Source organism: Eretmochelys imbricata, chromosome 4 (assembly GCF_965152235.1).
Source record: "Eretmochelys imbricata isolate rEreImb1 chromosome 4, rEreImb1.hap1, whole genome shotgun sequence".
Classification (NCBI taxonomy): domain Eukaryota; kingdom Metazoa; phylum Chordata; order Testudines; family Cheloniidae; genus Eretmochelys; species Eretmochelys imbricata.
In genome coordinates this window covers 15,277,729-15,566,086 of record NC_135575.1, presented here as the reverse complement: position 1 = coordinate 15,566,086, position 288,358 = coordinate 15,277,729, and the positions used below count along the sequence as shown (strand labels likewise).

The 288,358-nt window shown below is 42.2% G+C and overlaps 1 protein-coding gene across 1 annotated transcript; it reads right to left on the bottom strand.

Annotated features, from left to right (window-relative positions):
• Positions 1-75,066: 75,066 nt before the first annotated feature.
• ADAMTS3 (ADAM metallopeptidase with thrombospondin type 1 motif 3) lies at positions 75,067-265,221 on the bottom strand. The gene is given in 24 exon segments (XM_077814745.1): positions 75,067-75,213; positions 75,215-75,648; positions 80,976-81,093; positions 82,573-82,780; positions 84,810-84,942; positions 85,755-85,920; positions 86,562-86,725; positions 90,753-90,836; positions 93,704-93,827; positions 94,688-94,821; positions 96,817-96,992; positions 97,972-98,117; positions 99,230-99,343; positions 99,758-99,890; positions 102,252-102,395; positions 103,439-103,544; positions 104,832-104,988; positions 107,985-108,068; positions 121,590-121,789; positions 193,471-193,627; positions 248,213-248,619; positions 258,459-258,486; positions 259,891-260,820; positions 265,177-265,221. Coding segments are annotated over 24 exon segments (4,539 nt in total).
• Positions 265,222-288,358: the final 23,137 nt, after the last annotated feature.

The window sequence follows — 288,358 nt, the reverse complement described above, 5'->3', positions numbered from 1 at the left end:
ACACAGGAGTTGCTGACCTTCAGACCCTCGCTTTGCTTCCTGGAGTAGCTCAGGTTGCCTCTGAAACTACTGTGCTGCCTTTCCTTTTGGCCAGAGGCCGAAGGCTAGCTGCTCAGCATCGGTCCTTCTCTAATCTGAATGACCTGTAGCCATGGTTTCCACATATCCCAAAGCACAGGCCTGAGCAGCTTTAATGTCTGTTTTGAAGTCCGGCCATCTTCACAAAGGGAAAAGGCTAGAAATGTATTTTTTTAAGGTGAATGCTGAATGCTGAGGTTCAACCTGACTCCTGACATTTCTAGGTCTCCGAACAAAGAGGTGCCTGTGGCGATGACAGAATATGGCCCTAGGTAACTCGCATGCCACCTTAGAATGAATATATCATATTTTTGTATTAATACAGATGTATTCTGAGCTATAGCTATGGCTATGTGGCTATGACATAGTGGCTATGTGGCTATGACATAGTGGCTATGGCTATGCATTACTGTATATGTACCATAATGTTTGGAAAGATATGGCGTAATGCACATACACATGCCCTCATTCCTCTTTCCCATTATTTTCATAGTGTATTGCCTAACTATCAAAGATCCCGCAGTTTCAAGCTTCTCTTCTTCCCAGCTTGTCCTGCACTGAATTCATAATGCTTAATTTGGACCTCAAAGTCTGAGTGTACAGATACAAATGTGCAGTTTCAAATTCAAATCTGTGAAGTGTTCTGATTCTTGTGTTACATCATGGTTTGAGAAAGGACATATGAATTCATTTTACCCAAACATGTGGAGTTTCTCAGATTCCCTGGCACTGTGTTGTGCAAAGATTTAAAGAACAGAATTTGTCATGTAAACCCACGAATTAGAAACTAGATGAATGACTGCCCAGTTTCTTTTGGCTATGATTCTGAAGATTCAGTATTGAGCCTTGAAAATAGGTTAGGTTTCAGTTCTTTGGTTAACAGTTAACAAAGCTTGTGCTAGTGCTTAGAGTAAACTCCCCAAAGGTTAGGGGGAGGACCGAGGCACTGGAGATGATTGAGTGGGTGTTTATTGTAAGCCATTCGAATGAGAATCACAAAATCCACTTATGCAAACTGACAGCCTGAACACATAATTCCTACTGGCAAATATTTGGAGATGTAAGTGTCACATTCAAGTGTATTCTCTTCATTTCCAAGCTTTTAAAATTCCTTTCGTAAAAATTATCCCCTGCTTCGAGGCCTGTAAGTTTAAAATCTACATCAGATTGTTTGAAAAAGTCATCTTTTAATTTTTAATATAGGTTTTAAACTGACAGGCCTTGAGGCAGGCAATAAACACCAACTCCAGTTAAGAGGATGTTTTGTTTTTATGTAATGTCTTCTCCAAATCTTAGTCAATGATTTTTTAAAAAAAATATTGATAGTCTCTGCCATTCTCTATGCTGTCCCTAAACATTCCATTCATTGGGGATTCCCTGCCTGTTTGTGGATTTTAGCTGAATTATTAAATACAATGCCAGGTGAGAATTTGGCCTAACACCTCCCAAGGGAGTGGAATTCTAGCAGCAGAAAATTTGTACTGATTCATTACCAACAGTACAAGTGGCAGCACCTAGTTTTGGATCTAGCTTGCAGCTGAATTTCTAATTCACTTAGGACTAGCTTGCGCATGTTAGGCGCAGGCCAGAGTAAGGGGTAGTGAAGAATGCCTCCCAGACCTCCCCTGCACACAGCTATAATGCATCTGCTACTTCCCTTTTGATGGAGCACAGCTTACTGCTCGAGTCTCACGTCACAGGCCAATGGAGGACAAGGTGTGGGCGGGGTACAGATAGGTGCCAAGTGAGATTTTCAAAAATGCTTAGGTCCTATTACAAGCAATGTGACTTAAGTACCCAGGTGGTTTTAAAAATCCCACTAGACATTTCTCTGTACCTTTTATTGCTTAAATACCTTTACACATAAACAATACAACTTTTAACCCCAGGTGGGACTTGAACCCACAATCTCTGGTTTAGGATGCCAATGCCTTATCTATTAGGCCATTGGAGCTACATATATGTTAGGTTTCAGAGTAGCAGCCCTGTTCATCTGTATTCGCAAAAAGAACAGGAGTACTTGTGTTAGTCTCTAAGGTGCCACATTTATTTCAGCAAAAGCTTTCGTGAGCTACAGCTCACTTCATTGGATGCAACTTCCGATGAAGTGAGCTGTAGCTCACGAAAGCTTATGCTCAAATAAATTTGTTAGTCTCTAAGGTGCCACAAGTACTCCTTTTCTTTTTACATAAATGTTAATGTTCCAAGTTTGTGTCCTCGGCATTCTCATGTATGGTGGGGAAAAACGGACAACTTATGCTTGTCAGGAGAAAAGATTAAACAGTTTCTACCTAAGTTATTTACACTGCATACTCAACACCAATGGCAAGATAAAGTCACCAATGCAGAGGTTCTTCAAAGGGCAAATTTACCAATGGCTGGGCCATCTGAGTAGGTTGGAAGATGGACCCATACCCAAGGACATGCTATACAGGGAGCTATCAGAGGGAATAAGAACAACAGGACATCCCAAGCTTTGCTATAAAGATACATGCAAGCGAGATATGAAGGAATTTGGAATTGATCCTGACCAATGGGAAGTTTAGGCAAGTGATCGTAACAAGTGGCGCAATTGTCTCCATCAGGGTATCAAAGTCCATGACAGAAGCTGGGTCCTACAGCTTTGTCATAAATATAAAGGGAAGGGTAAACCCCTTTGAAATCCCTCCTGGCCAGGGGAAAGCTCCTCTCACCTGTAAAGGGTTAAGAAGCTAAAGGTAACCTCGCTGGCACCTGACCAAAATGACGAATGAGGAGACAAGATACTTTCAAAAGCTGGGAGGAGGGAGAGAAACAAAGGGTCTGTCTGTAGTCGTCTTGGCCGGGGATAGACCAGGAATGGAGTCTTAGAACTTTTAGTAAGTAATCTAGCTAGGTATGTGTTAGATTATGATTTCTTTAAATGGCTGAGAAAAGAATTGTGCTGAATAGAATAACTATTTCTGTCTGTGTATCTTTTTTGTAACTTAAGGTTTTGCCTAGAGGGGTTCTCTATGTTTTTGAATCTAATTACCCTGTAAGATATCTACCATCCTGATTTTACAGGGGGGATTTCTTTATTTCTATTTACTTCTATTTTTTATTAAAAGTCTTCTTGTAAAAAACTGAATGCTTTTCATTGTTCTCAGATCCAAGGGTTTGGGTTTGTGGTCACCTATGCAAATTGGTGAGGCTTTTTTATCCAACATTTCCCAGGAAAGGGGGGGTGCAAGTGTTGGGAGGATTGTGCATTGTTCTTAAGATCCAAGGGTCTGGGTCTGTAGTCACCTAAGCAAATTGGTGAGGCTTTTTACCAAACCTTGTCCAGGAAGTGGGGTGCAGGGTTTTGGGAAGTATTTTGGGGGGAAAGACGCATCCAAACAGCTCTTCCCCAGTAACCAGTATTAGTTTGGTGGTGGTAGCGGCCAGTCCAAGGACAACGGGTGGAATATTTTGTACCTTGGGGAAGTTTTGACCTAAGCTGGTAAAGATAAGCTTAGGAGGTTTTTCATGCAGGTCCCCACATCTGTACCCTAGAGTTCAGAGTGGGGGAGGAACCTTGACATGGTGGCATAGCAGTGGGATTAACCTGAAATCATTTTGAGATCCAGTTGAGATTTTTTGAACTAGAAATACAGATTTTAAAAAGGAATTTTTTTTTTCTGTGGAAAGGAAGTCCAGAAAGCAGCTTTGAAACTGAAAGCAGCTTGGTTTTTCTCTGCTTTGTGGCCAAGCAGAGACAAAAGGGGATTATCTTTGTGAATTGCAGGTTTTCTTTGCCTGGAGGCAGGGTACTTAACTCCTGCAGGGAAATTCACAGTCTTCCAACCCAGAGTTTTTTTTTCTCTTTTTTTCCTAAAAGTAAATAGGGGGGGTGTGCTCTACCCATTTGCCTGGAGACAAAAGTGGCAGGGTTATTTTTTTAGGATTTTGATTTTTTTGTTTTACAAGGAGCACAGGTTTGAAAGGGAATTTTTTTTTCTTTGGGCTGGGTAAGCAGGTTTCCAAGTAGTTGGAGGTTTTTTGCTTTAAGTTGGGCCCAGAGCAGAGACAAGGGAATTGTCTTTTTCTGTAGGCTGACAATCACTATCAGAGAATAGGTATTCTATTCCAGCACAGCAAAATTTTACAGCCAAGTTTTGTTTGTTTATTTCTAAACCTCGGGTGTAAAGTTAGTTAAAAACAGAGAGGTTAGAATGGCAAAATCCGCGGCGCGACTACAGCTGGAATTAGCCAAATTTCAGGCTGAGGAAAGACAAAGGGAACATGAAAGACAGATAGAACTCATGCGGCTGAAGAAGGAACAAGAAAGGGAGGCAGAACAACACCAAGCGGCTGCTCACAGGAGAGCTATGGAAGCGAGGGACAAAGAACTGGAGGAGAAGGAAAAAGAGAGGAAGTATGTGGAGGAGATGGAGAAGATAAAGGCTCAGCAGAATATCCCAACAAACCCTAGTAATCCTTCTCCAAGTACCACTTCCCATCCCAGAAAGTTCCCCACCTACAAGGCAGGCGATGATACTGAGGCCTTCCTAGAAAACTTAGAAAGGGCCTGCCTTGGGTACAACATCTCTACTGACCAATACATGGTAGAGCTGAGGCCGCAGCTCAGTGGACCCTTAGCTGAGGTGGCAGCTGAAATGCCTAAAGAACACATGAACAAGTATGAACTGTTTAAATCCAAGGCGAGAGTCAGAATGGGGATAACACCCGAGCAGTCTCGTCGGAGGTTCAGAGCCCTAAGGTGGAAACCAGACATGTCATTTACCCGACATGCCTACCACATTGTGAAACATTGGGATGCCTGGATATCAGGAGCAAGTGTTGAATCTCCAGTAAATTTGCCCTTCCTAATGCAAATGGAACAATTCTTAGAGGGTGTTCCTGAGGAAATAGAAGGATACATCCTAGATGGGAAACCCAAAACTGTAATTGAGGCAGGAGAGATTGGAGCCAGATGGGTGGAGGTGGCAGAGAAGAAGAAAACTGGTCGCAGTTGGAGCGGAGACCAGAAGGGACCACCCCAGACCACACCCTATTACCGGGGGCCGCCCAAAGCCCCACCTACCTCCCAAAGAACCCTCCAGACCCCTTATCGTCCCACCACCCCGTTCTCCAGCAACCCTCCTCGCCCCAGTGACCCGTCAGCTGGACGATGTTTTAAGTGTAACGAGCTGGGGCATGTAAAGGCCAACTGCCCCAAGAACCCCAACAGATTACAGTTCATTGCACCGGAATCACACCAGAGGTCCACAGGCCCAGATACCTCCCAGATACCCTTGGAGTGGAGGGAAACTGTGAGTGTGGGCGGGAAGAAGGTCACCGCGTGGAGGGACACCGGAGCACAAGTGTCAGCTATCCATGCTTCCTTAGTGGACCCCAATTTAATCAACCCAGAGATCCAAGTGACGATTCAACCCTTCAAGTCCAACTCTTTCAATTTGCCTACAGCCAAGTTGCCTGTCCAGTACAAGGGCTGGTCAGGAATGTGGACTTTTGCAGTCTATGATGATTATCCCATCCCCATGCTGTTGGGGGAAGACTTGGCCAATCATGTGAAGCAGGCCAAGAGGGTGGGAATGGTCACCCGCAGCCAGGCTAAACAAGCCGTGAGGCCTAGCTCTGTTCCGGAAACTTCTATCAGGACCCAGTCAGAGGTGATGGACCCGGACCCCAGGCCAATGTCTGCAACAACAGTAGTGGATCCAGTCCCAGAGACCCAGACGGAACCAGTCCCAGAACCGGAACCAGCCAAACAACCAACACCAGACCCCGTGCCAGCACTGAATCCAGTACTTGCAACCTCAACACCAGAGGGCCCCACTGAACCTGAACTGGCAGCAGCCGATAACCCTACACAAGAGGCTCAGCCGGAGCCTGAATCCCAACATAGTGCACCAGCGGAGAGCGGTTCGCAGTCAACAGAAACAGCTCCATCCCCTATATCGCTTCCAGAGGGACCAAGCCTAGGTCCACAATCCAATGAGGGACTGATGTCTCCAGCATCAAGGGAACAGTTCCAGACCGAACAGGAAGCAGATGAAAGCCTCCAGAGAGCTTGGACGGCAGCACGGAGCAACCCACCGCCTCTCAGCTCTTCTAATCGATCCAGGTTTGTTGTAGAAAGAGGACTTTTATACAAGGAAACTCTTTCTGGTGGACACCAGGAAGACTGGCATCCTCAGAGACAGTTTGTAGTTCCAACTAAATACCGGGCCAAGCTCTTGAGCTTAGCCCACGATCACCCTAGTGGCCATGCTGGGGTGAACAGGACCAAAGACCGTTTGGGGGGATCATTCCACTGGGAGGGAATGGGCAAGGATGTTTCTACCTATGTCCAGTCTTGTGAGGTGTGCCAAAGAGTGGGAAAACCCCAAGACCAGGTCAAAGCCCCTCTCCAGCCACTCCCCATCATTGAAGTTCCATTTCAACGAGTAGCTGTGGATATTCTGGGTCCTTTTCCGAAAAAGACACCCAGAGGAAAGCAGTACATACTGACTTTCATGGATTTTGCCACCCGATGGCCGGAAGCAGTAGCTCTAAGCAACACCAGGGCTAAAAGTGTGTGCCAGGCACTAGCAGACATTTTTGCCAGGGTAGGTTGGCCCTCTGACATCCTCACAGATGCAGGGACTAATTTCCTGGCAGGAACTATGAAAAACCTTTGGGAAGCTCATGGGGTAAATCACTTGGTTGCCACTCCTTACCACCATCAAACAAATGGCATGGTGGAGAAGTTTAATGGAACTTTGGGGGCCATGATACGTAAATTCGTAAATGAGCACTCCAATGATTGGAACCTAGTGTTGCAGCAGTTGCTCTTTGCCTACAGAGCTGTACCACATCCCAGTTTAGGGTTTTCCCCATTTGAACTTGTATATGGCCGTGAGGTTAAGGGGCCATTGCAGTTGGTGAAGCAGCAATGGGAGGGATTTACACCTTCTCCAGGAACTAACATTCTGGACTTTGTAACCAACCTACAAAACACCCTCTGAACCTCTTTAGCCCTTGCTAGAGAAAACTTACAGGATGCTCAAAAAGAGCAAAAAGCCTGGTATGATAAACATGCCAGAGAGCGTTCCTTCAAAGTAGGAGACCAGGTCATGGTCTTAAGGGCGCTCCAGGCCCATAAAATAGAAGCATCGTGGGAAGGGCCATTCACGGTCCAGGAGCGCCTGGGAGCTGTTAATTATCTCATAGCATTCCCCACCTCCAACCGAAAGCCTAAGGTGTACCATATTAATTCTCTAAAGCCCTTTTATTCCAGAGAATTAAAGGTTTGTCAGTTTACAGCCCAGGGAGGAGACGACGCTGAGTGGCCTGAAGGTGTCTACTACGAAGGGAAAAGTGCTGGTGGTGTGGAAGAGGTGAACCTCTCCATGACCCTTGGGCGTATGCAGCGACAGCAGATCCAGGAGCTGTGCACTAGCTACGCGCCAACGTTCTCAGCCACCCCAGGACTGACTGAACGGGCATACCACTCCATTGACACAGGTAATGCTCACCCAATTAGGGTCCAACCTTACCGGGTGTCTCCTCAAGCTAAAACTGCTATAGAACGGGAGATCCAGGATATGTTACAGATGGGTGTAATCCGCCCCTCTGAAAGTGCATGGGCATCTCCAGTGGTTCTAGTTCCCAAACCAGATGGGGAAATACGTTTTTGCGTGGACTACCGTAAGCTAAATGCTGTAACTCTCCCAGACAACTATCCAATGCCATGCACAGATGAACTATTAGAGAAACTGGGACGGGCCCAGTTCATCTCTACCTTGGACTTAACCAAGGAGTACTGGCAGGTACCGCTAGATGAATCTGCCAAGGAAAGGTCAGCCTTCATCACACATCTCGGGCTGTATGAATTTAATGTACTCCCTTTCGGGCTGCGAAATGCACCCGCCACTTTCCAAAGACTTGTAGATGGTCTCCTAGCGGGATTAGGAGAATATGCAGTCGCCTACCTTGACGATGTGGCCATATTTTCGGATTCCTGGGCAGACCACCTGGAACATCTACACAAAGTCCTTGAGCGCATAAGGGAGGCAGGACTAACTGTTAAGGCTAAGAAGTGTCAAATAGGCCTAAACAGAGTGACTTACCTTGGACACCAGGTGGGTCAAGGAACTATCAGCCCCCTACAGGTCAAAGTGGATGCTATCCAAAAGTGGCCTGTCCCAAAGTCAAAGAAACAGGTTCAATCCTTCTTAGGCTTGGCCGGTTATTACAGACGATTTGTACCGCACTACAGCCAAATCGCTGCCCCACTGACAGACCTAACCAAAAAGAAACAGCCAAATGCTGTTCAGTGGACCGAAAAGTGTCAGAAGGCCTTTAACAAGCTTAAAGCGACACTCATGTCTGACCCTGTACTAAGGGCCCCAGACTTTGACAAACCGTTCCTAGTAACCACAGATGCATCCGAGCGTGGTGTGGGAGCAGTTTTAATGCAGAAAGGACCTGATCAAGAATTCCACCCTGTAGTGTTTCTCAGCAAAAAACTGTCTGAGAGGGAAAGCAACTGGTCAGTCACTGAAAAAGAATGTTATGCCATTGTCTACGCTCTGGAAAAGCTACGCCCATATGTTTGGGGACGGCGTTTCCACCTGCAAACCGACCATGCTGCACTAAAGTGGCTTCACACCGTCAAAGAAACTAACAAAAAACTTCTTCGGTGGAGTTTAGCTCTCCAAGATTTTGATTTCGACATCCAACACATCTCAGGAGCTTCTAACAAAGTGGCTGATGCACTCTCCCGTGAAAGTTTCCCAGAGTCAACTGGTTAAAATCGTCCTTGAGATGTGGAAAATATTGTTAGTCTTTATGTACTTGGTAGTATATTTAGAGATGCATATGTCTTATTAACTCTGTTTTTCCTAGAGCTCCAGGAAGAAATCCCAGCCAGTGTTTCACCCTAGCTGAGATTTGGGGGGCGTGTCATAAATATAAAGGGAAGGGTAAACCCCTTTGAAATCCCTCCTGGCCAGGGGAAAGCTCCTCTCACCTGTAAAGGGTTAAGAAGCTAAAGGTAACCTCGCTGGCACCTGACCAAAATGACGAATGAGGAGACAAGATACTTTCAAAAGCTGGGAGGAGGGAGAGAAACAAAGGGTCTGTCTGTAGTCGTCTTGGCCGGGGATAGACCAGGAATGGAGTCTTAGAACTTTTAGTAAGTAATCTAGCTAGGTATGTGTTAGATTATGATTTCTTTAAATGGCTGAGAAAAGAATTGTGCTGAATAGAATAACTATTTCTGTCTGTGTATCTTTTTTGTAACTTAAGGTTTTGCCTAGAGGGGTTCTCTATGTTTTTGAATCTAATTACCCTGTAAGATATCTACCATCCTGATTTTACAGGGGGGATTTCTTTATTTCTATTTACTTCTATTTTTTATTAAAAGTCTTCTTGTAAAAAACTGAATGCTTTTCATTGTTCTCAGATCCAAGAGTTTGGGTTTGTGGTCACCTATGCAAATTGGTGAGGCTTTTTTATCCAACATTTCCCAGGAAAGGGGGGGTGCAAGTGTTGGGAGGATTGTGCATTGTTCTTAAGATCCAAGGGTCTGGGTCTGTAGTCACCTAAGCAAATTGGTGAGGCTTTTTACCAAACCTTGTCCAGGAAGTGGGGTGCAGGGTTTTGGGAAGTATTTTGGGGGAAAGACGCATCCAAACAGCTCTTCCCCAGTAACCAGTATTAGTTTGGTGGTGGTAGCGGCCAGTCCAAGGACAACGGGTGGAATATTTTGTACCTTGGGGAAGTTTTGACCTAAGCTGGTAAAGATAAGCTTAGGAGGTTTTTCATGCAGGTCCCCACATCTGTACCCTAGAGTTCAGAGTGGGGGAGGAACCTTGACAAGCTTGAAGAAGAAAGAGCCCGTAGGAAGCAAGCAGCTCCCAACTAAGATATGTACATTTGCAATAACTGCCAAAGATCAATAGTCCAATCTCAGATTGGACTATTCAGTCACATGAGCCATTGCGAACCATCTACATCATAGGCTGCAATTCCCACTGTCTCTCGCAGACAAAAGCATGCCAACAACCTTTAAACATCTGGGCCTTAGTTACTTACTCAAAGTCATGCCAGGAGTTTGTGGCAATGCAGGGAATCCTGCTGTTCTCCCTTAACTGAAACTGCAAAGCAAAAATTTTATTCCCATCCTAATTCCCATCCTAATTACTCTTGGCTTTGGCTCTGCCTTTAATAAGCAGACAATTGGTCTTTACAATTAACTTGCTTATCTACCCCTTGCAATATAATGACAGTCTGAAAGAGGGTTAGCAGCTATATAAAAAGGTTGCTTTCAGCTATGGCTTGGTTATGATTTCACATATCTCTATAGATAGCTGTTTCCTTAGAATAAAAATTATTGCTTGATCTCTGATTTTCTACTGCAGATCTACCTATTGAAAGGCTTTCATCCACCTACAAGACAATGGCCATTACCATTAGAGAGAGTTTTTAACATTTTTCTGTACAGAAGATACCACACCTGGAGCCCTTTAGCATGCAGCACATAATCTGAAAGAGAGGTTTATTGAATCTGTTATATTCAAAATTAGTGATATCCTCTTTGACCTCTAGTCTCCCCTTCTTCAGCTTTGCTCCAGAGAAATGAGTTCTCTTGTGTTCTCATCATATTAAAACTAACAGCTGCCACATAATAAATGATCCTCTTCTTATATCTGATCATGGATCCCTCCCTTCTTTTTTTCCTCATCCTACCTGATCTCAGTGTGTATTTTTAATAAGGAGTATGTCTATTCATCTCAAGCAAAGAGATGGTCGTCAGCACTTTCAACTTCCAGCTTCATTCTTATGCTACCGTTCTTCCTCTAAACACTGCTTTTTTGGTTCTGGTGGGGGCTTTACAAATCTGATTTTCATTATATACATGAAATAAGGATCTGTGCTCACAAATGGTCAAGTTATGCATCTAACTGGCAAGCTGCACTTGCAGCTACCCAGTTTATACACTTGGTTGTGGTAACTGAATGGACAAACTAAGCATGCAATTCCAAACCTCTGAAAAAATCTGGCATTATATTCTTGTCTTCCCTTCCATTTCTGAAAAGGTTGTTGCTGCTAAGTCCTCATCCTTGTTTGCTCCCACTGCAAACTCCTTTTAGAATATCTAATTATTTTGCTTCTGCACTGGAGAACACTGTGGTGGAGGTAACTCCTAATCTAGACATTCTTTCCTTCTTCTCTGAAAATATAAAGGGAATATATATATGAGCAGAGGGATTTGTTTAGAAGGCACAGTGTCACCCAAGGCACTTCACCATGTCTTTGAGGAACGCCCAAGTCACTTGTATGCGGAGTGAACACTGTTCTACAGGCTTTACAGTACTTCCGCTGATTTTATAAATGCCCCTAGAAGCCTGTGTGTCCAGATTGCAAGTCCCCTGCAGTCACCTTTCATTCTCTGCTAAGAAAATCAGTTTGTTTCAACAGAGCAGGACAGTTTTTTTTCTACCTGTACTTAGAGCTTGCTAGTAGATTTCTATTAACACAAAGATATTTTAGAATCAAGACTCTTTCTCAATACTGCTTTCACTTTATTAGAACAGTATTTTCATGTGCTACTGAATAGTTTTCACTACTGCAGGGCCTTTCATATTTGCTGAAGATGCCAAGATGTATTTGGACTTTTGTCATGATATCTACTATCTTTCTGATTCTGGCCTTCTATTTCTGAGAATTAACTGTTAGACTAAGCATCAGCTTCAGTTTTGTGTTATGAGCATATCTCTCACCCTTCAAACCTGCCAGTGTGCAGCACTGGCAAGAAAAACTGGCAATAAAGGGTAGAAATGCAGAATACCAGTAAGTCACATGGTAACTGACAAACTATAAGGTTTTTAAAGTATTGAACCTGTCTTACAAGCAATTTGTTTGGCTAATTGAATTCAAATAGTAATTATAATTTTGTTTTTCTAGGTTTTTTTAATCACATGCAGTCCTCAGGTTCCACCTGGATTACCAGCAGTATGAACCCTGAACCTTCACATCCTCAACAACAGCCTCTACCAATGTATTCCCAAAGTTCATACTGACTATTGTCATTGAAATGCAGCTTTCCTGGATGATGCAATTCCATACCTGCCCCCTAGCACCTCCATATAGACTTCCACTCCTCTGGTGGTGTAATGCATTTAGTTATTCAGGTTACAAACAACTGTCCATTCAAATACTGTCATACTGCTAGAGGCGTGATTAAAAGTCCACAGTGGAGCTGATGTGCAGATCAGCAGTTTGGCTTAACTCCTTTTATAGGGCTCAATGCTGTAAACACACAAAGAACCTGACTTCAGTGAGATTACTCATGAGTCAAGTTACCGCTGGTCATGTTTGCGGGATTGTGATCAAAGTAAATAGGAGAAAAAAAATCTCTAATCATCAATACCTATCCTCATTGTCAATGTGTGCACACACAGTCATTCCATTATGAAGGAGTTTGCTTCACTCAAACGCCTAGTTTCTGACACAGCAAGTACCCTTCTCTCACCCCCTTCTCTCACGGCAAAGTCAAAACTGGCCAAACAAAACCATCAGTCAGGTCAGCAGTTAGCTGTGGAATTGATGTGTTACAGCTGCATTGCAAGGATAATGCCTCCAAGAGATTAATTCTCAAGGAAAATGACTCATATTAGCATATACAGTAGAACCTCAGAGTTACGAACACCTCAGGAATGGAGATGGTTCGTAACTCTGAACAAAACGTTACGGTGGTTCTTTCAAAAGTTTACAGCTGAACAGTGACTTAATACAGCTTTGAAACTTTACTATGCAGAAGAAAAATGCTGCTTTCAACCACCTTAATTTAAATGAAACAAGCACAGAATCGGTTTCCTTACCTTGTCAAATCTTTTTTTTTAAACTTTCCCTTTATCTTTTTAGTAGTTTACATTTAACACATTTCTGTACTGTAGTTGCATTTGTTGTTGTTGCGGTTTTTTTTTTTTTTTTGGGGGGGGGGGGGTCTCTGCTGCTGCCTGATTGCATACTTCCGGTTCCAAATGAGGTGTGTGGTTGACTGGTCAATTTGTAACTGTGGTATTCGTAACTGTGAGGTTCTACTGTACCCTTCAGCTAAAGAAGAGATGGGCTTGAATGGATTTTTGCCTTTATTGCTTTTTCAAAGGCACTTATGGGAGTTAAGCCCCAACTCCCATTGAAAATTATTGGGACAGCGATTGACATGCAAGGAGCGCGGAGAGTCTAGTTCCCTTAGGAGCTCTTGAAAATCCCAGCCTATATGATTAATGTTTGCAGGACAGAGTCTACACTTTGCTAAATATTTAGAATCAGAAAACTTGCACTGAACTGGGCCAGCTGCCACTTTTACAAGAGAACATCGGGAGGAGAGTCATGCCACCGGGGGAAAGTCCTGCTGTCATGGCAGCCTGGACTGCTGCTACTGTAGTTCTCTACACATGCACAAAGAGTGCCAGCTACGTACACAGCACTGCAGTTGTCCCTACCGGGCTTGGCTTCCTCATGCCTGTGACTCCCCCACCTGCATGGGTTATACCAATAAAATAAAAGCCAGCAGGATCTTATTAAAGGGGAAAAGGCAAAATACCACAGTTATTGTGAATACAGAACGAATCAGAGTAAGCAGTTAGTTATAGCGATAACATTCCATTCAATTTCATATTTATTCACACATTCATTCCTACACACACACACAGATTCTGCACGGTTGTTATCATAGTTACCAGCCTTAGAGTTGCTCATGCCAAGCCACTGGCCAGGTGGCCTGGACACGAGGAGGGAGCAGGGTCTTGTCAGATGCTCATCTGATGCTCCTGGAAGTTGGTTTGCAGAGTCAGACCCCAAAGTTCTCACTTTCCAGAGTCCATTTTTATAGGAATTTCTTCCTATGCCAGTCTATGGGAATTGCTCATCGTGCTGTTGCTGAATCAAACAGCAGATAGCACATTCCTGAGAGCTCCGTGCTGCCAGATGTTATCTTGTTCTTTGGTTCTCCCATTCTTGAGGCTGTTGGGTGGATTCCAGTCTGCCCTCTGGGGGTCCTCTGGTTATTTCCACTTGACGCCTTCTTCAGCCGATGGACACTGGATTCTTAGGCTGGCACCTCCCTGATCATTCAGTTATTATCCACACCGAGCATCCATCCACATACCTCCTCTATCTCTATTTTAATCACAATTGTTAATACAACAAAAGGGCAGGGAGTCTCTAGGGGCTCTTTCTGTTGTTAGAGTTTTGCTTTGAGTCTCTCTCTCTGTGAATTGCTTTGAGAACAGACTCTGTCTTAGAATGTACTAACGCAATTAGCAGCTTGCAAGTTTCACACATAGAGGGAGAGAAACAGTACCAAAAACCAAGAGACCTCTTAATTAGTAATAGCCTGGAATTTAAACTATGGGGAATCAAACTCATTTGTGATTTTAATACAGAACTTCTTTAATATGATCCAACACATGCACACATATACTCCTGGAATTCCCTACTGTCCTTCCATGTCAGGTCCCTGACCCCTGTGTTTTGGAACTTGTGGGGGAGGATTATCCTTCATACGTTTTAAACAAAAGCAACTGGATTTGAAGAGCTGGGATCTCCCTGCCAAGCCTAGCTAGAGAGGGAAGGGGGGAAAGTGGTGGGGTTGGCATGTACTCACAGGTGCAGCCTGATGACAGCTGCAGCATTGCTCTCAGACCTACAGCTACTGAGTAGGTACCAGCAACATCCTCCCCAGAATCATTTCCTCCTCTTCCCAGAGTGCCTCAACTCACTTAACAACTCACTGTGGGTCACTCCGATGACTTTGGTGGACTGTAAGATATTGGAGGCTATGAAGATGTGCTCCCATTGTGTTTCTGTAGTGTCTCTTCCTCCCTGAGGGAGCTGGATTCTTGAATGACCGTCTCCAAGAAGACAGGGGACTTCTACATGCCTTGGTTGGGGGATGTGGGGATGGCTCACTGGGGGTGTGTGATGACCCACAGAGCAGAACACGCTTGCCCCACTCTCTGGTCCTGCTACTCTGCAATGTCCCTGACAGCATAATTTCACTGTCACCATGCCTGCCATTAGACACTTGCACCATCAAAGTGAGCTGCTGCTACAGCCTCCCGCACAAAAAGCTACGTCAGAACTTGCCTTTTCACTGGATTTTGTAAAGGGACAAAAAAGAGCATGCCAGTGTGTTTTTGCACTAGTCCGCCACCATCACTACTAGCATAAATGACCTTGCCACGGCCTAAAATAGCACTCTTCGCAACGTTCAAGGAGGATGATGCAAGCAGCAATTGTTATGGGGGGAAGATGCAACTTACTTGGCAGCAAAATGAAGGTAAATATGGTTTTACAGAGTAACGCAATAATTAAAATATTGGTATAGACTAGCAGTTATCTTTTCCATTATCTTTTCTTCTAATATACCTTGGCCAATGCTGACTGCTTCAGAGGAAGCTTTAAAGCTCTGCAGTTAAATCTAATTGTGCACTAGTGTACCACCGGGAAAACTTCTTCCTGATCTCAACTTGTGATGAAATTGCTGAAGTTGTTCTCCAAAGTCGTATGACTATAGAAGAGTAGGCATTTATTTGTTCTTAATCTAAGCTATTTGCTTGAAAAAGGAACTACACTGCGTACAAGGTATGCATCTATTATACATTTGGTCCCTTTTCTTTACTAGTGTGCCCTTGTTTTTGTATTGTGAGAAAATGTAAAGAGAAGGACCAATCAGTGTTCACTATTCACAGCCTTCATTATTACATGTATCATCTCATCTTCTCCCCAAACTCGTCCTAGACTTTCCAGTCTCTCCTGGCATCTTTCACACCCACTACCTCAATTATTTTGTTTTAAAATATTAAGGTGTTTGTAGGTTTAAGTCTCAGAAGATATACGATCTTACACGTTTAGCTTTACTCATGTGAGACGTGCCATTGACTTCAGTCTGACCGCTCCTGTGAGTGAAGTTGGACACATGAGAAAGTGTTTGCAGGATGGCGGTCATATTTTCCAACGGCAAAACTCAGCTCTCCTTGCACAGAGCCTGAGCCATGGGATTCTGCCAAGGGAACTCAGTGAAGTTTAAACGACACATAAAAGCACACTATAACCCATCCTTACTGTAGCCAGTCTCTACACAGATTCAGAGGAGGGAGAATCTCAGACGACTCAAAGCGAGCTGCCGCACTGTGCCTTTACCCTTGAAGAGGTGCAGCACAGAATGCTCAGCCCAGGAGGAGGCGGGTAAAGGTGGTTTTCTACTAACTTTGTGCCCTCCTCATACTGGGCTTCCCTGGGGGGTGGAGAGGCCTCCTGGCATAAGTTAGACAGCCCTGGGGGTGTCTACATTTATAGCTGCTCTGTAATGAGTCGCAGTGCTAGGTAAAATCTCTGCAGTGCCACATACTGTGACCCTCCCACCCACAACACACCACTCTTGCCCCCAACCCTGTGCCCCGCAAGGCAACCTCGCAGGTATTTTCCACAGTACCTGGGCTGGGGATACCTCCCCAGTTGGATACGAGGCTATTAGGGTCTTTGGGTTGCTCTGGCCCTGTTACCCAGCGCGAAGGGGCGCGAGAGAGCATGAGGACCTACCCTTATAGTCTGGATGCGTATCAGAGCCTGTGGAGGACCACGTCATGCCATGTGGCGCTCTGTCCTGACCCAAGCTTTCTCCATCCCTTCCTGAAGGCACCTGCTGTTCCCACTGCCATTGGTTGATGGATGCTTTCCTTTCTGATGTCTCTGGGGGGGCCTGGGAAGATGGATGAGAGGACAGCTGGAGCTACCCTCCTAGGCTTGGGAAACGGATGGGGAAGAACCCCTGAAACTGCCCCTCAGGCCTGTCACGGGGGCACAAAGAGCATCTGGAAGTACTCTCCTCCCCAGGCCTATGTGTATAGGGGGTGAAGAACCCTGGAACTGTCCCACCCTCAGGTCTGTGTGTGTGTCGGGGGGGAAGAGCCGTGGAATTGTCCCCCCCTCGGGTCTGTGTGAGGGGGAGGGAAAGAGCCCTGGAATTGTCCCCCCCACGCATCTATGTGAGTGGGGGGAAGAGCCCTGGAATTGTCCCCCCCTCGGGTCTATGTGAGGGGGAGGGAAAGAGCCCTGGAATTGTCCCCCCCCTCGCATCTGTATGAGTGGGGGGAAGAGCCCTGGAATTGTCCCCCCCTCAGGTCTGTGTGAGGGGGGGAAGAGCCCTGGAACTGCCCCCCCCCCTCGGTCCGTGTGTGTGTGGGGAAAAGCCCTGGAATTGTCCCCCCTGGGGTCTGTGTGAGGCAGGAAAGAGCCCTGGAACTGCCCTTCCTTGGGTCTGGGGGGGGGGGGGGAAGAGCCCCTGGAGTTGGCCCCCTCAGGCCTGTGTGAGGGGGGGAAGAGCCCTGGAACTCCCCTCCCCCCCACCCTCTGTGTGAAGAAGTGTGTGAAGAGCCTGTAGAACTGCCCCCCCACCCATGGGGGGGGGTGTGAAAAGACCCTGGAACTCCCCCTTCCCCACCCCAATGCCTGCGAGAAGGTGTGCGAAGAACCTCCACAGCAGCAGGCTGTGCAAAGGAGTGTCAGCAGGCAAGGGCAGAATCGATGTGTAGCTGAGGAGCACAAAATTAACTGTTGTGGGGACACAGGCTTGACATGGGTCTGGGGGTGCTGAATTGGGCTGGTGGGTATATGGCTGCAGAGGCACAGAACTCATTAACTGGCATATTTTAGTTTGGGGAGAAGCTGGAAGCGCTGCCCTATGAGGCAGTACTTTATAAAAACTTGTATCATTTGATCTCAGTGGGATCGTCTAGCAAGAGCTCCTTCAGCAGGGGCCAAAATCGCCTTACTCTATACATTAGGGAGAGTTGGCAAAACTGTAACTGTCATACAGATGCTGGGGGGAAGGGAGGGGAGTGCCAAAAAACAGACAAACAAAACATAACACTTAAAAGCAATCCGATGATTTCTTGGCCAAGGATTTGGGGGGGTCTTGCTCATGATTTTTGAACTTTTGGCATTGGCAGTACTGGATAGGCTCAGCGACCGAAAACTTGTGAGTTGTCACCACTAAGCAAGCAAGCTTGAAATGTAGTTCTGTATTTTGAATGCAGAGAAGAGACAATATTTTTAAAAGTACTTGACCCAATTCTGCAATGAGAGCCATGTGGGCAGAGCCCTGTGCCTGCCAGGAACCCCTTTCACTTCAGTCGAGGCGGAGGATTAGCCACTGAGCCAAAGGGGCCTGTTCCCAGGGGCCCTGGCCAATTGGGGGTTCTGGAAAAATGGGTGTCCTTGCACCCCAAGCCGCTTTGCCTGCCTGGAGCTCCTGGTGGGGCAAGGGACCAGCCACTGCGCCCCGACCCTGTGTCCCAGCGGGCATGGCGAGGGGGTGCGGCAGGGCAAACCCCATGTTCCAACCCTATTTCCCCAGCAGGAGCACTGGGGGGAACAAGGGGCACTGCAGGCAGAAAGGGTGGGGAGGGACACCCACTTGCTCTGGCCCAGAGCACCACAAAACCCTAATCTGTCTCTGAGTAGGGGTCCAGCCCAAATGGAGTTCACTGTCCACTCTGGGACTTTGCCACAAATGCTTTTACTATGTGGCATTGTCACTAGTCCTAAACAACATGACACCATTGTCAAAACAATATAAATAGGGGCCATTTGTGAAGGTAAAATCTGAATATACAGAAACTGCCATTTTGTTGCTGAGCGATTATCTTTTTTTTTTTTCTGAACACATAGGTGATGGGGTCTGCTCCCTGCACTGGCCCTGCAAGAGCTGAGTTGCACCAGGTGGACCCAATTCAGCTGCAAACGGGAGCTTCTCACAGCTGTGCCCAGAAGGGGCTGTAGAAAGGCAGTTACCAGTCTCTTCCTGGGAGGTGGGTTTTGGAGTGGTAATGCCGAGAAGGGGGCATGGGAACCAGGTAGCAGTCTAGAGAAGGAGCAACGAGGGCTGAGAAAGGAAGACTCAGAACTGCTGAGCTGAGCATCCCTGGACTAGACGGTGGACCTGGGTTTCCCTGGTAGCTACTGAGGGAGTGGCACCATGGGGGTAGTGAGAGGGAAGATAGTCTATGACCCCTAAGGAGAAGGGACTTTGCCCCCCCCCCGAAGGAGGGCAACACTGAGTGACCCAGCTGGAGAAGTGAGTCACAAAGAGGATGCTGTGGTTCCTGGCATGAGAGAGGAGCTGCAGAACAATGGTGTGCAAGCTGTGGAAGGGAGCATTGACCTCAGGAGCAGACACTAGATCAGCGGTGAGTGGTGCACCCCTTGACAACATAGTAAAAAAATATATTATTCTACTCTTCTGGGACAAAGGAAAATATTATAGACTTAATTAGATATTACAATGCATGAATCTTTCATCCTTAATCACTCTCTAGTGTAGGTATGCATACTTATTAACAGAGACAGGCAAAAAAGTGTTTATATGGGAAAACAGTCCTACAATAAATTACCCCCAGATGGATTCTTAGCTGTAAATTGATCAAGCGCCTCTGAAATCAATTCCAATACGCATCAGACATGAATCTAGCCATGCTGACTTCTAATAGGAAGTAGAAAAAATAAAATTAAAGAATATATGCATTTTAATTCAGATTCTGCATAATTTTACAACATATTGGAGGCTTAAAAAGAAGTGCAGAGGGAGAATCAAAACCACCAGATTCTTAAACCAGTGAGTTGTGGGTGGTCAGCTCAGGGTCAGGCCCTCTGTTACATCTCAGGAATTCTCAGAGGCAAGAAATTGAGAATTATTAAAAGACTGAAAGACAGCAGTTCTAATTCTACACACCTTATCCAACATACAGTTCCCACATTGTGACACTGGGAAATTTCCCTGTGTAAGAAGCCCAGCAGAACTAGAATATAAAACAATACTATGGTTAAAGAAACCACTTTCAAAAATAATTGTTGTTATAGGTCAAAGTAGTAGGCCTTGATTCAGCAAAGTACATGCACTAACTTTAAGCATATGAGTAGCCCCAATGGATATTGGATATTGTTTCATAAAAGTATAATGGCTCCTTATTGGCTGAAAAGTTGTGCCAATTTAATACATTCTTACTGTTTCAGAGTAGCAGCCATGTAGTCTGTACTGTTGATATTCTCAGAAGTAACCCATAGAGCTTCAATGAACTCCATGGTTTTTGGTTCACTGGGGTTTTGTTCAGTGTTGGTTCACAGGAATTCACACTTCTCATCCCTGAGATTTTTGTTTTTCTGTATTTTGGGTGCAAATGAACCACAAGTTCCACCTAAACTAGGCAAAGCCCCTGGGTTTTGCATCTGAAGCCATCAGTCCACGTTTGCTCAAAATATGGCCCAGGTTTGCTTAAAGTTCATTCCAAAGTCACTGAAATGTTCACAAATTTTGGCAAAGCAGGCCCAAGTTTCCAGTAATTTCTCCAGTTTTAAACCTCATTACAAATGTTGGCAAATCTCTGATCAGCAATACTTTGGCTTGTAGTTTGCCACACCCATCAGCTCACATATGTCTATAATTGCACTGTGATGAGTGCTTCAGTGTTAATTTTCCGAAACTCACGGTGCTCCTCATCAGATCTACTTTTGTATTTCTAAACATGCCTCTAATTGCAGTGGGGTCTAAATACCCTCACATGCAAATGGTGCATCAGCAGTTATGAACAGATTTTTCTGGGCCTATAATTCCATCTGCCACGCAGAATGCTGTCTCCAAACCAAAAGAGCACTGTCTTATGGCTGGAGCAGACAACTGGGAGGCAGTCAATATTGCTTCCAGTTCCCACTCTGCTAATAACTTGCTGTTACTCTGAGTAAGTCACTTCACCTCCATGTGCTCTGGTTTCTCCCTGTTGGTAAAATACAGACACTTACTTTCCAAATTGCTTTAGAAAAATTGGTATTATTTTTTAAAGTTATACTTCAAAATCTTGTTGCCATGATGGAGGGAGTTCCTAATACGGTATGTTTGATTAAAACATTAAGCATGTGTGTATATGTTTATAGTCTTCATAGTACTGTAAAACATTATCATTTGCTGTCCCTTGGGCGTAAATAAATCCTAATGTTAACTGCAACAGAAGTCAGCATTTGCTTAATAACTGCTGGTAATGGAGTAAGAGAGACAAGGTGGGTGAGGTAACATCTTTTATTGGACCAACTTCTGTTAGTAAGAGAGATGAACTAACACGGAGCTTTCCCACCTTGTCTCTCTAATATCCTGGGACAAACATGGCTACAAGAACACTGCATATGGTAATGGAGTAATTTTTGTAGCTCAAAGAATTTTCTCTTAGCCACACACCAGAGTCATCAGAATTAAGTCTTAATTAAAAACATTATACCTACTAATTCTCCCTATACTGTAACTTCAGTTGGTTATGGTGCTCTTCACTTTCAGAACTATCCTACTGAGTTGCTGTGCATTGTTTGAAGGGTGCCAAGTTCCATCCTAGATGAGGTTACATTTCACTGATGGATGGAATGATCTTTGCATACAATATATACTGCAGGCTGCAATCTGTTTGTAAACTGAGAGTGACCATGGTAGAGGGGTTGTGGTACAGAGACCTGAGCTCTGTTCTTGGCTCAGGTTATAAAGACTTGCAATCAATGCTTCCATTTCCTACTCTGTAAAATGTAGATGATGATACAGTACTTACCTTGCAGGATGCTGGGATATTTTAAATCATCAATATTTGTCACTACTGCCAACTCTCATGATTTTATTGAGTTATGGAATACTTAGTGTTTTTTCTTAAGCCTCAGCTCCTGGAATCATGTTGTGTTTTTTAATTTGTGTATATATGTATGTTTCTCACCCTGTATGATTGTAGAGAAGCTGGAAAAAACCTCCAATGAACCCATGGCTCAAACACCAGGTCTCTCAGAACCCCACATATATCATTTTAATCTTAAGACATTTTGACACCTGACTTTGAATGTTTTGTGAGGATTGGGGAATAGAAAGTGAAACAGTGTGGAAGGTGGAGCTGCCTGTTTCCAGCCCTAGGAGGCAGGGGCACTTTTGTGTGGAGGCTCTGTCTGCATTAAAGTTTTTGTTGGATTTTGGACAATGTGATCTCACTTCATTAAATTGGAGACCTGGATTCTATGAAATAATGAAGCCTGTCAAGGATTTGGATCAATGGCTAAGAAGTTGGGGTGAGCTAAATGATAGATCCCATTGTGGGTGTTGTCTTGTTAATGTTTTGTGAAAGTGACCCTCTCCTAAGTGGGGTGGGTGTAAAACAAAGGCTCTATCTGCATACACAGGCCAGTCATCTTTATTTTATTAGTAGATTAAGGTGTGGAAAGTAATGCAACTTTTTTGATCTGAGACTCGAGCATTTGGGGCATTTCTCAAGCCCTTAGGGCAATGTCCAAAAATCTACGTAAAAGAATGAATGGACACAAATCAGAGGTCAAGAATTATAACGTTCAAAAACCAGTCGGAGAACACTTCAATCTCTCTGGTCCCTCGATTATAGACCTAAAAGTGTCAATATTACAACAACAAAAAAGTCAAAAACAGACTCCAATGAGAGACTACTGAATGGAATTAAAACTGGACATCATTAAATTAGGCTTGAATAAAGACTGGGAGTGGATGTGTCATACACAAAGTAAAACTATTTTCCCATGTTTGTTTTTCCCTCCTACTGTTCCTCACATGATGTTGTCAGCTGCTGGAAATAGCCCACCTTGATTATCACTACAAAAGTGGTTTGTTTTTGTTTTGTTTTTCTCTCCCCCCTGCTGGTAATAGCTCACCTTAACTGATCACTCTCGTTACAGTGTGTATGGTAGCACCCATTGTTTCATGTTCTCTGTGTATATAAAATCTCCCTACTGTATTTTCCACTGCATGCATCCGATGAAGTGAGCTGTAGCTCACAAAAGCTTATGCTCAAATAAATTTCTTAGTCTCTAAGGTGCCACAAGTCCTCCTCTTTTCTTTTTGCAAAAATCTATGGCTTTTGATGTCCGCGGAGGGAAAAGGATGAGCAGGTCCTCTAACATCAATCAATCAATGTGTAGGGATCGGGGAAATATTGAGTTATCATGAGGGACTTCAATGTGGGGGGTGACTGCAGGAGGTCTCATGCTTGCCACTGGTAAAACAGCCTTGGAGTTTCTAAAACAATTACAGGTAATTTTCTTACAAAAATGTATTGTAACCTTGTTGGGGTGATTCATGGACTCCAAGGCCAGAAGAGACCACTCTGATTGTCTAGTGATGTGAGGCAAATCCACAACCAAACCAGGGCTGCTCACTCAGGTGCCTCGCCAACAGGGGCCTGTAGATGCGGGCAGACTTGCATCCACCCACCCCAGAGCCTCAGAGGTGCCCCTGCAACAGACCTGCATCCAGCTGCACTAGTTTACCCTTCCCACAGAGCCTGCAGTGATTCTGCTCTCAGGCACATGGGCAGCAGTCTGTCCTGGAGAAGAGCCTGCGAAGATGACCCCCAAGGTCATGTATTTTCCCCCAAACCACCAGAGCTGCAGAGCAGTCTGTCTAGCTTCAAGTTCCAGCCATTGGATCATATTATACCTTTCTCTGCTAGATTGAAGAGCCCATTATTAACTATTGGTTCCCCATGTAGGTACTTAGACTATAATCTAATCACCCCTTAACCTTCTCTTTAATAAACTAAATAGATTGAGCTCCTTGAGTCTCACTATAAGGTATGTTTTCTAATTCTTTAATCATTCTTGTGGCTCTTCTCTGAACCCTCTCCAATTTATCATAATCCTTCTTGAATTGTGGACACAGTATTCCAGCACTGGTCACACCAGTGCCAAATAAAGAGGTAAAATAATCTCTCTACTCCTACTCGAGAGACCCCTGTTATGCATCCAAAGATCATTTGCCCTTTGGCCACAGTGTTGCACTGTGCGCTCATGTTCAGCTGACTGTGGCCCCCACCTGAATCTTTTTCAGAGTCACTGCTTCCCAGGACATAGCCCCACATCCTTAACATGCCCTACTTTCTTTGTTCCCAGATATATACATTTAGCCATATTGTTTGTGTATACCAAGAGATCCATTCTACATCTATATTGAACCTCATTCTGACAGATAAAGACAAGTTGACCACAGAACTAAAAGGTGATGGTTGCCTAGATGTGAGTGATCCTGAACTAATTTTCATTTGCTATTCTAGGTAAACTCAGTTCTGACCAGTTTAAAAATATATATACACACACACAGACTTTAACCGCCCCCTCTCACACGCACAATTTCCCAAAGCTGAAAACAAGTCTCAGTACAATAAAAATGTAAATGATAGGAAATTGTTTAAGAATGCGTTGAGATGTCCCAGAATATTAATTTCACAATCAAAAAAAGAGAGCTGCTTTGGTTAAAAATTCATCCTGCTTAAAAAGGATGGTGAAGGCAGCAATACAAAATCACAGATCCCTATGCCAAATGGAAAAATGGGGACTGTGATAGCAGTTGGTACAATTCAGCAGTTAGCAAAAGCATACAATAGTAACTGAAGCTAAAGGTATCAGTGAAAAATCTGTGGCCACAAGGGTTAAGGACAAGAAGAAGGAATTTTAACATCGGGAATGGATAAAACCTTAGTAATGGTAAAAATCAGTACTAGCCAAGGATTTATCATAAGGCGGAAATGTCAGAAGTACTCAAACACTTCTGTTTTGTGTTTGGGAAGAAGCAGGATGATATTCATATCTTAGTGATACACTTTCTATTCCATCAGTATCTAGGGAAGATGTTAGACAGCTACTAATAAACAGATTTAATCTGCGGAATCGGGTATCTTGCACCAAAAACTAGTCAGATGTAACTGAGGAGCTCTCTGAACATAACTTTGTTTTGTTCAAAAAAAATACTGGAACACTGGATAAGTTCCTGAGGACTAGAAAAAAGCCAGTGTTGTTCTTGCAGTGTTTCATTTTGAATTAAGCACTGGTTGACAGTTTGAGACTTGGACCTTAAAATGCTACTTGACTTGCAGTGGGTTTCCCTATCACCCTTCATAGTGAATTCCATGCAATATCAAGACAGGTGAAGTTCTAAGACTCCATGATAGTATCACTGTCTGTGTTCACATAGTGGCAAATCCTGCTTCCCCTCCACAGCTGCGAAAGCTCCCCCAAAGCGAAACCAGTGTGGTTCCATTGTACCATGGGGAGTGGGACAGGATTGTAGGGGGAGTTCTCACCCTTTGTGCTGAGCTCAGTTTGGGTGGGAAGGGATCCCCTGTGCACTAGCATGCTGCGAGTAGGTGGGAGTACATCCAGAGTATCCTATAATGGTTGTGAAGCTAATGCAGCCTTCTAACCTAAATAGCAGCTGCAGAGCCATGTATAGGGGGAAGAATTCTGACCTTCTGACTCCCCCATGGAGCTAGCTACTCAGCACTCTTTGCACTCAATGCCTGGCTGGATCTGTCCCTCAAGCCAGGGCACGCATTATTTTTACATATTCAATTGTATAATTTTGTGTAGGGGGTTTGGGTTTGAATGGCATAGGGATCTCATGGGAAGATGAGGAGGGAACCATCCCAAAGCAAGACCTCAGGCTCTTCAATTTCCTGTTTCTGCTTGATGTGATACTGGATGTGTCTAGGAATTCTGTTTGTTTTATGATCCAAGTAATTGTTGCTTTCATTTTGGAACAGACTCAAACATATTAAATGTCCTTGTATTGTCCCAAACATTCTTTATCATGGCAGCCCTTTAAAATATAAATATAATGGCAGCCCTGATAACTGGTTATAGATAGTATAGTAGGTGTAGAGATTTTCAGTGAGTTTTATCTTTAAATCACAATTTTTTTATACAAATTACCACTCCAATCCTCAAAACAGTTGTGCACGTGCTTAGTTTTATATAGGTACCTAATTTTATAGGCTTATGAATCAGGCATTAAAGAAACAGTTTGTGGCTGTGGAAGACTGGCGGAGTTGTAACATGAAATGAGATCTCTCTCCAGGAAGTCAGTTCAGTTTGACTTCAGTTGACTTACCATTATTGAGATCTTTGTGTAAGATGTAATTTTGTGTTTGGTTGGATTCCTGTGGTTAAAGAGGAAAGTCTATTGTAATTTAATGGACCATATCCAATTTATAAAAGGAAATAAGTAAAATTAACTCTAGAATGTTCATCCTAGCATTTCTGGTATTTCATGGGCTGAGGGCTATAGACAGCCATTGATCCACTCCTATTACTGGTACACACATTGGTACACATTAGCAGTTGAGTGGACCAATAAAGATGAGTATAGAGGAATAATGCAAGCAAGTAGGGACAAAATCAGAAAGGATAAGGCCCAAATTGGGTTACTGCATTTTCTGTTGCTTGTTAAGCGTAAGAAGAGGTTCTATAGATACATTAGGAGCAAGAAAAAGTCTAAGGAAAGTGTAGGGCCACTACTTACTAGGGAAGGAGAGCGAATAATGGATGACACCAAGAAGGCTGAGGTTTTTAATGTGCTTAACACAATATTAACAACAAGGGGGGAAGGAACATATTCCAGAATAGGAAAATAATAGATTAAAGAATACTGTATTTAGATGTTTTCAAGTCAACAATGTCTGAAGAAATTCACTTTAGGGTACTTAAGGACTAGTTTCTAATGGTTCTGAGATTTCTTGAAAACAATTGAAGCACTCTATGGAGGACAGGTGAGGTCCCAGACGACTGGAGAAAGGCAGACATAATACCTGTCTATTAAAAGGGGGAAGAGGACCGGTGAATTATAAACGAGTCAACTTAACTTCAATTCCTGGAAAGGAACATTTTATCAGACAATCAATATATAAGCATCTAAAGGATAATAGGGTGATAAATAGGCTTGTAAGGAGTAAATTTTTATTGGTAAATGTCTATTTCACCTTGTACACACAAACCAACAAAATATTTCCTTAGATGATCTAAATTTACAGATAGGTAAAGTAAGAAAAATACTGCTTGAGTACTTATTGGAGTTTGAGTTAAGGATATTTACTTTGTATAATTTGATATGTCATGTTGACTATTTGTTTTAAAGTAGCAGCCGTGTTAGTCTGTATTCACAAAAAGAAAAGGAGTACTTGTGGCACCTTAGACTAACAAGCTTATTTGAGCATAAACTTTCGTGAGCTACAGCTCACTTCATCGGATAAGCTTACGCTCAAATTTGTTAGTCTCTAAGGTGCCACAAGTCCTCCTTTTCTATTTAAGTTTTTTAACTTTTTGAAATCAACATCTACTGTCATTAAATAATTGTCTGACCTCTCCATAATTTTCCCCACCATTTAAATTGATATTATCCATCAATTATTTTAAAAAATTGAATTGTGCCACACCTAGTGATAAATAGTCAACGTGGATTTGTCAAGAACTGATCATGTCACGTTGACCTAATTTCCTTCTTGACAGGGTTACTGGCCTTGTGGATGGAAGGCTGTAAAAATTATATATCTTGACTGACACAGGTCCACATAACCCTCTCATAAGCAAACTAGGGAAATATGGTAGAGATTAAATTGGTTGAAAAAACATACTCAAAAAGTAGTTTATCAATGGTTCACTTTCACTGGAAAGACATATCTTATGAAGTCTCATTGGGGTCTGTCCTAGGTCCAGCGCTAATCAATATTTTCGTTAATGATTTGGATAATGGAATGGAGAGTATGCTTAAAATCTGCAGATGACACAAAGCTGGGAGGAGTTGCAAGCACTTTCAAGGACAGACTTAAAATTCAAAAGGAGATTGCTGAACTGGTGTAAAATCAAGATGAAATTCAATAAAGATAAGTTCAAAGTACTGCACTTAGGAATGAAAAATCAAATGCATAAATACAAAATAGGGAATCACTGGCTAGGCAGTTGTACTGAATAAAAAGATCTGAGGGTTATAGTTGATCACAAATTGAACATGAGTGAACAATGTGGTGCAGTTGTGAAAATGGCTAATTTCTGGGGTGTATTAACAGGAGTGCTGTATGTAATGGGAGGTAATTGTCCTACTCAACGCTGGTGAGGCCTCAGATGAGGAGTATTGCCTAGTTTTGGGCACCGCACTTTAAGAAAGATGTGGACAAACTGGAGAGAGTCCAGAGGAGAGCAACAAAAATGATAAAAAGGTCAGGTTTTCTGAACCATCAGGAAAGGCTTAAAAAAACTGGGCATGTTTAGTTTTGAGAAAGGAAGACTGCAGTGGGGCTGACAAGTCTTCAAATACATTAAGGGCTATCCTAGAGGTTGGTGAATTGTTCTCGGTGTCCACTGAAGGTAGGGCAAGAAGTAATGGCTTAATCTGCAGTGAGGGCAATTTAGGTTTGATATCAGGAAAAACTTTCTAACTCTAATGGTTGTTAAGCTCTGGAAGGGGCTTCCAAAGGAGGCTGTGGAATCTCCATCACTGGAGGATATTATTATTATTTTATTTTTATAAGAATAGGTTGGACGAACACCTGAGAGAGATGGTCTAGGCTTACTTGGCTCTGTCTCAGGGGTGGGGGCTGGACTAGATGACTTCTCACGGTTCCTTCCTAGGGTGACCAGATGTCCTGATTTTTATAGGGACAGTCCTGATATTTGGGACTATTACTCCCCACTCCCATCCCAATTTTTCATACTTACTGTCTGGTCACCCTATCCCTTCCTGCCCTACATTTCTATTATTAGTTCCAGTGAGATTGCAGAATACAGAGCAATGGTGGGTTACTGAAAGAAAAAGATATAATCCAAACTAAGGCCTTGATCCTGCAAGCTGCTCCATGCAGGGTCCATGCAGAGCTCTAGAGGCATCAGTGGGGCTTCCACATGGGCTCAGAGTTTGCTCCCATGGAACCATTTGCAAGATCCTAATAAATGTTAAAAGTTTATGGCTGTTACCAGGAGAACCTCAAAAAATCCAGCTCAAAACAACAAAAAGCTCAAATTAGAATTTTAACACTTTTAAAGTCATGGTTATTAAACTGAATTTAAAATACAAGGCAGATCATGTATGTACAGCATCTCAAGCCAGGATAATAAAAAAAGGCCATAAGGTGAGCATAGATCAGGGGCAGTCATCATCATCATGTTCCTATTATGCCTCCAGCGTTTAGGGCAGTGACAAAGATCCTCCACTCCTGTCTGCTTCTGGCAAGTCTTCCAGGTTTTTCAGCTCGGCTTCCACAGCTCTTTGCCTTGTTGTTTTTGGGCGGCCTCATTTTCGCTTGCCTTCAGGTGTCCTTCTTAGTGCTACTCTGGTGATTTGGAATCAGTTTCCAGCCGAAGCACGTGACCAGTCCATCTCCAATGCCTCCTGGCAGTGATGGTTCTCAGATCCTCTCGGCTGCACTGTGTCAATAGGTCTTGGTTTGAGATTGTTCTGGGCCAAAAGATACGGAGGATTTTTCTGAAACCGGTTGTATGGAATGAAGACAGTTTGGACATGTCATACTTTCTCATTCCCCAGAATTCTGCACTGTAAAGTAGTGTTGAAAATACGCAGCTCTGATAAATCTTGAGTTTGGTTTTGGTGGTGGTTTTTAATGATTTCCAGACAGTATTTAAGCTCCTTAAGGTGTTCCTGACTTTATTGATTTTTTTTTTGTTTTGTTTTGTTTTGTTTTTTTTGTTCTGAATGTCCTGGCTTGTTCCACCGTCCTGGCTGATGGTGCTGCCTGTTAGAGAGCTTATTCCTTCACTCTCCCACTTCCCTGGTCCTTCTCGCATGAACAGAGAGCAACAATACCCGAAGTCCGAAGGTGCAAACAATTCGATGTTTATTGGGGTGAACTTCCAGCAAGCTTAAATACAAGTTCCTTTTTCCTTATTTTCAAATCCCAACTTACTTCCTGTTTGCCCCTAATTTATATAGTAATATTCTTAGCTATACCTTAACCAATCATTCTACTGAAATTTAACTAACCAATCCTAACATATTGTAACATGATTAGCCAACCAATTATATCCCACCACCTTAATTAGTTCACACCCAGCAAAATTAATTATACAGCAGACAGAAACAATCACAGAACCAGACAGAGACCATGCCAATAAACAATAGCAAAGTGGGAACTATAATGACAAAACAATACAGAAGTGAGGATTTCACAACTACATCTATAAAGACATAAGAGTTTCCCAGCTGTGTCTATTGATAAGTGAGTTCTTACCAGACAGAAAACTATCAACCTCAATTTCCTTTTACATCTTCTAGGCACTTCCCTTTCTCTGGAGGTGATAGGAATACAATCCTGTCCTGATAGTGCCTAACAGCCCAATTGCACCTTATTTCAATGTGACTAGTTTGGAATGTGAGGATGTGACCGGTCGCTTCCCAGCTTATGGCTGCCTCTGTCGCTTAGCCAAAGGCCTTAGCCTAGGAACAGGGCCTCAGACTGTCACAGTAAGAGAAGGACCTTACACTGGCAGACAGTGATTTTGATTCTTTCTTTTATACCTCTAACTAGCCAAGTGATAAGAATACACCTAAATTCTTAAAGTACAGGCCTTTGCAGACAGGCCCGAATATCTATATCCTAACACTGCCCAAGTATGTGACTGTTTCTACATGGGTGAGAACATAATCCTCGATCTGTGCTGGTGATGGCAAGGCAATATTAAAGGTCATGAGATCTGTCTTACTGCGGTTGATTTAGTCCAGTTTGCTGGCTGAATGCGCTGAGTCGAGTTGTTTTTTCTTGTATATGGTGTTGGGTATGTGATAGGAGAGCGATGACATCTGCGAAGTCCAGGTCTTAAAGGGATGAGAAGAGAGTGTCCAGTTAATGCCTCTTGGCATGTCTTCTGTTGTACGCCGCATTACCCAGTCGATGGCAATGCTGAAGAGATTTGCAGACATGACACACTTGGATCAGGGGCAGTACATAGGCTAAAAGTTGTCTAAAGCTAGCTGTGATTGCTTCTGTAGTTCATCAAACACCTTTATAATAACTCACCCTTTCAGTTTGTGGTAGTTCTGTTTGAAATAAAAATGCAATCCCACTGAGGGAATTTTCTGAGAAACTGCTTTGTATCTTGTTCTCGGAACAGAACTGCTGTGCTGGTATTAGTAGATTCAGATTATCCACCTCCTGCAGATTAATATTACATACGGCTACAATTAACCTGTTACCTGAGATGTTGATTGATGCAATGAATGCAAAGAAGTAGGTTCCAATCATCTGAAATAGAACAAACTGGCAAGTGTGGTATCCCTGATGTGCCTAATTTGCTCCCTGAAGGAATTGGGGATAGAGATGACATTCAGAAGAAGAGACAGAGGGAAAAGAGAATGGATTTTATGGTGAGTTAAAATAGGAAAGGGGAATGAGAGCATGGGGTTGGGGGGACAAGAAATCTATAGGAATCTTGGCAATAAGACCAACTTAAAAAAAAGTAATATTGTGCCTGTCCTAACCATTGCTCATGGCTGAGATCATTGTTCCTCTTGTGTGCAGGTGACTCACTTAGAAGCAACATAAAAAGCAGCAGTAGGCTCAGCTTTATCACAGATACAGAAAGCAAAGTTCAGATGCAAAATTGGAAGGCCTCAATGATATTTTAGTCAGACTAATATACGGTCTTAATTTAGAGAGTAATTGTGCCCTTGTCTACATGGTAATGTAGTATTGTGGCAAGTGTCGCTTGTTACATCAGGATTCATAGAATATCAGGGTTGGAAGGGATTTCAGGAGGTCATCTAGTCCAACCCCCTGCTCAAAGCAGGGCCAATCCTCAACTAAATCATCCCAATCATCTTTGTCAAGCGGGCCCTAAAATCCTCTCGGGAAGGAGATTCCACCACTTCCCTTGGTAACGCATTCCAGTGCTTCACCACTCTTCTAGTGAAAAACTTTTTTCCTAATATCCAACCAAACCTCCCCACTGCAACTTGAGACCATTACTCCTCAGTGGTGACAGATGACAGAATGAGAACAGTCTAGATCCATCCTCTTTGGAACCCCCTTTCAGGTAGTTTGAAAGCAGCTATCAAATCCCCCCTCATTCTTCTCTTCTGCAGACTAAACAATCCCAGTTCCCTCAGCCTCTCCTCATAAGTCATGTGTTCACTAGCGCAGATTCCTGAATCTCTCCAGAACACAGGGAGTTGCACTAATGAATCTTGATGCAAGATTAGGACTATTGACAGTATATAATCTCACTCAAGTTCTGTCTGAATTATCTTGTTGTCTTGTGTTTATACTCGGACTTCTTCTGTAGGGTCAACATGAAAGGAATTGAGCACTGGAGAAGTGAAAATGGGGTAGAGATTGTAGAAGGAAAATGTGAATCCCATTCTTCTAATTTTTCTGACTCGCATGTGAGTGGTCAAAATGTTAAACTTATGCTATAACATAGGATTGGGGTTGTTTGTTTTGTTTTGTGTTGTTTTTTTTTAAACTGGGCATATGGAAATGCGTCGCTGGCTCCCTAACTAAAGCTCTACTAAATACACTTATACTCCTGCTCCAAAGGAAAGAAATACTGAACATACCCCTGGGGAAGCCAAGCAGTGTTGACGCCACTAAGAGCTGTGCACTAGTTACTGGGATATGCCTGCCCAGCTGTAAGGGCTTCAAATGAAAATTCTTACAGCCAGCAGAGTGTCACCCCAGGGAACTGAGACCCAGGGTAGGAAAGCTGTGTGTATGGTATCTCTAAAGAGCGGCTGGATCTTGGAAATGTTATGGAAGAAGAAGCAGTAGAATTGAGATCTAGCCAAGATATCCAGGCCTAAAGAGGATGGAGTCATAGATGGCTCCCAGATCCTGCTTCACTGTAAGACCAAGGACTCAATGCTATTCCCACTCTCACCAGTTTTATATTATACAATACTGTACTCCATTGACTTCTGATTTACACCAGTGTGAGGGGAATCAGGCTAAAATATGTAGGAAAGGCTTTTTAAAAAGCATCTAATACTTTCTAGACTCAGGACTATAAACCACCTGACAGATCTGAAAGTCTTTTTTTGGTGTCACTTCCTTGGCGCCTCTTCCAAATCTGCACAGAAACACTGTATATATTCCACATAGAGCTTGGCAAGAGCCAAAACATCAAAAGCTGTGAACCTTTGGGTCCTGAGCCTCAGGCTTGGCTCAGATGTGCTAAATAAAGGAGTGATGGAAGTGGCTGCTCACCACCTTCGAATTTCGTTGATCCATGGTGCTTCCAGGGACCAATCTGAATCTGGCATTTTGTAGCCCCTTCTTTGGACATTTTTTCCCCTCCTCTGGCAGGTGGCAGCTGATGTTCGGTTTCCCAGTGGGCCAGTCAGTGATGTGGAGTATATACACATTCTGCATGTAACTTTTTTTATTTGCACACATACACCAGTCTTAAAATGAGATCATCAAACAGCATTCACAGTAACTCCTTTTCCAGGAATCTCTGCCAAACACTAGTGTCCAGTTCCCAGAGCGCAACTCTGCCTCAGAAATTGACTAAGGACTCCATTTGGAGATCAAACTCTTGTAGTTTCCATGCTACACAGAAAAGACAGGACTCGGGTGTGGTAAACAAAAGGCTTTTTTTAAAAATTTTTATTTTTATTCAGGCAGCTCTTGGGCTGTCTAGCTCACAGAAGGCCTGGTCCAACTCTCATTGAGAGCCTTTTCACTGAGTTCAATTTTTGAGCCAATCTTCCAAGGCAATCCAGTACCTAAAAGACAAACATAAAATCAGTAATTGAAAATGCACACGCACCCTTTCAATACTAAGCTATGGGTGTGTACTCTGTACTGTTCTGTCTAGTTTAGGAGACCAGGACTTCTGCTTCTACATCTCTAAAGGCTCTAGGCTCCATGAATGCACTGAAGGCTCCAAGGAGACCCCTGGCATTAGAACAAATGGCTGGATAATGAGGACTGCAGAGAATAACTTCATGAGATAGAATGAAAATAGTATGTATTCTTTGCACTTGTATAACACTGCTCATCCAAGGTGCTCTTCGTGCTTCACAAACATGAATGGATTAAGCCTGACAACATCCTCACCTGAAGGGGAGTGGCTTGTCCAAGATCACACAAAGCCAGAGATAGTAAGGAATATAACCAAGGTCTCCTGATTTCTGTCCCAGTGCTTTAACCACTTGACCATGCTTTCTATCATGAATCCTAGGACACCTGTGCTAAACAGATCATGGTGAAACTCCACCAAGAGGGGAAAACAAATCCAGAGCAATCCAAGGAGAGGGAATAGAGTGATAACTGGGAGAGTGAGTGAGGCAGGAACACTGAGCTGCGTCCAGAATCCTTAGACAAAGGCCCTGTACAGGGCACTCTGGGGCAAAGTCCTCTTCCACAGTCACTCTATTGTGGAGCAGAATGGACTTGTAAAGACAATCTACTGGAATGGTGGGACAGAGGGAATTAATTACCATGATACAGAACATGGCAGCATCTCATCTACATAATCCTATGCCCTGCCACCTCTGCCCCATCCCCAAACAACTGCTCTGCAGGTTCCAAGCCCCAGAGGTCTTTGCCAGCAGCTGGCACATTGCATTGAGGGAACTGGGCAAGTCTGTCACAGCTCCCTTGTGCAGGTGGCTCAAGAGCAGATTGAGCACTGGTTTGTAGTGAAGGAAAGGCTCCCCGGGGTGATCCCATATGTGTGAAAGGGAATGAGGAGAGTCACAGGACAGGGCAAGAACTAACATGAAGCCCCCTTTCTCCAGGATCCCTCTCCCTTGTGGGGCAATTTGAGGACAAACTCTTTTCCAGCTGCTGGGATTAAGAATTTGGCCAAAGCAACAAGGAAGAGGAAGGAAGCAAAAATTTGTTTGGATTTACCTATTCTAGAGCCTTACTGTGGTGATGAATCATTTTTATAGGACTGCCCAAATGCGATGCATTTCTCAAGCCACCAACTCCAGGTGCAGTGCTTAGAACTGAAGCCAGCAGCAGCAACAGGATAATAAAAATGCAAAGAAACCAAACTTTAGAGAACTCCTTGAATTGTTTACTCAAGAGATTCTCCAAGGGCAGATTTTTTTGGGGGGAAGAATCCCAGGATATAGTCAGGAAATATTTAAACTTTAGAGCTTGTGAGATTGTTTGTTTGCCTCTGTTGGAGAAGGGTTATTTTATTTTATTGAGACTAATAAAAGTAGACTGGCCTGAGGATGAAGAGCAACATATGACCGCAAGAATATATCTATCTAATGGCTGCTTCAGTGATTGCTGGAGAAACTGTGTCTATTATTCAATAATAGAACCTTTATGATCTCTTATGACAGAAGGCGCACCCTCAGAATATTTCACTAGCACAGAGACCAATTATTTTGTGGTATCAAGAAACAGGAATATTTTTGTATTTCTAGGAGAGAAAAGCCCAGATAATGTCTAAGACCGAGGTATTAGACCTCAAAGCTTAATTCTCTTCCTTTTTTATTTTGTAGGATAAACTCTATTGGGGAATATGCACGTATTTGACACTGATCTGTTTGCAGCTTTCATTTGAGGCTAGCGTAGCTGGATACAGCTTGAATCTTCATCAGCTTTGGTTGAGATGGCTAAGGATCATAATTTGGTGGCTAGCTCTGATGGATTTGAATGTTTCCATTTCATGCTATTTCTCTTTATAGATATAAAAAAATTGATGTTTGTATAGAACCCTTACGTTGGAATTTATTAATAATGTTCGAAGTTATTCATGTGGGAGTCCACCAGACACTAATTTAACCAAAGGTCAAATAGACATGTTTAGAGCACCTGCATAAAATAACAGCCTAAACCCATGCAGTCACTACACCCAACACCTAAAGTGTTCATAAGCAGGTGATCAATATACTTACTAATAGACCAGACCTAGGGAAAACCATCTCATCCTGGCAGGTTCCGCATGATTAGGTAGGGTCTGACAAAGAATCCTCACATTAATGACACAGTTTTTACCCTTTAACAAATAAATGTCATTGCTAATTACTGACTATAGCTAAAAACCAATTTGAGAGGGTTAGTTCCAGTCTTAACCCAGGTAAGATTTACAACCTCCTTTCTTCCCAGGGCATTTTCTCCCCTCCTTCTTGCTGACCAAGAGTTCTTCCTTTGTACCTGGGTTCACATAGGCATTACTTTTAAGATAACTGGTATGCAGGAAGGGAAGGGTTATTTTGGCTCCTTTTAAAACAGATTCCTGTTTTATTTAAAGCCATCTTCAGTCATCCCAATGCGTCAGTGGCCTTCTTTTAGATACTTCCCCTTATCTCATTAGTTATTCTCTGAACCAGAGACCTTGCCTGGGTGCCTTGGATGGACCACACTGAGTGTGCCAGACTCAAGGCAGACTGCAAGAAATAGGGCAGACAATCCCCCAGATTGGTGTTTTATTCTATAATTTGATTCACCAAGCCACTAACACAAGATCTTCTGCAGTACAACACTGGTTACCCAGAAGCCAAACAGTCCCCTTGTTGGCATTCCCGCCCTTGGCTCCCATCCAGACAACCAAGTCTTACATAGAGAGGTTATTGAAAACCCATTTCACCACATGTGAGGTTCCTACTAATCCCAAAGGATCAGACACTTTTATCTCCAGGTCAATCTGAATCTCAGATCTTACCCAAATATCATGCTGTTAGCCAATCCTTGGTAAACTAACTAAAGATTTATTAATAACCATTTGTAACTTTTGTTAACAGATCATGTATTAGGTTTCTAGTGGTGATGGAATAGACTGCTGGCTTGCAAAAGTCTCTCTCTGGTAACTTCCAAAAGATTGGAAGGTCCTCAGTCTACAGTTCAAAATACTCCTTTTTAGTTGTAAATCTCCTGCTCTAATCCTTTGGACTGAAAAGAGGCAAAATGGAGGAGTCTTAAGGGTCTTGTATATCCTTTTGCCATGTGCATGGAAACTTGTTGTCCGAAACAAACCCCACAGACCCTGTGTAAGGGAAGTTCCTGGCCCATGATGGAGTCCAAGATCACATGACCTTACATGGTTTGCTGAGTCATTGGGGTGGCCATTGGCTCCTCACTGTCTGAGGCACTGAGGCATCCACAGGAAGACCTCCTGAGTGAAATGAGTTTCTTCAGTGGCCCATTGTGAGAGTGGAGTGTCCTTAATAGGTTAACACGTAGGTGTCTAGCCCTGATGTAAATCTATGGGGGTGGGGGGTGTCACCCAGGAATACAACACATGTTTAAGATACAAGTATGTAGCTAGTATTCATAACTTCAGATATACAGGTGATACGTGCATATAAACAGGATAATCCTACTTGGCAAGTCATAACTTTTCCATTGATATCTTACATGACATACTTTGAACAAGACTTATGGAAATTGTGTAATCGGTAGGGTCCTATCAATTTCACAGCTGTGAAATGTGTCAGGGACCATGAAATAAGCCCTTCCCCATGAAATCTGACCTCCCACTGCTGCTGGAAGCACCCTATCTTGGGGGAGGAGGGCTCCTAGCTGCAAGTCCCTGCTGCGCTGGGGAGGGACAGGATTCCTTCCCCTGCAGGGCTGCTGGGAGGGGGAGGGGGCAGAGGTCAGACCCACCTCCAGGTACCTTTTGGGTTGGGACCCGCAGTTACAATACCATGAAATTTCAGATGTAAAGATCTGAAAATGTGAAATTGACTAGTTTCTAAAACCCTCTGGCTGTGAAATTGATCAAAATGGGACCCTGAATTTGATAGGGTCCTAGTAATAGTGGTAACTGATATAAATAGTCACCTTTCTTATACACAGCATCACACCTACATTTCTTCTGGCCTTAAAAATCATGAGTTATAAGGCCATCCTTCTACTTGCTAGTCAGGGCCTTTCTTTACAACACAAGTCTTCTTAGCCAAACTTAAACTAACATTCTTTAATTTCATATTTATCCTACACTGTAAGGAGGGGCGCATGTCTGTCCCCTTCTGACAGGGTGGAAGGCCACGCCTCTTCACTGCTTCTCAAGCAGGGTGCAGCTCACAGCTAGTGAGCCCTCCTGGTGATTAGTCCAACTAGCAGTTAGTCCTTCTGCCAAGTCCCTCAATCAGGGCAGTGAGCAGGCCTGGCCATCAATCAGCCCAGGCCTTAATTAGTCTCTCCACCTGTCCCTCAATCAGGGCAGTTCAGTTTATAGCTTAGGCGGAGTCTGTGCGATACAGCCCAGCAATTCAGGGTGAGGAATTAGCTCCCAACTGGGAGTGACAGCAAATGTGCCTGGCACCTAGCTCCGGCTGGCCTGTTCACAATAACTCCACAGCCAAACCCTATTTGGCATTCCTGGACTCCTTTGAGGACTCCAGTTTGAGGCAATCTGGGGTGGTCCTCTGTCTCCATGGGGTAAACAGCCAATGGCAGTTCATCAGTGTTGCTGGTCTCCGGCAATTCAGGTAACTCCTCTGGTCAGTCAGTCGTCTCCTTCAGCTCAGGGCCCCAGCAGCAAGGAAGAGAGATCCTGCTGCTCTGGCACCTCTCTCTCTACTGAGCTAGGACGCTGGCCTTTTATAGTCCAGCTTCCTGTCCCGCCCCTCTGCTTCTGGCACAGTGGCCACAAGTGGCCTGGCGATCTCGGGTCTATCCCCTTCTGACAGTGCGGGAGGCCGCACCTCCTTGCTACATACATGTTAACAGCACATTCTATACAGAAGTGATTCCGGGGCTTAACATGAATGGTAGACTCTGCAGTGTGGGGTTAGTGTATTGGATTTGGGTTTACAAGAGGATTGAATGGAAATGATCTATTGAAGTAAATGTTTCCTCTTATTTAGCTTTATCCCACTTATCTTTCCTTGCCCTTTCCACATCCGCTTTCACTGAAGTTTTGTGTTTGAAGGAAAAGAGAGGACCTATTAATAATGGTGGACTTGAACTTCAACTGGTAAAAATCAGCCTAGCTCCACTGAATTCAGTTCAGCAATGCTTCTTTACACAAGCAGAGGATCTTGCTCTGTGCTTTGTCCCCAAAGCTTTTGGTATTGAACACTGCTTGTAATTTGGTAGCCTGTCAGGAGGCGGTGAAGAGAACAGCTGCATCTATTGGGAGTGAAAGAGGGGAGTGATGAGTGACCTCAGTGGAGTGCTGACCAATAGCAAAACTATTAGTTAGGACTATGGTGTATGGGCAGAGCTGGGGGCAAGAGTAGGACTAGACCAGCAGGAGTGTTAGGAGTCCAGTTTGAGGGGCAGTGTCTGAGAGTGGGAAGCTTGTGCAATAGCTGCCCGTTTGCATTGGCTGGGCCCAGCCAATGCTAGGATGAGTCCTTCACTTTTGAGTGCTCAGGTCTTCTCTTACCTTTTCCCCCTCGGGATTGTCGTCATGCAGGTGGATGGAAGGTGTCTCAGGCTGCTCTTTACCTGCTTGGATAACACAGGGTTTCTCAATGAACAGACACCGCCAGGAAAGTGAGACTCATGCTGCTGCCCTCCTGCAGAGATCAAGCCCAAAAGGGTTAGCAATGAGAGGCTTTCTTCAGTCCCTGCCTAGAGTGGATGGATCCTACTTATGAGCTCACCCGCTTAGCTTGCTCTAGAATTTCTGAGGCTGGGCAAAGGAGTTCTCAACTGGGGGCTTGGCCTCTAGAACTGGATCCCCCCCCATCAGGCTCCGGGCGAGACCTGTCTATTTGCTGAGGCACATGGCGGTGGAGGGTTCAGCAGCAGGCAATTCTTACCAGTTTGGGTCTCAAGGTGGGGGAGGTTTCTTCTCTCTCAATACTTTACATGTTTGTATCTTTACAGTTTAGGGCCAATTCTGCCTTTGCAGAAAGGTCAGAAATGGAGGAAGAGGGCTGGGAAGGGGATTTGAGGGGCTCCAAAGGCAGAGAAGTTCCTGGCCACCGACTCTAGACTGGAGGAGGAGCTAAGTTGCTTCCCAGGGAGTGTTAGAGGGGAAAGAGGAGACCGAATGGAGAGTTTTTTATAGCAGACTCTCACAAGCCCTAGATTGCACCATGGCCTGCACAACTCCAGCAGGGCCAGATACATTCTCATAGACTCATAAGACTGATCATCTAGTCCAGTCCCCTGCACTCGAGGCAGGACTAAGTATTCTAGACCATCCCTGACAGGTGTTTGTCTAACTTCCTCTCGTGTCTGAAGCCAGCATCCCAGAGCACAGGGCTGTAGCTGTTGCTACATGCTCACAGGGCAGCTCTTCTCCCTGCTGGAGGATCTGAGCTGCCTGTTGAATCCCAGAGTAACAAGTATTCACGACTGAGCAATCCAGTCCTTGGGAGGGTCGGGGGGAGCCCTGAGGCTGCTGACCCGTTCCCCCCCTTATGTTGTTCAAAGATGCTCCGTGCCTGGGCAGCTGTTGCAGTCTGGTAGATGGGGCAGGTGCTTCAACACTCCTACCGTTGCCTCCCAGAGGCGGCTAAGATTGTAGGATCACAACAGGCCTCTCAGGAAGATGTCCAGAATCCTGTCCGTGGGCTTTCTGACCTGTAGACAAGAAATTCAAACCTATTCTGTTTAATGTGACCCTCTGGGGGACTTCCCCTGTGAATCACCAGGTTCAGAGTGGTTAACCAACAACCTCAGCCCCCTCTTCCTCTCACGTTATATGAGTGTTTCTCCAGGGGCTCTGCCTGACAGAGCCCAGAGCAGCATCTACCCCGCACTGGGCAACAGGGGGAAGCAGCACCTCTGCTCTGTCCCCATTTCCAGGCAGGGTTCCCCTCTCTCTGAAACAGCCCATCCCTTAATCTGTTGCTCTGACTTCTACTATATTGTGATACTCGGTGGTTGTGTAGCTAGAGAACCTGTCCAGACTCACCACCTTGGGACGTGCGCAGGTAGCATGGCCCAGCACTTGCAGCCTACATATGTGCATGGAGAGACAGGAGGGCTTCAGCTCTCTCTAGCATGGCTTTAAATACCTGCTCCCTCACCACCGCCTCGGTGGTGATGACTAGGCTTACAAATGTACCTTAACTGTAAGTGCAATTGTAAAAAGTAGTATCTTATTGTATGTGAAAGTTCATAACCTATAACAAATCTTAAACTACAAGAAAGACAGACTAGAATAGTCTAAACAAGAAAGCCATGTTAATACAATGCTGAAATCATGTTTGGTAAAAACAGAATGTGGAACCAGAAATTAATGAACCAAAATGGGTGTGTTGGGTATTAAGCCTGTTTCGTGGACAAAATTAACGATGGTGGGTTATTCTACCAGTCGCTCCCTTTTGGGGACCTTAAAGAAAGACTTTAGAAGAACAGACAGATTACTGGAGCAAACTTCACCATCCTAGGTGTCACTCCCGCTGTCTCCTAGACCACCTTCATCCTAATCTGAAGAGGTTTCAGAGTAACAGCCGTGTTAGTCTGTATTCGCAAAAAGAAAAGGAGTACTTGTGGCACCTTAGAGACTAACCAATTTATTTGAGCATGAGCTTTCGTGAGCTACAGCTCACTTCATCGGATGCATACCGTGGAAACTGCAGCAGACTTTATATATACACAGAGAATATGAAACAATACCTCCTCCCACCCCACTGTCCTGCTGGTAATAGGTTATCTAAAGTAATCTTCAGGTTAGGCCATTTCCAGCACAAATCCAGGTTTTCTCACCCTCCACCCCCCCACACAAATTCACTCTCCTGCTGGTGATAGCCCATCCAAAGTGACAACTCTTTACACAATGTGCATGATAATGAAGTTAGGCCATTTCCTGCACAAATCCAGGTTCTCTCACTCCCTCACCCCCCTCCAAAAACCCACCCCCATACACACACAAACTCACTCTCCTGCTGGTAATAGCTCATCCAAACTGACCACTCTCCAAGTTTAAATCCAAGTTAAACCAGAACATCTGGGGGGGGGGGTAGGAAAAAACAAGAGGAAATAGGCTACCTTGCATAATGACTTAGCCACTCCCAGTCTCTATTTAAGCCTAAATTAATAGTATCCAATTTGCAAATGAATTCCAATTCAGCAGTTTCTCGCTGGAGTCTGGATTTGAAGTTTTTTTGTTTTAAGATAGCGACCTTCATGTCTGTGATTGCGTGACCAGAGAGACTGAAGTGTTCTCCGACTGGTTTATGAATGTTATAATTCTTGACATCTGATTTGTGTCCATTTATTCTTTTACGTAGAGACTGTCCAGTTTGACCAATGTACATGGCAGAGGGGCATTGCTGGCACATGATGGCATAAATCACATTGGTGGATGTGCAGGTGCACGAGCCTCTGATGTTCTGACCAGGCACAGAGGGACCCAAATAACTTCACCACCCCCACCAGCTACAGCTGACTCCCAAACACTACCCAAGATGAAACAGGATTGGACTTGGACAACAGCAACTACTCCAGCCCATCTCAATTAACTCCTTTTACCCAAAAGGACCGTTAATACCAGCTAAGAGACTGCCAAACAAGGGGGATTTCCTTCGAAAAACCCTTCAGCTAAAGGGGAAAAATTGTTAAAATGAAACGCTTATTTAGTACTTTACATTTCAAATGCTTTAACTTTTTATTAAAGAAGGAAAAAGACAAAACCATAGTGTTTTCCATAACAGTAAGCAGGCTGAAGTCCCTGTGTACTGAACCTTGTTTACCGCTGTTTAATGTTAAATAACACCTTTATGGTGCTTAATTTTGTAATGAAAGAGGTACTAGTGCTCAATCAATTTTTTTATTATTATTATTATTATTTTTTTGCTTAACTTTCATAACTGATGCAGCAAGCCCAGAGGTGCCAGGGCTATGAACTGCCCAAAGCTCAGCCCTGGCACAAATTAAGCACTGATCTCTAGCCCATTAATTTTAGATGGAATACATCCAACAGCTCTCATGAACTAGAGAGACCAAAATACAGCCCTCAAACAGGCTGCAAGCTGGGTAGGCCTGATCCCTGCAACTTTAGTCTCCATCAAGTTTGGATTAAGAGTTACTAAGGGATTGTCTTTATGAACACTTAGTTTGCAGTTAGCTGAGGTGTAAATCTACACCATACTAGCCAGCTGCACACTAAAAATTCCCTAGTGCACTTCAATCTATTTGCATTTCAAAACAGGATAGTTAAAGTGCTCTACTGAACTTTTAGTACGTCAGCAGTCTCCTTCCAGACACTCACTACTCAGCAGGATGGTGGGTAGACTCTAGACCCCAGCTTTCTGAGAAATGAGCATTCATCTAGATGAATGCTCAGGGTCTAGAGTAGGATTCGACACAGAACTGCGTTTTAGTCAGAGCTAACATGAAGTGAGCTCAACTGAGAGGACACAAGCTGGTTGGAGAGTGAATTCGAGCTCCATCTATGTGCTCTCCAGCAAGAAGAATGATTTATACCCTTTTCAGCATCAGAAGCAATTCTCATCCTTGTGATCAGGCCCCCCAGACAAGTCACTGTTGTCACTATAATGACGAGTGACTTATGCAAGCTAAATTAACCCTTCCATGGCTGTCATATACACCACCAGACTCTCACCTCTGCAAAGACTGCAGCCAAGGCCACCCTGCATCCTTTCACAGCAGAGTTCAAGTTAGGAAGCCAGTGTCCCATTAGGGTTCTGGGGAAACTTTTTTCTCCATGGCTTTAGAGGGAGGAAAACAGTTCAGATTAAAGGGTTTTGGAGAAAAGTATGAATCGTCCGTTTCAATTCAGCTCTCAGCCTGCCACACCAACTCTTGACTCGATGTCTGACTGCTCTCCTGCTCAAAAGCACAAACCCAGCAGTCTCTGTATTTGACACAGTAACTGTCAAGCTATCTGGAGTGCCTAGTGAATATGGGTGCCAACCTCAGGGCAGACAGTTACAAACCAGAGCATAAACCCCAAATTGGTCGTGGGTTCTGTACTTAGATTTCACCAACTAAGTATCAAGTGTGAATGCCTCAAGTACTAGAACAGCCTTAACATGGAGTCACAGACAGCCCCCTTGGGCACTCCAGTCTATCTTGCCACCCAGGCAAGCCTGCCTTTATGAAAGATGGTCCCTTGCACCAAAAATCGCAAAGAATCCTGTGGCACTTTATAGACTAACAGACGTATTGGAGCATAAGCTTTCGTGGGTGAATACCCACTTCTTCAGCTGCATGTCAGGTTACTCCCAGTCGCAAAGAACCAGTCACTCACCCCAGCTCAGTTGTACCTCAGTTCTCAAACCAAAGACAACGCTTGTAACTAATCCTGTAATAAACTAACCAAACATTTATTAAGAAAAGAAAATGAGCTATTTGCAAGGTTAAAGCAGGTAAATGTATGCACACACAAAAAGTCTTAGGTTTCAAAAGGTAGTAGAAACTGCTTTCTATGTCCATCAGAGCTAATCCAATGTTACGTTAGGGATCCCTTGCTTATGCTGAAAGTATTGACCTTTCTAAATTCCTCGCAGCATAGTGATCCAGTTCCTTCTGGTCAGGGATTTTTATTCCCTTCCCCCAGAGTTCAAACTGATAGTTGGAGGCAGAAAAAGTGTCTGCCCTTCATGGGTGTGGAGGGGAGACCATCAATTTTTGGTTTCAATGGGCCTTCTTGTGTACAGAACCAGCACTTTACATTCATTAATGCTGCTTTCCTGTTTGAGTTACACAATTTTAGAGGTTTGCAATGGAAACGCTCCGCATAACTTTACATCATGGGCTACAAATGATATAAGTGAACTCAATACACACAGCATCCTACAAACATTTCATCAGATTTACATGCATTCATATCAACTTAACATCTCTTTTAACAATGCTAACACACAGGTGTCAGGTTGGTTTCCAGCTGTGCATGTTAGCTATGCATGTTGGCATGAGCTGGCACCTGGTCTGCCAGCATCATGGTAATTTTATGAAGGAGTAGTCCCACCAACTTCAACATGAGTAGTTACTCACATGGGTATGGGAGCACAGGGTCAGGGTCTAGGTTAGTAGTGAGTGCACTGGATCAGAAAATGTTTGTTGTGCTTTGAACAGATATGGTAAGGGAGATGCACAGTGTGCTGAGCAGTGAGGCTGAAAATTTCATCATGAGAATTCCAATAATTTAGACTCCTGAGGCTGTCTGAGTGTTTTAAAACACTTGGCCAGGTCCTCAGCTGGGTGTAGACTGATGTAGCTTTTCTGAAAGCCCTAGAGCTACATCAATTTAAAGCAAATGAGGATCTGGCCAAGCATTTTATAGGCAGCATTTGCAGCTGGTAGACACTGATCTTATGATCTAGTATTGGGCCTTTGTGTCAAAATAAAGACATTTTAAAATCCCCAGATATTAATTATAAATTGATATCTGCGTAAGTCTGCATTGCTTTGTCCTGATGTCAGTAATGATGGTCGCCGAGTCATTTAAATCTCTTGCATGTTGCACTGGCATTTTTTGGGGTTTATTTTATTTGTCATTTCTTTTCCTGAACTACATAAAGGGACACAAGGAATTTGTTTTTTAAGTGAAGGTTAATAAACTGTTGCCCTAATATTTGCTGGAGAACCAGCAAATAAACACCCAGTATATTATCAAAGCTCTGCATAAAGGGGAAATGACAAGCCCCAAGGGTCAGAGCTAAACACAAAGAATCCATAAGCCATGACTATAATGTGCTAGACCAGTTTTAGTGCTTGTTAAAACTGAATGGTGTGGTCATAAAAGGTTATAATGGTAATTTAAAGAAACATACGCTGGATGAAATAATATTCATTTAATAAATCAATGTTTTTCAAAGGGAGGGGTGCACACTCCCTGAGAGGGTGGAGGGAACATAGACAAGCCAATCTCTTGTTCTCCAGAGTCCATTTGAAAATTAGTCTCTAGCCATTATAACTGCAAAGAAAACCTTCAAAACAAGAAACCAGTGTAACTGACACAGAGACATCTGCCGGAATTTGCAGAGAGCCTGAATCAACAGCTCTGAGGTGTGACCTGTCCTGTTTGTTTAAATGAGGGCCAATTCAGTTACCAGTGATGGTACTTACTTCATTGCTCATCAAAGCATCTAAGAAAGGAGCAGTCTCCTATTATGGTGATTTACAGCACTGTTTCCCAAAGTGAGAGGGGTGCACGAAAGAGTAGCTGGGGGATGGGAGGGACTTGGAGTATTTTGGTGTACGCGGTGTAGTTGTAGCTCTCCTATTAGAGATAGAATGTGGGTGAGGTGATATCTTTTATTGGACTAACTTCTGTTGGTGAGAGAGACAAGCTTTGTGGCTCAAAAAGCTTATCTTATTTAAGATTAAGATTCATGCTAATTTTTATAACAATTCAATAAGTCTACTACGTGCATTCAAATGGTGCTGCATGATATTCCGAAGTATAATTGATCAGGCTGGTTGGACTCTTACCACAAGGAATAATGTTTCTCAGAGATCTGCTAGCATCCATCAGGGATGGGATGAAAGCTCCCTTTGGTGTTCTGGACAGCTCACAGCTGCCCTACTTCCTTCTTCTGTGCTGTTTAAGCAGCAATATGAAACTTACCCAAGCTGATGTATTTACCTGTAAAGTCCCTCTGGTTGGTGAAAGCACAACTAACTGCTGGAATGGCTTAGGTTGGCGGACACTGGGTAAACAGTAGCCCTGGGTAAATAAAAAGGAATCCGGGCAGGGAGTAGAGAGGCAAGGGGTAAGATGAGAGCAATGAAATGGAAGAGGAGGCAAAGAAGGAAACCAGGGGACAAAGGGAACCACGGGAGTGGAAAAGAGTAAAGTGTGAGGAAAGGGGGCAAGCCAACATAAAACAGGGAGAGTATGCCCTCCTACCTGCCTATAAAACATGGCCAAATGCTGATCAGAAGATCGCTTGTTGCTCTGATTAAAAGATGCTGGCACTCTCCTCAGTGCTTGGGATCTGCACAATGGCTGTATCTCAGGTAGACTGGAGAAAGCTGGGCATCAGAGGAGCTCAGATGAAAGACCAAATTCAGATCTGATACAAATGGGTCCAGCTTCTTGAAGCCAAGAGGGTTGCTCAGACTCTTATCAGGTCTGATTTTGGTGTTTTGGTGCACAAACATGCACGCTACAAGAAGGATTCAGGAGAAGGAGGAAGATGGGATGGGAAAGCAAAAGGAGAAACCGGAGCAACCAAGGAAGAAAAAATGGAGACTAAAAGGAAGGAGAGTAGGAATAAAAGAGGGATGAAATCCAAGCATGCCATTAGCAGTAGCTCTTACCTGATTTAATTTGGAATGTTACTAGTTATTTAATACACTACTGGTTAATACTTGATGCTAATGTTGCCTTATTCAAGGTAGGTTGCTAATCAATACTGCTGCAGTCTTCACAGCGAGATGGTGACCAGCCTCTATGGGAGACCAAACAATTCTTCCCCCGCCCCCATCAGACTCATATCTCACTATTGGGATATTGCAGTTTTAACAGTATTTGACTCCAGCTCAGAGAAGCTGTGAATCTGCTAGTGACTTTGTCACGTCCAGCCTCGCTCAATAAATCCTCCTAGTACTCAAATTATCCATGAGAAATGTGAGCATTTCCTTCGGGGGCATTGGAGTAGAACTGAAAGAGGCAAAGGGAATTTTATGTAATCACAGTGAGCTGGAATTAGAGATCTTACTGAATGCCCAAACCTGGAGGATATTCAATTAAAGAAGCCCTTGCTTGCCATGCACAATTTCCTCCGCTCTCATGAAGGTGATTAGTGCAGAATATGCTTATCCCCTCTACTCCTTGCCAAGCTTCTTTTTCCTAAACCAGTGCCTTTCCATTTGTGTGCTAGCAGGCCCCAATTTTACTAGAGCGAATGAATTCAGGCCCCACCTTCCTGCATGCTACAGGCAACAAGGAACATTTTCAGAACACTCAAGTGACTCAAGAGCCTAACTCCCATTTTCAAAAGCTAATGGACAGATTTTTTTAAAGGCATTTAGGTGCCTAAAGATGCAGATAGGCACAGAGTGGGATTTCAGAAGGACCTAAGCAGGTTAAGTGCTTAACTCCCATTGAAATCAACAGGTGTCTAATTGATGCATGCCCAGCTGTTTTTGGAAATCCCACTAGGCACCTCTTGGCCTCGTTAGGCATCTAAATGCCTTTAAAAGATCTGGTCTTTAGGCTCTTAAGTCACTTAAGCACTTTTGATAATTCATGGATATCCACTGTTAATGCATTATGAGGATGTTGGTGCATAAACCACTAGACTAGCCTTATGGGTGGCCTGGTGTAGTTCAGTGAGCATTTCCTTCGGGGGCATGCTTGCTTCTGAGTGCACAGCTCCTCCAGGGGTGGAAAGTCTGCCCCCAACAGGAAGGGCAGAGATACCAGTGGGTCTGCCTGGGGGACAGGGCTCAAGGAGGCACAGAGTGGGTCAGAGGCAGAATGAGGGGGCAGGAGCTTCAGGAGGAACTGGCTGGGATGGACAGAATAGGGGTGCAGGTAACAGCAGTTTCAGAGGGACTGGTGGGCAGAATGAAAGGGACAGAGGCTAGAGAGGACAGAGTAGGGGGCCATTTTGGGGGGCAGGGTCACAAGGGGATCTGCCCTCTCTCCAGTGTGTCCCACTTGAACCTCCAACACCCCCATTCTGCTTTTCTCTCATCCTCCACTGCAGCAAAGCCCTCAGGCAGCTGGTGGCTGCTCCATCCCCCACCTCCCTTGAAACTCCAGAGTGGCAGGGCACCTGCAAGGGGAAGCCCCTCGAGCAGACTGTCTCCCTGCTCTCAGTGCCAGCATCTCCATAGCCCCTAGTGGCCAGGGAGATCATTGCAGTCCTGCTGAGTCGTCTGAGTTGGAATACGCACACGGGGGGAATCTCTCAGAAAACCCTGACAACTACTTATTGTAACTTAAACATAAGACAGTGCCACCCACAAGCTGCCTAGGTGCCGTAATCTGAGAATCCTTGATGTGAACCACATCCCTGACATTCTGCACTGAATGCTCACCGATATACGATGGAGAATCATCTATAGTTAGAGGTCAACTACAGCTGACCAAGTAAAAGAATAAAGGTGCATTTTGTGTTGAATTATTTTTGCTTTTTTTAGTCTAATTACCAACACTCTGGTAGCTTGTAGGTCGGTTGCATGGCACTTTTGTAGCTGGTGTTGCAAGGTATTTACGTGCTATATATGCTAACCATTTGTATGCCCCTTTGTGCTCAGGCCACCATTCCCGAGAACATGCTTTCATGCTGATGATACTCATTAAAAAAAAATGCATTAATTTAAATTTGTGACTGAAGTCCTTGGGGGAGAATAGTATGTCTCCTGCTCTGTTTTACCTGCATTCTGCCATGTATTTCATGCTATAGCAGTCTCGGATGATGAGCCAGCACACGTTGTTCGTTTTAAGAATGCTTTCACTACAAATCTGACAAAATGCAAAGAAGGTTCCAATGTGAGATTTCTAAAGATAGCTACAGCACTTGACCCAAGGTTTAAGAATCTGAAGTGCCTTCCAAAATCTGAGGGGGACAAGGTGTGGAGCATGCTTTCAGAAGTCTTAAAAGAGCAACACTCTGATGCAGCAACTACAGAACCCGAACCATGAAAAAAGAAAATCAACCTTCTGCTGGTGGCATCTGACTCAGATGATAAAAATGAACATGCATCGGTCCTCGTTGCTTTGGACCATTATTGAGCAGAACCCATTGTCAGCATGGATGCATGTCCTCTGGAATGGTGGTTGAAGCATCAAGGGAACGTATGACTCTTTAGCACATCTGGCATGTAACTATCTTGCGATGCCGGCTATAATAGTGCCATGCGAAGGCCAGTTCTCACTTTTGGGTGACATGGTAAACAAGAAGCAGGCAGCATTATCTCCTGCAAATGTAAACAAACTTGTTTGTCTAAGTGATTGGCTGAACAAGAAGTAGGACGGAGTGGACTTGTAGGCTCTAAAGTTCTACATTTTTGTTTTTGAATGCAGGTTTTTTTGTACATAATTCTACATTTTTAAGTTCAACTTTCATGATAAAGAGTTTGCACTACAGTACTTAGGTGAATTGAAAAATACTGTTTTTACAGTGCAAATATTTGTAATAAATATAAAGTGAGTACTGTACACTTTGTATTCTTTGTTGTAATTGAAACGTTTGAAAATGTAGAAAACATCCACAATATTTAAATAAATGGTATTCTATTATTGTTTAATAGTGCAATTAACTGCTATTAATTTTTTCAATCGCTTGATAGCCCTAATTACAAGTGATTCCAGTTGTGGCACACAGCAAGGTCAAGCTCTTGAAAAGACAGTTACTTGAACAGTATACACTGTTGCATCGTATTTGTCTGCAACATCTAAGGGCTACATAAATATTGTTTTTGGATGTTCATGGACCACTCTTATTAAAGGCACTGGAAGTCACATTTGTGCAGCTGGTGAAGGAGTTTACCTCTTAGATAACATCGCTTTTAACCCCACTGCACTTTGTAACCATTTGCCGCTCAAACTGTGCAGCTTTAGAAAGAGCCATACGATTTTTACTCTATTCGGAATGATTTCAGCAATTTAGTTTATCATTTATTGCTTTCAAAATGCATTTGCCTAATATAAAACGGTCTCTGTTTTAGCAGATTTACTATTCTACTTTCACTGACTTATTGGGCAGCCTATTTCCCAAGAAAAATAAATCATGAGAACCTAGCAGGGTAATTGGCTCCTAAATTGGCTGCTAAAGAATAACATGAGTCAAGGCACTGAGAAATGGGCATAACGTGCAAAAAACATGGGCTTGAGTCTGATCATGCTTATACTGGTATTAAATGTTATTAAATTCAGTGAAGTCAATAGAGGACACAGTGTAATACTGGTGTGAGTGAGAAGAAAATTGGGACCTTCTGTCAAGCATTGGTGGCTTTTGGTAGTTTTGCTGTCTTCTGATTTTTCATGTTAGCATATTGCAAAATGTAGATATTTTGCCACATGCTAAATGGATTCTTCATTTCTTTAAAAAAAAGCTTGCCTATGGAAAGCTAATAATAATCTGGTAATATGCTGTCAGTTGGTAGTTTGGACGAGCAAACACCATACTAAAGTGTTTGAAATTAACTTAAGCAGTAAAAACTGTAGTCAGTCATGTTGCAGTGTTTCCAGAACTGTGCAAAAAAAAAAAAAAAATGACACTCATTTTGGGTACCACTGTTTCACCTCGCTTATAGGCTTATGGCCCCATTTGACAGCTCCACATCCTACCTCATCTAAACATACATTAAACATGGTTTCAAATGATATGTGCATGTAAGGCAGAGGTGGGCAAACTACAGCCTATGGGCCACATCCGGCCCGCCGGACCATCCTGCCCAGCCCCTGAGCTCCCAGCCAGGGAGGCGCGCCCCCGGCTCCTCCCCCGCTGTCCCTCCTCCCCCGCAGCCTCAATGCGCTGCGCTCTGGCTCGCCGCTCCTGCCAGGCAGCGTGGTGGCATGGCTGGCTCCGGCATGGTAAGGGGGTGGGGAGTGGGGGGTCCCAGGGGGCAGTCAGGGGACATAGAGCAGGGGGCGGTTGGATGGGGTGGAGCGGTCAGGGAACGGGGAACATGGGGGGGCTGGATAGGTGTGGGAGTCCCGGAGTGCTTGTTAGGGGGAAGGGGTGTGGATAGGGGGCCGGGCAATCAGGGGACAGGGAGGGTTGGATAGGGGTGGGGGGTCCTGGGAGGGGGCAGTCAGGGGAGTTGGATGGGTTTGGAGTTCTGAGGGGGGCAGTATGGGGGCGGGAAGTGGGAGGGGTCAGATAGGGGGCTGGGGCCAGGCTGTTTGAGGAGGCACCACCTTCCCTACCCAGCCCTCTATATAGTTTTGCAACCCCGATGTGGCCCTTGGGCCAAAAAGTTTGTCCACCCCGATGTAAAGGATGGGTACATTAAATGCCAAAAAGCTAGCCCTTTTTGGAAAACTGCCACATGTCTCTTAGCGCTTCTGTATGCCAGGTAAAGGGTGGGGGCAGGCTCTTATGCCCCCACTACCCCCTGCACTTCGTAAGGGAGCAGGTGTGACCAAAGAGGAAAGAATAGCACAGTATACAGAAGGCCAGTGCTTAATTCGTAATGAAACCCTGCCAGAATAACATTGACTTTTTTTCTGGTCCTCAGGAACTTATCCAGTGTTCCATGCTATTTTTTTTTTTTTAACAAAACAGAAAGTTTAAAATTGCTCATAGAAATGCAGAATAGCCTGTTAATTCAGGCCACGCCTCTCAGAATCCTGTATCCTCCAGTTCTAAAACTTTAACTGCAGACAAATGAGTGCTCCGTGGGCCAAATTCATGCCTGGCATTACTCCCCCTTGGAGATCAAAGTATGAACTTAGCCAGCCTTAACTTCTGGTCATCCAGAGAAACATTGTGCTTTGGAAGATAATTATTAATGAGATTTTTTGCATTCAAACTGAAGTGACTGGTGTTAGCTAGCAACCCACTGTCCATTTCTTTCAGTGCCATTACAGATTTACCCAGATACATGAAAATTTTCTCACGGAGAGCACAAAGTTAGTATTACATGCAGAGTTAGCTACATCACCAACACACTATGAAATCCTGAGCAGTGTAGTTCACTGAACAGTCACAGGTGCAAATTAATGCATATTAAAGTGCTGATTGCTGCCACTGGCATGGTACTTCAAAGTGAATTTAATCTGAGCAGATTCAGTATGAAAGCAGCTCTGCAGTATAGCAGATCAGGTCAGCAGAAAAGAAAAACAGGACTTTGTCACAAGGGAAGGGAATGTACAAACTCAGGGCCTGAGCCAAAGCCCACTGAAGCCAACAGAAAGTTTCACGTTGACTTCAATGCACTTTGGATCCGGCCCCAAATCAGTCCGCATCAATAAACTTCAGCTTGGATGTTTGATTCAAAAAGAATTTCCTTTTCAGAAAAAGAACTGCCGTACTCCCAAATAGCTTGTTGTAAAAATACATACTGAGGGTGTGAGGCCCCAATCCTGAAAACACTTAAACGTGTGTGTAACTTTACTCCTGTAAGTAGATCTATTGGACTGTTTGCAGGAGCGGAGCCTAAGAGTATAAAATAAATAAATAGCCACCCTACGTTCATGAGAAAAAGAAGAGGCTGGAGCTGCAGTAAAGATAAGAGGAGAGTCTATAGGTCATCAAGGTTTAAAAAGCCTTTAAGATCCCTCCAGGGGATGGATGGATTGATGGGTGTAGACTTGATGAGGTAAGACTCCTCAGGATTGCTGTGGTGCAATTCCCTCTACAATCTACAGAAGAGAGTATTTTCCAGATGGAAATCAGCTCCAGCTTGTCAGTGCTTAGTGAGACCTTGGACTGATCTCAAAGGCTTTCTAAACCTCCATGACCCATAGAATCTCCTCTCGTTGTCTCTGATTCATCTGTTATCAGTAATCCTAGTGACAAAGAGAGAGAAGAGACTGTGACTTCACTACCGTTGCACTGTCTGACTGTAACATCTGCTCTCCCTACCAGGTTTATTATAGCTTCTCAATCATTTAAAAACTCTCTTACTTCTATCAGACACATTTGCAACCCTCTCTGTCATGCAGCATTGCTATAGGGAATGCTAGTGCTGAGGCCATAAGGTACCTCATATATCTCACCAAACTGCTTTGGTAAGTGATGGAGACAGCATGATTTCCTGGTATAAAATACCTTCCTGTTTAAATCATAATGCCAAATGCAAACAGGAGTTTTGTGAAGGAGTTTACAGAGGGAGTGAGAGAAGCAGATACATATAACAAACATAATCTAAACTTTGGCCAATTGCATGCCCCTCCCCCCAAATCCATTCAATTACATCAAATGAAGGCAGAATACTAAGTATTGATACATTTTATAAGTGCTTTTATGCAAATGCTAGAAGTCTAAATGTTAACATGGGTAAACTTGAGGGCCTGATATTAAATGAGGATATTGAAACAACAGGCATCACAGAAACTTGGGGGAAGAATGATAATTAATGGGACACAGTCATACCAGGGTACAAAATATATAGGAAATGACAGAGTAGGTCGTGGGAAGGAGCACTGTATGTGAAAGAAAGCGTAAAGTCAAATATAGTAAAAATCTTAAATGAATCAAACTGTACCACAGAATCTTTATGCATAGAAATTCCATGCTTGAATAATAAGAGTACAGCAGTAGGAATATACTATTGACCACCTGACCAGGATGTTGATGGTGATTGTAGACTGCTGTGATTGATTAGAAAGGCTGCAAAAACAAAAAACACAATAATAATGGGGGAATGTCAACTATCCCCATACTGACGGGGTACATGTTCCTCCGGATAGGATGCAGATAAAAAATTTCTAGACCACCATTAATAACTGCTTCTCAAAGCAGCTAGTTCTGGAACCCACGAGAAAGAGGCAATTCTTGATTTAATCCTAAGTGGAGTACAGGATCTAGGCCAAGAGGTGAATATAGCTGAACTGCTTAGTAATAGCGACCATAATGTAATTAAATTTAACATCCGTAAGGGGGCAAAATGCCAAAGAAACCCACCACAGTAGCATTTAACTTTGAAAAGGGGAACTACACATAAATGAGGAAGCTAGTTAAACAGAAATTAAAAGGAACAATCACAAAACATGGAAATGTTTTATAAACACCCTACCCCAAATTAAACAAACAAAAACAAAAGGACCAAAAAAAGCCACCATGGCTAAACAACAGAGTAAAAGAGGCAGTTAGAGTCAGAAAAAGCATCCTTTTAAAAGTTGAAGTCAAATCCTACAGAGTAAAATAGAAAGGAGCATGAACTATGGAAAGTCAAGTATAAAAATATACTGTAGTTAGGCAGCCCAAAAAAGAATTTGAAGAGTAACTAGCAAAAGAAACAGAACCAAGAAGCAACATTTTTTTTTTTAAAGTACAACTGAAACAGGAACCCTGGCAAAACCCGGAGCTCTGTGGAGAAGCTCAGTGAATTCTTTGTGTCAGTCTTCAGTGCAGAAGATGTGTGTGGGATTCCCATACCTGAGCTATTATTTTTAAGTGACAGTTGAAGGAACTGTCCCAGATTGAGGTGTCAGTAGAGGTGGTTTTGGAACAAAGTAATAAATTAAACAGAAATAAATCCAGATTAATACAAGACCAGATTGTATTCACTCGAGATTTCTGAAGCAACTCAAATATGAAATTGCAGAACTACTAACTGTGGTGTGTAACCTATCGTTTAAGTCAATCTTCTTTCCAGATGACTGGAGGGTAGCTAACCTAATCCCTATTTATAAAAAAAAAAAAAGAAAAAAGAAAAAAAAGCTCCAGAGGCAATCTTGGCAATACAGGCTGGTAAGTCTAGCTATAGCACCAGGCAAACTAGTTGAAACAGTAGGTCCCACAGGAACGGCTCTAAAGCAAGGTAAGCAGTCATGGGATAAAAGCAAAGGTCCTCTCAAAGATCAGTAACTGGTTAAAAGATAGGTAACAGGGTAGGAATAAGTGTTCAGTTTTCACAATGAAAAGAGGTAAAAAGCAAGGTCCCCCAAGGATCTGTACTGGGACCTGTGATAGGTTTGGTCACAGAGACCCGCTTGGGACAGTCACTGACATGCTGAATTTACCTCTGAGCCCGTTTTCCCTGCCAGCTTGGGACTCCAGAAACCTCCTTGTTGAGCCACACATGCTAGCCTGCTGCAACACAGACTCAGGGTCTGAACCATGCCCCCAAAGCTGCAGGCTTTAACTGGAAACCACTCAGCAGGTCACCTATCTCCAGCATCCAGACACCCAGTTCCCAATGGGATCCAAACCCCAAATAAATCCGTTATACTCTGTATAAAGCTTACACAGGATAAACGTATAAATTGTCCACCCTCTATAACACTGATAGAGAGATATGCACAGCTGTTTGCTCTCCCAGGTATTAATCACTTACTCTGGTTTATCAATAAACAAAAGTGATTTTATTAAGTATAAAAAGTAGGATTTAAGTGGTTCCAAGTAATAACAGACAGAACCAAGTATTTCACCAAGCAAAATAAAACAAAACATGCAAGTCTAAACCTAATACATTAAGAAACTAATTACAGATAATATATCTCACCCTCAGAAATATTCCAATAAGCTTCTTTCACAGACTAGACTCCTTCCTAGTCTGGGCCCAATCCTTTCCCCTGGTACAGTCCTTGTCCGTTCCAGCAGACATCTTAGATGGAAACGAGGGGTTTTCTCGTGATTGGAAGCTCCCTTTGTTCTGTTCCACCCCCTTTTATATCTTTGTCACAAGGCAGGAATCCTTTGTCTCTCTCTGGATTCCCACCCCTCCTTCTAAATGGAAAAGCACCAGGTTTAAGATGGATTCCAATATCATGTGACATGTTCACATGTCCTGTGAGACTTTATTACCCACTGGCTGGCACGCACAGTACACAGGAAAGCTTACAAGTAAACAGAGCCATTTACAACCAATTATCCTAGTCAATGGGAGCCATCAAGATTCTAAACCACCATTAATTGCCCACACTTTGCATAACTAGAATAGGGGATGGATCACTCGATAACTGCCCTGTTTTGTTCATTCTCCTCTGAAGCGTCTGGCACTGGCCACTGTTGGAAGACAGGCTCCTGAGCTAGACGGACCATTGATCCAAGCCAGTATGACTAGGTCCCTACCAAATTCACAGTCCATTTTAATCAATTTCACAGCCAGAGGGTTTTTTAATTGGTCAAGTTCACATTTTCAGATATCCCATCCCCAAAAGTACCCAGAGGTGTGTCTCATCTCCCCTGTCCCGGAGAGCAGCCATGCAGGGAGATTGGACCCACCTCTGCAAGCCCCCTCAGCCCCATCTGCCCAGCCCCAGAGCGTCCTGCAGCGGGGGGCAGGTGCACCTGGAGGTGGGTCTGATCTTTCCCCCAAGAGCGGCCATGCAGGGGAAGTACAAGTCCTGTCCCTCCCCAGCCTGGCTGGGTCTCACAGCTCTGAGCCCCTGTCTGGGGCACTTCCAGCAGCACAAGGGAGATCAGATTGCATGGGAAAGGGCTTATTTCACAGTTTGTGACATGTTTTTCATAGCCATGAAATTGGTAGGGCCCTAATATGACCAGTCTTATGTTCTTAATCTCTCAATTTACTGGGAATTTGGACAAATCAATCTAAGTCTGGTCTAGCAATCCCTTATTTATTATAAATCCGAAGGGTTTTAGTAGACAAACATTAGATCTCATTGGAAAACTTTATATTTCTTCTGAAACTCTAGCAGTTATAGTATCAGTCCACCTACGTTAACAATTTTGTTCCCAATGTAAAATTTCCAGGCTCTGTAAAGAGCCCAGTTGAATGACAACATTCATTGCATATTTTGGCATTTATTCTTTAAATAATTATTAGTGAATACATTTTTCCATTGTTTGACCAACTGAAATTGTAAAAACAAACGTACTTAAAATTAATGTGCATTAGGAGTCACAAACATGTCTTCCTTGAGTCTGCAGCCCAGACCCTGGTTAATGCAAATTTCATCCTATAAGATTCTAAAGTGTCTCATTAATTTAAAAAAACTAACTACAAACAAAGACCGGTTTATCAGAGCACAGCTAACAGTCCGTAACAGCCTTAGCTAGGATTATTCTAAAAAATTGGTGCTTCATGATTTCAAAAAATTGGTCCTTTGATTCACAGGCCTTTGTAGCTGCAAAGGATTATGGGTTTGAGTCTTGGGAAGAAAGAGTGGGAGGTTCTGGGGCTTTGTGGTGAGCAGAGCTAAAAAGGCAATAAATATTTTCCTGTTCCTACCTCAGAGCAGACTGGGGAACGAGGGGGTCAGTCCTGCTGATGCGGAGGCTGGAGCTTGTATGAAGCAAGGTGGGAGGCTGGTGGTGGTGTGAAATGGAATCTGCTTTGGTGAGTGTCTCTGCTGGGGAGCTGAAAGCAAGGAGAACAGAAAACCAGGTATAAGGAAGAAAAGAAAGACAGTAGAAATGAGAGGCCAGATCCTCCTTTGGTGATTTCAGTGGAGTTAGGATGATTTACACCAGCAAAGAATCTGGGCCACTAAGGTCTCCCGCTGCCCCCTTTCAGATGGGCATCTTTATGGTAAATAGATACCTTAGCAGAACATAGTTCACTTGAGGTTAAATGTCTAGGTGTGTACAAGGTGCTTTTCCATACCTCATTTAGGAATCACAGTCTAGCATTTTCCCCACAATCCTCGGCTTTCTGTTCTCCAGAGACAAGTTAACAATACAACATTACTTTTTCTAAACGATCCAAACAAGTTATTTTCTCTATCCCAGTCCAATCCATCAACCCAGTCTTATTAATCTAGTCCCTCTAATCCATCATACCGCTAATGTGCTTGTAACCTTGGCATCTAAAACAGTCAGGTTTGTATTTTATTCCGATATCATACACCTCATCCCTCATTAGAGCTGACACAACTGATGTGCATTATGAACTTGAGATAGTTCAAGTTATAGAGAGAGGGAGCCTTCTGTTTCAAGGACAATTATTGAAATATGGATGTTTTGCTTTGTAGATATGGTATAAACCCTTGATCCAGCAGAGGGATTTAATAATAGTTCTCTCTGCCATCAGTATGGGTCTCCCTAGCTCTTGATATTTACGTTAAGTCAGAGCAGATTTTGCTTGGAGTCTGGTCTTGCTTGAATGACACTGAGTGCTAGCATGGAAGAAAGACAAATGGCAGCTGTGAAATTGGCAATAAATTGCTGGATATATATTAGCACAAGTCTTGAAAAGTTCCTTCTTAAAACTTGGGTGGCAGTTAGTTTTTTTAAATGTGAACCACTAAACAACTGATTGGCCCTAAACACTAGTATCAAAGAGAACCCATTTCCAAAGCAGTGATAAAACCTTAGTCCTCTAATGAAAGTAGAATATCATCTTAGATGGACTTTACTATACTGTGTGAACACATAGCATTTGAGAAAAAAATCTTCTGGTTAATTTTCAAAGGTAAAAGCAACGACCCACGTTTGTGCTGATGAAATGTTTTATCCCACTTAACTAATCTGGCAATTAATTCAATTTCATGCTCTTCTGGGTCTTTAATTACTGGAGGAGAACCTCAGAACTTTTGCCAGTGGATCTGAAATTATTCTAAGTAGATATAAAGTGAGTTAAATTGTACATTAGTGTTTGCCATCTTTCAGAATACAAGAACTCTAATACAAGAATAATGAAATTGAAAGGCAGCAAATTTAAAACCGAGGAAGTGCTTTTTCATACCAAAATAATCTGTTTGTGAAACTCATTGCCACAGGATATTCTTGAGGCCAAGGAGTTTATCAGGATTCAGAAATGGATCAGACATTTTATGGGTCATGAACTTCCAGATTTACATTAGTAAGAATTTTTTTAACCCCTTAAAGAACATTAAGGGTTTTTGTGGCCCAAAATTTAGGTTTTATGACAACATTTTAAGTAATATCTAAAGCCAATTTTGATTGATTGAGTGATTAATATTCCAATGGAAGAAGTTTTGTAAAATAAACAAAGCAGTCCCTGCACCAATTGCGATGCAAACTTTGTAGTATTTGTTGAGTACATGGAAACCCAAAAGTGACTGACTGGAAACTGATGAAAAATACATTAAACTTTAAAAGCTCTCCCTTTTTGTAAACTGAGGGTTATCTTTCGGACCTGGAAGGCAAGACAGCTTTTTAAAGATTAATGTGTGTGTGTATAGAAGTTATAACTAGTTCTCTCACATGTTCTCTATAGAAGGGGAATACAGTGATCTCTTGTGTACTGGCAACAAAAGAAAAGAAAACTTTTTAAGAGCATCAAGCGTGGGTGTAGGTGTGTAGGTGTAGTGGGCATTGTTAAAATGTTTTCTTTTGCTTTTTAACCAGTAGATAAGTTATAATTGGTTCTCATGGATTTCTCCATTATAAGTATAGGAAACAACTGATTGAACCAACATCTTACTTCCTGGTAAAAAGCTATAAGACTGCTTTTCCCACTTTACCCACTTAGACAAACAATATCATTCTATTGGTGTATGACATGGAAGGATAGAAATCTCACTAGTCCTTCCCTTATGCCTGCTGAAAACCCTCTGTGTACACATTACATATTTGAGGACTTCTTGAGGTTGGGGAGACATGGCCACGAGGAAGGGGGTAGCAGGGGACAGCCCTTCTATACATTATCATCTCCTATCAAGCTTGTGGGGAAATTCCTGCAGGATTAAGGTACTAGCTGTATCCACCAATATAATTAACTCCTGCAGATCCAGTTCCCAGTAATTTAGCCCACACTGAACGGGGTGATAGGGAGGCAGTGGTATCCTGGCACTGCAGGGGCTCTATTACCAAGAGGGAAAGGATCTGGGAATAGTGGGATTCTCTAAGACCACTACGATTCCCCCACAGATCTCGGCACAAGCCCCACACTCCTCCTGGATGTTGGCACATGCTGTTCTCCCACCCTACCCTGATGAGACAAGTATTTGAGAACACCATGAACTTCAACTTGTTGAGCTTCTTGAATCATTTTCACCCTTCCATTAACTTTTCAATGATCGGACACAGGGACTTTTATTATTAATTATTATTATTATTATTTTTAAAGCTACTGTTAGGCTCTCGGCCCAGTAAAGCACTTAAGCACATGCTGAATTTCTGAACTTTAAGCCCTGGAGTAACCCACTGAAGTCAATCGGCCTACTCCTGTGTTTTAAATTAAGCACATGCGTAAGTGCTTTGCTGGATCAGAGCCTTATAAAGTTATCTTTGTTCTGATTCTGTACTTCACACACTCTGATGCAGTCTACAGCTGAAGCTAGAGGTGTGATTCCCAGCTCTCATCCAGGTAGCGTGCTAAAAATAGTAGTGTAAGCCCACAGGCAGTGGTGAGCAGTAGCATGCTAGCTGGCTCACGGACAAACCCACCAGGGAAGTACTCAGGACAGCTAGCTTGGGGCACCACCACCCATGTTACCACGGCGACCCTGCTATTCTCAGTGCACTAGCTCAATGAGAGCTTGTAGGAGTTTGTCTCTGTGAGCTGGGAATCGCACCCCAGCTCCAACAGTCGACGTAGCCTGAAAGTGGAGTTCTCAAATCCGCTTTTTATTGATGTTTCTTGGTGAAGTGAAACCTGTTCACACTATTAGCATTGCCTGCAGTCCAAATTCTATAAAGTTACTCAGCCAGAGGCAGACCTGGGGCTTGTGCATAACACCCACACATTGAATAGTACTGGGATAAATTGCATGCATCAAGCCCTTTAGCTGCTTCACCGGCCCTCTGCCTATCTCTGCTGAGATTTTGTCTTAACATTCCAAACCTCTAAGCTGCTTCCAAGAACCACCATTTAAAATCAACAGAGAAGTGTTTCCTTCTTTCCCCCTGAATTACCTTGGTTTGAGGTGCTGACCTGTTGCATCCTGTCTGACATGCAGATTGTGAGTTCTCTGGGTCTTAGCCTGTCTCCCCTTTGTTTTTTGTACAGTGCCTAGGCCGCACTGTGCTATGTCCATGACTGGTAGCACCTAGGGACTCCATAGTAACTCCTTATGCTCAAATAAATTGGTTAGTCTCTAAGGTGCCACAAGTACTCCTTTTCTTTTTGCGAATACAGACTAACACGGCTGCTACTCTGAAACCTGTCATAGTAACTCCTGTTACTAATAATGCAATACTTTTGGCTTTGGGTGGTGTTTCAAGGAAATAAAAATCTCTTCAACTGTCACCCTTATGCAAAAAGAAAAGGAGTACTTGTGGCACCTTAGAGACTAACCAATTTATTTGAGCATGAGCTTTCGTGAGCTTCAGCTCACTTCATCAGATGCATACCGTGGAAACTGTCACCCTTATGTGATCTTGTTTTGGGATGGTTGAGAAGGTTCTGGTGAGGCAGGTCTGGTTCTATCTAGAGGACCAAGGTTTTCCTGATCCCTTCCAATGTGGTTTGAGAGGTAGTACTGTCTAGTGGGTAGGGCACTAGATCAGGACTCAGGAGATCAAAGCTCTGTTCCCAGCTTTGCCACTCACCTGCTCTGTGACCTTGGGTGAATCACTTTACTTCTCAGAATCTCTATTTTCTCCTTTTATCTGTCTTGCCTATTTAAAGGGACAGTGTAAAGCTCTTCGGGACAGGCATGGGCTCTTACTGTGAGTTTGTACAGCTCCTGACACAATGGGGCCCTGATCTCAGTGTGGGCTTCTACTGGAATACAAATAAATGATATTTATAATAATCCACTCTCTTGGACAATTGGTACCAAATAAGGGTTCTCTTTTAAAAAAAAAAAATCAAAAATAGGGGACAGTCGTTCATATTGTCAGGGCTAGAAATGGCAGATTCCCACTGATGAATAAATCACCCAGTGAATTTATGAATAATTTAAACAAACTATTCAAAAACTATGCTTTATTTAAAAAATTATTCACCCAGCTCCAGTCCTGAGGTATTGGACTGTAGGACAGTAATCTTATTACAGACCTATTTTAAGCTATGCTAAACTATTTTAGGTCATATTTAGAGGTTTTTAAAATTTACTGTTCTCTTCCTTCACCATTTGGAGCAATGTGACCATTGAAACTCATGTTAAAAAATATTTGCAAAACTGTCATGTATTTTTATGCCACATATTTTACACATCATCCACTATGCTACATACGGTCTTTGCTTATTCATGGGGATTTATATTGGAATAGAAACAAAATATTGAAATTCAAATTCAAAACAAAACGAAATACAAGGGTATGAAGGGGGACACTCACCTTTTCAGTGTCTCCTGTCAGCTGGGTGCTGTGCTTTAATCTTTTGTTCCTACTCCTGGTGCCCCCGTTAGGTTGCCACCCACACTGAGAAGGTCTTCAGTGGCTCAGGCCTCTCACCAAGTCACACGGTCAAAAATGTATGAACCTCTTCTAGGATGCAAAGAGTTCAACACACTGTCTGCCCTCACCAGGATCTTCAGCCCTGGCTCTGGCCCTTTAAATTCAGCTCTGCACTCGGGCTTTGAAACAAGCCTTGTCCCCTTCTTGGGGCTTAGGCCGCTTTCCCAGTGGCTGGTGGGGGAGTCTGGGCCCACCCACTACTCTGGGTCCCAACCCTGGGACCCTATAAACAGCAACCACATACCACTGCCTCCAGTTCGCTGCTGCTATTCCCTGGGCCTTTTCCCATGTAGCCCATTTCCCTTCACCCTGACCTCAGGACTGAATTTCTCAGATCCTCGCTGAATGCCAGTGCCACCAAACCCCATCTTCTAGTTCCCTATTGAGCTCCTGTGACCAGTAAGGAGCACCCTTCCTTGCCCTCTGGCTCCCAGCCAGGAACTGACCTCCAGCTCCTTTTATCTGAGCCTGCTGGGCTCTGATTGGCAACTTCTGTGCATCCTTTCTAGGTATGCCTGGAGCAGCCACCTTCACATCTCCTTCCTGGGGCAGGTTGTAGTAGGACTGTGGGGCCTCCAGCAGTAGACCACGAGGGGCCAGGTACACCCTGTCATAAAGGGCTATTATATAAAACTAAAACAAAGCCTATTCCCTCACCCATACCAAGATCTCTATGCCTGAAAAAAAATTTAATCTGCCATTACATTGTCTGCATGTTTTACTTCTTTAATTAAAAAGTGAGAGAAAGGGGAAAACATAAACTTTCCTGTATTGTAGCTACTGTAGAAGGCTCTGATCCAGCAAAGCGCACATGCGTAACTTTAAGTATGTGAATTGTGCCATTAAAGTCAATGAGACTACTCAAGGACTTAAAGATATTCACGTGCTTAAGTGCTTTCTGGAACAGGGCCTAATTTCTCCATACATAGATTAAGAAGATGCATCTCACAAAGGTTTTTAGTGTAATTTCAGAGTTTTTAAGTTTGCAAAATTTGTAAGCGGGGGGAGGAAATCCAGATTCTCCAACAAATATGCCTGATCAGTTTTTATATCTACATAATACCTTTCATGTAATGCTCAACGGAGTACATCAGAAAGTTTCATTCTCCTCAACTAATGGCTAAAGCTATCTTGAACCAACTGACATATTTGGTTTATAAGGAAACCATTATTGTACTATCTAGTGCAGCTGCCAAGTGGCTAATTGGATCCACAATGCTTTTCCTTTCCAACTGCATGCAGACTGAAAGGAACAATAAATTAGAAGGATCCTGCAATATAACACTGAGAAGAATGACCAAAGTAATTTAGAGCACAGTCCATTAACCATAAAGCAATCTATACCCAAGCATTATGAAAAGATGAGAAAGGAGCTGAGACGTGCTGATACAGAAAGCATTTTACACTACAGTTACATAGATTCAGCTGTTTCATTGATTTCTTCCTTCAAAGCCAGGGAGCAATTTTCAGAAAAAGCTTACAGTTCTGAATATAGTTATATTACATCAGGGTCCCATCTCTCCACTCCCCCCCCTTTGGTTTTGTTTTGTTTTACTTCTTTCAACAACTGCATGCCTAGAGACTAAGGCTTTGTCTACACTACGGGGGGAGATAGATCTAAGTTACGCAACTTCAGGTACATGAATAACATAGCTGAAGTCACCGTACTTAGATCTACTTATGGCAGAGTCCACACTACGCGATGTCAACTGCAGAGGCTCTCCCGTTGACTTCCCTTGGGCTTCTAGTTCAGGTGAAGCACAGGAGTCAACGGGAGAGCGATCTGTGGTCAATTTAGCGGGTCTTCACTAGACCTGCTAAATCGACCCCGATGCATCAATCGCTACATGTAGAATCCCCGGTAAGTGTAGACAAGGCCTAAGTCAGTATATTTACACCTAGTTTGGCTTTTCTCAACCTAGTTGAATAAGGTATTTAGTTAATGAGGACTTGATTTAACTTGCCTTAAAATGAACTGAAATTCAAACAGTGATGGCCATGCTTATGGGGAAAACTAGCCAATAAAAAGGGGAATTATCTAGGGACAATTATCCTCATCTCTTGGAACTTGCTTCTATGAGTGAAACTCAGGGTGATCTTGAGGTTAAAGCACTATACTGACTTGGGAGATTGGAAGAACTAGGAAATGAACCCACAGAATTCCTATGACACCTTGGGCAAGTCTTAAGAAGTTCCGTCTATATAGCACATCAAAGATAAAGTTAAAAAATAACTTGATCCCAGTCTATAAGTACTTGCATGGGCAGAAGATATTTCATAGTAGAGAGTTATTTAGACAAAGGCAGAACAAGGTGCAGAAGCTGAAGCTTGACAAATACAGACTAGAAATCAAGTGCATATCTTTAACAGTGGCAGTAATTAACCATTTACCAAGGGGTGTGGTGGACTCTCCCGCCCTTGAAATCTTTAAATCAAGATGGGATGGCTTTCTAAAAATTAGCTTCTGGTTGAGCTACAGCATATGAGTTTGATTCAGGAATTACCAGGTGAAACTCTGTGCTATGCAGCAGGTCGGATTAGATCATCAGAATGGTCCTTTCTATCTTAAAATCTATGAATCTATAAATCTCTTAATCTTACTGTACCCAAGTCCCCTCCAGTTTCTAAGATGCTGCTCAACACCACAGGGATGCTGTGAAGATATGTTTGTTAGTGTTTGTGAGATGCTCAGAGTTCAAAGTGATGGGAACCATCTAAGTACCTAGAGAGATCCTGTACAAGAGTAGAAAGTCACTCATTGTCTACAAAAACAATGAGGAGTCCAGTGACACCCTAAAGACTAACAGATTTATTTGGGCATAAGCTTTCGTGGGTAAAAACCCCACTTCTTCAGTTGCATGGAGTGAAAATTACAGATGCAGGCATAAATATACTGACACATGAAGAGAAGGGAGCTACCTTACAAGTGGAGAACCAGTGTTGACAGGGCCAATTCAATCAGGGTGGATGTTGTCCACTCCCAATAATTGGTGAGGAGGTGCCAATACCAAGAGAGGGAAAACTGCTTTTGTAGTGAGCCAGCCACTCCCAGTCCCTATTCAAGCCCAAATTAATGGTGTTAAATTTGCAAATGAATTGTAGCTCTGCAGTCAGAAAGTTGCCTTTGCAAAGTGGTGTGATCCCATTGTGTGGGGCATTCAAACTGAACATAAGAATGACCCTACTGGGTCAGACCAAAGGTCCATCTAGCCCAGTATCCTGTCCTCAGACAGTGGCCAATGCCAGGTGCCCCGGAGGGAATGAACAGAACAGGTAATCCTCAAGTGATCCAGCCCCTGTAGCCCATTTCTAGCCTCTGGCAAACAGAGGCTAAGGTCGCCATCCCTGTCCATCCTGGCTAATAGCCATTGGTGGACCTATCCTCCATGAATTTATCTAGTTCTTTTTTGAACCCTGTTATAGTCTTGGCCTTCACAACATACTCTGGCAAGGAATTGCAGAGGTTGACTGTGCAGTCTATGAAAAAATACTTCATTTTGTTTGTTTTAAACCTGCTGCCTATTAATTTCATTTGGTGACCCCTAGTTCTTGTGTTATGTGAAGGAGTAAATAACACTTCCTTATTTACTTTCGCCACACCACTCATGATTTTATAGACCTCAATCAGATCTCCCCTTAGTTGCCTCTTTTCCAAGCTGAAAAGTGCCAGTCTTATTAATCTCTTCTTATATGGCAGCCGTTCCATACCCCTAATCATTTTTGTTGCCCTTTTCTGAACCTTTTCCAATGTATGTTTTTTGAGATGGGCGACCACATCTGCGTGGGTGTATTTTATGTGGGTTTATGTGGATTTATATAGTGGCAATATGATATTTTCTGTCTTATTATCTATCCCTTTCTTAATGATTCCCAACATTCTGTTCGCTTTTTTGATTGCCACTGCACATTGAGTGGATGTTTTCAGAGAACTATCCACAATGACTCCAAGATCTTTCTTGAATGGTAACAACCAATTTAGACCCCATTGTTTTATATGTATAGCTGGGATTATGTTTTCCAATGTGCATTACTTTGCATTTATCATATTATTTATCAATTATGGATCAGAAATTGGTGAATATAAGGGCAGGACTAATCAAACACTTGTAAATGGCCAGATCTGCCTTTAATTTCTCTGTTTGCAGTGTTGTTATAGCTGTGTTGGTCTGGTGATATGAGCAAGACAAGGTACATGGGACCATCTTCTGTTGGTGGAAGGGGCAAGCTTTCAAGCTTCACAGAGCTCTTCTTGAGGTCTAGGGAACGTAACCAGAGTTTGTCAGCTAAATAAAAGTTAGGACAGATTGGTAAGCATAAGGAATTCATGCATGCTGTAGGAGACCACTTAAAGAAGAAGTAGGTAAATAAGGGATAGCAAGTAGTCGGCTGTGTTACAAATTGTTGTAATGAGCCATAATACCAGTGTCTTTAAGTCCATGTTTTTTAGTGTCTAACAGAGTTATGAATTTAAGGTCCCAGGTTCATCTGTTGAAGGTGTTATGCAGGTTTCCTTTGGGGACAAGGACTGGGAGGTCGGATATGGAGCGATTGCTTGGTGAAAAGTGTTCACTCATGGGTGATACTGTGTTTTTATCTTTCATCATTTTTCTGTGACTGCTCATTTGAGAGCATAGTGATTGTCTGGTTTCATCCACACAGTTGTTGTGGAAGCATTTAATGCACTGGATGAGGTACACCATATGTTGGGATAAGCATGTGTAGGACCCACGGATTTTGTAGCGGGGTATCGATCATCATAGCAGTGGAGACATGTCTGCAGGTGTTGCATCTGTTGTTCGGACAGGGTCTGATACCGCTTGGAGTTGGTGTGGCCTGGTCTGTGGGGAGCTTGCTTCTGATGATGAGCTGGGCAAGGGTGGAGGACTTGTTTGAAGGCCAGAAGAGGTGGTTTGGGAAAGAGTTCTTTCAGAATGTGGTCCTCATCAATTATGGGTTGTCCAGACCGTGGGAACAGCCTCTTCATGGGCCAAAGAATAAAAATAGGCAAATGTGCTAATTTATCATTGAAAAGCTTTGTTGTGAAGTACCCATAAATCCCATAACCAGCTTCAAAATAAAAATGTATCACCTAAAAGAAGAAAGCTGCTATAGACAACTGAATAGTTTAAAGCAGTCATGAGGCTCCTCTAATGTGCACAATAGACAAGAGCCTGCCTCAGGATCAGGGGGCAGGTACAAGGGATTCCTTTACACATGTGTTCTGTCCCTTGGTCATTGCTTTCTTTGTACTTTCATCATAGAATCATAGAAATGTAGGGCTGGAAGAGACCTTGAGCGTTCATCTAGTCTATCACCAGGTGCTGAGGCAGGCCCAAGTATGCTCTGTTTGTCTAATTTAGGCTGTAAACTATTTAAGGCAAGGTCTGGTGCTTTCATTACTTCTCTGAAAAGAGCCATGAGGCGTTAGTAGTAGTCTATAGGATGGCTTTCCTGGCCTGCCTCTGAGAAACATCCCCTGTGTGCAGAAATATTGCTGGAAACAACTGCACATATACACAGTTATAGCAAATGTGGCTGTGCTCTGAGGGCAGCTCGGCCGTAATCTCAAGGCTCTCAGGTACATCCTTATTACCCATGGTTGCTCACTTTATTTCTTGGCATCCTATTCATGGCCCTGCTTCACCTTATGGCACCACTCGCTCCTTTCATGGAGGATTCAGGCTACAGCGCATGGAGAGAAGTGAGGGGTTCATTATAATGGGAAAGCTGTGACTTCAAGGAATGCATCCATTTGAAAAAGAAGAAATCTGCCCTGGTGGTTGTGTGGCCCTCATCACTGCAGGGCTCAGTGCCTCATAAGCACCCATGAATTCTCTCCTCCCAGCACCCCTGTGAGATAGGAAAGTGTTCTCCCTTTCACCTATGGGGAACGTCTGAAGCCAGGGTAGATTAAGTGACTTGGCCAAAGTCACACATCAGGTCTGTGGCAGAGCCAGGAACACAACCAAGGTCTCCTGAGCTGCATTCCAGTGCTCTATCCACCGGACCAACCTTCCTACCCCAAACGCCTTTGGATGTTCCTACAAAACAGAAAACTTCTCTGAAGACTACAGTTCATTTGCCTACAAGGAAGTGTTCAGTCATCATGTTTGATCACATACCAGATGAGCTGCATCATGTAGTGGGTGGTGTCAAATACAAACAGACACTACTTGGACTGAGATTATTACTTTATTTTCTACGTACAGGGGAAGGGGAAACCAGTCCCAAATGAGAGACCCATATGTTCAGAGAAAGATAATGGGATCCAAAAACCTTAAAGCCCTTAATATTCTCTTGCAGCCCTGCAAGTGTTACAGCTACACCAAGAATTAGAATAGCAAAACCAGCCGGCAGAATCCCTTCAGACACTCTGGGCTGTGCGATAGTCACAGGTTGATGCTGTTCAGCTGAGCTTCATGAGATGTGACTTTTCTTAAGCAAGGACTCACAAACAAAGATTCCTTTCCCATGCTGGAGCGCAGAAAAATATCTATTTGCTTTTAGCCAATCAGTCACCCTCCAGAAAGCGCCGATCTTGATAAAATAATGTTCCTTCTGATGGAGCCTTTTGTCCTTTGACATCCAGACAGCACAGCTAAGGAAGGCGCACCATGCCCCTGCAGGCTGATGTTTTTACACAGACGTTTTCTCATAAAGCATGTCTGTCCCCTAAATTACAGATTGATCCTGCAGGCTGATGGAAAGCCAAAGCACTCAGGTCTCGATGTTTGCGCGGCGTCCCTGCAGAGCGGCTTTGGCACAGTTTGGAGAAATGTACGCAGTGCTCAGTAAAGGGAGCAAACCTGTATGTGAGTGAGCTCTTGGGAGTTTGGCACTGGGGAGCAGAGGCGGGAAGGAGGGCAGGGCCGAAAAGGGCAAGAGAGGGCGTAGGTGTTTCACAGCAATCCAGTGAATGGAAATAGTGTGTGCAGGGAAGCTGACATTCTGCCTGGCCTGCCTTGCCCTGCAGAGTGAGTTCCTCTGAAAAAGCCTCTCCCATCCTGCATCCTGAGACCACGCTAGGCAGAGGATTCCTGCTATGTCACCTGCCTGCAATAGCCATACCCTTCAGTTAATGGATTGTGACAAAGCACCACATTCAGCAGCTTTACAAGTGTCTCACCACTCTCACGTCCTGCAAGATGGAGTCTTAAATTAACATAGCTGGCGCGATCACTCACAGAAGTGTAAACCCAGAGTGACTCCACTAAATCCAGTTTGACTCTGCTGACTTCAAACTGGTGCAAGTGAAATCAGTGCCCTTTGCCTCGGCAGCTGTTCTTCTGCCTAGTTCTGTGTTTTCACAGCCTGATGAAGACATGGATTTTCATCAACACTGGTGCCTTTACAATATTGCTAGTTAGTCCAGTAGTCATTTGGTTCTGACGCCGCACTTCTTTACCTTAATAGTCTCTGATCATAGCCTTTCATATGGAACTTAAAGCTTTTGTTCTTTCTTCCACTATGGTTCAAGGTGCCAATTCATATGAAACTCTGTGATCCTACAGAAAGGCTACTTAGGAAAATATATGATATATGTGATTTCTTTGGGGAAAAACAGGACTTTACATTAATCTTTATACAGCTTCACAGTTACCTAAAGCTGGACATGCTCTATGTAGCTTCAGAAGTCCTAAAGTGAAAGGAGTCTTCCTAAATTAGCCCTAGATGGTGCTCTGGTACCTTCCTAGGGAATCACTTAAGCTTTAGGGCACCCTGTTTACATAACCAGAGGGGAGAACATGGTCCAGGGGTTAAGTTTCAAGAATTTCTCTCTACTGCCCTTAAAGGGCCAAGAGCTAATATATCTATCCCATGGAAAACTGACTGCTGTCTTTCTGAAACTGTGACAGTTTGGGATGATAATGTGTGATAACGCTTTGAGGTTGCAAGAGAAATATTACAATTTATATTTCCCAATTCAGAAAGATGACAATTCATGGGATAGATATATTAGCTGTTGGCCCTTTAAGATGACAAATCCCAGCTATGACTCTGTTGGAGTCTCCACAATTGGAAAAATATTAAAACTTACCACCCTTGTTATTGCTAATTGCAGGTAATTTATCCTAACAGCTTGAATGCTGGACTTTTATTAATCAGGCTTCTTAACATTCAAGTGAGGTTTTTAATGGGTGTGAATCCTTTTAAAATAAATCCTCTTTTATGCAATTGTAAATTCATTACTCTCTGCAGGATTTCAATTCCGATTAGATGCTTAGGTCAGACTTATTTGCATTGGCTTAAAACCATGAGGATCATATTTAAGAAACATCATTCATGACTGAATACAGTAGCAAACGCTTTCCCAGATGATTATATGCTGAAGTGAATAATAAATACATCAATCCAATGGTTTTAAGACTAAACCATTGCTAGTATACAACTAATACAATGACTAAGACATGACCTCTTGATTGTTTCTTTTTTCTGATTTTGGCTTTTGTTAAGAAAAATCAGAATAAATAATTGTAACCCAAATATCCCCCAGTAGAGCTAGCAAAATCAGATGCAGATCAGTAAAGACTGTTACCATCTTTAATATATTCACAACAGAAACTTAATAGAATTGTCAGCTGATCTCACTGCTTACGTGCAGTCTGGCAACAGCCAGGATCTGTCTACTGGGCTTTGGGATGCAGTTCAAGACTTTCACATCTGACCATGTTACACCAAACATGGCTTGAGTTGTGTCTGCATTGCAGCCTATCGGTCTCACAACCGTGGCTACATTGTGTGTGTCCACACCTCTCATGCTGCCGAACCCGGTTTGTTTCAGTGCATCCTGCAGAAACTCAGGCAACTGTCCGATAGTGCTCAGAGGTGGTGCATATGGAACACTTGTGGCACACAAGGTAATCTCTCTTTGGGAAAAACTACATGTTAAATGAAATGCCGATTAGATGTCACACTAATGTTGAACTCAGGACTTTAGAAGTGAACATAGTTGTGAAAGATCATCAGAATTTTGCAGGACCCTCTTGGAATGGCATAATTTTAGGACTTGTTTTTTCATAGTTCATCAATCTAAACTCTAACAGCAAAGGCTGAACTAGAAATCTTTACCTCTGCAGTACTGCAGGATGCATACAGCAGTAACAACCTAAGTTTACATCTAATGCTTCCATGTTATGCTAACGCCCCCACTGTATTATCTGAATACCTGTATTATTCATTACTGTCACTAAAGAATGTATCCTCACAGCATCACCATAAGGCAGGGAAGTATTATCCACATTTTAAAAGTGAAGACGTGAGCAGCACAGAGAAATTAAGGGTTAGATTCACAATTGCAGTTATAAATCTTTACCTGTCAACTGAGAAAGTTGGGGATTATAACATCTAAAAAGCCTCTGATCATAACCCTTGCGCACTGAAAGTATAAAAAAGGGAGAAGTGCCAGAAGGTTGAAACCTACAAATGCATCTGCTAAAAAATTGTGTGTGTGTGTGGGGGGGTCGGGTCCAGGAACTGTTCCCTGATCCAATGCCTGAGTGGTGCAAACTTAAAAGCTCTCCCTGGCCAGCTGAGAATTGTTCTGGCAGGGGATGGGTGGAGTAAGTTTAGAAGGCATGTCAAAGTGGTAGGGGTGGTACACTGGTGCTTTCCACAGACTCTCAGCTGGTAGATGGCCTAGGCTATGGCTGCATTGAAAAAAAAAAAAAAGGCAATGTCAGCGTGTCTCACAGCCCAGGTCAACTGGCTCGCAGGACTCTGGCTACAGAGCTAAAAATAGCGGTGTAGACATTTGGGGTCAGACTTGTCTAGGCTCTGAAACCCACCAAGGAGGGTAGGTCTCCAGCCTGAGCCCTTGTCTACACGGCTATTTTTAGCTCTGTAGAACAAGCCCAACTCAGTTGATCCAGGTTCTGAGACTTGCTGCAGTGGGCCTTTTTTGCAGTGCAGATGTACCCTTGGAGACCATACCTGGCTACTGTAAGACTAGGCTGCTCTGACTTGCATAGGGGTTGGGGCTGGTACCTGTTGGCCTACAGAGTCAGGGAGCCACAAGAAGCCTCGTTCCCTCCTGTGCTGAGCAGAACTTGGGATTGGAGAGGATCTGCCCCTACATCCTTTGTGACTGCCGTTTGGTATCCCCAGGCCTGCTGTCTAGTTCAAGGTGGCCCAGGAGGCTGGCTGTGTTTTTGAATCCATTTAAGTGAAATATGTTCAAATTCATATTTTACAAGAAGACAAAGAGCCTGATAAAGAAGTAAATCTGCCTCCACTTTGTGGAGAGGAAGCTTAAGCCAAAAAACAAACCACAGTACAGAGTGGCATGTTAAAGTTTTTTATTGCTAGGTGCTCCCCAATACAACAAACAGTATCAGTAGTGTACACTTTAATGAAGGAGAAATTAGCTTGGTAGAAAAGAAAGCAAAAAGGTACAAGGAGTATCTACATCCATATTGTATATATGTAAAAGATAAAGAGCGAGCGAGCGAATATGGCTTCTGGGGAATTCCAAGAAAGCAAACACATATCCTTTTGGTCTGTTTGAGGCTCAGGGATTGTCTGTACACAATCTATCCAATGCTAATTTCTTTAGACCTTCAAAAGCCTTGCATAAAAGTAGCAGCAATTCTTTAGAGGCATCGAGTCAATACTTCAGTGGATTAGATTACAAACATCATAATGCAAAAGAGACGTGATCCTATTCTCTTTTGAGGGTTAATTTACCTACATTCTAATTTACCTTCGGGTCTCCTGAAAGAGATTTGCATTCTAACGTCATCTCTGCAATCCTGCCAAATTACTATACTCGCTTCTTGGTCTGTTTCCAAAATGTGATCCATGGAGTCCTCATATATTTCATAGTGTTTTTAGTGCTACAGATTCACTGTTTTATTACAGTTTGCTCAGACAGCACAAAAATTGCACATCAAACTTTAGTAAACTATTAAAAAACCTAAAGATGCTTGTAATAGAAAAAAACATTTTCATAAGATATTTTTTTAAAAAAGAAATTAGATCAACAATTCATCTACAGTAGTTTAGTTAGCTTAAATTTCTGTTCTACGCATATATAGCACGTACATGTGTCTAATTACATCTCTCTATTTTATCTTGGCAAAAAAGTCACTGCTATTAGTGTAAATAGTTAGTACATAAAATACTATCAAGAATTCAACTTTTAATAAATATCTTTAGTTCTCAATCCTATATACAAGTACTTTACAGCAACACACAGGAGAGAGCATGACTGGCTGAACTGAGAAAGATGGTTATTGACATAAATTACTAGCAATTATTGCAGTCAGATGCATTGTGGTTGTGGAGATTTCAAGGTGAACCATGCTGAAAAATAAATATCTCTCTCCCCTTTAAATCCATGCTTTAAACAGGAAAAGCATCCATTTTAAATCTGGTTACAGCTGCTTCTTGTTAGTGCCTATTCTAGCTCTGTGATGCTCTTTCAGCTTCAGAAACAAACAGCTCATCCAGAACACACAACTCACATTTGTCTTGTGAACAGTACAGTACTTACAACATATACACAGTTACTTTTTCACTTACCACACTAGTCTGTCCCTCTTAGGCAAAAGGAAAATTCAGAGAAGGCACTGCGAGTTCTAGACCTAATGAATGCCTGCTAAGTAGAGGGTAGGGGTGTTAGCATTGATTTCACTGGCCCATTTGATCAGTTTCTTCTACCTGTGATTAAAGGTGTTATGCTGCTGAACAGACATTTTGGTAGGTGACCAGTAGGTTTGGACCAGTAAGATGGCAGTGTCCCCCCACCCCCCCAAAAAGAAAGCATCACATTGTTGATATTAAAAATAAAAATCTTCCTACGGTCAGTAGCTGTAATCTATATTAAAATGGAGCTCCTCTTTTGATTAAAATGCTGCTTTGAAAATCAACTCCCGGAATGTAAGGAAGGCAGTACTCAATGGCAGGCACCTAGTAAACCTCCAGAAATGCAACATAGGTAAACAATTGTTTGACAGCACAAAACTCTTAAAAATAATACTGATTTTCTGCAATATACAGTATATACACAACAGCTGAAAATTTGCTCATACAATATTTGTTTATATAGATAAATTAGCAATACAAGTCTCATGGATTCTGTTGTTCCACTGCAAAAATATTTTGTAAAAGTGTAAACTTTTGGTACCTCTTGTGGTGGTGGTGTTTTTTCCACCCCTACATGTGATCTTTTAAAAATAAAAACAAACAATTAGCTGATGTGCAAAATAGGCTCTGTATTAGAGAATGACCACCATACTCGGCAACTTTCTTTCATTGATGTGAATATTCTTTGGTGCTTTCCTCCCATGCATTCAAGCTAACCAGATAATGAAGTGTAGGAGGATGGCAGCAACTAGAAAGTGAACCAGCACTTTTTGTTTTTTATTTACAACTAAAATGATCTGTAGAGAGTCCTGCTTCTGGAAAGCAGCACGCACCATTGTGTCCTGAATAAAAGCTTTCTGTTACTATCCTCCTTTTTGCATTCACTTTTATCTTTCCACTGTAGATGATCTCAAAGCATGTCTCTTTTCAACATGCTTCTCATTTTCCTTTGAGGTTCTAGCTGGAGAAAGAGCACCTGCAGAAGTGTTGTTAACTGCTACCATGGGAACAACGGCTGCCAAGGCGGATGCATTATGGGGACAGATTGCCAATCTTGGTAGGTGACTGATATGGCATTGCGATCAGCCTAGAAGTCTGATTTCCTGCTTGGTAAGCTCTCCTCTGGGGAGACTCAGCACCTTTGGACTTACTATTTGATGTAGAAACAAGTACATCTATGTCCTCTTCCACAGGAGGCATCCTGCCTACAGAACTTCTGTTCTCATCAGCAACCTCTGCGTGCTGAGGTACTAAAGACATCGGCTTCGCCAAGGCCCGATGTAGGTTACTAGGATGGAACATCACTTCCTCTTTGGTTTCAGCAGCTTCAGTAAGGTAAGGAGGCGGGAGGGTGCTGCTGCGCTTGCTACAAGACTCACAGCACAGCTTGTTGTAGCCGGGGATGGAGCAGTAGCGTGCGAGCACTTCCATTTGACAGAATATTGACTTGTCTCCCAGGCAGGGCTCATCTGCAAAACAAGCACAATATTGATTGTAAACCTGGGGAAATCATGCAGGGCGGCATTTCAAAAGTTCAGAGGCCAAAGCCTACATTTTGAAAAGTGACTGATGACCGGGGGCCCCAACTTGAGATGCTGGAAGGGGACCTGATTCTCAGAAAGTGTGCAGCGTCTGCCCTCTCAGAAGCAGGCCCTTTAAAGTTGCGTACCAACAAACTGAGGTGCCCAAAATCACTGGACACCTTTGACAGTGTTGGCTCCCTTGCACAGGAAAACAGATCGCTCTGCATGTAGAAAAGCATGACCCATGCTTGGGGAAGGCGAGATATAGTATATGCAGAATATGCTATTGCATAAAATTTGGCAGCTCTTCCACACCATAGCAGATGCAGTCCTACACATCATCATAATTAGAGTTGAAATGATCCCTTCTGGTTTTGCCCTCTGTCAACAAGAGTTGGCCCAGAATGGACCTTCTCTTGAAGGAAAGGAAATCCCGGGTAGTATCTCTGAAAGATTCTTTTCATGTGTTCTTTAAAAAAAATGTTGGCAGTTAAATGAACCATGTTTTTGAGGTCTTCAGTGACCTAAATATAACTGATAACCCAAGCAATCCTTTTGCCAAACATAAGCCTTAAGTTTCCTCTAGGGTTGGTGCATGGGATGTACGTTCCTGGGAGAGCTCACACAAGATGCCAGTTTTCCTTTGAGCATGCATGAGATATCTTATCAACAGAACAGGGTTATTTAGCTAGAAGTGCAGAGGCTGCAGATGCACTGGACAAAACCAGCATGATGGTTGTAAATTAGTGGAGGTCATTTTTTGTTCTCGGTCTAAGACCCTGACCCTGGAAACTTACATGCGCTTTTTATTTTCAGAGTGGGAATAATCCAACTGAATTAAAAGAAAGAAAAGCACGTGCTTTAGCGTTTGCAGATCTGGGACTAATCCTGAGAGGTACTGAATGTTGCAGTCTGGCATAATCAGCCATATCAAGGTACAAGCAGCTCAGTAATTCTGTTATGCTGAGCTCGAATGGCTTTTAATGTTTTTGTCCTGTCTAGGGGCAGGAGCCAAATTCTTCCTTGGCTTATGCCTCTGGCAAGTCTCTGTGAACATAAGAGACAGACAGCAGGGCAGAATTTGGCCCAAGGAACCTGAAATTAACAGTACTCCTTGGGGAGCTCCAAAATCAGGAGATGGGTAATTCTCCCCCTGCCCTGTATATTAGACTAACATGTTGGTAATTTCTACTGTACTGAATTTATATATAATAGCTCAATTTCATATGCATTGATCGCATTAATATTTAGCTTACATGGATGTGTGCTGTGAAATTCCAGCCTTTTTACCATGCTGACATTATAAAATGTAGTCCTCTATAGCCAGAAAAATAATTTGAATTACACACTTCTTGAATAGGCACCGAAAGCCACAATCCTGCATTGAGAATTATGCACATAGACCCTCGGCGTCCACTGGCTTCAATGGAACACCATATAGGCCTGAGTGAAGCTCACTGTCACAGCAGGGTCGCTGGGTCTGAGCCTGCAGTGAGGGCATTCAGCAGGAGGAGTCCAACACCTTGCAGGATTGGATCCCCTTAGGCTGAGAATTTACAAACTTACTATTGTTCACTCTTGTGAAATACTTTAATGGAGAGACAAATGAGTTGGTTGGTGCCCTAAACAACTATTCCAATGTTTTGAGAGTTACCGGCACAAAGTGTACGTTAACAGACTGCTTCCAATGTGCTACAGTTTATTTGCAATGATAGCGACAGATTTTATTTACATAGCAGAAGGCATAATTATAAGCTAGAGAGGTGACAAAGATAAAACTAAACCAAACCACCAAATAGGTGTGTTTTAGCTTTTGGTCCAACAGTCATAGTTAGTATTTATGTAGTTGGCATTTTAATAAGCAACAGATGGGGTGTACAGTTGCTTCTTAAATTAGCCGGCTGCACTGCGATATTTTTTCATGGGCGTGTGGAGGTTACCTCACTTCATGTCAACAGGGTGCTGAATAGCCATTTTAAAATTCAAAATACAAACTGTGGGCCAGCTCCTCAGTTGGCTTGTAAATTAGCTTAGCTCCACTGATTCCAATACTGGTCCGCCCACACTTACAACAGCTGAGGAGCCGGCTCATCATTTATAAATACAAGAAAATTATACAAAGTAACATCATTGACAAATTGTGCCAATATTAGCATTTTCATTATTCACTGGGCTCAATCCTGACATCCTTCATTGATAAAAACTTCCTTGCTTCTAGGAAAACCTATTGTTCAATCTGCAACTCTGGCAGTGAACAATAACCCTGTCTATGAAGCACCATCATGCCTCTGAAAAGTTTTTTGAGGAGGACATCAGCATGGGAAATTAAAGGATCTTTTTTCATAATTCAAACTAGAACACTAATGTCAAAACACAAATCTTTGCATGTACACTTGTGTAGCATACACAGACCAATAATTAACAACTTGTGCTTCCATGTTATTTAAAAGCAGTTGTTTTGGAAAACATAGCAAATTTTATGTTAAGAATACATTTATAATTTATGTACTTATTTACATCTAGTTTAAGTGCAAGTTCCACAGACATCCTCGAAGAGGCTGCCAACTACATCAAAAAGTACCAAGCAATTAATTTGTTTTTACCTGCAGACAATGCACTTGATTTTTGTTCGAATTTTCTGACAGCTGATTTCACTGAAGTAGGTTTTAGAAGGTTTGGATTTATCAAACCAATTGTATAATGCAAAGATTTGATTTTGTACTTATCTACTTCCAGTGAAATAAGTACAATCTTTGAGCTGTGTACTCACGTAGTCCCTTTCTTTTACTTTTTAGGTTAATTCTGCACCACCTAGTCAAACATTTCTTATTCAGTATATAGGCTGTTGTATCCTTCTGCTGGTTTTCATGGTAAAAATTCTCCTTTTCACATTTTGTTATTTGTTTCATGATAACTAGGGGAGGAAGACGTGAGAAAGCGTATCGGCTCTCTAAGGCATCTTTATTGCTTCTATAGGATACTTTTAAGTGGAGCCTAACAATTACCGTAGAAGTATTTTTGGGAATGCTACAGGTATGCTGCAGATCAGTGAAAAGGCAGCATTGTCAAAGTAAATACAATCCTCAAAGCTTGTACAGTACTTACAGACAGTGTTCCCAAAGGAAAATCTAACTAAATCCAGAAATAGGCCAGAGGGTATTTAAAGACCATGGGAGGAGAAAGTTGATGGCAGATGTCTTTAATTATGAAATACAGGGGAAGAGAAATACAAATGTGTTACATATAGCACTGAGGTGTGTAAACAGAATGGTAATTTTCTATGTGACACCAAAAAAATCTTGAAGGGAACCCTCTGAAACTGCATGGCAAGAGTTTAATGCTCAGAAAGCGGTGACTGCTCCAATTTTAATTATGATGGAATTATCAGATATTTACGTAATAATTACATCTATCAAAATGGCATGCATATAACGAGTTTATATCACATTCTATCATCAAATAATTGTAGTGCACAGAAACATAACTGCATAATGATTTGTAAACCATATTTAGAACTGGGTGGAAAGCAGAGATTCTATTTGAATATCTGACCCAGAGGAATAATGAGAACTATCTACTATAATGGCTGAATGAAAATTAATGGAAATTGGGCACTTAATTCCATTCTGAACCTTTGACAATCTTCCCCACAGTAAAAATTATGGTCCAAATCTTTGAGCTGGGCACACAGGCATAATATGTTCCTGGGCATTCAGAGACCTGCAGCACGTGCAGGGCCGAGGAATAGAATCGATACCAGCTGCTTCACTTTTGCTACAGAGGGGCATGATTTGGCTGCATGTAATTATGTATGCCCTACCACTGTATAATATCTTCCTATAGTTCAGTGCTTAGTGTACATCTGCTGCTTAAATCTGTAGCACTGCCCTGTAGCTTTCCTTGCTAGTTAAGTTTTTGTTTAATAGGTGTTTCATCATGTTTTAATATATGTTCGGTCTATTCTACCTGGAGCATCAATCTAGGGATTTGTAAACCTCCCAGTGACTAACCCAGACATGCTTCATGTACTCAGCCACCTGAGTGATGGATGTATTTTAAACATTTATAAAATAAAAACAGAAAGAACTTTAACTGGGGGTGAATTTCACCCCTGCACAGATGGTCACTACAGAGTCCATTCAAGTCCCACATAAGCCCATTTATGGGGACTTATGTAGCACATAGGCCTTGGGCTGGGGATCTGCACAGAAGTAACATGTAGAGCTCAGCGTCCCCTTAGAATACAAAGCTTTTCCCCTCAACATTTGCATGTCTGACTCTTATGCTTTAAATGATCCACTTCAGAAACAGAAATGCGGTCCCCTGCTCTGCAGTTAAGTCACAAGTCACTGGAACTACTCTTGTGTAAATTTAAGCATGTGCATAAGAATTTGCAGGATCAAAGCTTCATTCTTTTATTTTGGAAGTCTCAGTCTCTAAAGAAAAAACTCACTGCATAAGGAAATATCTTTCCCTTAAGATACAGAAGAATTGTAATGCTGCTTCTCTGTACAGTAGCTAAAGCTCTGCTTCCCCCTAGTGTTTAAAGCAGGATTCCTTATTATCAGTGCGAAAGATTCTGTAATGGGAACTTAGGTCAAAATTTTCAAACTCAATATTTAGGTACCCTCAGAGAGGAGCCTGATTTTCAGAGGCATTGAGCACCTGTAACTCTCTCTGAAGTTAACAGGAGATGAGAGTGCTCAATGGTTTTGAAAATTAGGCCAGACTTGTTGAGGAGGCTAGAAGTGGACTTTGGACACTGGTTACTGAAGATCTCAGCCATGTTTTTCCATATGGTCAGTTTCACAGTTTAGCTGGTTTTATGTCAATTATGTGCAGGATTAAAAGGTCAGATATCAGGATCCCTTTCAAATGAAAGAAAATTCTGGTCTAAAACACCAGATATATTTTGTAGCATGAGACAATTGAAATACATGGTACCCTTATCATTTTGTAGCACCACAACACTGTATAAGCTAGGTATTCCCAAAATTATTCATCTATTCACAGTACCTATACTGCATCTTGTTTCAAAAGACCATGTACTGTACACAGTAGCCCAGAAAACACAGCTGTTAAATGAAAGCTCTGTTAAAACTTCAAATCTTTTTGTTTTGTTCTTTCAGTTAAGCCTAGAAGAATGAGATCTAGCCCTGGCATCTCTGTCTGCATCTGCCTACCTCTGTAGTATGTGGAAATCCTACACTGAAACAGGAATTCATAGATTGTTGCTCCCATTGCCCGTGCAGTTATTCAGGAAGTTTACTTACCATTACAGGGAGCAAGCTTACAAACCCTCACTGATTCAGGTTTTTCTCCATCACACTGGTCACCAGCACGGCATGTGACCTGCCTGGACTCAGTTCCTTCCCCACAGGTCACAGAACACTACAGAACAGATACAAGGTATTTTACTATGTTATGCCTGGCTCCAGCAACATGCAATTATCTTACAGGTATGTCACAAAGGCGACATCATCTGGAATAGCCTAATATGGGTGACCTTCAGGGTATGTTGTAAATTCCCTTTTTTTATAGGAGTTTTTTCAGAGGTTGACATTTGCCTCGGGGGCAGCCGTTGGGCAGAGTGGGGTGTTCCTCCTTTCCTGTAATGTTTAATTTTTACGGTCACATATTCTGAATTCTGCTAGTAGTTTTTGTCTGTTCTGAAAATCCAAGCATTAAAGGCTGGGGTATGGGGCAGCACAAAGCTGTACTGCCAAAGGGAGCAGACCGGGGCCAAATTGTGATTCTCAGAGTGAGTCCATTTGATTTTTTGTTTCCCCCTTGCTCTGGAGAAAATAACTTGCACCAGACTTTTACTCAGCACAGCTTTCTTCCCCATCTGTGCTAGCTACTACGCTAGGGAGGTGGGGGAGAGACATAACTCCCCTGTTCCTTGCACTACTCCCCCTCCTCTGTATGTTGTGGAGGAGTGGGTAAGTAGCAGCCCCACAGAGGTTGCTATATGTATCTGTGGTACTTATTTTGGCCGGCATTACTGTAGGATCTGAACATCTCACAATCTGTAATGTATTTATCCTCACAACACCCCTGTGAGGTAGGGTAGTGCTATTATCCCCACTGTACAGACGAGGAACAGAAGCACAGAGAGGCTAAGTGATTTGCCCAAGGTCAGACAGGAAACCTGTGGCAGAACAGGGACTTGAACCCAGATCTCCTGAGTTCCTAGTTGGCACCCTTACTACCAGGCCTCCTCCTCATACTGTGAGTCTCAATGTAGGAAGTCCACAAAGAGGGTAAAGGGGCATTCCCTTCCCAGGCATTTATTTCCAGCAGAAATGTAACTTCTGTTTGGTATGAAATCTGAAGAGAACAGTAACGCTGTGACCCAAACCCAGAAAAGTCAAAGGTCAAGATTATTGCTTCAGCCGTTAGCTACAGGGCTCGGTTGTTTCTTTATAAACCAAAAACTGGCAAAAAAAACTCCCAGAAAGTTTTGCTGCAGGCAAAAACAACTAAAAACTTCTGCTATCTCAAAAGCGGTGCTGAGAAGTTAGAGAACAATTTTTTTTCATGAAAATTCGTATGAAATTTTTCACCTAGGTTTGCAGGCTTTGATAGCGTGATTCTTTTGTTAATTCCAGGAGGAGTGAGAGCCCTTTTGCTTTTCAGGGTTATGGAGACCTCAAGGCCTGTGGGCTTCCAGGTCACTATTTGTGGTTAATTTAAGACTCTGGAATTCAATAAAGTTGCAGCCAGAGGCCCTTAACCCAAAGGCAGTGCTGACACTGCAGGCAGGTGGGGCCGACAAAGGTACAGCTGTTCATTTACTGCTAAAGAAAGGTCTGCCAGCTCCAAAGATATACGTATATCTGTATATACTGTATAATAATGCTTTCCCACCTCAGCCCAGGGTCCGGCTTTCCACTGCGCAGGGCATGGCGTTCTGTTACATGGCCTGCGGCTCTCAGGGCGATCCCCACTACAGTACTTGATATGGACCGAGCGGTTTGCGCCGTCGTGAAGAGGTTGAATGCAGCGCACAGTACGGATCTGGTAACCAGAACTCCCACAGGTTTTTGTGCAGTATTCCCATTCATCTGCTATCCAACTGGGTGGGTTAAAAACAAAAGTGCCATCATACATTAATCTATTTATCTACCACACTGTACAGTAACCAACTAGGGATTGTTTAAATTCTGCTCTGCTTGGCTTACATACAAGTCACACTGCCTCGGGGGCATACATTGGAATACTAAGCATCCCTTATGGAAAAATCCAGTAGAATTTAATAGAGAATCTTTATATAGAATTGTTAAAACCAACCTTTGGAATTCTATAGCAGGAGCATAATTCTCTTCCATCTACTGCTGCTTTCTGTTGGACATTTCATTTTAGATTGGTTTTACCCCTGTTAAATTCTATGGCACTTTTCCATCAGAGTTAACACACACCATTATTGTACTCAGAGAACAGAGCAAAAGAGAAATGAGTGCTGCCAAGACTAGTTTCATTTTTTCAAGTGCTCATGAAAGAAATGAAACTGGCAGCCAGGGAGACTGCATGCATCTGTCTATTATGCACAGAGGCTGCAATCCACCCATTGTCAGCCAGCGAGCACAAGACCTCTGTACCATGTAAATCCCACTTTAGCCCCAGGCAGTGCCACAGAGGGGAATTTCATCCAGAATAAAGAAGCTTCTCAAGGCGCTCCCACTAATTTTCCTTAATCTTGACTTCAAGGGAGCACCTTTAAATGGAAGAGGATAGTTTAAACTCTGTGCCTATTCATCCTTTAGCCTCTGTACTGAGTGTGCCCCATTAGTGACAGGTGTCCATTAATAAATGAAATGAGGTGACCATCAAATTCTTGGCAGCAAAACTGCCATGAGATGGAAACAACATTCTGTATCCCATCAGCAGTCCCCTGAGCCAGGCCTGGGCAAGCTTCTACCTCCATCATTTTTTCCCAGCCCATAGAATCATAGAAATACCGGACTGGAAGGGACCTTGATAGGTCATCTAGTCCAATTCCCTGCATTGAGGCAGGACTAACTATTGTCTAGATCATCCTGACAGGTGTTTGTCTAACCTATTCTTAAAAATCTCCAATGGTGGAGATTCCACAACCTCCCTAGGCAATTTATTCCAGTGCTTAACCACTCTGACATTTCGGAAGTTTTTCCTAATGTCTCCTTTGCTGCAATTGATGGCCATTACTTCTTGTCCTGTCATCAGTGGTTACAGAGAATAATTTATCACCCTCCTCTTTATAACAACCTTTTATGTACTTGAAGAGTGTTATCATGTCCCCCTCAGTCTTCTTTTCTCCAGACTGAAAAAAATTGTGTTTGTTTAATCTTTCCCTGTACGTCATGTTTTTTAGGCCTTTAATAATTTTTGTTGCTCTCCTCCAGACTTTCTCCAATTTGTTCACATCTTTCCGAGAGTGTGGTGCTCAGAACTGGACACAATATTCCAGTTGAGTTCTAATCAGTGCTGAGAAGAGTGGAAGAATTACTTTTCATGTCGTCTTTACAACATTCCTGCCAATATATCCCAGAAAGATGTTCACTTTTTTTGCAAGTCTTACATTGTTGACTCATATATAGGTTTTGTGATCCAGTAAAATCCAGATTCTCTTTTGCAGTACTCCTTCCTAGGCAGTCATTTCCCATTTTGTATTTGTCCAACTGATTATTCCTACTTAAGTGTATTACTTTTACTGAATTTCTTCCTATTGATTTCAGACCATTTCGCATTCTAATCCTATCTTCCAAAGCACTTGCAACCCCTCCCAGCTTGATGGTATCTGTAAACTTTATAAGTGTATTCTCTCCTTCAACAACCTGAAATTCAAGAAAGTTTCCTGGTTAAGACAGGCTGGTCTCTTACCATATTTCCTATCTATCCTAGATGTTGGGATCGTTTGCTCTTGTGCCCTTAATGATGTCTTTAAAAAAACTGCCAACTCTTTTTTTCCCTTAGACTTGCACCCCACAAGATCTTACCTACCAATTTTCTGCGTTTGCTAAAGTCTGCCTTCTGGAAGTCCATGGTCTTTATTCTCCACTTTTCCCTCCTACCATTTCTTAGATGAACTATCATTTGAGGCACACATTTCATCTATCCATACTTACAGTGGCTGTGTGCATTCCTGCAGATTGCACATTCTACGAATAGGCTTTGGTTTTTTGCTGGCTTCACAGAAGCTGCGATGAACCATTTTGTTATCACTTTTCCTGCGGCACCCATATTTCGTGTATTGGAAACCTAGAAAATATTTCAGAAAGTAACTTTGTGTGACAGTTAGTAAAAATGTCCTGCCCCTTCTTAAACACTTTTGTTTAATTGCAATGTTTGTGGACTATTTTAGGATTAACCGTCCGAAAGACATTTACATTATATTTAAATACTACTGCTGTTCATTACTATGTCAAGCACAAAATGGTTTGGGGATATAAAATTCAGAATTATCTGGAGTAACTCTACAGTATATTAGAGAGATAATGATGCTATTAAAATCATGGTATTTTCATAGATTTTAAGGCCAGAAGGAACCATTACAATCAACAAATTCTGACCACCTGGATCACTGAGCCAATAGAATATTACTCAAGGGAAACCGAGGCGTAGAAAGGACTTACCCACGTTCACCCAGCAGGTGAGTGGCTGAGCTGGGAACAGCCCCCAGGTTTCTTGAGTCTGTCCAGGGATCTATCCACTAGGCCAGGCTGTAGTAATTCAAGTTACTGTGGCATTTATGATACTTCCCATTCGAACTGTCAGGAATACCAGCAGTGCCACAGAACGTTCATACTGCCGTGAAATAAACATCGAGATCTACATTTCCAGAAGTGATGAGCTGATTTTGGGTACCAGTGGTTTTTTGGTGCCCAATTTCACAGGATGGAGTGCAACACTTTCCAAAACCCAGACATTTAAAGTGTTTCAACTTGGGCAACCCAAAAATTGAGGCACCAAATATTTTTAAATCACTTTTGAAAATGTAGGCCCCATCTTTTACACTTTTTCTTCCTCCTAATTTAACATGAATCACGAGAAGCTGCTGCATCTCTGTTTACCTCCAGCACAAGGTTTGGAGCACTGGGACCAGCTCTTCAAAGCCCACTCAAAAGTATCTATTTCGTCCTGAAGAACGTTGTTACTGTTGATAGTGGGTACTGAATCCTCATGAATGATGTATTTGTAAGTCAGGCTAGATCTTGTGTCGTTCTCTTGAGGAATGACCTATAAAAGATCCAATAGAAATGGAGCACATATTTATTCTTTTCCGTGTCAACAAACCAGTTTCTGGACATGTGGGCGGTGCTTAGTAGTTGAAAAACGTATTGATCTTTACCTTCATATTTAGTACAAAAATTAGTATGATCAACACAGAAAAATATGCCTCTAATGAGTCTAAACTGGGAGAGTTTACATAGGACCAAATACTGATCCTTCCTAGCTCTGGATTACTGAACTGGAGCTGTGTAGACTGGCCATGCTGCATGGTCACATTCCTACTCTGCTTGAGGGAGAGGCTGGTCGCAAACACAGTTCTGACTAATATGGGGCCTGATCCAATGGCCCGTGATGTCAGCGGGCACTGTACTATGCCTATGGGTAGCTTGTTACTGTTGTATGAATAAATGGGTGCTTATGATGCAGTAGTGTGGACACTGCACACTGCCTCTGAAAGTGAATGTCAATAAAACTATTCTTAAAACTTGTTTTTCTTACTACTAGTGTGGACAGAGCTTCTGCCCATCGGCTCTCAAAAAAAACCATTATACTATATATATATTATATTATTTTTTTAAATAAAAAGAAGTAGTTTGGCCACACACAAACACGACAACAATAAAAACCAACCCCTTGACATAACCTACCAATACAACAACAGCATCATGCAAAGGCCCATCAGTATGAAGAGTTTCTATGTCATCTTCTATGTTGTATTCCCACTCCACACCAAGATCAATGAAGGACCGTGACTTGGCCTCCTCCCCTTTCCCGTTCAGAATATAGTGTCCAGTAGCCTGGTTCTTAATGGCTAAAAGGAAGTGAAAACAGTGGCAATTGTGCTTCCTGTCATGTAATCTGCAGTCACCGGGGTTCACATGAAATGAGACAAGCAGCATTCTATAAAGCCCTTTTCGCTTATTATTTTAAATGTTGCATTTTGCAGCAGGTCTTTGGGAATTTAGGAGTTTTTGCTATTCCTAATCCAAAAATACTCAAGTTCTCCTGTCTCTTCCATTCAGCACTCTTGAACCCATCTCTCTCTAGCATGCCTCCTCCTCCAACCCAAAGAGTGGAGGCTTTGCCAAAAACTCAAATCTGTGCTCAGGGAATGGATGATACTCCTTCCAAGGATCTAAAGCAGATCACCTTTGGCAAGTGCTACATTCCATCAGCTCAGGGACTGGAGCCTATACCCAAAGCTGCAATTCCTACATTAAACCCATACTGCCACTAAACTACAGTCTGGGGATACAGAGATTGACAATGTATATACTGCCAATATCTGTATCTCCTAATGCACATGGATCAGATGAAGTTAGATAGATGTAGATATACATATGAAAGACACATATTTTATTTTACAGAAGCTTAATTCTAGACTCAAGCCAAACCTTTAAAATGGCCAATTCTGTTAGTTTTCATAGAAAGTTTTGGAGGCGACCTAAACAAGTATTTTGGGTATTGAAGGGCATGTTAGCATAACAGTAACATTATACGTCTTTGTATTGCCAAGGTTGTGAAATCCATAGGTTTTGCAGCACAGTGATTAATATTTACTTTCCCTTTCTAGTACTTTTTGAAAGGTTGTTTTCTTTTGTATATTTATATTCTACCCATACATGCTAACTTTACAAACACACGCCATCTGATTCTGGGGTTCAAGGATTAGAAAAAGGATGCAACAGATCGAACCACCATTACAAGGTAAGGGAGAACAGAACGCACAATAAAACATCTGATAACAAACAACTAAGATGTTCATGCACTTTGGGAGATAATGTTTCTAGTTTCCTAGAGTAAGACGTGAAAGAAATAACCATGATGTGCATGTTATTGTTATCCTGGAAGTGTATAGTTTACAAATCATTAGTTGTTTAGAGTTTAAAAAATAATCAGAGAGAGAAAAAGACAAATCATTTTTCTAAACACACAACAAAACTATGACATAAAATTAGAGAAAAATCTTGTAAATTATCATAACTACAGTAAATAAAATGCAAAAGCCATGCATCATGTATTTATTAGCTCTATGGAGTCTATTTACTATAAAGGCAGAGTAGCTCTTTATTGAAAAGGTACACGGTCAGGTCACATCTGATCCAAAATTTAAGGTTTCTACAAATAAGCTTTCACAAGCCTGAAAACCAGCAGAAATGTTCCCCTACTTTTGCTTTATTCTAATGCAAAATTTGGTTTTTGTTTTTTTAAAACAAAACTTTCCCTACAATGTTTGCAACCTGGACACTGCAGCACTGTGTTAGGACCCAATCCAGAAACCACTGAAGTCAGTGGAAAATTCTACCCTTGGATCAGGTCCCTAGTGCATGAGAAAGGGACAAGTGACTAGACAAAAATGACTTGAAACAAAAGTGAAATTGGTAGTCACTTTCATTGTCCGAGAGAAATGTAAATGTAAACAAACAGCAAAAATATTTACGAGTTAAGAAGATTTCTTAACTTCTTTCCATGTAATGACATAAGGTGTTGCTACAACCCACTCTACGTAAGAAATTAAAGTGTGCTAAATTATATTAATATAGTAATATCCTATATACTTTTTTAGCCTGACAGTGTCCCTTTAAATTGACTAAAAGAACAGGAGTACTTGTGGCACCTTAGAGACTAACCAATTTATTTGAGCATAAGCTTTCGTGAGCTACAGCTCACTTCATCGGATGCAACTCACGAAAGCTTATGCTCAAATAAATTGGTTAGTCTCTAAGGTGCCACAAGTACTCCTTTTCTTTTTGCAAATACAGACTAACACGGCTGTTACTCTGAAACCTGTTAAACTGACTAATAATGCACGTTCAATTTGATCAATAGCTCCTTGTTAGTGCAAAAAGTGCTAATGAGGATCAGTTTGAGTTTCTAGAAAATTCAGATGAGAAACAAACATAATTACTAAGTTTGTACAGTAGGATTCAGCCTCGTAAATGCAATTGTCAAATCACAAGGAACCAGCAAAGCCTTTAGCTTGTTATTGTCTTACAATGCAATAAACACAATTAAGTTGACGGTTCTCTCATTTCTCAGGTTCTCCAATGCATGCCCAATTGTTTGACATTAACTTTCATGCACAAGGACCAAACCTGAGACGAGAAACACTTACCAAGAATGTGAGGAGAAGCCTCGTCTTCTTGGATAAACACATGTCTAGCACCAGGGGGGATATCAAACATCTTAAGGTACCCTTTGGCATGTGTAGTAGTCATTGAAGAAAGCAAAGAAGAAAAACAAAAAGTAATAGCGATGGTTAGTAGGGCACTATATTATTCAGCTTCAACTTGCAGAAGAGGGTATCCATTAACCTACAAGCAGCTTCAGATAGGTTTGTAATTGATCTGATTAGGCTGTCTTGCACTTTTTTCTCTTTTAGGGAAAAAAAAGAGACACTGTTACAAACCTTAGCCACTTACTTTGTTATGTTGTTTTAAGACCATAACAATTAACAAATTCAGGCAAAAATGTATGTTTCCTATGTTTCTCAGAATTAAAACAGGCCTTTCTGATTGCTTTTCTTTGTCACCTTTCAGCCTTATGACTTAACGGTGTTCAGGTCTCTTGTATTTGCTTAACTCTGTGAAACTCTAAAGGGTTGGTCAACCTGGCAAGGCAAAGTGCACCAGAGAGGTGCAATGTGTAAAGCACTCTAAAGTGTTGTGCTCAAAATCCCCCTGGCAGAGCCCGCTAGCACACTCTAAAAGGTGTCTTAGTTCACGTTAACGTAGCCCTGTTTCAAACGGGACTGCATCTCAGGATGAGAACTGAAAATGTGTAAAATTAAAGCACGTTAATCCCAGTGTAGAGACACTCATACAGAAGTAAAGTGGTCTTCAGCCAATTTAAAAATCACACCTTAAGTTAAACTGGTGCCACTCCTCCCTTATTGGGATGCTACCTGATATTTAGAGTTAAAAATTCTTTCCAAAATGATCATTGATGCTCTAAGATATAATTCCTAATTAAATCTAACCCCAAGTGAATTGTTTAGGACAGTGTTTCAGCAGGAAGAGTAATATTCTCAGCTTTCCACCAAGGGGGAAAAAACCAGTAAGAGTTATGGACATTTTTCTCCACCCACGATCAAGAAATTATGTTGCAGCAGGGTTCAAATGAGAACATGTTTTATAAGAACTGAATGTGAACAAATTTTATCATGTTTAAAAATGTCAGGCATCAATGTTTTAATACATAGTATTTTCGTATTTCTTTGCCTACAATTTGACTGAGAGTTTGAACAACTTTAAATGGTACACTTGTCTTCATGTATGTACATTTAACCAAGAAAATCTTCTTAGTGTTAACATACAGCATATCCCTAAAACGTATCCATGTTTATAAAATATGCCATATAAGTAAATATATCTCTTGCTCACTCTGATATGCTGTGTTTCCAAATAAAGTATATCAATTCCAGTCCTACTACAGAATCATTGTAAACAGATGAGGAAGGAGTTGAGTTCCTAATTGCACTGAGCAAATAAAAGCTTAACTAATTCAAGTTTAACAATCAGGACTTTTGGTCCGAAGTTCCACCTGTACTCTTGATTCGTGTATCTGTAGCATACCACAGATACATGGAAAACTGGTGAAGAAAATGAAGAGCTATGAATATATAAATTAACACTATAGGCTGATGGATGACAGGGTTATACTAATCTGCACAAGCAGAATATACTAATCCTTTTACTTATCAGTGATCAAGCATATGAAACATAAAGCTTTTGCCTGTTCTTGCAATATGTGTAAGTGACTAGCTGGAAGTGAGAAGTGTAGCAAGAGTATTGCAGTTGTCATCGATGCCCATCTTTCTGCAACCAGGCGAAACTTACCCAGAATATTTTTAGACTCCCTTGTTTCAGAGAGGGAAATATTGCGAGCTCCTTTGGGCAAAGTGAATGCTCCTCTTGTCTTCCCTTAAATAGAATGTCTTTAATTAGTGTTCTGGGAACTGAGTCTTGCTGTTTCATTGACTATAATGTCAGCCAGGTGCATTTTACAAATGCAGAATATAAATTACATGGTTACAGTATGTGCTGAAGTTCAAAATGCATTTAAAATATTGTTAGAAATATCCAGCAAATTTTAATAGTCAATGAAAGTGAGCCTAAGTATGAATGAAAAATCAGGTAGGTGATTTTAAGTTGGATACTTGCAGATTTCATTTTCCAGCAACTTGAATTCTCTTTGGCACCTCTTGCTTAAATGTTTCCCTGTTGGAAGAGTTTGATTAGTCTTTTAATAACTATATTGCCAGTTATTGTAAAGCACTAGATGTTACGCTAGCATTGAAACATCAGTTTGGGGTTGAATAATTGGCTGCCTTTTCCAAACAGCCACTTAACAACATTAATCACCCACAAGACATTTGTGTTTCAGACATCTGGAAGACTGTTTATGCTTTCTCACACAATCATACCCATGCCACAGAAAAATAAGTTTTTAAATGAAAAAATTGGGACAATTTTGACCATCTCTATTTCTGATTATTAAGAACTTAACTGTGCCAGAAATCATGAACTACTACTGATTCCAGAAATACAGAGGTTTACTTATATGGCTCCAATGTGCTGTCTTCCATCCCATTCCAATGCGTGTGTGTATTCATACAGTGTATGTATATTCCCTATGTCAATACCTTACACGTAGATTGATTTCCCCACATAATCTGTCTTGTCTTGATTCATCCCAGCCCGCAAAAGAGGTGGAGAAAACAATCACATTTTTAAATAGCTTGTGTTTTGTAAGGAGTTTACAAAGCACGTCATTTGTTTAAAAAAAAAATAGTGTCTTGTCTCTCCATTGGTCTGGAGAACAGGTCGAATATTCCAAATAGATGGTGATAATTTATAAAATATTCACCAGTGGAATCCTTGCCCCATTTTACTGCCACATACACTACCTTATTTTCATCTAATTTTAATTGGGCTGTCTAGCTATTGACCAAATTCTGCAATCACCGATGCTGGTGCAAATCTGGCACAGTTTCACCGGCATCACTTAACAACATTTGAAATTGCATAGCTGTAGACACAGGTACACTACTCCTACCCCTCCTTCAGCTTCCTCCCTGCTCCTTCCCAAACCCCTCTGTGCTGCAGAACAGCCAACTGTGCTCCATGGCATGCTTAGGATACAGATCCCCGTGAGGCTTCCCTCTGCTCTCTCTGACCCGGAGGGGATGGGCAGGGTTTGCCACTAAAAGAAGAGGTCTTACCTCATTTTACTAAAATAAAAACAGTTCAAAAAACCTTAAGATGGTAAACAACGCACTGCATAATATACAGGAATAAAACTAATATTCCCTTCATTTCCTCATTACTCATAGAACGCATCCTCTTTTAATCTTTAATTTGGTAACTTTATGGTTGGAGCTTACAATTTCACTCCCATTTTTAACACCTGGTTACAAAAAGAACTGAACCACTTGGAACTGACTTGATGCATCTATGTACAGCTGAACATTTGGTAATACTGTCTCATGTGTGCAGCAGTCATTATCATTTGCAATCATTATGCTATGAAACATCCCAGTAAAGTGACGGTCTCATTTAAATGAACTGAGACACTTCTGCACTTAGGTAAGTACAGCTCCCAGTGATTTTGGTATCAGGCATGAGTATTGGAGGACTGAATTTGGCCCATTTTATTAAGGGGAGTGCATGTCAACCTTGACATCTTTTCTGTTCAACTAATTGATCATTACCATACACACATTCCACTTCATCTCAAACCGCTACCAAAAAAATTACAGAAAACATGAAGGTGCCCCTGAAAAGTACTTGCACATTCAATTCAGAATTACTTCAGTTCCCACACAAAAATGGGTATGGGAATTTTGGTTGTGTTCATTTTTTCGCCCCTTGGCCAAGGCATTTCAATTTGGGAGTTTTCTACACAAAACCAACTTGACACCAAACACACACGTATTGACAGACCTCTGGATTTGTACACATGCCTTTTGCCAATCAATTTAAATTTCATTAGAGAAGCTTGTGAAAAAATATAAGCTCGCCCTGTTTTTTTAAATAGTTACCTTTAGAGAGGTTAGAGGGAAATGTGTGTGATGAGGGAAACAGGTGCAAAAGTCACATTGAATAAAATAAATATTAATCATTAAATGGTGTTTTTCATCCCCTGAATAAATGTTCAGACTTAACATGCTAAAACACCTGTCACACTAAGGTCCCAATCCTCTATTACTGAAATCAGTTGGGCCTGTTTCTCATATATACTAAGACCTCTGAGAGAGTAAAGAGGTGCTAAAGCAAGGATGATTATACCTATACCTCCTTTATGCTGCCAGAGTAGCGTAAAGGGGTGTTTAGTGTAACTGAGAAGCAGGCCCAACTGGTGGCAATGGTGCAGGATCTGGCCCTAAATCTGCTAACCAGAAATGGAAAATAATAGGGTTAGGGTCTTGATCTTTTTTCCATGTTTCACTATTAGCCTTACAGGTTATTTTTGTTTAGCAAAGATCATATTTTTACCACTGATTAGAGCCATCTTATGACTGACTGAAAAACTAAATATGCTCTACACAGGGATATTAGATATTCTAGTTTAGCCAGGTTGTCTTAACAGGGCCTTCAAACAACAAAAATAATTAATATTTAATGTTTTTAAAACATATGCATTTTGCTGTCAAAGAACGTACTATTTTTGTATACAGTCTTGCAACTTTGTTTAAGCAGGTGAGGATACGTTTTTCTAACCAGTCTATATTAATGAACACTAATGACAACATGGAATATATCTGGGTGCATGAAAGTGCTCAGCCTACCGGGTTTTTTGGGAGTTCGGGTAAAGGTCCCTTTGACCGTTCGGCAATGAGAATTATCTCCACCGCAGACCCCACATTTATCTTCAACTTTGTTGGAACCGATTTCCTTGTCACAGCCCACTTTCTGGAGAGAGGAGAGTAAGAGGAGCATTGGGTTTTTTATTTTCCCCATTATAAATATCACTGTGGAAAGGAAAGTTCACCCAACAACTGATGTAATCAAATATAAAAATACTTGAAAGACTGAGATTGAATAACACAGTGAAAGCTCTGAACTGATTCCTGTATTAAACCCACTACTAAAATGGATTATAAAAAAAGGAACAGGCAACAGAGAAATTCAGGCAGAATTTCTTTTCACTTAGAATCATAGAAACATAGGGCTGGAAGGAACCTCAAGAGGTCATCAAGTCTAGCCCCTACACTGTGGTGGGACCAAGTAAACCTTGACAGGTGTTTGTCCAACATGCTCTTGAAAACCTTCAATGATGGGATTCCACAATCTCCCTTGGAAGCCCATCCCAGAGCTTAACTGCCCTGAGAGTTAGAAAGTTTTTCCTAATATCTAACCTAAATCTCCCTTGCTGCAGATCAAGCCCATTACTTCTTGTCCTACCCTCAGTGGACATGGAGACCAATTAATCACCGTCCTCTTCATAAGAGCCCTTAACATATTTGAAGAGGACGGTGATCAATTAAGCTGTTATTACACACAAAAATGTATCAAAAAAGCAGTAGAAGCAACTGGCTTAAAAAGAATTATTTAGACAATCAGAGCATTTGTAAGAAATAAACCTGTAGTATAACTATGATTTTAATTAAAATTGGGGGCTCCTGGAAAATATGATTTGGTGAACATTTCATGTTCATAAAATCCATATCATATGCTGTTTGTTGAATAGTACGGTATTTGACCAGCTCTAATTATGATTATCCAATAACGCTGTACAATCAACAAAACAATCGTAAGTAAATTTCACTCACCACACACTCTCCCCGCACACAAATGCTGTATGGATCTTTATAAGAACAGCGAGTCCCGTCATGTGCCAGCTGTTTCATATAAGCAACATCTCCAGTTTCTTTGGACTGGCAGTATAAGTGGCATCTTTTGTTGGCTGAATAACAGGGAAATAGTGTTAACTGTGTGTATTTCAACAACCCAAACATGCTTTAGAAAACAAACAACCAAACCCCACAAAGTTTTAAATCAGTAACAACAGAAATGCTGTATGGGGTAAATAAAAAGGAGCCTTAGACAGCTGTGAAACCTTGTGCCTGAATTCAGATGCTTGGTGCTCAATTCTCCGCATGAGGTACACTAATTATTATTATTAGCTTTCATATGTGTAATGTTTCCAGTCCTTTGAGAGGCTAAGCACCCTCAGTTCTCATGGAAATCAACTCCCTTGGACAGGATTGCACAGGACTAGGCCTGAAACTATTCCAAAAGCAGCTATCCGCTCTGATCCCAACTGAAAGGCAGGGTCAGTATAAGATATTGCTGAGTGGCAGAATAATCTAGGCCAGGAGTTTCAAAAGAGCCTATGGGAATTAGGCACCTAACTCCCTTAAGTTCCTTTGAAACCCTCCAGCCCTAACCATATTTCTAGATGTCATCTAATTTCATATTCAAAATACTATAAAACTGTATTCTACAAGATAAAACATAGAGAACAAATTGCTGGCAGCAACCCAGAGAGTTCTGTGGTACCTTTTGCTGGTCTGACAATCCAATTTTTATATTTGCATCTGCCATTGTTCACTATAATTAACCGAAAGGGGAAAGGTTAACTGGTGTTAATAATAGACAAGGTCTGCTAGGCTCTGGTTGGGGAGTATAGAAAAGTGGAAAAAATACTGAAGAGATTTTAAAGCAATGCCATTAGGACAGCACATTTGTTAATTTTAGCTGATGTGGACGAGAGCACCAGCAATGATTAGACAACGGGCATGGCTACACTTGCAGATGTAGAGTGCTGTGAGTTAAACCAGCCTTCGTGGAGTGCAGTAGGGAAAGTGCTGCAGTCTGTCCACACTGACAGCTACAAGCGCACTGGCATGGGCACATTAGCTGCTCTTGCAACAGCCACAGAGAGCGGTGCATTGTGGTAGCTATCCCAGCATGCAAGTGGCTGCAGTGTGCTTTTCAAATGGGGGTGGGGTGGAGTGTGACAGGGAGTGTGTTGTGTGTATGTGGGGGGAGAGAGAGTGGGCTTATGGGGGGCCTGAGAGCATGTCAGCATGCTGTCCTGTAAGTTCAGACAGCAGCAGACCTCTCCTCCCCCCGCCCCCCCCCACAGCATTCCAAAGTAATGATTGCTTTGTCTTGGAGCAGATAAGCAGCCGGCTGTCAGAAACAGAGCTTTCAAAGGGCATGTCTGCATTCCTACAGTGATTCCAAAACAATGAGAAGAGTGGCCACTTGACTTAAGGGGATTATGGGATGTTTCCAGAGGCTGATCAGAGCGCAATAATGCAACACCTTGTTCACGCTGACGCCCGGGCGTTTCAGCCACTATGCAACAAGTGTTAATCTTCTCGCCGAGGTGGAGTAAAAGGAGCGCTCAAGCCGTGGAGTCAGAGCGCTCTACGTGCCTTGCCAGTGTGGACAGGGAGTGAGCTAGGGTGCCCAGGGCTGCTTTAATGCGCTCTAACTTGCAAGTGTAGCCAAGCCCCACCTGTCACTCTCATGTAGATATGAGGGAGGGATGCACATCAGTGCTAGGAAGAGCCTTCGAGCATCTGAGCAGAACCTTGTCACACCCTAACCCTAACAGGGCTTGTGCTGAGTGCCCTCAATTCCCACTGGCTCCCACAGCAGGAGCTCAGAGCCCTCAGCACTGTGCAGAATCAAATCCACACCAACGGGAAAGCTGTGAGTAGGCTGGGCTTGGGGGGGTTACAGCAGTGTCTCTGTGGTTACACCCACTATCACTTCATTCTGGACCATCATTTCTCCTCTTTTTATTCTCACCTACTTACATTTTAACACTTATTATTTCTGGAAGTGGCAGCGGCCCGACACCACCTTCAGATCCCGATGTGCTGTACAGCAGAGTGAGATCCCTGCAGGCGATGAGGTTTAAACACAAAAGTGTAACTGCACTTACAATCAGGGTGCTCATAGGGCAGCCAGTGGTGTTTGCTCGTCTGATACTCGAAATGGGCATTACGCTGCTGACACTGCTGTGCTCGGAAGTCCTCAAAGTGCTTTGGACATTCTTCTGTATTGCAAAGCTGATACTCAAAATTGACACTGGCGCAATCTTGACCACCATTGACGGGCCTAAGGGGGAAAAAGGTTTAAAAGGCTTTTAAAACCCTTGAACATCAGGAGTGGAGTGAAAAACAGCTACAGCAAGAGCAGAGGAGCGTCCCACAGCAAAGCGTTCATCTTACTTTTCAGGGCCAAATTTTCAAAGGCCGGTGAAATGGGTGAGCTTGTAAAAACACCGGGAGAACAAGTAAATTGCAAAGCTACGCGTTCGCACTTGCAAAGTGACATGTGCGTGTGCTGGTCAGGTAACTAAACGTGCAGCAAGCCCATGCCCAAGCCCAAGTGGGAACTTTTTCAGATGCAATGGTGTGTGCGCATTTATAATCAGATAACGTAACTGAAACACAGAGAAAATTCTTGCATTAGTTGTCATCTAACAATAGGTCTTGCAGGCTGTAGATGCCACCCTCCACCTTCTCTCCACTCTTTTACATTTCCTAATATCATGTAGATGTTTTTGTCAGTGATTTGTTTCTGGAAATTCTAGAATTCTCCAAAGATGATCCCATCCTCCCAATCCTCTGCAAAGAGACTGGTTGCGGGGGGGTTAGAGTCAATGGAATAAAACGTCCAGTTCTTTGGATGGGGTACGTTGTAACTTTATAGCCCCTCTATGGTGCCCATACAAATCACTGGAATAGCCCCTCTATACAAAGGTTGCAGCACTGGCTCCAGGTAATCTCAGACCCAATGGCCACAACCCTGTGACTCCCTATGCCCTCCCCACAATGCTCAACTCACCCACTGTCTTGTGTGCAGAACTGGCATGGAGCCCAGCTCCACTGAGTTCAGGTGTGTGGCGTCCCTGTGTGCCCTATCTGCAGGTATCCACCAGCCCATGTACAGTAAAACCACTGCACTTCTGCTGCACTGCAGAACTGTGGCAGTCCCTTTGCCCAGGTGTGAATGTCATTCACACTGCATCCTACACCTATAAAAACTCCAGACCAATGGGAAATGCCAGTTCAGGAGAGTCTTCCAGACTTACATTGGATTGTTGCACTGGCGTGTTCTGAAGCGAACGCCGGTACCACAGGTCCGTGAGCAGGAGCCAAACTTTGTCCAGGATCCCCAGTTGCCATCCTGTTTCAGCTGGTTAGCGTTCTTCCACATACAGTGACCTTTATAGCACCACTGAGGAGACCCGGGCGAGAAATAAACAAGTGGAATTACAGCAACCTTACGAACAATGCTCAGGGCTGGATTTTCCTGTAACAATCACCCATTGTAAGGGGCAGCTTATGGGTGCACTGCCCTAGGCACAGACTAGGCCTCAGACTCGCTGCTCTCGGATGGAGGAAGAGCCTTAAGGAGGAGGGGAGTAGCAGACCTGTGGAGGCTGCTCACCCTTTGTGCTGTGACGCGCAATACAGGTAGGCAGAGCGGGGCAGCGTGCATGCACTGTACACCTGCTTCCTCCCTGGCTCCAGCACGTAAAGCTGGATACAATCCAGCCCTTAGTTAGCCTGACCAGACTCTTTGATTGTTTCTTTTTGGCCTCCATTCAGCACCAGCATTTTAATTTTTTTGTTTTGTTTTGCAAGATACAACGCCAAAGAGCAGCGTAGGGCCTTTTGCTCATACTGTACTGTTTCTAATGTCCATTTACACTGAGATAGAGGGTTAGTCATCCGACAGTGCACTTTTTGCTGCTGGCTATGGCATATTTGGATGGCATAAGCAGCTTCTCTGTATCTCAAAGTACACAGAATTTGCTAAACAAACATTTCTAGGCATGTAAGCTGCTAATTAAAAATGAGAGTTAAAAAGCAGGGACCCACCACTGGAGATATTAAAAGAAAAACAGTTAATCCAGGCACATTAGTACTCCGTTAGCCACAGGATGTCTGGACCGCAAGCACCACCGTTTAAGAGTAACTACTTCAATCCCAGAGTAAGGGCAAAGTCTGCTACAGTGGCTTCCCACTGCTACTTTCTGGGCAGTTTTCAGATGAAACAAGACTCCAAAAATGTAATGCAAAGCCCACAAGAAGACACTGATGCAAGGTTAGCTCTAAAGTTGGGCTTCGATCTTCTGGCTTCCAACACCATTTCATAAAGCACACCACAATCTGAATTGCTCCTAAGATGAGCCCTGAACAGTGCACATTGTATAGTTCCTCCTTCTTCATGACCTTGGCCTCATTCCTCCCACTGAAGTCAGGGAACTTCTGGGATGAAGCCCCCACACGAGATCTATCCTGACAGTTTAAAATAAACAGATACTGAGAACATAATATACTCACTTTCCCAGGGGCACATTCTGTGCCATCGAGTGGAGGCCCTTTCTTAGTTTTACAGAAGTATGGATTGTCTGGATGGCTACACCACAACTGCTTACATGGGTCAAAGGTTCGAAACTGAAATGTATTAACAAGACCAAGACATTTATTCAATGAGATTAACGATCATGTTACTGATATTGTTCATAGCAGCAATCAGGGCATTAACTATCATCACATTTCATTAATGTTAAACACTGGTTAACACTAAGTTGACTACAATACTACCATGATTTAAACACACCACACTGATGTTCCTCCATGAGAATTACTATCAATTTTGGTAAAACTAGGCATTATAGGCTCCTACATTTTCATGAAACCCCCAGAGTGGTCCTAAATGAGTCTGGATACACATTTTACTGGCACTTCAGGCTGTTTCAATTCACTCCGCCTTCCGCAGCCCTCAAAAAAAAATTATGGCTACTGAAAAGGGTCGAAAGCAACTAGATAAAATGATTTTAATCCTTAGAACAACCACTCTGGACATACCGCTGTGCACATTTTGTAGCCAACACCAAAATCAAAGCGGCATTGTTCATCCATGGAATAATTGATTCCTGGCAGTTCAGGAAGTTTGGGCCAATCGTGTTCAAAGGGGTCATCAAGGAGACAGTCATAGGAGCTGTGGGAAGAGAAACACAGAAAGCCCATGAGAATACTCAGTGATATTTTCCAGCCCACATAGTTATTACTGCTTGTTCTCATCCATTAGAATGTGTGTTCACCACAACACAGGACTCTAACTGAACAGGAGATAATAATATTGTGATGGTTCTTGGGGTACCCAGGACTGGGAGTTTCCTTGTTATCCCATTTTCAGCATGAGGGAGTCTTACTTGGGCCTGGCTGGGAGTTAGCTCCCTAACACTACCTGCCTTTCAAGTGCTCTCCCCTGGGCTATGTCTTTACCTTGCAGGTTAACAAGAGTTGCATCCCAGTCCTCAAGTCCCTTTGAATCATTCCCCTGTGATATCCAGCCCCTGACACCAACTACTCACAGAAATCCCAAATCCTTTGCCCTGAAGGGAGCAGCGTATCCCAGTTTGCCATAAACCACTGTTTCTGTAAACCACACAGCACTTGTGAGCACTTACAATAAAACAAAAGTAGGTTTATTTAAGAAAGACTAAAAGTTTAATTAGAAATCAGAGAAAGTGGTGGAAACAAATGGTTACAACAGAAAACAAAATCATAAAATGCAAACCTAGGTCTACACTAATAATTACCTTTCCTACCTCACAAAGAAGGTTTTCCTCCAAGAAATGCAGAAATGGTTGGTTCCCCAAGAACCAGGATTCAAACATTCATGAAAACATCCCTGCTCCAGAATGGGTTTCCTCAGTGAATGGATACAGAGAGCTTTGCCCATCTCTCTATTATACTAAAAGCAGCCTTTAGTTTCTGTTCACAGGCAGGACCACCCCTGTCTTGTTGTGAAGTTCCTTTTTTTTTATCTCCAAGTGGTTCTGATTGTTTGAAGTGGCCTCCGATGGCTTCTCATCAAAAATCCTAGTATTGTGCAAGGGGAAACAATTGCGCCTTGCACTGCATCACCAGCTAAACAGGCTGGGGTGACAACTCTCTCCTGCCTGAATGGGCCATCACCACGACACATTATCCCCTGGTGACTAATTTTTTACTCCCAAGTCCATAAAGCATCCTGTCAGTGTAAATACATGGTTCCTTAAATATTACCCATACCTACATCTCACAGTTATGAATCTTGACAAGTTACAAGCTTTCTGTAAATACCTTACACGGTACTCTTTATAGATAAATATCTGTAAGATATATTTGGTTTAGTGAGTTTGTCATGTCTCAGGTGAGATGAGTTTGCAGAGAACAGAGCCAATGGACCAGTTTGTGAAGCCCTGAATTAGTTCCCTCTCAGGCAACACTCCCATTTAGATCAGTGAGTCAGGACTGAATGGGAATTGTGAGAGGTCTCAGGTATGCAACAGTAAGAGGATAAGAAAAATGTCAAAATGGCACTAAAAATCACTCTCCATCCTGCTGTGCTTTTATATATATTCATATATGTACAAATTTAAAGATTTTCCTCTTTCTCCAGCCATTTTGCAATTCCCCTTTTCTGCTTTCAGGGCTCCATACTGTCATCGTTTCAAATACACAAACTCCCACTGAGTCAAAGGGAGTATTGTATTCACAAAAATTTTAGAGTTTTGCAAAATCGAGGAGCCTGACCCAAAGTCCACTGAAGTCACTGGAAAGACTCCCATGATTTCAGCGGTTTTGGATCGGGCCCTTTATGAGGAATTGTTGCTGTTGCTTAGCGCGTCTTTAAAAAAGTCAAGATGGAAGCGATGTGGCTGCCAGAAAGGAGATTTGGAAAGTGACTTTTTTTTTGGTAAGAGATTGTACCTCGAAATGCAACTGTTGTTTTGGTTGTTGATGTTCTGTTAAAGTGCAGGCATATTCATTTGCAGTGGCACCTTTTAAGATTGAATTCCTATTTAAATTTAGAAATCACGAGCATGAATCCATCTCAAATCCATGCACTTATACACAGTGGAGGCCTGTTACTCTTCTCCCCAGCACAGAAGGGATCTAAAGGGCAGAAAAGGTACTGAATCTCTGGCAAGAGTCAGCAGAGAGGACGCAGCACGCTCCCTCGACAGCCATGCTGCCATTAGCCAAGTGCTCCCTGCTCCCCCCATGACATTCAAGGGGGATCAATATCCCACAGGGGGAAGATGGCATTGCAATAAGCATATCAGCCACACAGAGTGGCTCCATCTTCCAGTAGCCTGACATCTCTCCAAAACCTCAGATGCCCCAATTCCACTTGGGCCTGCAGAAAGGAGCTTTTGCAGCTCACAGGGGTCAGGGGATCATGTTGCTCCCTGTCCTGAGATTTCCCTCTTTCTCTCCTCTGCTGAGTACAATGGAAGGAAGCATGTGATCTGACAGCACAAAGTGCTATTTCATGAATAACTACACTTAGATACCAACAGGTCCTTACTGTATGTATCTTTTGAGCTCTTGGCCACTGCACCGGGACCAGTGGTAACGATGAAAGGCAGCCTGCACCAAGGGAGCCATGACGCTCCCCATAGCGGTCTCATCCCCACACCTGTTCCCTTGCCCGTCATGCTCCATTCCCAGCCTGAAACAAAGAGCAGCTGTCAGACGCTACAAAATCTGTGTTGTTCACACCAAAAAAGGCAGGGGAGGGGGTTAAACAATTCACACTCCGCATAGTTTTGTTAAAAAGGGATTTTGTTTTTACGTCCCACAAATACCATTAAATGGGACTCTCTGCTAATGACAAAATACCCATGGATGGACATTAAAGAGTTCCTGAAAGACTGTTTCTTTAATGCATCTCTTCATTGATTTTATTTTTAATTAACTGAACAGAAACCAAAGGGCTTATCTACACTTGAAAGTTAATTCAGATTAAGGTAGGCTGTGAATTTAAAGCAAAATAAATATTGCTCAGTAACCCATGTGTGGACACACTTATTCTGGATTAAGAGTATGTTATTCTAGTTTAGTTAAGACACAATGGAATAGCTATTCCTGAATAACTCCATGCGTAGACAAACCCTAAGTTTAGGATGATCCATGCTTATATTCTTGATGTTAAAACAAATAGGCAAATAGAGATAAATCTCCATTTATCACAAATAGAGGACCACTTGTTCCCAAAATCATGTGTCCACTTTTGCACACTCATTTACCACATGAGTGAGGAACCTGGACTACTAATTTTAAAAATCAGACTCTCAGTGACATTAATTCATCCAGCTGGCTAACGGAGATATTTTATTGAACAAACCATTCCAGACTTAATTCCCCGAAATTTGCCACATCTGATAAATATATAATAGCATTTAGTGAAGCAACAGGTAGAAGTCCGTGTCGCTTGACAAACCAGTCACTGTTGAATGCAATGCATCAAAACAGTATTCCAATGCCTTCCATTTTTAACTTAGATATAAAAGTCCACCACATGGAATTTTACAAGATAAGATTTTGTCCCGCATTTACCTCTTCATTGATTAAAGCTCCTGTGAATGCCAAAGGAATAAGAAATAAAAGGAGATTTGCCATGCGCATAGCCCCCATGAGTATAAAACTGTTTTGTGCAAGCAGGAGAAGAAGCCCCGTGCTTTATGTTGCTCAGGTTGTAATAGTAAGACTTACACATGACCAGTTTCATGGGCAACTACAAAAGCTGAAGAAAACCCATCCTCATGGTTGAGAGTGCAGCTTCTTACAGGGTGACACATGCCAGTGACGGGAGCGTATCCTGTTGAGAGCAATACAGTTTGGGTTTGTTTCCTTTCATTTTTTTTATTAGATAACCCATAAGATTTACTGTTTTTGCCTATAAAGACCCATTGTGAAGGAGTAGTTAGCTACATGCTTCCCTGCAGCAAGATCAAGCTAGGTCATCTGCAAACGTCCATCTGTATCTAAGTGGGAGAGGAGGTTGATGAACTTCTTTTGGAATGTGATCATCTTGGCTTCCTTCGTAGTTATTGTCTTGATGTCCAATTTCTCCACCCACTTTAAAGCAGTTTTTCTCATTAAAATGACTACCACACAGATTAAAGTGCTGTGACAAACCTAAAAGCCACGCCTGGTTTATTAGCAATCTACATTGTTCTCTAGACATTTACATGTTTACCACCAAAATTTATGAAATGATGTTCCAGTCTAACTTGGAGGCAAAGTTTTCAGCAATAGCCTTTTTTGTCATGCTGATATTAATATTTTCAGTTTTAGTCTAGGTCCCTTTTCGTGTTGTCTGTCTTTTTGTCAGCAACATCTGAAGTCTTCCTCAAGGGAGAAAATCTCCACCTTCATCTATTAGGATAGACGTACAAATTTAGGCCAAATTTTTCAAAAGCACCTATTAGTTTTGGGTCTTCCACTTTTTGGGAGGCTGACTTGAGACTCCTTAGTCTTGGTTGGGAGAAGTGGTGAGAACTCAGCTCCAACTAAGGAGAATGGCAGATGTTCGGCTCCTTTGAAAATAAAGCCCATAGTGTCTCAAGTTGGGCATTCAAAACATGGTGCTTTTTTCATGAACAGCTATGGGTACTGGAAGTGTATTTCACCTCATGTGGGTTTGTGCTAGCCGATAATGTGAATTTTACAAAGGAATGTACAATTGACACCACAGTGATCAATTACATAAACCACACATGAAGTTGTTGCTGCTCCATGATTGGTTAACATATGTAACTAATACCTTGTCTACAAGAGAAAGCTGCACTGTTAACGTGAGGAGTGATTTTAAATAGATTTAGTTGAACTGATGCAAACCCCTCCATGGAAAATCTTCTCTCTAAGTGGGGTTTGTTACCATTTAGCTTAAGTTGGTGTTGATGTTAAACTGGAATATGAGTGTCTTACAGGGGTTTGCACTGTTTTAACTAAATTAGTTCAAACACTTGCTTAAGTGCTTTGCTGAATCCTAACCTATGCTCCCTAATTTTTTCAGATCAATGAACACAACTTTCACATTTTCCCCCTTTCTTTCATGCATTATTAAAAAACAAATAATTCTGCTACAGACTGGTTGCTTTACCTTGCATACCAGCAGGCCCAAAATCTTGCCTGGTTAAAAAAATGGCATGATCATGATGCTCAGAATGATTGGGATCCGACTTCTGTTGCTGGTAGGCCCAGCGGCAAACATTCTCCAGGCTTCTTGAGGGGTTTCCCCTTTCAATCAAGCTGACAGACTAGAAGAGAGAAATAAATGCGAATCAAGAAGCTTAGTGGTGTGTTCCCTGAACTTGGCGTCAGGACATTTAAAACAATTATTTTCTCGTAAGGTTTGCCTACAAGGTGAGTTAGTGAATGGCAAGCCAGGGTGCAAATCTACAGCACACTAGCTTGTTATGCACTAACTCATCATTTGGACCGTGCTACGGTGCACTAGAATTTCTGTAGTGTCTCAAAGCGCACCCTGGAGCTTTTAGTGCGCTATAGCAGGGTCTAGACACCGAGTTAGTACGCGGCAAGCTAGCGTGCTGTAGATTCACAGCCTGGCTTGTCACACACATCCTTTGGACAAGCCCCCAGGGAGCTCCTCTCAGAGCACTGAGCAATCACTCTTTTCACTCCTCCCCAGCTCATGCCAGCCTTTTGCCCCATCGAGTTGCTCCACAGCTCATGTACAATATTCCCCGTGGGCTCGATTCACCACTGTCTGCACGCTGGTGCCGTCATTTGCCCCTGAGCAAAGTGGGTGCAAAAAGCCACCACATCAGAACAACGGCCTTTTACAAGGACTCTGCACAAGTGTTAATGACTACACAAAAGCCAAGGTCATGGGGAATCAGGGCAGTCAGAGAGAATCATTAACAAGGTGTTTCCTCCCAGCTGCCAGCACCCCGGTTTGGTTGCAGGCCATCAGGCCAGTTTTGTTGGCTTGCACGTAAGGGACTTTTCAGAAAACACCACAAGTGTTTATATTCTTTATAAAAATAACAGTCTTTTTGTATAAAACGTAATGTGGAGGGCAAACACACAAACAATACAGCTACTACAGCAGGACAATTTTAATCCCACAGCTGGGAGCTGCTTACATTTTAAGCCGCTAGAAGAGAATGTGCCATTTGCTTAAGATAAACTAGAGTGCAGGGAGACACACAGTCTACGGTAATCTGCAAAGAAAGTCTGAAATGATAAAAAACATACGGGACAGATCTTCAGCTGGGGCAAATCCATGTAGCTCCAGTGGACCTACGCTGATGTACACCAGATGAAGATCTGGTCCCTCTGAGTCCTGTCTGGCTCCTGCTACACTATATACATAAGCTCTGTGTGTTCAGAGTAATATTTAACCATCAAGGAAACATAGAAATGGTCTTTTCACCTACCTAAGTTTAATGCCCCATTGAAATGGAAGGATGTGAGCTTTACCAAACATGGAACAGACCTGGATGCTTCCTTTTGGCTTTTGAATAATGTAATAAGCATTTGTTGCAAAGCCCTCTAAGTGCTTTTTAAGAGGAAAATCAATGTAAAATATATTAAGATTACCCAGGGCAGACCATGGGGGAGCTCAGCATGATCTGGGGGGAAGGGAAGGAGGCACAAACTGTTCTTGTAAAAAGGAAATAACTTCCTAATTATCGACATGGCGAGGATATGCTGGCATGCTGCAAATGGCAAAGAAGACATCCTTTGCTTTGACAGCAATTGGCTTGATTCACTAAGGTCTTCTGCTGGCAGAAACTCAGTGTAATGGCGTAGCACCTACATCTCACAAGTGCCCCTTCTGGTCATGTGTCTGCAGTCTTTAAACAGTCCCAGCTCTGGTGTTGGGCTTACCCCGAGGGCTTCCTCCCTGGAGGCAATGGTTTTCCCCTCTTGGTATGTTCTGGCCACAGTTCTGCAGCTGGGCCTCTTAACAGTTCAGTTCCTCTTCTGGGAGTTTATTGCTCTCCGATTATAGGCCACTTCCCCAGTGGCCTATGGGGGGCGGGGGACCCAGGCCTACACACTACTCCGGGTCCCAGCCAAGGGACCCTCAGAATAGCAGCCATGCGCCACCGTGTCCTGTTAATTAAACTGCTTTCAGTTCCCTGGGCCACTTCCCCATAGGCCCAGCCTTCACTGATGCTTCACCCTTGGCTCAGGGCTCTTCTGTGTTCAGGCCCAGCAGTCAGACAGGAGCTCTTTCTCGCTCCCCCAGTCCCTGCCAGCACTGAGCTGTCCATGGTGCTGCAGTTCCCTCTGGCCAGCCAGGAACACCAGCTGCACCCCTGTGGCTCCAGCAAGGGACTGTCTCTGGCTCTGCAGCTCCTTTTTATATGGCCCTCCTGGGTCCTGACTGGTTACTGCCTACAGCTTCTCTGCTTGGCTAGCCCTTTACAGCCTCCTTCTGATTGGCCTCCCCTTGTCTCGCTAGGCTGCTCAGAGGACTTCCCTCCACTGCTCCTTTTCTGGGATGGGTGTGGCAGGTCCCTGAGGCCTCCAGCAGGGGACCTCTGGTCGTAGTCCACCCCATCACACTCAGGCAGTGGACTCTGATGAAACAAAGTCCGCCCAGAGGGGTTTGCAATCGTACAAGGCATCAGCAACCCATTCTGCCAAGGGGGCTCTTCTGCCCATCCCTAAAGTAGGTGGCACTGGCAAGGGAAGGACATAGACAGAACACATATTAGGAGAATCTCTCATGCAGCTAGGCTCCTATGAAGACTGTTCTCTCCTGGGGGGCACATCTCCTCAGTCACAGCTGCCACCCAAGTATTAAGGAGGATGCAGACTAAAACCCTCAGCACCATGTAGGCCAAATCAAGCCCAGCATACGTAGCGTGAAGGAGAATTTGAACAAAGTGGACTGGTATCACAGGAGAAGGGATATTCTGCATAAGGAGCATTTCATTGGCTTACATCCTCCCAGCTTGAGAGAGACCAAAAGTTACCCTCATCTTCCAGCTGTTGGCGTTTGGTGAGAAATGAGTCAGGAAGGGGCACAAGAACAGGTGTGTCAGCATCACAACAGGCGTTCTTGTACGCGGCCTCGGAGAAGAGAAGAGAATTCACCAGTTTTGGGCTGAGGCAAACGGGTGACGTAGCTCCCAGAAACTGCCCTGCCGCTACCTGCGGTGCAGGACCCCCGTCTCCACTGCTGCCAGTTCAGCAGAAGCCACCAGCACCAAATTAACTGACACTGAAACAGAATTGTGAAGATTAAGATGCAGCACTCATTGAAATGCCTTTTTACCTTCGCATACCCCAGCATTATCATTCGCACCAGCACCACATTTATGTGGACACCAAGGGATTCATCGTGGTAAATTTCATTCACCTAAGAATGAGGGGAAAAGAAAAAGATAGATAAAACAAGTCACACAGAGAGGATATTAAAGTGCACGTACAATTACAGAACTCTCACACTTACAGAGTTAGATTTGCTCGTAAGGAAGTAGAATTCAAGCCTTAAAATGTTTCCATGCACGTTACAATTCCAGTTGCAACAAACCTTCTCATAGAAGAACTTGGTCAAAACCAACGGATGTCAACGGGATGACTACAGTTGACTTTAATGGACTTTGGATCAGGCCCATAGTGAAATTGTTCTTTGAAAAAAATGACTTTTCTAAGTTCTGAACCTGCGAACACTTAAGCACATGCTTAACTTTACTCACGTGAGTAGTCCCATTGAAGTAAATGAGATTATTCACATGAGAAAACTTAGGCATGTGCAAGATTGGGGCCTATCAGAGGGTATCACTGAGGATATTTTTTATTTTCTTTATTTTGATTTAAAACTCACAGCGGGATTGTAAAACAAGTAAAGTTTGCAATGATATAAAACAATTACAGTCCACGGCCATAAAAATGGTTCATGTCACTCATCACCCACCAGTGCAAAAAACCCGTCAGCTGTACCTTATATCCCACAACCACTTGGTCCCCAAGCATTTTAGAGAATTGACTGTGTATAATTCATATGGCACAAAACACCCCTGGGTATATTTATTATTATTTCCTGGGGCTTTCCATCATCGTCAGAGTGGCTCTTTTGCTGCCCCATGATTTCTTTCCCCTTCCAGTCCACATGGATACCTCAAGTGTGCCATCTGGCCATTTGAACTGAGGATGAGTTCCAGCATCTGTCCCCAATTGCTTTGTCTAGCGAACGTCTAACATCAGTTAGGTCAAATGCTTCGGATTACTACATGAGTTGGGAAAAAGCTGGGGTATTTTTTATTTTAAAGAATGCACTTTATTAAAATTCTACACCCAGTGGGCCAAACTCTGCAAACCTCACTCAAGCAAATCTTGTCAATGTCTGTGAGAGGTTTTCCCTCAGTAAATACTTCAGGATTCAGCTTACTATCTGCTTCTGTCTGGAGAAAGACATGAAAAACTAGGCAGCAACCCTACACACACTTATGCATGTGCTTAATTTGAAGGGTCTGAGTAATCCTGCTGACTGCAAACTAAGCTTAAACTCAATGGGAAAAGGACTTTCAAATCCCTTAAGTGGCTTTGAAATTCTCAGCTGGAAGTTTTAAAGTCAACAGCATTGCCAGAAGAGAGAGGCATAAGCACTGCACCACAGCTGGTCTATCACTGATACCCTCAAATATACTCCATTTCTCTAAATCAACATGTTCCAGCTAAAAACCCTTTAATCGTATGAAAACATACAACATCTAAGCATTTTAGTTGGGGCTGGTCCTGCTTTGAGCAGGGGGTTGGACTAGATGACCTCCTGAGGTCTCTTCCAACCCTGATCTGCTAGGATTCTATGATTTTGGAAGATGAGTTACTATATAAAAACAACGTCTGTCAATCTATGCCAACACCATAGGCACCAACTCTGTGGATGCTCCAGGGCTGGAGCAGCCACGGAAAAAAACAGTGGTGCTCAGCACTCACCAGTCACCTGCTGATCAGCTGTTCGGCAGCAGGCGCTCGGGGGAGGAGCCGGAGCAGGGGCAGGAAGAGGCGGAGTGAGGGTGGGGCCTTGGGGGAAGGGGAGGACTGGGGGCAGAGCGGGGATGGAGCACCCACCTGGAAAAATGAAAGTCAGCGCCTGTGACAAACACCCACCCAAAAGTGAATCTCATGATACCACAAGACTCCAGTTCCAAACAGCAGTAGAAATTACACAGGGAAGAAGTAGTTGCACTGCTCTTAAGCCCCCTTTGCAAAGCAATTTATGAATCTGCACAAAATGCCAAATTTTACTCTTGGAGGACTCTAGTGGAAGCTGCACTCAAGGGTGGGATTTTGCCCTAATAATTTCTTTAGAAGAAACCAACACTCCTGTCCATGGTTAAAGGTAAAAGAAGACAAAAAATTGGGGACATGTTATGAAAGGGATCGAGAATTATATAGGTGGGTCAAAATTTCCTTTTTCCTGAACCAATGGTATGTCTGCGAGTGTAGGGGGAGGAGGTCAAAGAAAGTCTTCTCCCACAGGTATAAATTATGGGTTAGAACATCTGCAGATCATAAATAAAGTTACTCATCCTCCTCAAATGAAATAAATAAATATGTTATGGACTAATTGATGCAAAATAAATAGCAGTGCTCAGAAGGAGATTGATATATTTGTACATAATTAAAGAGGTTTTTTTTTAGTCAGGCTAAAAAGAGACATTCCTTGCACAGGGGGAAAAGAGTGGCATTCGGCGTTGTCCAGTCTGTGGGACCTGGCTCAAATATACAGTATGTGGTTCTAAAAAGCAAGACCTTTTGCAGAGAATGAATTGTTGGCAATGCACACAACTCACACCACCTGCCTTATGAAGCAGTTATTGAGGAGTTCGGTGATTTCTTTCTCATATTCTCTCTCCTGACGAGGTGCAATATTATAACTCCCCACAATGGATTTTTGTAGTGGAACAAAGAAAGTGTCCTAGTTTCACAATCACTGATAAATGCACCAGCTGATGAACACTCAAGGAATCAACAAACAAAAAGTGATTCATGCCCTTATGCCAGTAGGTAGCAGGCCTCCCTTCGCTGACTCTAGTACTGGTGCCAAGTTCCGGACCGATCTAGAGATGCAAGACCTGTATTTATCTACAACATAGATTTAGCACGGCCTGTGGTAGTTCAAGGTCTCCTCCCTGTGTCCCTCTAATGTACATTAAACTAACCTGAAGACACACCTGGAAGGCTGAGAGATTAGTTTGAGTGTCTGACCTTTCTGCTGAGTCTGTCAACAAGAGAAATAACTAGTGCCAAGCACAGCAGTGGTTTTGGTCATGTAAAACCAGTTCTCTAGGAAGTGAAGTTTTCTCACAGGCCACCAAACACCCATGAGAAACTAATCTCTTTCTAACATTACGGTTGGGGGTGAGATAACCTAGTCACCTCAAGATGAAAGACTGCTTTGTCCCATCACTAATTCTTGGATGCATCATCCATTTCCCTAGAGCGTGGGAAACGTTAAAGCCTTTAAAATGTACGCAGTGCTGTTGTAGCCATGTTGGCCCAGGATATTAGAGAGACAAGGTGGGTGAAGTTATACCTTTCATTGGCCCAACTTCTGTTGGTGAGAGAGACAAGCCTTCGAGCTTATCACAGAGCTCTTCTTCAGGTCTGAGAAATGTACTCATTTTAAAATGGGGCACTTTAACCTGTGGAGGATCCTTCTGACATGTTCCTAAAGAAATGTCATGCATAGGTCACTTCACACTGATTTTCCTGGTTTCCTCACACAGTTATTTTCCCTGAAAGTTCAGATTTTGCAAAAAGCTGTTGCTTAATTTTGTACAAAACATCTTTCCTATACTGTCCAGTACTCTGGAATATACGCTGAATTTAGATTAATCCCCTTTGTTCATTACTCTGTTAGGGCCAAATTCTCTACCCTTGCTCCTGTGGAGCGGTATCTTAGTCCACGAGCTGTCTCATTAAAATCATTGGGTAAAGTATTACTCCACATAAGCCAGAATGGCAGAATCTGGCCCTTAGAAACTTAACAATAAAGAGCCAGGTTGGACCTTTAAAACGTGTGCTCAGCAAGGGGCAGGAGTAGCTCTCTCCCCAGGAGCAGAGCAGGGAGGGAGCTGTGATTTGCCACGAGTTGCAGATTACTTCACCCTCTGCTTTTGTTCAAGTATTTTAAAAAAACAGGTTCGACAGATTGTAGTAGCAATACAAAGGATCCTCCCGAAGCACTACTTGCTGGATGTCCCATGCCTCTCCAAAGACAAAGAACAGGAACATCTCATGTATGACTTAGAAACCAGTGGGAGATTCCAAAAAGGCCCCTGGACTAGCGGTGGGCCCCAGTGATCCCCCGGCCACCCACTTGAATGTACTCCCACCGAAGGTTCCTTAGCAGGGGAGGAGTGCCTGAGTGGAGAGTAGTGAGAGTGGCTGGGAAACACAGGCCCCAGCCTGACTCAGAGTCGTGACTCTCTGTCCACTGACCCAGGCAGGGCTGCTCCTGACAGTGCTCGAGCCCGGTGTCGAGTTGCAGAAGGATGCAGTGCAGCCAACGTTGCAGGCTTTCCCCTCAACCATACCGATGGACGCGCAGTTTGAGGCCGTGGAGGCTGACCTGGTACCAAGCGCTGCACTGATGTTGCTGGTACCGAGAGCGTCGTCCGCCGCACCGCGGTTGACATTGGCACTGCAAGGCTCAGCAGATCTCTTGCTGCCACAAGCACCTCCAGCGTGGTCGCTAACGAGATGGTCTCAGGACCATATGGTGCTACAGATGTAGAAGATGCTCCCTCAGGCTCTGGACTCCCTGGGGCCTGCCTTGGTGCCGGGGTCAATGGTGCCAGCTTCTGCGGTGCCACACAAGAGGAGTGCTCAAGTCTCAGTTGCAGTCTGCTCTTATCCCCAGGCCTAAAGGACCCTGGGTGGTCTGCTGAGTGGTCTTATGCCTCTTCTTCGGCACTGGGGAGGGGGAGCGGTGTCAGAACTCAGAGGCAGCTTGGAGATGACATGCAGTGGTGACATTAACACAGTGGACACAGAAGGTAAGCAAAAGGAGACTGAATACAAGATCCTGTCTTTGATCCGTGCCATCAATTCCTGTTCAAAGCTTTGTACAGTAAATTGGGATAATTGTTAACCTGTTGATTAGATTTTACCATCCAAAAATATTTAATAGATTTCAATTGGTATTCTATTTTTATAAGTGTGATTAATCGTGATTAATATTTTTTTTTGAGTTAAGCGCAATTAATTGACAGCCCTAATATATATTTATCTGGAATCCACTTTGAGATGCCCATTTCCCTCTGTACGAGCTGAATTTTGCTAAATTAAAGCTGACTTTTTTCATGGTTATCATGGTACAAACACTCGGAAAGCTTGGAAATATACAAATAGCCCAGTGGTCCCCAAACCTTTCAGGGTCACACCTCGCCTTACCCTTGCCCATTCCTCCCCTGGAGCTGGGGCTGTGGCTCCTGGGGGAGGGGAATGTGGATGGGGTAAGGGGGACGAGGCTGGGGAGAGGGCTGGATCAGAGCTGGGAGCAGAGCAGAGCTGGTGGGCGCTCCCTCCCCGCTCCCCAGTGGTGGCCCCCGAACATTCCTCTCTGCCCCCTGGCAGGAGGCGCCCCACAGTTTGGGAACCTCGGGACTAGCCAGGCTTCATGAGATTACAGAGAACTTTTGGTGCTACTTGACATGAAGGCATCTTAGTCTGAGCTGTGCCAAGCAAGCACATTCAATTAAAAAATGGCAGATTAACACCCCAAATGCCTAGTATACTTACTCTGTACTCTAAGAATAGTTTATGGTCATAATGTCAGGAATGCAACTTATGACTTAAACATGCTGCCTTACAAGGATTTTCCCTACCATGCTGCTAAGGCGCTCACATTATTAGAAAAGGCTTCTCAGTGAGAGAAAAGGTTAAAGTGCTGGATTGTCATGTGAACTCTACACTAGCTGTTGAGGAGGGAAGCAAAGACTCTTGACAGAGAAATGCTTCACAATAATTAGGGAAATTCAAGTACCAGTGGTACAGAGCCTGATCTCCATGGCCTTGCCTTTATGTAGTCATTTACAGTCATGTAAAGAGAGTGTAAAATACTCAGTGTTTTTACGTGCACTTTGTACAGGTGAACGACAGGTGCAAGGCAGCAGAAAAAATCAGCCCCACCATATTTTGTTCTCAGCTACTACTATGAATAATAAAGACCACTCCCTAATATAATCTATACAGAGGCCCCGATTCTCTGGCATTGGAAGCGTGAAGCATTCAGCCACCTGAGTGTCTCTTGAATGCTCAGTGGTAACATGGATTACAGCAGCATCAGGGCTGCCATAACTTTCACTGCAATGCCCCCCCAGGGACTGACTGCCAGCTGAGAACAGCAGGAGGAGAGTCAGTTCTGGTTCTGGCCCCTTCTTATTCCTGGCAAACCCCCTAAACTGGGGTCTAGGAAGGGGGCCTGAGCAGAGACACTTCAAGAGCTCTATGCCAGCGAGGGAGTTCCCCTTACACCAGGGTCCATTTCCAGTCCCTTTACACGGCTGGAGCAATAAAGGAGCTAGGGTGGCAAAGAGAACCAAGCCCATAGTACATCTCCATTACTGATCACCTCCTTGCCTTTTCGCTTACAGTTCCCTGTGTGTACCCACAGTTTCCCTGGCACTGAATTCACAAGTCTAATCTCTTTACATCTCACCTCAATAGTTTGGGCCACCTCCAAATTATCAGAGGTGGGTGACAGACACCTCCCACTCCCCGACTTTCACATTTGTCCCAGGTGAAGCAAGGCTATACTGATAAGACAGGTAAGGCTCTCAAAGAACACAGGCCTATCAATGGTATCTAACATTGCATTAACCCAACACTCTTCTTTCTGTCTTCACTATACCTGTTAGGGGGCATGTATCTGTCTTTAATCCTCTGTTCTCCAGAATGAAGATGTGGCCTAGCACCTAGAGCACTAGACTGGGGCTCAGGAGAGCTGGGTTCTATTCCTGGCTCTGCCACTGGCCTGCTGGGTGACCTTGAGCAAATCACTTCCCCTCTCTGTGCCTCAGTTTCTCCATCTGTAAAAAGGAGGGAATGATACTGGCCTTTGTAAAGTGCTCTAAGATTGACCGATACAAAGCACTTAATAACTATCAGCCCTTCATTCCTTTCTGTTGGGCACTCAGACTCTGATCACTTTCCCAATAATTAACTTACTCTGAGGTTACATTCTTCTCCTTTCCAAAGGAAATTGAATATACGGAAGAAATCTACAAAAGTAACTGTGTTAAAGCATTCCTACTTCTATTCATTTACAACCAATTCCACTGTGGTCCATTCCTGTTTCCTTTGGCAGCTTTTGTCTGACGACTTGGGAAAACCCAGTGTTAATGACTTTCAGTTCTTGAACTGTAAAAGCTATTGGCATTTCCTCCATATCCTCAGATTCCTTTCAGATAAAATACTGACGTTCTCACACAGAAAGGCATGGTTATTAATTAATAGGGTTAACTAAAGGATAGTTGGTGATTCATAAATCGATACCATCATTTAACTTCCTCAGTACAGCTCATGGCATGATGACATTTTAAGAGGTTTTGACCTAATGTTCCTCTCCCTACCATCCCTATTTGACAGCTGTTAATCACCGAATTAATACAAAAAGCCGAAGTTGACCCTCAGGTACACCCACACAATGCCACTGGCTTCCATTAGTATGAGTGGATGAAACTGACCCACAAATATTTAACCCAAGAGTTTCCATAGTTGTGATAGATCATGCATTGTACATGGGTGAAAAACCAGTGTGAGATGACCCTGGGACTCTCACTCCCTTTACCATGCTGGTCTAGTATTTGTACTGGACAACACTGTCCATTTTTAGAAAGCTAGCTCTGAACCTGGGAGAGCTGCACAATATAACCAAGTACATTAGCAACAGCAACCCCCGTGCATCACCGGAGGGGATGAAGATACGATTACGATGATCAGGATTAAACTTCTGCATCTACAAGACATTCCACTTGGTTGTAAGTCTGCCCATGTGTCAAGTTCAGAGTACAATACCCCACAGTGCTGATCAAGATGTGGAACTGTGAAAAGCAAAAGCAGAGATTTTTTTTTCTAAAATATTCCATAATATGTATCCATCTTATGCTTACAAAAAGCCTGGCTGAGAGACAATATTTCAAGGACTTTTAGTTACTGAACACAAATGCCTTCCTTTTCAAACTGTTGTACATTTCGGGCTTTAACCAAAGACTATCGAAGGCCATGAAAAAACTCCCATTGAAATTTGACTTCAATGAGGTTTGGATCAGGCCATCACGTGCTGATCCTGCAAACACTTACACATATGTGTTTAACTTTAAGACACAAGTAAACCCCACTGAAATCAATTATGCACATGCATAAGTGTTTGTGGAAATAGGCTTTAGTTTGGTAAAAATTTTGCAGTCTTAGCTAAATTATGAGGAAAAAAAATTGAAGTTTATCTGGGCAATTAAAAATTACAGAAAGCTACACTGGTGTCCTCGTAAGCATTATTTTCAACACTAGAGTCTATTGTAAGTGAATTTTTGCAATTTCCAGTTTCAGCAGCAAGTTGATTAAAAGGTTCTTGTGACACTATTGTATCTTGACCTATCAAAATCTTGACTTCAAAGACAAGACTATTTAAAAACTATGTACTGTATATTATAATATAGAAAGAGTCACAATATTTTGTATTATTTACATAAAACTTTAAGGCAATGGTAAACATTTTAGTTTAGATGTATTCTGTATTAAAAGTATATTACCAGCAGATGGAGCTATCTACATTTTAGAAAACATGAAACTTGAAACTGTTTTGAGATATTAAAATCTGTTTACAAAAAGTTAAATGTGTTTGTTTTAGAACTAAAAAGTCAATGTTCTGAAGGCATCTCAAATTAGTATTTATTATGGAAAACAACAGAACAGAGATTATTTTCTAGAGTTCATCTGTGCCAACAAGGCACTGCTTTGATTATTGCTGTAAACAAAAGAATAACGAAAAGATTCCTTAGAACACTTCATATTTAATAATTAACTTCACAATATCATCTAACTAGCAGCTGAAATTAAGATGCAGAGGAGATGCCAAGGTCTAAAAATGCAACATACCAATATTGCTTATTTCAAGAATCCACATCTGGTAACATAACCAGAATAAAACTCCACCACCCATCAGGCAAGTTCACATTAAGGCTATCTAAACCATTTGATTGTAAAAATGAACCCAGGCAAGCATGGTAGGTTCTGCTAACTTAAGGAAACTTTTCAGACTGGTAACCATGTTAGTCTGTATCAGCAAAAACAAGGAGTCCTTGTGGCACCTTAGAGACTAACAAATTTATCTGGGCATAAGCTTTTGTGGGCTAAAACCCACTTCTTCAGATGCATGGAGTGAAATACAGTAGACAGGTATAAATAAACAGCACATGAAAAGATGGGAGTTGCCCCCCACTTGGTAAGGCAACTCCGACCTTTGTTACTCACTGGACAATAGCACTAGTTTTTCATCTCAGGAGACCCAAATCCTAACATGGTCATACATTTGGCAAAGTCTTCCTAGTTCTTATGATGCATTTCTCCGCATCACAAAATACCCACGTATGTCAGCATGACTGGGAGTTGCTCCTCCAGAGAAGTCTGGGATTGGTATTTCAGAATGATTTCAGCTCTGGTACATTGGCAGAGCTATGAGGAAAAGCTTGGATTGTACCTGCCTGCCTGTTGTCTGGCTTTACCTGTTCACTACCACTAGACCTTACTGTCACAAGCAGCAAATGTATACAAAATTCCATATGAAGGAATGAGTGCTGAATGGAATACTACCCTTTAACTCAGGAGCAAGTGGGCAAGAGAACATATCAAGGGCACTTGTCCTCCATGTCGGGATGCTGAACCAAAGAGGAAATGTAGAACTGAAAGTGTTTATTGGGCAGGGGTTGGAAATACTGGGCAGTAACTAAGGGAGAAGTGCCTTAGGTTGTGGGACCCCTTTCTGCAAGGATATCAAGCACTGAAAGAACACAGGCTACCATCCTGGTTCTGATTTAGTTACATGGGTTCCTGCGACATGTTGCTATTCTGCAGAACACAAGGTAATCCAAGTTTTCCCAACCACTGTTATGTAGGTACAAACTTAGAAAGCAGATTGTCTTATCTTACAAATAAAAGGGCTGAAGAATTGCAAGTGTACATGACTGTCTCAACACAAAGCAAGTAGATGGCAGAAAATTTCAAATACATCTGATAACAGGAATTTTATTTATTCTTTAAAACCTATGTATTGAAGTGTGGGAAACTGTCCAGTGAGGTGTCACAAGGATTAATTAACCTTTTTAAGCTGGTTTTAAATACTTCTATATTATCTGATTTTTTTTAAAAGTACATTAAATTTAAGGTTGTCCCTTGTCCTTTTTCCACTGTAACACTGCAAGCTGTGGTGAAACCTGGAAGTGAAGAAAGGAATCAGTAGTAAGGGCAAAAATAATAATTCACAGAGATCTAAGGCGGGATTTTCAAAAGCACTCAGTGTTGATCAGTTCCCACTGATTTCATTAGGAGCAGAGCTGGACCAACACTGAGCACCCAACTCTAGAGATGAGAAGAATATTTGGGCAGGAGACACAATAAAACTGAGCACAGAAAAAAGTCCTTGCTAATACATCTATGGAACAATAACCAAAAGTTATTCAGGAGGAAGGAGATACTCAGAAAGCAGCAAAGCTGATAAGGACCTAGAGTTGATAATTATCACCAAAATGGGGAAACTAGCAAAAAAAAAAAAGGGGGGCCCATGTGATTTTGGTCAGAATACACAGAAGGTCACCTCACTGCCCAAGGAGCTGGCAGTGCAAAAAATGTGCAAAATAATATAAATCCAGACAAGTCAAAATCTACTCAAAGGTTGCTCCCTGAAACTTGAAACCCTGCATGTATATCCTTCTGATCTGAGTTACTTTAATACAGTGATACTTATCTTAAGTAACCAACCACAGAGTAGCAAGTATCAGTTGCCTAATAGAGGAGGCCTTTAATTACAGATCAAACAAAATTGCATTGAAAACCTTAAGCTACTTCAAAGCTTTATTTAAGATAACTGCATTTGCTGGTTGCTGGAAGAGATCATTAACGAAGGTTTCACTGTTCTGTATTTCATTAACTACAAAACAAACTCTTACTCATTTCAGCATCTAAAATGTACCCGATGCCCGAAAGATCTCTTTCCTCTTGGTAACAGGGTTCTTCTATGTGGTGTGGCAAGAGAGTTCAGCAATGTAAACTGAGCTTCCCCCTTCATGACATTTCTGAGACATACTAGAATATCAACGAAGAATTAATTATAAAGCATCTGGAGCACTGACCAAATCACAAAGTCCTGTCATGAAGCATTAAACAAACTAAAGTTAGTGAAACAGCTAATATGGACCATGTTTGTCCTCCTTCAAAAAGTAACAGTCAGTTAATTTGGCCACTTCCTAGGGTATGTGCAGGATCGTAAAGTCCATAAAGTTAAATCAATTAACAGTGTGCTTGGCAGAATATCTATTAAAGGCTGTCAATCAATACATCCTTCAGCATAGCTCCTAGTCTTGCTTTCCAAGTCAATCTCATGTTTATATGCAGCAATCACCCATTCAAGTGCTGTGCAGTGTCTGGATCCAGTGGGCCTTGGATCAGCCCATTACTGCATGAGTGCACTAGGAGGGAAGAGCTTCCCCTTGCTTTCTCTCCCTGCTCCACAAAACAAGGCAGTACAAAACCATCAACTCTCTGAGGGACAGTGAGGGTGGCCAATTCACTCCTGCACCAGACAGCACACTATGGGCCCAGGAAGGTGTGGTCTGAAGGTTAAATGTGTGACCCCCATCCCCAGCCAGTAAGTCTATAAATTGCTGTCTGCAGCAGACAGTGGCTAGGGTGAACAATGCTGCGTTTCAAAGGAGCAGGAACAAGCACTTCATCATGTAGCTAGGGCTGCTCACACTGAGCTGTCCGGACTCTACTCACTGCCACACACTAATTATGGCTCCTCCCGTGAGGGGGGCGGGTGGGATTTTGCCGGTCAGAGGTAGCAAAGACAACTGTACCAGTGAGATTAAAATATTTTGCAGGTGTGTCCAGTTCACTTTTAAACCCTTTATGACGACCAAACATTCAATATGGGCCTGATTCTCCTCTCACTCTGTTTACATATACTGTATGTAATCCCATTGGCTTCTGCTGATTTGTACTGATGTAAAAGAGAGGAGAATCTGGCTTAAAGGCCTTCAATACAAATTTTGTACCAATTTTTTTGATGAGTATATTATTATATGAGAAATAAGAATATTAATAATTGTTATTTATTATGAGAGAATATTAATAAATTCAGCGCGAGATTTGGGTGTTCAGTGCCTCTAAAAACCAGGCTATATAATAGTTGCCATCGCTAACATAGTGAGTCGATGGAAGAGCCTGGATTAGAACCTAGAGACCCAAGTTCTCGACATTGACTTTATACCAGCAGATAATTTGGCCCCAGAGCTCTTGGCTCCCAGTCCTGTGCCCATTGCCATGACCCACTTTTTGGTGAACACATCTGTTCCTGAGAGATTTCCAATCTAGTTTCTAAGCAAAGAAGTTTGTATAAACTTCAGATAAACATCTAGCCTTCTAAAGGTTCCTTTAGCTGAACTGAATCATTGGTCATGGGACCCACTACTGAGAAGTCTGTTGATTCCTCTCCTTCGGAGGGAAGACTCCCAACCATTTTATAAGCGAGCTGCGGTCAGGCCTTACTCAGATAAACATTTTTGAACTCTAATCACATCACCAATTCTTTCCTTCACTTGCACTTCCAATTTTTAAGGAAGGCCGTTGGAAAGGTGGTTAGAGGAATGGATTTCACTGTTTCTTTGATCTCTTCTCATTTCTATTCACATCGGAGTACTAAAGTGATGGCCAAATTCATCTTTAGGGTAAGGCAGGTGCAGCTCCATTACATCAATGAGGTTGTGCTTGTTTATTCCAATAGGGAAGATGTATTTTTCATAGGGTTAGAATGATTCACGATCATAAACTGCCACCTGGTAAACAGAACACTCATTTGTTTAGCACGTTTTATTGGGTTTTCCTTTAAAGATGTGTTGCTGGAAAGGACTTGTAGAGACAGGTATAGTCATCATGACCTGTGGTAAATAAGATAAAAGAATCCTTACAATATTTATGGTAGTCCTATGAATGCACTTAATCGTGCTACTTGTCAAAACCTGGATTCCTCTTTGGACAGGTCAAAAGGGCACAGGATGGAGGACTTTCATAATTATTAAACTTAGTCAATTTTTAAAAATGGCTATTTTCCTTCTAGATAAATTGATAGTAAAAACAGAGGGAAGTCCTGAGGTCCTTGGCTAGCTCTTACTCAGACAAAGCCCAACTGCAGTCAGTGGGAACTTTTCCGAGGCTTTGCATTGGCACAGGGCACTTCCTGCGCGAACTGACTTGTAGAATTAGGCCCAATTGGTTATTTTGTGCATAGCAGACAGGTGCATGCAGGATCAATTTTCAGCAAGGCCCCAAGCTCAGAAATTCGTGGAGACTTGGCAGGAGAGGCATATGCCTGTAGAAAAGTTTGTGATAAAAAACGGATTAAAAGAAATGTCCACTGAAAAAGGAACCAACAGTTTGCTTGTTTTTTAAAAAGGCAATCAATTCTGATCATACAGCAGATACAAACGACCCTGTATAAGTCTGTGCAGCACCCTGCACAGTAGGCCCCTGGTTCATGACTGGGATTCCTAGGTGCTACAGCAATACAAAGAATAAATAAATGAACACTGATAAATATTTGAAGGCTCATACTACATTTCAGAGGAAACAAGGAGGACCTGTCATAGATACTCACTATGTTCATAAGGGTGAGGAGGTAGTTTTGAACATGTTCTTTGCCGTGGAATCGGACGACAGAATCATCCACTCCTAGAAGCACTTCTATGTTGTAGTCATTGTCTCCTGCATGCCTGCGTCGTCTCAGCGTTTCATTTAGCTGCTGCTCTATGTTGCTGTACATGGAATCCAGACCATCCAGTCCGCTGAGAAGAGCCGCTACAGAGAAACAATCAGGTTTTTAAATCTTTGCTTGATAAACACCCTCCTGTAAATGGGGTGTACACAAATGTCATTCCTCTGGTTTGAATAGGTCCTGAGGAAGATGTAATTTCCAGCTCAGGTAGACATACCTGAGCTAGCTTTCATCAAGTTACTGTGATAAAAATAGCGGTGTCACCACTGTGACTTGAACAGCAGGAGGCGCTAGCTGCCCTATGTATGATCCCATCTGATACCCTAGGTATGTATTGAGGGTGACAGCCTGTCCCATTACCTGTGCTGTCATGGCTACACTGCTATTTTTAGTGCAGCGGCTTGATCAAAGCTATGGGTATGTCTACACATGCTGGAAAGTACACCTCTAATTCCAGGGTATCCTAGGTCCCAGTGGAGATGGATCATTTGGGCAGCGAGTTGGTGAAGTGGTCAAAAGGTACATGATGAATTCATCTGCCATGTGACTCTGCAATTCGTCACATGGATCTCCCCTCCTCCCATCACCACGGTATCTGAGTGTGTGGTGTAAGTGAGAGGAGATTCAGGCCAATTTTTTTTTTTTTTAAACTCCGTCACCTGGAATCATTTTTCTGAAACATGAAAGCAACTCACAGCACACATGATGGTGCTGGGGTGGTGTAATGGTTTTGTTGGCACTAGTCTGGGGTGGTTTGAGCAACTCACTTGTGGCTTCCTCACGTGTGAGTAATGTGGTCATGCTGAAAAAAAAATTAATCACTCCATCGTGTATTCCCTTACACCCCCCTCTCCCCAAGCATGTGAGGCAGAACCTTCCCCCTGCACTGGAGCAGCACTGAAGATCCCCTGTCCTGAATTACAGAACTATAATATTACAGGTCCTATTTGGCCTATTAAAGTGATGGCCAAATTCAGGTGCAGCTCCATTAAATCAATGCGGTTGTGCTTGTTTATTCCAATAGGGAAGATGTATTTTTCATTGCTGTTGGACCCTGTAATAGATAGGGGAAAGAAGGAAGCATTTTTCTGACAGGCTTGTTGTTTTCTCTTTTTAAACTGCAGCTCTTTGAAACGGCCCCGAAGAAGAGAGCATTGAAAGTGTTTCTGGAAGAGATGGGTTAGTGGGCAGAGGTTCAGGTGAAGCAGACGATAATGCATGAGACAGTCTGCCATAAGGGCAGAACCACCGCAGATGGTATTATGTGAACGGGCACCTACACACACAGGGAGAGATTTTCAAAGTGCTCAGCGCTGAATAGCACCCACTGCACAGAGCTCTTTGGAAAATCTGATCCAGCAAGAGCCAAAAAAAAAAAAAAAATGCAAGGAATATGAAGACAGTAAGAGTTCAAGTCCTCTCCAAACACTGGCCACACAATATAGTATAAAATGACTGACGACTGTGACATTTCTGAAGTTAATAAACATTAACACTCCTATTCTTTGTAGAGACTGTGTATTTAATGTTTTTAACTCTATTGTTTAAGGCATATGCTCGTACGTTAGTCTTCTCAAAAAGAACGAAAGCTTCTACTTGATTTCTGAAGGAGGCATTGGTCTGAGCCAAGGTTTACAGAATCCTGTTGATTGAGGTTTTACAGAAGACATATTTTATAGTGCATCAGGCTTGCAGGTGCTTCAGCTAATGTCTGAAATCACCACAAAGGTATTTCTGCCCCCTCTTTATAGTAAAAAGAAACAACAATGGATTTTAGAAAGTTAAGGGAAGAAGATGTCTTGGCTGACAACATAAAATATCAAGTTTTAGCCACATGGCTCCATCAAAATCAACCCCAGCAAATCCCTAAGTAAGAAACAAACCTATAGCAACTTATCTGATCTCTCTCAATGCAAGTCATGGGCCAAATATTGCAGTTCTTACTCAGGATTAGATTGTTCCTGGCTCTGTGGCTCTGGCACAGTGTCTCTCCTGCCCCCATCCCTGCACATATGTACGCCAGACAATCGGAGTCCCTATGCTCCAGAGATGGCAGGGAAGGACTACTTCTTCTGAGAGTCTCCAGGGGTGCAACCACCCTAGAGCGGGTGGAGAGAAGGGAAGGGTCATGTCCCCTCAACTCCGGCCTGAATGTACAAAGGGAAGCAGAAGAGAGCAGGCTTCACTATCCCAAAAGATGGTACAGCTTTATGATCTGTGTGCAAGGGACCAGAGAAGAGATTGTGCTTCCCTCCCCCATTAGGCAAACAAGCTGGCCTTTCACATACTATTCAGGCCAGACTTCCAATGAAGTCAATGAGAGTTTTGCCTGAGTAAGGACTATAGGATTAAGCAAAACGAAAAGGAGTACTTGTGGCACCTTAGAGACTAACAAATTTATTAGTCTTATTTTATTAACAAAATAAATTTGCTAGTCTCTAAGGTGCCACAAGTCCTCCTTTTCTTTTTGCAGATACAGACTAACACGGCTGCTACTCTGAAACCTGTCATATGGGATTCAGGCCATTATTGCTAAATGTGCTGGACACGTACGTATACTGCTGTTCATCTTGAGCAGATTCAAATACTGGCTCATTAGTCGAGAATTCTCTCCCTCCTAAGCATCACAGTGGTTCAAATAACACATAAATAACTTTCCCCACACCAAACAGCAAGGTTTCCCCTGAGCTGTTTTCAGAAGCTGTAAACCATCACTGTGGGTGAGAGACCAGACCTGCAAACAGCTTTACAATTCAACCTCAAGTCCTTTCATTCTCAAGAATGCAAACACTGTGATAGCACACAAGTGGGAAATTCATACACAAGCTCCAGTTCTAGAAATTGCTTCTGCTGGCAAAGCTGCCAGTGAAACGTCCAATGGAAATATACTCATAATGCCATCATATCATTATACCGGCTGCATGAATGGAATAGTCTGAATAATCATTTCAGAAAGAAAGAACTTTCTGCTCTGTACAGCACCTTTGGTTTGGCTGCCACTTCCCTCCTTAAATAGGTGGTTCTGTGGTTAGGAGGAGGAGAATCCCTTTTTTGTGTGTATGTGAGCAAAAGGGCTGCTTTCCCCGCTCCTACTTTCTGTACAGTGGATATACAGTATGCGCCATTATTCTCCCCACAGAGAATTTTCTTAGTTATGCAACCTCCTACAAAGCAAGAACAAACATTTCCCAGTCTAGAGAGACATCATCTTTGACAAGAATTGCAAAAGTGACTAGCGATTTTGGGTTCCCAACTTGAGACGCTTAAAGGGCCTGATTCTCACAAAATGCTGAGCCTCCCACCCTTTGAAACAAAACAGTGCACAGTGTCTATATGTTTCTCTGTGTTTATTTGGTTCTGTCTTGTGAATATATTTTTTTAATTGTCCCATCTGCTTCATTCCTGTCTCCTGGACCTGCCTCAGCGGGAGTCAGTATTTCTCACAGATCCTAGTTACCGCACGACTGCTCAACACAGGAAAACACAAGAAGGGAAAACAATAGTCAAAAGGAAGGCTGAATTTGGCCATTCATCAGCTAATAATGATGTAGTGAGCATTGAACTTTCCACTGCACCCTCACCCTCCATCTCTGCGAAGCTTAAGACATGCATCCCCAGCGATGTCCTTAAATGCAGGCTCTGTAATTTGCCATATATTCTTTAAGAACTATTGATGAAACAGAAATCGTTCAGAGATTTTCTCATTTGTTTCCCATGACCCGGAGTTTAATAACTCAGCAGACAAGAAATGAAAGCAAATGCAGAGCTCCACGTATCCAGGAAAACCCTGTGTTTACTACCTTTGTGCACTAAACTTATTGTCAACCTTACAAAAGGCTGTTACGGCAAGTGTCACGGGAGTGTGATGTGTGAGCAGGCTGTCAGAGAGAGGGAGTATGTGACTGGGTATTCCATTCAGTAATTCTGTTTCTTCATGTCACAGGCCTTGATTCAGCAAAGCACTTAGTCACATGCTTAACCGTAGGCATGTTCGGAGAACCACTGAAGTCAATGCTTCAAGCTACTCACATGCTTAAAAAGTTAGACATATGCTTAAATACTTTGCTGAGCTGGGGCCATGTTTACTATCATTCACTTCTGGTCTGTTTGTACAAGGCAATGAGTTCCTTCCAGGTCCACTGACTACAACAGGAGTTGAGGGCCCTCTGCACCTTGAAGGACTGGGCCCTCTGTGGTCAGTACAGGAGCAGTTCTTTTGAACAAAGTGTAACTGATGGCATTCCATTCAGTAGATCACATTGACGTGTTCACTACACAATAAGTAGGAAATATCCAGGCTGCATTTTGAGCATTCTACACAGAAAGACACAGACAAAGGTTTGCATCCTGACTATTCCACTGAAAAAAAGGGCCAAGTTGTTTACATTTTGGACTATCTATCATATTGGAAATAATGACAAAGCTTTGTGACAGCTATGCTTATTTTGAAGCTAAAATGAAAAATGTCTTCCACTTCACTTCTGTTTTACTGCCTTCTCCCTTTATTAGGCTGGGATTTCCAAAAGGCCACAGCATGTTGAGTTCCAAGCACTTTGGAAAATCTGGCGCTAAAGTGTCACAATGAGAGTCTGCTGGATGCTGAGCATTTGGGAAACCTGGCCCCGAATATTACCTGCAAGACTTGAATAGGTACAATCAATAGAGTATGTAAACATAATGAATTTAATTAATGCAAATGTGAACATTTTTCACTTTTACAGATTACTGGTATTATTGATTATGTGTCCATTGTCAATAGCACTACTGGTATTCATAGAATAAAAAGGGGCAAACTCAGTTTAGTATTTACTGCCCACAAACATTATTAATACAAGTTAAGGCTGACGGGCAGTGCCTCTCCAGAAGCTAAAAGGCAGCAGAAAAGAGCAGGTAGTAGCATGTTCCTCTCTTCTATGGGCTGAGGTCCAAGAGGAAATGCACAATAGTTAGAGCAGGTTGGACCAGGACCAATTCCCCTCCACACCTCCTTCTTTGAAGTTTGGGGAGGAGGAGATTTAAACTGAGTGGAAACAGTGAGTGCTTCAATCTAAGACTGAAGATTCTGGATGTACTCACCATGAATGGTTGAATGGAAGCTCCTAGATCTCTGGGATTTGATTGTTGCAGTATCTCTCATTCAAAAAGATTATTCCTTAGATTTGCACTGAAGTTTTGGATTTTGCCTGTGGCCTCAGTGTCACAATCATTCACCCAACTCCTGGGACAGGTACCTCAGTTAATGATAAATGTACTGAACTGGTTAGACCAGCAGGGATCAATAAAGAGATCAAAAACTTCACCGTCTAACTTCAGACTAAACTGTTTTCTCACATTTTATTTCTGATCTCATCAATAGCAGATTTCTCTTAAAAAATTAATGAACTTTTGCTAATCGATAAAAGCCCAAAAGCTCTTGGGGCAAATCATACCACATGCACTGAACACTAGGCAACCATGATAAAAACACTGAGCCCAATTCTCATTTATACAAAAACTTCTTTACAAAGCTGTGGCAGAGCTAAGGAGCCTTAAAATAACCATAAATGCCAAAGCAACATAAAGGGACAGGGGGTAAATGGCTGTAAATGAGAATCAGGCACAGATTTATTTTAAGTATCCTTTTACCTCAGAATAGGAGTTGTTTTACATCAGCTTTAAAGTAACCCTGAACTTTACTATAAAACCTGTTAGACCCTCCCCCCCCCCACCAACTTTTTAAACAGTGCAGGCAGATGGCCCAACCACCATAATAAAGTGGCACAAGAACGGGATAAAAACTGGAGTTTCATGTCACTGTATGGTACAGACAGAAGAAAAAATGTACTATAAGCAGAGTTTTCCCAGTCCTACTTCATTTTTATGTTAGAGCAAATTCATGGTTATAAACTGAAAAACCGAAACAATACATACATACATTTCCAAATTCTGTACCTGCACAACCCCAGGAAAATCATGGGGTCAAATTAGTATGTATTTGTTTCTCTGCCAAATATCTAGCTTAATCAATTGCTAGGGTCATAAAATGCACACCACAGAGCATCCAGACTGTACAATGCAGCCAAGCTAAAGTTGCTGTTGGACCTGTACTGCTTTAGGAAAGGCAGCGAATGCAGGGTTTCACATTTAACAGACTTTAAAGAAAGCCATCGTCAAAGAGCAGAATGTCACAGACAAGCCTGGCAGCCCCTGTAAGGGCTATGGAGGGCCCTACATGCAGTGGAACCAGTTACACTCCCCTGCACAGACAGGAGAAAGGCTGCATGGGACATGCCTGTATCTAAACACAGAGGAGCTTTTAGTGGTGAGACAAGGGAGCTGGCTGTGCATCTGAGGCTATGTGGATTTACTGGCTAAGTCCTCCCACTGGAGTGTCCTACTGGCACCCAGAGGCTGTGGGCGTCTCTGTGGAGCAGCCCAGCTATGGCTCTGCCACCTGGTAATGGGTGGTGACAATTGGCAAATTCAGTTTCCCTCCAGAACTCCAGCTGACCTCTCCAGAGCACAGTCCACATGCTTCAGATGCAGGCTGGAGGAAGGACTTGCTCCTTTCAGCACAAGAGAGTCACAGCAACTTAGTCTAGGTGAACCATTCTAAATCCATCATCTAGAGGTGAAGTGTCTAAGTGGAGAAAACAAGGGCAGTTGAACGAACATGAAGTACATTTCTAAGGCAATGAAGTGATGTGGTGCTGTCGGAGGGTATTTTTCTCACTTACCTGTAGAGAAGACTAGTATGTTTGTAGGCAGGTTTGCAGTAGACAGACTAATCCCATATAACCTCATTCTAGAATTAGCTAGTTCATTCTCTTTTTTTTTTTTTGATTCATCTGTCAATCAGGTGTAGCTAGGCTCTGTGAAACTGAAAGGGCTCCCTGCCCATAGACCAGCTTTAAAAATTCCAGCTCCCAGCCTCATTTACATAAAGATTGCCCCTGTTGGGGAAAGCTAGTCCCTGCTCTTTTATCTCTTTCCACCCTATGAAAGGGCTATACAAGCATTTTGATAAAGAAGTAATATACATTGCGATGTGTGTGTACAAATCCATTTATCAACAGTACAGAGTAAAGAAAATGAGATTCTGTCTCCTCTGCACTGTGCAACAAGTTGGCATGGCTGGAGTGCGACGGGTGCGGGCAGGTACGTGACGGAACCTATCCTGATCAGGGAATGTGATGGCTGAGCTGAGTGCTGGCCTGGACTCCAGCGCTGAACAGCAATTATGGAAACACCTCGTGTGCTGCATATTTGGCATCTTTCCTGCCCAAAGCGGATTTCGGAACAGTAGGCAGCCACAAATTTCAGACTTTCCAGTAGTGGGCTGAACTTGTAGGTCAGTTGTAAACCCAGGTTTTTTTCTGGGCAACAGACTATTCTCTTACATTTGTGAATGGATTATAAAGTATCCAGCTGTAACATTAAAAAAACCTGATGAATCCTTTCTCTGAAAGCACAACTACCCTTTCAGTCATCAGAATTGAAGGATGCTCCACATCCACTATTTCAGAAGGGCAAGGATAATAGGAACCTCAGTTTGAAACAGAGGTAAATCACTTATCAACCAGCGTTTTAATATATAAAATGTTACAGTGGATGGCATTATTCTGTACAAACTGAGAAACTTCATAAAAATCGTTCAAAGAAAAGATCCAGACCAATTCATGATGTCACTTCTGAAGTTGCAATAAGTAACTGTTGTATTTTTCTACTTGTTACCGTTACACGATTTTGAGTTTCCATGATCGCTTTCTGCCCATTCTGGTTCCGTGATACTTTTTCAATTTTTTTTTCAATTTTTTCAATTTTCAATTTTCAATTTTTTTTTCAATTTTTTCAATTTTCAATAACTATGTTATTGGGATGGCGGAGGTGGGGGAGGGATGCATGGCATTTCCATTAAAGTTGCCCTCTGCTTTCTTTGCAGTCTTAATGTTAGAACGTTTAATGCTGGCTTAGGACCTATCCAAGGAAATTCTTTTCTTGTCAGCAGTCGGAGTGTCTGAGTCTATTCTTTGGGAAAGGCAAAAGAGAGAACGTATTGAAGGCAGAAAATTAAGTTGCAGCTGGTCCTGCAATCAAATGCTAGGAGGAAGGTGGGGGTGGGGAGGAGGAGGGATGACTCACTTAGGAAAGGTAGATGTCAATGCCAATGGTTATGATATTACATCCTGTAGATAATATGTTCACAATCCTTGCAGACACACCAGACACCAGCATGCCTTGGGCATTCGTCAAGGTACAAGGTCAATGGCCAAGTGCATTCATCAAGTTGAACAGTGAAGGTACCTAGAGTAATGACACATTATTTTTATAAAATATTTTTCTGTGGCATACACTAGATACCTACACAATGGGAACCATCATGGAAAAAGAACACATAAAATATACTGCGTAGAACAATTCTTGCAAGGCAAGACATTGGACTAGATACCTAAAAGAGTCTTTTAATCTCTGATGTCTACGATCATCAGTAAATTGGGTTCCTTCCTTTATATAATGTCCATTTTCAAATGAGACCTGATTTTCAAAGGTGCTCTGCACCCATGATTTCCAGCTGCCTCCAATGGAAGCTGCACCAATAGGAAATGTTCATAACCTTTGAATATCAAGGCAAAATGGATATGATAAAAGGCAGAAATATGATTTATTGATGATTATAGAAATCAGATGGAAAAGTCCCTCTAGATCAGCTAGTCTATGGAGTCAGATCAGTTAGCTACAGACCTTGTGTCAGTTATCAACCACACACATTCTATCTATCCCACATTGCACCTATTCCTACTACACTATAGCACTTACCACCACAGAATCTCTGCATTGATTAGAGAAAAAACAGAAACATAAGCAAGTGAGGTGATTTTAATCGTAAGAAAAAAAAAAAGATCCAGGAAAAAGTGAGATACCTAACTACTCCACATTTTATCTATGCTACATAGGGTCAGCTTTCCAAAAGTGCTCAGCACCCACAATTTAACCCAGATTCTCATATTTAGGTACCACAACACAATTTGGCAAGATTTTAGAAGAGCAGAGAGAACAATGGGAGCTGTTGGGTGCTAAGCACCTTTGAAAATGTGGTCCATGACAAACATAAGAATTGTAGTGGGTTGCGTAGATATAAAAAAGATCAACATATTCACTGAAATAAATATGTGAAAATACACAGAGGTTTTTTTTTTCTTATGAGGCTTATGTGGACCCTTGAACCTTAAGGAAGGCAAGGGAAGGAAAAAAATCATTTGGGCCTTATCCTGAACCCATGGAAGTTAACACTCCCTTTTAATAAACTTCCTATTGATTTCAGGGAGGGCAAAGTTTTGATGTTGGTATCCAACTAGCAGCAATCAGAATTTGCAAACACACACACACACAAAAGCCACACCCAGTTTGCTGTATGGAAGGTGTTACTAGAGGTCTGTTCTGTTTTCTTATTAGTGAATTGCCTTGGAACTTGTGCTCCTAAATCTCTTAGGTGCTTTCAAAAATCTCTGGGAGTTAAGCTTTCTTTTGTTGTGCCTCCCTGGAGATTTGCATGACACTGCACAATACTGCAGAGGTACCATAATGAATTTCTAACAGCATCTCCACTGTTGGCTGCTTAATCAGAATGAGTTACTTTGCTGATAACTGGTAAAGTGTTGATAATGCCCTGGTATCTCTCATAGTTCTTAAATTGCATTCCCCATCCCACTGTTGTTTCCTCTTGGAAACTTGAAACTGAAAGCCAATTTCTTGCTGAATTTTTACTTTCCTTAATGGCATGTAATTACATGTTTGTTGCTATTCTTCATTACTCAATTGCTGCCAACAGAGTGCGAGGGTTGGGTTTTGTTGTGTGTTTTATAACCAAAGAAAAAGCTCTTGTTTTGAAGCTCCAATCACCAAAGGAAGGGATATAAGAAAAAAAAAACAAAAAAAAACCCGAGGTGCGAACGCATCGTAAGATCTTACTACACCCTCCAAAGGCATGAAGGTGAGGTCGAGAACCAAAGGGGCACATACAGGGGGCTCCACACACAAATCCTATATATAAAACAGAGATTGCTTAATACTTAAACAATACGGAGATTTTTTTCAATTCTTAGAAATGTATTGCAGTTATGTAAAGGGTGGCTGATAGAGAGGAAGCTGCACTCTCTCTCCTCCCCAAAGAGGGCCACAGACAGGCTCCAGGAGCACCACTGTAGGCCTGGGGAAAAAAACAAGCTGTCAAGAAGAAGTGGGGCAGGACTGCGCTGCTGGTGCTTTTTATAAAGCCTGGTCCAAAGCCGCGTGAAGCCCATGGAAAGACTGCTACTGACTTCAGTGGACCACGCCAGAGGAGATGGGATTGTCAAAAGTGCCTCAACAGCCTTCAGGGGGAGCTGGGCACTCAACTCACCCACCCCAAAGAAATACTTATTTCTTTCCATTATGCAAAATGTTAACAATTGCTAGAAGCTCTAACATCCTGTCAGCGCAGGAGACAGCGTGGAGGAGGTTTCAGAGAGTTTCCTCCTTTCCAGTTTTTTTACGGTCTCTACCATAGTCACTCTCGGCACCCCATAAATTGCGGGGGTTTGTTGTTGTTTTAAACACGCTTTAAAAAGAGCATTTTTCCCCCATTGGAGAGCGACTGTTGTCCGAGTGGCAGATACAATATTTCAGAGGCACAGAGAGGCCAAACACAAGCTAACACAAACTGAAAATGCTGTGTGGCCACATCTAAAAAACAAAAAAACTCAACTGTTGTTGACAACTTTTCCCAGCCAAGTTTTTGCATTCATAAGAACTCAAGTTTGGGGCGCACTTTGCATTTTTGCCCATAAACCACACTATTAAGACAAATCAATTGCAGGTTTTGCGTAGGCACATGCAGATTGTGTACAAAAATCTATGTTACTTCAGAGATACAACCTCCTCGAGGAAAACAGTGTACAGAACTATTACTGGCTATCAAAAGGCCAGGTGGAAGACTCTTAGAAAATTTAGCCCTGGATGTTCAGCCTTGTAATACCTCCTGTCCTTTTCATTCCCTTCCATTTAAATGACAATTAATTACAACATTAAAATCAAACAGCAGGAAACGTCATGCAGTCTTTGCTCAGAGGACTATACTGGGAGCCTTGCCAGAGTAAGGAGTGCAGAATTTGGCCCAGTAGTTTTTTGGATAACAGCTAGAATGTGGATAAGAGTTTTAACCAAGGCACCCTAATTTGTCACATAACATAGGCTGAAGCTTTTATAAGCTAATTAGAATGCTCCCTTTTCTCCATCTTTTATTAAAAGAATGACATAGATAAATGTGCCTATCAACACTGATAGAATCTCTTGTAGTGGAATATTTTGTGTGTGTGTGAGAAATATTAAAGCTATTTGCCTGTGTCCTTTGAACACACAGTGCAGTATGAGGCAGAGAGCAATTTAAGGTTCAATGATATTTTGTAAACCTCAAAATAAAATATATTCACATCTATTTAATAAAAAATGTGAACTTATTTGTATGCCAAAAGTTAACTGAGCCAAAAGGTAATGTAAGTGTGTTTACAGAAAGGAACCTTCACTCAAGAGCGGCCAAAAATAAATAAATAAATAAAGCAGCTTGTCACATAGCACAAACATGGAAATCATTCAAAAAATATTTAAAACCTACATAAACATAGGTATCACTTTACCGTCTAAATAACACAGTGTTTAAAATATTAACTGAAACCATTCTGCAGTTAAAATCATTTTAAAAAATAAAAACTTGAAATCAATAAAGTTCCTAAAAAAAGACAGCAGAACAGTGGACAAAACAAGAAAAATCAAAGAAAACCTTCCACACAGGAGATATTCATTTTGACACATCTTGTAAAACAGCATGGCACAATGCCTTTTGAGTATTTGGAAGTCTTACCGAAGACTAGGGTGAACCAAGGAGGAGGTAGCAACCGTGGCTCTGAAATGCTTATGGATGTTGATTCGCAAGGTGAGAGGCTATTATTTTAACATAACTTTGTGATTGTTTTCCCTTTAAAACACACACACACACACACACACACACACACAAACAGAAAATACCCATCACATGCCTTCCTGTGTGGGACTGGATAAATCAATCTCTCTCTGTGCCTCAAGTCCTCCTCTCTAAAACTGGGATAATAATCTTTCCCTTCTCCTACTCTTTGCCTACCTTGTCTATTGAGACAAAGCTCTTCAGGGAAAGGTCTTGTAGCTTACTGTGCACACATGGCACCTAGAACAATGAAGCTCAAACTCAGACTCTAGAGACAACACACATGTAACAGTTCAGTTCTGATTCCAGAGGTAATGACATTAAACAATATTCACCACGCATGCTGAAGGAGAAGTCAACAGGAGGATGGAAGGAACCATCATTAATGATGTCTATTGTTACAAGAATTGATGGATGGGACGTGGCATCGTCACTTGGGTCTTGTTACAAACAGGAGGCAAGGAAAAAGTAGCGGGTCTATGTGGCACAGAGCACACAACTCCATACGCATTACCCATTGCACCTTCTGTAGGAGTGGAATGGGCTTACTGAGATGGTGGTGAACAGAGAACAGCAGACCTAAGTAGTAAGGTTTGAGCCCACATTTCTAAGTCTAATCTTTCCAAATGTAGAGACTACAAAGCGGGAACAGACAGTCTACAGGACAGTTTAGTTTTCTTTATCATTTACATAAAGGAATGATTACACATTAGACCAAAGGTGATGGGTCTGATACAGGAGCTGTTATAAGATCTGGGACAACACAACAGGTAAGAAGACAGTGGGGAAAATGTGTTGGGTGAATTCTAGAATAAAGAAGGAACTGAACAGTGGAAGTGAGCCAGCCCCTCCCAACATACAGCAGGAGAACCTGAGTTTGCTAGGCAAGTCTGACTGCATCTAGTAGGAGAAATAAACATGATGTCTGACAGGCCTGGACACACAACTCCACTTTGGCAGTAATAATAAGCATGAATTGGGAATTCAGAGGAAAGAGGAACTTTCTTGAAGATAACTCCAGATAAATTTAGGATCATACTATTTGTCTAGGGTTGCCAACTTTCTAATTGCACAAAACTGAACATAATTGCCCCGCCCCTGTCCTGAGTCCCTGCCCCTTCCCAGCCTTCCTTTGAGGCCCCACCCTCCACTCACTCCAGCCTGCCCCCTCCATCAATCGCTCTCCCCCACCCTCACTCACTTTCGCTGGGTTGGGGCATGGGTGTGGATGATGGCTCCAGCTCGGGGTGTGGGCTAGGGATGAGGGTTTTGGGGTGCAGGAGTGGGCTCAGGGCTGGGGCAGGCGGTTGAGGTGTGGGGGGAGGGGCTCAGAGGGGGTAGAGGGCTGTGGTGCAGGCTCCAGGAGGGGGTAGAGAGTTGGGTGCGGGAGAAGGCTCCGACCTGGGGCAGGGGGTTGGGGTACGGGGTCTGGGGGGGGAGTTAGGGTGTGCAAGAGGGTTCCAACCTGGGGCAGGGGGTTTGGGGTGTGGGCTCTGGCTGGGCTTATCTCAGGTGGCTCCTGGTTGGTGGTGTAGCGGGGCTAAGGAAGGCTCCCTGCCTGCCCTGGCTCCGCACTGCTCCCGGAAGCAACCAGCATGTCCAGCCCCTAGGCGGAGGCAAGGCCCGGAGGCTCTGTACTGTGCATGATACCGGCGCCACCACAGCTGTGGGTGGGGGCAGCATGCGGAGCTTCCCTGATTGCCCTTGCACCTAGAGGCCAGACATACTGGCCGCTTCCGGGGAGCTGCGCAGAGCCAGGGCAGGCAGGGAGCCTGCCTTAGCCCCACTGCGCCACTGACCAGACTTTCAACGGCTTGGTCAGCAGTGCTGACTAGAACCGCCAGGGTCCCTTTTCCACCTGGCGTTCTGGTCGAAAACCAGATGCCTGGCAACCCTCTGTGTATCTTTCATCTTATCTGGAGGATTCGTTAGTTAATTACTGCTTAGAACCTTATCTCTATAATTAGCCCTGCTCCTGTAGACCTGCTGCAATTGTCAGAGTTCAGAATTCACTTATACATGTGATTAAAAGAGGGTTTGAAGTGCTGTTCGTAGAAATAAAAGGCCAGTGTGCTAATCAAATGGGCCATCTAAACACATATTATGTTACTTTACAACAGTGAGAGTTTACTCTGAAAAGTGACTACAACATGTGACAATGGACCCTTCTTCCCCAAGAGATTTGCTCCCTGTGTATGTTCAGAATCATCATTGCAGACTCTAGCGACTAGTAAGAGTTTACTATTTTATACTCCCAAACAGCTCTGGAGAGCCAGTACAGCTCAGAAAAAAACAAGGACACTTTTGTTCTGTACCATCAGCAGAATTGTTTGCTCAATTTCATTATATAGCCAATTGGTTATAACTGTGCAAACCCAAGGAGTACAATATTGCTCCAGGTATAACTGAAGGCATAATTTGGCCTATATAACCTTTATTATTAGTGATGATGGGTGAAAAGGAAAGACCACAGCTTGACTTTTAGGTCTCATTTTGCCGGCTGGGTAGTTAGAAAAAAAATAACTTGTGAACTTCATATATTTTATAATGAAATCAATGAGAAACAACTAACATGGAACCCATCAAAGCCACTTTCACAGAGTAGCTTTTCAGAACAGAACTTCACTTTCAATTCATCAGAAGCAATTTTGGCCATTTAGGATGGATCTCTTTGGAATCAAGCGTAATTTTCATCACAAAAATATCAGGAATTGCTCAAGAAACTAATGTACTTAAGTTCGCAAATTTATTGAGACCCGTTCTAGGGCCAGGTAGCCACTTGGGCCAAATTATCCAAAGTAGACGGCTAAAGTTGTGCCCCATAACTTGTATTTATGCACCTAAACAGCTGATATGTATTTTCCCACACAGCTCCCACTGGTGAATTCAGCACCTCTGAAAAATCAATGCAGTCATTATGGTGCTTAAATATAGACTTAGAGGCTTAACTTTAACCAGCCGTGATTGATCAGTTCAGCCTTGGTGTTTGTGGTTAAATTTTGTATGTTCCTTTTCCTTCCAATATGCAGACTGGTAATACAGGACGCCAAAGAAAAACTTCACCCACACCCAGAAGTCTGTGTGACAGGTCATGTGTGAGCACTTGTACTTTATGTGGAAAGATGCTTGTTAGTTCCTCCTATGGTGCTGCTACAGTCAGACAATAAATAAGAAAAATAATTTTAGATTTATCTATAATGTAGCAATGTCCATGTCCTGTAGTGATTCCCTAGATCGGGGTGGGCAAACTTTTTGGCCCAAGGGCCACACTGGGATTGTGAAACTGTATGGAAAGCTGGGTAGGGCAGGCTGTGCCTCTCCAAACAGCCTGGCCCCCGCCCCCATCTGCCCCCTCCCACTTCCTGCCTGCTCACTGCCCCCCTCAGAACCACCGCCCCATCCAACCCCCCCTGCTTCTTGTCCTCGACTGCCCCCTCCCAGGACCCCTGGCCCCTAACTGCCCCCTGGGACTCCACCCCCATCCAACGCCCCCTGCTTCCTGACTGCCCCACCCCCATCCACACCCCTGCCCCCTGACAGGCCCCCCAGGACTCCCACGCCTTTCCAACCCCCCATTCCCTGTCCCTTGACTGCCCCCACTCAGAACCCCCAACCCATCCAACCACCCCCTGCTCCCTGTCCCCTGACTGCTCCCTGGGTCCCCTCGCCCCTTATCCAACCCAACCCTTACTATGCCGGAGCCAGCCATGCTGCCGCGCTGCCTGGCAGAAGCGGCGGGCCAGAACACTGGCAGTCCGGCGAGGTGAGGCTGTGGGGGAGGGGGGATAGCAGGGGAGGGGCCGGGGCTAGCCTCCCCAGCCAGGATCTCAAGGGCCAGGCAGGACGGTCCCGCGGGCCGGATGTGGCCCGCGGGCCGTAGTTTGCCCACCTCTGCCCTAGATAGTATGTGAAAGATTGTTGGAAGCGTGACTGCCATAGGGAACAGCAGTAGATGAATCAATGCTAAAAATGGAAGCTTCATATAAGATTTATAGGTGGGGAGTATTATGAGGCACAATATCACTATAAATAAGTGGATATAAAAGTCACTAAATAAATCTGCAGCCTTTACCTTCCAAACGCAGTGTGGGTCTGGTTAATGTAGACCTAGCGGGAGGAGTATGTGTGGGATATGCCAGTGTTAAAGACAGGAGTTGTTTTTAGAAAAGAATGAAGCACAGAGTATGTGCCAGATCTACAACAAAGAATGCCTATGAGATCATTTCTCAAAGGCCTGCTTCCATAGTCCTGACATGATATAAACTGGTTTGTTATTTATGCCTGCTGGAAACTCCTTTGGCACATTTTATAGCTCTAAGTAAAAACAGCTGGCACCACTGCCAACCTGCAATCCGAAATACAACAAAGATCCGTGCTTTTCAGGTTCTCTTTCTCTCTTACACACGCACACACACACACACACAGCTTCAGGCGCATTCAGAATTAAAATACCAGTAGTCTCAGATATGTGAGGTTGAATTAATGGCAGTCAGAAGCATGACAAACAAGCAGTGAGGTTTAACCATCTGTTTGCGAGTATGTCATCATCCTTTATTCAAAGGGTACAGATCTCGCCTCCACAGCCAGGTGGAGACTCCAAAATCACAAGAGTATGGTAAGCTCGTCTGGGCTAAGAGTGCAGAAAAAAGGGGCAATAATAGACAGCAAAAGTGAAACCATCCGTTTCCTGACTGATCGAAGCGTGTGCATGATACACACCAAGTGCCTATGCACCCAAGTTCAAAGCTCCTACTTGAGAGATCGCGTTTGCTGACAATGAATCTCCCCGTCCACAGCAAGATCCTTGCAGCCCCCCCATAAAAAAGCAGCTCTCTAGTCAGACGCATGCAGGAATCGTTCCACAAAGAACTTCTCTCTCTTCTTGCTTTCAAACACCAAGCTCCCCTACCAAAAGGCAGCTTTCCCACAGAGACATCCATCGCAACTGTGCTCTTTGGCTTATTGGCAACCTCCTCTTGGTCTCATCCACTGGAAAAGAGACTTTCCCCCAAGTCAGGAGGCTGAGCCGCCTTTTGAATGGCAGGAATGAAGATGTAAGTGAAAGATGTATTCATTGCAAAGATGAACGTAATTTGTTATTGTTTCCTATTTACAATATAGAAGCCATACACAAAATAAGGAATACTGTTGCTTTTCATTTATTTTACAAAAAGACTCTTTCCTGGAATAGGTAAAAAGACACCAGGATAGAAAGCATCACACAGCATCACATTGTGACTAACAATAGCATTGACTTTGCTGTGACAGAACAGAGCCCACAAAAACCAGACTATTTCACTTGGGTAGCTACATATTACTTAGAAGCAGCTTGGAGATGACATGTTCCACTTGCAGTGGTGACATTAACACAGTGGACGCAGAAGGTAAGCAAGAGGGGACTGAATACAAGATCCTGTCTTTGATCAGTGCCATCAATTCCTGTTCTAAGCATTGTACAGTAAATTGGGATAACCTGATCTGTTAAGTTTTTTTTAAATGACCCCGAAAAATAAATGTAATGGCTTTATCAGCTTAATGCAATGAACTGGATTTATTGCCTGTAGTAACTAGTAAATTGGAACACTCATAATTTATGCAGCAGAAGACCACATTAACAGCTGGCCAGGTCCAGACTGCTACACTTTATGTGCACAAAGTGAAAGATTACTTACATTTTCTTTGTAGTTTTTCAAATGAGTCAGCAGTGTGCCCTTGTTGCCAAGAAGGCCAATGGCATTTTGGGATGTATAAGTAGGGGCATAGCGAGCAGATCGAGGGACGTGATCGTTCCCCTCTATTCGACATTGGTGAGGCCTCATCTGGAGCACTGTGTCCAGTTTTGGGCCCCACACTACAAGAAGGATGTGGATAAATTGGAGAGAGTCCAGCGAAGGGCAACAAAAATGATTAGGGGTCTAGAACACATGACTTATGAGGAGAGGCTGAGGGAGCTGGGATTGTTTAGCCTGCAGAAGAGAAGAATGAGGGGGGATTTGATAGCTGCTTTCAACTACCTGAAAGGGGGTTCCAAAGAAGATGGCTCTAGACTGTTCTCAATGGTAGCAGACGACAGAACGAGGAGTAATGGTCTCAAGTTGCAGTGGGGGAGGTTTAGATTGGATATTAGGAAAAACTTTTTCACTAAGAGGGTGGTGAAACACTGGAATGCGTTACCTAGGGAGGTGGTTGAATCTCCTTCCTTAGAGGTTTTTAAGGTCAGGCTTGACAAAGCCCTGGCTGGGATGATTTAACTGGGAATTGGTCCTGCTTCGAGCAGGGGGTTGGACTAGATGACCTTCAGGGGTCCCTTCCAACCCTGATATTCTATGATTCTATGAAATGATGGAACTACAAACTCTGTGTTGGAATGTATGTGGGATGCACTAATAAGTTTCACAGTACAATGCATCCAATGAAGTGAGCTGTAGCTCACGAAAGCTTATGCTCAATTAAATTGGTTAGTCTTTAAGGTGCCACAAGTCCTCCTTTTCTTTTTGCGAAGAGAGACTAACATGGCTGTTACTCTGAAACAGTACAAAGTGGTGAGCTCCTAATACAAAAGTGTTGGACTACTCAAAGCATAGTGTAGAGTGCATGACTTTAGAAGTGAGACACTCTCGTTAATGATGACGGCAGTACTCATGGCTTCTCGCAGCAGTGAAGCCATTTAAACATTTCATTTTTTGTTTAAAAAGATCATATTTGAACAAAGACATAAGAGTGCTTGGATTTACATATTTTAATAATACAGGAGATTTCAAAAAAGGCCAGTGCATCTTATAATGTGGGCTCCCGTTAAGACTGCCACACTTAAGATGTAGGTGCTCTACATATAGAATTCATGAAATCAAGAATATTCAGAAGTGTTCACAATTTTGGTTACTCTCCATTTTTGCACTCTTGAGATACCCACGGTTAGGGATTCTGAAGCCTCAAGTTGGTCACTCAAAATATCAGGCACAGAACATCAGTCTACTTTTGAAAGTTTGGCTGCATGACAATTTTGTCTTCAACAACGTGCAAATAGAATCACAGCCAGTACAAATCATTGCTCCTTATATTTAAGGTTACTCTGAAAAGTAACTCTGTAAAAAGAGCATTTAAGGGGTTCCATGTTTTTTGTGTCTCAGTGATACCAGATCAAAAAAACTGTACGTTATGTTTGTTTTTTTCTTACTGTCAGCCTTTCAAAATCAGCCTGGGTTCTGATAGTCAAGCTGGGTTCTCTTCTTCTCCTCATACACTTCCCTGTTAAATGAAAGGTTTTGTGGGCCAAATTATGACCTCAATTACTACTTCACTGGAATTGCACAGCAAACTGATTTGGCAATGGGGAACAATTCTGTTGGAGACAGATAAGAATAGATTGACCTTACTCAAAACAAAGGGATTTAGAGTACAGTGAATATGCTGACAGACTACTATTAGTACTGACTGCTGAAGTGCTGCTATCATAGCAGTGACCAAGACAAAGCAGAGTGGAGGTAGATTAATTCTGTAACATCATTTTAAAATGGCTTTTAATCACTGTTTGGAGAGCTACTCTTACGTATCCTATACAATTTCTGCTAGCTGTTAAAAAAATGCAGATAAACATGACCTCAAACATGTTAAAAGAAAAATGTGTACAACCAATTTGCTATTTACCTTAAATTGGTTGGAAGACCTGCTATTCCTTTCTTGCACTGATCTCAGCCCAACTTATGTAACATTTTATTACAAATGAATCCCTCCTGCTATTATCTGGCTCACCATCCTGATATCAGAGTTTCTTTCATGGTCACTAAAGCACGTTTGTTTTTAAGCACCTGTTTCCTGTCAGATGATGGATTTCTCAGCTCAATCCAAGTTGGTCTTTCAGTCGGTATTTTTCATGTATTAAACTTCTGTTTGTGAGCTGGTTTGTTTTAAGGAAAGTATTGGCAAGGGTCTTTACACTATACAAGTTGTTTCCATTTCCTCCAAAAGGACAGTTCTTTCATTAGCTGTGGGCCACAGAAGAATTCTCCAAGCAAATTAAGTGTAGCATCTCTGAAGCAGTGACAGTTGGCTGTTTTCCATTCTATCGTTTAAAACTATCTCCAAGTCAGAATGTCCTTTCATTATAATGTTTTATTAGTGCCACACGAGATCTAAACTTCTCTGCCTCTACACTCTCTGCCTAGACGGATATCCATAGCTGCACATTTTGTGCACCTGGAAAAAGACAGTGATGAACACACTCAGTTACCGGATATACCCAGAACAAGGTGGTGTACAGCCATAATATTGGAAGGACACAATGAGTCCTCTTTTAGGCTCACTATTAGTCTTGAAGTTTGTGAGCTAGGTGAGTTTCTGGGCCTCAAATGGTTGTATTCTCAGATATAGCAGGCGTAGTGAAGCAATACAAGAAAATTCGCTACCAGACAATAATTGAAAATGCTAAGCAGCACTGAGAAGTGGATAACTCTAGGTAGCAAGAGAAAGGGGAAAGCTAAAGTTGGGAAAATAAGACTTTGTTAATCTTAAACTACCAAAGTATAAAAAAAAAAAAAATCTTGGCATGGATGTTCCTGATATTTTTTTTCCTTATGCATCATTTTCTCCCCTTGGTGTGGTTCTTCCACCCTGTTTTGCTGCACTCTTTATACGTCTTCAGTTATTTGCTTTGCTCAAATGAGGTGACTGACATGTTTACGTACAGTTGCTTAAAGTGCCGTGAAAGGCGTTTGTTTCTGAACATGTGGAACCTGTTACTACAATATTAAATGTGTAAACAGTGGTATGGAACGGAGGGACTGTTTTTATCTGTCATTATCTTTAAGGAGAGGCTCACGGTCTACCCTCAACAGCAATTATTTCCTAATCATCTCTTTATCTGCCCTAAGCCTCTAAGAGGCTGCAAAGCCAACTAAACTGTCCAGACATAACAGCAAGACATCAAGACAGAATGTAACCACACCAGACTTTTAAATGTTTGGAACAGAGGGACTTACTCGGCCAAAAGCAGAAGAATAGTAAATAAGACAAAAATCCGTTCAGTTCTTGTTCTGCAAGAACTTGTGCTTCGATAAACACCTTTCAACACTTTTGTATTCTATAATTTTGATATTTAGCTTTCCCTCTAGAAATAAACATCTTAAAAATCTCTACTTTGGGCTGGATCCATAAATGGCGTATGTTTATTGCAAAGGGACTCCATAGATCTAAAGCAGCTCTGGATCTGGCCTTTTATGGTCAAAATCCACCACCATCAGTTCAAGAAAGGTTGGGGTCCTTTTAAGGCACATTTTGTATGACGTCCTTCCCCATTTGGAGAAACAGAAGAAATGGTTTCCCCCAATGTACTTTTGTTGTGGCAGCAACAGGCCTATGCATTTCTGCCACAGACAGAGCCAAAATCCTGCACTTTGCTATCTAGCTGGAGAGAGGAGTTGTGAAAAGCTGAGATATTGTGACTAGGTTTTTCCATTAATGTAATTGCGAATAGTGAAAACACACACACACACACACACAAAGAATCCCAAGAGGAAAAAAGAAGTCAAATTGTGAAAAAGTGAAGCAAGGTAACATATAAGAAAAATCTACATTTCTAAGAATTCCAAAGCACAAGGACATTTAACTTGACAACATATTTGAAACCCAGAAAAGTACTTGTGTTGTGAGAGGAAACAAATATTCCTGAACATACTCAGTAATGTATACCATTGTAAAGTCAACTGCAAATACAACCTATACCCAGATAACCTCTGAAAACACAATTAAAGCAATTCAGAAAATGCCAAGCTTTAAACATGTGCATAGTTAATGTTGGTCGTTATATATTTCCTCGTATCTTACATGGCTTCCTCTGATGACTGTTGTCAAGAATTGTGATTGAACAAAGAAAGGGCCAGATCCTTCACCAGTGAAATCAATGAGAGTACTCCTATTGACTTCTCTAACCACAGGTTCAGACCCACATTTTATCACAGATCTCAAAGGTATTTAGGCTCCTAATTTCCATTGAAATCAGTGGAGCCTAAACACCTTTGAAGCTCTGGGCCTTTCATCTTAATCATATCCTAAACAGAGATGTGTTTTAGAGCCAACCTCACAAGGAGTATAAAGATAAAAGAGGACATTCCACCCAGAGCCCAGTTCACACATAATGGTGAGGCTCATGGCTCTAATTGCAATGAAAAAAACTCAGATGCTTCTTTTGCAAGAACAGTGCGACACACAGGAAGAGTTCTGAGAGATCAATGACTGATACAGCTGCCCAGATGGACAGGCTACATGGAGAAGTTAAAAACAAGGAACTTAAAGAACTCGAAAGAAACTTTGATGCTCAGTGTTAGTGAGACATAACTAATGCCACGCACTGAGAACAAGAAATATTCTATATCCCCAAATGTAACAGAAATTCACTAAGGAACATGTCTTGCTGCATAGATTCTCTGTAGTTATCAAATTTTCCCTTTACATGGACACAAACTTCTAGGGAGCAGCAGAAAAATTATAGAGATTAAAAATGAAAGAATGTATTAAGTTATGGCACTCCATCTGCCTTAAATGTAGAAATAACATGCCCAAGACTCTAGTTACTGCTATCCATGATTTTGGCTGAAATGTTTCCTGTCATGCAGTCAGAAAGAGGAAAAAAATCTCCGTCAAGGAGTGAGTGCTAAAAGCTTTGCATACATGGAAGAAAAGAATCTACATTAATCTCTCTCCAAATAATTTTTGTTGTTCCAGATTTGTGCATTCATCTATCAAACAAGTACAATATGGGCAGTGGCTGGGTATGCTTCCCCACAATGCCCTATTAACATGCTTCAGTCCTGTGCGGAGGGATCCTTTTATAGGGGTAAGGGAGGAACTTAGTCTCCATGACTGTGGCCTCTTTTCTGACCTTGCTGTAACAGGATACAATCATAATGGGTTTTTTGACCAGAACCTGCCCAGCATCCAGCTGTACACAGTTGCAGTTACATGACATTCCCACTACATTATTCAATAAAGACTCTCTGGCTCTCCAAGCAAAGCCTATATGTGTGCTGAAGACAATTGCCGTGGATCAAACCAGAGGTGCATGTTACCTCTGTATATTTTATTTCTTATGTACCTTCTGAGGCAATGTTTGTATTATCTTGAATAATATCATTACAGAAAGTTAGTATTTACAACAGTGAGATAGCTTCAAAAATTAGCCTTTTTATTGGCAATACATATGGTAGTGATAATTATTCATAATGATGGTCCAGGACACCCTTCCTGTCATCTAGCAAGCTGGTTATACCACTAGTTCAGTCATATCTAATTCTAACTAGTAGTGAATTTCTGCTTAACCAATATTTTTTCACCTATAACTGGTCGCATGTAGATTTCATAGTCTAATCTGACCTCCTCCCACTTTTCTATGGGATTTAATATAACCGGTGCAGCCTCATTTCTTAGGAAAATTCTCTTTCTTAAAAAAACAAACGAAAAAACAAAACAAAAAAACCCACAAAACCTTCATCAATAAGAAAAATAAAAAGGGAAACATTCAGCTGAATTGGGTGACTGATAGAAAACATTTAACAAAGAAAAAGCAAAGTTATCAGAAATCATGGTACTGTGCCACAAGTACTCCTTTTCTTTTTGTGCTACAATATTGTAGCTTAATAAAGGGTCCCAAAAAAGTCATTCTTGAGCTTTTTTTAAAAAAAACAGAAGGACCTTGACCTAATTACTAATACACCTTTGCAGATTTTCAGACTTTCACAAACTTTTAGCAACTGCTTCATTCCAGCCACTGTGAGTGAAGAATAAGATGAATATAAGGAAGTATCTAATTAAGAAAGTTTCTTCTCTGAACAAGTTCAATAAGGATCCATTTGAGCATTCCGCTTGAAATACTCAATAGCACATTAGTCTTAAAAAAAGAAAAGACAAGGAAAAAAAACCTTGTAAGACCCACCCAAAGTAAGTCATGGAATTATGACATGGAAAGTACATCAAAGGGTTTTATTAAAATTCATCATGTCCAATATTTTTTCACTTTCTCCATGTATTTCACTTAATGACATAATTTTTGAGAAAAAGTTGGGTGTAAAGTAACTTGGTTGGAAAAGTCCAGGTCATATATCTGGATTTCATGCATTGGTGAACTTTACCTCACTGAGTCTGATTTGCTACTTCATTACCAATCAAAGCTCCATCCCAAAGAATACTTTTCCAGAGTAGATTGCATGTAAACTGGTATTTTCACTTCATGACTCCAAGCATGTTTCCCTACCATGGCCATAAGGGTAGCCTAAAGGTGAATATAATGAACAGACTCAACTGTCAGATGGCTTAGGCAGAGATAAACATTTAAAGGAGACCAGAGAAAGGAATTCACAGTATTCGGTTCCATAAAAGAAATAACTGAGTGTGTAAAACTAGGAAAAAAAACACACCTGTGGGGAAATATTTATGTTGCCCATGTTACCGAAACAAAGAGAACTTCAAACACCCTTCCAATGATGCCATGACTCACAGATTACTCCGGTGCTCAACAATGGCTCATTTCCTTCCAGTGTCCCACTACTGAGCTCATCATTCGTGTAGTTGAAAGCATCTTTGTCCTTAGTTGTTCAGTTGTCACTAAGTGGATTCCACCCTTCTGACATTCCAGAGCTCAACAGATGTATTTTGGAGATTGGCCTTTCAATGAGCCCATGCACCTGCAGAGACACTGACCTAACTCAAGATATGGGTTCCTCAATTTCTAACAACCAACTGCCAGTCAGCATCAGGAGCCAGTGCTTAGATAAAAGTCTGCATGCACGATAGGCTGTGGAAGGTTACAGAGGTGTTTGCTCGGAACATGTACCCCATCACATGGCAACTTAGAGTATTTTTGGCAACAACAAAGCTAAAAATTTCCTGAATAGCTGAAAATCAGTTTCTCGGCTGTTTAATCTGGGATGTGGTGATTTCTGCTTAACAGTCCCCAGCAAACGAAGGGCTAGATGAACTTTTAGGTCTGTGGCCTTACTCCAAAAATCTACTGAAGTCTATATAAAGCCACCTGCTGACTTTGGGCTTGTCATCCTGTACAGTGCTAAAGCGACGCAGCTGCACTGGTGTAGCACTTTAGTGAAATGGTGCTACGCCGACAGGAAAGCTGCCCTCAGCATAGTTAATCCACCTCCCAGAGAAGAGGTAGCAATGTTTACGGGAGAAGCCCTCCTCTCGACATCCTGCCTACACAGGGGTTTAGGTCAGTATAATTACACTGCTCAGGGGGGTGGATTTTTCAGACCCGTGAGCGATGCAGTTATACCGATATAGGTCTGCAGTGTAGACCTGGCCTATGTATCAGGCCGTATATGGATGTATATTGTAAGGTATAAGTGCTGCGTTCAGGGGTGTTGGAACAATTTTTATAGTGGGGATGCTGAGAGCCATTTAACCAAACTGTAAACCTGTACATAAATGAAACCACTTCAAGCCAGGGGGTGTGGCAGCATCCCCAGCACTCCTAGTTCCAATACCTATACCCAATCCAAGAAGCTCTCATTCTCTACTAAATCCTGCATGTTGTCACTATTCTTCCATTTTACAGAAAGAAACTACAGAGAGAGAGAGATCGTGTGTATATATGAAGAAAAAAATCTAGTCTACACCCCACCAGTGGAGGGCAATGGTAATCTATATACACACACACATGCACTTTTTTGGTTCTGAAGATGGTTTACATTTGTCCTTGAGTGCGTTAGGGATTCTAAACCCACCTTTGTCCTTTAAGAGTCAGTAGCATGAACCTGACTTCCTTCTACATCAGTGGTCTCCAAAGTGGGGTGCGCAAGACCATCCTTGGGAGTGCATGGCAGGAGCAGCGCTCCTGGACCTTTGACTCTCCTGTGGCATGCCAGCTGCAGCTCTTTTTTTAGTTTTTCCTTCCCTAGAGCTGGCCCTGGGGGTGCGCGATCCAAAAAGTTTGGAGACCCCTGTTCTACACTACCGGGCATGGGAATATTCTGCTGACATTATACATACACACATTAGAGCTGGCTCTAAAAAACTTGTATGGAACCATTTTCTATTGGAGAAAGAAGTTCTGTTAACACTGAAACACTGTGAAATAGTGTCAATTTTGCTAAAATTTTGTTTCAGAGAAAAAAGGGGGAAACTCCTGTTTTGCCCTTTTTTAGAATGAAATGGGGTTTTTTTGTTTTGTACAAAATCAGAAGTTTTCTAAATATGCTTTTGTTTCAGGTTTTGTTTTGAGTTGAACCGAAAAGGAATTCCACAATCTCAAAATCCTTTTTGAAATGAAATTTCCATCCTCTGCACAGCATTAATACATATAAAATGAGAGAACAACAACATAAATATGAAAAAATATAGTCACATTATATACACACTGAGAGGCATGTTTATAGAACAAAATAACCAATGGAGAAACAGAACAAACGTGCATAGTAATCTTGGTTAAAACATTAAAGGACAGGTGTAATGTATTAGCAGACAAGAAACCAGCTCTGTAAATAACAGATTCATAAAAACTCTTGAGAAAGCAGATTTGTAAACAAATTAGTTCTCTACGACTCTTAGTACTTTTTACGGTGGGGATAATCCACTAAAGGCCCCAAACCCCATGACTCTCAGTGGGTACAAAAGGAATTATTTAAAATATGGGTTCATTACAAAATGGCATATTTTCTCCTCCACGATAGACTTTTACACAAGAAAAGCACTTTTCTGCCAACTCACCAAATTCCTACGAGTGAGTCAACCTTGACTGAGCCTTGCACAGATGTGTTATGAATATAAATCACAGTGTTTCACACAGGATATTTTGATCAAACCAGGCCCCCACACCTCCTACCAAATGCACAGCATACAGTAATAAATTCTCCCATTTCAACGTTAGTGTTTTCCTGACCTGAAAGATGGTACCATTTAGGTTTGCTGGAGAAAACAGTATATACACACAAAGTCTATTTTCTGATATGCCTATATTATCGTCTGTGTGTTGTGTCTCTAGAGGAGACATAGAAAGTAGTTTGTCAACTGCAAAGAAATCTGTTAAGAACAATTATTTGAATACTGCATAAAGGGATATATCTTTTATCTGCAGAATGAATTTTCTTCTCCTTTACTCTTGCAGTTATTTTTCCAATTAATAAGAAGTTAATTTTAAGCACACTCAAAATTGCATATTTCTAACTGTTATATTCAACCTAATAGCAGGAAATCTCACCACAGCATGTGAATATCTGCTGTCACATTGGAATTCTGCTCACTTGTGTCACAACATTTTTAAAACTTCGCTTGCCCTGCATGGCACTTAAATAGTGCATGCTCTCTATGAAGCTGTTCCTCGAAGCCAAGGAATTTCCCTATTCGAGGATAACTGGCAACTTTCCCTATTTGGCCAGGAAGGTCCCATTCTTGAGACTCCCTCTTGATTTCCTGTACAGTATTTTATAATGAGACCTCTAGTCTGGTGGAAAGCTGTCAGACAGAAAAAAAGAATATCCTGGAATGGTAGGAGACTTAGGAGAAATTTTCCATGGATCACACAGTAGACACATTTATAAATACAACAGAAAGGTCCGTCCCCTCCACCCCCAACGAAAAAGGAAGATTAAATGCCAGAGGGAAACCACCCATAAAACATATATTTGGGGAGAAAAGTTGGCAAGCATATTATAGAAACATGGGTTTTACTTTTTTTAAATGTACATAAAAAAACCTGACCTCAGGGACCAAATATACAGTAGCTTTTTTAAAGCAAAGGCAGCCAGGTAAGAGAATCCTTTAATGAGTGTGAACTGTAAAACTTACAAATATGTTTTTCTAAAATATATGCGGTGGGAATTATTTTGGAGAAGTTCCAAGGCCTCTGTTATACAGGAGGTTAAACTAGATGATCACAATGGTCCCTTCTGGCCTTGAAATCTAGGAATATGACTTAAAAAATGTACAGATCACCTCAAACTCAAAAAACTACAGGTCCGGTTTATGTATCATTTTAGCAAATACCACTTAATCATCTGGCTTTTTGTTACATTAATATATGAAGTATTAGACATATTGAAGAGTTTGTTATATTATTGTTAATTGACAATTAATTGTTGATGAAAGCAGGTGATCATCAGTCACCAGTAAACCCCACAGCAAAATTATGGAGAGAGAAAATTATTTATTAGTTGGATATTTTGTATTACAGTAGCACCTATCAGCACCAATCAGGGACCAAGCCTTATTTCCATAATGGGCGCTTTGGGGCCCCTGACCCCAAAGAACTTACACTCTTGGTTAATGAAAAAGATGAAACAGGTGGAAGAAACACTCAGTTTGGAGAGGGAGAATGAGGTAACTGAAGTGACCAAGATTTACAAAGCAAACAGTAGTCAGAGCTCGCTGCCTGCCTAGCCATATTACAAACTGTAGAGTAAGTCATGGCACCATGAGGCAGAGAGCAACAACCTGGGTTTCATTTTAGGTGTTTGTTTTTTAATATGATTGCCCACTAACTTTTTCAAATACAATGCAAGGAAAATTAAGGTACAAATGCAGCCTTGTCTCAGGTATCTAGAAGCAGTGAAACGTTTGCCACATACAGGGTCTGATTTTGGGACCAGGTTTCCCAAACCAGCAGGGGCCTGGGAGTGCTGAGAATGCAAAGTGCTTAGTCTCTTAGGGGCACTGTCAAATAGCTTGAAAACTGGCTATGATCATACATTAAGGGTAATGATAAATAGCAATGCACCGACGCACCAGATTAAGGGGAGGAGGATTAGTGCAGGAATAAATGTTGGGACTTTTTTAACATCTATATGATCTGTACCGTGTATCCCTCATGCTTAAGTAAAGAGCAGTAATGTGTTAGAATCTTGTGCAAAGTCTGTGTGTGCTACATGCTATACCTACCACATGCCTCTTGAAGAGGTACACCAGAACTGCTCACACCTTTGGGTGGAATTATGGGGACAGTGTGTTTACAGTACTGGGAAGTCAGAGGGGTCAGCACTGGTTCTAGGAGCTGGGCAGGGGACTGCATGGCATAAACTCTCAGGAAGGGCTGCTAGACAGAGGATCTACACCCTGAGAACATGCCCAGGGCCCCTAAGACTGGGACAGTGTCTGTGCTTTGTTCAGTCTCCGGAAGCATAAAAGATATGCAATTCAGTGGCTGGGTCCCCTTGTAATAGTCTGGGGAGCCCAACCAGATCCGTGATGAGGGCAAAGAGCATGTTAATAAAATTCAAAGGTAATAATAAATTGGAAGCAGTTGAAAAGACCAGCAAGGACTGAGGAAAAAAAGAGACATTAGGGAAATTTGAAAAGGGGGCAGAAAATAAAAATGAAATTCACGCTAGAAAAATATAAGCTAATACATCTGGGGAAATACATCTGAAGCATTTATACTCAGCGTGAGGGAGAGTCCCGGGAAAAGTAATGGTGAAAGAAACCAAGAGATGATAGTGGAAATGATCTAATTAATTTTCTTAGTCCACAACATAACGATCATAATTTTTTAAAAATTAGAAATCCAATTTCCTTCAAAAAATTTGATATGGGTTTTGGACAGTCTCAATGCAAACAGCAATTGTACTGCAGCTTCTATAGCTTCATATATCGTATTTAATGACAGACTGAAATGATCTCTAGTGCATCACTGCTAAACAGAATATATTACATTAAGAAATATTTCTGATGAGTACAGAAATAGAACATTTCTCACTCAGCAATTCATGATGCACTTGCAAACTGCACACAAAGTACGGGGCTAGGGGATGCTGAAGAATTCAACTCTGGTGACTTCTTTTAAAATCTTTTAACTCATCACTGAAGCTAGAGAGCTGAGCTGCTGTAGTATGACCATGTGCAAGTCACCTCGTAGCTCTGTGTGTCCATTTCCCCTCCCACCCTTTGCCAGTCTTGTCTGTTTAAATGGGAAGGTCTTTAGGACAGACGGTCTCATTTTGGGTTGCTACAACCCCCAGCACAATGAGGCATAAATCTTGATTGAGGCCTGTAGGTGCTACTGCAATACAAATAATAATACTAATTTAAATCAGTTTAGTGTCCCCAGTCTGCCCCTTCAAGTAGCCCAGGGATAAGGGACTAAGATATTTTTAATCCATCGTTTCCCCCTCTCAATTCTGGGCTGCTCCAGGGGTCCTGAACCACCCTACAGCATAATTTAGACAGCCCTGGGAGGCTGCAGAAGTTATGACAGCTGCACTGCTCAGAATCACAGCAACATGAAGTGATGTACCTCTTTCCCTGGCACCTCCACAACAGCCCATACATCTGGCTTTGCATGGCAGTCCCTGAAGACTGCCTGCATCTGTATTCCTTACTAGTTATGCTGCAGGAAAATCTCTCCTGGCTGGACCTAGGGCTTTCAGAGGCCCTTTATACTTCTGTGTCCTGCCATAAAGGATCCACAGTGAGAGTAAGAATCTCACCCCTACTTTCTCTATTGAACATTTGTTCACATGACAAAAGCACTGCTCATACTGTAATTTCAACAACAGGAACACTTTGCTTAGGAGAAGTTTAAGTGCTAACTGGGATTCTATAGATCAGGAGAACGTGCACACAGCTGTCTGTTTCACTATTTGGCTTTTGCCAGTTTTATCAGTTTGTCACTTTCAAAAGCATTGAGATGTAGCCAATAAAAAACAAGGGATAGCATTAATTTGTTGCTAGCCAACAGAAGGCAAACTTTTCTGCTATATTACAACAGAAGAAACTTGGCCACATTTTTAACCTCAATTAAAATCTAAATCAGATTAATGAATTGTAAAACATCTCCTTTTTCAATCCATTACAGAACAGCATAGATACAAGCAACAATACTCAGATCATGTAAAAAGAAGTAAAGAAGGCCCATAATTGGAATTTCAGTTCTGTCTCAAAAGTCGCCAAAATCTTCTGACAACCGTTGACTTTTTGAGACTTCTACCATTCAAAGTGGTGTACAGGAAATGAACTCACGAGAGTATTACAATATTGCTGCTCGTTTTGTGTAATACCTCAAGATTTCAGCACTGTCAACTTCAAACTCAGATCCTAGCCCTGATTCACCTGCAAATTAAAATACTAGCCTAACCTTAATTTCAATCTGGATTTGAAAATCCACCCAATTTAGCCAGTCTCTAAAAGCAAGCTGAAAAAAGTTGAGTAACATAATAGTGACAGGTTTCAGAGTAGCAGCCGTGTTAGTCTGTATTCGCAAAAAGAAAAGGAGTACTTGAGGCACCTTAGAGACTAACATTTTTTTGAGCATAAGCTTTCGTGAGCTACAGCTCACTTCATCGGATGCATCCGATGAAGTGAGCTGTAGCTCACGAAAGCTTATGCTCAAAAAAATGTGTTAGTCTCTAAGGTGCCACAAGTACTCCTTTTCTTTTTGATAATAGTGACAGCCACTGGCCCATTCTGCAAGAAGAAAAGCCTATTTAATTTGACCAAATAATGCAAGAAATCAAAGGAGGTAGAAGTGAAAAATAAAAAAGGTTGAATTGTATCAGAGAATACTTGGTGGGGGTGGGGGGAGCCCACATATTTAAGTGTTAGTCATCATATATAATAAGCCTCCCTCTGTCTTACTCACACACACCCAATCTAAGCCAATTTTTGTTTTTAAAAATTCCACTGGCATAAATCTAAAGGAAAAGCTCCAACTATGAACTATTACTGAAGGCTGCTGAATTGTGATCCCTGCTTTTTTCCACAACTAAACTGTAAGTTAGCAGTCCAAGACCAACAAAAGTCTCCAACCCTCAGCAATTTCCAAATCATGTATGTACCATGTTATCATCCAAGATAATGGCAAAAATATGTAAAAAGCCATTTTTCTCCAACACCGGATAAGAAGAAAATGTCAGTGCACCAACAAAACACGTTGTTCAGTTCAAATAAGGTCTTGGTTTGAACAAATAAGGAAACAATAGATTCAGTAAAATGACTAAGCAATATGCTAATTATACATTTGAACTGAAAAATAAACACCGAGAATCACATTCTGGTCTCAATTCTAACAGTGTACACACAGAGTAACTGTTAACTCCAATTAATCACATAGCAAGGTGCAGGTAATTACTTACCAAGTCATACAAGATAGCCTTTCCTTCATTTCCCCAACAACGTGATGAGCTTTTCATGGGTTTCCTCATTTAACTGCATTTAATTTAATGAAATACTGGCTGGAATCTCCTGTCCAGTTAGTGGGAGTGTTACATTTTTTTCACAGATCAGGACTAACTTATTCTAGAGTGAAATCCTTCACGGTACAATACTTTTAAACAAACAATGTAGATTTATTTTATATCAGCGTTGGAAATATAAATAAGCAAAATCAAATCAAGGAGCACAGAGCACATGTAGACCCAATATGAAACTATTATGATAAATGATTTTGGAGTGCCCAATACATGGGATGTACAATGGCATCACAAATTATAGTAATGTCAATAGGAACGTGTAACTGGCTTTTATATTTTTTTCTTCAAAAGGACAACATATTTTTTAATATTCTAGGAATTACAACAGCAGGCGGTGACTGCGATCTGGGTCAGGATGGCACTGTATAAAGAAAGTAAAAGATGAGGCTAGGCATGAACAGGTAACCAATGCTTACTTATATTAGGGCAATTTTAGCCCCGGTGTAACTCTACGGGCACAAACCTGTAGAACGCTCTCAAAGTTGAAGGAATTATTTGAAAAAATTCAGCCGAGGAAAACAATTAAAACCAATGGGTATGCAACATTAACAAAATCCCAATGAAATCAAAACTCATCCTTTAGAAAGTCTTGAAATTGGCTCTAGAGATTCCAAGCACATCAGCAAAGTCCCATTAGTCTTAACAAGGGGGAATTGGGAGTCCTTAAAACTTAAGTCTAACCACTTTAGAGCATGATATGAACACCTATGAGCATGTCTCAGATTTTATGAGCAAGGCGGCAAAGAAATCTTCAGAAAGTTTCCAGCGGGAGGGCAATAAAAATGATTAGGGGGATGAAGCACATGACTTATGAAGAGAGCCTGAGGAAACTGGGATTGTTTAGTCTGCAGAAGAGAAGAATGAGGGGGGATTTGATAGCTGCTTTCAACCACCTGAAAGGGGGTTCCAAAGAGGATGGATCTAGACTGTTCTCAGTGGTACCAGATGATAGAACAGGGAGTAATGGTCTCACGTTACAGTGGGGGAGGTTTAGGTTGGATATTAGGGGGAGGGTGGTGAAGCACTGCAATGGGTTACCTAGGGAGGTGGTGGAATCTCCTTCCTTAGAGGTTTTTAAGGTCAGGCTTGACAAAGCCCTGGCTGGGAAGATTTAGTTGGGGATTAGGTCCTGCTTTGAGCAGGGGGTTGGACTAGATGACCTCCTGAGGTCCCTTCCAACCCTGATAGTCTATGATTCTATGGAAGTTGGAGAGGTTATGGGAAATCCTATGGGATATTATGGGACAGCACCCATGATATACCAGGATACAGTCCAGACCAGTGGGAGGCTGTGTCACCCCTGCCCTGCAATCCCTTGCTGAAGTAGCTCTCACCTGGGCCGCTCACAGTCTTCCATCATGCAAGCCACACCCTGAGTGTCTGTCTGTAACTGCAACCTGCCAGCTACATTTGGGTTACATTCTGGCTCTCACCAGCCTTGGTTATACTGCAAGAAGATCCCAAAACACCCCCCATCTCAGATTTCCCCCCCAGAAATATATGTCCTGTACTGCTCAACCCTCTCTTAGACGGTACAAATATTTTAAGTCTGTTATTCCTTTAAGGGATTAACATGCCAGCTTATTATCTCAAATAGTTATTCAGACACTTCAATTTAAACACACTGGTGTAGATAAAACAGTAAAATAAGTTTAACTACAAAGTGAGAGATTTAAAGTGAGTACAAGTAATGAGGCATATAAAATCAGAAATGGTTACAAGAAAAATAAAAGAGAAAACATTTATCAATGCCTAACAAACTAAAGATGCTCACCACATTCTTCCAGCAGGTTACTGACCAAACTCTCAGGTCAAGGCCCGACCCCCAGAGTCCAACAAATGCTTCCTTTTTTCCCTACAGGTGTAGTGAAGGTGATGGGCAGGAAGAGAGAGAGAGAGAGAGAGAGAGAGAGAACGGGGTCCCTTGGGGTGTTTGTCCCGCATTTTTACAATTTCAGTCCCCCTCTTGAAAAACATTTCCAGCTGGGCACTAGGAGACAAATAATCTATGTGGAAGGATGTTCCCTGCTGGCTTTTTCCTCACCTGTCTGAGCTTTCTTTGTTTGTTTCCCTTCCTGCTTGATGACTCTGTTTACTGCTTAAATGCAAATTAAGCAGAGCACACATTCCTTTGTTTAGTTTCTTCGCTAGGAGGGGAGTGGGTGCGCCAATGTCCACGATCATCCTATGGTCTGAGATGACTGTGCTGGGGGTAGTGATGCCTACGCACTTTCTGAACAGGTGATACAAGGGGCATTTCCCAGCACACTCTCCCCAGCGTGCAGAGGGTATTATCGCATTACAAGATATAGTGTGAAAGTGTCACAAGTGCCATAGAAGCCTAACTCACATTGGAAGTCAAGAGGATTTAAGCTCCTAAGTCACTTAAGTGCTTTTGAAAATTCTACCCATAATACTTCCAGGCACTGTGATCATGCACCTCTTCTGCCTTCCCAGTAAAGCAAAACTGACTTTTTCCATCATATGGAAGGCCACGTGAATGTCTTTGCAAGGGCTACTGGTTGTCATATCAACTACCAGAAATACCAAAGCAACATACGAGAGGATTACTGTGTCACAGATATTCAGATTTATGGCCAAACCCCGAAGCCTTTCCCTGAAGTCAAAAGGGTTGTGTCTGTGTAAGGACATAGGAGGTTGCCTGGTTCTACTCTCACACTAAATGGGACACTGTTGCCCTACATTGCTTTCAACTGAATCATTCCCAATTTACCATTTACCCCCAGTGTAACTAAGAGCAGCAACAGGCCCAGTACATCTCCATTATAGGAGTGAACTATACTTGATTTTATTGCAACCCAAAACACAGGATTAGATGAATCTCAACATTTCCCCACAAAAGCTCCCCAGTGATTAAAGCGCTTTTGTTTCGGCCCTTCTTGTCCAACACTCCGGTTCCAAGGAAAAGTAGAGAACTGAGTTTCCCTCCCTAAAGAAAGGAAAAAAAGACTGGAGGTGGAATAGGCAAAAGTTGCTAAGAAGAAAATGATTAATATGTTCTCCTGGAGAGAGCTTTCTACCCATCAGCAAAGAAACTGGCTCTCTGTGTCGGAACTTAGCTTTCCTCCCCAAAGAAAGCCATCTGCTGCCTCAGTGTCCCCTACATTTGGGCCAGTGGAAAAAACCTCCACTTCCCACCCAAACAGAGCAGTTTAAAAGAGGTCACTAAGCAAACCAGCTCACCCTGTGAGAGAGAGAGAGCTGATCAGGTTTGCACAACTTACTTCACGTGGCAATTTGTACAAATTTTGAATGGGTTAATGTGCATAGTTCTGGCAGAGACTTTGTTCATCCTCTCAGTTATCTTATTTCTAAATGGAAAAGAATAGTAGTTACCTATCTCTGGAGGTGGGGATAATAGGCACTGGTCAAGAATAAGGGTTGTGAACTGTAAAAAAAATGTTAAAGCTAGTTAGAAGAGGTGAGGCCAGACTACATGGGTTCCCATCTCCTAATTCACTGCACCTTTTCTTAGGTTAAAGGGTATTCAGTGAAGGAGGCGCTCTCTCTCTCACTTCCGATTGGATAGGGATATACCTCTCAAAATGTACCTCTATTTGAGGACTGTCACTCATTCAAGTCCCAAAGTCACCTATATTCCACAAGAACATTGGTGTCCCTTTGCTTTTATTGTTGAAAATTGACATCAGGAATGGAGAACCACGAAATTAGACATTATTTAAAAAGGATTTACATTAACATGACTCTCACACTATTTTGAATTTGCTGTATGCCCTCTTCCTTGGGTCTTTGTCAGATACGGTGTCTGAGACTTGGGATGAGACCTGGGCAGGTGTGATAGGGCTGTCAAATGCAGACTTGTCACAAAAGATGCAATGCTTGAAATAAAGAAAGATATCCTCTGGTAAAAAGTGTTGTCTATGTAATCACAGATATAAATATTTCTCCTGGTGAGTCAGAGGGAAATGTTATCATCATCAAACAAACAACCAGAGAATCTCATATTCAAACATTTAGAAATCAGAATCAGTGCAATAGAGTGTGGTCAAAGCCATTGCAAATGTGGAAGATTCCATTCTTTGGAGCTGAAGAAAAACTGTAGCCAATTATTCAGTCTATGATATGGAGAAATGATTAACAATAAACAGCAAAAGAAAAAAAAACATACTAATTATCATTGGCTGGCTTCCCCTGTCAGGGGAAATGGGGCCAGTCCTGCCTGTGCTGTGATTAACTGCATCTAAGCATGAGGGGACTGGACTAATGGGGTCAGCTGTTAAAACCTGAGTCTCATGATAAAAAGGTTTACGGGAGCATACCCAGGGGGAAGCCATGATAGGAACCACAGGGAGCTGCTTAAACTCCTGTGGGAATCCAAGAAACCAGAGAGTCCCTGGGAGAAGCTGCTGGAGTTCCCAGAGAGGTAAGCCAAGGGAAACCTGCTAGGAGGAAAAGCATCTCCAGGAAGAAGGCTCCAAAAGCAATGCTCGGTTAAAGAAGCAAAGAACAACTCTGCAGATCCACAGATGCAGGGGCAAAGTGCAGGGAACTTTGGTAAACCATTGGCTGTGATGAGGACTCTAGGGAAGGCAGTTTGAGAGTCAGCTCTCTGTAACAGAGCTGGCTGAATGTAAAAGATAGCCCAGAAGGGGTAAGAGCCGATCCCAGGAGATGGGCTGCAAAAATAGTCCAAGAGGGACAGAAGTATGGTTTGTCTAGATGTTGTGTTGGACTTTTGTTCTCTCAGAAGGGGACGGAACTTTAAGCGGGTATGTCTGCCCAGACCATGGCAGCAAATTTGGACAGACTCTTGAGACCAGGGCTCGCATGAGTGCTCTAAAAATAGTTGCACAGACAGTGATTTGAAGTTGCAGCTCAGGCTGGAGCTTGAGCTCTGAAACCTAGGGAGGAGGTATTACCAGTGTACCCTGGCCAAAGGGATAAGTACCCCAGAAGAGGACCACTACAGAACCAGATCAACCAACAAAAGGAACCTCTAGAAAAATTCCTGCAGCACTGCATTCTGGCACAAGGGCACGCCAGTGGTGAGTCGCCCCAGGACACTAATTGGTAGAGCAGGAAATAAAAATTCTAGTGAAAAGTTCAAAGCCCTTGTTTGGAATAGATTCTTTTTCGGGGAGAGAGCAGGGACAGAGCTGTTGCATGATTTAAATTAAAAGGCCAAACCCTGCAAAAATTGGCTGATAGTGCAGTTCCCTTGATAGAGAAGGGAGATCCTACAATAATAGAACTTAATGCTAAACAGCATCGAAGTAAATACTGAATTAAGAAATACTTAGTATGTTTGGTTTTAAAATAGACTATTGAATTTCTATGAAGAAATATTAATACTTGAAACAAAAAAAGAACTTTGTATTTAATTATTTATGGCCCAGTCACACTTTAAAAAAAACAAACACATTAACTTCAGTTAGAATTGAGTGTGCATGCAAGAAATTCAGGGCTGCACTCTAACCATACAACTCTAAAATTAATCAATATTTCTATTAATCTAGTTGCTTTTTTCCACTTGCAATGTAAAATTCCCTGTATTACATAAAATGACAAACAATTAATTCTTAAAAAAGCTAACATAAGAGGTGCTGTTATGGAAGACAAACAACAACAACAGAACCAGGTAAAAGCTAAAATTAAAGTAGCAGAGATTTTAAAACTTCAGCCAAATAGTAAGTGATGATCTAATTCGGTACTGTAAGCAGAAATCTACTTCCACATCTAAGGCTACGTCTACACTACCATCTATGTCGGTATAACTTATGTCACCCACGGGTGCGAATTAGCCACCCTCCTGAGTGACATAAGTTACACCAACCTAAAGCACCGGTGTGGACAGCGTTATGTTAACAGGAGAGCTTTTGCCACACCCCTAGCCCCACCTAGGGCCTTCCCATTTTCTGGTGGCTGTCCAGCTGCAAATCCCAGGAGACCCCTGGCAGATCTTCCTCCAATAAGCCCTCATCAATTAGGGAGCAGCGGATAATTTTATGGATGCAGCTACCACTCAGGCTCTATATATTTGCTGCAACACAAGGCCATGCCAGACATGACAAACTATTGAGGTTCCCCACTATCTTGAGGTCCAGTTCTGGAGGAGACTGTCCCCCTGGTGGTCATTATTCAGGGGCACAGAGAGAGGATTCAGTTTGGCATGATCCATTCCCCGCATTTTCCCCCGATCCTTGGCATCTCCTGACTAATCATTCAAGACCCTTTCATTCAGTGGTGGGAAAAGAAGATTCTTTTCCCATTGAAATTCTGCCAATGACATAGCCAGGGACCAGTGAAGGTTGCACCCAGACCCAAGATGGTCCAACTAGGTTTGGTCACCCACATCGAAACTCTTACTGGGACAACTATCAAACTGCCCCTGATACTGTGACTATGAGGACAGCTTCAAAAAGAATGCAGAGAGCCCACTACATCAGAACTATGATGGCCCTATAGAACTCCAGCCAGTTGAGAAGACACTATTTGGGTGGATCTATGCAATGTCAGAACTTGAACTGGCAGCACTGCGGGAATACCTCCAAGAAAACCTGGCCTGGGATTCATCCACAGGTCAGCCTCCACTGCCAGTGCCCTAGTTCTTTTTTACAAAAAGGAAGATGGCAGCCTCCATCTCTGCATTGATTACCAAGCCCTAAGCTAGGGTACTATCCGGAACCATTATCCACTATCCCTACTCCCCAGGTTGTTGGACAGTGTGGGGGCCACCTGCATATTCACTAAATTGGACGTCCAGGGAAATCACAATCTCATCTGTATCTGAGAGGGGGATGAGAGGAAGACTGCTTTCTGAACCCAGGATGGTCCTTTTGAATAATTTAGTCATGCCATTCAGACTGACCAATGCCTCAGCAACATTCCAGCACTTCATTAATGATATACTACAAAGCCTACTGGACCAGTTTGTAGTGGCACACTTGGACAATGTATTGATCATCTCAGACGATTTGAACCAACACACCACTCACGTCCGCACAGTCCTGGAGAGACTACAACAACATGGTCTCTACGCTAAACTCTAAACGTGGGCATTCAATCAGACTTCGACTGAGTTCTTGGGTTCCATCCTGTCCTGAAAGGAATCAAGATGGACCTGCACAAGGTCCAGGCTATCCGTGACTGGGAAGCCCCCTACAATGTGTGCAACCTACAATGTTTTCTAGGCTTTGCAAATTTTTACCAGAGATTCATCTCAAATTTTTCAAAACAAACTGAGCCACTCACTACCCTACTCAGGAAGAATGCCCAATTCCACTGGTCACCAGAGGCACAGCACACACTCGAACAGCTAAAGCTTGTCTTCACCACTGCTCCAGTACTGGCCCACCCAGACATGATAAGTTTTCATCATGGAGGCCGATGCCTCACGGATCCAAGCAATTACTGCACTTCATTGCCTACTTCTCAAGAAAGCTTACCCCGGCTGAGAGAAAACTATGAAATTTTGGACAAAGAGCTCTTGGCAATCAAGACTGCCTTTGAAGAATGGCAACTCTACTTGGAAGGGGCCCATCATCTGTATATTTACTGATCTCAAGAATCTGGTGTACCTGCATAGGGCCAAGGCACTAAAACAAAGCTTCAGTTGCGTCCTGTTCTTCTCCTGGTTCCACTTTACCTTGACCTACCACCCTGGAACTAGAATTGGCAAGGCTGACACCTTGTCCCAAAGGTATGGCCCTGATCCACAGGGCCTCAGTCTGGAATCAGCTCACATTCTCAAGTCCCATAACTTCCTCAGTGTGACTCACTGCCAGAACTTGCTCACACTAATCCCCTCTGCCTCTGGAATTCCACCCAACGAGATGGTCATTATCAACCAAGAACCACGTGACACCTGGGAGACGATCATGTTCATAATGGACGGCATCTATGCGCCCCCCAGTCCTGCGAGATTGGCAGTTCTTCAACTGTGCCATTAATCCATCCTGGCCAGACACTTGGGGCAACATAAAACCTGACAATTAACATCTCAGTACTTATGGTGGCCCTGTATGCGCCCACAATAAAGACCTTTGTTGCTTCCTGTCAGGTGCGTGTCCACACTAAGCTGCCACAACAGAAACCCTGCAGTCTTCTTCAACCCCTAGGCATCCCGTCTCCTTGGATTTTGTGGTGGAACTACCTGAATCCAGCGGCTTTACAGCCATCCTGACATTGGTGGATTGCTTTTCAAAGATGGCCCATTTCATTCCCTGCATGGGTCTACCCTACGCAGGCAGCGGCGTATTAATGCCTAGGCCAACAAGGCCTAGGCCGAGGGCGGCAAATCTGCAGGGGCGCCAAATTTGTAAGAGCAGCCAGAGACGCCAACTTCCCCCGGCGGGAGCTCGGGCCCCCTTGGCCCCGCCCCAACTCCACCCCTTCCCCGCCCCCATTCCAACCCCTTCTCAAAAGTCCCCACCCTGCCCCATTGGTCCCCTTCCCCAAATCCCCGCCCCGGCCCCGCCTCCTCCCCTGAGTGTGCCGCGTTCCCCCCTCCCTCCCAGCCGCGCGAAGCTGTTTTGCGCACAAGCACTGGCAGGGAGCGGGGAGAAGCAGGACCCGGCGACATGCTCAGGGGAGGAGGTGGAGTCGGAGCGGAGGTGAGTTGGGCGGGGGCGGGGAGCTGCTGTGGGGGGATGGGACACAATTATTTCAGGGCCTAGGGGTGGCAAAATCATTAATCCACCACTGTATACAGGGGAAACTACCTGGCTCTGCCTAACCAATGTAGTCCATCCTCATGGCCTCCTGGATTACCTCACCTCACCTCTGACCAGGGACCCCAGTTCACTGCCTGCTTCTGGAATGAGGCTCTGTGCCTGTTATGAGCCTCTGTGCACCTGCCCTCAGCCTCCCACCCTCAGTCAAATGGTCAAACAGAAAGAATCAACAAAATCCTAGAGCAATAGCTACAATGCTATATCAACCATCACCAGGACAACTGGTCTGCACTATTACCATATGCTGAGTTATTGTGTAAAAAGCAGACCACACATCCACAGGCCACAACCTCTTCTTTGTTAGCTATGGATATCACCCCCGATTTCACCCATAACTACCGACATCTTCCCCCAACATGTCAGCCTTGGACTAGTACAGCACATCCACCACACTCAAGAAAAGGTGAAGGAACACCTTGAGCAAGCAAGGGAGGACTACAAAAGGCAAGTGGACATGCATAGGCAACAGGCCTGGCATACTCCGTGGAACAAAAGGTATGGCTTTCTAAAGAACAACTCTGCACAGACTGACCCTCTTGGAAACTAGATCACAGGTTCTTTGGCCCGTATCAGATTAAGCGACACATCAACCCGGTCACTTCGAGCTCCCACTCCCTCGATTCCTTAGGTCCACCCCATACTCCACGTCTCACTCCCAAAACCCTACACTGAGAACACATTTCCCCATAAAGCCCAATCTCCAGCCCCACTTATGGAAGTACAAGGTCAGGAGGAATATCTTGTCCATGAAGTCCTTGATTCCAAGATCAAGCAGGGCAAATTGTGGAACCTGATTGACTGGGAATGTTACAACCCAGAGAAATGCACTTGGGAGCCAGCAGAAAATGCTCACGCTCCTGCTTTGGTTCAGGCCTTCCATAGGAGTCACCTTGAGAAACCTGCACCCAGTTGCCTAGAGGGTGCCCCTAGGGGAGAAGGTGAGGTCATGACCGACATGCCTGGAACCTGGGTTCACAGGTTTACAGGAGGAGTCATGCTGCAACCCTCTATTTGGCTGCCTGCTGACAACTGCTGACCCAGGAAGCCCAGCCCTAGTTTGAGGCTCTGCCCCAACATCCCACCGGCAGATTCCGTGAGGATCCAGTTGGACCACTGGCCCTACTTAAACCAGCAACAGGAACAGAAAGCTATCTGAACAACTGGGATTCATCTTGCTCTGGACTGTGTATCTTGTGCTTCCTGCTCCTCTGGCATCTTGACCTGGCTTGGCTCTGGATCTCTGTCCTCCTGGTATCCTGACCTGGCCTGATGCTCGTTACTGACTTGTGGTTCTGATCTCTAGTCTGTCTCCGACTTCTGACCTTCCGATATCCTGACCGTGGACTCCAGCTCCGATCACTTGGTCTGGCTGCCCAAGACCCAGCCCTGACACATGGGGACTTCAAACCAGGAGGTTACTTTTCTCATTATTTTGGCTGACACAGAGAAGAGAGACTATGGAACCGACTCTGATTTCACTTTTGCATTGTTGTGAATGACATTGACCTCATTGAAATCACTCCTAATTTACACTGCCGAGAGAGAAGAATCAGGCCCATGCTATTTAAAGTGCAGTTCTGTGCTGAAAAATAAAAATGGCTTTCATGAAGTTCTCGCTCTCAATGACTTCCAGACGCAGTCTGCATCTTTTTCACTTGTAAAACTGAGTTTATTCTGACTGCCAGCGCTGCAAACTCAACCTGGATTCTTTCTGGTTCACTCAGCATTAACAATAAAGATTCTGAAATTTGAACTGGGCTAACAATTCTGTTGATGATGTGGAAACCAGAATAGAATCCAGATCACTCTCCCATTGCTGTGCTGGCTCTGAAGAGCTGACAGGAGCGAAAAGTAATGAAAACATATTTTAGCCAGTAGAATAAGCAGGTAAGATTCTGAATATACACAAGGAATGGGTTCACTGAGTTAAGAAGTTTTCATTTGTAGACAATCACTTTTCAAGTTAAAAGCACACTTTAAGTTTGCAATGGAACAGTAAATTATCACCTAAAAAGGGGACAGAATGTTTGTTCCTAGAGGTAAACCCAGTTAACTCAGGGCAGAAGAGAAGCCAAACACTTTCGTAAAGAAAAATATTGATGAGGCTTTGTTTTTGTATTCTGTAAAATTGGAGAATCATTACTTGGGGAAGTCTTGTATATATATTGAGATGAAACAGCAGTTAAAATATTTATAGAATAAATAAGGACAGGCAAACGTCTGCAGGGCGGAGTCAGTGAAGACTCAGGTGGTTAACTCTTGATAACATGTAACTAACAGAACAAATACTGAAAACACTTTCTTTTTATTTAAATATGGCATTCAGACTTATAGCCCAAGAATACTTCACTTAATTTAGGACATGATCCTGCAAATCATTACCTGTAGGAGAAGTTCCATTGAAGCATATGGGGCTGTTCATCAGCAAAAGGACTATTTCCCAATAATACAGGTATGCAGGATCTGGTACCGGGCCCCAATTCTACTCCCTCTAGAGTTTATAGGAGTGTGACCACTCAGTTCAATGGGAAGAATATCAGCCTCTTTGTTTGCAAAAAGAAAAGGAGTACTTGTGGCACCTTAGAGACTAACCAATTTATTTGCGCATAAGCTTTTGTGAGCTACAGCTTTCTGTTCCTGTTGCTGTCATGAAAGCTTATGCTCAAATAAATTGGTTAGTCTCTAAGGTGCCACAAGTCCTCCTTTTCTTTTTGCAGATACAGACTAGCATGGCTGCTACTCTGAAACCTTTTGTTTGCAAAGTACCATGTAAATACAGTGTGCTAAGTAAGCAATTAATAATAAATACACCAACTATATTATTAATTGTGCTGTGCTCTTCTAAAGTTAAACTGGCATTTGTCAAATATCTTCTAGTTGGTTTCAATGATCAATTCAGAAGCTTCAGCCTGGTCCATTTTTTAAAAAGAAGGCTCAGATTCAGTGTGTAGTACTTCTGAGATCAGTGATGATTTCTTTAGCTCGTGAGTACCAGTCTCCTGCTTCAGCAGGAGCTACAGCCTGAGACAGAGAACCAATCATGAGATTTAGACAGGGCTCCATATCTGAAGAATAATACTGAACCAACCTGAGTGGCAAAGAGTCAAGAATACAAGTGGTTTGCTTTGTAAGTATAACACGCTTACTCGGTGAAGTAATAAAAATTCTGGAAAGCTAATTCAGACTTATTAAGATAAAGAGGACCCATAAAACTATGGAGGAATGATGGATTCATTCTACTTTTTAATTTTTTAAAAGAAAAAATACCAGAAAAGGTATTATCTCACACAAGGATAAACTATAAGAACATTATAGTGTGGCATCAAAAGGCTGAAGAGTATGGTCAAAACCAAATATCTGACTTACAACGTATCTAGAATTTCCTTTACAACCAGCGATTATAATTTAGCTCCCCCACCAGGGGCCGGGGGAGGGAGAGGAGGAAAGAGCATGCCTGCACATTTCAGCACCAGTAAGAGGTTCCTAATAATGACGTAGATGTTTCCAAACAGAAAATTGATTGGAAGCCCAGATGTGTTTTACTGTCATATTTTTCCAAGAAGCTTGAAACGTTTCAGTTTTTAAAAACTAATATAAATACTGATTCTGCTATGCCAGCAGAAATAAGAAGCATTTTTGACAAAATAGCAAACAGCATATCTACAGAGATAAGAGGTTTGCAGACTTTGTCTAATTAAGCTAGCACATAAGCAATCCTCCAAGAACATGTAACGGCACTATAAGAACTTCCTTGGGAATTTAACTGTCATTCCCTTAAATATTAGTCTCCTTGAACTGATTTATTCCATCCCCTGCTCCCTATTAAAAAGCAACTGTCAACTAAAAATAAACAAAATTAGTTCCAATAATGAATGTGTTGGGTACTATCAACTTGGAATCATTGAAGTGCTGGAAGCAATGAAAGTTTATGTTACCATGATGCTTGTTGTGTAGTTTTGCCAGGGAAAACTTTGCAATATGATTAGGACATGGACAGAGGCTCTTAAATGAGTCAAGAGCCATCTGAGTAGTAGCAACTGAGGACTAAAGTTAAAAAACAAAGAGCAAATAGAAATGTAGACACTTGAAGGTGTGTATGTATGTGAGTGAGAGAGATAGAACTGGATTGAGTTATGCGGGACACCACATATAAGGTCTTTTGAGGACAAACTCATGTCTGAGTATTTTTTTTGAATGCTCACAAACAGCGGCTTGGTAAACTGAGTTTCAGCCTATATCATATCTTTTACAAAGAAAACTAAACCTTACAATGAAAACTAGCAGAATCTCGTCAATATTAGAGTGTCAATATAACATATTAATTGACATATCTGCCATTCATGCTGCATTATCATTTCTCTTATTTATTCAATTACACTGTATTTTTCACACATTTGCAAAGTGCCTCATACCTAAGACTGAACTAAAGCAACAAATGTGCCTTAAAATTAGTCTAAGTTTGAATGTAGCAATTGGATCTACTGAAGATGTGCTATGCTGGCATTTGGTGAATAAACTAAAGAAGATTTGAAACAAGCACAGGGCAGGTAAACAGAGAACAGAAAACACTATGTGGCAGAAAGGAAAAAAAATGTAAGCAAAAGCTGCAAATATGCTGCAAATATATTGCACCTGACACTATGTATATCTTGTTCTTTTAATGAAAGATGATTAAACAAGTTTAAAGGAAGGCACCTGACATGTAAGTCAGGCTCCTGAGTTCTTTATCAACTGCAAAACCAGGAAGTATAAGAATAATCAAACCAAAAGTGTGTTTCAATAGTCAAATCGTAGCACAACTTCGATTAAGGTTTTTAGAAGCTGAAGTGTCCAGAAAACCCCTATATATTTTAGGAATATTGAAATAATGAAGTTTAAAAGATTTCAACATAGATTTAGGCAAAGACCTAACTTGATCTAAAATATAAAAACATAAAGAACTATTTAGGTGAGCAAAGCAGCAGCATCCCCATACTGGCGTTCTGCAAAGATAGCATAACTACAGTGAGGAAAGAACCAGGTCAATTCACCGTATTGCAGCCCACATACATTCACGAGTAGGATGTGCGACAAGCTGTACACCCAGTTTCCCAGAGTGGAGAATGTCACATCTATGATGTTCAACTCCGATGATGGCACTGGGTATGAAGGACCAAGGACCACAAACTCATTACATAAAAGGAAATACGTTACCATAACATGAGCTTTTGTAGACTAAGCTAAATTCCTTCAGTCCTGGAGAAAATCTTAAAGACATTAGGATTAGGATGAAATTATATCTAAGATTAAAATTATTCTGAAGAGGTAATGCGAGATTTTTGAGTGCAGAGAATGGCTTGTGTACTTATCAGGCTAACATGTAACAAACCTGTTTTACTCAAGGAAAGGAAACCCTGAACTGGGAACTAATCTTACAGAAAAGAGAGTTTCAAACCTAAGTAATCTCTCCCACTCTGGCCCCTTTTGCCTCTAGGAAGCAAGGAGCAATCCTCAAAGCACAATATCTCAAAAAACCCAAAATCCTAGAGCAACAAGAAGACACTTCTTTTCTAGCTGAACTCAGTGAGTCAGAGCTCAAACTGACAGACAAATAATATAAAGGAACACAAAAAAAAAAAAAACATCCACATTATTATAAAGGTAAATTTTGAAACAGTGTGAAAGAGGGATCTATTCATCACAAAATGCTTGTAGGTGTCATGAGAATCGTAGTCAACTATAAAGGAATCAAACAGCCACAAAGGCATGATAGCTCACAAGAATTAATAAAAAGGAAGTAAGTGTTACCTTCACAACTTTACAAACTAAGAGCATGCTGTCAACGAGCTGCTTTGAACAACTCTGGAACCCCAGTGCAGGACTTAAACTGGCAACTCCTCCATTAACTCTTTATAAGATACATAAACGCTGTTTCAGTATTTTACAACACCTGTGCACATATACAGAGAGGAGTAAATACCTCATTTAAAATAAAAAATATACTTAGCTGAACGTGTTTTAATAAATCTACTGATAAAACATACACTCCAGTGATTTGCTACTTCCTGTAACTAAAGATAACTAAAGATTAACATTTTCTGTTTGAGGAATAATAATTCCATTTGTATCATTACCTTGATAATCAGATTCCATAATTCTTAAAATATAACCTATTAAATATTTTTATACATATCTTGCTTCTGGTCTCATCGATCAAATTTCTCAATAATCCTTCATTATAAGTGGCATTCTGAATTGAGATTTAATCTTCCCTTCAGCTCATATAGGTCAACTGTACTCATTTTTATTGGTGTAAACACAAACTAGAAATGCTAGATTTGTAAGATGTTACAGGCTAAGATGTTACAGGCTAAAGAAATGAATCCCACAAAAATGCCAAGGTCTCCATGTTATTATTGTTCTCATGTCCTTGTTCTTGGGTCTTTGTCCCATATTTGGGAAGTTGAGACACATGGGACTGACATCCACTTCCGTGGAGTATCTGAAAACTGCATTTGATAAAAAGACAGTGTCATGGTTACAGGGCTAGCTACACCTCTGATCCTTTTCTGGCCTTTCTGAGTGCAACACCTGAGACATCAGACCTGATGTCTTCATCTTTCCTGAGGTGGAATTCCACCTTTCTCCCAAATCCCAATCTTAGAGCAGGGCTCTACTTACCCAGAAGGTCTGACTGAGTCTAGAGACCTGTAGTTCTTCCCTTTGGGAATCTGCAGCCAGGGGTATACCATGACCAGACAGCCTTCTTAAACCAAAAAACTGATTATTTTGCAGTAAGAGCAACGCATTAGAGCCAAAAGTATTTTAAAACAAACAGTCTACATACACATCTATTTTACCTAAAGGCTACCACGCCCTAATGGTAATCTGGTCAGGCCTAACTTCTTCAGGCGCCCTGAGTGGGTGCCTGTGTCTTAGTCTCGTTCCCCAGAACAAGTTCCCCCTCTCTTCAGAGAGGGACCCATTTTGAATTTGCCAAAGTTCTTTGGAACTCTGTGTGCACAAGCCTTTTCCTGTCCTGGAATTAACAATCCTCAAGTGTTTGCTGAGAAGTGGCTTATTTTGAGCCATTCCTTTTCCTTTTTGCCCAGTTTTCCTTACAGCTCCCTACTAAACTAAACCAATATAGTCACACAGCAAACATCCCAATAACCAGGTCAACAAACAGTATTTGTAAATTACAGAGCAGCTCCCATTCAACCACACAAAGCACATGGGCATGATCCTGCCTTGAAGAGAATATGCCCACTCTGGTCACTATCAGCTACTGCCATGAGCAAAGATTGCAGGAAGGGACACTAAAATCTTTTATCTAGGGGAGAGTGTGAACAGCAAACTTTTCCCCAGCCAAAGACACTCTAAAGCGACAATCTCCTCAGGGCAATGGACAGAGGACAGACATTGCTACCTAGAGTTCTCTGCCTTCCAGAGGCCTTTGACACTGCTGATCATGAGGTGCTGCTGAGATGACTATTAGTTGTCACAGAAAGTTGGAATTGTCTTAGAGTGGTTCTTCTCATGCTGTTGTTACAATTCCCAGAGACTGTGATGGGTAACAACTACCCCTCTTCCCCAAAGCCTTCTCAACTATGAGCTCCCCTCACCTCTTCTGTCCCCCTCTCTACATAAAGGTGCAGAGAGAGACTGGGAGCTGAGACAGGCTGAAGTGCCAGCTGTATGCCATTGACTCTCAGTTCTGCATCTCGTTATCCGACCCACACATGGCCTTTGCCAGGATCGCCTGGCAGAGATTGAGATCCAGCTGAAAGTTTAAATCGGACAAGATGGAGATGACACGGATGAACATGGACAAACCATTTTGAGAGTCCAGCATAATGTACAGCTAGCCCCACATCTGAGGCTCTAAGAGGCCTATGCAGCCAATGCTTTCTTATGCAGATGCCGGTGGAAGCCTATAACAACAAAGCAAGGGGTCAAGCAGTAGCAGCAGAGCTAGGGAGGAGCCTGGAGTGCCAGTGAATGAACAAAAGATGCCTAGGATCTGGAGGGCTTTGGCAGCCTTTATCCATGATTCCATAGCCTAAATTTGAATTATAAGATCATGCCCACTTCAATATGCTTTGTCTCCTAATACAACCAAGGGAAAGAAGCAATGTAGTCACCCATCTTTCAAAAGCCCTGGATCTTTTAAAATAGGCTCTCCCATTTTTGCACAGTTGGATATGCTATTGCCCTAAGAGCTTGGCTATTGGTCCCAAACAAGAGTTGCATTGCTAAACGACATGTTAAATCAGCTGCTGTACACTTGTATCTCTATTTAGTAGCATGCTGGTCAATTTTACAAAATACATGGACACTGTTATTTGCATTTTTTGGTCCTGACTGAGCCCCAGAGGTTTTTCATGAATTATTAGCTCATCCCCACTAGATCAATTGCAGCAAATAAAAGTGGTGAACTATGAAACTCAAGGGGAACTGACTACACAATAAACTACTGCTAAATTAACCTTCATCTGGCAGGGGGGGAGGGGGCGGGGGGATCTCAACATGAAGCCCAAAGGATTAATGAGTGCTGCAGGGTAGGAAACAACCTTAAATCTGCCATTGCCTATCGCACCACTGTTCAAATTTCATAAATAATTAACAGAGTTGCTACCATTGCGTTAAAATCTGTTTACAGATTTATTGGAAACCATTTTTTTTCCTGAAGTTACAGCCTTTTCTTTTGCTGGAACATTTATTCTGCCCCAAGACAGCTGGCAATCAGATGGTATCAGCACTGCAAGGGCATATGCGTGATTATTACAGAGATCACACTGGTTATATGACCACTACACTTAACATTGCAAAACACTTTTATGGGCTCAGAACTTTCTTAAAACAGTTACCTTTTTAGCTCAAGCTTTTCGTGCCTTTTGCCTGAGTAACAGCTATTTTAAAAAAAATCTGATCAAAATCTCTTTACGTATGAGAGGGTAAAAAAAATTATTCCCACTGTAAATAACAACGCCTTCTGTTCATATCGCGCAAAAGACGACTAAAGGGACAGCGTCTGATGCCCTTACTTTGATTTAATACTTTACTTCTCAACTAGTTCCACTGATGTCAGTGGGACTGCTCATGACTTAAGGTTCTATTCAATGTGGATAAGGGTATAAAAAGCTGACATACATTTCAAATTTCAAAACAAGGGACTAGAGTCCAGCACTTTTACACATGCTGACTGCACCTTGCAGCAGGTATAATCCCATGGAATTCAGGGAGACTATTCATGGGGTCACTCAGTGTGAGTGTATGCACCAAAATCTGGGTCCTGGCTGGTAAATAGGTTTTAATGAGCTGCATGTTTTCTTCCAATTTTAAGTTTTAAAAGAAAACTCTGAACAGGACTGGGAGAGGCTAGCTTGGGACTTTAGCACAATCCTGCACCATCCCAGCAGCATCGCTCCTGGTGGTGGTGGGATAATACACTACTGTCCTGAACCAGCATCAAATTATATGGCTTGCTCTGGCTCAGATGGGTGAGCGCACCTTAGGGGAGTATGTGGACTGACAAACCCCACTTGCTCCTATGTGCCTGGACCCAAAATTTAGGTAGCCCACACAGGAGCATGGGGGAATCTTGCTCTCCTTTATGCCCTTTTGTGAACATACAGCCCAAGCCACAGTCCAGTGCAGAGTGAGCAGTAACTGCAGAGAACCCTGTTAAACTCTTGCCAACACACTTAAGCCCTTATCCTGTAAGATCTAGGATAGTGTACAAGGTTGTTGCACCCCAGCACAAGGGAAACCCCAGCTGGCTATTTAATTCAGCTCTGGCAGTGCAAAGGGGATAGAGAAAGAGCAAAGATCTGGCCCAAGGACTATCCTTTATTTTCCCACAGGAAACAGCATATTCAAGGGAAGATTCTTGTTTCAATCACAAAGGCCTCTAGATTGGGCTGCAGTTTACATAGGAAACAGTCACATAAATAAAAGTATAAAATCCACGAAAGGACAAGAAAGATAAACACAACCAGACACCCTACTCAGAGCCTCTACTCACAGCTCTGCAAAGACTCTTCCAGGGAATTTTTTTAAATGCACTGTTCATCATATTACAGAAAGGAAAAAACAAGCAAAAAAGCCCCCTCACATTTGTTTAATTTCTTAGGGGGGAGGGAGGGAAATGAAGTGGTTAATCTTCTCCAGTCCATCTGAAGGAAATGGGATAAGAGCCACAAACCTCTCCATAACTCAACATGGAGCAGCTAGTGCAGGGGTTCTCAAACTGGGGGTCAGGAGCCCTCAGGAGGTCACGAGATTATCACATGAGGGGGAGTCATGAGCAGTCAGCCTTCACTCCAACCCCGCTTTGCCTCCAGCATTTATAATGGTGTTAAATATATAAAAACTTTTTTTAAAATTTATAAGGGGGGAGGGCGGACACACTCAGGGGCTTGCTACATGAAAGGGGTCACCAGAACAAAAGTTTGAGAATCACTGAGCTAGTGTCTTCCTGACCACATCAAATTGACAAAGACAGACACAACATCATCACATTTCGGCTTTCCTTCTGCATTCTGAAGTAAGCACAATGACAGTGATGCCCTTGTAGCTTCAGAATCCTGCTTCCTGAGACGATGAGTCTCTCTTGTCCCACAAAGACTGCAGACTCAAACACCTTCTGATAACCTTCAGAATACTAACCATCTTGACATGATTACCCCACGTTATCAGAATACTTGAAAGAATTGTCCAGTAAGGCATTCTGGCAAAAATCGCTATTTTCATAGCAAACAACAGCTGGGTCATGCTGTTCCGCTGTCGTGTCTTACCCTTGCGTTTCAGAAAGATTTATGCACTTCTGTAACCTACAACATGGAGCTGCAGAAACAGCCCACTGGGAGCAAAATAAACTGCAGAGATGATGTTCTCACTTTAGTCATTTCCATATGGATTCCTATCGGTTTGCATTGCCCAATACTGTGATATCCCACATAAGACAAAACAAGATACATTTGCTCTTACTCGTTATCAATACACAGCTTATAAAAAACAAACTGAAATGTCACAAGAATTCCAGGAGATAGCTTAGGGAAGATATGCAGATCACAGTCAGCAGTACTGTACAAGAATTCTGTGTGGCCCATCCAGCAATAAAAACTGGATTACAGATGAGGGGCCAATCTCTTAAAATACCTAAACTGCTCATCTGCCAAGTCTGAATAAGTAAATCTTAAGAATCTAGGTACAAAACAGCACAAGACTATGTGAGGAAATAGAACAGAAGTGATTTTTCTAGTGACAGACGTTAAGCACAGATTTTCAAAAGTACAAATGGAAGTAAGGTGACTATGGGAACTGGGAGCCTTTATAAAACTCCCTCTTAGCTACATTATCTGTTGCGCTATAAAATTACGTAGACAATAGCTCTGCAGGGTGAAAAAAAATAGAAATTGCCACAGAATCACAAGTCTAGGGGTAAAATTCCATGATATTGTAATTTCTCCTAAGAGATGATGATCTCGTGCTACTATATAAACAGCTACGCCTTGTATAAGTTTTCCATAAAAACGCTGCTCAGCTGAAAATACTTGAACTGTAAAATAGAGAGTTTGACAAGAAGACTGTTTTCTCTGGGTGGTGTACACTTATATGAGACATGTATAGTATTACCACATTTTAATATTAATGCATATGATGCCCTGTAAAGATACGAACAGCTAGTCATCACCCACAATCTGCTTGAGGCGTATTTTCTTATGTTTTGGACCGCTGGTTTAGATACATTCATGTTGATAAAGAGGTTTTTTTCCCACTTCTTCTAATTTTTGTTTTCCCAGGAAGGCTCCGCACTGATACATGGTTTGTTTTTCAGCAAAGCCCTGCTTTTTGTCTTGAAGTGACTGAGGCACATGGGAGGTCAAATGACTGGCCCGAGGTTAAGGAATGAATCATTCCCTCAAGCATGATTGGAAGCTGGGATCCCCCTGACTCCCAGTCCTTTGCTGTATCACCCAGCAAACTTCAAAGCATTTTCTACTTATAAAGCTCAGAGAGCAGAGGAAATACTTCTGGCTTTCAAAAAGGGGCAGTGCTTTTTTGTCCAGAACTATTTAATCTGACAGCTCAACTGCATTTATATCATCCCTCTATACAAGGCATATTAAAATAAGGAAGTACTACTCTTTGTGTACGCATATACACAATTGGAGTTGCACAGTATTGCCAACCAGAATTGTTCAAAAAAGTTAGACAACCCAAAAAATAAGATTAGCTTAAAAAAAACAGTCAGGAGATTTTTAAAATATAACCAAATTATTTGCTTCCTGGTGTCTGAACTATCAAAGTATGTGCAGGCCACATTTTCAAGCCTCTCTTTACAACCACGAGGACTAGAAAGGTACTTTTTTTAAAATTTGTAATGAAAGCTGGGATTTTCATGTAATCACTTGCCTCCCAAAGCTGAGGGGCTTTAAATAAAAACACCAAATACTGCAAGACTTGCAATAAAATGACAGGAGTTGGCAAATGTGGGAACAGATTGTGACGGGCTCTTGTGCTGTGTAAGAGCCAGTCGCAATCACAGAATTTGCTACCACAGTGCAACTGGGGCACCCAGCATCCCAAAAGAAGCAGGAATGACTTGGCGCATGGATCTATACTCCCCTGCGCAGAACAGTGGGACACTTGGGAAGGGATTCAGCCTCTGCCATTAGCAATCCACCTACCAGGTCTTAAGAATAACCATATGAATATCACATTGGGAATTATTATGCATTAATTCCAGCAGAGTCCCCTCGAAAACAACAAGGAGTCTGGTGGCACCTTAAAGACTAACAGATGTTAATTAACCAGACTCCTTGTTGTTTTTGTGGATACAGGCTAACACAGAGTCCCTTCAGTAACTATCAAATATTGAGAACTGGCACAGGTCAGATGTGTGGTATACTGTGTGGTTTTGGGGGAAAAGTATGAAATCACAGTTAAGGTTTTGGAGCATACTGTGAGGAAGATCACCTATTGTGTGTACTGTTTCCTTATCAGTCGGAGGAAAAAGGAAGTTGCTTGTGACCATGTGGAATCTGTCACAGTCAGTGAAGACATGCTGTGGGAGCAACAGGGTACAGTTCAGAGGTATCCCATAACCTGGCATTTCCTTGCTTATTAGGGTTTGTGTGGGAGGGATGTCACATTTAAATCAAACTTACTCCCTTTTAAAAGGAATTTTTGTTTATGGAATATTTTAACCACCCACAATTCTTCAAATATTTTCTCCTTCCTTCCTATCTACTTTGGGAGTTTGAGGGATTTTATCAGAAACAATATTAACCCTGGAATTGCTGTTGCTGTATCTTTGTATTTGGGTTTTCACTTTTCGCCTCAGACAGATTTCTCCTTTAAGTTTTTCTACTCTGGCTGTGGGTACCTGGGGCGGGGATCATGTCTTTATCCTTGGTCTTATTTAAGAATAATTTTCCTTTGTTATTGCCAAGAATTAAAGATGACTCAAACAGATGGAGTTCCCTATTTGTATCCTGGGGAGGTAGGATTAACCTATTTGAGATGGAGATGGCATCCCAGTCTCTTTCCAACACCTTGAGTCACATCCATGCAACAGATTTTCTGGGTTTTTTTTGTAAGTTTTATTCTGCTATGAAGTCTGGATCTTCTGAGACTCCCACTGCCTTGAGTGGGAGCAGGCTGACATAGAAGAGGGAGGAGATCTTATACTTATTGACAGTTTTATTACTGGGTAGTCCAGGGGTTTCTTCTTATTAGTGTTCAGTGACGATCTATTATTATCACCGTAGTTAAACTAAACTAGAGCTGTAAGTCTGATGTGCTACATCTGATTAATCTGATCCTTTTGGAGGAATCTGGTATATAATTTGTACATGGCTTAATGTCTACAATACAGCTGGATACAGTCAGTGATGTATTCTCTGAACTGACCAGGATTCAATTCCCACCTCTGCCACCGACCTCCTAGGTGACCTAGGGCAAGTCACTTACTCTGTGCCTACCAGGAATAGGCAGGCATTTTTCAGCTCTTCTCCCCAGCAATGCACATTTATCCTTTCCCGGTGAATAGTTTACAGGATTACTGAATGTTTCCTTTTAATGTATACTCTTTGTCTTCAAAATTATTAAATTATTTTAAAAAATGAATATGATGAGGTCTAGACTGTTTAGCCCTGTTTGTGTGTGAAAAGAAGTAGCAAAAGAGGGGACAAGGTGTTCACCCATTTTGTGCCTCAGAGAGAAGCTACACAAAATCCTGAGTCTTGTGCACGAATGGGGAGATATTCACAGCAAGAGTGATCCAGCTTCCCCATATGGGCCGAGGAGGGCCAGGTAGGGAAGCATGCACAGAACCCTTTCATTGCAGGAATAGAAGCCAGGAGAGAGAGTACCTGATTCAAGGACTACAGAACCAGGCCTTCAAGCTTTTATCTGTGTCTCAAACTTATACTTATAAATGTAGGGCTTGGATTTTTTACAAATCAATTTAAGGAAGGTTTTAAGACATATTTTTGGAGTGTGACCTAAAAACATGGTAAATACCATGATACCAGCGGTCATCATTAAAATATAGCTTCACTGAACTATGGCAAGTCAAGTCACCACTAAGCTGTGTTGGTTCCTGGCATATTAGTGGGGATATACTAAGTCTGTCCTTCCGGTGGATCTAATATAGGATGGCAGGGAGAGCACCATATTACCAGTCTTCCATGGCCTAGTCTCACAGTCCACACACCTGCCCCTGACAACGGTTTTCTTTATTTCAGGTTTAGTCTTGTCTTGTTTTCTTTTCTAAGTGCTAAAAGTGAACTAAAAACTGCATGCCAAGTGCGAATCCAGAGCAAATGTGTAAAGCCCAGCAATGAATTCTTAGTGAGAAATGACAGAAATCCATAACTGCAACACACTGGGTAAGGATGCTGTATTCTTGACTTAAGTGTGTTGCTGATTGGGACTTAAGCACATGCATAACACTTCACAGCGTAAATAGTCTTCCACTGTAGTCAGCAATATTTCTACCATGCTTAAAGTTACACAAGTCCTTAAGTGCTTTGCTGGACTAGGACCTCACTGCATTTCCTTTTACCCCTATTGCTCATCTTCCCTCCCCCCGCCATACTTTCTGAATATACTTTTTGTCAATACACATTTTCCTTCTCACGGACTTGAGGTGCGCCTATTTGGAAAATACCTCTGTTGCCAATCTTTCCTTTGATAAAGTAAATGCTAATAAAACCAAAACACTAGACTAACAACCTCATTGTATCTTGTAATAAATGTTAAACAAGGTTTACTTGTAAGTACCCTTGGAAAAATTAGATTTTTTTTATTGGTAAAATGTCAATTTCACCATACACAGACCAACAAAACTTATTTCCATCAATAATAATCTAAATTTACGGATAGGTCAAGTAAGAAAAATGCTGCTTGAGAACTTGCTAGAGCTTTCACTTTTTGAATCTTAATGTCTACTGACAATAATTATTTGCTGACACCCCGATAATTCTGCACACACGTGAAAATTTAAAATCAATTAAAAAAAATTAAAATGCTTAACAATAAACAGATATTATCCATTGAAATTATTAAAAAAAGAAAGAAAGTGGAATTCTGCCAAGTCTACTTATAAACAAAGTTCTAGCAGTTCTAGATAATGGGAAAACTAAATAAATTGGATCAAAATTGTTTATAGTATGCCACAACTACAATCATAAAGAACATGTGAAAAATCATTTCATTGCACACGACACTGTGCTGTGTCCTATAAGAATCAATTATATCTTTCCATTTACTGTTACCACTTAATAGTGAGTATGCTGTGCTGTATCCAATGTGCGTGTTCTCGAAAGACAGGCCATGAAAAATTCTGCATAGAAAGAGTTAAGCCACCTACTGGCCCGGCTATTCCTTTACGGAACATTGGTGTGCCTGAGAAGACCCGAGGCTCTCAGAAGTAAGCAATGTTTCTTCCCATTCTTCCTACTTCTGTTCCATAGTTTCATTCCCCAGCAACCAGGAGCAACTCCCAAATCATTTCTTACTCCTACATGTTTCCCACCTGGACAAAGACATTCAACCCTACTGCCATAGCAACCACAACAACCACACAAGCACTTTTCGTTCTTTAGGGAAAATGAAAATCTTGAAAGGAAGCTGGGAGATAAAAGCTCCCAATTCCTTGTTCCTCACTGTTAGGAAGTAATTACAAAAATTACTTTAATGCAAAGCGCTTTGTGGATGAATAGGTTGTGTGCTTTAACAAAAGAGAGAAAAGACTGCAAGTGAGGGTAAAAATATGGAAATAACTTTTACGGTGTTAACATGAGTTTCAAACTAAAGGTCAGAACCACCATTATTCTTATTAAAGAGAATCAGCACCCGAAAATGAATGAATCGAAGGACATATAAATCAAACCCTTTGTGAGCAGCTCAAGGAAAGGATGACCCAAAGCCCACCTCCATAAGGGTTCAAAGCTCACTGAAGTAAATGTGAATCTTATCCACTGACTTCAACAATCAGAGGAGTAGCCGTGTTAGTCTGTATCCACAAAAACAACGAGGAGTCCGGTGGCACCTTAAAGACTAACAGATTTATTCGGGCATAAGCTTTCGTGGGTAAAAAACCCAATTCGTCAGACGCATGGAGTGAAAATTACAGATGCAGGCATAGATATACTGACACATGAAGAGAAGGGAGTTACCTTATTGGGAGCAGACCACATCTACCTTGATTGAATGGGCCCTGTCAGCAGTGGTTCTCCACTTGTGAGGTAACTCCCCTCTCTTCATGTGTGAGTATATTAATGCCTGCAACTGTATTTTTCATTCCATGCATCTGAAGAAGTGGGTCTTTTACCCACGAAAGCTTATGCCCAAATAAATCTGTTAGTCTTTAAGGTGCCTCATCGGACTCCTCATTGTTATTGATTTCAACAAGCTGTGGATCAGGTTCCTAATTCCTGAAATCTATTACTTGGATTCTGTTTTGTGAAACTACTGGTTTAGGTTCAGAAGAACTTATAAAAAAGGACTTTATGGCTAAGCATCATGGATATTTATCCTTTCTGCTTAGGCGTGACATTTTCTGAATCTTTGATTCTTGGCCTCTCTCTGTTGTTTTAATGTGGAAAACAACTAATACGCAATGAGGCTGAAAGAAAACAAATCTGCGTATGATAGAATAGGGCATGAACTTTCATTTAACCCTGAAATATGGACCTGGGAGAGTTAAATGCACAGTTAAATGCTTCCAAAAGGAAGAGGTGAATAAATTCATCTATCATAGCCATGTTTGTTTGTGTTTCAATGAAGAAGAGGATATTCCTTTCACCCGATTCTGGCAGAGTGATTTTATCATTACTCTTTCAAATCTGCCAAGTCTGTAAACATTACTTTCTGTTCTCAACTGAAAAGCTATTTTGCTGTCAAAATATTAAAGATTAATAATTTGAGGTTTAAGATTTTTTTTAATGCAGCAGCCTTATAAAATTCTTGTCTGCTGGTTCCTTTATCTTTTTGTGCACAGACTATGAAAACAGCTGATATTCTCTTGATATCGATCTCTTCTTAGCTTCATTTAACTTCATGGGTTTTAGATGGGGTAAGATCCAAGTTACCTGGGAAAGAATTTTCTGTAGTATCTGGCTGATGAATCTTGCCCATATGCTCAGGGTTTAGCTGATCGCCATATTTGGGGTCGGGAAGGAATTTTCCTCCAGGGCAGATTGGAAGAGGCCCTGGAGGTTTTTCGCCTTCCTCTGTAGCATGGGGCACGGGTCACTTGCTGGAGGATTCTCTGCTCCTTGAGGTCTTTAAACTACAATTTGAGGACTTCAATAGCACAGATATAGGTGTGAGGTTTTTTTTTGTAGGAGTGGTGGGTGAAATTCTGTGGCCTGCGTTGTGCAGGAGGTCAGACTAGATGATCATAATGGTCCCTTCTGACCTAAATATCTATGAATCTATGAATATATTTTATAAATTTTGGATTAAAAAAAGATTATTTTGGAACACCTTTCCTGACATAAAACCAAGGGCCTGACCTTGGGAGGTGCTGAGCATTCACAAACACTGACCCCAAACAACAGTTGCAAATAGTCAAGAGTCTCTTCAGATGAAGCCCTAAGTTGCTAAGAAAGTCAAGCATGCCTACACCATATCATCCTTGGACCCTTGCTATGGAAATGCCTACAGGAGTAGAAAAATCCTTCTGGAAACTCTTCTCATGGAGTTTCCAACATATATCACCTCCAAATGGAGAGCAGGTGGCCTGCAACATCTACCGAGTGTGAGGACCCACATAGTAAACAAACCCCAGTGGCACAGATTCCCCGTCATCCACAGTATGATGAATGCAGGGCCCCTCTTCTTCCCCACCGGCATGTGCTCAGTACCCCCTGGACCACTCACTAACCTGTCCGGGGGGAGAGGGGGGACACAGAAATTTGAGCTGAAGAACACCTATTGGGTAATAGCTCATCCTGCAAGAATCTCTCTCAACTAAAGGATATATCATCCAAATACAGGATGCTTCTCATTTTAAAATATTACACTTTAACTACGTCATTGTTTTTTCATGTTAAAGCAAAGGTTGTTACACAAATCCAAAGTACTCTACATAAAGTTTTCTGTCACAGACACAACTGTTCCAACTGCATCTTTTATTTTTAAATACAATTCTACTTTATGAAAAAATCGATTTTAAGTAAAAATAATGTTTACTCCCCAAAAGGAGATCCTTCCATATCAGGAATGGCTACAGTAGTGAAAAGCAAAGCAAAGTTCTCACCCATCCATGTGTGGAACTATTCTAGAGGCTTCTTGCTTGATCACTCCCAGCAGACTGATGACTGACTTTTTAGCACTACATTATACAACAGTGTCCTTAGATGAATAAATACAGTATTTTTGGCACTCAGTCAATTTCTGAGCTGTTTATTTGATACAAGAGGGGAATCTTTATTGCAGATGTGGATTCTTGAACTGGCTTGAATTTAATACCAGGACTAAATGCTTTTAGATTTACCAACAAGATTATTATGCTACTTTCTCTCTCAGGGATATATTCACATCATGCTGTATAGGGATTTAAAAACCTGACTCCCACTGAGAATCAAGGCCCTGTCTACTGTGCACATTTCACCCAAGTATTTTAACCAGGTTGTGGCTGATTCCACAAATGGTTAGTATGGTCCTTAACTGTGTGGCTTTATGTTTCAATCCTGTTTATGAGGGCTCTAAGATGAAGGTTTAACTAGGGTATTTCGCTTTGTATATCTGACAGCCTAGCCATTTTGGTGTAACTGAGTTAACGATCTTCCAATCCTCTTGGACAACATCCAGAAGTGCATCAATCTACTACTCATGGCTTCAGTTGTGGAGGCAGTATGGGAAAGCTAGGTGCCTAGACTTCCCAGAATGCAACGACATGCAAACGTGGCTGTGCAGCAGGTTGGGTGTCAATGGGCAAGCACAGCTGAAAAGTGGATGAACTGAATGCTGTTCATGTCAGCCTTGTCCCATCCCGGTTACACTCAGTATAGTTCACGCTGCAGTGTAGGTGGTGGCCTGAGAGGGCTAACTTCCCATGGACCGTAGTGAAAGTGCCCCCCTTAGAATCCCTGTTCTGAAGCAGGTTTGTCAGCGGGAGCCTGTGAAGTTGTAAGGAAACCGCCTTCTGGGCTGGCAGAGAATCACAGAAATCACGATTCACACAGTAAATTCACTTTAACCACAAGACAGACCGACCAAAATGACACATTTCAAATTCAGCCACTCACAGCTCATCACTTTAACTGAAGCTCTTGATGTACATATTCTATACAGTGCCCAAAAACAAAGCTCCATTAAGCTCTCTTCCAGAGACCCTCAGTGCCTGTGAAAGTCACAAGCCGCCGTTTTGCTCTCCAGTCAGATGCTTTATGGACAGTGAAGAATTCCCCTGAAGTTTTGCACTTGGTGATACACACTCCACTTTTCCTAGAGGTAGATTGAGCCAGCTGAAGCCATTTTTCTTCTGGCCATTTTGGTTTTGGATACAGCCCTTTTATAAAATGGGACTTCCCAGTTCTTCAGCCTTAGCTATCAGCCTGCAGGAAAGGAAATTTCCTTCAAGGGCCCTGTTTCCTTACATGTGGATAAAGGAGTTTCTCTAGGCTGTTTTCCCTCCCTCTATTTCTCTGATAGAAAGAACTCACCTGATTTCCTGGCTCTGATCTGGCCAGTGTGTATAGCAAGCAGCGATTCTCTTCCTAACCAGCTACTCCCCTGGGGAGCAGCCTAACCCAAAACAATGGAGACAGCAGACTCTCTTTTCTTTTTTGGTTACATTTTAAAATTAATTTGTGCAGAGGGAAATCCTATCTGAGGTTTAACTAGACTAGTGAGGGGAAATAGCCCTTTTGGTCCAACAATGATTAAGGACATCCATCCACTGCAGTAAAACAATGGAAGACAGTGGAAGACAGAGAATGGCTGGCCAGCTGAAGAACAGAAAACAAAGCCTTGCATAACTAGAAAGATTATCCATACAGTATCTAAGTCCATACATGTACCCACAGGTAAAGGGAGCAGGACAAAAAAGCATAGGGGGAAAGAGTTCTGTGGTGATACGGTCATATTGCTTTTCACTTCATCCCTGCAGCACACTAGGAATTCTACCTTACCACGCCCAAAACATTCCTAGGAAGGAAGCTCAAATCACAGGAATTCCATTCTGTGGCTGGAGAGAGTAACCTCTTTGCTGCCTGTATTGTAGGCTAACCTCTTTGCTGCCTGTATTGTAGGCCCCCAAAATATGCCAGCTTCACTTCCCCTCAGAGAACTAATTTCTTCCTCCCATTTTACTTCTACTTAAAATAAAACCAGCTGAAGAGATATTTTGGCTAGAGACATTGAAATACACTTTTGGTCTAAGACACCACTCAAATGTAGAGGGTGATATCCTGGCTCCACTGAAGTCAATGGCAAAACTCTGATTGACTTCAGTGCGGCCAGAATCTCATCCATAATGTTCACACACAGCAGAGAGGCCCCTGATTTGTAAAGTCGCATCTGGCAGTCCCACACAAAGTGAAATGCTCTGAGCTCAACATCTACCTCTTAAGGACAAAATGCCTCAGGCAGAATTCAAACCTGGTGCCCCACGAAGTCTAGATTTTTCAAAATTGATTCTTAGAACACTAAATCCTCTCTCACCCATCCATATGAAAACAAACAGTAAAGTTGTAGAGTAACGTGAACATCTTGCAATAAAATTAAATTCCAATAATCATTCAACGTCAATTTTTCCAAATAAAAATAATACTTTTCATTTTTATATTCGAGGAGATCAAAGCACTTTGCAAACAATAAGCCTCTCAATACCCATATGACATACCACAGGTAAATATTATGCTACCCATTTTACAAGTGGGTAAATGGAGGCACACAGAAGTTAAATGACTTATCGAAGGTTACACAGTTAATTAGTGGCAGAGTTGGGAATGGAATCCAAGAGTACCAACTCTCAGTCCCCTACTTTATCCACTGGACATTATTGCCTTACTGCATTCAGAGGTTTTATGTTACACATGTAAGTTATTAACTGGAAAGACATATCTATCTACAGTAGGAAAAACTGTATATTTTATTACACGATCTTAGAAGCAGGTATACAAACCTTTAAAAAACTGTGTAAAGATCCATCATTATTTTGACAGCTCTTCCAAACACACTACCTCAGTAAACATAATAAAAATATTGTTCTACAAATATAAACTACTAGTCACAGGTTTAGGGATAGGAGACTCCATCTGCCTAGTATAATCAACTTTCAGATGAGTAAACAGCTTTTCAAAATGCTCAGTACAAAACTCCTACTCATTCCTCCTCAGGTGACTTGACCGCCTTAATTACAATGTCTATTACCGTAACCCAAAGCTGGTCCAATCACTTGGCACTCTACCTAATAAATAAAAATCTGCTTATCATGGATTTACCCTGGGGACATTTCAAATGACTAAGGTAAATGCCAGTATGAGGAAGCCTATTTAATAAATTCTTACCTTTTCACAGACCTGCTAGTTTTCAGTTGCTTCTGTAAGAGTACTGTCTCACGCATTTAAAATTAACTCAAACATTCAGAAGCAATATGAACTACTCTAGATTCCAAAACATCTTCCCCCCCCCACCCCACCTAGTTCAAGAAAAAAAGCATGGAAATTTTCTTTAGGGTTGAAACACTAGGTTTGTAAAGCATTGGCCCCTGAATTTGAATTTTTTTTTGGGGGGTGGGGGGTGTCAAGCTTTGAAAGTGAAACCAAAACATGCAATAACCTTAGAATAGGATGAGCTTGAATGATAAACTAGATGATTTAGGACTAATTGACACCAAAAGCGACAGTCCTGTGTTTGCAGTGGAGAGCTACACCGCCCCAGGGGGAGCACGGGAGATGTTGTGCACCAGAGAGGCACTCCCAGAGCTTCCGAGTTACACCCAGAGGAAAAATTTCCTACACCTCCTTGAAGAGTGCAGCATAATTCCTTCAACAGCCAGTCAGCTCTGCTGGCTGACACAAAAGGGAGGACAGAGCCAGGACTACAACTATGCCCCCATCATCCTCTTGTTCAGCCAGTTGGTCCCAAGGGGGCAACTGAGTAGCATCCCCGATCATAGAGGTTGTGATTTTTGTTTCCCCTGACAAAGGTCACTCCTTATACCTTCCTCTCCCATTGTGAGCTTTACCCGTGATCTAGGTAAAAAATATGCATCTTACACTGCTAAAGGCACACTGGTATGTATCTTACATTGCTTAATCAACATACAATTGCCTGATCTCCAGCTCCTTTGCACCTCTCTCCCTCTGGGTTCTGGGGGAGGTGGCTGTGACAAGAAAGCCTAGGTTGCCTCCTCTTCAAGGGAAAAGTGAAGGAGTAAAGGATTTAGCAAAGATTTTCAAAAGCAGCTAAAAGAAAAGGAGTACTTGTGGCACCTTAGAGACTAACAAATTTATCTGAGCATAAGCTTTCGTGAGCTACAGCTCACTTCATTGAAGGTGCCACAAGTCCTCCTTTTCTTTTTGCGGATACAGACTAACACGGCTGCTACTCTGAAACTTGTCAAAAGCAGCTAGTGATTTTAGTTGCCCATTGGGACACCTTAGAGAGGCCTGATTTTCAGAACATGCATGCTCAGCTTTTTCTGAAAGCGAGATCCCTTCAAAGAGTCTGAAGGTGGGCCCCCAAAAATGGAGGCATCAAAATAACTGGTCACTGTTAAAGTCTTGGCCTTTGTTTATTCTCCTTTTCTCCCATTTTGACTCGAGAGAAGACTGGCTGGACAGAGGGAGCACAATCCATTCTACCAGTTGCCAATTCTCTTCCCTGCTCTAGCACAGGGATGCAGGAGAGGAACACCTGAGAATTTAAACAGGTTTGTAACTCTAAAGCATTCAGCAAATGCAGTATCTTGGGTGTTCGATAGAATTCAAAAGAAAGGGTTTACATGCAATGATCAAAATACTGTTATGTACAGCATATCATGGCACCGCTCCCCAAAGAGGCTATTCAGCGTAAATAGGAACCAGCACAGGGTATTGCTTCAATGCTTAACATTTGTGAGCACTCTTGCACCAGTAATCTATTAGCATTACACATCATCAGTTCTCCTGTAGAAACACTTTTTGGATCGAAGGTTCCTACCTTTCTAAGAAATCTGATGATTGCATCTGAAACCCAGTGCACCTGTAGGGACTGTACAAAAGAACAGAGACACAGATATATCATGTATTTATGCCTACTAGGATGAGAACACTATATAGTGACACTTGCTAATATCATATACTCACAATCTCCTTGTGAACTTTGATTTATATAGCAGGCTATGCATTAAGCACCTTACCACTTGCCTGGTATTTACTTCATTATCAGAATAAAAACTAAAAATGTAAAATTCTATATAATATAAATACAATGCTGTTTGCACTGTATCAGGTCTGGCAATTTATTTTAAGACATTTATGCTTGCATCCTGTCCCCCTTCTCCCGAAATCAGTGGGCATTTTGCTACGGACTTTAGTAGGGTCAGTGTTTTACCTTCGGTCTCTTGATAGATTCTAGGGATACACTATTCTAAATGGTAAACTTAAAGCTATTATCATGACAGCTGTTTTATGTTTAATCACCGGCACCTTAGTTAATCATTCACCCATCAGCTGGATATTCTCTAACACCAGGGTCGGGGGGGTGGTTGTTTACACAGGACTTTGAAAAAATTAAAAAAAAAATATTCTGTTTTTTTTAAAAGCAGATTTGATATTATTTTCTTAGATTCTCTTAATCTAAAGGGTTTTAATTTTCATTACTTTTCCAAAATGGACAAATGTTCACATTTTGGAATACAGATTTTGGGGGGTGGAGGTAAGAGGTCTGAGGAGGTTTTAAAATGATAAGTTTTCAGTTGAAAATATCCTTCCATGTGAGCAAAGATGGCCATGCAAAATCCAAAGCAGAAAATACCCCCATCAATGGACAGTCTTCATTTTTTGCCAATAGTTTCCATAGAAAACTATCAAAAGTTATTTAAAAAATTTAAAAAGTCTTTAAAATTAGAAAAATTTTGACCAGCCCTCCCAGTATCTTTTTTTTTTTTAAGCTGTAGCATTGCATATTTTACTACAAACATGTTTATTGCACGCTTGCTTAGTAGCTTTTATTTTGAACTTTTTATATGGTTAGGGAAGTTGTATCATCTTTAGACCAAAAAAAAAAAAAAAGTGTCGTAATTCGTCCCACAAAACCAACCGGTGGGAATGCATGTATGTTAAAGGTTGAATTCTGCCTTCGGATGGGTAGATCTGAGAAGCTTTTAAGGAAGTCAGTGGGAAATGTGCATGCAGATCTTTGGGTAGAATTTGGCCATTACAGTTTAACTCCACGCTACAGTCTCTTAGGCCCATTTCAAAGTTGGGGGCCTAAAGTGAGACCATCGCTGAAATAGAGAGCAGCCTGGTTTCACAATGAACATACTGGGCGCCAGCAGTTCCAAGTGCAGGAAAATCAGGCTACTTTTACATCAGTGCCTAAGCTTAAGCATTCAACTTTGAAAACGTGTTCATAACCTCAAACTTAGCAAGTTAGCCACCAATAATGTATCTTCCAGTTCTCTCTGATGAGCCATAAGAAACAATGTCAACGCAACTCCCAAATGCTGCGAAGTACCCCTGTAAAATCAGATGTCCAGCAGGATTAACAGTGCTTTTCATATGGCTGGACTTGGCAGCTTTTATGACAAGAGCATCTTCATCTTATGTATCAAACAGAGTGCGGTTCCTCACAGGGAACACACTGGTGTATCTTGCTTTATTATATATGAGAGTGAATTTTACACAACATTCTCCCCAGTTTTTATAATAATTTGACTAACAACAACAGTGACCTAAATAAATTTCAGAGTAGCAGCCATGTTAGTCTGTATCTGCAAAAAGAAAAGGAGTACTTGTGGCACCTTAGAGAAAGCTCACGAAAGCTTATGCTCAAATAAATTTGTTAGTCTCTAAGGTGCCACAAGTACTCCTTTTCTTTTTGCTAAATAAATTTATAATTCTTGCATTGTTTAAGCTACACTTATTTCAGAAATCTCAGGATCTTGTCTGCTTTGGATAAACATGTAGATATGTTCCTAATTAGTTAATAGACTGTACTCCTGAGTTCTTTAATCAGAGTGAATCTTTGATCAAAGAATCTAAGGTTGAGGGAAAATTTCTATGCCTCTGTTTGTAATATATTGCTAAATTTCCACTTTACTTTACATAATGTCCTTAATGCAAGTGATTCTTAAACTCTCAAATGTATGCTAAAAGTTTTGTATTGTGAAATGAGTTATCTGAATACACTTTCTGCTAACAATGGTATATTCACAATACACTTAGGACAGAGTGTCTGGTATGTTAACCCACCACATGGTTCATTTGATATATAGTCGACTCCTAGGCAGGATGGAACAAATTCAGACCCACTGTCAGGAGTGCACCTCCACTGGCTTCAACAGAGTTGCAGCAAGCTGAATTTAACTTTAAGAAAGCCTGCTGGCAGGTATGAGCAGGATTAAAGAAAAAAAACAGCTCCAACAGATATCAGGAAAATGATAATAAAACTTTATATTTTTCTATGTGTACGCTCAGCCAAGGTAAAACCTAACAACAGAAGAATTAGAGAGGATAAGACTATAGTAGAATTATTCTTTATTTCATTAAGGGATCTTCTAATTGAAAAGGAATGAAAACCAAATCACGCACAGCATACACCAAAGGACTAAGAGACAGAAGTTAACCAAACTCCAGCAGACTTTTTCACAAATTTACAAGAGGGATCCCAGTGAGAGGAAAGTTGCTTACATCACAATACTGTGAACAAGTGGGCCATGAGACACATCTGGAAATGACAGGCCGCTTGAAGTTCAGTTGCGGGGGAAAAGTCTTTCTAAATATTTTGAGAGATCTACTCTGAGGAAAGACCAGGAAAGTCAAGTCGATTAAAACAATCAACATGTCTACAGCAGTCTCACAATCTTGCACGCATGAGATACTGTTTCAAGATATTACTGCAAGGCTCAGTAAGTGGGTTGATATTTTCTTCTTATGGAAGAGTAGAAGGCCAAGTTTACACTGAAAATGAACAAAATTGTAGGGCAGGAAAGGAAGCAAACCTTACCAAGTATAAACTGCCTAATAGAGGTAATTAAGGGTAGTTATAAATACAACGTCAAGCTAAGAGGATGCTGTTAAAGGGACACGGTCAAGATTGACAGACTTGCAATTAGACTTACTGGCATGTAGGCAAGTCTGTACCTCAGATAGTCCTTTTGGTGCTGTCTACCAACCCATAAAAAAGAAACTGACTGGCAGAACCAAGGTAACAGCATGACACATCCGTATACAGGCAAAAATAATCCCCACACTCCATGTTGGCTCATCTTGAAGACTAGTTGAGATTTGACACATGCAGGCTGCAGTTTGGAGGGGATGGTAGTGTTTTCACTATCAAGGGAACTTTATTTTAATAATTGGGATAGGGAATTATATTTCCTGGATCCATTATATTTAAAGAAATGCTTATTACGGGCTGCTACGATAAAAGTGTCCTTTTACAAATAACATATGTAGGAAATATAAAACTCCTCCAATATACCACAATGAATGACTGTATGCTCTCTTGAAAAAAATCGCTGCTGGATCATATTCTGGCAGCACTGAAGAGCTTGCTACTAAAAATGGTTGCAAATGTTCATTAAAAATATTTTGGGTCCCCCCAAATTAAAAATTTGAAATTCAAAAAATGTTGACAAGCTCTAGTTGAAACAGTACAGTATGATACTAAGCATTTTAGTGTTATTAAATAATGGATTTAAAATTATGGTACTAAAGGGGGAAATATTTTGCAGATGACATCATAAGAAACAAAAAAATAAGGTACAAAAAGGTATACATCCTAAAAAAAAAAAAAAAAAAAAGTCAACACATGTATTAGAAAGTGACACAGAGCACAACAAGATCTTCTAAATTGAAAGGTTTTGCACCATCCAAGAGGTGATAAAGACAATGTATACGGTACACCAAGAAGGAATCTCTGCCCGAGTGATCACTATGTATAGATTCTGAGTACCACCATGAAAGAGGTTTTATTTGTTTTTTTTTGTTAGGAAAGGACCAAAATATGGGACCCAGAACCTCCATGGCACACTGATGTTGAGAATGTCATGATCCAGCAAGGCTCCATGGTCTTCTCATTTCCAGAGAGAGACCACCACACTGCACTCAGCTGTTTATCGCCAAGGTTAGATTCGGCTGCAACCTCTTCCATGCTGCCTTCGGCCTGGTCTACATTGAGGTGGGGGATTGATCTAAGTTATGCAACTTCAGCTATGTGAATAACATAGCTGAAGTCGACGTACTTAGATCTACTTACCGCTGTGTCATGACAGCGGTAAGTCAACTGCTGACATTCCCCTGTCAACTCTGCCTGCACCTCTCGCTCCAGTGGAGTACCGGAGTCAACGGGAGAGCACTTGGCGGTCGATTTACCGCGTCTTCACTAGATGTGATAAATCGACCCCCACTGGATCGATCGCTCCGGAGGTAAGTGTAGACATGCCCTAAGTCTCCAGATCGTAAGTTTTCATTTTAAACAGAAAGGCAGTCTCAAGCTGTTATGGTGGATGAGAGGCTCAAAAACAATGAGCTGAGTGTAATTGCTACAGTGATGTCTGCCTGTGTTTTCAGAACCTGAAACAATCGTTGAGAGGTGTGACCTGCTCCCTTCATCTCCCTGGGCACTATCTCAAGGTACCCAATGACAACCACTTTGGCTTTTAAAGTATTATCTGTTTCTTGGATCATAAAGACTTGTAAGAAAAGGAATGGGAACAATCATTTTATGAAGGGAGGATCATACTGTGAAGAGCTGCAGACGCTATTGTAAGAGGTGGCAGGTTCTGGCAGCACAAGTCAGTGGGCTTGGGAGTACCACCACTTTCCCCCAGTTCCCAGTCAAGAAGGACTCAAACTCAAGGAGCCTAACAGAGCCTTGGCGCCCCCAAGGGGAACCAAGTGCAAGAAGCTCAGTGGAACATGCCAGCCTCACTGAGGGGAAGAGAAGCATGAGGAGCTCAGTATAGCCCACATGTGCATTCGGACCCTGCTGAGGAGAAGCGAAGTTCAATCAATGCAGATAGCACACGTGGTCATGTTTTGAACATCTGTGCAATCCACTGTGTGTGCCATCTCATGTGGGCAGAGCTTATGTTGTGGGCGAAGCTTGGAAGAGCACTTTCTCTCCCCACCACGTCTGACCCCTAGATCCTACTTACACAATTGCCCAACTTTTCCCCTCCACTTCCTATGGGAGTAGGTTTTCATTCCTCCCCAGCTGGGGACTGGGGCTGCTGAGAAGTTCTGAACATACCAAGTAGGAACTTCACTGGGGGGGAGAGAAAGGGATAGTGGTTTTCCCTGTCTGACTGACACCCAGCTAGAGGAATCTTAAGTTAGGTAACTCCATCACCACCATCTGGCAGTCAGAAAGGAGGCTGCAGTACCTCACCCCCTGTTGTCCCTCACTGCCTCCAAATGAAGCAACCAATTTTCCAGTCTATTTAAAGCAGAGGAACCCCAGTCTCTATCCCCATTTCCCCTCCCCTGGCAGCAGCTGCATGGAGTGGAGTTTACCGCACTCCTAAGCTTGCAACAACCTGAGCTGGCACAGGACTTGCATGGATCAAGGCTAGCACCCTAAGAAGGCTGCTTGGAGACTGCAATGCTGAGCTTGTTTCCATAAGCTCACCAGACCAGATCCAGCTGCTCTGCAGCTTGCTCCTTTTATCATCAAGTATGCATTGGAGCTGACCCTCTTCAGATTCAGTCAGACTGGTTTGCAAATAGGTTACAATACAATAAGGTGCTGCTGAGCCCAATACTTCTGTGTAAATCAGCCTGTAATGCTTGCTAAGAGGTAAGGTGCTGTTCAACTTGGTAGAAACTAGCTGGGATTAGGTATAAAGCTGCTATCTTTTGGAGAGAAGCTGCCAACCCAAAATGGACAATTTAAATCTGTGATGACTTGCTGTGGAGTAATGTTTGTTTTCTGCCTACCAAAGATTTTACCTACCTTGGTGTTTCCATTTCCATAAACAGTACCTCTCAAGGCTTGATTAACTGCAACCACAGATTTATGCCTTATTATTGGGGCAGGAGTGCACAGACAATTGGCGGAGGGTGGAAAACTGAAAGATGGTGGGGAGAAAAGTTAGAGCACTGAAGAGGGAAAAAGTTTTTCTACACTTCAATAAGAAAACCTGTGGTGTCAAAACAAAAATGAGAATCTCTTGACGTTTTCAAGGGGGTCAGCTTGAGATCACCACGACCCTCCCACTCGGCCCATGAACATGTATTCCATTGCTTGACATTTCAACAACCAGTGGCTTAGAGCAGTGGGTCTCATCCTTTCCATACTGTACCACCACCCAACTTACAACAGGAAAATGTCTGGGCCCTCCCACCTTCCTCTAAACATGAAGAGAAAGAGTAGGGTCACAACCCCTTGAAACCTGTTCTCAGGTTGAGAAGCCCTGGATTAGACAGTTCACGAATATCAAAAAACTGTTTCTCTGATGCATTTGAAAAACAAAAGCCTTTTTTAAAATCTCTCACCCTGTGCTGCCCCTCAACGTGTCCAGCCTTATTTGAAGAAAAGTTGCTATTGGCTCCTCTATGTCTTGGGCCCTCAAGCATTTGTAAAAAGTTAAAGAGAAAAGAAAGTCTAACAGACAAGACTGCACAATAATTATTTTCAGATGGACCAACCACATTGGCTTGAAAACTGAGGGCAACTCTTGGCTATGTCAAAATGTATCCTATCAAACCAATTATTTTGAAATTGCGTTAATCACATTCAGTAGACAAGGGTTTAAAAAATCACAGCCATTTGTACAACATAGCTATTACTAAGAAAAGAAACAAAACCCCAGAAGTTTAAACAGAAGTTGTGTAAGCTGTGTGTGATATTAAATTCATGTGAGTGAGCATTTCTAGTTACATGAAATATCCCACAATATCTTCTCAAATTATGTAGAGCTCATTGTTGCTTCCACTGAAGTCAATAGGAATTCTGCCATTGACTTTAATGAGAGCAGGATCAGGCTTCTAAAGAGCTAAGTATTTTGCAATATTTAAAAAAAAAAAAAAAATTCATGGCCAAGTTCTGCTCTCAGATATGCACGAACACCTGTTGTTGTCATCAGGGCACACTGTGTATATGTAACCAAGGAAAGATTTCAGTGACACATTATTTTATTTTTCATCTATCTTAGTCAAAATTGCCTTTTTCAAAGGCTAATGGAAGAAGCTACAGTTATCTGGAATAGATTTCTAAGCAACCATGGACATCTGCTGTACCTTCCGTATGGAAGTCTAGGAGCATGTCGCCGGGATCTTGTGTTACAGCTGATCTCCTGTAGACCACGTGAATTCTTCCTCTCTCTTCTTCCACTTGTTTGCCTCTTTCCAAAGGTTCAATGAAATATTCATCTTTATCAGTTCTTATCATTCCAGCCTGGTGAGGAGGGAGGAGAGGAAGAGCACAAAGTATGTCAAAAATCCATTTTCCTGACTCGATACATTGATAAGCTTCTACTGACATTTTAAAGATGTGTGAAAAGTACAACAGCCAGCAGCTGACCGTAACATAGGCAGATTACTTCACAGTAAAATAAAATCAGTTAGGTTTTTTTTTTTTTTTTATTTGGGCTTTACACAGGACCCAGAATATTTCTAGCTACAGAACATTTTGACCTGTGCATAGACTAGCTCTCATAGGCATTAATGGGAGTCATACATATGCAAAACACACACACACACCCCCCCAACAAAATACATGCCTAAGGCACAAGTTTTATAGGAATTCTAGCATTTGTATGTAATGAGTAAAACTGATATTTTAATTAGCTATTAATACAGATATTTATGACTTGAGGAATGCAGTGCCGAGTGTCTTCCATTTGTCTGTGCTCAGCGTCCCACAGGAAGTGCTCAACACCTTACAGGACTGGGCCTTAATTTTACTGGACTACAGTCACCTGGGCACTCCCCCTAAACAACTGCATGCCATTCAACCCTCTAATTATTGATCCCTGTGGATTAACAGGTCATTCAAACCCGTCTCTCTGCACCTTTCTCTTGGGAGGGCTGTGAACTGGACTTTACAGATGTACAGGATAACTATACTTTCACTGACACTGTTATTAACTGGGACTAAACTCACTGGAATAAGTTACATCAGCATAAAACAGGCAGGTAGGAGTGAAAGGAGACTCAGGTGTATGATCATGTGGCAAAATGTCATCTTCCGATAACTTGAATGTAAATCACAGCAAGCAATGGAGAGAGAATTAAGCAGTGTAATCAAGGGGAAGACCGTCTTAAAAAAAATCCTCTTAGGGGGAAAAAAAAGAAAAAGCTTTCATACTTCCTTTAACTCAGAGCGCAGCAGCCTGCATTCTGTGTGGCAGAGTGACTGGCCATGTGCAGACTATTTGGAGATACCAGTGAAAAAAACAAAGGGATATTCTATTTTGAGCAATCTGCCACCTACTTTTAAAGGCATAATATGAACACCTATATACAAACGTATGTACCAGGCAAGAAAGGGACTAGAAACAATCATTATGCAACCACTCTTTCTGTAATAAGAAAAGGAGTACTTGTGGCACCTTAGAGACTAACCAATTTATTTGAGCATGAGCTTTCGTGAGCTACAGCTCACTTCATCAGATGCATACCGTGGAAACTGCAGCAGACTTTATATATACACAGAGAATATGAAACAATACCTCCTCCCACCCCACTGTCCTGCTGGTAATAGCTTATCTAAAGTAATCTTCAGGTTAGGCCATTTCCAGCACAAATCCAGGTTTTCTCACCCTCCACCCCCCCACACAAATTCACTCTCCTGCTGGTGATAGCCCATCCAAAGTGACAACTCTTTACACAATGTGCATGATAATGAAGTTAGGCCATTTCCTGCACAAATCCAATCTGGATCCAACCTGGATTTGTGCAGGAAATGGCCTAACTTCATTATCATGCACATTGTGTAAAGAGTTGTCACTTTGGATGGGCTATCACCAGCAGGAGAGTGAATTTGTGTGGGGGGGTGGAGGGTGAGAAAACCTGGATTTGTGCTGGAAATGGCCTAACCTGAAGATTACTTTAGATAAGCTATTACCAGCAGGACAGTGGGGTGGGAGGAGGTATTGTTTCATATTCTCTGTGTATATATAAAGTCTGCTGCAGTTTCCACGGTATGCATCTGATGAAGTGAGCTGTAGCTCACGAAAGCTCATGCTCAAATAAATTGGTTAGTCTCTAAGGTGCCACAAGTACTCCTTTTCTTTTTGCGAATACAGACTAACACGGCTGTTACTCTGAAATCTTTCTGTAATGTTGCTCAATATTCTCTCCCCTATGGTATGATTTAGTCACTTTGCATCCAAGTATCTGAGTTACACAGAGACATCCAAATGTGGGAATATTGGGCAGGCCGTGCACCCCTCCTTCCAAGTGCAGAGGGGGTTCTCTGCCCCTGGATCACAGTGCTTCCTTGGGGAGTGAGGGGTAGAGTGCAAGACAGCCACGTCAGCAACACCATCTCCCCTCCCAACTGAACTCAGCCCAGGCCTCTCCATGTGGGCTGCATTTGCTGTGAGGGATAGGCTCCAGACTAGTCAGGGTTCAGGTGGCAGGATGAGAGAGTTAGGAAAAGAATACAGGGAATACAGCCCCAAGTACAATCTTTTTTGCACAGCTTGTCAAGCATCCCTCGGAGCTGCTGGGGCTGGTATGTGCGTGACAGGCAAACCCCTAGCTGCATTTCTGAGAGTTCCCCTCTACAAGTAAAGCCCCAAACGCTAGGCTTGCACAGAAATGTACAGATAAGTACAGAAGCAAACAAGCAGCTGAGCAGAATCTCTTATATTATTTCCCAATCAGTCAACGTGGTGCAGCCTTCTTCATCAACTCCAGATATCAGATTAGGATGAAGCGCAACCCAGTATATAATGTGTAACATTGCTGTGATCCAACCATAAAGTCACAAAGCTATACATCGCCAAGTGTCACATCAGAGTGCAAGAGGAAAGGCATGGTGGCATTCCTAAAATGGTAGAAATAAGCGTTGTCTGAGGCGAACACCTGAGTACGGGTCCCTCCTAGAAAAAGAAATATAGTGTGACAAAGCCTTTCACCAGTAAGACATTTCAAACTCTCACGCTGACTAACATGCATTTATTTCAATGCATTATCCTTCTTCTCCTCTCTTTTCAGAAACCAAATAAATTCAGGGCAAAAGAGCTTTTCAAAGTAACATTCTAGCAGAGGATTTAAATGCATGTAAGCCATGAATTTCAAAGTTATGGCCCTGCCTGTAACCACACTGTACATATACTGTGTGGAATAAGATGAGATTTAGTGCCAGACTTTCGAAAGTGCTCAACACCCACAACTGGGTCCAGATACTCAAAAGATCCTGGTGCATCGAATGGGAGCTGCTGGAAGCTGAACTCATAATCTGGGCTGAGCGCCTAACCCCTGGTCCAAGCTGGGCAAAAGGGCCAGAGCAGCATCAAGAGGCTACAAAAGCCCTAGGTCCCACCAGGGATCTGCTTACAAGGCCTGGTGTGAGAAGTGCGTCAGGGCTGGTACATGCATTGAAGATTCTGGATCCCAGGAAGCTTTAAGTTAGACAAGCCTCAGGGAGTTACATCAGGTGTCTCTTCAGCCGCTGGGGCGGCACAGGATCGGGAAGGCTCAAAGGCAGCCCCTCCACATCTGTCCCCATGCAGGTCTGCAAAATCACTGAGTTCCAACACACACCAAAGCTTTGCATTTCAATTCTGAATCATAACTACACTATGTGTTTTCTGTACAAAATAGAAAAAAATATTTCAACTCAGTCTCAATATGTCAGATGTAAATGAACTGTGAAGGTTTAAAATGAAAAAGTTACAAATTTGAGAAGTCATCAAAAAAATTCCCTCAAAGTGTCATGAACACTTTATCACCCACCACAGCTTTTTTCCTTAGAATTTGAAAAATGGGAGGTGTACTGAAAAGTAGCATTCTTATATCCATAAGAATGTATAGCATGCTGGATCTGCTGCTTGGTTATCACTGCTATACCTTGACATCAGTGGGTTTGCCTTTAAACAGCAATAAGTACTGTCTAAGGTCACCAACCCTCCAGGATTGTCCTGGAGTCTCCAGGAATTAAAGATTAATCTTTAATTAAAGAGGTCATGTGATGAAACCTCCAGGAATACATCCAATCAAAACTGGCAACCCTTGTGTGCAATAGTATCAGGATTGGACCCTACGTTATAAATTATTAGAGAGAAATGTCTAAAGGAAATGAAAGGGGATATCAATTACAATCATCAATAAAACTTACCTGAAATAACTATGATTTCCAATAGCATTCATACTGAGCAACAAAGTCATTGTGATTTTATTACTTCTTAAAGATAGCTTTAGTTTTCAAAATGCTTTACTGCATGAAGAATATTTACTTCAGTGCCTAAGGGTCAGGAGCCAAACCACAGATTTTGCCTACATCATTTTTTCAGGAGGGTTTTGAAACGGTTTGACTGAATTCACTTAAATCATAAAATCATCTGTTACCATCATTTATTCATTTTTATGGTTAACACATTTCTTAAATATTATGGAATTTAAGTAACTATAAATACTACTGTTTCATTTTTCCTTTATTTTTATTATGAGTGGCAGTAATCATTGTGATTTTTAGGTTGGAGTAAGTCAAGTAACATCACACAGTTTTTTCCCTTTCATGTGGATAACCAGCATTATTAGATTGGGAATGAACAAGTCCCTTCGCATGTTAATGGTTTATTTTCTTGCCATTTTTCTGGCCAAAAAGTGAGTTTGTGCCTACAGTTGCTATGTTACTGGTGTAAAACCTTATTCTGGCACACAGATTTTGTTTAAATAACCCACTTTTTACAAAGCTGTTTGCCTACAGTTTGAAAGTAGCTGTGTCCAAAGGCAGTGTGAAGTCCAGAAAGTAACTCTGGCTTCCCTTCCCAGCTTTAATATGTGCTTTCTTCTTTCCTGTGTTAAGTCTACAAAAAAGAAAGGAGCCCATAATTATATTATTCATAATGTGGGTGCCTTTTTGTACAAGGAATACCAGAATAAGTTGCAAGAATTAAGTGAAATTTCAACTTTTTTTTAATATGCACTGAATATAAACCATGTTTTTAAGACAGACCTATCACAAAAAACCCCAACTCAGTTACTGTACCTAATAACACACCTCTTCACTTAACCTTCTGCCACCCCAGTAACTCTGCTATTTAAAGGGGGGGGGGGAATGTTCATTTAAAAAAAACAAAAACAAAAAAACTATTACTCTAAAGCGAAGAGTACCCAAAGCAAGTGTCCAATTTCATGTAAGCATGCAAAATTAATCTGAGTTGATATTATGAAATGCAAATTGACACAGTATAAACACAGAAACAAAAATGGCATCGGTTCAGGATGACTTGCCATGCAAACATACCTGGCAAAGCAGAACAGCTGCTCAATTTAGAAAGCATATTCTACTCTGACTGCATCATCATCAGGCGCAAACTGCAGCACACACCAGATTTTCCATAAAAGATGCATAACAGTGTTCTTGCCTAGACATACATCTGGATTGTTAATGCAGTGTCCTTGATTTAGAGTTAGTAATGCAATCAATGAGAATGTTACCTTTTTAACAACAACATTTCCTGGCATTTAATGGCATCCTATGGATGTGTTCCTGATCTAACAGTTAATATTGAATTACAAAGTCACAGAACAACTGGAATGGGTGGCAATAAACACAGAACCTGGTAAGACTTGTATGCATTCCTCGCTTAACAGGTTCAGTATCCTGTTTTTATAACTTGATACTGTGTCAGACTGTGATTGTGTCACAGTATTAGTAATGGGATACAGAGCCTTTCAGCCCTGAATCAGTTTCACATCCATCCTGGGTCAGTAGTATCCAAAAGCCATTACCATCTAATTACCTACGAGAAATGAGGTCAGAGGCTCAATCCAGTTTCACATCAAAAAACATCTTTGTAACCAGCACCCTCGCTGGCGACCTCGGCAGAGAGGCTAAGAACTGAATAGCCAGCCACTCGCCCGGGAAGGGTGATCATTCCAGAGAAGGTTTGAGGTACATTGATGGAGCCCACTGGAGAAGCTTATATACTGCTGCTACGCACTTATTCCATGGATGAACAATGGGCTTCATTCTCCAGCATTTTCAAGCGCTTTAAATTCATTTTTTTAAAAGTGGAGGCAGACCCCTCCCATGCCAAAGCCCTTCAGCCACCTCGACACTAGAGAATTCTGGGACTGCAAGCCTCTGCCCTGCTTGTTGTAACACACCTGGTGCCCGCACACAAAAGGGCTTGTATCTGTGCCCAAGTGTTCTGCACCGTGCTAAGGCCCACCGATCCATTATAATGGTGTCACGGAGTCCCTGGGCGATGCTCTGGAACTGCTCCCCATGAAGCCAGTCAGGACTCTGGGGCAGTAGCCTTCCTGTGAGGACCCTGTCTTCAGGAAACAAAGCTCACACAGCTTCCACCTTCCTGAGTCTGACCTCGGAGCATTCAGCATCCTCTGCCCCTCCGTGCGCTTCCCACAGCGAGTCCGCTCAGGCGGGGCTCCTGGGGAAGCCAGAGGGTCCTGCACCCCAACTTCGCAGTCAGCCGTGACTCTCAGCCAGCCAGTAAAACAGAGGTTTATTAGATGACAGGAACATGGTCTAAAACCGAGCTTGTAGGTGCAGAGAATAGGACCCCTCAGCTGGGTCCATTTTGGGGGGCAGTGAGCCAGACAACCACGTCTGCCCTTCACTCCATGTCCCAGCCAGCCCCAAAACTGAAACTCCCTCCAGCCCCTCCTCCTCTGGGCTTTGTCCCTTTCCCGGGCCAGGAGGTCACCTGATTCCTTTGTTCTCCAACCCTTTAGCTCTCACCTTACAGGGGGGAAGGGCCCAGGCTATCAGTTGCCAGGAAACAGGGTGTCGGCCATTCTCTGTGTCCAGACTCCTGCACACACATGCCCTCTAGGGCTCCGCAGTGATTATACAACCTTACCCCACCACCTAGATACTTAAGAACTGCCTAGCGGAAACTGAGGCACCCCCACACTATTCAGAGGAAACATTACAAACAGTCCCACTTCGTCACAAATGGTACTTTGGATCACTTGCAGCTTTGGGGACAAAAGCAGCCCGGTCATCAATGGCAGCACGGCAAATGTCCCACCTCTGAAGTTCCCAACAGCTCTGATGGGGCTCCACAATAGAAGTCAGGCTCAATCAGACCTCTCTGTGGCAGAGCCTTTTCTGAGAGAAATTATAGTATTTTCCCTCCAGCTTCCAACAGTTCATCTGAACGATCTGTCTGTCTCATTCCCAGTCATGTTACTGCATTTGCCTTTTAGGGGATTTTACTCCAAGGCACTGCAGAAGCTGGGGCCGAAAAAGTCAAAGGCCTAAGGAAATGTCTGTCCCCTGTTCCTCCCCAATACAGAGTCTCTTACTGCAGAACTCAGCCTTTTCTGCGGGCAGAACACAGTTTCACCCTCACGGCCCAGCCCAGGTGGGGTCACTCAAGCCAACCTTCCCTCAGGAAAGCAGGGAGCCAGGCAGGACTAGAGAGTCCAGCTCTGGGGTGGCAGAATCCAGGATTTACTGTTTTTGTAACGGGAATTAAAAAATATTAATTCATTTACCAAATTCTCTCAGGGAAATTCTCTGTGTCTACAAATTTCAGGCTGTATTACAAGAAACAGGGATTGAGAGACATGGTATCAAAGAGTACATATCCTAATGTCATCTTGCTGCCTAGCCACTATGGAGGAACTTGGGAGGAGGTCATGGGATTGCTTCAAGCAAAGATGAGGTGCTGCTGCTGGGTTGGAGATGAGCAGATTATATGAAAACCAGGATTAAAAAGGGGGGTGCTTCAGTGTGGTCACCCAAGTTACCCCTCACGAAATCAGGGCAGTCGACGACCAATGGGTTCTGGTCACCATATACAAAACCAAAATGCAGACCTGGGAAAACACATTAGGCTCTATTCTGTGGTAAGGTAACAAGCTAGTTGCGGGGGGGGGGGGGGGGGGGGTCCCAAGCATACAAACTAACACATCTGGTTGAGATTCCACTGTGGGGCAAAAGGCATAGAAGTTCAGTGCAAGGAGCAGTGCAAAGCCAAAGGGCACATGGCAAAGCCAAAAAAAAGCACGTTTTAGGCAACATGGGTGTACGCTTACACATTAGCCATCCATCCATCCCAGGAAAAAATTCAGATGGATACTGTAGAGTAGTGTCCTAAGCACTGATCACAACAAGCTCTGATGTGTGGTTTCTTTTTATATATCAAGCACCTACATCTATCTTCTGCATTTCCCTATTGATTTACCTTTCTAGTCTGATCTTTCTGCCTCTATTGTAGCTTGAAACTGATTTTTTGCTTGTGCCTTTGGGACACTTGTGTGCTTTGCACCTGGCCCTGCACTGCCCTGAGTCTCACCATGTTGGTACAAATGGGAAGATATTGCATACAGAAAAGTGGGGCTGATCCATTTGTATACCTGTTACTCACATGTCATTCTCCACCTACCCCATTAAGATATATCCCCCAAAGACTACCAGTATCCTACAACCTGTATGTGCATATAAACTGCATTATGGTACAGCCAAAGAATCAAAAATCCAAAAGATCCACTTTTGTCTATTAAGGAAAATTAAATTATTAAAATATTGGCAAAGTTCCCATGAGGAATTTCAACCTTCGAAACTGCAATGCAAAAGAGGAGGGCTAAGAGTTCTGTTATTCTGATGTACTGTACAGTTTACGGTCTGCACTAATTCCTGATCTTCTCCCCTCTTCATACTCCCTTTTCTAACTAAGGCAGGGGTTCTCAAACTAGGGGTCGGGACCCCCCAGGGGGTCGCGAGGTTATTACATAGGGGGTCGTGAGCTGTCAGGCTCCACCTCAAACCCCGCTTTGCCTTCAACATTTATAATGGTGTTAAATATTGTATATAAAGAAGTGTTTTTAATGTATGGGGGGGGGAGGTGCACTCAGAGGCTTGCTGTGTGAAAGGAGTCACCAGTACAAATGTCTGAGAACCCCTGAACTAAGGCATGCCGTGATCAGCCAGCCTCACAGACAGAATGGATTCCCAACCATGCAAGCGGTAGTTACAGAACTCTGCAAAAAACAGACTCCCCTCCATGCCAGAACTGCTTGAAGTAGGACGTGGTCCCCATGTTTCCCTTTCCCTGATATGCTGGCTGATGAAAACAGGAGCTGATGGGATTTTAAGCAGCAACTGTCACTTGCATGGACTAGACAAATTACATGTGAACCTGATTATTTCCTTCAGGTCTCCTACTGACCTATGCTTATTCATATAGATCTGGGGCCTGATTCTCCTCTGACTTTGACCAGCTTTATACTAGTGGAAACTCCACTGGACTTCAGTAGAGTTAACCCTGATCTATGCTGGTTTAAGTGAGAATAGAATCAAGCCCTTAATCTTGAATGATGAAACTAACTGTCGTAGATGAGACTAAGTGATATTCAGTAATGCTATTACATTAAAATAGATGTTAAGTTACGGTAAAGAGAGACAATCTTCTCTCACTGACACTGCTGTAATTTCACTGAAATCAGCGGTGCCACACTTGTGAAAGAAATAGACCCGATTTTTTTTGGCTCAGAGCTAGATTTCCAAGTGTTTACCATCTACAATTAGCCAGATTTTCAAAAAAAGAGTAACATCTCCTAAGGGACCTAAATAAGAGGCCAGAGTTTCAAAGCTGCTCGGCATCCAGCAGCTGCTACCATGACACCTCTGGTTAGATTTTCAAAACAGCTCAGACCTTCCCTCCATCTTCACATGCCACGAACAGACCTCTGGCACAGCTGAGGAGCTAGTCCACAATATCTGGTGGAGCTAAATTACCTGCAAAGCATTAAGGTTGGGTGCCTGGAATTTTTAACACCCATAAAACTGGGCCATTTCAAGCATTTTATTGTCCATGCGCCATAGAAATAAAGGGAGTTTAACAGATGTAGAGTATGAGTGAAGAAGAGGGGAATTTTGTTTTGGTACCCAACGATTCTTAAATATTAATGGTTTGAGATGCTTTAGCAAGTGACACTTAAAACCCCACACAACAAAGAGGAAATTAGGGCTGCTGAAGCAGAATGTCCACGGATAAGAACAGAGAATTCACAGCTACATAAATAATTTGCAGAACCTGTTTACTCAGTACTCTCTCTCACTCTCTCTTGATTCTTTTACAATAGGAATTTTACTTGGATGGGAACTGATCATCCCCACACATCTTCAGAAATATCTACATTTTTCTGAATTGTTGCACTTCTCTCTAATCCAGATCTTATGGTTCAGCCAGTTTTACATAGACTAATGTGCTATATATGAAGCTCAACTACTGTACTAAGGTTTCCAGTTAACTATAGGGTGTTGGGTGTAAATGGTATTTACAACTAAAGAATACCATAAGGTGAATTTGTAAATATACAAGATCTCTCTTCTAGTGGAAATCATATATAGACCATCAACCTTGGTGTTTTAGCTACATTTTTCCAGTCTACTGTCAGTGCAAATAGAGAATCCAGCTTTTGTTCCTGAGGAACCTTTTCCAAAAAAGGATCAATAAAAAGAGCTTGCAATTTTCTAAACACATGGAGAGGGAGGAAGTCGGGTTTACATGGTCCACCCTTATACAGCCATTACATTTTCAGCTGATCGCCACTGAAAACTCTGCATTCCAGCACAGAACATTTCACAAACCCCTAGCCAGTGGAGAAAAGCAAGCAGGTGCTTACAACACCTTTTGTAAAAGGCTCATTTGAAGAAAAAAAAGAGTGCAGTGGAGTTTCAATGAAGTATGTAGTGGAAAAAGTTCTCCACAAAAACATATTAATGAGGAAATACAGGAAAGTATAGTCTGAAGCCCTGGACCGTTGTTAATTTTACTGCTTTGCTTGTAAATTAAACAACATCTTAATGTGTACAATGATTCCGCCAAATTAATGCAAATGTTTAGTTTAAAGATTGTGGTTCTAGTAAGTTTACTGCTTATTATTACTATATTCTGTAGTATCTAAAATAGACAAACAAAACCACAACAAAACTATTACCGCAAAACGAGGAAGCTTTATAACCCTTACCAACTTTGTGAGAGTAAGGCCTGGAAATAAATATCAGTCCATTACCTGCGCGGTTTCATATTGGACTGAGACTGGAGGTCTGGGTTCAATTCTTGGCTTTCCTACATGCTTACCATACAACCATGTCCAAACCAGTTACCCTTGTGTGCCTCAGTTCCCCATCTATAAAATGGAAACAACCATACCCTACCTCAAGGGCTGCCACAAGTACAAAACTCATTAATGATTGTAAAAACAATGAGGAGTGCCTCATAAACTTAGGCCCAAATAAATTTGTTAGTCTCTAAGGTGCCACAAGGACTTCTCATTGTTTTTGCTGATACAGACTAACATGGCTACCGCTCTGAAACCTGTCATTAATGATTGTGAGGCACTCAGATAGTACAGCGACGGGTGTCATACAAACTAGGTAGATAATGCAAAATAGATCTATGCACCAACACCTCCCCATGCCGCTCTTCCATCACACCTCAACCCAAACTCAACTGGGCATGTGTAGTCTTGAGTCAAGAAGCTTGAGGGGGTCTTCATAACAGCCTTCATGTATGTTAAGGGCTGTTATAAAGAGGACAGTGATCAATGTTTCTCCATGTCCACTGAAAGTAGAACAAGAAGTAATGGGCTTAATTTTCAGATTTAGAAGGAGATTTAGAAAGTTTTTGTAATATCTAACCTAACTCCAAGGGTAGTTAAGATCTGGAATAGGCTTGCACGGGGTGGGGCTGTGGAATCCCCATCCTTAGAGGTTTTTAAGAACAGACTGAACAAACACCTATCAGGGATGGTCTAGGTTTACTTGGTCCTGCCACAGCGCACGGAACTGGTTTAGATGACCTCTTGAGGTCCCTTCCAGATCTGTATTTCTACGTTTCTATAATCCAGAGGTAATGACGGAATAAAAACTGAAAGCAAAACTCCCAATTGACTGAAATGGGAGCAGAACCAGGTCCTGAGTGCAAAGTACAAGGCCACTAGGAAGGTGGTCAGTTTTGCTCTGGTATGTATGGCATGCAGAGGGATCACTCTTAGGCTAGGAGCAAATGTACTACTACATAATATTGCTGGTAAAGTCAAACCCGCAATATTATGCACATTTTAACCTCAAGAAGAAATTGAGAGAATAAAAAAAAACAAGAAGAAAATCCAAAATGATACAAAGACTAGAGAAAATAACCTAACAAGGAAAGTTACACGAAGTAATTACATTTATTTAGCAAAAATCAACAGCATTTAAGGGGGAACATAATTCTATACAAATATGCAAAGGATAGTAATGTAAGAGAGGAAAGGACCATTGACTTGGAGCAGTAAAACAAGGAGATATGGACTGAAGATTAAATACTGATATACTTAACTTGAATATTAGCGGAACTTTCTGGGTGGAACTATCAAAAGCATTTGCGGAAGTCTGATGTTCAACTTCCTTTGATTACAAAGACAGGTGGGAGCATAATTCTCTTTGAACTTTTCGAAAAGCCCACACTCCAGCCTCTGACAGTAAGGACAGCCAGAGAGCGGAACAGCTCACATAGCTAGCTACCACAGTTATAGTGGCTGCCATTACAAAGCCAAGATTTGCCAACAGCATCTATGATACCCGGTTTTCCCTAGTCTTAGAACAGGAAAAAGCAGAAGTGGAGGGAGGCTGGTTTGAAGTGTCCATAATGTGTCCATGAGATAAAAGTTGTTTATTTCAGCTTACAGTGTAGAAACTGTTTGTAAGGGTTGAATGTTTAATGTGAGCATATGTTTGGATCAGTGAGTTGGCCCTTCCAGCCTCATCACTCTACGTGTAATAAGCTAAATCCAGAGAAGAATCATGGTGTCCAAATGTTCAATCATTAATCACACAGGTCAGTAGTATGCGGAGTAAGACTGGTGAAAGTCAAGATTCAGGAGAGACCAAGTTTGGTGTGATACCAGGAGCTCAGCATTGCAAACTGGTGCCCAGTCTGCTAATGGACAAAAACAGGCCCCTCGGCATGTAACAATGGCCTCTGTGCAGGCTCACTAAAGATCTATTTACTTCAAGTCTGCCTGCGTGCCACATCACCTATTTCTAATGAAACAGTGAGCAGTGCTACCAAAGGCAAGAGGAGGGCTCACGTGAGTAAGAGCTCCTCGAAGTCAGAGCTGCACTATGTGACTGGGTCTCACACAGGCTTTTCCTAAGAGAGCATTAATCCTCCTCTTCCTCCATGAAGAGCCAACCAACCCTGTTGCCCAGGATGGTTACGTCAATAGATGTTTGTAGGAGAGCTACTGAGCAGTACTGAGGAAAGGCAGCTAATTCTTAAGAGGTGCAAGATATAAACCGCAAAGAACTGGGACACAAGACAGAGAGATGGAGGCTAGAGGAGAATCAGAAGTGGTTTTTTGCTGTCTCATCACCCATGAAGGTTGAAGTAAGCCGTGTCTGATAAGTAGTTGATGAAAATCCTGCTTTATTTTTAACATCAGTTCAGCTGAGGACAGTGTTGTTTTGGGGGGTTGTCCGTTTCTTTTTTGTTCACTATGGATGAGAAAAGCCTTTTGTGTCTCTATTTGGCTTTAAATGGACAAGATACTTTTCTATAACATGTTATTTGTGAATTAAAATGCATCTCACCACTGCTTGAACTCTATTCCATGAATGCAGAGTCTGCTGCCTTAGCAAACACTGCACTAAAAAAGGCTATAGGAAGGATCAAATCTGAGCACCAGAGCTATGCATGGTGCTGATGTGCCACTGAATTCTGCCCTGACATTTCCTATGCACATCAATTTTATGTCACTGACAGCATACTGTCCAGACAACTGGAGTGCTCCAGAATTGTATCTAATGTATCATGTAATAAGAAACTATTTTCTGAAACTCTTTTCTCCTCTGAAATGGGTGCATGATGTTAAAAATTATCTTCGGTGAAGACAGCTAAATATTAGGGCTGTCGATTAATTTCAGGTAACTCACGTGATTAACTCAAAAAAATTAACACATGATTAATCAGTTTTAATCACACTTGTTAAACAACAGAATACCAATGGAAATTTATTACATATTTTGGAATTTTTCCCTACATATTCATAGTTATTGTATTCTGTGTTGTAATTGAAATCAAAGTTTATACTATTTTTATGGCAAATATTTGCACTATAAAAATTATAAACAAAATAGGTTAATTAAAAAATGCTATTTAATACAAGTACTGTAGTGAAAGCTCTTTGTCGTGAAAGTGCAACTTACAAACGCAGGGTTTTTTTCTTACACAACTGCACTCAAAAACAAAACAATGTAAAATTTCAGAGCCTACAAGTCCACTCAGTCCTACTTCTTGTTCAGCCAATCACTAAGACAAACAAGCTTGCTTACACATACAGGAGATAACGCTGCCCTCTTTTTATTTACAATGTCACCATAAAGTGAGAACAGGCATTTGCATGGCACTTCTGTAGCTGGCATTGCAAGGTATTTACGTGCCAGATATGCTAAACATTTGTAAGCCCCTTCGTGCTTCAGCCACCATTCCAGAAGACATGCTTCCATGCTGATGACACTCATTACAAAAAAAAAAATGCATTAATTAAATTTGTCACTGAACTCCTTTGGGGGAGAATTGTCTGTCCCCTGCTCTGTTTTACCCACATTCTGCCATATATTTCATGTTATAGTAGTCTCGGATGATGACCCAGCACATGTTGTTCATTTTAAGAACACTTTCACTGCAGATTTCACAAAACTCAAGGTACCAATGTGAAATTTCTAACGATAGCTACAGCAGTCGACCCAAGGTTTAAGAATCTGAAGCACCTTCCAAAATCTGAGAGGGATGAGGTGTGAAGCATGCTTTCAGAAGTCTTAAAAGAGCAACACTACGATGCAGAAACTACAGAACCCGAACCACCAATAAAGAAAATCAACCTTCTGCTGGTAGCATCTGACTCAGATAATGAAAATGAACATGTGTTGGTCTGCCATACTTTGGATTGTTATCGAGCAGAACACATCATCAACATGGATGCATGTCCCCTGGAATGGTGGTTGAAGCATGAAGGGACATATGAATCTTTAGCGCATCTGGTACGTAAATATCTTGCGATGCCAGCTATAACAGTGCCATGAGAATGCCTGTTCTCACTTTTAGGTGACACTGTAAACAAGAAGCAGGCAGCATTATCTCCTGCAAACGTAAACAAACTTCTCTGCTTGAGCAATTGGCTGAACAAGAAATAGGACTGACTGGACTTGCAGGCTCTAAAATTTTAGATTGTTTTGTTTTTGAATGCAGATTTTTTTTGTACATAATTCTACACTTGTAAGTTCAACTTTCATGAAGGAGAGATTGCACTACAGTACTTGTATTAGGTGAATTGAAAAATACTATTTCTTTTGGTATTTTTACAGTGCAAATACTTTTAATCAAAAATAAATATAAAGTGAGCATCATACACTTTATATTCTGTGTTGCAATCAATATATTTGAAAATATAGAAAACATCCAAAAATATTTAAATAGTATTATATTAACAGTGCAATTAATGGTGATTAATTTTTTTTAATATTGCAATTAATTTTTTAATCACTTGACATCCCTACTAAATATGCACCTACAGTAAAAATACCACTACAAGCAAAAGTAATCCAGATAACAGCTATTTGGATCCCTAACAATGCCAGTCTTCAACTGTTTTGTTTTTTGAAAAACCAACTTAACATTTTCTCGGAATCTTGGAGTCATCTGCACTCTTGTGGGTTTTAATGAACCTGTTCCAAAACCAGTGGTAAAGCCCAAGGAAGCTGCATGTCAATTGTGTTCTTAAAATTGACCCTGTTCCTATATTACCGTATAGAAGCATACTTTGAAATTTAAAACAATCCTCAGTATCAAGTTCTATGGAACTGAGATGTTAACAACTAATAGCCTTCAGTTACCATTCTCCAAAGCTGGCTCAGAAATAAAAGGAATGTTTATATACAAACCAGAAATACAACATTTATACATTATGACATGCCAGGTCCCCAACACATATGGCATGCCTTTGGGTCAGCTGCAAAGACATAAGGGCTAAGGTCAGCTCTGCAGCCAAGACAGTGCTACCTCCCGGTCATACACGGTCTCTTCTTTTTCCTAAATCCCTTCATTGCTTTTCTCTATAAAACAACAAAAATAATTCCTTGTCATCAAGGTATTACACCCAAGCCTGTATTTCTGCTCTCATCACTGCCTACCAGCCCTCCTGCTTCCTGTGCTCCAGAGGATTTGTCAAAAAGAATAGTCTCCTTCCCATGCCAGACTTTGGACCTGTTGCATATTGCCTTATATGCCTGGAATGCCAAACCCAGACACTCTCCTAAAAAAAGTGTGTGTATAGACTACACAATACTTCATGCTTGTTATCTTTGTGTTGCCCTATACAATACCGGCTCACACTCTTAGACTACAAACTCACTGGGACATTACCACCATTTGGTTGCACCCAGATGCCTCTATAAGAGCACAGATTGTGTGAGGGAATATACAATAAATGGAAAGGCACGGTCCCGGACGTCTCTGGTTACTTCCATGGAATGGAGCACATTTTTAAGATGTCCCTATCATCTAATATGTACACTACCTTTATACTGACTCTGTGCTGGTGGATGTGAATGCAGAGGATTCGGTTTCAAGGTAAAATGTATAGTATGCCCCCACATCTCTCAAGAGAACCTCTATTTAACGTATAGGGTTTCTCATAAACAGATCTGCAGAGCAAAGTTGTTAGGTCCTCCCCTGGATGCACTGAAAATGAGACACCCTGTAATCCAAAGAGGTAATTTTGGGGCACCAGACACAGTGCTTTTATTATGAAGAACTGAAATATGAAATGATGAGCAGCTAATGAAACTCTAAAATTCAAATAAAAAAGAAGGGTGCTCAGTCCCCAAAAACTAACCTTAAAATGGAAGAGATTATTCTTTTTTTTAATTGATGTGCTAAAAACAGATTCACAAAGGAATAATACAAAAGGGACTAGAATCAGTCAGGAAAGTTACATAAATAGAGCGCATTATATATGAGGTCAAAGTGCAGGATCAGAAGAGAGGGGGTATCTTCTACCAAGAAGCCTTCAAGAAGCTTAAATGTGGGGCCCTAACTTCCCAGGCCCAATTCTTCACAGGACCAAAGTCCTTGGACCTCTCCAACTACAGTTTCAGGATTTGTCAGGTATCCAAGGAATACTACAGACCCTCATTCACCGGAGACAGGTGGAGAGAAATTGGATAAAGCAATCTCCTGATTCATGCCAGAGGACAGCATTTGGAGAAAGCCTCCAAGTTAAGACAATGGCTATTAAGGAAAAATTTCTGCGTTAAAGTTTCCAACAGCACTGAAGTGACTAAGGAGTCTAAGTCCAATGAAACATTCAATGAAACTTGTGTTCTTAAGCCTCTTTTGAAAATGGGACTTCAATGCTTTGAAATTTTTACATGAAGGTCCTTTTCCTCTCTTCACCTGCCTCTAATGAACATACTCTAACGGAAATCCCTGACATTTTGACTGAATGACTGTTGGTAAATTTACATGAAAAATCTTTATGCTAAAAGATTAACAACTAACTGCCTCTGTGAGATCACACTGATGAACTTGGGGTGGCTCCAGTGCCTGTCCGTGGAAAGCTGAGTCTATGAGCTAAAGCAATCAGAACATAACGAGACATGACAAGAGGGCTGGTGGTTGGAATCTTTGAAGGTGAGGGGTCAGGGAACCACAGTTCCATCAGATTGCAAAACCATCTGTGAGTTGCCTGAGAAATCAGCAATTAGAGACAGGCCAGCATGGCCTGACATTCAAAGAGATGGCAAACAGATCTGTGGAAGAGTGCTCCCCCATCTTGACATCAGAACTTGGAACATAGAGAAGGAAGCTCTGTCCCCTGCGAGGAATGTACTATGACTCAGACCATTTGTTAGCCAACTTTTTCCCCTGCTTGTGAGATGACTGATCCCCAAGGCAAGATTCTCTGACCAAGACAGTGGAGGCAAATAGACCCCAGAGGATTTTGAGGTTTGGTTGCTGAGTTTTCTGACCCATTTGCTTTTCAGACCAGGAAGAAGAGAAGCAGCATACTGTAGCTGGCTGTGTGCAAGTGACAGCATTTCCTGGGACAAAGCATGATGTGGTATTTAAGCTTGCAATAACTGTCGTATATGGTTTTAAGAGATTTTTTTCCAGAGGGTCTTCCAAGTCCCTCTATCTGCCTCCCCCCTTACAAGTTCTTGCTGTTTTGGCTGAGGGGGGCTTGTCGTGGTTCTCTCTGGAGAGTATCCATAGCACAGGTTTGGTCATAAGGGTCATCAGATGGCAAAGGAAGGCACTCCTAAAGCCTGCACAGCACACTCACTTTCTGCCAAATGAGAAGTGAGGAACCAAACCTGACCCCCAACATTCTGATTTCCCTATATGGTAATAAATGTTGATACTATCAGATCACTTCACCTGCCTTACAAATGAAATAGAGATGAAGGAGATTATACATATTGCATGAATTTTACAGCATAAGCCTGAGAGTTGGGAAATCTGGTAACTATTCTCACCTCTGCAAACCACTTAACTACCCCACTCCCCAACCTGAGTTCCTGTAAAACTGGCATGATGATAATGGAGGTTGTAATCTCATACTGAAGTATGCAAAGTGCTTTGAGATCTTTGAAGGGATGGCTGGAACTAGGTAGCTGCAAAACTTTGTTGTATAGAAGCGTTCTGAATACAGCTTTACTTTGTACAACAGACGTATATTTTGGAACAGCACATTTTACATATCCTCATTCCCAATATACGACGACAAGACAGAACTACAAAACTGGATTGTTTGAACTTAATTAGTTACACCCACTGCAGTCATTTATTTCACCTTCTGCAGACATTGGGTAGAGCCAGAATACAGGCAAACAGATGCCACAATAATGTAGATGGGTCCAACCTTTCAACAAAAATGTTGCTACTTCCCAAAAAGTGCTTCCCTCGACCATCATTTATGAAACTGAAAATGCTTTCAGGACTTTTTCCTCTTATTTCTCCCTTTTCTCTCCATTGGACAATTGCAGGTGGCTGACAGAACTCTACCCTGCCTCTAACTAAATAGAAGCCCCAATGAAAAGCATCAAGAGCTCTGTGTTCCATCAATTTAATATCCCAGCGCCAGCCAAGCAGACACTGCAGTCCTGCCAAGACAAACATATGGGACTTGGCAGAAGGGGGGGGCCAGTTTCTGGAGACAGCCCTCCAGTCTAAACTTCTTAAGGAGTTGGTATAAATGTGCTTTTATAGAAAAGGTGCTGCCTCGTCTAAAAACACAGATTCAGCTCAAAACACTACCACCTTTCACCCTCTGTTAGTTTAAGGTGTGTTCAGTTCAGTGACTGTGCAGAACCTGCGTCACCACTACCTGCTGCTCGCTTTTTTAATCCAAAGACGAAAACTTTTTGGAGCCACACCGAACACTGGCTGATTTATTGAAAGAAAAATAAAAGCAAAGAAGGATGCTTTGCTGCAGCACATTTCCCTCTGCCTGCCCCCACCAGAATAGAGCTCCAGTAAGTGAAAAATTGATTATAGGTTTCCTGAATTTGTACCTCCAGGGACGTACCTTAAATTCACTGTGTGGATATTATTTTTCACCCCACATGGATATATTTTGTCAAGAGTCAACTGCTTCTGCTAATTTCTTCTTTGAAGACATGGGAATTTAAAGAAGAGCGAAATATTCTGGAACTATTTGAAGCTATGTAGTTTGCACTAATTAACCCATTAGTAAATAATTAACAAAAAAAGCATATTTAAAGAGGCACTTTCCTGTAATAGGTAACTATAAAATATGTCCTCCAATTAAGTCAGTCAGAAACACTTTAAAAAGGAAACAAAAATGTGTGATTTCTTTACCAGTAACCTCCAAATATATTTATGATCTTTGGATGATTCCATCCTCCGTTGTGAGGCACAGACAGGATGAAATATCAGCCACAGTGCACATCTTGCATATAAAATGTAAACCTTAGTTTTTTTTATGGCATACATTAACAAGGGGGAAAGCAATAGAAAAGGATATATGGGTCTGATCCAACGCCTAATGATGTCAGTGGAAAGCCTGCTACTGACTTAAATAAACTTTGGATCAGATCCTTTGTGTGCAATGTGGCTGAGTTAACATTGCTGAAGCAACTTTACATTTTGCAATCTCCAGTCTTTTGAGTACTTAATGCAGCATTAAGGTTGTGAGATCAACTCTAGTTTTTTGCATTCTTTAATTTTAAAGATAAAATAAAGATAAAAGGGGGGGAAGAGTCTAGAAGCAATAAGCATTTGCAGCTCACAAGTACCACTGGCTTGACCAGCAGACTCTAAGTTCATTCGCTCAACAAATGCACACTTACGCCTGGTCTGCATTAGAAATGTAGGTTGACATAAGCCACCTTGCGTTGATCTAGTTGTATGCATGTCTACAATTCAATTTGTCTCCCACCAATGAAAGAGCCCTGTTATGTCAACACAGCAACATCACGCCCCTGAGCAGCACTGAGCCATGGTTATGTACTGCAGTCCATGCACTGCGAGCATAGACACTGTGTTACCTGTGTTGACTCGAACAGTCCTCCAGCAGCTCTCCCACAGTGCCTGTCTCTGACCACTCTGGTCACAACTGTTAACTCCACTACCCAGGGGGTCACCATGGAAGCCCACCTCCCTCTTTAAAACTCTGAGCCTTTTTGAAACGCCTCTTCCTGAGTTATCCAGCTTGGCAAGCACGTCTCTAGCAGCTCTTCACTGTAGTGCAGAGCTGCCCAGCTGACCATGCTGGCTACATGCTCCAGACACACTGGCCTGGAGTAGGCAGGAGATACTGGATCTCCTGGGCCTCTGGGGAGAAGAGGCTGTGCAAGGACAGCTACAGACCAGCCACAGACATCCACATGAATAAGCAGATTGCATGGGGGATGCAGGAGAAGGGGTACAGCAGGGATCAGCAGCAGTGCTGAGTGAAAGTGAAGGAACTGCAGCTGCAGCAAGTATATCAGAAGGCCAGGGAGGCCAACAACCAATCTGGTGCCAAGCCACAGACCTGCTGCTGTTTTGAAAAAGAGCTGCCTGCCATACTTAGCGGAGACCCCACCACCCCATACACCACAGGGGATACCTCCAAGGATCCTGAGCCACAGGTCCCTGGTATGACTAAGAAGGACGAGGAGGTGGTGGAGAAGGAGAGACATGCGACTGCAGGGTCCTGCTATGCTTCAAGCCAGGACCTGTTTGAGACTTCACCACAGTTCAGTCAGTCCCTGTAGTCAAGCACGGGTGACCCCAGTGCAGAGGAAGGAATCTCAAGTTAAGTGTGTACATTTATTTCCATCAACTTAGCAGGACGCAACTACTGACTTCTCATTAATTTATTCATACTAGAAGAGGTACAACAAAGAGAGGTAGAGTTGTTATCTGGTTTTCATTTCTCTCTAGAGAGTTAGGCAGGGGAGGCCACATGGACCTGTTTATTTATGCAGATGGATGTCCCTTGAATCCTCCAGAAAGATCTTGATGAAACTTCCATGGAGGTACTCTGCAATCTTCTGAAGGTTTCTAGGGATGGCAGCTTTATTTCTTCCTCTGAAACAGGACACTTTCCCACACTAGTCAGCAATAACTCTGGCAGGAACCAATACAATACACAGGCTAGCAACATGTGGGCCTAAGCGGCTTTGGGATGCCAGCAGCAGCTGTCTTCTCTGTGCCTTTGTTACCCTCAGGAGTGAGATATCTTGTAAAATCACCACCGACTGAGGAAATTGGTGCCAGTATCCAGCGCCATTGCCCTATACTCCCATATGGTTTCATGCAACTGAGCAATTCCTCCTAATTTCCCTCACCCATGGCAGGCCAAAGTCACTGTGGCTGGTGCTGTGAGTGGCACCATGAACAATCACTGTGAAGCAGAAGAGTCAATAAGAAAAAGTCTTGTTTAAAACCTCTGGGGAGCAATGGAAGAGTTATGAATTTTAACTTCAGATTTCCATTGTGACTATACCGACAATAGTACCTGTTTTATCTGTAGCTGCAGCTGTTGCAACCGTGATGGGTTCCCCTTCCACATCTGCATATCATCTGAGCCAGACAGGAGATGACTCAGGATGCCATGTTCAAAGAGATCCTGCAAGCTGCTGCTGCATCAGACCATGAACAGCAGGCCTGGAGGATGAATATTGCTGACTGTATGGAGAGGGAAAGCGGACAGAAGGAAGGTCCAGGAGTCCCAGCATGAAAAGGAGAGGAAGGGAGATGCACCAGAGCATAATGAGGCTTTTCCAGCAGCAAACACAGATGCTGAAGACTCTTGAGTACCTACAGGTTCAATAATCCCAGACTTGCCTCCCTCTGCAGTGCATGGAAAACTGCAGTATCACCCCTCCCTACATCCCCCCCTAACCACCCCACATGGCATCGGGGCCACATCCCTACCCCTACCGCTCTACCCTGAGGGACAATAAGGACAACCACAGCTTCACATACATCAACCGTGGCGCTTTCAGGTCAGTGTACATATAGCTAAAATGGACATGAATGTTCCTTCCTCTTCTTTACACTCTGTCCTACATTTATTAAGGTTTTAATGTATTTATTATTAACTTGTACAGATTTTTTTTCTGAGGTGTTTTCATTACTCAATAGAACTATTTTCCAAACAAAAGAATTAATCTTTATTAGTTCCCAATCGATGCTGACACAACCTGTAAGTTCAATGACGAATACAGAGAAATAATTAAAAATTTACAGCAAACGCCACAACATTAAAAAGGTGCACTGTCAGTGTTATATTCGTAGATGTGCAGCGAGCACCACACAATTCCTAACAGGCTCCAAACTGCATGCCCAGGTACAGCACAGTACACCATAATGCATTACTGTGGCTCACTGTCAAAGTGCTCTTTCAAAGACTCTGTCAGACAGATATAGTGCTATGCACTGAGCTCTTCTAATAGTCTTGTGTCTGGCTGTTCAAACTCAGCAGACAGCTGCTCCACCTCTGCCCTCCCTTCTGGCTGCAATTTCCCCCCCTTTGCTTCACAGATATTATTCAGGACACATCAGGCAGCTATAACCACTAGGATGTTTTTCTCACTGAGATCCAATCTGATGAGTAAACATCAGTGTCCCTTCAATCTACCAAAAGCACACTCAGCTGTCATTCTGAACTTGCTGAGCTGGTAGTTGACTCTTTCCTTGGTGCTGTCGGTGTACAGTTTTATGAGCTGGGGTAGGCTGTGTCCCCCAGGATATATATTGGCATTTCAACATCACCACCTGTAATCCACTGGTTGGGAAAGAAGGTCCCTGCTTGTAGCTGTCTGGACAGTCCCGGGTTCTTAAAGAGGTGAGCATCATGCACCTTCTCTGACCAACCCACATTCATGTTGGTGAAGCATCCCTGGTGGTCCACCAGCTTTGCATAACCATAGAAAAGTAGCCCTTTTTACTGATGTACTATGTGGCAAGGTGGTCTGGTGCCAAAATAGGGATATGCGTGCTGTCTATCACTCCACCACAGTTCAGGAACCCCACTGCTGCAAATATATCCATTATGTCCAGCATATTGCAGAGAGGCACAGTCCTGCATAGCAGTAGACGATTACTGACCCTGCACACTTGTATCACAATGGACCCCACAGTGGTTGTCTAGTAATCTACTGCTTGTCATCCCAGGGCTGCATTATGATGCAATCTCACCAGTCAGTGCTTGTTTCTTGGGCTCAGAAGAGGCTCTCCACCATTTGCAGCTGCTCCATGAATGCCACCAACAACCCTGAATTGGGTCTCACTGTGTCCCACAACAATCTGCCCTCCAGGAAATCAGCGAGTCCCCCATGGCTCTTCTTGTGGCTCTTCAAATACTGGAGGATGATTTGTGCTGTACTTGCAACACTCATGGCAATAGCGCAGAGCTGTGCAGGTTCCATGATTCTGTCAGAGATGGTGGACAGCGACAAGTCCTGCACAGGGCCTTTGGCTTTTCAAAATGGGTGTGAAAATTATGGACTAGTGATGGGCTTTTGGGTTGGAGAAAACTGCATGATGGGAACTGGACTCCACAGTCCCAGTCATCCCTGTGCTACTCATTTCTGCCCCACAGTGCATTGCCCAAACTTTCCAAAACACAATGCGAGGGAAGGTGTTCAGTTGCACACTGGGATACCTACCCATGGTGCACTGCACTCAACAAAACAAGCACTTGTTATGAATATGCATGCACGCAAGTGATATACTAACTGCACTGGCTTTTGCCAATGTAGCTTGCACCAGGAAAAGTTTGTAGCATAGACATATATCCCTAGATACTTAAGGAAACCTTCCACTGTGCATGCTCAGTGTACAAGCTACAATAACTCACAATTCTCCCTGGCCCCCAAAACAAAGTCCAGGCACCTATTCTCAATCCAAATTTAAAGTTTGAAACGTCATCCACTTTCATTTTAAGGCTCTTAAAAAAAAAAGAAAACTAGTTAGAATCTTTACAGTGGGAACAGGGTACTTTCATGCAACTCTTTTATGACCCCAAAATGGCTGAAGGGATTTTGCTTCAATTTTCCCCATTTAAAATAAACCTTAAAAATAATCACACCTGGGCTGAGACCAAACATGGAAAATTTCACCTCAAGAAAGACCTTTAAGACCCTTTTGAAACACAGAGTTATAAGGGAAACTGTATTGCAGCGTCAACCACTTGCAGGTGGCCAATTTCCAAACAAATGTAATTTCAATGGTTGTACATAGGTTAACACTGAATGCACATTACAAATTTAGAATGTGTTGGCCTTGATATTCTCCTCTCCAGTTCGCTCCTTGCTTGCATGTAGGGTAGCTTTCATCCCACAAAATCTCCCCTTCCAAGGCCACCATTAACCTCTTTCTGGCCAAATCCAAAGACATCCTTCCTCAATCTATCCATTGCCTTTGACACACTTGATCATACATTCCTCTTGAGTTCCATCTCCTCCCTGATTGCTGTTACTTATCCCAGTTCTCCTTCTCCAACTCCAGCTTCATTGTCATCTCCTCCACAGTAGTCCTGAAATGTTCCAGTCTCTTCTCCCTAGGCAACATCTCCTCTTGTAACTGACCCTGAGCAGGATTTAACACCAGGACCTAAAATGCTACAAGCATGAGGTTGCGCTAAAGGAGTAACTCCTTTCATTAACAGCTGTAGTAGACTATTAACCTCTTATGTGGACTAACCATTATAGGGAGACAAAGTCCAACACTCTCCTACTGTGGGTTACACTCTCCCTGCTATCACCACCACTGTGTTCAATATAGAGATAGCCACCGCTCCATTCTTCACCTCACCCTTGCACATCTGATTCTCTCTCTGACATCTCATCCTGGATGTCCCACTGCCAACTCAGGCTGGACATAAAATAAATCTATCTAGATACCTATATCACCATAGGGGATGTACCTCCAAGTTTCCAGTCACCTACTTGGACTTTTCATCAATGAGTATACAAAGACGGCACCAATATTTCCTTTATTCAAACAAATGCACTTGTGTGAAATGGAACATTACAAATTGGTGCACACTGCAGCACATTAAGTGCTGCTCCTTTAGAGCAGCCGCTAGTGTAGACGTGCTAAGTCTGCTTAGAAAAAGTTCCCTCCTTTACTATTAAATGGACCATGAGTAAAGGGGATGAATAAACTGACTTTTCAGAGCAGAAGTGCATTTTAATGCTTCTCACAAAAATTGAAGAAAGGGAGGTCCCAAAAAAAAATCAAACCACCAACAATGCAATCCTGCAAGGTGGTGAGAAACCTGCTCCCAGTGAGTAAGTGCTCAAACTTAAGCATGTGTTTCAAACGTTTTGTTGGATCAGGGACAAAGGGCTCAGCACCTTGGAGGATCAAGCTTTAAAAAGGGTTACAGCTCAGGAACAACAACAACTCACTACAACTAGAGGGAAAAGGAACTCACTTTTAACAAACAAAACCACCACCATCATCTCAAAGTGATAAAAACAAAACAAAAAATGCTACTAAAATAGGAACAAACAAAACAGAAGGCATCCTTTCCATCCCAAATGTCAGAGAAAAATAGCAAGCGGGTGTATCGTGTTGGTGGTAGTCTTGTGGATCTATACATTAACATGTGTTGAAGGACATACATGCATAGGTCTATACAAAAAAACCCATATCCATATTTTGTGTTACTGGATGATCTCACAGAGATTAAAAGCCTGTGATAGAACATCCAGAAATGTATACATGTAGGATTTGACAGCTTAGCAGTGTATATATTCTTGTTGGCTAAAGGACTTTTCTACATCACTTCAATGGAAAGAATTATGTTGCAGAAAAAGATAACTCTTCAAAACCACCTTTCAGCTCTGGACAAAAATGAAAGGTCCTGTCATTCTCCCAGGATCAGCACATGGCAGAGACCCTCCATACACAGACCTCACCACTCCTGCATGGAAGGAGGGGTCAGACTCCTTCACATCATATGTCCCCACCTTATACCTCATAATGGGATGTCCACAGGTCTGGGTGGTGGGACACTCACCATTCTCCCAGCAGGGAATACTTGGGGAAGTTAGTACAGCCAGAAGCTCTAACTTGTCTGCATGGCCTCTCTCATGCTACCAGCTCTCCGTTCCAATGTGGGTCCTGATGTAACTGCTAATGTGGGGCAGGAGGATCCAGAGTATACGACTTTACCACAGATAGCTGTGACTCACTGGAGCATCCTCGCTGACCTCTGAAATTTCTGAGGACAGATCACCTGCTTCTGACACTGAGGATCACTAAGGACCTCCACTCCTGCCCCCTAATATAATAACTCAGAGGATGGCACAGAGAGCATACTGCTCTTCCACAAACTGGGATGTTAACTGCAGTTAACATGGACATGATCTCTATTTCGCATCACAGATGACCACTGATGTGAAACGACATATTCTATTCATGCCTGATCAAAGCAAATGAACTGTGACTACAGTTAAAGCCCCCGATTCAGCACAGCACTAAAGCACGTGTTCAAATCCCACTGAATCAGGGTCATATAATCTAATATACATACATGATTCTATTATCTACTTTCAAAACAACTGCTGGCAAACCAGGGAATGCTGCCCTCCCCTGAGGTATAATGATAGATTTATTTGTAATGCTCACTTAGTTTTTAAACTTTTTAAACCCAGAATGTATTCTTTTCCTTTTGTCATTGCCTAATTTGTTCTAGTTTGTCTAGTTCTTGTTGCCTAATTTATAATCAGTCCAGCTATATTAGTAAAAACATGTTGAAAGCAGTTACGCAGCCAAGATCTGTGATGACATTCCATACAGGAGAATGCTGAATATTTTTGGACAGCTTAGAGATAGCAGTACAATTGTACAGGTCAAGGTACGTTTGTCCACTTGCGGTGCTGGCTCACTGAGACGATGCCCACACCCACTGGTACAAACAATACAGTCTTCTGTCTTTTGTAATGCACAACAAGAATACAGTGTTTGGCTCGGCCAGCTCTGTATTAATTTCATCTATGTTAGACAAATGCAATAAAGACATTTTAAAAATAGGAACTATGCAGCAGATGCTGTAAAATTATAAAATTTGAAACGTATGTCATTTACAGCAACATTATGAATTCAGACCACTTCCATTAATGACATTTGTTTGAAAGTGCAAGCAATTGGACATGCAAAACTCTAAAATGCAGAAAATGGATGTAAAACCTTAATCTCGTTAAAAAAAAATACTAGATGGTATAATTCCCTTCTCTTGGAGACAAGCCACAAATTTAAAGAAAAGCAAACATCCAATTTAACAGAGATAACTAGTTATCGTATTGTTCTCAGAATTCCAATTCAGGCAGTATAGTTTATCTTTTATACCCTATTAGAGATCTGCAACTGCTACTATGCGATCACTTACATTACCAGCATCACTCTTTGCACTCTCTTTGGAAGAGCAAAAAGATCATGAGCTCTCTGTGAAAACAATCCCAGGAGAAATTCTACACTCTACATGAGTTTCAATAACCAAAACTAACTAAATAAATCAAGGTGTCGGCAAATTAAATGAACAAACAACTCAATGAAAACACAGCAGGCAAAGTAACTGAAAAGAGAATTACAAGTATGAAGCACATACAAGGAGCTAGTGACACAAACCAAAGACACACGCACAGATATTGACATGACTGAGCCTTGCTCCATAGGAGCCCTTCTTCTTCCCACAAACATTGGCTTGTTCAGCTAAAAATATTGTGTGTCAAGTTTTCCATGATGCTGATAGAATGGTGTTCCCAGTGCATTTTTTCAATGGTTCAAGGTGTACACTGAATAGAGCAAGTTCCAAAGAAACTCTTCCCTCACAGAGTAAGCAGAGTGCACTCAGGCCCAAATCCACAGCAACAGTGCAGAGCCAAATATACGTGCTGCTCTGAGACACAGGGAGGAAAGGTAAAGGTGGTTTCATCCGATTTGTAAAAAATCTACAGAATCACAATTTCAGTGGTGTCATCCTCTGTGGTGTGGCAGAGGAGACTTGCTGATGTGCCCCCACCTCACTCTCCTCTGGTTGGTGGAAATTTTGATAATACAGTGTCATCGGAAATGGGTTGTGCTCGAACTGAGGCCATAAAGGGAAGTGCAGACTAACTGCCTCTCCAGTTCCTACTCTATCGTGAGCATTTAGTAAAGGATCCAAAGCAGAGAGGACGGAGTCAAAAATCAAAGTCCCCCCCCCACCCCAAGTCAACAGTTCATCAGGGCTGATAGTATTAAGGCACATCAGTTTCACAGCCAGTGGTACACAAGGGAGTGATGCAGCCAGCATCACATCTGACCACCTTTAACTGCCGTAACCAAATGCATCAGGTACCAGTTTTGCATCTGGGTGAACTGGAGGTGGCATTTCAGTGTGTGATCAAGTGAGACTCAAACCTACAACCTTCAGGACTGTGGTCAAGCACCTTAACCACTGAGCCACTATACTTTGTGAAGGAGGGTGAAGAAGTGGAAGAAGGGTGGGTCATAAAATATCCATAGGGACCACACAAAAAATTCCAGTTTCCATAAGAAAAGTAACCTCTCTTTCCTCTTTGACTGATGGTCCCTACAGGTGACTTGCAGTAGTGCTCACTCAGGAGGGTGCAAGGAACTATGCTGCACCACAGACCACAGGACTGTGGTTCTGAAGAAATCATCTGCAGATGAAGCTTATACAAGGACATAATACCTCGTCGAAGTACGTACTAAGCCCCATGTCGCCCCGCCACAGATTTCAAAAAGGGGAATTCCTTGCAAAGAAGCCACTGGCATAGCTTGTGCTCTGGCCAAGTGGGCCGTCACATCTTTGGGGGGAAGGGCTTTCCATTCATTCATAGCAAAGCAGGATGCAGCCCCAAATCCATTTAGAGACTTGGTGGAGTGTTCCTCCTCATAGCACTCCTAGGGATCCATGACTTTGCAGCCAGAAGGTCTCACATAAGGGTTCCAGGAGCCCCAATACAGCCAATGTGTGGGGTCATATGGATATAGCCAGGGTGCCCAGGGAGGGTACCGTTGGTCCCAGGCCCAGTAATGTACACTGTGGGAGTGAGAGGGTACCCAGAAAACTCTGGAAATTATTGGGACTCATCTCATGCCTCAGGACCATCAGAGGAACCCTTGCTTTAGCCTCTGCTTGTCAGACGAATACACGTCCTCTGACTCCAAAGGCAGGGCTAATGGTACTGCGTGTCTTACGAAGCCATGACTGGTGGAAGGGATTCGTAAATAGCACACTGATGATGTAGGTGCATCTTTGCCGCAGCTGCTCGGCGGGAGCATCAAATAATGTGTTGTTGGTGTAAGAATGTCTCTGGACACTATCGGACCCGCTCAGTGCAAATCACCAGGTCCTCAAAGATGGTATATTGAGGCCTAGCCGAATGGAGGAGCAGACAATGCAGGTTTGGGTTGGACAGGGAGCCCTAGTATTGCTGGGTCAGTTTTCCTGCGGTGCAGTACTGTCAGTAAATAAGGAGATTGTTCCCTTCTTTCCCTTGGTCCAGAGCTTGGTCATGCCTCTTGCGCAGGCAGTTTCAAAGCACCCGTGGCTCTTGGTACCAATGGTGCAGATCCATGCTCCCAGTGAGTTCCAGACAAATCTGTACTGGGACATGGAGTGTTAGTAGATCCTGAAGGTACAGGAAAGGCAGTCCTTATCTTAGAGGATTTAAGAGTTAATTTCTCCTGTTTCTTACGCAGGAGCTTGCCCTTACCTGCTCACATCTCTGTTTGGACAAGTCCTTGGGCCTGAGCTCTGATCATCCAGAGCAAGACCACACCAGGGCCAGAGGGGCACTATTTAGTAGTTCCGTTTGGTGCACTGGAGAGCCAGAAGGCCCAGGGTTGGATTGGGCCCCCAGAGAAAGCTCCATTAAATGTCTACGGAGTTGGAGCTCACGAGACTGCAGGGATTGAGGACAGAATGACAGATCTTGCACTTAGAAGAAATGTGCAACTCCCTGAGAAAGCATAAACAGCTCTCCTTAAAATCACTAAGAGGGAAGACTCAGGGGCAGCTCAGGCAGAATTTGAAGCTGGGGATCTTGGGCATTTGAGGTGCCCCTAATGTTGGAGGTAAAAGGGGAGAGAAACCCCAACACTAAAAACTATTTAAACAGAAATTACTTACAGCAAAAAACATGAATTAGAGCAGGAATGCTAGCAAAGCTACAGACCGAGAAGTTCCATATCATACTACAACCGGCAGAAAGGAATTGGAAAGATGGTCGGTCTGCGCCATCCTGATTGTCCTCGGTTCAGAGCACGAGAAGGCACAGAGTGCAGGCATGGAGCAATGGACACGGCTGGTGAAAAATCTTCCAGTCACAGATACACAAAGCACATGTGAACCCACAGTGAATACCCACTAGGACCATCGCTAGAACCACCACCTTTTGTTTTGATTTTTAAGTGGCTATTCAATACCTCCAATCCCTAAATCATTTCAGCCCCAATTCAGTAAAGCACTCAGGCAAAGGCTAAAGTCCATCCATATTCAGGAAAGCATGTATGCATGTGCCTAACTTTTAGTGTTTTTTTATATCCCACTGATTTAAAAGTGATCACGAGCTAAGTGCTTCACTGAATTGGGGCATGATAAGATAGACCAAAAAGTATCATCATTAGGTCTGCATGAACATGAAACAATATATCCAAGGACCCAGAAGTGTATCAATGCTTACAGAAATTAAATGGAAATGGAACATCATTTTATATGCTTATAAGAGGGGTCACACTTTTAGGATGGGTCAGTAGCTTGGAAAGCAGTGACTATGAAAGGGACTGACTGATCATGGCAGGAATTGACTGAAAATATGCTCCCAGTGCTAACAGAACACATGTGATCCTTGGATGTATAAGCATCAGGATATCAAACAGGGGTAGGGAAGTGGTATTACCTACATATGTGGCATTAGTGAGACCACTGCTGGAATGTTGTTTCCAGTTTGTGTCCATACTTTAGAAAGGATGCTGACAAACTGGAAAATGTTCAGAAAAGAGCAACAAGAATGATCTGAGGTCTGGAAAATCTGCATTATACAGACAGACTAAATAAAATCTATTTAACCAATTCAAGAGAAGATTAAGAGGTAACTTGATCATGGTCTACAAATACCTACATGAAAGGAAGAGGTCTGACAGTGAACAGTTGTTTCATTTAACAGATTTAGACACAAGATCCAGTGGCTGCAAGCTGAAGCTAGACAAAAGCAATCTAGAAATAAAGTGCAATTTTTTTAAAGTGAGGTAATTAGCCAATGGAACAATATACCTAGGGATGTAGCAAATTCTCCAGCACTTGAATTCTATAAATGAAGACTGGACTTTCTTTCCAAAACATATGCTCTAGTTCAACCAGAATTTGACACAGGAACCGCTTTGTGAAGTTCTGTGGCCTGTGTCATGCAGGAGGTTAGACTCAGTGATCAAAACGGTGCCTCCTGCCCTTTAAAAATCTATTAATCTATCTGGAATGTAGGATTTGGAATTTTGGAATTGTAATTTGTAATTTGTAATTAGCAAGATTATGTTTGAGATGGGATGCTGTAAATTAGAATGACCCCTTGTTAATTTCTTCTTCACATCTTCTTCACATCTGAGCAGCCTTATGAACCAAAAAAGAAATTTTCCCATGCTCTTATTTATTTTGTGTATGCAGTGATGGACTCCCAGGATACTAGTTAGATTCACCCTAGTGATAATATTAATAAAAAGAAAAACAGACCCTTATTCTAACACATGGAGTTACCAATATTTTGTTATATGTGCATAAGAGAAAAAGAAAACTGCAGTATATTACTATGTCATCCTGCAAGGCTAAAATTAAATTAAGATGATCACGCTGCTACTCTCCTACTGGGAAAAAGAAAAGGAGTACTTGTGGCACCTTAGAGACTAACCAATTTATTTGAGCATGAGCTTTCATGAGCTACAGCTCACTTCATCGGATGCATACCGTGGAAACTGCAGAAGACATGGTATGCATATCCACGGTATGCATCCGATGAAGTGAGCTGCAGCTCACGAAAGCTCATGCTCAGATAAATTGGTTAGTCTCTAAGGTGCCACAAGTACTCCTTTTCTTTTTGCGAATACAGACTAACACGGCTGTTACTCTGAAACCTCTCCTACTGGGGACATTCATAATCTTTACAACACACACACACAAATTCTTTGGACTGCAATTTCTCATAATTGGTTTCAATACAAATGTGAGCTTTTTTTCTTTTGGAAATTCCAAGAAAAATCCATTGAATAATTGTTAAGAGTTATGTGAAAATAAAAAAGGAGAAAGGGGAGAAGAACTTTTGTTTTTATGCGGAAAAAATGACTTTTTTGTGCTTGAATAACCCAAACAGATTAATTTTAAAGCTACAAATATGACACACACATTGTCCTCAAAAAAGGAATTTGGTTTTAAGATCTCAGAGTTAGGAAAAATTGAAAACTATGTACTGAGGTTGCTCACTAAAGTCAGTTTTCTTACTGAGCCCAGTATCTGTCTATCTTTACAGAAGTACACGTATGTGACAAACACAGTACCTCTATGTGACAGATATGGCAATTTCATTCAATATCCTGGACAAACTTTACTGAATTAAGCTGAAGAGCAGGTCTACATTACAAAGTTGTGTTATGCCCTGTGAGTTACAAGTAAGCCATCCTAAGCCCTAGCATAGACAACGCAGGTCTAGGGAAGAGCTACTGTCTCTCAGAGAAGTGGATTTACTACAGCAATGGATGAACCCCTAGGCTGGTGTAGCATTTCTAGTGTAGACATACCTGACGTATCTTAGAAGTACATTTCCAAAAAATGCAAACGTTGTGTGTGTTATTGTGGGATTGTATATAAACTTCTTTAAGGGGGAGACAGGACTAATGTAAACCCTGCAACATGTTATGACCGTCAACGGATTCTTTAAAACAATGGGCCAAACAAGACTGAACTTTTAGGTGAGTGGGTTTCCTCGGAAACAGGGGAGAATGCAAAATTACCAACCTGTGGACTCATTCTTTTGAAGCTGTGCCCTGAGGATGCACGTAAGTTCTTTTATAGATTTTAAATAGGTTCTCTCTATAATGCTTTTACCTTAAAATAAATGTTTCTGCTTAGAAAGAGATGTACGCTAATTTATAACAGTGGCAATTACACTATGTATAGCTTCTGCGGAGAAAAGCAGAGCAGGCCTGCTTCGGCAGTCTGACTTTGCTGGGGAATTTACAGTATAGGCAGGGAACAGTGTAACCTAAAATATCCCGGTCAGGAGGGAGACTGTCGTGTGTCTGCCCAAGAGAGGTAATAGATGGGGAGCCAGAGGCCTCAGAGTGGGTGCCCTGGCCTTACCATGGAGGAGGAATACAGACGTAGTTACCCCGATACTGTGAAATATCTAGTGATGTAGTGTAAGATGCTACAGGTCTACACATTTACAGGCAAATGTCATCCCATGCAGAAGGCCACTACAAGGCCTATAGTACCACCTCCCACTCAAACACTATCCTATACATGGGCTGTCTGCACACAGGGTTGCCAACTCATGATTTTATCAAGAGTCTCGCCATGTTTGGCATTTTCACAGCCTCCAGACTCATGGGATTGTCAGAGAATTGTAAGATTCCATTTCAAGTATAAAAAAAAAAAAAAGTTTATGGCCCTCATGGAAGCAGAGAAAATCTTGAAAACATGAACTTGAAAGGTTCGAAAACTAGGAAGGATCAACAAATCCAAAAATATTATTTATTAAAATCTCAATTATTTGGCATAAACTTGTGATCACTTGGGGCTAGCAGTACCAGATGTGGGCCCTTGGCACAGGGGTGAATTTAATCTCTTGGCAGTCTACAGACATCTGTTCCCCCACGCTGGCAATGAGTCGGGATGTTCCATCATTTATCTGAACATGAACATACAGCCTTGCAGCCTTAAAATTCCTCCTGTCCTGCGGGAACCCAATGGTATTCACTCTGTAGGGCAGCAAATCTCACGCAAGACAGGTAAAAGTGTAAGGCTCCAGGACTATGCTGACATACTGCATTATTTTACAACTTATGGCAAGGATTTTCTAAGGAAGTTAGGCACCTCACTGCTTTGGGCTTCATTTGAAAATCCAGTTCATATGATTAATACATATTCTTTTCATATCTTATATCCATATAAAATTTCCTGGTAGCATTTTCACTGGCTTTGGAGGAGAGCCTGCTGCATACACCTTGGCTTTGCCTTCTCCATAACTTTCCATTATTGGGTTTTTTGCCCCTGCCTATGGAACAGCTATTACTGGCCAGACGATACAGGACTAGACAGATCATTGAGCTGATCAAGCATGAAAATTACTATTATTAGTATTTGTATTACTGTAACACCTAGCAGCCCCAGTCACGGACCAGGACCCCATTGTGCTTGGTGTTGTATAACCTCAGAAAAAAAGGATAGCAGTCCATGCCCCAAAGAGAAATTCTTATGATTCTAAAAGACAGTGGGACAGTGGTCAATTTTGCTCAGTGGTTTTAACTGATCATTTCACTTGTGTCAAATTACAGTGTTTGTATCCTCTTCTACATGACTTGCCCCTGTAAATCACCTAGCCTTCCAAGAATATAGGAAATGAAATCCTGGAAGGCTTCAAAAATTTGGCTCCTTTACCACATAGTACTTAATGTTATCAGTAAGCTTCTGACTCAGCTAACAGACTCAGTCTTGAAATATCAGACTTTCAAAGATACTATACAAGTTCATTCAAAAGTAGGGGTGAAAAAAAAAAAAAACAACTTATCCCATAAAACAGATTTTCTTACCATATGGAAGAAATAGTAAAACCGTGAAATATTTTATACTGAATGGAGGAATCCCAGCACTCGAACAGCCAGAATGCCAGGAGTCGGCAATATTTATGAACCCACTAGTATTGTGTACTTTTCCATCTGCTCCACCTCTTGAAAAAAGAGGGTTTTTTCTCCCCAAAGGGGCCAAGAGCAACACACCTACATAGGTTTCTGCCCTCTCCAAAAGTAACACAGTTGTGCACTTTACAGATTTATAACAGATTTAATAAAATAAAATGGCTTATCAAGACTGAAAGGAAAAATAGGGAGTGAGTAAGGCAAATAATGTAGGGAAGTTAGTCTTCTGTATGTTTGCTGTTGTTTTAAATTAAAAGTCTTTGTAATTTATCAAGTTGTATGCAAAATTCCAATGGTATCTACCAAAAATAAATGTTGGATTAAAACCTACAGTTGAAATTAAATTCTCTCACCGTATAAACAGGAACTTATTGCTTTCTTGCTTCCTCCCCAAATAACCCAGCATTACATTTCCTGCCCATTTCAGTCTTGTTCTTGCTCCCTTTATGTACCTCAAACCATGCAGCTCTAAGGTCAAATTCCAGATACAAGCAAGTACAGCACTGAATAAACAAGGAACATCAAAAAAAGCTATTACTGAATATGGCTTCTGTATCTCTACTCTGCAAAATGCAGTTTCAAATTCAGTGCAAACACTACAGTCAATAAGAACTTTGAGAGAGGTTACAAGGATTAAGTTGTGAGAACATTGACTATTTCAGGATCTATTTACTTTCTTTTACTGGGACACATACTTCACCACATGTGATATGTGAAGGAAGAACGTGAATGAGTGCCCAATTCACGTGTAGTATGCGTGTATGCTATCGACGCCCCATAGAAATTACACAAGCTGTTATTTATTACTGAAACTATTTTAAAAAGTTGTACTTACTCATTTTAATAAGCCTGGCCTATTTTACTGCTACTTGTGAGTTTAGAAAAGGACAATTTAAGAAGCAGATGCCACCTTTTGTAACAAAAGCAAAGATTCAGAAGGGAAATGTCAAACTGCCCTAAAACCAGTGTGCTGAAAATACATGGCCAAGGATAAAAGGTGTGATTCAATGATAGCTCCTAAACAAATACCTAAAGCAGCATCCAATAACCACCCACTTATTCCAGTTCATTTTTTTTAAAATCTCCTGCACCAAAACCAATTCCCCTTCATGAGCTCAGATGTATTATTACGCTACCACCACTCCAAAAATGGGCTATTCCGTTACACCATATTCCATGTGGAATGTATGCCAAATGCTGCAAATGGTACCAGATTTTTCTTCTTTTGAGTTTCATGTAGATTTTGCACTTTGATTCATGCATTAAAAGGTGGGGGACAGGAGCACTGCTCCACCATGCCTGGAGTTTAGAGCTTGTGGACAAGGGTGACAGTGGGATTAGCAGCCTAATTCTTAGGTTTGGCGGAACACTTTGCTTTGCTTTAATGAACCAATGAGTGTTTCACAACATACTTTAGTCACTTCAAATAGAACATCAGATTAATGCATTAAACTGACTTTGAAGCAGCAAACAAAATCTCCAGATTGAACCATGAAACGGTCGGAATGAGAAAGCAAACCACTTAGTCTAACTGGGTAAAATTTTCAACTCGCCATCGGGGAGGTACGAGATGAAATTCACAAAGGATTCAAACACTTTTAATATTCAAAACTTACACATTTATTTTTGTGATGGAGGTGGCTATTTTTAAAGTACACCAGATAGCTCATATTGGCTCCAGTTCCAAAAAGCCCATCGTATAATGCTGGTAATATTGACCTGAGAAGAATAACTTCACCTTGTGGATTATCATAACCATGGCAGCCAGAGCTCACCTTTCTGTCTATGCGCCTCATCCCCATCTATCCTGTAGCACACTGTTTGCTAAGTCTCTTCATTTAGCTGCTATTTCTTCTGCCCAACACTAAATCCAAAAGAAATGCAAAAAGGGGATGGTATAACATTATTGCATGTGCCTCTTTGCATGGAATAGTAAAGTAGGTTTCTTAAACTGCACTCCTTTTACCAAAAACACTCCAAATGTCAGATTTTAGAACACTATTATTATTTGAAGTAGCATCTAGTGGCCCCAATCCGGATTGCAGCCTCCTTGTGCTAGACGCTCTATATACGCACTTAATGAAAATGCGGTCCCTCCCACACAGATCTCCTTCCTTTGTGGCAAGTTCAGAAGAAAGTCTAAATTGCTGCCATTTTCACCACACTGAGGGCTAGGAAGAAGGCGAGTCACACTGACTGATATTCATTGGACTCAAACCGACTTACTGGCATGCCCCATATATATCACCTCACAATTTGTCTTACTGAGTGTAAGGGAGGGGAGTCCAGGTAACTGATCTGTTCCCAGAAGAGAGGAGCATGGCAGCAACTAACATGAGGCTGCGAGTAGGTGATCAACTTCCTTCTTTAATCTGCATCATCTTCAGACCCCTCAGCATGCAAGCTACAGCAACTTACATTGCCTTATGCCTACGTGCAAAATGTCACTTACACCACCTTATGCAGCAGTTCTGAATTCAGCCCTGTGCCTCTGGTGGACTATTATTCAGTTAGACAAAAGATGCGCCAGTTATTTTAAGACCATGTTATGCACAGACGCTCATTCGGGAATTTTAACTTTTTATGCAAAGCCCATTTATGGCCCATCAATCCCCATTTGTGAATTCCACACAGGACATCTGTTTTGCAGGTTTCCAACAACATGCCTTTATTGTTCTTATTTATTTTGAAAAAAAAGTATTATTTTTATTATTTTCTTCAAAACACCCCTCAGACCCCTTCTTGCTCAGACAAGACGTACCCTTTATCGCTAAAGCTACCGTAAAAGACACTGAAATCCTGGGGGGAAAAAATCCACACTGCCTAAAACAGAGTGCCGAAACAGTTTTGAAATCGGCCATCTTATCTCCTCTTAATCAAGGGACCAGGACTTGTGCAGAAGGGCTGTCAAAGGGGAGGGATCAGCACTACCTTCAGCTTTATTTTTAATTATTTAATATTCTGCTGCCCCCATCCTGAAAGGAGAATAAATAGAGACCCTGTTTCAAGATAAACCTCCCAGGCAGCATCAAACTTTTCTTTGGTTTTCCAACAAATGTCCTATAAACATTACCAGCAGTGCCCTGCCCCTTTTTAGCCTTTCACCATCCACAACCCCCGTGTGAGTGGTTCCTGCAACAGCCGTAGCAGTGATTAAATGTCAGTATGTCGCAATGACTGTGGAGTAGGCACAATCCTTCAGTCAGGGGTGACCCCCATCAGACATGTCGCTCCTCTCCGGTGACCAGATAGGTGACCCGTCCACATGGGCTGGACCAGGGCCTAGACACAGACTTGGAGGAGAGTGTACTCAGGCAGGGAAGGACTGACAGGTCCCCGATTTCCTCTCAGAGGTTGGGTGGACCTCCTTAAATATGCATGTGAGTAGTTTAGCTGAGGGGATAATGAGGGAGCCACCCATTCCAAACTTCAGCTCACGTCTAGAGTGAGGAACTGGTCTGGTCGTTTGGGACATCAGAGTTCTAGAATGCGCTGCTGGGGGCGGGGGAGCTAGTCCCCCTCCGGTGAGGCAGGACCTGCTCCACCACAGGAGCGACCTAGGGAAGCAAGTCTCCTGCTGCTGAGAGTGGGCAGGGTCCATTTCACCACTGGCAATGAGAGCAAATCAAAACAGACCACTAGGCAAACTCTGTTATCTCATCAGGATCCTTTATGGGTTTCCAGTCTTCTCTGATTTCCCACAGACTCTCCCGTCTTCCATCTCTCTTCCACAAGAGAGCTGGAAAGCAACAGGGCAAGTTATACATCCTCAGCTGGACATCAAACCTGTTTTAGAATGTGCGCCAAGAGCTCTTGTAAGGGGTCTACTCTCTGCTGTTGGCGACGCCAAAGGATTCAGGCAGTCTCTGGCTAGGCACTAGATCTGAAATCGTTCAGTTCCTTTGTTGCCTTTAGGAAATTTAAGATGGAGGAAAACATTGTGGTGACAGTGGAACCATGGAGACTATGTTACATCCATATGTCTTGGCAATCCCTACCTGCATGTACCCATTGTGTCGACCATTCTTGCACTTCCTCCTGCACCAAGAACATTTTCAGGTGTTGCTTTATCCTTGCATTGGCTCTGAGGCTATCATAGTTGTGGTGTGGATGCCTTTTCATTTAAGGAAGCTGCATGCTTTGCCCTGCCTTGATGACTGGCTCACGTAGGCTTCATCAGCTCAGACGGAGGTTTGGGAGTTGGTGGAATTGCTTCCTCACCTGTTTATTATCACCTTGAGAAGAGTAAACTAGTCCCCCTCAGCAATAATTCCAGCTGGCAGCAGTTGTAATCGAGTCCCAGGAAAGGATTGGCAAGGAAGTTTCTTAGCAGCCCTGATCATGAAGTCAGATGCTTATCTAGTCAAATAGGTCTTCTGGCATCTGTGTTTTGTGATTTTTACAGTTCTGGTTTACTGGGCCAAGAAACACAATTGGCCTCTGCTTCACTTTCCGCTGGCTCAGAACTGCACATGGAGATGTACAGGGCAGTATCAGCCTAACTTTGGCTGTCCAACTCTTCTTAAGATAGTGGCAGGACCACTATGAACATCTCCTGGATCCTTAGAGAGAAGCCCATCTCTCTGGAATAAGGGGAGGACAAAGTTTATATGCTTCCCATCCTCACACCAAGCCTATCAATTTGGGCTTGTAATTAGGGAGAAAAGAGTTTGTCCTTTAGTGTCAGTCATTGGTTAGGGCTAGAATGGATACAAACAGGAAGAACAACAGAAAAAAAGAGTGCCCAGAAATCCAGCAATCCCTGTCCTCAAATTCCGAGCCATATCTGTGCCTTTAGCCCTCTTCAAACACATTACAATCAATCATTCTGTAGAAACACATGGCGAGAGTTTTTCATCAAAATCACTGAATTCATCCAGGTGAATGAGTCGTTCATCCTCAGGTATTTATGTCCATAATTACCTGTTTCATCTTTGCACCACATTTCTACTATGTATTCTGTTTTCCAGTGAACCAGCAACAGGTGATATGAAAAGGATGACTGAACCATGTTTCATGCAACTCATAGGAAACCTCTAACCAAGAATACATGAAATTGGGAATAATACTTGAACACTGAAATTTCTAGTGAAGCAGATTAAAGAGTGTGAGATGGCAGTTCCATATCACTGAAACTGATAAATACTATTTAAAAGTTTATTTGCTATACAACACTTAAGAAACATAGCAGACTAGACTGGATTATAAAAGTGTCTCTGGTGCGCTGGAGTGTGGAAGTTGGAATGAATAGAGCCTAGAAAAAAATACTGCATGTTCCTGCCCCAAATTGAATATCAGAATAAGACAGAGGATGAGACCAAGGAAAGAATGATAAATCCAATGTAATTAGCTGGAACTGAGACTATATTGGGGGTGGTCCCTGAGGTAGGACGATCTGGACTGGATAGGAAATTGCTCAACATGTTAGTACTTCAAGCACAATATTCTCCAATAATGAAATGGAGACAGAACATTCTTCCCACCAAGAAAAGCTAGTGGGCATACATATGGAAATGTAAGATTAGTTTTAAAACGTAAAATAAAACAAAAACCTACAATCTTCATAGCAGACAATGATTTTTATAACACGTGGTCAGGACAGTTATCCAAGTTTGAAAAAGACCGCTGTACAACTTAATCCCGTATGTTGCTTATGATTAAACCTATGCTACCCACTGATTCAGATCCCATTCCATAGAAGGAACTGTTTGTGCTGCTAAATGTATTAGAGAGAGTGTGAGTGTGTGTACACTGCTGTACACACACTCACGATAATACATTTAGCAGCGCACACGCACACTCAATTATTAATGTAGACATGTTAATAAAACAGTTTTTTTCTTCTAATGGGATATTAAACACTAAATGAGTCACAACTACAATACAAACAGCCTCTGTTCATCAGCGCAAACAAGCTAAAGGACCATTCCAAAACAGAAGTCCCTTGTAAATAAGTGGTTACAAAACAATCAGAAAAGAGAAATTTCTTTTTTAAAGAAACAGCACTTATACCACTGACATAAACCAAGACAGAATCTGAAATACTCAACTAGAACTTCTCACACAGGGAGCTACTAGATTCTCCATCACCTTGAAGTATCTTTCTAAAAGAACTTCTGTGTGAGCTATATCATATATTGGTTTAATATAGGAATTACTAGTTGAAGTTTTATGGTCTGTGTTATGCAGGGAGTCAGAATATATAATCATAATGGTTAAAACCTATGAATAAGGCCCCAATTCAAGAAGGCATTTAAGTACATGCTAAAGTCTATCCCTATTCAGGACAGCAGTTAAGCACATTCTTAAATGCCGTCCTGAATAAAAATGTTTTCCTGAATTTATGCACATTCTTAACTTCACTCACAAGAACAGTCCCACTGAAGCCGCTGGGGAACTACTTGTGTGAGCAAAGTTAAGCACGTGCTTAAGTGTTTGCATAATCAAGGCCTGAAATTTTTCATTTTTAGAAATTACAGCAAAATAAATAAAACTCTTTCATACTGGAATCTTAACAGTACTCTTCCATATTTACAATGATTTTTTAAATAATAAAGTTTACTTCCACACAAGCTTATAAGTGAGGTTTCTCCAAACAACATGCAAGGAGGGTACTTGGAAACTGTTGTATAGGAACTTGTTTTGCCATTGTCTTGTGCTTGAAGTACACTGTACTGAGTTACTACCTAATTATTCCAATTGTCTAGTACAACCACAACACTTCAGAGAGGGCAAGAAGTCTCTCTTGTAAAACAAAAAACTGGATAGCAGATGGGCACAATTTAATTCCAACTTTTGGTATCGATAAATATTTGTACTGCCATATTTTTAAAAGACCAAAACAACAAGCATCATAATTTTGTCTGGTCTGTGAGTTAGTAATTTGCTTTCAGACCAGTCACAGAAACGTTCCTGTGGCAATGAGGTTTGTGTTAGCCTTTGACAATCTACCATTAAGTGATAAGAGGCCAAAGTAATTATGACTCTATGGCTTTGATATGCATTTAGGAAAAAATTAATGGGAAAAAATTGGATTTTTTTTTATAAAATGCTTGAGGAAAAAAAACCCATCTAAAGATAGTTTTAATTAAGATACATTATAGCTCAAAGATCCTCTCAGCATGGAATAGGGATTATATATTCACGTAATGTTTAAGAAAAGTTTTGTAAATGAGTTTCAATAGTTCATGGATTAGGGACCCAATCTTATGGGGTTCCACAGGGATTTTGTATTGATTATTTAGGTTAATCTTAGGTTAATCTTTCTATCTACCCAATGGGACTCAGTTCGCGGCTTGTTCAGGGTAAGCCCCTGGCAGGCCATGAGACGCTTTGTTTACCTGAGTGTCCACAGGTAAAGCCACTCGCAGCTCCCAGTGGTTGCAGTTCGCTGTTCCCGGTCAATGGGAGCTGCAGGAAGCGGCACAGGCCTGGCCACCACTTCCCGCAGCTCCCATTGTCCGGGAACAGTGAACCGTGGCCACTGGGAGCTGCAAGCGGCTGCACCTGCAGACGCTCAGGTAAACAAAGCATCTTGCGGCCCACCAGGGCTTACCCTGAACAAGCCACGAACCAAGTCTGGGAACCCCTGGTCTAGAAGATACCATCAGAGATGCTTAGTTTCGCAGTTCTCAAACTGTGGGTTTGTGTCTCCAGAGGTAACATGCTTGTTCACAAAAAAATGTTTTAAATAAATAAATAATATGTAGAGATGAGAAAGAAAAGACCTCAACTTTATTGTCCCTCTGCAAATTTGTGTACACAGAGTCAACCTCTTACCTCTCTCTAAAAGTGCAAAGTTTCAAAAAGTTCAATGAAAGAAGATTGTTGGGGGAGGAATAGATCTGGACAAGGAGAAGATGTCTGGAGATAAATGTGAGAAGCGAGGGACATGTGCTTTTTTTTGTTAAAATATTATATGTTTGCTGTTGAAGGAAAAAATCCAGAATACTTAACGTTGTTGTTTTAGTTAAATAAAACAATTTAAATGTCTGTCTGGTGATGTTCTCCTCCTAATACAGCATGGCAAGAAAATCCTCCAAATATTGATTAACCTGTTGAATGGGAGATATTTATAAAGTCATTGGGAGGTGAACTATCTGCTTCAATTACCTTTGGTAAATGAAATAACCAAACAATCATTCATTTTATGGTATAGCTGTAAAACTAATCTGAAAAGTTTTCAAAATAAATCACTGTTTAAAAATGCATAGTGTGTATCTTCTAAAAATGAAATTACATCTATCTCTGAGTTGTGAAGAATATGTATTAAGGTTATAACAACCAACAAGAATGCACTTTTATGTAGAAAACCATGATTAAATTGAGTCTTCCTGCCAAGTGATTTACATCAATTTGATTTAAATCAAATCCACCCTGCTAAAGTCTGGCACATTGTGATGGAGTGGTCAGCTCTCTCTGGGCTCCTAAAAGCATTTCTCTGCTACTCTATTTATGGTCAAACTTTATTTCAAATGCACACAAAACTAAAAAGAATATTGCATCCTACATTCATAAATGTTACTGGTAGGCTGGACCACAAATGGACTGTTTGGGATTTCTCAGAATTTATACCAGTGAGGTGCACGTGACATAGATTTCTTTTTCAAAGCAGATTATAACTGTCACATAAAGAGCAGCATAAAGAGGTGATAAAGAGGAAGTGCACACTCCGAAGAGAGAAGACAGCAAAGGAGGGAAATCACCAAAACACACAAGTTGCTACTCAGACTGAGCAATTCAGCCTCACTTGCCCCATATATTGGATTTAAAACAAAATCAAGCAAACAAACAACAAGGGACCAGTCACTCTAAACTACACTCAGCAGTCTCACACAGCCAGGGAGACACCTGGAAACATATTATGGGTATGATCCTCAGCTGGGAAATCAGTATACCCCTAACCATTTAGGCTGATGCCCAGTTCCCATTCATCTTAATGATGAATCCCTCAGAATCTTAAGGAATTCCAAAATCCCTTAAGAGCTTTGAAAATCGCAGCCTTTGATACTGCAAATATAGTTTTTAGGCTCTAGAATTATAAAGAGGATAGTTTCCATTTCAAAATCACGGCAGCTTTTATTTCATAAGATTTAAGTAAGGCCCATGTGACTTTCTAGAAGCATAGTTTTGCATTACAGTACATCTTTATATTTCATAATAGTGTTATTAGCAATACTGCATTAAAGTACCATAAAGCTAGATCTGTGCTGCCAAGATGAGCATTTTCAAACACAACTTTATTATTTCTACTACCACTTTTGCCCCAGTGGGCTTGCATAACTGTTAATCTTCTCTACATCGAGTTTTGTGGTCCTGCTCAAGGCAGTTGCTTTTTGGTCTCCCCTCTACTCTGGGGAAAGAAACTTTTGAATGTCATGAGGAACCTCAGAACTCTATTAATTATTAAACATTCATTAATAATTAGGTACAGTTTACTGCCTGACAGGGCCTGCTCCTGCTCCACCAAAGTCAACAGAAATTTTGCCATACACTTCAACAGGAGCAGGATTATTGCCCTAGGCTGCAACTCTGACTGGGACCAGAACGGCCAAAACAAACGTGGTACTAGAGGAGAAGTTACAATAAATGCTCTCAGGACCTGAGCATTGCAAAGGAAAGGTAGGGGTCTCAAGGTTAGAGGGAGAGCTGGAATAGTGGAGGACCAGGCTCTAGAACTAGGAGATGGACATTGCAATAGTGAGTGCTACTTTAGAAGGCAGGCATCCTTTATGCTCCTTGACAAAGCTATTCAGATGCATGGAATGAATGTAGGCAACATGTCCATAATGCATTTTACACCACTGCTGTCTCTTGCAGCCTTTTCCCCAAGCCTCCTGCATAAAGAATGAAGGGGGCAGACATCCTCTTTTCTTGATATCTGTTTCCCTGGGTTGATGACTCAGGTATAACATAAAAACCGATTGTCAGAACTGATGCAGAAACTTTGCAAACAGGTGAAAAGTAATCCCCATGACCCCACTGTTAATTCCAGGCCATTTAAGTACACGTACATAGCCAGCCCACACGTCCTTACATGCCCATGTATTTCTGATACCAGAGGAGCGGAATATTGCACAGACTGCTCATTGTGCGTTGAACAGGAGAAGGTGGTGTATACATAAACACATTTTTAAAAGTCAGAATGGAGTCACATCTATTTTTGTATGCAACCGTTAACACTAATGTTATTGTATAAGTACCCCATTATCTTGAAGAGGACTGTAGAAACTAAAGCCAACCTGAGCTGGACTGTAAGCTCCTCTATGCAAAAATCCTGTCTCTGCATGCATTTTGGCAAGCGCTGTGCACAATTTTGCATTCTATACTGTGTTTTTGGATTAAGACAAACCTAACATACCTATCATATTGCCTCTGTGTGCTACAGAAATGAATCAAAATCTACCTCTGTTTGGTATTTTTAAAAATATGAATCATATTGTAGTTAGCAATGCCAGCACCAAAAAAAAAACAAAAAAAAATCAACCTATGCTCATTTATAAATGGTAACAGGCCCAATCTTCACCCTTTCAAACCAAAGCCTGAGTAAACAGTAAGTGGGAGTTTCAATGGTAAACTCCCACTGATTTCAACAGGAGCAATTACACAAGTGCTGAATGCTTTTGAAAATCTCACCCCTGGGCTTTATCATGTGTGGTGAAGGTTACAAACCCAGACTCTTTCAGGCTAATGGTGGAAAGAAGTTCCAGAGGCCAGGGCTTTCCAGAGTATAGTCTTCCCAAGCAAGGCTTTAGAGAGCAAGATCAACCATCATGAGGTCAGCATCTTATAAGGAAAGTTGCACTCTCTTGGCCAGCCATTTTGACCACAAACAACAATAGATCCAATACAACAATGACTTCAAGCGATCTTGACAATTGATAATCTGTGCTTTACAGTGAGGCAACAATAACATTCCCTGCCCACAAAAGAATCATCTTGGTCTTAACCACGTGAGTCAGGAATCTCTTCTGATGTTTGCTCCTGAACATGTTTATATATTAAACAAATATTCTGAAGTGCGAAAAGAAACACATTTGTTTTTTTTTTAAATTGAATAATCCTAATCATTGTTAGCCCATTATCTTTACCCCATTACAAAAGGGTAAAACTGAAGCAAGCACTGCAAATACTTCCTCCGAGTCGGTCTGTGCCTCCCTCTCCTCCAGAAAAGCACACAGAAGAGGATCAAAGGAGAGGAAATCTCCTCTCAGATTTAGCCTCAATCACTCTCAGCTTTGTCTGCCTTCCTTGCCCAGAAGCAGGCTGCTGGACCAGTTCCCAAACCAAATGGCTATCCAGAGGCTTGCCTGCGGCTCTGGCCCTGCTCCTCATCTCCATGGGAGCCATGCGCTTAGGGCTCCTGCAGCCACTAACTGCCTGGGAGGCTCTCCACCACAGGGGCAGTGCAGCAGAAAAACACCATGGTCCAGAAGTGGATGATGCTCATGATCCCTGGTTGCATCCCTGACATGCCCACTCCCCACCTGTCCTTAGTCTATGCACTCCCCACTCGTGAATCATCACATTGGTCCCTATGGAGGTGGGAGGGATACACTGCAGCAGACCATGGCTGACCTCTTCCCTGTCCACACTGGAGGGCTGGGATCTGTGCAGAACGGGTTCCATCTGCATGCAGCTCAGAGGATACAGCCCATTGCTATTATGCTCCATTTTAAAACTCCGCAAAACTGTTTTCCACTTGCAAAACAATTATCTAAATCGACTATTTGTTTAAATCGACTGCACATTTCAATGCTCAGAGACATTTATACAGTTCCCTTATCATCTGGCCTGAATTAATCTAGAGTAAGATCACAGCAATACTATGGTATATCAATTCAGTTTTTCTTATGACCACACAGCTCCTGGAACAAACAGGGGGAGGGAGAGTTGCCCCCTAAGGTGATCATTATTTCAGAGGACAACTTGGCTGGTGAATAACCCTTGAAAACAAGAAGAATACAGCTAGGTAGAAACTCTGAACATCTTTCCTTTTCACGACATAGTCCAGAGGTTTCCCCAAATCAACAGACAGCCAGGAGATTGCTAAAAATAGGCTTCTATACCCACCTGCTATAATAAAAAGTCTCTCCTGCATCCCCTCAGAGAGGGACTTCATTTAAGTTTTGGGGTTTAATTTTATTTCTATCGGGGGCTGGGGAACAATAAGCTACAGGTTTTTTTATTATTATGCATATTATAGTGATATATATTACTTAGATAGCGCTACTGGCATGCACATCAATTTAAAGACCAATACTAGAAAGACTGATCCTCGGCTATGAAGAGTCCATCTCAGCATTCATTTAGGCATGCCCAAAATTCCTAGTCAGTGGAAGTTTGTTGCGCAAAGAATGCATGATCAAACCGTAATATAGGGCTAAACATATACAAACTGATTTACAGAAACCACAGTAGACAGGGGGCAACATAGCTCCACTGATTTACCTTAGCTGAAGATCTAGTTCAAGGTTCCTGCCCCCTCAAGGGCTTATAGTCCAACAGACATGACTTCAGGTAACCATTCAAAAGACTGGCAGGTGGCAGAGAGGGCTAAGAACAGGACTAACGGATAGCAGACCTGGGTTCTTCTCCCAGCTATTTAACTTAACCTTGTGCAAGTTCCCTCAATGGTGTATATTTACTCCCCATGGTACCTACCTCATCGGGGTATAGCAGGTGCACAGTCTGCAAAGTGCTTGGACATATTCCTCTGAAAGAAGCTATCTATGTGTAGGTTATCATCACACATGCCGATGTGACTGATGAGGATGTCAACGTTGGATGGCTTCACAAAAATATATTTTAAAGAGTTCTTTGGAAGAGAGACCCATAGAATCGTAGGACTGGCAGAGATGATCTAGTCCACCCCACTGCACTGAGGCAGAACTAAGTATTATCTAGATACTGACAGGTGTTTGTCTAACCTGTTCTTAAAAACCTTCAATGCAGATATTCCACAGCAGCCATAGGTAATTTGTTCCAGTGCTTAACTACCCTGACAGTTAGGAAGTTTTTCCTACTGTCTGACCAAACTCTTCCTTGCTGCAATTTAAGCCCATTACTTCTTGTCCAGTCCTCAGTGGTTAAGGAGAACAACCACCTTTTGCATACTTGAAGACTATGTAACGTGTCATGTCCTCCGCCCCCGCCAGCTCCCCTGGTCTTCTCTTCTCCAGACTAAACAAATCCTTTTCTTTTTTTCCCCTCAAATCTTCCCTCATAGGTCATGTTTTCTAGACCTTTAATCATTTTTGTTGCTCTCCTCTGGACTTTCTCCAGTTTGTCCACATCGTTCTCAAAAAGTGTGGTTCCCAGAACCAGATACGATACTCTAGTTGAGGCCTTATCAGTGCTGAACAGAGCAGAAGAATTACTTCTCGTGTCTTGCTTTCAGCATTCCTGCTAATACATCCCAGAATGATGTTTGCTTTTTTTGCAACAGTATTACATTGTTGACACATATTTAGTTCATCATCCACTATAATATCACTTGGCACGCAAGTGGTAGGCATCTGTTCCAAGTGTAGGAGGCAGCAGGCCCAAAACAAAGTGAGAGAAGGACACCAAAAGCCAATAATCCAGGTCCCACTAAAGTCAATGGCAAATCTCCCACTGGCCTCAATGAGATCAGGATCTGGCCCAAAGAGAACAACAAGGAAGCAGCAAATACAAAATCTCAAGAAGAGGGAAGCTGGGGAAAACACATCTACATACATTCGTGGCTGCTCTATCCACAGGTTGCAGTTGGCCTTGAATGACAAAAGGAAGAAACCAAAACAAATGCAGGAGCCTCTTGTATTTGTCCATTCTCCCTCCCCCATCACCCCACACACTCCCTCAAAAGCATATTTAGGGTAAAAACATGAAGTTATCCATCAGCAACATGGCAGGACAATGGATTTCTCCAAGTATAATGGTTTGCATAAATCTTGGATGGAAGCTGCTAAATATTTAGAAGGCTCCTTTGTGCCAGATGTTAACATACTAAAGAAGCCTACATGGATCTGTAGAGTGTATGTCACACGCTGGGGAGACTACAGGGGTGAGAGTAAAGAGCTCCAGACAAGCCAGGATGATGGTGACCCTAGGTATTTGCTTTAGTCAAAGTTTATTACAAAACAAACCATTAAAAACAGCAATTGAAAGTCCATTTTTAACAACTGATTTAAGTCATGATTAAAACATTTAAATCAATCTACCTTGATATTTCTACACTTAAAGTCTAGTGAATTCCATTACTTAGAAGCTTATACGCTTAGAAAGCTGTATTTAAAAGCACAGGAGTTATTCAGCTATACTTTTTCCACCATGCAGATTAAAAAAAACACTTATTACACCAGGCACAAATAAATACGAGAAACCTGTCTCCTGCAAATCTGCTTTGAACTGATTAAATTGCACCTCTTTGAAAGTCTTGCAATTATGTTCCAACTCTGTTGCACCATGTTTCTCCATCAGAGAATGATACTCTCTTAGCAAAAGATCTTACATGATCAGGTAAGGTTCCATCATTTTTGGTTGGTTGGACCATTAAGGCCGCTGTAACTGCCCAATTTCTTAGAGTCAGACCTGTCAAATGTATAAAATGACCAATACAACCTCCGGGGCATATTCCGCGTTTAAAAGGAAGTGAACTTGTAACTACCATACTTACTAACATATGTTACAGTCAACATTTCATTTAGCCCAGAGGTGCGTTAAATATGCCCCCACAGGGGTAAGCCAGAGGTGAAGGTACACTTAACACAGTTCGACGGATCAGATCAGCTATGTCTAAATTAAGCATCTCCTGAACACTTATAGGGCCTGTTCTCTCTCTTCACAGACCAGAAAAGATGGGATAAACAGAAACAGAGGGGGATAGGAGTTATGGGGTCATTGCTGACCTGCAAAGAGAATAGAGAGAAGGGAACGCAACAAGAATAAGGGAGTATGAACGTGTGATGGGAAATTACGTGTACTTGTCTTACCAAACGTAGCTCTGGGAAACATTTCAGGCCTCGTTAAACCTATTCAATAGTGCACCTTTGTTGTAACCCCATTTAATTAATTTCAGTTGGTTCTCTCTTTAAATCTTTAGTAAAGCCAGTCAACTGAAAGAAAAAGTGAGGCAACACTTCTTCTACAAATGGAGTTAACCTAGACTACAGTCAGCGCAACTGTAACTTATTGATCCAAGCTAGTTCGGGCTTTTCTGCTTTGCCCTTCTCCAGTGACAGAGATCACAGGCTTTGATTTCTCAGACTCACGCAGCTGAGGGATGTTGTTATATTCAGCTGATTAATGTCAGCCTGGCAGAAGGATATAAAGTTTTCCCGTAATAGTCTTCCAAGTTTATCCCTTCTTCCCACTGCTCCTTCAACATTTCTGCTTTAAGGCAACTGAATTCTAAGTTTAAGACCTCACTTTTCCAAACATTTTCCACTAAAGCTTGTCCCTGCAAAGGTAGACAGTGTTAGCTATGCTGAGGATCTGCAGGCCAAATTCTGCCCAGACTTGTACCCCCAGGCAACCCCACTAAATTCAATAGGGTGGCATGAGGTATAAATCAAGGCATAATGTGGCTCCATGCTACTATGCAAAATCTGAAAAGATTTACTTTGCACTGTGAAATCCCTTGGTGAGTAAAACATAGTTATAGGCTTTGTTGTAACTCTGACAACAGTATTTGACAAACTATGAATACTACAGTTTGTCACAGTGATTGAAGCAACATAGGGAATATACCGTCAAAATTGAAGGAAACTATGTTTCCAAAAACAAGGCCTCAGCCCTGCATTGTGTAGCAAAACTAGTGTTAGACAGTATTGTGGATCCATTTTCCCTCCTAAACACATCTCATTTCCTTTAAAATCACTCAGAAATTCCATTTTCATGTCAACAAGCTTTACAAGTTACAGATTCCTCATTAAATGCTCATATTTCATAGCACTAGCCAGCCATTCACAAACCTAGAATTATAAAATATAACTTTCAAACATGGTCATAGAAAAAATGTGACAGCTTTTACTATTACTCAGGTGCTTTTTTTCTAAAATTACTGGTTATGCATGCACTTCTGGGAACCAATTAAAAAAAAAAACAAAAAAAGGATTACCTTAAGAGACATTACATAGATTTGTACATAAGAATTTTCCTTGCAATGTTAAAAACAAACTGTTAATATCTTAATTATTTTATGCAATGATAGCCAAATAAACAGTTTTGTATTGAAAGAATTCTGATAATTTGTCAGGTTTTTTTAAAATGCAAATTCAGACATAGGAAAAGTCCAGAGGCAAAGTTCTGCTTTCAGTTCACCAGTGTAAATCCAGAGTTCTCTATACATTGATGTCAATGTAACAGAGCACAATTTGGCCACATTATTTTCTCAACAGCAATACAACCTTACTGCCAAGTATGAAACCTGGTAATAAGCCAATATAAATTCTAGTAATATATATACACAAGTACAATTTAATGAAATACAGAACGTGCCCAACTACCAGCAGGTATCTTACAATTTATGTTGAAGTTTTTATTAAAAACCTCCTTATTTCAGATTACTTACTCACAAAACAAAAATTTGCCAGGATTTTCATTGACTGGTAGCAAGCCAAGTATTCCATTCTAGCTACTCAAGATATCAAACTTACCTTATAAACTACACAGTCAGTGAATTGTTACCATAGTGATTAATTCCCCCCCCCCCCCCAGGTGATAACTCCTTTCTGGAGGCCAGGGACTGGGAGTGGCAAAGCAGTTAAGATACCCAGAGATTCCCCTTACCCAGAGGGAATCCCTACGTAGCTGGTGAAGCCTGTTTTGTAGAGTAGAGCAAAACAGCTGGAGGGGAGGCCAGGATCTTGTCCCTGAGGGTTTAAATAGACAGCACAAGCAAATGAGGCAAGCTGAGTGGAACAGGAACCAATACTGACAATAAGTTAGCAAAATGGGGTGAGTGTCAAAAAAAGGGGTAACAACAAGGAAGCAGAGTAGAAATAGTTACTTTCACATGCTCTGTGCAGCACGTACCTCACATCAGAGATAAAATCCCCCTGTTCTATACTGAATTGGCATTGTCCTGCATTTTTTATACTATAAATTAGATTTTTTTTTATTATTAGTTACTAGTAATAAAAAAGTCCAAACACACACAGATACATTTAATCAATTAATCCATACTTCACCGCCAGCTTTACCGGAATGTCACAAGCTAGGCTTTCAGGGCTTCATATTTCAGCTCTGTATTTGAAAGCTAAAAACTACTTTCTCAGTCAGATTTCAAACATGGGTTGAATACTATAGCTTGTAAGGCAGTGGTTCTCAAACTTTCGTATTGGTGACCCCTTTCACATAGCAAGCCTCTGTGTGCAACCCCCCTTATAAATTAAAAACACTTTTTTACATATTTAACACCATTATAAATGTTGAAGGCAAAGTGGGGTTTGGGGTGGAGGCTGACAGCTTGCTACCCCCCATGTAATAACCTCGTGACCCCCTGCGGGGTCCTAACCACCAGTTTGAGAACCCCTGTTATAGGGCCTAATTTTAATCCCATTAAACTCTATAGCAAAATTCCACAGACTCCAATGGGAAAAGGATTTGGCCCTATATTCACAACGAGGAATTTTGCAGAGTTCACTTGAATTTCCCCACTCCTGAGGGATGAGTTTGGGAAGGAGGACTACAGAAGCATGAAACGTGGACTCCCTACTACATAACTTCCCAGGATCCCAAAGGTAGATACTGAGGGCAGCTGCTCGGTGTGGATCTCTGACCAGCCCCACCTTGGCAGGCCACTCACCCCTCTGCAGGATCCCAGGGAAAGAGAGATGCAGGCACGTGGCCTGAGTTACTACTGCTCAAAGCCGTGGCACTTTAGGTGCAGTTATTCACTCCCCACCCTAGGTTACCTAGGAGGCTAAATACCATTTAGAGCATTTCTTCTTGGCCCATCCCCCCCAGAAAAACACATCAGCCTCCTAATTTTTCATTTAGGACCCCACGTTACCTGCCTTCCTCTGCTTATAGAAGTGGAGGTTAGCAAGGACAGGAACTACTCCATTCCAATTAACGCAACACTCAGCAAGGGCGTCTTTTCAGCAACACGTCTCTCTTTGCCTGTGCAGCCACAGACCTAAATCTAACTCTGTCTAATCCAATGTACTGTCTTGAAGCGTTACCGATAACGCATAGCTCCCAGCCTCAGCAGCTCATTTAGAATGAGAGCACCATAGCCATTGCTTATATGAAGACATACACTGGGCTCAAAAATCTGCACGTTATCTTTGTAAATTGTGCGTACTATTACCAAACTGGATTTTAAAAAAAATAAAACAAAATAATTAAAAAAACCCATCAGCTATAAACAAATATCAATTATGAAGATTTCCTTTCTTTAAATTAACGAAAGTTCATTAAACCAGCGAGTGGTTTCCATGAAATAAACTAATGTACAACTTCACATTGCATTCCAGAAACAGAGGAGCATAGCTGGCTAGTACTTAAGGTAGAATGGGATCAAATCATTTACGCGTCTGGCATCCAAGAGGGAAGCTCTTTCAAAGAAGGGACATCTGTTGTTGCAGGCCTGCTCATACCATTTCTCTCTTGAAGAGCAGTATATAAAAGCTCTATATTAATCTTCCAGGAAGTTGCAATTATGTTTATGTTACTGCTTCTACTACTTAAAGAGTACAGTGCAAGTATTATTAGCTTTCTTTGACACATGAATTGAGTTAATGAACTGCATATGCAGTCACTATATGTCCAATCTTTATGTATGGCATCTGTGCACCAACCCAGTCTATCTTTACAGATAACGCTGCTGAATCTACACTGACATACTTTAGTCTAACATAATAACCAGACCAAAGTACCTTCCGAACACATCACCTATAAGTACTGTGATCCAACTGATGCTTTTAAAGTGTTAGAATAGTATAGAAAAAGAGGGGTCTATTTTTTTCTAAAGAAACATGCCTGATTATTTTTAAACTGTCATTGTTATTTTGGGGGATCAGTCTGTGAACGTGCTGCACCTCAAAATATGCATAATAATATTGTACATAGAGACATCTATTTATTTATATCGTTTGTAAGCTCACGGACTACAAAAATGCTAATGATAACTTTGCTACATTTATTTTCCCTGTTTGCAACATATCACAAAAACCAAAATACCACACTAACAGGTTTGATTTGTATCTCTCCTACGATGTCAATAAGGGATAAGTCCTGCAGTGGAGGTATTCCAGCATGAGGCCCAATGACTCCACATAAAACAAGGGTGCAATTTCTAATGGGTTTGGAAAATGAAGTTAACCAAATTAGATCATAACTGTTGGATACTTAAACAGTAACTAAAGCTTTGTGGGAAAGGGATAAAGATCCAAACATATATGCCATGGAATAAATCTTACCAGACCATCACAGTTGCTAATAGCAACAGATGCTCCTGGGATATCAGTGATGTCTCCAACATATGCACAATTGGTCCACAGAGGCTCTTTTTTCCATATCCACTCTGTTGCGCTCCTAGTCTGACTTTTGTTACCAGCCTCAGTTCCATTTCCAGTTTCCACAGCGTCTTCATACCATTCCACTACAGCCTCCGGAGCCACCAGATGGGTGTTAGGCTTCAGCCTGAGATGGAATTCCCTTCCAAAAGCTGTGATGTTAAAATACAGTTGTTTGGGGCTTTGGGATACATCCCTTGTTAATCTTCTTTGATGGCTTGCGGAGAGAATATTGGAGATGAAGCTTCCATCCGCACCAGTGCTGATCGGAGTCACTAGCCCATACAGCCTCGGTCTGATTTTTGGTAAATCTGTCCAAAAAACAAACACACAAAAAAACCAAAATTGGAATGAGAGTATAAGAACAAGTTTGAAAAATGGAGAACAGATACGTAGCTACAGAATAGGAAACCACCAAAATAATGATGAGCAAAGAAATTCACTTACAGCTGTGTTATGGACTCATCCATTGTATGTAAGCATTGCGGATTCTTCCCAACCATGATTAGTATTATGCAGTAGACACCAGAAAACCAAGGAGATATAAGGTGAATAATGCACTTGAGGCCTAAATTCAGAGGCGATGTAAGTTCGAACCTTACGCACTGACTTAAGATCCCTTAGTACTACTTACATTCACTCCACTGATGTATAAAGGAGTCTACCAGAGGGGCCAGAAGATATAAATTAAAGTAGGGTTGGAGGTATTTTAATTTACATCTATGAAATGGTTGTGCTTCCCACACCGGCCCGGAGAGAGAGCTGAAGTAGGCCAGCTAGGCCCAATCAGCCAATTCAGCTGCAAAGAGAGGGAGATTTAGGCTGTGTGGAAAGCACTATATTAGATGGGAGCTCACCTGTGAAGGAACAGACAGGGCTTCTATAAAGCCAGGAGGCTGGCAACACAGCAGGGAAGAAGCCTGCACTCTCTCTCTTCTTGAGGAAAGGGAGAAGGAAGAGGGGATAGGAACCCAGGTGGAAGAGTTTACCTAGTAGCCCCAGGAGAAACTACTGACTAGGAAGGCTCATGAAGGAGAAGCTTAAAGCAGCATGGTAGGAAGGAGTCCAAGAAACAGAGCAGTAAGTTTGGTGAAGTCCCAGACCTTAACTGCTCACTGTAGGGCCCTGGACTAGAACCCAGGGTAGTGGGTGGGCCTGGGTTCCCTACCATCCACTGCAGAGTGGTATTGCTAGGTGCAGTGAACGGGAAGACTGCCCCACCCACTGTGGAATGACACAGCCAGGGGAGCGGGCATGCAGACTGCCTGATGCAGCTGGTGCAGAAGGACCCTGAAAGACTCCCCCAGAAAGGGAAATCACAGGGTGAGCTGGCCAGAGGGCTGAGCCACGAAGCAGCCGTACCGCAACAGAAGGAGGTGCCACCTAGTGGCGAGCAGAGGACCCAATGACCAACTGCTTACAGCACTTGAGTTATGCCAACTTAGGTTCCCTTTTATAGGGATAGAATGGGTGTAAGCAGGCCTAGTTAGTGTAAGGGAATCTAATTTATGTCACCACTCTGTTTGACCTCAAAGTCAATCCTGAATTTCCTTCCTTTTGTGCCACACTCAGGTCTTTACTGTTATTCTGACACAGCAATTTTAACCACAGAATTATTTCTCCCCCTGTAAATAAACATGAAGAGATCCAAACAGAAAGAGAAAATGTATTCGACAGAATATTGCCCATCATGTTATGTATTTAGAAAACAATTTCAGCCAAAGCTCAGGCTTATAGATATCAGTTGCAAGATTTCCACTGACTTCAATGCAACCAGAAGTTGGCCCTTTAAATGCATCATATTTACTCATCTTATTACATCACTTCAATTCTAAGCACAGAGATATTATTACAATGATCTGTATAAAAAGCCACAAATGTTTAGTACCTTCATGTGATAGCAAGGATGTTTAAACTAAAAAAAAAAAAAAAAAAATTAAAATTGAACATGGGCCCAGTTTTCAAAGTTGGTTGAACAAATGAAGATATGTCAGGATAGGCACCTTGACTGTAAGGCTCTAGGGCCTAAATCAGGTAGGTGCAAATGTATGTGTCCAATTGCACATGGCCCCCATATGATTTAGGCTTCATACATAGTGGAGACCAAAGGCCTGAATTTTTTCCATTTCAAAGTACTCAGGAGATTCCTTGCTCTTTATGTGTAAGTGCCAAAAATGAGTGAACACCTATTTGCTCGGATTCTCCTTTACAAAACCCCATGTGATTGTTCTACATGTGCATTAAACAAAGTAGTTTGTTTCCTCGCATGGCAGCTTCCCAAAGAAAGTGTCATGTTTTGTACTGTAACTCGGCATTCTCAGAAAACTGATTTATAGTGTAAAAATAAAACCCGAGGGATTCTTAGCTAGAGTCATCCCAGCAAATGCCACTGCAATGATTCATCATGTCAATGTATTAACACAGCCGAGCGGACGGGAATCCTATCGGCTCTGACATGTCCCTCCGTGGCTCTCCAATGGAGGTCTTTTTTACCCACTGACCTACTCTTTCCCTTCCTCCTCCTGAAACCTGAAGCAGGATATGGTAAAAGACACAGGAGAATGGAGAAGGTGAGAAAACCAACTTTGAGAGATGCTGGGCAAGATCCTGGACCCTGCTCCAGTGATAGGGCACCTGTAAAGCCAGCACATCCAACACCCTATGAATTGTACCTCCATAGGGGGGATCCTCAGATGGTGTAGGATCTGCTTTGGTGGCTCTGTGTCATCACTGTTCCCTGCCCTAGGCACAGGGGAGAAAGGAGGCATAATTAGGATGCCTCTATACATTGCTGAAACCCCCAGCTGCCTAGCTGTTGAGGCTGTGTAAGTCAGCGTAGTCCTGGGGCAGATCTAACTTAGCCCAGGCATCCAGCAGGTAAGCATGCCCAGACTGGAGGAAGAGTAAAGGTGGGTTAAAGCCACTTTTGCCTACCTGCCCTCTATCTGCCACCACTGGTCAGAACAGAGGATTTGAGCCACAATTCCTACCTGATAAGCAGCAAAAGTAGCTGATCTGTAGGCTTTAAATTGGGTCCTAGATGCACATATTTGCAGGAGTGAATATAATGCTCGAAGCGTGCCAGAATGACAGTCCATGAAATGTAAGTCCTCTGTGTGCTGTGTAACAGGTACAAGACAAGCAATGGCAGTGCATGCTACCCCATAGTTCCTCACCAGTCTCCTGGAAGAGCCACTTAGTTGGGAGAGGGTAACTTTTTTCCTCCCTTCCCATGCAGTCCATCTTCTAGGAGACTGGCAACAAACTTGCTTTTTAGTGGTATATGGATAGCTGTCTCGTAGGAAGTTAACTGTTAAAGGACAGCTATGATTTATTTCAAACAACCACCTAATGGCCAACCATCCTGAACTTAAGCCTCATGTGGACTATGGCTAAGTTACCCAAGGGAGGGTCTCTGTTTCTTTACTTCCCACCATATTTCCTCAACCAGGATATACTGGGGCCTGCTATTTCTCCACTTTATACTGATTTTACACCAGTGTAACACCACTTAAGTCAGTGGCGTTAACTCTCAATTTACACTAAGCATCACTGAGAGGAGAATCAGGCTATTAGATGTCCAGGTCTCTTCCTGTGCTGGTAGAAGGAATGGCATTCCCTGTGCAAGGGCAATGATTCTGGACCAAACTGCTGCAGGATATGAGTCTGAGCATAAATCTTACCACCTATGGAGCATGCTGTGAGGCACACCTGGCTCAAGGCAGAATTTCCTCAAATGATCATGTAATAAAGACAGCCAATGCAAAAAGAATTAACCAGTCCCGATTCCTATAAAGTGGGTGTTGGGGGGGGTAGAGGGCAGTGCTACCTTCTTGGTACCATTTGATATATCTTTACTATTGAGTGGCTCAGATACTGATGTGTGCCACAGAAATACCTCTAAATAAACATACTTAATTAAACGCATTAAAACTTATCCATTCTCAACCTAAAACAGATTTGAATGTATGACAGAGGTAAAAGGCTCTCGTATCCAATATCAATCCACTGAATAATCCAGAACCTATTTATGCAGACTACCCAGTACTGACAATGTAATTGGAAAATTCTCAATTGCTACATTCAACTATTTCTCCTAATTATAGTCTATTCCTTACCCTCTAAAAAACCCTCCACAACCCTATCATGGTAAAACACAATCCTGGCTTCAGAACACAGGCTGAGATATACAGTTTGGCATCTTCACCCCTTTCCACCACTCCAAAGATTGAAATAGTGCCCCTTCTATGACACTTACTGTCGCTGACAGCTTCATGTCTCAGAACACTAACCCATTCCCCACAGTTGGGATTACCTAGTTTTGCAGCCGAGTTGATTCTGCATTAAATTTCCTCAATTTCTAACTGATATTACTAACAGTAGAGGCAGTCAGGAAAAATAATGTACTAATAGCTGGTGTATGGAAATGGAAATTTTTCAAGCATGTTCTGGAAATATTGCAGTCAAGGTTAGTGAACATACCCTAGTCATTCATACCATTCATTGTGCTGAAAACTACCATGCATACCATAATTAAAATTACCAACTCACAGTGGGATCTTTCCTGAAGGAGGCATTCACTCTCACCCATAATCAATACAGTCACATCAGCATTAAAAATGCTTTTAAACATTATGCGTATCATTTTAGGGCCTGATCCTGTAATCCTTACCTCATGCAGGACTCCCATTTAAAAATCACTGGGAATTTTACGTAAGGATCAAAAAATTTTATCCTGAGAGTTAGAGATGGAACCAAATCAAAACTCCAGATTCCACTTTTTCCTGAGAGTATTTGTTTGCTTTTTGGAGTAAGCAGGGAATAGGAAGCAAAGAAGTTGAAATCTGAACACATCCAAGTTTTGTCACTGGGCCCAATCAAAACTCTCAATCCTAATAGCCCCCAAATTTCAGTGGGGCTAAATATCCAGATCCAAATTTCACATTTTAGGACCATTTCTACTTAAAATTCACTTACAGATCAGTAAAACACAGGTGATTTCTTACTTTTACCCACAACAGAATATGTGTATTTTTCACACAAGCAGACATCCAAAATGCACAAATGACAGCCTGACAAGCAAAGCCTGAATTTGCAGCACATCTGAGAAGTTACTTTGTACTTTTTATGGTAATGTTCCCAGATTTCAGTTTGTGGGGGCAAGCAAATTGCAGTCATTAATAATGAGAACAGCCAGCTGACCACAAGGAGGTGGGCATGAAGGGTGGGAAGAGACATATTAAAGTTTTTGCCATCAGCAGAGGACTTTCCAAGGTCTGTAAATGTTGAACTGGAAAAGGAAGTCTCATTTGTTCAAAGGCAATCAAAATTAAATGTGACAAGCTTAAATACTGAAGAGAGCCAAACTCTTCCACTGACTTCAGTCATCTTTTTTTGTAGACTACAGTTTATGGAAATGCTATTCCATCTGTAGGGGTTATTTTTTTCAGATTCTCCATTTTCAAAGCTGCACTGTTTTGCTAATTCCAAGTCTTACTAATAATCAGTGAAAAGCATGAGGAGAAAGAGGTGAATTTTATGTTCAAAATTGTACATTGTTTAAGACAAAAGTAATCATTTATAAAAATATCACATTCTTTTATTAAGCGTTCCAAAACACAGTCAGGTAAAAGATGCATCTGTAAGAAAAATATATTCATAATATTTTTTTAAATCTAAACAATATTAAAGCATTAGCACGTCTGAACCACACAAGTTGACGTTATTTACCTTATTAGAATGAACGATAATTAAGATTCAAATGTCCTACACTTTCTTTGCACAACTGCATTTGAAAGAGGGATTGTTTCATTATGGGAGATTTTTTTCTTTTAATAGAATGTATTGGCCAAATTTTGGAACCTGGGGAAAGTAAAGCACCAAATACACAGATAAGTCAACTTATTTAGGTGCTTATTTTCTGAAATGCTGAATGCCTACAAATTCTACTGAAGGCAATGAGTATTTTGCACCGCTGGAAATCAGGACAAGTTATTTAGATGTCTAATTAAAGGTAGCCAGTTTGTAAAGTTTTTGATTTAATATTTCAGAAGTTTTTCTTTGCTAATTATTACCAGTAAATAAGTATTTAAACAAGGGCTTCTATCCTCCAACTTGAATCTGCACTGAGGTTGTAGGGCCACGGTCTGCCACCTGAGTAGTATCTGACTACTTGAGTCCCTTCACTGATTACTTTGAGCAGTTGTACAGTGTATTTAGTGCCAGTCAGGGTGGCAGAATCTAGCTCATAGTGATGAATTAATCATAGCATGACAGCAAGTTATAGCTTCTCTGCAGGATGAAATACAATAGCTACCATGTAATATTCCAAGGCAGAAGTAGCAGCTTGGAAACCTGCAGGGATATGACATGACATCTGTATTACTTTTACCACAAAGGTATGGCTCCTTTGCTTCCACCATAACTACTGTTTGTTACATACTATCTAAGCTGACAGTATCCAATACTGGAGAAGGTAGTTATTTGGTCATTTCATCAGTAAACACACTATACCCACATCATATGAGAAGGATAGTGGTAACAAAACTTGGATTCGTGTAGAATAGATACCCTCCAAGCTAAAAGGACCAGCGCAGCACATTATCAGCTTATTGGGCACAAAGGGGCATACCATTTTGCATACTGTAATATATCTAGGGTGGGAGCATCCAGAGCCAATTTTTCAAGGGAAAAACTGGGAATGAGTGTTAAGAATTCTTACACTTTCAGAGGAAATAAATGCTTAACTCCTAATACATCTGTCACTTTTATCATGGTAGAACAGAGACTGTGATAAGCCTTATAAAGGGCAGAGGCAAAACTGCTCCAGTCATTTAGCAAAAGTATTTCTCAACACTGAGAAGGGTAATGATACAATCCAAACTAGGGACTCAATCTTACTGCCCTTGCCTGTGTTAAGTATTGAAAGCCCTAAGAAGTTAGGAAGCAATTTTGGTTGCTCTCTTCTGAGCAGTCCAGCCAATTCAGAACCATCACATACATGCTTCAGAGGGAGCTGTATCTGGCACTTTTTGGCCAGAAGCAAGGTCTGAGTGAGTGGAAGCAGAAGATGGAATAAGAAAGGTACCCTCAGGAGTCCCAAATGGGTCGGACATCAGTAGGAGCTGTGGTTGTTTAAGCACTTCTAAAAAAATCAAATTCAAGGTTTCTCAAGCAGGGTAAACAAAAACTGAGGCTCTCCAGTTTAGTGGCTAGTGAATTATTGCCCTCAATGACTCCATTTCCTGTACTGTGAACTTGACCCAGTGCTATTGGCAACTCAAGTATTCCTTTCCTGAGTGGCCATACAGGATGCTCTCTGGTATTTTCACAGTTCCTGTAGCATGACAGACCCTTTGCATCACTCCAGTGAAACTGTTTTATGCAGATAAGACGACAAGCTGTTCACTCTCTCCAAAGGCAGCCTGCCAGTGTCATTTCAGAGTTGGAAACCAAAGCATCCTTCAAGTGGTAGCAAGAACAGCACTGTCAGCTCACAGCACGCACACATTGTGGAATTCTGGAGCACACAGAATGGAGAAGCTGCACCAAATCAAGTTCCGAAACCGTCTCACAAGAATGCTTTTCTAATTCCAACATCTGAAAAGTCATATTCACATAAGATTTCTGCTTGACAATTATTGTGCACCTGCTCATTGAATTAAGTTATGTACTAATTTAATACAGTTCACTGTGTTTATACATTCTATGTGGGTGTATTTAAAAAAAAAAAAAAACCTACACAATTAAACTCATCTTAAATGACCACTCAGGGTACAAGCAAAGATCAGCTGCTTAATAGAGGCAGCCATAGACTAAAGGTCAAAGAAAAGTGTATAGGAAGCTGCAAGAGGATACTTGAAAGTGGTTGCTACCTACTTGGAGACGGTTCTAAGACAGATTCCACTGTACGTATTTCACAGCAAAAACAATCAGATTTCACAGGACCAAAGACATTTTTAAAATAATGGTTTAAAAATGCCCTTTCAGTACAAATTAGGGCAAAAACCAGCACCAGATATGTTTTAAATGCAAAAGTGTTTCTCCACCAAGACACTATCTATTCAGGAAAATGCAGTAGGTAAAGCAAGTCACTTACAATCGTGTTTGGTAAGCCTCCTCAAAAGCAGAAGATCTGAGAAGCTTATGGGCCAAATCTACCTGCCCAAGAAAGAGTCACAGAGGAGCCTGAAGGCAATGAAATCAATGTAGTTCTACTATGCAGGAGACAGTAGGCTGCAGTGAGCTCTCACAAGATGTCAAGCACTATGCAGCTATGCTCAACAGGAGCCCCAGCCACACCACTGTGAAAATAGGCTGGGGTACAGGCGCAGACTGCGAGTAGGACCAGAGCCAACCCTTGGGTATGGCAAATTGAGGCAACCGCTCTGGGCCCCACGCTTCGGAAGCCCCGCAGGCCAGTGCTGTTGGCTGAAGCAGTTAGTCCCGGAAGGGACGGGTCGGTTCCAGAAGTGACGGATTCGTCACTTCCACTCCAGGCCCCACACCCACCTAGGGATGGCCCTGAGTAGGACCAGTGAATCCGCAATAGATTACTAAGGAAGCAATACAGCAACTGCACAGGCTCCTATTACCACCTCAGGATTAAAAGGAGAATTCTATCCTGATCTATCCCCTATGGAGCACACAGCCCAGTTATGCCCAACTATGCACAGAGACACACATTTGCCCCATGTATGCAAGATTGTATCCCTAGCCTCTGTGGGTGTCTCAAGAACATTCTCAAACCGTGGCAACTGAGACACGAAAAAGACAAAATAAAGAGAGAGAGAAAAGATCTATTTTCCAGGATAAGGATTTTTTTTCCTGAAGTACGATATAATTTCTAAGAGCAGCATTTCCATATAGCTTATGGTTACTGAAATGCAAAAACAATCCAAACTGCATAGAAACAACCAAAAACAAAACACAAGGTCAGCACACAGTTGGAAAAAAAAAGGGTTTGCCAATTAAACATAAACCCACACAAGTGCCTCATTTCCCATTACTCAGAGGTAGTATCAGAAATTAACCTCAACACATTAGAATTCAGTGCCAGAATTAAAATTAAGAGAAAGACCTCCACAACTCAGGAAAATGCTTGAACTTGCTTTCAGAACACCTGGCATATGCTGGAAGGTTAAAACTTCAAATTGGGAGATTTTGCTGGGGTGGAAGCATTACTCTCCTACATAGCGACCTTTCATTTGAGAGTTTCAGAGCACTGTAACAAACATTAAGTAAGCCTCATAACATCCCACGGAAGTATTATAAACACCCTTTTCACAGATGGGTAAACGGAGGAATGCATACGGTTACACTCCCCAGGTCAAATACTAACCCAAGAAGAGAATCCAAGAGACCAGACACCTATTCCTATATTCTGCTAGCTAGAACACATTCCCTTCCATAAAGATAGAGGACCAAATTCTCAGCTGGCACAGCTGTACTGAAATCGATGGAACTGCTCCCATTTGCACCAGCACAGTATTTGTTCCAGAATTTCCAGTCTCTTCTTTTCACCACTGTCCCTTGAGAAATGCAGTAGTTCAAAAACAAAGTGATTTAAATTTGTAATAGAGATGGCAAGGTTTTAAAGTGACCAATGGATACTGAGGGAGAAACCTTTTCTTCAGGTCCCTTATTCACCCTGTATTCCACACTGTCATCATAACAAAATAGGTCTTGCTAAAAAAAACAAAAAACGTTAAATGCTTACACACGATATCAAGACTGTCCAAAAACATGTTTTGCCCTTCCCAAAACTGAGTAAGTATTGCTTCCTTTTTTCAGAAAAGTACTCAGACAAAAAGAATCCCACATATCTGATTTACCATGAGATTTGAACGGCCAGTTTAACCGTGCTCCAGTTTTTAATTTTTGTTGGTTTTGTTCTTTTAAAAAGGAAAGCGTAGATTTTGTTGAAGTGTGAGGGTGAAAATGAGAGGGCATAAAGACAAATTACATTACTGCAGATCTATACATTTCTGCTGGAAGGAAGAATCTATGGTTCAAGTGTGAAAATGTTGTTAGTCTGCACATGCACTAATAGTGTCTTCTTCAAGAAAAGAAGTTTAAATAAACTGACTTATTGAGCTTATTTACTTCACTTTCCTTTTCGGGGGAAAAGCAAAACAAAAACGATTCTTACCTATTTGGATCGTTCCTTCTTTACCAGCCTGCAGAGGGGAAAAAAAAAACACACACACACACAAAACTGTTAGTTTAATTATTATGTGCTGTGTTACTTACTGCAAAATATGTGTTTCTGGAAAGTGGAAAATCACTTGGTTTGTACTGCACTGTTGGTAGATTTCTGCTTTTGGTTTTCTGAGGTGGCGTTTTTCCCTAACTGAATAACCAGCTGTTCCCACCAATATACGAATAGACTCCATAATAAGTTTAACATAAATAGAGCAGCTAAGAAGTCCTAATTCTGAATGAACCATTCTATAAATTGTGACACTGTGCCAAAAAATAATTCCAGTGGCCAAAGAAAGGCCTTAAAATGAATTAACGCTATGATTCCTGAAGAGTGGGCGTGTGAAGGAATAATCGGGCATATATGGTGACAGTTTTGATACCAGGGAAACCAAGGAAAGCAAACTACCCTTCCCTACGTACAGGCAGTTAGGCATCAAGCTGAATAGCTCATGCAAAGAGATGGGAGAGCTACATACACAGGATTCAGACAGAGCAGCCTGCTGCACCCTGCTGGAGTCAATGACAAAACTCCCAGCTGGCTGCGGGATAGGACTCAGGGTAGCTGCTGCCAGACTAAGGACTCATTCAAGTTTGTGGTTTACCTTGCTGGGGACAGAAAAGGGGACACTAAACTCTGCAAAAAGAAGGGGGTGGGGAGGGCAGCGGAGAGACATGCTCAGAAAGGGAAAAGCCAGGAAACGCTCCCACCACTCCTCCCGCCCCCCCCGATCTGTCAAAGCAAACTTTGCAGCAAAAGGATTGTGCAAGCAATTCCCTTTTGACACGTGCATAATGGATCGCTCTCCCTTTAAAGCCGAATGATTTCCTCCGCAGCCCACGCGTTTCCTCACTGGTATGAGAGAGACCAGAAGACAATTACAAGCACCTTGAAAAGAAAACCCCGCTTTGAATGGATTTCTTAAAGGATCAGAATGAAAGGGGGAGAGAGACAAGAGAGCAAACTTCCAGATTCACTCATGATTCCACATGCCCCGGGACAGAGGGACGGTGAGAGCTAAGCAAACGAACAGATTTCAGAGTAGCAACCGTCTTAGTCTGTACTCGCAAAAAGAAAAGGAGTACTTGAGGCACCTTAGAGACTAACCAATTTATTTGAGCCTAAGCTTTCGTGAGCTACAGCTCACTTAAGTCTTCTCTCTCTCTCTGCTGAGATTATTAATCACCGGAGAGACTAATCACGGTTTACGTTACGGGGGAAGCGCCTAGCTTCGGTAGCAATCACTCCTCTGAGATCAAGCCACTTAACAGTCAGTCCATTGAAGAAAAGGCGATGAAACCAACCCCAGCGTTAGCAGGGGTCGGTGGACGTAGGTGAAAATAAAGGAAGGCACTGCTGCTCCGCTGCACGGCGATCTAACTGGAGGGAGCAGCCCGGCAGCAACCATCCCTCCACGAGCCAGCCCTGGAGCGGTTAGCCCGTACGGGCAAATGCCTACAGACCAGCCACCCGAGCTCTGCCCCCCGCCGCCGCTACACAAGCCGGCGGCATCAACCTGGCGGGCAAAGCGAGGGGTGCGAGGTAGCCGCTTACCTGTTCCTCGGCGGAAGTCCTCACCTCTCCCAGAGAGGCTGCGACGAACAGCAGGGGCAGGAGAACCATCACGAGTCCAGAGCCCTCCCGAGAACAAACGACCCGCGCTCCGCCACGCCGCGCGCGCCTCCCCCGGCCCCCCGCAGAGCCCCGGGCAAGTCCCCGGGCGGGCAGCGGACAGGCGCTCGGAGCGCTCCCGGAGGCGCCCGCCCAGCCGCTGCTCCAGCCCGCGGGGCCTGGCCCCGTCTCGGCTCCCTCCGGCCGGGGGCCGCTGGGCTGCCAGGAGCCGGGGCAGGGAGAGTCGCTGCGCGGCCGCCCGTCGCTCGCCGAGCCCTGCCTGCGCCGCTCGCCTGGCGACCTGCGGGGCTGATAAAGCCGCCGGCCCCAGCCCGCCGCGGGGCTCCTCCCCTGCGCGCGCCACCCACGTCAGGGGCTCCCCTGGCGCGGAGCCGGCCGGCCGCCGCCTCCCCGGGCTGCCGGCGCCGGCTCCGCTGCAGGTTCCCCCCCAGCCAGCCAGGCCGGCCGGCAGCCCCTGCCCCGGCTCTCCGGCGGGCCCTGGGGCAGCAGGCAGCAGCCCGGGCGTCCTCCGCTGGAGGGAGAGGCTGTCGGGCCCGATCCCGCACACGCTTCTGGGCGCGCTTCCCTGCTGCGCCGGGGGCAGGAGCCGGGTCCTGTGCTGCACCCACCCCTGCCCCACCGCCTGTTCGCTGCGGGGGGCTGCAGCCCGCACAAACCAATACTCGGAAGGGAGATTGCTCTTCAGAGCAACAAATAAAATGCAAAAGCGGCAGAGTCCTGTGGCCGCTTGTAGACTAACAGACGTATTGGAGCATAGGCTTTGGTGGGTGAATACCCACTTTGCCGGATGCATGTCCGCACTGATCAACCCCAGAGCATCTCCCCTACTCTGTATTTAATGACATGTACCCATGAACGTGTATAAGCAGTTATTTTATCGGTCTGTCACTCCTACCCCAGGGGATATTTTTTATTCGTATTGTTCTGTCACTTACCTTGTCCTTTCCTTACTTTCAGCGAAGTAATAACTCCACAAAGCAAACAGCTTTCAGGCTGTTTAGCATATGGGCCCCTGTCTCTTCCATGCGCTGATGCCCTTTCAGGGCTTTTTCTTTTTTTTTTTCCTTTTTGTTTTGCCCTGCAAAGATCTATACATCTGCTTAACTTTATGCATGGTAGGCAGTCTTGTTGAACTCAAGGGAATTCTACTGTACTGTGAGTCTTAGGGAAGGTGAATTCTATTGAACTCTCAGGCTGCAAAGTTAGGCATGTGCATATGTGTTTGCAGGCTCAGAGTCTAGTTCCCAGTCTGGTGGGTACAAGGGTCCACTTGCACAGGATTGGGGCCTTAAAGTGGTAGACTCTTTCGCAACAATCGCTGTTGTGTTGGGTACGCTTGACCTTTATAGTTGCCTGGAAAATGCCATGCATTTAGAATCACAGAATATCAGGGTTGGAAGGGACCTCAAAAGGTCATCTAGTCCAAGCCCCTGCTCAAGCAGGACCAAAGCAGCACTTGCCCCTATACAACACCAACACACTGATTGATAATGTATGCAAGCAGGTGCATCTCAAAAGCAAAAAGATCTACTCCACAGAGGTAACTCTGAACGAGAGACAGGGATAGAAGTCATCCCATAAGTGGCTCAGCAATAGTCAGAGAGGGATGAATTCCACAAGAGTCAGGATTATTCAACCTGCTCACCCACCTTCTGCATTTTAAACATTGTGTGTATAAACATACCACTAAGGGATCTTATCACCATTTCTTGATCCTGCACAGAAGAGGGAAAGACTGACATGTCTTTAATAGAGCGGGTCAAAATTTGTCTTTATTTTTATGAAAAGTTTTAATTAAAATTAGTGATTTTTTTAATCAAAAATTGTCTTGAAAAATGTTTAGGTGTTCAATAAATCCCCCATGACCCAAAAAGTGGTGGTGGGGAGGGGGTGGGATTGCTGAAAGCAAAACAAAAAAATTAGTCTGAGAAACACTTTTGGACAAAAAATTTCAGTTTTTCAGTATTTGGAGATTTTGATGAAAACCAGATAAAGTTAATTTAAAATAGAGAAATGTCCATTTTGAGATAAGACATCTTTGTTGAAAAAATACTTTGAATTAAATAATTCAACCAGATCTATTTTTTTTTTTTTTTTTTTTTTTTTTAACTATCTTTCAGGAGTATATGCTCAGAGAATGGGCTGGGTTTTTGTTTATCATCTATTTACTTTAGTGTGTATTTGGAAGAGTTGAAATAAAAATGTTAGATTCCAGGTAGTCTCATCATCATACTGTTGTGTTACATTCTTTGGTATTAAGTCCTGTTTACTGTTCATATGATGTTTTAATTATACAAACTAACTGCTTACTACTGGCCTTGATTTAGCAACGACTCCCATGCAGGCAGATCCTCATGCCTGTTTGGAGACCCAACGAAGTCAGCGCATGGGGCTCATGGCTAGATTGGAACCATGGTAAGTCTAACAGGTACCATGCAGGTGAACCCCTACAAGATGGGGCCCTAACTCTATTAAACCATCACATTTACTTTAAAAATGAAATGTTGGCTGCAACTTCAGTTCTGCTCAACCTAAGCTGCTTTAACACCAGCAGTTAAGATACTTTAGGACTATTGTCTATGCTTAAGCCCCTTTGTTTTCAGGTTAAGCTGATTTTTACTGAAAAAAATTCTGGGTTTTACAAAAGGTATAATTTCCCCCCCCCAATTTACATCCTACTTTTGTATCATTCAAATATATAAAAAATAACTTATTGTAATACATATACCTCATGCAATGTATTATATTATCCTAATAAAATACATTGCATGAGCTAGATGTATTACAATAATAGTCTGTGTGTACATGCAAAGCTGCCTGTTGACATAAGACTATGGATTAGTGTGTCTAGAAGATACACACAACAGGCATGCCCACAAGCTCTGCAGCGCACGCGCATCTGAACGTACTGATGAATCTTACGCCCACCATGTACACATTTCAAGCTGTTAGCAGATAATGGTTTAAAGATCTGACATTAAAATGGGAAGAAAATGAAAATCTGTGTCAGAATATGTTTCAGAACACAAGGAGATATTCAAAAGTTTAAAAAAGAGAAACAGGAGAAAAAGATGAAGTTGAGTGTATGCGCTGAAATGGTGTGGCCCAATTACTAAATGTAAATATTTATAGGCTAAGAGTTCTAAGTCTGCAACAGTAAACTGTTTATTCAAACGAAAAGTTTTATCTGGGGATTAGAGGTGTATTGTTTTCTTAAACTCAGGAGGTGTCATTGTGTTTTGAGTTCCGTTTTAGTTCTGCAGTAAACCACACTGAATTCCATTCATCAAAGTATTAATCTACTGAACACTTTTCCCTGTCCTTCCATTCACCAAAATAAACTCCAGTATTTACCCAGAAAAATTATTAATAGTTTTTCCTCCGATTTTCACCTGTTTCTGTTGTTGTAGTAATCGACCCTGATATATTCCCGGGAAAAAATAAAATAAAAACTGAAAAGGAAGGGCCCTGTTTCTGCTGTAACTCTAACATACTGACGATCACACCTCTCAATCCCTAGTCTTTTTTTTTTTTTTTTTAAGTGACATCTTTGCTAATCCAGACTCCAGCGAGAAACTGCTGAATTGGAATTCATTTGCAAATTGGATACTATTAATTTAGGCTTAAATAGAGACTGGGAGTGGCTAAGTCATTATGCAAGGTAGCCTATTTCCCCTTGTTTTTTCCTACCCCCCCCCCCGACATTCTGGTTAAACTTGGATTTATGCTGGAAATGGCCCACCTTGATTATCATACACATTGTAAGGAGAGTGGTCAGTTTGGATGAGCTATTACCAGCAGGAGAGTGAGTTTGTGGGGGGGGAGGGGTGAGAAAACCTGGATTTGTGCTGGAAATGGCCCACCTTGATTATCATACACATTGTAAGGAGAGTGATCACTTTAGATAAGCTATTACTAGCAGGAGAGTGGGGTGGGAGGAGGTATTGTTTCATGGTCTCTGTGTATATAATGTCTTCTGCAGTTTCCACAGTATGCATCCTATGAAGTGAGCTGTAGCTCACGAAAGCTTATGCTCAAATAAATTGGTTAGTCTCTAAGGTGCCACAGGTACTCCTTTTCTTTTTGTTTCTACAGAGCAGCCCTGGCAGATTTCTACTTTTTCAGGGAATTATTTATTGAATATTATAAAGCTGTAATTAAACAAAGCATGCCTGCCCCATCACAAATTCAGATGGTAGCTTCCTCCCCCCGCAAACTGTATTACTTCTTTTCAAAGAGAAAATAGTAAACAATGGGATACCTTTGTGGGCCAACAAGTAATTTAGGATACACAGACTTTATACTGCTGCAATACAATTCTTTTCTGCATGCTGTCGTTCATACAAAACAAAAACAACAGCCACCAATTATATATTACACAATTATTCTGCCCTACCACTCAAAGGTGATGGGACAAGTAGCGTGGCCACATTTTCTGTATATCCTCTCTAAATATGAGTACACATGTGCAACCTTAATTCAGCCTCCTCATGCATATGCATTATGATACAGTCTTTAATTACATAATCATATACTTTTTCCTACAGGACCCCTACCTTATTCAGTGCACTGAAGGGATGGTACTCAGTTAATGAGCAGTTATTCAATATTTTGTTTTCCCCTCATTCTTCAGCTGGTGGCCCCAGGCCTTATTTACTGCACGCTATTCAAACCCTGCTCTGAAGAAAGAATTATTAATTTCCCCATAGGCTTTTGTATGGCACACACTACTTCGGTATTCGAGCTTTGGAAACAATTTTCACAACATCCCTTGAGATGGGGGGGTGTTATTACCCCCATTTTAAGATGGGGAACCAACCCACAGAGATTATGGTCAAAAATATCCACTAATTTTGGGTACTCAATAGGCAGCCCCTACACCCTGATTTTTCAGAATAATTAGCTTTCGTTAGCACTTTATTTATTGGAAGCCAGCTTCCAGCGACTTCAGTAGCAGCTATGAGTGCTCAGCACTTCTTCAAATCAGACCCCAGGCAGGGACAGAATCCTGTTCCCCAGGCCAGCATTCAGTTACCTTAACCATAAGATTCTTTTCTTTTTCTGCAATCCCCTGCCTCATTCGTTACACACATTCCAACACCGAACTGTGCTGTGAACATCTATCCACACACATGCCCCATTCAGTTCACTTCCTCGCCCTCATGTCCTGCCCCAACAACAAGTGGTGGGACCTGTTGCCACTTAAACAGGGCGAGGAACCCTGGTGGACCAGTCTGTTCCACACCCTGCCAGGGATATTAGCTGATGGCTCCTCTGAAGAGCTGTGAGCACAGACATGCACCTGGCACGGTTCACGAACTCCCAACACCTGTCCCTTTGGTGGTAAGAGGGAGACCCATGCACATCTACACAGGGTACATCAGGTTGCAACCCTTCTTCTGGCTTGTCAAGGTTCCTCCCCCACTCTGAACTCTAGGGTACAGATATGGGGACCTGCATGAAAACCTCCTAAGCTTACTTTTACCAGCTTAGGTTAAAACTTCCCCAAGGTACAAATTAATTTTATCCTTTGTCCTTGGAATATCCACTGCCACCACCAAACTCTAACTGGGTTTACTGGGAAACGTACTTTGGACACATCTTTCCCCCCAAAATCCTCCCAACCCTAGTACCCCACTTCCTGGAAAAGGTTTGGTAAAAATCCTCACCAATTTGCATAGGTGACCACAGACCCAAACCCTTGGATCTGAGAACAATGAAAAAGCATTCAGTTTTCTTACAAGAAGACTTAATAGAAATAGAAGTAAATAGAAGTAAAGAAATCACCTCTGTAAAATCAGGATGGTAGATACCTTACAGGGTAATTAGATTCAAAACATAGAGAATCCCTCTAGGCAAAACCTTAAGTTACAAAAAAAGACACACAGACAGAAATAGTCATTCTATTCAGCACAGTTCTTTTCTCAGCCATTTAAAGAAATCATAATCTAACACATACCTAGCTAGATTACTTACTAAAAGTTCTAAGACTCCATTCCTGGTCTATCCCCGGCAAAAGCAGTGTACCAACAGACACAGACCCTTTGTTTCTCTCCCTCCTCCCAGCTTTTGAAAGTATCTTGTCTCCTCATTGGTCATTTTGGTCAGGTGCCAGCGAGGTTACCTTTAGCTTCTTAATCCTTTACAGGTGAGAGGATTTTTCCTCTGGCCAGGAGGGATTTTAAAGGGGTTTACCCTTCCCTTTATATTTATGACATGGCTCCTCCAGAATCTTGTACTGAGGTTCTGGCTGCACTTCTCCCCACATCTCCAGACCTATTCACACACCATCTGTGGCTCCATAAAGTCACAGGAACTCCTCATCTATCTCCTCCTGGTGCTGGTTAAGATGGCCATCTATCACTCCAGGAGAAGGATGCTGGACAGAGGGGTGCTCTCTGACCATAGGGTCTATTTCTGTTCCCTTGTCCATTCACCGCTCCAGGCTGAGTTCCTCTGGGAAGAGTCCACTGACTCCTTGGGTGCCTCTGAGGAGCAGTGAGTGCTGTCTGAGCAGAGAACTACAGTGTCCCCTTCCAGTTCCTTGATTTTCAAACTTTGACTTCACTCCCATTCCTGTTTTCTCCATTGCTATGTCCTGCAATCAGCTGGTACCTGGACTTAGTGTTCCCTCCCCTTTGTTGAGGGGGAGGGCCTTTAATTTTGGGCAGGAATATAGCAGTACTTCAAAAAGCACATGTTCCCGATGCTGAACTGTGCCCTGTGAACATCTGTACCTGCTCACTCGCCACACTATTCACTACCTCACCCTCATGTCCCACTCCAACACCAAGTGGTGCCACCTGCAGAGGGCGGGGATGTCTGGTGTGCCTGCCTGGACTCCAGCCTAGTCCTGTGGCCCACTAGAGATCTCAACTGGTAGCTCCTCAACAGAGCTGTGAACATGGGCATGTGGTGGTATGGTTCACAGTGTCTCCCAGCACTTGCCCCTTTTGCAACAAGAGGGAGATCTTTGGCCCCTTTACTTGAACCCACATTTAATACAGATTTCTACACATTAATAGTTTTTCAGACAACCACAAAATGAACTGGACTACAGTCCATATGAGAAGATCTGTACTTTAAAGGAACCAGGTAGTATTTTTTACCTTGTACCTTTCAGAGATGGACATATACACGTATTGTTGTTGTTCAATACATATTAAATTCTTCAGTGATAGTTCTTGTGAAATATGTATTTAGAAATCAGCTTTCCGCTTATCACCAATTCGATCTTTGGAGCACTGCTGTGTTCTTTGACATTCTGACCATATGCTTGTTCTGTCAAGATTGGTCAATTTGAAAAGCAAATGATTCCATTGTTCTTAGATGTAGTTATCCTATTAAAACAGGCCATTAGAAAGAAGGACAAATCTTTAAGACTATGGTTCTCTTCTTGGAGGTCAGATTTGGAAATGGAAGATGCTTTGTGATTACAGAAGGTGGTTGGTTTCTTATTGTACTGGAGTTGCCATAGCAGATCAAACCACTGGTCCATCTAACCCAGTATTTCTTCTTTAGCAGGGTCCAATAGAAGCTGGCAGAGAAAAGTGCAAGACACCCTGCAGAAGGGCAGTCATGGATTAATTTTCCCTCAAGTAGCACATTTTTCATTAGTTAGAGGTTGATTTGTGCTCTGAAGCAAGAGGGTTTATAGCCCTTCCAAAGCCGTGGTTTTTTGTTGTTGCTGTTGAATCAAGGCCTTAATGTCCAATTCCCTTCAACCATTTATAAATTAGGGTTTTACGCTTCCTTTCCCTATGAAGCAGAGCGAACCAAAAGGAAGTTCAGTGTCAAATTTTGCTCTGATTTACTTACATCCAGTGCAGAATGGCATGACCTTTAACTCTGCCCCGGAAGGTGAGACAGGCTCCTCAACAACATTCAGTAGAACTTCAGAGTTACGAACACCAGAGTTACAAACTGATCAGTCAATCACACACCTCATTTAGAACCAAAGTACACAATCCAGCATCAGCAGAGACCAGAGTATAGATATCTATCTATGTAGATATGTGTGTATGTTATATATGAGAGAGAGAGAGAGAGAGAGAGAGAGAGAACAGTTCTGTGTTAAACGTATACTACTAAAAAAAGGGGGGGGGAGAGGGAGTTTAAAAAAAGATTTGACACTCTGTTTCATTTAAGATGGTTAAAAGCAACATTTTTCTTCTGCATAGTAAAGTTTTGAAGCTGTATTAAGTCACTGTTCAGCTGTAAACTTTTGAAAGAACCACTGTAACGTTTTGTTCAGAGTTATGAACAACTTCAATTCCCAAGGTGTTTGTAACTCAGATTCTACTGTACTCCCCCATTGCAAGGAACCCACAGACCACCTCTGTGATAGCTCCATAGGGCTAAGCTTATCTGGGACCCATGCTGTCATTTAAGGAGCAGGAGAGCCCACAGAAGAGCAGCCTACACTGCAAAAAAAAAAAAACAACAACAAAAAAAAACACACACCAAGACCCACAGTAAGGGGGAATGGTCTCGGAGCCTGGCCTCCAATTCAAGGTTGAATGTCTGCGCAGCTGTTTTTAGCCCTACAGTGCAAGCCCTACGAGTGTGAGTCAGTTGACCCAGGCTCTGACACTCACTGACACAGGGTTTGGTTGGTTGGTTTTCGCACCGTGTAGACTTACCTTAAGTTTTGAGCCTATTCCTTGGAATTCACATGTTTGGGGGCTGCAGTTCCCCTTCAAGGGTGGTAGCCACAGCTCTCTTGGCCCCTCTGTCCTCCACCATATAGGCTTTACCATAAGAGGGCACTATAGAGCTGGGTGTTAGATTAATGCATTTACTGACTAAGCTCACTAAACACACTTGGTCAACTTTTCAGTCTGCTGGAAGCTTGTATAATTAACAAAAACAGAAAGATTCCTTTGAATGCAGAGGTTTAGGAGTTATACCTTTAAAGCTGAGTTTCCATTAAGATAAAAGCGCCAGCTTATACACAGTGCAGTATATAGCCCATGAAGAGCAGAGAGAATTTTTTCACATCTAATCACAGACTGGGGCCTTCTTGTGCTAAGCTCTGTAAACACATGAAATAAAAAGATAGATCGTAAGCTCTTTGGGGCACCATCTAAGAGCTGGTCTACAGTAGCTATACTGGTGCAAAAATCTTTCATCTGAAGAGGTGCTCACCAAATGAATGGTTTTAAAATAAATGCTGACTCTTATTATGTGTTTGTATAGCACGTAGCGTATTGGGGCCTCAGTCTTGGCTGAGGCCTCTACACACTAAAGCAATAATCAATAAAATAATATCGTTTTGGGTCTGTAATTGCTACCACCGTTACTGTTAATTTTGGGCTCAAATATCCCACAAAAGTGGCAATACATTCATTTTACTGAAGAGATTCAGATGCAAGGCATCTCCCCACCCCTCTTCATTGCAACTCACTACCAGAGACCCCTCTTATTTGAGACCCAGTTGTCCCACACAAACTTCAGGTCCTCTCATTGTAAGTTGCTTATGTCATGAATTGGGTCTCAAAACTAAAGAAATCAACTATTATTTCCTGCAATAGGAGTTAATCCCTGGTCATTTAAAAAAGAGGTGTATTGTTGTGATATGGCCTGAAACAAATGCTATTAAAGCAATGGAAAAAGGAACTGGAAAGAGAGGACCAGGTTTCAGGAGGAACTTAATAACCAGGGGTTAAGGGATGAAAACTCAAGATGAAAACTCTAGCCACTCAACATGGTCAATAAAGACCTCTTTCCTACATCTCTGCCTTCCTGCTAACGAAACAATGGACAGTTGGTATTCTCCACTATTGTTAAGGTCACAAGAGTTTCCAGTATAGCCCATTTTAATACGTTTCTATCTTTAATTTCAAAATTCATCCTATTTTCCATTTGCCCCAGTGAAAAGTGACTATAAAGTGTTAGCATGTCAGAATGGTACCACTGTACACTCACTATGTACCAGAGTAAATGACTACACAACATGCCGGACAATGGTGAATTATTCAGCTCATTGTGTCTCTATTACCGACTACACTTGCAGCTAGGATGCCTCCCTTGTGGCCATGTCTAGGAATTAGCTCCACTTGAGGTCCAACACCCCCTTCTGCTCCTCGCTGCACACCCTGCCACTGCTTGCTCTTTCACTCTCTGCGACTCAGGCTGATTGATCTTCATGGCTTGGCCCTCCAGCCAGCTCAGTGTGTGCTTTCCCCTTCTGAAGTATTAAAGTCTCTTCCTCCCAAATGGCAGTCTTCCCTTCACTGCCCAAATCATGCCACTTTCCCAACGACTGGTAGAGGAATCTGGGCCTGCCCTCTATTTTAGGTTTCAGCTCAGGGAGCCTCTAATCAGCAGCCAAGGTCTGCACCCCCTTAAACCTTGCTACCTTTCCCTGAGCCTTTTCCTACACCTTCTCTACCTAGTTTCTCTTCTTTCCTTCTCTACTGTCCAAAGAGTAGCTACAGGCAGCCCCATTCTACTGCCAGCTTCCTGACTTTATCCTACCACACTTGTTCCTTCCCAGCTGGGTTGTGTCATCATTCAGTGGTTATTGGGGCCAGCTAATTTCCCTCAGCTGTGGCCTATCTGGTTAATTGGCCTCTCCTCAACCTCATTAACCCCTTCTAGGCTGGTGTGGGGGTGAACACTGCATCACAGTCTCTCTGAGGTAGGATGTCTCCTCATTCTCTTGCTGGGACAGGGCAGTTCCACACCACACCCAGTGTGAGACAGTGAATAAGTTACACAGTCTGTTCCTAAATGTTTGTTCCCCAACTCTTCCCAAAGTTCCAGGGGCCGCACCAACATTTTAAATCTAAACCACAATGTGTATGTATGTGGCATATTATGCTGTTTAGGCTTTTCAATAAGAACCATATGAATTAGGAGAGATTTACTTACATGAGACCACAACACATGGAAGCACATAAACCTCTGTTTGAAGTATCTCACCTTTTGATGATTTTTAGTAATAGTTGATTACTTTGTTTTAAGCCTGAATATTGTATGGTTTTTTTGGCCAACAAATAGGCAAGCTTATTTAAACTCAGTATTAGTAACACATTATAAACTACCAAAATATCCTTTGTTATCATGAAAGCATAGGAGTTAGAAATGAAAAGGATTTACCAGTTTATGGAGTCCATCTCCCTGCTAGTGCACAACTGTTACCTACAGAACTTCATTTAGTATCCACTGTAGTTTTAAATGTCTCTAGCTGGGAAGATTACATCACTTTCTCTAAAAGAAAAGGAGTACTTGTGGCACCTTAGAGACTAACGAATTTATTTGAGCATGAGCTTTCGTGAGCTACAGCTCACTTCATCAGATGCATACCGTGGAAACTGCAGCAGACTTTATATATACACAGAGAATATGAAACAATACCTCCTCCCACCCCACTGTCCTGCTGGTAATAGCTTATCTAAAAGCCATTTCCAGCACAAATCCAGGTTTTCTCACCCTCCACCCCCCCACACAAATTCACTCTCCTGCTGGTGATAGCCCATCCAAAGTGACAACTCTTTACACAGTGTGCATGATAATGAAGTTAGGCCATTTCCTGCACAAATCCAGGTTCTCTCACTCCCTCACCCCCCTCCAAAAACCCACCCCCATACACACACAAACTCACTCTCCTGCTGGTAATAGCTCATCCAAACTGGCCACTCTCCAAGTTTAAATCCAAGTTAAACCAGAACATCGGGGGGGGGGGTAGGAAAAAACAAGAGGAAATAGGCTACCTTGCATAATGACTTAGCCACTCCCAGTCTCTATTTAAGCCTAAATTAATAGTATCCAATTTGCAAATGAATTCCAATTCAGCAGTTTCTCGCTGGAGTCTGGATTTGAAGTTTTTTTGTTTTAAGATAGCGACCTTCATGTCTGTGAACAGAACGCCACTAGCCGTCACCTTCAGCCCCCAACTAAAACCCCTCCAATGCATTATTAAGGATCTACAACCTATCCTAAAGGATGACCCAACACTCTCACAAATCTTGGGAGACAGGCCAGTCCTTGCCTACAGACAGCCCCGCAACCTGAAGCAAATACTCACCAACAACCACATACCACACAACAGAACCACTAACCCAGGAACTTATCCTTGCGACAAAGCCCGTTGCCAATTGTGCCCACATATCTATTCAGGGGACACCATCACAGGGCCTAATAACATCAGCCACACTATCAGAGGCTCGTTCACCTGCACATCCACCAATGTGATTTATGCCATCATGTGCCAGCAATGCCCCTCTGCCATGTACATTGGTCAAACTGGACAGTCTCTACGTAAAAGAATAAATGGACACAAATCAGATGTCAAGAATTATAACATTCATAAACCAGTCGGAGAACACTTCAATCTCTCTGGTCACGCAATCACAGACATGAAGGTCGCTATCTTCATAGGTAGCTATTACCAGCAGGACAGTGGGGTGGGAGGAGGTATTGTTTCATATTCTCTGTGTATATATAAAGTCTGCTGCAGTTTCCACGGTATGCATCTGATGAAGTGAGCTGTAGCTCACGAAAGCTCATGCTCAAATAAATTCGTTAGTCTCTAAGGTGCCACAAGTACTCCTTTTCTTTTTGCGAATACAGACTAACACGGCTGTTACTCTGAAACCTATCACTTTCTCTGCAAGACTATTTCAAGCCTAGCAGATCACAGAGTCAGGAAGTTTTTCTGATATTCAGTCCCTAATTCTCCCTTTTTAATTTCACTCTTTTTCATAGTTATTCCTCCAGTTTAAATAATTCCTCTCATTTTATACGCTAAATACACACCTCTTAATTTTCCCTCAGACAATCCCTCCAACCTCTGATTGATTCCCCCCCCACCATCCCACTTCTTGGCAATTTGTCAATGTTTTCCCTGCTAATGAGGTGCCCAGAACTGAACAAAATATTCCAGGTCTGGTTACTTCAAACATATAGGACATTATCTTGCTGCCATAAAACCAATACAGAGGGACAACCTCTCTGCTGCTTGATATGGCAATTCTGCTCATGCTTATGCAGTTTCATATTGCAATGGCCTTTTTGCAACATCACATTTAATATTGAAATCTAAATTTGCTTTCCAAGCATCTTTAGGCTTCTTTGTTATGATTTCCAAAACTGCATAATGTAGCTTTCCTCCCCTGTACCCCCACCCCCAAATTACTCTTTTAATAGGTTTACTGCAGCAATACAAAAAGGGATTTCAGTTAAGGGGTCAGACAAGGATTACTAAACACTTCTAATGGAAGCACATTGTAAATGAAATGCATATATTTTCTCTTTCCCAATATATTAAAAATGAAAATATTACACTGCATGACCCATGCTTAATTGTTTTTAAAGATACTATTAATCTGACAGATCACTAAATCAAGAAACATAGTAGACCTATTATTTTACAACAACAGTACAAGATTTATGGGGTGGAGATTTAATCACAAAACACGAAATTGCACTTCAACACTGGAGAAAAATGTGGGCCATGAAAACTAAAGTTGTAAAATATTTTACAAGAAATAAAAATTGGGGAAATGTTAAGGTAATTGAAGAGGCAGGGCATGGGATCACTTTGCATAATAGTTTCATTTCATAAAATTGTTCTTATTTTAAGATGGTTTATTTGGAAGTGTGTGCCAAATCAATAGTTCACTTAACACAATCTCATCATTAAAATAAATGAATACAGCACATAAACGCTTATTCTAAGAATAAGCTGGAACAGAGACCAAGCAAATCAGTGCCAGAGATGCTGATATATCAAAGCAAAGATTATTTTGTGTGGTATACAAATAAGAAAGGACAACAAAATTTACTATTCCCCACCCAAACATAGAGTATATCATAAAATCATAATTGCCACTGGGCCAAATTCAAGAAACAGATTATATACTGGCATAAACTCTAACCTCTAGGTGTAAATTATAAGTGTTACCACTGGGGTCAGCAGAAACTGATGCCCTATCATTTACAACCCTCCAGGTGTCTAACGAGGACATGGAATTTCATACTCTTCAGTGAGGATAGACTAGATTACCCTTGCAGTCTCTTCTAACCCTTGCATAATGAGAGATTTCAGAGTACCAGCTGTGTTAGTCTGTATTCGCAAAAAGAAAAGGAGGACTTGTGGCACCTTAGAAACTAACAAATTTATTTGAGCATAAGCTTTCGTGAGCTACAGCTCACGAAAGCTTATGCTCAAATAAATTTGTTAGTCTCTAAGATGCCACAAGTCCTCCTTTTCTTCTAACCCTATGATTCTATGACTGTTTGAATATTATGTATGCAGCACCCGGCATGCCAAACCATCACAGATAAAGCATGGTACAAGTATTCTGGTTCCTCAATAAGAGGCTGCAGTGTTCGGGATGACCACAAGGGGGCTGACCTCATTTACTTCAGAGGGTCGGGGCGGTGTTTGTGTGCAAAATCAGGGTGTGTTTGTAGCGTGAAAATAACCCCTTACGCAGAGGTACAGCATGAGGCCTATGCAACACTTAAGGCCTCATAATAGATTTTAAGTGGGGTAATATTCTTTGTATTGACCCTCTCCACATGAGCTGTGTATGCACTCACCTTCTGTTTCCCACAGTAAGTGCCTGGTTTTGACTAGCACACAGGAGCCCTGCCTCATAATCTATACAGCAGATCCAGTGTATGGGATGCGTTCAACTGAGTGAATCCTCATGTATTCCTTTGTGATTATTCTAACACACACAGCTGTAATAACGGGTTTGTGTTATCTATGCCCCGCTCCTAGCGCCGTCCTTCTGGCCACCAGCCTTGATGTCTAACCCTCTTACTTTTCATCTATAAGCTCCTCATTCTATAGAAACACAGTGCAACCAAGTGGCAAGTTGTGTAGCCTATGGGAGTCTATCACAGTGGGTGTTTGAATACTGAGATGCAAGTGCCTATGCAACTCTTTACCCTTGTTCCACAGACATGAGCCAGTCAGCAATTACTGGTCTGCATAGGTCAACATTCAGAGGTCTCAACAGGAGTTGTATTTACCAAGAATTTTTTTTTCTCAATTGCCTGCAAAACTCCCGGACAGTGGCCTCTGTGCATGCCCATGATCCTGCATGCTGCGACAGTCTGGTTCAAACCGTGCCTCATTCCATCCAGCTGGCAGCTCAGGGGGGTGGAGGAATTGTCCTAACATCCTGTGTGTGAAACTGTGTGGAGGGGCACATGGGAGCTTTGCAGCATTGGTTGGGAGTGTGGATGGGTGCTTTGTGTCACATCGTACGACGTAGAGAGTTGGAGATTTCTGGTTTGTGGGAAATTCTGATATTTTGAAGTTTGATTTCTTTCTGACTTGGAAGCCTGTCTGTGATTTGACAAAAAATCATCTAACCCAAGATGTTTTCATGAGACATTTCAGGTTCAATACATCACAGAGTGTCATCAGAAAATGCTTTACCTGGAAAATTTCTCACGAGCTCTAGTGAACTATAGTCTGGGAAAGCTGTACTTCCCACTGATCATTAGACTCTGCTCTGATGGCTAGGAAAAACAATGAACTACCTCATTCTCAACCCGCCCCTTACACGTTCCTTTTATTTAAGTAATGTCCCCTTTCCTCACCCCTTACACAACTTTCCCTGCCCTCTCTAACTCCAATTATATCTGTTTGTGCAGATTTTCTTTCAGGGGCATTTTATACCTCAGTGCCCTATCACAGGTTTGTACCATTATATTTTAACATGGCAATTTGCACTCACCGTTGTAGCAATTCTGAATATGTCCCATTAGCGTTATACTCCCTTGAATGAGCAGAGCAACCTCTTCCAATGCAAAATAATAATAAAAAACAACTCTTTAGAAAGATGAAAAAGGCAGAAATAGCTGCTCAACTACATTCATGACAAGATGGGATCTAAGTCAACAGGGGGATGTGAAAGCAACAGGGAAGAGCACAGCAGAGAATAAGCAATGGAGGAGGGGGTTACTATATCCGAGGACAAACAATTTACTTTGGGGATAGAAGCAGAAGGCAAAAAGACACCCCTTTAACCTGCACCTAGGCAGTGCAGTTACATTCATGAAAACAGGATCTCAACCAGGTTTAGCTGAAATGCTGCAAAGGACATTTGGGGTGAGATTAACTTCCTCAGACAGGCTAGTTTGCTAAATTAAGTTTAATCTCTTTAGAAATCATGTTAAAATTTTGTTTTATATATAACCCTTTTGTTCCCATTATCTTTACACACTAGCTCTTGAATCTTTAACCTTTGATAATAAACATTGTTGTTTTCATTATAAATATATCTCAGCGCTGCAGTATTATACAAGTTTGAATAAATTGAGCTAGAGTGTCCGCCGTTCCTTTGGGAATGGAAAACCTGGACACCCCTGGTAGAAAAAGACTGGCACTTTTCAGCTTGGAAAAGAGATGACAAGTGGGGGGAGGGGATATGACAGAGGTCTATAAAACCAGGAATGGTGTGGAGAAAGTGATTAAGGAAGTGTTATTTACTCCTTCACATACATAAGAACAGGGAGCACCCAATGAAATTAATAGGCAGCAGATTTAAAACAAACAAAAGGAAGTACTTCTTTACACAATGCACAATCAACCTGTGGAACTCGTTGCCAAGGAATGTTCTGAAGGCCAAAACTATAAGGGATTCGAAAAATAATTAGGTAAGTTCCTGGAGGATATGTCCAACAATGGCTATTAGCCAAGATGCTCAGGGATGGAACCCCACACTTTGGATGTTCCTAGCCTCTGACTGCCAGAAGCCGGGAGTGGATGACGGGGTGGATCACTCGATGATTGCCTGTTTTCATTCCCTCTGAAGCACCTGGCCACTGTCGGACAACAGGATACTGGGCTAGATGGACCATTGATCAGACCCAGTATGGCCATATTTATGGCATCACTTCAAAAGGGGTTTGGCTGCTGGGGTACACCTAGTATTAATCTACAAGGTAAAGTGAAGGCTTGCAGAGCCCAGAGGAGACTATGTAGCTAACCAGCTAGCAGGGTCAAGGAGCTGACACCCAGTTACCCATAAGCAAGTTTCCCTGTTGCTGGAGGCCAGCATGAGGAGGAAGGAGGAACAAGGTGATTTACAGTTCTCGGCACAGTGAGAATTTTGTTTCCTACCTATGCAAACATAATAGGAGTGCTATCATTGTTCTGCCTACAAAGTGACAGTTCTTTCTGAATCATTTACTGTAAATTAAGTAGAAGAATGATTGCACATATTTGAATTTCAGGAATTGCCACAGTAAACCATTCTCTTAGGTCAGCCAACCAGGCTTTGGGACCTTGATTTCAGCAACACTGAATTCCCAGGACTTCATAACTGGTGAAGGTCACATAGTGACGAAAGTATGACAAATGTTGCAATGTTGCTAAAGTCTTGGAGCAACCATTAGAGATGAACATTTTTGGTCATTACTAGAACTGACTAATTATTGCCAAATCAAAAAGTCTGAATGTTTCAATAATAATTTTTAAGCCAATTTAAGCAGGAATGTTTGCATAAATAGCACATTTAAAGCAATTATTGAAACAATTAGTGGAAGCATTCGGAATATATAAATGTAAGAATTTGCACTGGAAACCTGATTTTAAGAGTAATGCTCATTCATTCAGGGAACAGAAATATACCATGTAACCTGAATTCTGTGTGCAGTCAACACAGCTCACCTATTGAATATTCACACCAACTGCTTTTGAACAAGCTGCTGACAAAGAATAAATATGAAAAAGAAAAAACAATCCAGAAAAAAAATCACACTTTGCTTTCAAACAATTCATGAATAGATAGAGAGGCAAACTTTGATGAATAATTGTTCACCCATCACCAGTCTAGGAAAGACTGGACACCTTGATGTAGAAGGGAAATGCTTAATAGCCCACTGCAAGTTCACTTTCCCCTCCAGTTTCGCTTTGATTTTTGTTGAGCCTTTAAAACAGTGCCACACACTAAAATGAAGTTGAACTATGCCCTAGTCCCATAGAGTATGCAATGTAAATTCAAGTTGACAACTGAGAAGGGTCGTCAGCTGACAAAAAGGAGGGGAGAGGCAGGACCGGCTCTAGGCACCAGCAAAGCAAGCACGGGCTTGGGGCGGCACAATTCCAGAGGCAGCATTCCGGCCCCCCCTTTTCTTTTTGGCTGGGGCAGTTGTGCTCTCGGAGCTTGGGGAGGCAAATTTTTTGCTTCGGGGGGAGGGGGGGGGGCAAAAGCCTAGAGCCGGCCCTGGGGAGAGGGAGGACAAGGACAGCAATAGTAATGAAGTCACAAGGTTCCTCAGTAAGGGCCAAGTACTAATGCCCTTAGCCATGTGATGTAGTAATTTGTTCCATGAGTAATCCCAGGTACATCAAGGAGACTACCAATACTATACTGTGAGTGAGGCCATCAGGATCTGACCCTGAGGCATGAACACATCTGGCTCACTCCAACTATGCTTTTTACCCTTGCCATTAAAGCCAAAACCAAAACACTGTTTAGAGGTAAGTAATCACATTTTTAACTGAATTTTTTGAGGGGGGAGGAGGGGGAAATGCTCTTGTATTTTGCATGAGCCTGATTTCTTTTCAGCCACCAATTCAGAAATAAAAGGCCCTATAAGGAAATGGTTTACATGAATCTAGGCAGCCATTTACCAGTCATGAATAGAAATGAAGATCAACTAGCCAAAAAACCAAAAGCCCCTAAGAATGAAAAGCTACATTCTTCATTTCCATTTTGAAGTTTAAAATCAATAGTATCAAGCTAATTGGCTTCCTCTACATTAGGATGTGTCTTTCAGGACAATAAAATGGAACTTCCCAGTGACTGGTTCAGCTGCAATTTGAACTTCCCTATTCCCAAGGGTTAGGATTTTATTGAAAAAGACAAGCTCACTGGATACACTGGATGTAGCCACATCAGTCATTTTTGTTGCTCCTGTTTCCTTGATTTTATTACCAAAGGTCATGTCATAAGTATAAAAATAACCTAAGATGAGTGCCAGTGCTCTTTTATTTTGTAAGCATTTTAATATTGACCACAGCAGAAGACAATTATTCCTGTAAACTACTAATGGCTCAAAGAGCATTTTAAACAGAGAGAATGCAAATCTGCAAATTATGCTCCATACTCCAAAGTCTTTCATTATAAGATGAGTGTGTGTTTGTTTAAAAGAGATTCAATCATTTTAGAAAGTTATTTTTGCACTTAACAGACTATGCATTCTGGCTCCAATCCAGCAAAGCATTTACCCACATGCTCAATTTTGAGCACTTGAGCACCTCCTTTGAAGTCAATGGAGATTTCAGCCACTTAAACAAAACAAAAAAAAAAAAAAAAAGAATAAATTTAAATCAGTTGCTGATAACATTTCATGCTGAACCAAATCAACTCCAGTTACCACCTATTATCTCACCTCAGTGTTAGAGAAGAAAGCACAAAATGTGACATTAGCTGCAGTTTAAGGAAACAAGAACCACCTCAGAACATTAATGAAGACTCTGCCCTATTTACACATTCTCAGCTTTGAACTGATTACCTACTGTAAATCTCTCTCTCCCAGTATTGACAACAAAGATGGACATAACACAGCCAATCAGGGCCACTGTGACTCTGGATGTTTATTACTTTTTCACGGTTATGTGACATTCAGCCACACATCTTTCATTGACTTCAGGGGGTATTGCATAGCTAAAACCTGTGTAACCCTTTATAGCTCACGAAAGCTTATGCTCAAATAAATTTGTTAGTCTCTAAGGTGCCACAAGTCCTCCTTTTCTTTTTGCAGGTACAGACTAATATGGCTGCTACTCTGAAACCTTCACAATGTGAAACTCTATATAAAACTCCATAGTTGGAGTGAAACTAGCTTTACTTTCAGTTGCTTAAAATACTACAGGATAGTCCGTTAAAGAGCTGATTTCTTCCCAAAGTGCAATATGTCTGAGCTACGTTACTGCAGTTGCAAATGTTCGTTTTCATGACACATCCATTTTAAAACGATACTTATTTGTCAGGCATATTTGAAGTGGGACTTTCCATAGCAAATGATTGAATAAAACAGCAAGGACAAGCTCTGCAACGAGTGAAGGGAAGAAGGGGTGCCTCTGTTGCACACTTTCCCCCCTTCTAGGAGTCCACAGAAGCCCCTCCTTGGGAACTCCCCATCTTGTGAGTGAGTGGGGTAGTCAAACAAAGGCTGGGGCCATGGAGCAGTCACCGTACACAGTATGTTCCCCTGCTTACACAGCAGAATTCTACTGAATTTTCAGACAGGTGTTGATGATGTTAGAAGCAGCAGTAACTTCCAGCATACAGCAGTGGGGAGTAGGACACAGGCATAGCAGTGATAGCTGAGGCCACAATCCTGCAAACAATTATGCACATGCTTAATTTTAAACATGTAATTAGTCCAGTTGAAGTCAACAGGGCTACTCAACATGCTTCAACTTGAGCATATGCAGAAGAGTTTGTAGCATCAAGGCACAAGTCAGCCAGCTCCTTCAGGAGCTATGTGACTGGGGGAGGAGTTCCAGAGAACACAGTGGCTCATGCCCTCTATGGCTGTCCTGAGATCCATCCGGTTAGGAGTATGGTTCTCTCACTGATCCACTGGTTTAAAAGAATTACACTCTTGGCCTCTCCATGTACAAGAAATCCACCCCATAGAGGGGAACGTACGAAGGTTCAGACAGGTCAAAAAGGCTTCAGCCCGGAGAATCTCCAGAGGCTTTTTTGCCCCGCTGCAGGACCATGCATATGGTCCTACATCATTATCTACATTTTTTTTTTTTAAAAGTTACAACACGTGGTAATTAAACTTAAAAGTACTGTACTTTTATTTTAGGCTAGTTCTGGATTCATTTCCTTTACATTATAGTTTACGGTCTATTAAAATATAATGGTGTCTGTGCAAAATTAAATTTATAAAGTTAGTGGTGTGCGCACGCACACATGGGTTTAAATACAAACATGTATCTATAGCTATATGCACACGTATATACGTAAATACATAAATTCATACAAAGGTACACTCTTCCTCATGGTTTCTTTCTTCTTTACTGTCGCTTAACACAGCGTGTACATATTTATAGACCACATTCTGCCTAACACATATACACAAACACTATGTAAAGGGACAATAAAGAAGGAATAAGCAGGGTTGGTATTTCAGGTTAGTTAAGGATTAGGAGATAAACAGCGTTTTTCAAATTCAATATTTGAATGTACCGTCGTTGACTATGTCAGGTAAGTGAGGATTTTCATTCGAGAGAACAGAAGTTGTGCTGTCTAAATAAAAACTTATTTTTCAAAAACACAGAATGGACCTGATTTTCCATTGCCCTGCATCCTATATAGGGAATTACACAGTGCAAAGCTAATGTAAAGCAGGTTAAATGCTTCCTTTCTGCACTACTTTGCACCAGCATAAATGACTACACAAGGCCACAGAAAATCAGACCCCGAATTACCATCCATGTTTAGATATCAGTGATAGGGGGCCTATTAATAATATCAGCTTGGGTTTTCAACGGAGTCTGAATTTCAATGGGAGTTTGGCTCTTAACTCCCTTAAACTCCTTTGAAATTGCCAGACATCATATATTTTAGATTACCCTGGGTGACATAGGAGGAGTTCCTTTCAAATTAGGCTGGCACCATACACAGGTCAGTCTGAGAAATGTGGCCTTGCTTCTGTCTTTTCTGGAACTTTTCAAGAACACCACATTCATTTTCACAAAGATAAATAAATGAAAACAAAAAAAAATTAATGTGCCCACAAGTAATTTTCTTTTCATGCTTTTGCCAAGCACAGAATACCATCATAAAATGCGTGCAACACTTAATTTATTAACACATGAGTCACAGGTAACATTTTACCATGGAAGCGAAATACAGCACGTCATTTTAGAACCAGTAAGAATACTGAAAAGTATTTCTATACTGGTGAGAACTTCAGGTTTGCTTCTAGCCAACATTCTTTTAAGTAGCCCAGCACATGTCTGGGTCAACACAGGTTAGGAATATCAATCTGTCTTCTATCTGCTTCATATTTCATCGACAGTAGTCAGACAACAGGAAACTTATTAAAGAGTCTGGGATAGTTATTCTCTGTAGGAATAGCAAGAGAGGATGGCAAATGTACATCCACTATAAACTGCATTCTGTGAAATATTCATTAGCTACAGAACAGTTTTCACAAAACCTTTAACTCCAGCTCAGAAAATCCTGCACAGGTTTGCAAGAGTCCCCCAGCTAAACTGCTAAAGCAAACTAGTTGCAAAATATTTGGTCTTTATGCGTCAAACAAGGAGGCCCCTTTTTTACCCTGTGCCAAAGATCTACATACTAAACCTACAAAGTAAAAGTTTTTGTATGTGTGTTTATCCTGCATAACATTTTACAAACTAATCCATGAATGACCTTTTTACCACAAGTTTGATTTGTCCTTAGTTCTGAAATGTGAGGCTATTCTAATAAGTAGGGACAAGGGAATTCATTTTCTCTAATTTTGAATCCACTTTTGTGCTCGAAAATTTGACTCAGACCTTTTCCACTCCACTTAAGAACCCTGTGAGAATAGCAGCAAAGAATGGGGAAAGAGAACCAAAAAAAAAAAAAAATAAAAAACCCCAATGAAAAATAGGGTGAAAACAGAGCAGAGGGTGGGCAGAGTAAAAAGCTCTAAGTCATGCCCCCCCCTTCACCCGCTACAAAGCATTCAGGATCGGGGCAGATGTCACGTGGATGAAGAAGTGTGTTTTTTCACTCCTCAATGATTCTGTCTAAGAGGCTGGAGATGAGGCACTAGCTGGAGATGTTCTCAGCTGACTCTCAGGATTGGGTAAAATATTGACTTTTCAGTTAGGCTGGTGGGTTCACTTCTTTGAAAGTGTCGTTGATCATCTACATTAGCAATGGGCACAATTGCTCTTTGGGGGCTTTCACCAGCTAAGATGGGCTCTCCAGGTGGTAGCTCAAATATTTCTCAGGACTTCTTGAGTTTCATTCATTATGATAGGGGCAAAACTGGGTCAGGTGTTGCACTGTGGATAATGCCAAGGTAGACAACTCTCACCCTGACAAGATGGCAAGTTTATCCTGCACTCAGTGGATCTTTCTTCAAAGCTAGATGAGAATTCTTTGTGGTAACATACTTGGGACCCATGTTTGGATTATGCAGCAGTATATACAGCAACCACTTATGGCAGCCTAGTTTTTAGGGTGGTGTTCTAGCTACTATGGTCAAATTCAGCTTGTTATTCTAATGCCACATGTAGCTCTTTGAGGTCTTGAATGTAGCTGCCCTAAAGTCTGTGGTCTGATGAGTGCTCCTCTCAGTTGTACTCTGCAGATCTTCAAGAATGGGTATTGCATAACATAACTTTCCTTCCAGCTACAAAAGCAAGTTTAAGTGAATCACCTGGGGTGGATGGGGAGAAACATGGTTTTAAGTAACAGGAAACCTTAAGTGTCCAGTGAAGGCATCACTGTGCTCCCAAGGTGAAGTCTGTAGGATGGACTCTTGTAATGAAATGCATGAGTCCAGAATACAAGGAAGAATCTGTATTGTAAGCATAGAGCTCTCTTTGCTCACAGTAGCTTAGTAAGAGAAGAGCATTTCTTTGATGCAGAATATTCCTACTGGAAAAGAGCTTTGAGGAAAGTGTCTAGAAGAAAGACACAGAACAATACGAGACGTAAGAAGTTTGGGCTCCCAGTGGGACTACTCATATGCACAAGTGCTTTTAGGACCAGGGGCTCAGACTGTAATCTCTTTGGAACAAGGACAGTGTGCACAGTGGCCAATACAGCTAGGCCTCGATTGGTGCTTCTGGGCACTACTACAGAACAAATGAATAAAATAATGTTAAAGTCAAAATCTCAGTTACATACAGTTTTTCTTTGTTTTCAGAGTAGCAGCTGTGTCAGTCTGTATCCGCAAAAAGAACAGGAGTACTTGTGGCACCTTAGAGACTAACAAATTCTTGGCATCTACATAAACTTTAACTACTAAAGATACTAAGTGGGTCCCCTATGACTGGCTGAATAAGCTTCACCTCTACAAGCAGATCAGGAAACTTTTGCTGAACATATGTGGACTGTTTCCATAACATATGAAAGCATCAGAAAAATCCTGCTACACATGCAACAAACACTGGGGTTGGAGGAGTGGTCCAGCTATATGAATAGATGTAATTATTAGTTGTATTATTTCTATTACAATAGTGCTTACAGACCCCAACCAAGGTCCCAGTTTGCTAGACTCTCTGCAAATATACAGTGAGAGACAGACTCTGCCCTGAAGAGCTTACAGGCTAAATACACAAGACAGACAAAATAGGGGGTATGACACTGCACCCCATATTCTTCATAGAGATTATTATATGAATATGACAATCAATGTATCTTATGCAAGCTAGGTCTTGTAAGATATCATTGTAAAGGTTATGATTTACTAACTATGATTATCTGATTTGTATGCATGGATCATTTTTGTATCTGAAGTTAGGAATATTGACTATATAGAAAAGTGTTTACACCTGGGGAACGCTCACGAGGCAAAAGGCGGTCAGTCTAGATGGCTGGCTGGGAAGGACTCATTCAGGTTAAAGGGCCATTAGGAGAAAACAACAGGCTTTAGAAGCAGCTAATCTCCCACCAGGAAGCCTTCCTGAGGACACTCTAAACAGCCTCTGACTCATGGCCGCTATGACACAACCAGGTCACCTGGTACTAGACTCCATCTTGGAATACCAGTGTTTTTCCACTGACTGGTGTGGGAACCCAGCTTTGAGACAAAGGGTTCCTGCCATATGCAAAAGCTATTTAAGGCAGATGAATGACATCATTGTGGCTCTTCACTGACTCCCCGCCCAAAGAGACTCCTGAAAACACCTGAGAAACAAAGGCTGAACTGGGGGAAGTACTGGACCCAGGCTAAAGGGATTTTTAGCCTGTGATTGGAACACCTGGGGTTTCTAAGCTGTGAGCCTGCGCAGCTTGCCCCTTAAGAACTTTCAGCCTGCTTTAATCATAATTCAGGGTGAGAATTTTGCTTTGCATATACAATCTCTTAGGTATATTAAGGTCAGTTTGCCTGTTTTGTTTATTTGCTAGGTAATCTGTTTGGACCTGAGTGCTATCCCTTATAATCACTTAAAATCTCTCTTTCGTAGTTAATAAACTTTTTTTTGCTTGGTCTAAAACCAGTGTGTGGGAGTCATAACTTGGGGCAAAAAGCTGTGTATATTCCTCTCCACTCTGAGGGAGGGGGCAAATTTCATGAGCTTAAGCTGTACAGTTCCCTGTGCAGCGCAAGGCGGTATAGTTTTGGGTTTACACTCCAGTTGGGGGTGCGTGCCTTAGGAATTAGGAGGTGCCTTAGCTGTGCCTTCTCATGCAGGGGGCTGGTTAAAGAACCTGTGTGTATGTAACTGCAGCTGGGTGTGTCCCTACCTGTGTGTGTGTGTTGGAGGGGGCTTAAGTGCAGTGTAAAGGGAGCCCAGACTGGTGGGTGAGGCAGGCTCAGTGGACCCCAGTTCCAGGTGGCACCCCAGGGGGGGAACCAGTCACAGGGAAATGGTGACACAGAGATGAAGAGACTTGCTTAAGGTCACACAGATGATCAGTGGCAGAGGAGAGCCCAGATCTCCCAGTCCTGCATCCTAACCACAAGACAGCACTTTATTCCTGCTAGTTTTAGGTCTGTTGCTAAATACAGGCACTATCAAGGTCAGTAGCTGAGCTGAAAATTAAACCCAAGTCTCCTGAGTCCAAATCCTATGCCCATGCCCCCACACCATGCTCTCTCGCTACATCAGCTCTCAGCTAGCATTAGAGACGCTACTTAATTTTATACTTCCCCTATTCCAAAGAATATAATTTGCCTTTTCAGAGAAGGAGGTGGGCATTCAGAGATTTTGGCTGGGACTGTCAAAGGAGCCTAAGGGAGTTAGGAACCCAAAATCCCATTGAATTTTGGTGGCAGTGGGGCAGCTAAACTCCCTTAGACTCCTTTGAAAACCCCAGTGTTTGTATATCCCTCTTTTTAGCCATTCATCTATAACCCCACAGCTATCAGAAAGGTGCACTCTATCATTGTCCAGGCTTTCCCTAGGCATGTGAATAACCTCATCCATATTAATGGTGGGAGTTTAATTACTAACCAAAGTCTTGTCCTTGTTATACTGTACATTGGCCATCCATTGAAAGCTTGCCCAATATTTCATTAAATCATTGACACTGCCGATGGAAAAGACCTATCAGACCATTTATGCATGCATCCCATTAAAGTAGAATTCTATCTCGCAGAACGGTCTTCTAATGGATTGTCCAGTCTATTGTTAAAACCCCACATGCTCAGGGTTTCCCTGGGGCAACTATTCTACAGCTCACAAAATCCTGTTGTCACAAATGCGATCCAGCAATGGGGCGTATAGATCCCACACCGAAGAGGGAGTTGCCCAAGAGGCTGCAAGAGGAAGGCTAGCCCCACCCCTCCAGCCTTGTCAATCATGTAGGATAGGGAGGAGACCTTTAAAAGGAAGTAAACTGCAGTCAGCTGGGGAGGGGAGGAGCAAGACTGCCCTAAACAGGAGACTGTTGGCATGACTCTTGGACCCACAGGAGGAACCCCCATCCAGGAGATCTTCACTCCAACCCTGCAGGAGTGCAGCGAACTCCCAGGAAGAGACTTATGAATGCTTGCAAGGAGTAGAGGCCCCATGTAAGAAATAAGGGTACTGAAGCCACCCAACGCAAGTAACTGGTCGTGGGCAGATTCTCCCACCACCATTTGGGAGACAAATCTCAAGGGATTCCTTTACATTGTTATTCATTTCTTCCCATTACTCCTAGTTATTCCTCTGTGCTCCAAACTATGATTTCTCTCCCTCTTTGGTGTTTACACCCTTCAAATAGAGGTCTTCTGTTATCATGTCTCCACTTTGTCACCTCTTAGTCAATCTCCATCTATCAGTCCCTCCTGCCCATCATCTCTATTGCTCCCATAAATTTTCCTTATTAAGGAATCATCCACATGGCACCTTTTCTTCCTGGCTCTGCCGGCCCTTCAGTTTTGTGGCCAAATAGTTAGCTCACATACCCAGGCAAATCAAAACATGCAGAGAAGCAGGGTATTCATTTGTGAGTTACACTGCCCACCCCTGCAACCACTAACTCATACACCATGTATTCAATTACTTTAATAAACCTTAAGGGCCATGAGTTAGGCCCCATTTCAGCTGAACAGTTAAGCACATCTGAATTTAAAGGACATGCTTAAGTCCTATGGGATTAAAGGATATGCCTAGAGGTAAGTGCATTCTTAAGGGCTGAATCGGCACCAATGCCATGCTTTGATATCAGGGTTTCCCACATGATCGTTAGGTCCTCGTGTTCCAATAATGTAGTAAGTCCTATATGGATCTTTTCTCTCAGGTCGCTAACGCAGAAGGTGTGCATTAACTTCAGTAGGATAAGGCACAGGAGTAAGACCTACATTCATGAGTTAACAAGATCCAGCCCCAACCTGGCAAGAATGTCATCTAGGGGTAGTCAATATGAAAACCTAATAAAATGTAAATAGCTTGTTATGTGCAACTGATTCATTCAATCCCTTCATCACTAAACCATGCCTTCCTTTGTCTGTTAGTGTCCCTTCAGATCTGTGTTCAGATCCTTTGTGTGTTGCAAGCATACATAGTGTTGCTGTTTACCGGATCAGAAGATTGACAATCTGTAAGTGTCTAAATACACAGAACTGTCGAAAACCTGGGTTTCCCACAGCAGAATGATTCCGAGTCTCAAATACAAAAATGATAAGATTTGCAGTAAACAAACAAACAGTCCTGATGGAAGAGGATGAGATCAACCAGTAAATACCTGACACACAGGATCCTCAAAGAAAATAGTCTAACTTTTCTTCCCAAGGAACTAAAACTATCTGACATCTAGCTTGAATCATGCAGGAGAATTCAAATTCTTTGTTTTTCCCATTCCAAATATATACCACCCTCCTTCATAGGTCTCATTCTTTGAGAATCTACGTTGCCATTAGAAGTATGACTGCAGCACATGTAGACATATCTGAGTCAGCTATAATCTAGCAGCTCGAGTACAATAGCATTGAAACCACAGTGGCATATATTTCAGTGGGAGTTAGCTAAAAAAATTTAATTTGTGCACATGCAGACACGTAAGCTTAACACGTCCTTCTCCTCCTGTTTTCTTCTTTCATTTGTTTCAATATTTCTCCAAACAAAA